This window comes from Falco peregrinus, chromosome 4 (assembly GCF_023634155.1).
Source record: "Falco peregrinus isolate bFalPer1 chromosome 4, bFalPer1.pri, whole genome shotgun sequence".
Taxonomy (NCBI): domain Eukaryota; kingdom Metazoa; phylum Chordata; class Aves; order Falconiformes; family Falconidae; genus Falco; species Falco peregrinus.
The window spans coordinates 8,635,028-8,906,214 of NC_073724.1; the positions used below are offsets into that span (position 1 = coordinate 8,635,028).

Here is a 271,187-nt window from a genome sequence, read left to right on the forward strand (position 1 = left end):
AAATAACAGTTACGGTCCTTATTTGCTGGGTTTTTTCCAGCATGTAAAGCAGCCACTCTGCAAGCCCTGCTGTGGTGCTTTATGCATGCCCGTTCCAGCAAAGGGTAAGAGTCTGGAAAGGTTTTAGTCATCATTCCTGGCAGAGGAGATTGGTCCTGCAAAGGAGGAGCTGTCTCCGGGGACAGCACAGCCCCTATCCGCCAGGTCCTTGCTTGGGAAGGCTTGAGCAGAGACCCTCCCCGGGCAATCCCTGTTCTCCGCGTGCCTGCACGGTTGGAAGTGGCAGCTCTTCATGCAGGCTGAGAATTGCCAGCCCTGATGGAGGGGGGAATGGACAGCAGGGAAATCCCTGAGGCTCATTTTGATTTACAGAGGGATGTGGAGTGGGAAGAAGCGAGTGCACTAATTCAAGATATATTTTTTTTCTAAAAGTGCTTTTTTGTTTGTTTTTCTTTCGCAGCAGCCAGTACTTCACAAAATGACTAAACTTGCTTGTGACTCATGCCTCATTAGTGAGGATCTCCTCATGTTTCAAGACTATAATCATGAGCAAAGGGGGGAAAAAAAACTCTCGGCACCTTCAGACAGCAGTTCTCCTCTTTCTGCTTGACCTGCTGAGGTGGGGAAGGCTTTGTGTTGGTTTTGACAAGCCATTTCCTTCCCTTCCTCTTTTTTACCTCAGTAGTCTCCAAAATACCAGTATTTACCACCTTCCTGTTTCTGCTGAGGAGTCTTCCCAGGGAAGATGTGAGCTGAAAACACTCATCTTGCCTACAGCCTGAAGAGCTCCGGTTTTAACGGAGAAACTCCTTATGGAACCATTTTAAAAGTGTCGGGCAGGTGCTGTAATGAGAAGCCCCGTGGGGCACAGCAGCCCCGCGGCTGATGGGAGCTGGGGGACAGCAGCCCCATCCAGCAGCACCACCCGGGCTCTGGGCAGGGGAGGGCTTGCCCAGCCGTCTTCACTGGAGGAGAAGGCACCTCTCTCTGGTGAGCTGTCGGCTTACCCCTCCCGCTCAGCTCCCGTGTCGGAAAGGGCTTTTTAATCTTTAAATGAAAGCTTAGATCTGGACTGATTGCGATCCCTGGAGTATGTGTTCCCTGGCAAGATGACTAAACCAAATGTTAATTGCTCTTGAAGTCAGCCTTTAATCAACTCATCTTGAGTTCTGGCCACTGTATCTCAGTTAGATAAAAACATCTCTTTAGCCTTGCACCAAGCGCTAGAGAAAAAAACATGAGAGAGGGAGACTTCTGGAAGCATCCTTGCTGTGTCTGTGCTGAGGACATCTCCATGGAGGAACCTCTTACCTAAACAACTTCCTGAATCGCTGGAAAAAATCCTCTTCTCTTCTGTCATACTGATTTTCAAGTCCTTTGAGCACTCTCAAAAAATTAGCATGGAGTGCAATGCTCTTTGCACCAGTAGCTGGGGAGCAGCACTACATTGCTCCTCAGCACACACACCAAACCTCAGTGTTTCCTGACGTGTTCTTGTAGCGTGTCTGGATGAGTCGCAGCAGCTTTCTCCTCTTGCACACACGCCCATTAGTTGGTGTGAAGGTCTGCGTGGGCAGGGTGGTACAGTGCGGCGCTTGCAGCCCGCTCCCGTTTGACCCTGCGCCAGGCGGGGTGCGGTGCGGTGAGGATGCTGCACCTGTGGGCTTGACCACAGAGGTGCCTGTGGGACTCAGCAGGCTGCATCAAGCCTTTGGGTTTTGCTTGGATTGCACCCAGCACCGGAGTCACGACAGTTTGTGCCAGGGCAGGGTGGCTTTGACAATAGCATTTTGCTCAGCGCTCACCTCTCCCTGTTGTTATCTCAGATCCCACCTTGCAGGTGGACACAGCCACTGCCAACCTCACGGTGCAGGAGAAGGAATCCTTCCCACTGGACTGCAGCATCCTGTCCCGCTCCAGCCCGGAGTCCTATTTTGCAGTGACATGGTACAACCTGCGGGCCAAAGAGGCAGGCGGCCACGTGGAGGAGGGCACAGCGGAGGAGGAGGAGGAGGAGAGGGAAGCGGTGCTGAGTGTGGGCCCCGATGCCATCTTCAGCCCCGAGGCCGGTCGCTGGGAGGGCCGTCTGCGCTTCCAGAGACTCTCGGCCGTGCTGTTTCGGCTGACAGTGCTGCAGGCTGGCGGTGCCGACACGGGGAACTACTCATGCCGTGTGGAAGAGTGGCTGGCGGACCCCAACGGCGTGTGGTACCGGCTGGCAGAGGAGGAGTCAGGGATGGTCGCCGTTCACGTGCAGGATGCAGGTGAGAAGAGGCAACGACCCTCTTGCGGACATGACCCCGACATCCCCCGCATCTTTGGTTCAACCAAGATAAAAAGGTCAGGGAGCGAATGGGACTGGGTCTTGCCTGCACCTGGGCAAGTCTGTGGTGCTGGTGCTTTTCCAGTTGGCTTAATGGCTCGTAATCCAGCTCTTGCTTGGGCTTAAGCATCCACACTGCACTTAGCTCTGTGCTGGGGCTGCCTGCCCCACAGCACTTACCGCCTGGCGCGTCTCGAGTCAGTGAGGGCAGACATTGCCCCCCACTGGGGTTTAACCCTTGCCTTTGGAAACACCCTGGAAGCTGGCTTAGCTCTGCACAAGGGTCTCATCCAAGCAGCTCTTGAAGCCATTGGATGGTTTACAGGCTCCAGAGAGAACTGGGGTCATGAGAGTTTTGTGAGCCCTTAAGGGAGGTACCCTGGGGTGCTGCCTCTTGTGTATCACCACTGAAAGGGAATCGATTCTTTGTGAGGCTCTCCGCTTCATAAGATCACATAAAATCGGCATCAGGGAGGACTCTTTCTAGCACTCAGGAAACTCTTGGGGGGGATAAAGCCAAAACATGTCCTGCAATAACTTTCTTCTGATGCTCTGTTTTCCAATATTGGTATTTTTCTCACAGCCCTAGCGCCTGCATTGACACAAAGTAATAAGCATCTGGGTTTTTTACATTTCTAAAGAAGTTTTTAGGCCCTGTGTTGCAGAGAAGCCATGAAATGTGACTGTCCTCTGTCTCTTTCCAGGCTCCACCCTGCAGTCTGTCATCTGCTCCAACGACGCCCTCTTCTACTTTGTGTTCTTCTACCCCTTCCCCATATTCGGCATCTTGATCATCACCATCCTCCTGGTGCGGTTCAAGAGCCGGAACTCCAGCAAGAACTCGGAGGGCAAGAACGGGGTCCCCTTGCTGTGGATCAAAGAGCCCCATCTCAACTACTCTCCCACTTGCCTAGAGCCGCCGGTCCTCAGCATCCACCCAGGAACCATAGACTAAAGAGGCAGAGGCACCCGGGGGGACATGCAGCGAGAGAGAGAGAGAGAGAGAAGCAGAGACACACCGGGAACCCTAAGGAACAGAGTGGGTTTTGTTGTTCTTGTTTCATTTGTTTCAGTGTCTGTGCTCCGACGTGGCGGCTGAGCTCTGTGGAGCACCCAGCCAGCGGGGACGGGAAGGTCCGAGGCTTCCTCCAGCACCTGTGGGAATGCACCCCCTTGCCCCGACAGACGGAGGGGAGGGTCCCTGCGCTCGCTGTACATAGCAGCTGTTCCTCTTGGATTAAGTTTGCTCCCATTAGTTGCTGTCTTTTGGGCCATTACTTTTTTGTTGTTTCTTTTTTGGTCGCTCAAGGAACTGTAAGCTTCCCCTGCCCTCCATACAGTGAGGAGTGCCCAGGGGGCATTTGGTCCTGGGATGATCTCTTTGGAAGTAAATGTATATGTTTTCCAAAACAGACTGGTTTTCCTCCTCAGACTCGGTGCCACAGTGAAGGTCTTCTCCCAAGGTGCGCTGAGCTAGCTCCTCCTTCTTCCAAAACAAAGCCAGGTCCACCTCCAGAGGGGTTAGCTGGGCTGTCAGGAGGTCCATCTTAAAGACTGGCTGTAGCCTCAGCATCTTCTTGCCTCCATCTTACTGTTCTCTCAGGAGGGAGCGGTTCACCTTTTGGGAGCGTTCCCACATCTTGGAGAGACTGAATATTCAGCGCGCTTGCGGTCAGGACAAAAGCAACTTAGTTTGTCTCCAGGAACTGAAGAGGGGAATGGAAGGAGGACACCTGAAAGCTCTGACTTCGTGGGTAGCAAAGAGGGTCCTCGTACAGTCCAGCTTACCAGAGTCGCGCTCCTCCCTGGTGTCCAGGCCACCACCTCTGCTGAGGCAGGTGCCCTCTGTGCCCCAGTCGTCTGGGGATGGGTGGCTGGATCCAGTCTTCAACATGACCAAAGTAATGACTTTAGGAAGGGGGAAAGGAGAAGCTCCACAGGCTGGGGTTCACGGCCCCTGGGTGGTTCAGCCAAGGACCCCAGCTGCAGCCATGGCACGCAGTGGGGATGTGCAATTAATCACCACGTGTCACGAGTGTGCCTGCGGCTTGCACTCCCTGCTGCCGCGCGCTTGAGCAAGGCAAGGAGCCTGCACCACATCGGCACCCTCTGAGAGAAATTTTTCCCTGCGTGTATGCGTGCATCTGCCGCTTTTCATTTCTGGGGCTTTAGGAGGAGAAACCGTTTCTCCATCAGCTCCCCCTCCTGGCAAAGTCACCTGCCCTTGTCCGAGGCAGCCACTGTGGCAGGAAATGCTGTTCTTTCTGTGAAAGATATGGCTCTCATGAACCAAACCAGGGCTCTCGCCACGTGGGGCACCTGAGCTCCCGTACCCCGTAATGCCAAGTACCCCTGCCCTGTCCTGTGGAGGAAACCGCCTCCTCCCCCATACGCCCTAAGCGTGATGTCTGGCGGAAGAAAATGTTTGCCAAAAATGGCCTTTTGTTGTCTTCCTTGATGTCTTCCTGGCACATCCAGCCATTTATTTTTCGCAGCGTGGCTGAGGCCAACCAGGGCAGATGGGCGCAGCCACAAGAACCACCCCTGCCTCACGGGTGAGAGGTGCCATACCCGCAGCCGTTGTCCTCTTCAGGAGGGTCGGACTGCTCCTTGTGAAGAGAAGGGGACCTCAGCAGATGCTCTGTAGCACTAGTCGGTTAGACCCTGATGCCTTGATGTTTCAGAGGTGGTGAAGCCTCAGGTGTGAGATCTGCACTGCGCATCCTCTTTCCTGACTGGGAGAGGACCCGTGTGGCCACAGACCACCCTGTGCTGGGCTGTTCAAAGTCGGACACCTCTGCTCCTGCACCAGAAAGGCATTGGTTTCTTCTTCTGCTGGGAAGCCCAAATTTCACTTGTCCCTCTGCAAAATCTGCCTCCTTGAGATGTTAACTGCTTACTGGCCCCAGCATATGTGTAATATCCCACTCATATATATATATATATATATATATATATATTGAAGTATCGCACACCCGCACACTTGTCTTCCCTTTCTGGATAAGGCGTCTGCAAAGAGAGGAGTGGGATTATAAGTGAATGGAAATGAAGAACCGAGGCGCAAACAGCAGCAGCTGCAGCCAGTGGGTGATGTTTCATAAATGTAGTATCTCCTGTATATACTGCTCCCGGGCAGGAACTGCAACTCATTTCAGCTTTAAAGGAAGAAGACAAAATGAAGTCAGCAGGAGCTGTTCTTCCCTGAGAGCACTGCGCTGCACCTGAGCCATGCTCCTTCTCGCCAGCCTGCCTGCCCTGGAGCAGGGCTCTCCTGGAGGGCTGTCCCGTGGCCCCATCCCCCTGGCTGGAACAGGTCCCTTCCCAGCCCTGCGGTTCCTGCACTGAGCCCAGGTTTTCCTGGGAAGCGGCTCCCATGGCGGTCCCTGAATGTACCTTGCCGGTGACATTTCTCCATTGCTCTGGCAGTGCGTTGCCCAGTCTCAAACTTCTCTGTTTTTGTAAGGCAGACTCTTCCTGTAACAAGTTTTAACACGAAGCTTTTCAAACCACTCTCTCTGCTGTAACTTTCTGTAATGAACCTGAGAAGAAAGAGAGATACCCTATCCATGCATGATGTGGAAAAATGTTTGGGATTTTTAAAAAAAAAAAACAAACAAAAAACCAACAACAAAAACTTTGTACTATGTTGCACTAAAACATGTTTTATACAACACACCTGAGAGCTGTAGTAAACTGTGTTGAAATTGTGAATCCTATTGCTGTTTTTTTGTCGGATCTGGGCTTTCATTATGCCTTTATGTGCACTCCCTGCATAAAGGCGTGCAGAACTCCTCGTTTTAGCAGCCTCTCCCCCTCCCACCACCCCTATTCCCTGATGTATTAACTCACCTCCCACCCCAGTAGCGCATCTCCTCTCTCTTGCAGGCTTGAGCTTGCAGACATCGTGCACCCTCTGGCTTTTCATATTTCTCTCTCTCATCCCTTAATTCATCCCACAACAGAGGTGTGATGCCAGGTCTATTTATTGAATGGGATACACTGCTTTTGAAATTGCTCTGAAAGTAGTACTTTGCTGTGTCATAGTCTGGATTTGAAGAAAACACTTTTTTTTAAAATAGAATTATCCATAGCAAATACTAAGCAAATCATCTTTAGTAACTTTGATGTAAGCAGAATAATATAGTTCACTGCAGAAGTTGCTTAAGTCGATATAAAAATGCAACCTGTTACTTCTCTTTACCCACTTTTACCTTGAATAAGGGTTTGGTCAGTAGCCTAGAACTCCCACAGTAACTGAAATAGGGAAGGAGCGTGATACATTCTTACCTGTACAGCAAAACTGCTGTGAACTTGTGCAAAACGCACTGCTAATGCACCTGTAAGGTTGGGTTTGGGGTTTTTTCCACATTCGTTTAAAACAAAAAATACCCTCTGCTAAAATAATTGCATGAGAAAACGCTGCTGTCCTCGGACACAACTGGCTGTTTGTGCCGCTGCACCCCCCCTGTAGGTTTGTCTTGGGCTACATCTGCTGTAGTCCCTGTGTTAAGGAGCAGAGGTTTTAGCTCTGCAGATGCTCCATGCGAGATGGCAAGCGGTGTCCCTAGCACCCCCCATTGACAGTACCAGGCAGCAAGCTTGGGCTAGCCGTCACCGGTTTGCCAGGAGGCATCTCTGCCAGCCCACGTAGGCTCTGTGCGGCCAGGCGTGCGTCCCTGACCCCCTCCGGCATGCTCGTGTGGGCAGGACCCTGCTCTGGGGTAGCTTGAGTGGGTTTTGCTGCATGCCCTTGCTGCTGGAGCATGGCTGGCGATGCTGCCGCAGGTGGTCCTGCTCCCCTTGAGGACCAAACAATGTGCATCCGAGGAGGAGTGTCTCAGGGCTTGGCTGCTCGAGGGCCTGTTGTGTGCTCCCATCAAACCACCTTGTGACAGCTCCCCCCACCCCCAAGTCACAAACTGCTAGCTCCGAAATGGCCTCCCTGCTGCAGTCAGCACACACAAACAGAAAAAGGAGGCCTGGCTCTGGCTACGCTTGCACACTTTAATCCAGCAGGTTTGCAAACCAAATCTGCAAAACCTTGAGGAAGTGAGGGGTGGCAGGTGGGGTAAGCACGCCCCAGGGGGGGCCTGCCACCCCCTGCCTAGGCAATGTGGTACAAGTCCTTGGCCACCTGCTCCAGACGGTCTCTGTACTCCAGGTGGGCATAGAGGGAGGCGTGGACCCCCTGGAAGCCGTGCATGGCCCCCCACCAGCAGGCTGCAATGGCAGCAGTGGAGTCACTGTCTCCCCCGTGGAAGAATGCCCGGTGAGCCAGCTCTGTCCAGGAGTCCCCTGCACCCAGCAGCGCGTCGTAAGCGATCATGGGGGCATCGTGCCCGCTGCTGCCCCCCCAGCCATCATAGCTGAGGGAAGTGTAGAATGAGTCTCTCTCTTCCACACCATACTTGGGAGGGAAGGTGGGCGGCGAGACCCCATCCGATATGCCTCGCCCTGCCAGGTATTTTTTCCATTGCTCTTCGAAGTAATGCCTGCAAAACAGGAGACGGGATGGAGGGGCTGTAAGAGACATCCCACAGCAGAAGCATATACTGAAGCTCCCCACAGGCGCGCCCGGCAGCAGCTGAAAACTAGCCACATCATGAGCCCAGAGCGATGGCTCGGCAAAATGGTAGGCGTCCCCCATTTGTCAAACTAGGAAGATGATTTACAGTAAGAGGCACAAGGACATGTTTCAGTGAGTTAAGATTTCCCCTCCCTCCAGCCACATGGGAGAATGCAGCCCAGCACCTGCTGCTGTCGCGCTGCACAGGATTCAAAGGCTCAGAGCGAGAACTGAGTCATCCTCCCAGGTTCCGAGTACCTCTGCCCCTGTGTGTCTGTGCCCCTGTGCACGGAGCCACACCGAATCTGCAGCCAGATTTGGTTATAACTTTCAAACTGAGCTCAGCCCTAAGCCTGGTGCTGCTCCCCAGCCCTGCTTCCCAGCTTTCATCAGCTCACAGCTGCTTGAGATGACGAGTCTAGCCAAAAAAATGGCACAGCTACATGACCCAAACCCAATCTGCCTTTTTTTTTTGTTTCTTTCTTTTTTTGTTTTTTTAGTAAGTTAGAGGTATTCTGAATGGATTTGATCCCATGGCAGGCATGTGCTGCTCTAGGAATTTACCGTAATGCGATTACTGAAGCTTAAGTATAAACAGAACTCGCGTCTCATACGTGAGGTTCATTTTCATTTTAACACAACCCGGTGCTGGCAGCGCAGCTCACCATTGCCCCATGTTCTCCTCCACGAAGAAGCCAGTGTCCCGCACATAGGCTTTCGCCCGTGGCAGCACCTCCAGCAGCCCCTTCCCCCAGGCCGGGGGGGGCACGCTGTTCACTGCAAAAGCCGTGAAGAGGGCTGATGCCAGGGACCCGAGGTAGCCAGTGGGATGGTGGTGAGTCATTCGGCCGCTTTCGATGCTGACTTGTACCAGGGTGTCCAGCTCAGCAGGGTGGCAGAAACGTAGCCCAATGCACATGGAGCGCATGGCAGCCCCGCAGCCTCCCTCCCGGGGGCTGAATGGGATCCTCCAGCCATCCGCCCGCCCTGGATCCAGCTTCAGTGCGTTTTCCGTACACGCGGCACCTGGACAGGAGTGGCAGAGCCCGAGAAAGAAAAGAAAGAAACAGAAACATGCATCAGCAGGAGTCAGGGTCACGTAGCTGGGGAACAGAGGGAAGACAGGCAAGGTAGTGGGGAAGGAAGCATTAGTCTGTGTAAGGAATTTGAGCTTCCCTTTAAAAACATCAGTTGTCTGCTCACATAAGTATCCTGCCTTAAATTGCTGGTGCATCCTGCATACTCCCAAGCAGACCTGATAATTCCTGTTTGTGAAAATAATTTTAAAAAGTCTAGGGAGGTAAGAAAGTCCACTGACAATTTATTTGCATTGTTTGTATTTCCATTTCATGTTATTTAATAACTTCTCTATAAAACATACATAATCTATACATTAGGTATATTAAGTACACATATATCTAGATATCTAGATCGATATATATAAATAGAAACAAAGGAGGTTTGGAGGATCCCTGACCCCAGGCAAAGCTAAGTCCCTCTGCTTTTTTAGTTTAGCCTCTTTACAGGGCCTTTTAAAGGCAACCCCACAAGCTCCCCAGGAATCTTTTCCATTGCCTCACTGATAGGAAACGTTTCCCAGAGCACCCCTGCTGCAGTTCAGTTTGTCAGAAAGCGATGAGTGTAGTAACTCCCTCACTGCAACGCGGCTCTGCCTAACTGGCTTCACTGTACTCTTCTTCAGCAAGCTGAAGAACAACTGTACTAGGCGAGACCAAAGGTTTGTCCAGCCCACTAGCTCGTCTCCAAACACACCCACTGTCACAGATAGCTACAGAAAGGCTATAAAAAAATGAGGCAAGTACAATGGTCCCCCAAGAAGGCCAGCCTGGCTTCCAGCAGAGCACAGCCTGCTTAAGTCAGAAGATGGATCCGAAGTGGTATGTTCAATAACCCCCAGTGGACGTAGCCACCATGAACTGGTCTCCTTAACTTGAACCCATGCGTGCCCTCAGACTCCTTTAACATCCCATGCTAACAAGAGCCACGATTTTGTTATGCAAAGCATTTCCTTCTGTTTTAAACTGCCGTTTGACAATTTCCTTAAACTCCCCTCTAGTTCTTCTAGTACAAGAAATAACATCTTGTCAAGCTGCATACTACTTGAGATTGTATATACTTTCTCCCTCTTCCTTAGTTTTCCCTTGCTGAGCTGACACCCTAGCCCAACTTGACCTCTCTTCTGGTGGGAAGCCCCACCGTAACTCCTCCTTCCTCACCTCCATCTCGTTCATAGTTCTATTTACTTTTAAAGAAATTTATTTCTTCCAGTGGTGCTGCTTCAGAAACTCACTTGTTAGTCCAGCACATTAACAGGCAAAGCCATCTGCACAAACCATCCAAATTTCAGAGCCTAGCCAGCTTCCCCAGTCAAGACCGTGAAACAGGGTTTGAGAGCTAAGCCAAACATTTGTGTGCAAGGAAGGAGAAACAGGTTTGAAACATTAAATTACCTTTGATTCTCTTCTTCCTTTTCTCCTAGTCGTCTCGCCAAACCTGAAATACTTCTTTTCCAGTAGAAGGGTAAATCAAGGGCAGATTTCAAGCCACTTCATTTAAGTTTTAATGTGTTGGACAATGGCAGACACGGACTCAAAAGACTAAGGCTTTCTTCTCCTACCCACAGCACGCCCAGTCCTCTCTCAGACACACAGGGTAACAGCAGCAGTTGACGTGCTCACGCCCCTAAAATTTGACTGTTGCTTCTATACTTTGCTGCCTAACTAGGATAGGTAGCTGATAAAACTTGGAGGTGTTCTGTTACTTTGAAAGTTAAACTAAATAGAACAGAATGGCAAGGAAGAAGCCTGGTCAAAAAACTTAATCTAACTCTAAAATTCAATTACCTTTGGTGCAATTCAATCACCACGACCTGGGACCCAGCTAATTGCAGCTAGGTACTGCACTAAGCATTCTGCAGAGAGCTCTTCTGCACTTCCATTTACACACCTGACAGTAGGATTTGGAATATGGCAGTCTATTTTTCCTGCACATGGCATTTACAGCACCCTTGTAACTAAAATACCTCCATATCCAAGCATACCTTTAAGATTGGCTTCTGGACATGCTATAAAATAAATAATGGCTGGCTGTTGTCAGGAATAAGGTCATGTGCTGGTCTAAATGTCTTTAGCATCTGTCTTTTCCAACAGTGTTGTTGCATTGTAGGCTTATTAGATAAGCACAGCCCTCTGTGCGGTGTGAACAGGCAGACCAGCTCCCCATGAATGGTTGTCTGAAACTGAAAAAGCAGCTCGGTCCTGTGGCTGTTGGGCTATTTGCCCCACAAGCCTGTCAACCAAAATCAACTTTGGGAATGGGAACAGCCTATGCCAGTCCCCCCCATAGGAAAAAAACAGGTTGCCGATCAGCACAGCCCATGTCAGGCCACTTTAGCTCCCAGGAATTCCCCGCAGCCTGATCCAGGCATGAACCTGACCTGCCATTTCACCAGCCTCATCCCTGCCTGCTATGCCACCACACCAGCCTCTCACGTCATGCCACCACCACACTCCTCCCAGTAGATGAGATCTGCTGGTTTTGTGGTGCCATATGGCCAGCCAACCCCTGAATCAGTCCAGATGTTCCTTACACATCCTTCTTCCTGGTGATTTACGGAGTGAAAATTGCAGGGCCGTGTTTCTCAGCTGGAAGAAGCGGTAGGCAGAGCATGTGGTGTGGGTAGCGCTGGGCTCTGCCAGGACTGATCGTCACCAACCTCTGAGCTGCCTGGGAGTTTGTTTTCGTATTGTCTCAAAGTGGGAATGTGTTCAGGCTTCTAAACCTGCTTTTCATGTAGTTTATTAATTCATAGCTGGCCGCTATGTATCAAAGTCATTAAGGGGGAGTCAGTATAATTTCCAGCTTTTTAACAGAAAATCGGTGCATTTTTCAAAAATCTAACTATACTAAGCATTGCACTTATGACTTATAACCTGTGACATGACATTTAAAAGAACCTGTCAAACAAAGCCACATTTTTAAAAAGCTGTGCCAAGTACCCTATTCATATGTTACTGGTAAAACAAACCTTCTGCCAGGAAGACAAGGGGAAATGGAGAGAGCAAAAGGACTAGGTAGCTTAAAATCAAAATCTGCTTAACAAAAGCAAAATGAACTCTGTAATCTTGCTGGAACTGTGAGAAAGACATTTCTTCAGGACATGTTTGGGCAGATTGAGACCAGACAACTCTGTCCTTGATAAAAAGTGAGATTGTTCTGGCATTAACTGTAGTCAAAAGAAAATGAGGAAGATGACAAGGCTTAAACTGTAAAGAAAGACTGGTTATTGTGCAATACAATTTGCTTGCAGCTTTAAGCCTGTGCATATTATTCTAAGAGATGACTACTGATAACCTGCAAATGGAAAAAATTGTATAAAACAAACCAGTATACAACAACTAAGACTCTTGTGATTTATGAAGTATTACAAGTATTATCCTCATGCTTTTAAACAGTTAAAAGCTGATTTAGGAAGACTAAGCTGAAATCACGTCAGGTCTTTTTTTAAGAACAGGTTTAAAAAAAAACTGCTGTAGGAGTTTTCAGATCAGGAAATCCTGTTTTGGAAATCCACCAAATCCTTGTTAGGAATCCTTTGTACTAACAATAAGAAACTAAAAGAATGTTGAGGGTACTGGTCTAAAGAAAGAAGAAATACAAGCAAAAAGTAGCATGTGAATAAAGTTTTGTGAAAAAAAGACCTCAACAAGTTTCCAGTAGAACTGGATGCTATTTCTGGAACAGACTTCCATTCCACTTTAGACTCTTCATGAGGAAAGACAGTAACAGTTCTTTGGGATCGATCAATACACATTAAAAAAGGTGAGTTAAAACAACCACACAGTGGTAAATAATTCCACAGGGAGAAGACTTGGACCAAAGAAAAGAGTTTAGCGGCAGAAGGTCTCCTGGAGAGCTGTGGAAGCAGATGTAGTTGTACCATGAAAAAAGTACGTCTGTGCTTGTGGCGTTTAATTCATTGGCTTCGTTATCTGCAAAGAACAATGAATTTGGGGCTGTGGCCCATCACAAATAGCACTAACAGATGTAGGGAATTAACCTGCCATTGAATTAAGACAATGAGTTCTCTCCTGGGGCAGCATACTTGAGGGACCCTTCCATGGCCCTCTGATGATTCATAACGTTGTGGGAATCCCTTTGTTACTGTGGGTTTTGGTTTTTAGGTCTGGACTCCTTTGTGTGGGCGAGCAATGTGACTTTCCCCCACTGGTCTGGGGCAATCTCTTCTCTGTTGGGTGAAAGTTGCAGCAGCAACTTTCCGTTCTCAGCCTGAAGGACTGCAATTCCCCAGGGAGTATTTACTTTGCCCAGAACAGCATCACCTTGGGTTATATTCTGAGTTTAGATCCATTTACTCGGAACTGCCAAAAGAAGTTATCAACATGCAACTTCTGTCATTAGGATTTATCAATATGGCATAGAGACTCCAGGCTGCAGACAGCTTTTCAGGATATGCATTAGGTATTCCCTTTGGCAGTGTTTCAGTGGGCATTGAACTATTAAGTATCAGGATTTAAGCTCCCACAGCAGACTGTCTTTCCTGTGGCTGCAGCAGGAGCACTCCAGAACGCTGTTACAAGAACATGCCCAACTGACTTCCATTTTTTTCCAGGTTACTTTCCCTACTTTCCCCAAAATTTTACAAGGTTAAGTGTCTACTGACCCACTAAAGATGTTGCATTTCTCTGTTTAGCTAGATTACCTGACCTTTCCTTGTCACTCTGATTAGTATCCACAGCAAATTTACTTTTAAAATCCTTCACTTCCAAATGGGAACTGCTTTTTGGCACGTGGTAGCTCAATTACTCACAGGACTGCAGCAGGTGTGCTATTAACCTTAGCTATTAATTACTAACATTTAAATTTTAGGTTCTTTTCCTCTTAATCTCAGGTTTTAGTCACAAAGATAATGGAGGCAAAAGTACCTTCCAGGTGCTGTCTCACTGCCAGCTGTGGTTAGTCCACCTTGGCAGACTCCATCAGCTGGGGAAACTACAAGATGGTCTTTTGCCAAAACAGCAGTGAATCTCTTAGAAGGTTAACCTGCTGACTCCCGCTATCCTAGTGAGCATCGTTACCCCTTCCTAAATATTTTATTAACTAGGCTACTCCAACAACTGAGACTATCTGTGTTTAAGAATACTGATAGTTCTAGTCTTTACACAAGGGTAGGAGGTCACTGTGGAAAGGATAAGCAGAATAAATTCCTGCTCAAGTTTCCAACTTGGTTTATCTTGGAAATGCACAGCTCTATCACACTGTGCTCAGTGGCTCTAAGAAAGCAATGCAGGATTTGGCCTTTCCCATGTTAAATGTCAATCCAGAACATTCTTGATCTATTCTGACCACTCCAAATAGGCATGTCTAGGCAATTTGTTTTCAATGGATAAACATTCCGCGGGATAGCTGAATTTGAGTGTTTCCTGAATACTTTACACTGCCTGCCCTAGTCCAATCAGAGGCCTAGGATCAGTAGCTCCAATTTAAGTTTAATTCAAGGCCAGGCCATAAACACAGAGACAGATGGGTGCTCAGGGAGGCGCTGGGTCAGCAGCCCTGGGTGAACTAGGAACTACAGGAATGTTGCATACAGCTTAGTTACTGCAGTCTGTCAAGGCACCCTTCCTGAATAATGCCACACACTGCCAGTCCCCACTGCCTACTGCCTGCGACCCAAACTCAGCACCACTGTGTCTATGCAGACAAAAGAGAGGCGATGGAAGTACACAGTTCAGAAAAGACAATTGTAGCTCAACCATCCTACCACAGAAAGCAGACACGCAGAGCTATCTCAAAGCAGACTTTGGGTTTAATAAACTTCATTATTCCAAGCAAGGATCTTTTTGCCTTTAAATATATTTTATGTGTAATACTACATAAATAATAAAAACCAAACACAGCAGCATCTCAGGCTGTGCATTATACATCACTGAATTTGCATTTTTCAACCACTGAGTGTAGGAAAAGACACATCCCCAGCACAAAAGCCAGCGTCCTTTCCCTGAGTTCAAGGCCAGCCCTCAAACATGCCTATAAGAATGTTTTGTAAACACGGGCATTTTCATCAGAAAACGTTATCTTTTTCATCTAGTTCAGAGAAGCCCAAACCACTTCAGCTTGCCTTACTCTGTTCTCTTTAGCTCATGCTGAAACAGGTAACGAGTGTGGAAAACTTCTGACTTTACACGAAATACAGTTAATGCTATCAACAGCCAAAAGTAGAGCCAAGGCCAGCCTCAGCTCCAAGCTGCAGGAAAGGGAAACACGTTAGCAAGAGGACAGCCCTGCCTAGACACTACTATGGAGGGATTACCTGGAGCTCTGCCCTTCATGTCATTCATGCACTCCTTGTAGTTCTTGGCAATCAGGGAATAGAGATGTGCTAAACTGGGGTTTTTCCCAGCAGCTACCAGGGCTTCGGCCGTGGCCAAGTGCATCACTGTATCATCACTGACTTTCCAACCTTGGATGCTGAAGTTACCGAGTCCCCCCATCTCTGCCAGCTCCTTGTGGATGGCTGGGCCACTCTGCAGGAACTCCCACCGCCCATTGTAATAGCCCAGCGTGTCACCAACTGCACTCAGCACCATCGACGCCACATAGTTTTCCATTGCCTTAGGACACACTTTTTGCCCCAGGATTGCTTCAATGCAGAAAATACTATGGGGGAAACAAAAAGAGGAGATTGATAATAAAATCTTTCCCAGTTCAGGCCCCTACTGCTAAGCTTCGGCAGATCGACACCTGGCCCAGTACTTCCATCTCCCTCAGAGGATGCATTTCTTCAAAGTACATGCTTCCCCGTGGACCTCTGCCCACCGGCCCCCATCAGTGGGGATGTTGTGCCCCCCCCCCCGGGCAGCCCAGCCCTGGGCCAGGGGAAGCCGGCCACGTCCCCATGTCCTCCCAGGGCAGTGGCAGCAGCCCAGGGCAACAGCAGGTCCCAGCCGGGTCAAAGACCAAAAGCAAGGGCAGGACTGCAGAAACATGGGCGGGTTATGTCACCACACCTGCGTTCACCCCTGTTTTCAGTGCAGCCCACAGCACGGGGCAAGGAGGTTAGCTGTGCTGCCGGCAGCTCCTGCAGCCTGGGTGGGGATGAGGGGCCTGGCAGAGGCAGTAAGCGCAGGGGCCCTGGGCCTGGCTGCGGGGGAGCCCGGGCCTGGCTGCGGGGGGGCCTCGGGCCTGGCTGCGGGGGTGGCCGGGCCTGGCTGCGGGGGGGGCTCGGGCCTGGCTGCGGGGGGGGCTCGGGCCTGGCTGCGGGGGGGCCTCGGGCCTGGCTGCGGGGGGGGGCTCGGGCCTGGCTGCGGGGGGGGCCCGGGCCTGGCTGCGGGGGGGCCTCGGGCCTGGCTGCGGGGGTGGCCGGGCCTGGCTGCGGGGGGGCCCGGGCCGAGCTGGCCGTGCCAGGGGGTAGCTTCAGCGACGACCCCCGGAAAAGCCGACGCTCCTCCTCAGGGTTTGCAGCGCCTCACGGCCCGGCCCCTCCGCTCGGGAGAGGCGCAGGCGAGGAAGGATCAGCCCTGCCCGGCCCCAGCGGGTACTTACGCAGCCAGCCCCGCGAGCAACGCCCGCCTGCTCCCGGCCGGGAGCAGCGGCCACCTCCCCGGGGACATCCGACGTGGCGGAGCGCCCGCAGGACTCGGCTGCCCGCGGCTGCCTGAGGCGGCTCCGCCCGGCCCTTCCCCTCCGCGGCCTGCCGGGGCGGCGCGACCGGGGCTGGCGGGCCCGGCTCCCCCCGGGCCGCTGCCGCCTTGTGCCGGCCGGGGGGCGGCCCCCGAGCCGCGGGGCTGGTAGCTCGGCAGGGAGCCCCGTGTGTCCTTCCATTCTCCGGATTGTCTCTTTCTCGGCGCTTAAAAGCACGACAGCCGACCCGGGAAACAAGCTGCCGCATGGAAATGAAGTCACGCATGGAAGCGAACTAGTTTATTTAATAAAAATAAAAATGAAAGGCGCGCTCAGCATTTCCTCCAAAACTGCTCGCTGGTCGGGCCAGCAGCCCCTGGCCCAGCCCCAGCCCTGTGCCCCGCTCAGCCGCTGCGCTGGGGGCAGACCCCGGGGGCTTTCCAGCTTTGCCTTGCCTTCCCCCTCTTTTCTCACCTTGCGTTCACCGCAGCCTGCGCGGACCCCCCAGCCTTCACTGGGGGTCGTTACCTATGCGCCTGCCTCGCCCTTGGGTGTCCTGGGGGCAGCGTCGTCCCCCCCCAGCCCCCAGCATGGCCCAGCTCAGCTCCCTGGTGACCCCAGCCTCACCCAAACCAGGGCCAGTCCTTGCCACGTCCCGTGCTGCTGCCTTACGGTGCCTCCCGAGGCGCTTGGTGACCCTGTTGCTTTGCTTTATCCTTTCTTTTTCATGGTGGTGGTTAGGTGGCTGAGGGCATCAGCGAGCAGGCGAGGAAGGGACAGCAGCAGGGAGCTGGAGTAAGAAACAGGATTGAGCACGGCCAGGGTTGCATTTTGCGGAGGACGAAAATTTTTACCCACTGGTGGTCACACCAGCTCTCTCCAGAGCCCCAGTTCATACCAGGAGGTACCAAAACCTCCTATATGCAGGGAAGAAAAAAAAAAATCCCCCTCCCCATGCTTATGAGAGATAGTGGTGGTAGTTTCTGAGCTGCAGCCCTGGGGGATTTCAGGGCAATCGCAAATGTAGCGCTGGGTCAGAGCAGAGTCCCTGGGGAATTTGGGGGCAAGCAAGAGTGGGGGGCTGGAGGGGGGCCCTGGGGGATTTCAGGTAGCTGAGGGCACGGGGCTGGCCAGCAGTGCTTGCCCCAGCGGCTGGGCGTTCTGTACACCGTGCCCATGCGGAGAGCTGCTGCTCGTCCACACCCTGCTGCAAATGTGGAGTTTGAGGAGCATCTGGTAGAGAAAATAATAACAGAAAAGGAAGTGGGGACAGAAGCTGCCAGTGTCTCAGCACTGCCAGCGGTGCCTGCTGACCTTTTCTGCTTCTCTGCATCTTGTTGTTTTATATAGAACGGCTCTGAATTTAATCAGGTTGGAGCAGTGTTTAAAAGCAAAGCAGGAGTTTTCTCTCTTAATGTTCGGGCCCACTTTTGGCTGGCTGGTGTGAGGAACAGCTTCTGTGGTGGCCTGAAGGGCAGAGGAGCGGAGGGAAAAGTTGCAGCCTTCCCCCAATGGGCAGGAAGATGGGCGAATGCCTCTGCATCAGCACAAAGTAACTGCGGCACTGAGGTCTTTGGTTCTTGTCATTGTTTCCTGCTTCCTGAGCTCTTTCAACTTCCTAAAAACCAAAACCAGGATGCACAACGCAGTTAAGTGACATCTGAGATATGTCACAGAAAAATTTCAAGGGCTCCTCATTGACAAACAGAAGACAATGACCCGTCAGCAGGAGCCTGCAAATTTGCGGTGGGGAGAGCAGCAGTCTTCAGGCTTGAATGCATGCATTGATCCCGAAGGGATCTATCTCCTCGTGCGAGTCCCATGGGATGCCCATGAGGTGGGTGATGAGAGCACTCTCCATCAGGGAGCACCTCCAGGTCCAAGATGGTGCAGCGCAGCATTGCCCTGACTAACCCCATGGTGTGGAGAGGTGGGCAGAATCACTCCTCTTTGCAAGGATGGCCTTCTGGTGCTGAGCCATGCAACGAGTTAAAAATTTACCATGTTTCACCTTTCTGGGTTTTTTGTTGTATTTTTTCTTTAATGAAAATTTAGGCTGCGGTGGACCAATGGCCAGGATATGCCTTCTGGAAAGTACCACCTTGGAGCAGCTCGCTGACATGCCCCTGCCATGTGTTGGACACTGTGGTTAGTACTCGCTTAGACTCAGAATTTTCCTTCATATTCATCTGGAAAAAAAGGGTAATTCTTTCTGACTAAAAAAAATGTGCCTTTCTAGATGAACCCAGGGTTGAGGGCTCCTGTTTGGAGGGGCTGTGAAGGACAGCATTGCAGCGCTGGAGCTATGTACTGGTTTAGACTATGTGGGACATTTCCTCAGAACTACATGTGGCCTTCAGGCCAAAAGCTGGAAGAAAGTGAACATTAAACTGGCATGGTGCACCCCCTTAAACATGGCACTGCCCCTGTTCTGCATCCTACAGCTGTCCCCAAAATGGGACTGCAAGGGAACATCTGGGATTCTCATTTTTCACCCATCCTATTCATCTTCTCTTTGCCCCCCAGGTTCAAAGGTGACCTTCCACAGGATCTTCTGGGGCCCTCAACCATGTTCATTTTGGACCAATGCCAACCTCTTAACAGTCTCTCATTCTATTAATAGCCCTTTTTTCTCTGTAATGACAGCAGGCATGTGTTTTGAGTGGGGAATATTTCTGGGCTTACCCTAATTCTGAGTCCCCAGGTGCATGTCAGTCTTTGTCACTGGCCAGTCAATAATAATACGCTATAACAGGGGCATTCAAAACAGGGGCTGCAAATGCCACGTGAGGTCTGCATGGGACCTGACCAGCTCACTGCGGCGAGCCTGGGCCACAATCGCTGGTGAGGCAGCGATGCATGACCCCACATGCACCCATGAGGGAAACGCTCGCCGTTGTAGGATGCTCGGGGCTGCTGTGCTCGTTCTGGCTGCATGTTTGCAGCAGGGGATGGGCACCCAGCAGCAGCAGCAGGTTCTGGCTCTGCACTTCCTTCGCCCTGGGCATGGCAGGACCTTGCCTCCTCCAGCTAATCCTGGTGGGGCGGTCACCCTCACTTGTTGCCTGACTTCCCACGGTAGTGACAGGGGGGTCCCTCTCGTCTATCTGTCCTGTCCAGGGACGCAGACCTGAAAAAGGTGGCAAGCGCCTTGGCTGCAAACACAGACTGTGTCTGGGGCAAAGCCAGTTGCAGGGATGCCTTTGCCTAGACATGGGATCATGTGAGGAACAGCAAGAGTGGTTTTGAAGGGCTTGGCTGAAGCAAGTTTTCAATATGGCAGCAGAAGAGGTGCCTTTGGGCAACCAGCTTGGTTTCAGAGAATACTGGGCTTCAGCCTCTTATTCAAGAAACCAGACTTCACTGCAGAAATATCTGCCTCTTTCTTTCCAGACTTGCGTCCTTCAACAAACTGTCCAAGAGCAGGCCTGGCTTGCTGCCCAGGGCAAAAGGAAAATGGTGGAAAATTACTGTGTGGCACCTACCACTCTCCTCAGGATGCTTCCAAAAGCCCTCTTTAACACAGATTTAAAAAGAAAAATTTTAAAACACACACCCCCTCACACATACACACACACAAGTATAACTGTTTCAAATAACCATAATTCTGCAGGGTAGAAGATAAGCAAGGTAAATGATTTACAACAGAGAGAGGCACTGCAATGCCAGCTTGGGACAATCAGCAAGGTCAGTGACACAGGGAACATCTCCTGGGTGAGCTGAGGCCTGTGATCATCACTCTCATGTCCGTATCTGGCAAAAAGAACTGCAAACTGACCTTCACTGGCCCTGCATTAGGTTTATAGCTGGCGTGTTGGTAAGTGGGAGTATGTGAGGACAGGGACCTCCCCAGCAGGCTGCAAGTCCTGCTTTCGAGCCTGGGGGTGCCAGTGAAGCAATCCCAGCCAGCTCCTGTGGGTCTGGAGTTTGGCTCGAGCACTGGATCTGAGGCTCCTTGATGTACATCAAGTGACATTTTCATTTTCAGTTGTGTGCCAGTGCTGGCACTGTGCTCCCCACCTGCAGGGTGATGGCATCTGTGGCCCTGCGTCGCTGTCCTTTCTGCCACTTTCTTTCCACAAGCTGCTGGCAGTTGCGCCTCTGTCACTTCTGAGCACATTGGGGCAGAGGGACCAGGGGTGCCCGTCAGAGGGGTGTCATGCCTGCAAGCAAAGAGGCACATCAAGCCTGCCTTACAACCACTGTCAACTCACAGCCACTGGCAGGCTAAATGTGGAGGTTCTTGGAACTTGCCAATGAAGATAAGCCCTAGCAAGATGTGGCGGGTTAAATGCAGCCAGCTGCCTGGCAATGGGAAGGAAGGAGATTTCATCATGCTATATGTTTTAAAACTGTGATGCTCTTCCTGCATTGCAGAAGCAGCAATGTTTAGAGTGTTAAATGTGCTTTCTGCTTGGAGAACAGGTTTCTCCTTTCTGTGTGAAAAGGTACAGTCTGGGGAACATAATGGCAGTCTACACTGCAGAAAGATGTGTCAGGTGTGAGGAATGTGAAGAACAGCTACAGGAGAGGGGGTTTAGCCTTCTGGAACAGAAAGCACAGCGTCTCTCACCATCTTGGCTGTATCTCTGCTGAGGATCCTGGTGTTGGAACAGCAGCAGATGCGGCCAAGCACATGTGGTTCACACAGGCGACATGTCCTTCCACGCTGCAGCAAAGGCAAATTAACTACCAGTCTCCTCCAAAAACTACCGCACCTCCTTTTCCCTCCAGCTTTCCATCATCCCAGCTGCATGCATCTACCTCCTGCCACAAGGGTCATCCACCTGCAACGTAAAGCCCTTTTGGCCCTCAATCCTCCCAAAACAGAGCTAAGGGAAGGTCGGAAGGTGTGTAGAAATAAGGGTGGGAAAGGAACTAGGCTGGGGAGTAGGGTCTCCTCTTTCTTCTGCATGCAAGTTGCAAGTGTGTTCAAGCAGTCTAAGGAAATCTCAGACACCGTGCAGGCATGAGAGCTAAACTTGAAGGAGGAAGAGCTGGAGGCACTAGCTGAGGTCTGGGGAAGCAGGCTGATGGGAATGGTGCATAGATATTCCCGTTAGCTTATCGGGGAGTGCTTACAGCACCAGGACCTGCCAAGCTGAAGGATGACTTTCCTCAGCTTGAATGACTTAAACTGAGACTAGGCAAAATCCTAGGTATGATTTCCTAGGTTAGGAAAAGCCCTCTGGTGGCTTTGAGTTATTTGATTGGGTGGTTATTTTCCACCACAGGGATTTCTCTGATGCCAGGTTGTGACCTGAGCCTTCTCTCCTGCTTTTCTCTCCTGGCTATTTCTTCACCAGCTCCCTCCAAAACACTGCCGTTCCTGGGAATGACACCCACTTTTAGCCATATACCAAAAGAACAAAGGGGCATGAGAATTAGTGGAAAAAAGCTTAGGGACAGCATAACATGACATTTGAAAGGTTACTTCTGCATTTGATTCTTCATGAATTGGATTTCAGAGAATTGGGAAGTGCTAGTGTGTGACAGAAGAGGAACATATGAACAAGATCACCGAATGTTCTGTTTTATCCATTGGTCTGACAAGGCTTAAAAATATCTACCTGTTTCCTTTCTGTACTTATGCACTTTGCATGATGCACTTAGATGGTGACGTTGCCTTGATGCATGGAGAAGTCCTCCTGGAAGGAGGAGCGGGGATGTGTTGCAAAGGACGTCGACTGCTGGCCTCCCCTCTTCCTATTTCACCCTCACCCCACGCACGTACCCAAATTTGCATGGGAATGAAGCCTTCTGAGGCCACCAAAGACGCCGCTGTGCTGTGGGTAGCCCTCTGGTGTGGTCCTGCAATGGCCCTGCTCTGGCAGAAGGGACGGGCCTAATCTTGACAGCAATTGCTAGGCAAAGGAAGCTGCTAACTGTGAAACCTCTTGCTCTTAAAACTGAGATAGCATTTGAGATCTGGGAGGAGATGGTCTGCCACTGATCTGTCAGGTATGTGGCTGCACAAAGCTGCAAAACAGTGTGAGAGGATTTGGTTTGGGGAAAAAAACCAAACATACTTGATTGCTGATACGTGTCAGACCACGTGTTGTCATAAGTCAGTTGAAAGCTAAGAAAATCACAACTCCAGTTGTGGGAGTAAAGTGGGAGTAAAGATGCTGCCCCTCTTGTATGTCATTGCTGCAGTCCATACCCCGCAATGACAGTGGCTCTGTGCTGTCTCCAAGCAGCCACTTTGCTGGCAGCAGAGGAGAAAAGAACACTTGTGCTTTCATTCTGTATCGAAGACCCCTTCCCTGTGCTCTACCCCAAACCTTCAGCAGCGGGAGCGCAGGGCATCTTCATGTTTGACATGGATGTGACAAGAGCATGAGCTCAGGGGTCAGGCTTCGTGTCAGACCAGGCATTTGCTGGATGTGGGAAATGTGTTGGTCTCCAGTCTGTCAAAGCTGCCATTGTGCTGGAGTGGCTGAGGAGCTGTAAGAGGCAGAGAAGTGTGAGATCTTTTTGCATGCTGTTCAGTCATCTGCTTGCACTGGGACTGGTGCTTGGGATGTGAAATGTTGCTTATCCCATCCTTGGTCTCCAGAGCCTTCTCATTTTTTCCACTGAATATCCCTGACATGCCAGCTGCTTTGATGTAACCTAGCCATGCATGGCTTAAGTTGTCTTGGCTGCAATAACGAAACCTGTGAGGCCATGCTTGGACTAACACAAATGTGTCCGGCCATAAAGGAGGCTGGCATGAGGCGCCCATAGGCACCTTGTCCCGTGGCCAGGAGGAAGGAAACCAGAAGAGCTGATAGCACTCCTTGCTGGAAGGGGGGTGGTTGTACTTGTGGGTGGTGGTAGGGGGAAACGAGGGGCAGTGTCCTCCCCAAGTTCAGGAACTGGCATGTGAAAACACAGTTCGGTGGTAAGAATTTCTACCAGCAGAGAGGAGCATAGCAAAGGTCATTGCTGTCATTAAGAAACCAAGGCTGGAGCGGTATGTGAGCTGGGACCTCCAAGCAGCCAACTAGCCTGAGCTCAGTAAATGGGAAATGAGATAAAGTACAAAATCAGTTTACCAAGGCTATCTCATGCCAGGCTATCGTAGTGGGTTCATTTTGATAAAATAATTGACTCTGTAGACAGACGACTTCAGAAAGGCAGTCCTTACAGCGCTACAGGCAAAGCCATTAAGCTGGAGAAACAGGGGATTAATGTGAGTGTTGTAAGGATTTACCTAAAGAAAGGACGTTAGGAGGTTGTGCCTGAAGGGAAGTGAGCAGGGTGGAAAGGGGTTATTAACGATGCTCCTCAAAGTGGTGATCTTGTTTATCCAGCAGGAAAACAAGTTCTAATCAGATTCAGTCAGATTTGAAGGGCTAGTCATTGCAGAGATTGTGCAGGGTACAGCACAGGAAGAGCTGATGGCAGCGAGGGCTGGAATAGGGGAAACAGGATTAAAGTCAGCAGCATGGAGTGCAAGCCTGTGCACGCAGAGGAACTGGAAGCTGGCTCCCAGCTTATCCCCTGCCATTCAGAAATTACAAAGGAAGGGGTGTTTTTTATTGATTCATGATGAGTTCTCACCATAGTGTAGCCAAGAAAAAGAAGGTGAGCACAGAGGAGATGTCCCCAGCTGGTTTAAAGGCACTTTTGGGCGGCTATGGAGGCGCGGGGCCCCTGCAGTGGGCATGCAGGGTGGCTGGGCAGCCCTGCCAGGCTGACAGAGGACCAGGCCGGGGGGAAAGCCCTCCGTGTGGGGAGAGACAAAACCAGCATGGCCAGCGCACAGAGGTGTGCAGGGGCATGGCTTCAGGGTGGAAGTGACAGCAGGGTGCCGATGCTGGAAAATGCACGGTGCCAGTGTCTCACCAGGGCATGGGGGCAGCGAGTCCAAGCCTGCACCTCTCCGCGAGCCCACTGCAAAGCCACACTCACCCAACGGGGCTGGCAATGCCAGGTGTCCATTCCTCAGTGGGCCACCTTACCCTGGGGTACATCTTTCCCATGGTAGCAGTGACAGGGTTACGTGCTTTGGGAGAGCTCTTCCAGATGTGTTTGCTTCAAACTTATTTCCAAAGGTGATCCTAGGGTTGCTGGTGATGCTTGCAACCTTCTAAAGGCCCTCATCATGGTGCAGCCTTCTTTCAAAAGTTGAAAACTTCTGAAAACCAGGGGTCAGCTGTGGGATACCAGACAGGGAACCCGTGTGTACATGGGCACGGGCAGCACAACTGCCAAACAGGCCAAACACAGCATCTGTGCTATGGGAGTGCTTTGTCTCTTCTCATGGCTTTTCATGAGCATGTTTAGACCTTGGGTCTCCCCTCAGTCTTCACCCTCTCCCAGTGCCCTAAGTGGAAAGATGATCTATTGATGGAGGAGCTGAATTCAACAGACAGCCTCACCTGAGCCTTCCAGCTAGTGGATGGTGCCTCTGAAGGAAGGCACAACCAAGTAAAAGGCACCCATGCCCCAGAAGTCCAAGGGTTTCCATCAAGAAAGTGTGATACCCATGTAAAGGGGGAAGTCCCATGGCTCACACTTACAGAAAATCAGTCTTCTTTAGGTTCAAAGGGAAAAGGAAAAAAACAGTTGGACACCACCACGTTTAGGTTTGAGGTTCAAATGTTTTCAGGTTTGGTTCTTGTTTTAGGCTTTGAGGGCTTTTGTTTTTGTTTGTTTCCTCCTGAACTCCCCCTCCCACCTTCAAATGTCAACCTGGCAGGTTTCTGGAATTGAGTCTTTCTTCCTGAAAGCCCCGAATTTGCACTTCCCATGTTGCCATCTGATTTGTGTGTACCCTAGAGTGAGCTACGTCTGCAGATGCATCAGCAAGGACAGATACATAGCTGTCTCTAAATAATCAAATTTGCCAAAAAATGTGTTTGGCAAGAAAACTACTCTGATGCGAGGAGTGGTCGATCTGCAGGTTGCCAGCACAACCTTGCTGCAGATGGAGGTTGAGTTTCTTGTTCCAGCGCAGAAATGAGCCAGAGCCTGGTAAGGATATACAGGCACAACCTCAGCACAAGGGAAAAAAGCTTCTTATGTTCTTACAGCTAGTCTCAGAAATAGATATTTCTTTTTTTTTTTTTTTTTTTTTTTTTTGGTGGATTTTTTTAGTAGCTCAGTCTAAACCATATCTGGTGTATAACATTTCATCCCAGCAGAACTAATGCCTTTAAAATGAAGCCTAACCATAAGGAAAGCAGAGGACAACAATGCCAAGCAGCGCTGATTACAGGTAGTGCTTTCAGCTCTGTTTTTAATAGAGGGTATAATTCCGCTCTTTGGGTGTGACTCCCGTTGAAATCAGTGTTGCGTTATATATACAGATCTGTGTCAGAATGATATTCACACTTACAGACACTGTGCTCATCCGTATGGGGAAATTGCAGGTAGGAAGCTGGGCTGCAAGATACAGCATGCTCATTAATTCTAATTAACTCCTTATTTACATGCTGTTAGTGGGCACCGGGTATGATTTGCCTTACTCCAATCTGAGAAGAGAGGTCCAAACACAATGGTTTGGGTGAGATTATATATGACAGTCAGAGCTGATTTAATGCCTGACTTTTGCCAACAGGGACCTGTCCCTCCTCTCTGCCTTCAGTCCACCAGATCCCACTGCTGACTCTGGTTCTTGGACTCATCTGATATTCCAGCAAATTGATGCAATTCATAATGATGGCCAAGAAAAACAAGTTTGTTTAATTATTTTTTTTTTTGTTGGGCTAGCATGTTGAACCAGATTCCAAGGGGGCACTGAGGGACAAATGTTCCAGGGTGAGATTTGTCCCTCTCTCTAATCAACCATATGGAAGTAATTCTTGGGATTTTTGTAAGCCTGCATCTTAGGAACCAAGCACCATGTGAATCAACAGTGGATTACTAAAATCAAAACAACATTCTGACACACAAAAGCCACTTACAGATTGTCAGCCTTTAGTCTTATTGACAGATTCCTCAAGCTAGCTGGACAAATGCCCAGCAGACCTCATGTAAGAAGACAGATTTAAAGAGCTACTTCTCAAACATGCTACTTCATACCATGATTCATTCATTTTACACATGCGTTTTCAGATCTGCACGTCATCATATTTGTCATTGGCACTGTGGTTTTATTATTAGGACGGCTTGAATTTCCATGGACCTCAGCAAAACCTCTAGGATCAGAGTCCTCAGACCTCACCTCCACGTGGCCCACTCTGAAGCTGACTCAGAGCCTTACACTTTTCACCCCAGTGAATGCAAGGGCAGGCGCTGCTCCCCAGGTAACATGGAGCAACACTGTCCTGTCTGGAGAAGAACCAGATAGAAAATCATCTTCTCCATGATGCAGTCACTTGTGCCAAATAGTAAAATGCCTGATTAGGCAGGCTTTCCAGGGACCCGCTGTCCTCAGCTGCGCTCCGGCACTGCTGATGCCCAGAGCAGGGAGCGCAGATGCCCTGCCTGCGGGGGGAGGCAGGGTTCCAGCAGTCCTCTGGGGCAGGAGAACAGGGCAGGGAGCGTGCTGTAAACGTGCACCCTGATGTATCATGCAGCAGCCCTCTGAGGTCAGGCAGGTCCCTCTTCAATGCTTGCTTATTGCTGCACTTAAATCTCTTGTGTGTAACAGCACACAAAAAGGAAAATACAGCCCAGCGTGTACTACCAGGGGCTGCATTTCAGCTGTGTCTACCTGACTGCTCGCCTGGTGTGGCAGCCAGTGCTGCTGCACATGGTGCCGTGTTGTCCCCTCTGCCCCAGGGCCACAGTGAAGGTAGTCAGGATGAGGCCATCTCAGCCACATCAGCTCCCGCAGAGCTGCCATGCCCTGCCAGCCTAAGCTGCTTGTGGAAACAGGAACAAGCCCCTTATGAGTGAGCAGAGGCCTACTACGCAACCAGCACAAATAGTAACTCAGAGCCAGCAACTAAGTTTGAGCCACTTGTGCTGAAATAGCTGGTGCGACTGTTAAAATAAAAATAATCAGCCCATGTCGTCTTCACAGCCTGCTGCTGCCAAAGGCTGTGACTCCCTGGCAGGGAGAGCTGGCACTGCCGTTGCAGGCAGCACAGCCTGCTTTATTCAGGAGAGCCAGCGTATCTGCTGCGTTATCTTCACACGCTCAGGTGGAAACTGTGCAAGATCAGGTTCTCTTTTAGGAGCAGATGAACCACTCCTGCTGCAAGGGAAGAGCTTTGTAGGAACCAGCCTTAGGGGAGGGTGTGTGGATGAGGGCAACTGTGAGTGCCAGCTTGCGTGCGGCAGGGCAGAGACCCGCACACTCCTTCCTGCATGGACCCTGTGAGCACACTGGGTTCTTCTGCATGGTGGTTACACTCACAGTGATGCCTCACAACAGCCAAGTACAGCAGTTGAGTGGGTCCCATACAGCAGCTGGCTGTGAGGGTAATTCAAGAAGGTCAATCCAAGATTGTTAAGGCAACTTTGGTTTTGGCAAAAAGCCCTGGTGCTTTCAGCAGTAAAAATTCAAATATCCACGCAGTAGTCGGATGAAAGTAACACTTGCCAAACAATGTGGGCGCATTTTGCATTTACCTTACTTAAATGAATTTCCCACATTTCCCCCCTCTCTGAATTCTGACATAAGAAGACTTTTTTTAACTGCATTGGTCACTCCTGACTTCCCATGGCAGAGCAGACATATATACTGCCTGTGCTTTCTAATGCACCACGCTGCCAAAGCACGTTATCTGTTTGTGCATGGCCGGTCCAGTGCCAGGCAGTGCTGCCTGCCCTGGCCATCGCTGGACTCTGGCCCCAGCACTGCGCTTGCGACACTTGTCCAGCGGACTCTGATAGCAGTGACTGCCTTGGTCTCGTGAAGCACCCTTTGGAGTACTGAGGTAAGGAATCTGTGGACTTGACTAGCTGAGTGCTAAGGGGAAACAGAGTCTCCCTGCTAGCTTGGATGTGATCTGAGTGCAAAGCTGTCATGTCAGCCCTCTGAAAGGCCTGCCACGGCATACAAACCACTCTGGAAGGCCAGAGGACCGCTGATCTCGGGAGTGTACATCACACCAGACAGGCTGCAGAACGATGGTGCACCAAGCCCAGGGCACCGTACAGGGGTAAACACTGGCTCTGACCTCATCTCCCAGCTTTAAAATCACTTTCACAGGTCCAGAGAGGACTTCCTTGGGTCCAGAGTGGGACATGATTTTGGGGCACTTGCACTACCATTTTTTTTGGTAATGTACTTCTCTGGAAACACATCTTGGATACTTCCCATTCAACACGGACATTCTTGTGTTAAAATCATGGGGATGTGCTTTTAGTTCAGATTAACACAGATGGGAACGTCCGTTCACATTAAAAACAATAAAAGGGATGCCAGTTCTGTAGGAGGGAATGTGGTTATGAATCTTCACCAGAGAGTAGGTGTTGTGTTTTGGTTTTCAGTATTTACCCAGTTCTGCCCTTTCTGATATTTCTCTGAGATGTCAACTGAGAAACAGGGGGAGGTTGTTTTGCTTTTTTTTTGTTGTTCTTTTTACCAGTCTCCAGATGTTGAAAATAATGATGTTTGAGTGTGCTGGAAGTATGTTTCTGCAGCGGTGGCTCTGCCATTCGGAAAAAGTTGGTGATGTCAGTGGGTCTGCAGGAGAAATCTAGAAGCAGTATATTTGAACAGCCTTCCCTTTGAGTGCAGAAGATTTCTACCACAAGTGCTGATTATTGAAGTTAATTTCCTCTACATAGCACACATGTTGCAAAATTTCACTTGTCTTTTCTGCTTCTTTCCTAACGGTTTTGTGTGAAAGCAGAGGAAAGATGCGGTGTGTGTGATACTCTCACATCTTCCTCTTTTCCACAGTAATTGTTTTTAGCAGAATTTAAAGGCCCATTCTCATTAAATCCAAGCTTCCCTTTTCAGGCTGCAGTGCTGCTTCTACCCGTTTCAACCTGTTTCTTGAGCACATATAGGTGAACTGCTGAAGGCCTATTAAAGCGCACAAGAAAGATTATTCCTGTGGTGATTTTGCTGTGAATTAGTGGGCTTATATTTCCCACTGCAGTGCTCATAGAAAGGAGTCTTCTCTGAACTGGACTTCAATATGTACGAGTCCTTCAATTTTGTTAGCATCCTAAGGATGCATAATACCTCCTCCCTTGAGGAGTTGCCTTCTAATAATCAGGGCTATGGGCTTAGGGAAGCTTTAAGTGATGGAAAAATTATGACTTCTGCCTTTGATGAAAGCAGAGCAAAGCACCTGACCGCTACATTCTCTCTGTTAATGCAGTCAGGGAGCTCTTCATAGAAGATATCAAGAGCCATGATACCTAGAAAAAGAGAGGGAGCTCTGATTGAGAATAACATCTGTGAGTTCAGCTGCCTATTTAAAATCTAGGCAGCCTTAATGAAGCAATTAGCTGCTCTGGGTTCCTCTGTGGTTAAGAAGGGGTTATGATGCCTCCCTGCTCCAGACTGGCAGCTGATGAGCTCTATCGCTTTCCCTGGGACTGCTCATCTGAGGAGCAGGGTTGAACCCTGAGGAAGAAATGCAGATGAGGATGTAATAGGCTGGAGTTTCATTCTAGTTGTAATATGCTAATGGAAGAAATATTAGAAAAAAAAAAAAAAGGGGCTTGAATTTAAAATGAAAGTGAGATGATAAACTGTACAGCTATAACAGGGTTGCCAGTAACTATAATGATGCAGGATACATGATTAGATTAGGAGTAGAAAGTGCATGGGCCCATCTGACTCGCAGAGAGGCAGTCCCTAGGGCTTAGAAAACAATGTATGAAAGACTATATTAATGATATTTTTTCTTCTTCTCTGAGTACCATGGAAACACTTGCATGTAAACACACGGTCCTAGTATCATCTGCATTTGCAAATGGTGCCCATGGTCCTGTTAGAAAATGCACAGGTAGAGTACGAGCGTACAGGATTTCAATCAGAACCCAAATCACAAAACACGTGCTCTGGAAACCTCGCAATGGAGAGACACAGAGCCCCAGTCTGATTCAGCAGCAACCTCCTCTCTGCCGTTTCATACACAATGATAATTTATTCTCTACAGAAAAGTTGTAACCTGTTCTTGTTCTGGTGTTTGATTTCTCTATAGAATACCGCCCAGTTAATTATGTCAAAATAAATCTCTGATTTATATTACGATCCAATAAGCCTAATTCACTTCTGAATCAGTCCATCTAATCTATCTAATTCAAGGAAGCTATACTGAGAAAAAACTGGAGCAACATAGCGGCAAATCATTTCTGATAAAAAGGAGGCATTTGCTTTAAATCAAAGTAATTTAAATCAGCAAGCCAGAAATCTGCATGGAAATCAATGATTTTAATCTCAGTTTGCATTTGCACTTTATTTTTTTCCTTGAGGAAGATCAGGGTTTCATTGGTGTGTAACTCTCTCGTTGTGATTATTACAGCTAAATATAACCCCTTACATTGTACCGGGGTTTGTTTTATTTTTGCAGGAGGGTGTGCAGTATCTGTACATATCTACATCACTTAGCATGTATTTACTCCCTCGGGCTCTTAGTAAATACGTGGTTTGTTTTTGTACCTAGGATTTGCTTCAGACTGGTTTTGTTTGGCTGCTCAGGTTTGTGAGGGCTCTGCCCTTCCAGGCTTTAGAGCAGGGATGGCCCGTGCCTCTCCCCTGCCTTGTCCGCAGCCTGGGCGAGCTGGGGAGCAGGGGGAGGGGGCTGGTGGTGGGTGTCGTGGGTGAGCCGTGGGTGCCACAGGTGAGCCATGGGTGCTGTGGGCAAGTGGTGGGTGCTGTGGGTGAGCCATGGGTGCTGTGTGGGAGAGTGGTGGGTGCCATGGGTGAGCTGTGGGTGCCATGAATGGGTGTCATGGGCAAGCGGTGGGTGCCATGAGTGAGCAGTGGGTGCCATGGGTAGCCATGGGTGCTGTGGGTGAGTGGTGGGTGCCATGGGTTCTGTGGGTGAGTGGTGGGTGCCATGGGTGAGCCATAGGTGCTATGGGCGAGCAGTGTGTGCCATGGATGAGCAATGGGTGCCGTGGGTGAGCGGTGGGTGCCGTGGGTGAGCAGTGGGTGCCATGGGTGAGTGGTGGGTGCCATGGGTGAGTGGTGGGTGCCTGCTGGAGGAGGGGGCCTGGTGCTGGGAAGGCAGGCGCTCCCCCTGCCTGTCCCACCAGCGCTGGTGGGTGCTTGCTGGAGCCCGTCTGGTCCCAGCAGCCACTCCCCGTGTGGGTGCTCAGCCGTGATGGCCAACACGCGCAGCTCGGGACATCTGTTTTAAATTTTCTTTATGTAGCTGAACTTGATGGATTACATCCAGCTGGGCCTGAAATGATGTTGGAATGCTATTTTAATTTCCTTTTCATTCATGATTTTCATTATTTTAATTTCAAATACAATCTTACAGGATTATTCCCAGTGTCAGGTGTTTCACTTGGTCGCATTTTAAACTCCAACCTGAGACTCCCCAGTGGTGCCAGACACTGAGGTTCACCCCTGCTGGCCGTGGGCAGGGCCCTGTCCTGTTCTGTCAGACCAACACCTGCCTGTCCCCTCAGCCTGACACCCTCTCGTCCCCTCAGCTTGACTGTCCCCTCAGCTTGACTGTCCCCTCAGCTCGACTGTCCCCTCAGCTCGACACCTTTCCGTCCCCTCAGCTCGACACCCACCTGTCCCCTCAGCCCACCATCTTCCCGTCCCCTCAGCCGGACACCCTCCTGTCCCCTCAGCCCAACACCTGCCTGTCCCCTCAGCCTGACATCTTCCCGTCCCCTCAGCCCAACACGCTCACGAAAGGCACGTCCTGGCGGGCACCGAGGGGCGAGGGCAGCATGGTGCCCGTCCCAGGGCAGCGGGGGCGGGGAGCATGCAGCCTTACGGACGCCCCGTGAGGAAGCCGTGGGCGGGCGTGAGGTGACTTATGCCGAGCGCCCGCCAGCTGCCTGGCCTTCCCCCACGGGCAACCAACATCTCGGCGGCCCTGCAGCAGGAGCCGGGTGCCCATGGGCCACCGCTGAGCCCCCAGCCTCCTCCCTGCCTCAGGGCTGCTGGCCCAGGTACCCCAGGGCACCGGGGAGGCAAACGGGGCTGACGGGGATTGTGCTTGCGTTTTTTGGAGGCGGCAGCAGGCAGGAAGGAGAGGGGAGTGGCGGCGGGTGCTGTGGCTCCTCAGGCACCATTTCCCTAACTGTCCCCCTCTCCCCACGGCCCAGGAGCTAAAGGAAGATGGCGTGCCTGCCCGCTGCCTCGCTGGCGTTGAGGAGGTGGCTGGGGCTTGGGCTCTTCGTGCTGCTCTGCCTCAGTTCAGGTAAGCAGGGGCAGCCGGTGTGGGAGTGCGGGAGTGGGCACGCTGGGGCCGGGTGGGCAGCGGCACCCGTGTGCCAGCCGGCAGCGATGGCGGCCCCCAGGGCACTCGTTCTGGTGTCTTCTACTGGGCCTGAGGCTGGGCCGAGGTTTGGGGTGGATGGCTCTGCTAACCGTGGCAGCAAGCACTGAGGGACCCATGGCCAGGCTGCCAGCCCCAGAGGGGCAAGGCGTTCACCCGTCCCAGCGGGGGTGAGGGGAAGGTGGGTGTTTTCGGGGCAGATGACCTCTTCAGGGAGCACATGGCTCCCTGGGCTTCAGCTTCAGTGGTGGGGACGTTTCTATAGGTTTTTGGAGGGCTAAAAGTAAGTGTGTGGTGGGGAAGACAGGGCAGGGCGGTGGGTCGGAGGGGTCTCTGCCACATGGGCAGTGCAGCACACAGTGGATGTTTTCTCCAATGACACAAGTCCCAGTTGGAGGACTGCAAGGGTTGTCCCCCATCCTCTAAGGACCTGCTGCAAAGCTCACTAAAGTCCACAGGTCCTTCCTTACCTCAAGAGGCTTGGGATGAGTCTTCTCAGCTGTGTGAAATGTTAACCTTGAAACCACACAAAACTCGCTTCTGAGCCGGGGTTCATTGTGGATGCAAAATAGGTTGTGCTTATTGGCAATTTCAGTGTTTCATTGCAGCTAATGATACTCTAGAGCAAACCTGGGCTGAACTGAGGCTTTGATTAAAAATCAAGTGATGTAAAATTAGTAGGTTTTCATGCTGATGTTGTGAAACTGGGAGATATTTGATGCTGAGTTTCATTTTGAGTTTCCGTCTCAGAATCTTAAAACAAAACTCAGAGAATTTAACAGAGATTGAATCACAAAGCTCACTTGTAAAGAAAGCAACCACCTCAAATACCGCTTGTGAGATCTCTGCTCTCCTGTTTTCCCCTGCATTCCTTCCCCTACCTCTGTGTTTGAGAAGTATGGATGTATTTTGCCCATGCTGCAACGGGCAAACAATCTATCACGTGCAGAACTCTTTCTCTCTCCATAATTTCAGAGCTGGTGATATGTTATTGTAATTACGAGCATGTGGTAATTCACCAGTCATGTTATTTCCCTGAAAAGGATGCTGATTCCAAGGCTAAAGATGTGCAATACTTGGATATACAGTCTGATACATGCTAATATCCAGTAGTAGACATAGGAGTTTGATAATAGAAAACTAGGTGTTCTGATGGTTGTACCTTTTTCTGTATGGTTTACTAAGGGAATGATAGTTTATCATGCTTTCCATCTCTCCATCTGTGTCTTAGTTCCCTGCTCGTGACTTTCAAATCCCCTGCCCAGTTTCCATCGAATTTGACAGGAGGGCAGAGCTAGCAGAGATGTGGTGTCCTTGTCCGCTATGTGGAAGTCACTGGCTAGCAGTGCCAGTGAGCAGCACCCAAACAGCCAGAACCCGCACTGCCCCTCCTCATGCGTAGCCAACAGGAAGGGCAGAAGGCAGCTGCGAGAAGCCTGTAAGGAGCATGGTGGTTCCAAGGGCTTGGGAATGGGCTGGGAGATGTGGGGAGAGGTGCCTGGGGTAGGGAACACAAAGCACAAATCCATAGGCCAGCAGGATCTGGTCATCCTGTGGCTGAGAAGACTTACTTCTCCAAATCTGATCAATCACAAAATTCTGGGGTTTGATTCTGTGTGAGGTGGAGTGGGGAAAAAAATGCTATTTTAAAAGCATTGTATCAGCTTTAGGGGCATAATTGTTAGATGCTTCCCATGCAATGACTCTGTGGAAGTCCCGGTGCCTCAGGAGCAGGTTGCTTGGCAGACTGGTAAGAACAGCACAGCTGATGCACTTTCTTTCTCTCTCAGCATGTACGCACACACACCCTGCCACCTTTCTCTCCAAAAAGAGGTATTCCTATGTTAGTGACCCTTGAAAATACATGGTACAGTACCCACAAAGGAGTGGTTTTAAAAGCCTTACTGGGACTCGTGGGTGATGCCTTCCCTAGGTCGCCCACAGGGACCACAAGGACCAACTTCTGACCTTGCCGTAACAAAATGGTGAAGCCCTAGGAGTCTGCCATTGCCCTGCCAGTGACTTCCCACGCCTTGTTAAGCGAGTCACCAAGGCCAGCATTTACAGAACTGACACCACTCTGCTCATGAGGGTGCTCATGACCCCGTCAAGGCATTGGCAAGGCCAGCACCCAGAGCCTGCGGCTACATCTTGCAGCCTTGGATTTAGCCCAGATGTCCTGGTCCTTGCACACCTTGGTGCCGTAGTGCTCCAAAAGGTCAGGCAGCATGCTAGGATGAAAGCAGGTGCTCTCTGCCTACCCTGTGTGAGTAAAATACTAATACGGGGAATGTCAGGCTGAATTTTTACATCATAGCAGTAGAAGGCATTAATGGGGGGCTTAATTAAAAAGAATGATTTGAAGGTTGTATTTCATAGGAAATGGTGTATGCCCAAGCTAGGTAGATACATTTCTTTCCCCTTGAATTGAATTTTGCTACTCTGGGGTCCACCTGAGGTGACCCACTGAAATGCCAGTGTAATTTAGAGCTGCTTCTGAGATGTTATCTGCTGCTAGAGACGCTGATGTGTGTGAACACCCTGCTGCCTTAGCACAGCGGAAAAGTGGCAGAACAGCCCTGATTACAGGACAAACTTATTTATTTACAGTCTGAGCGTATTGTCGGTATCCCCATAGGCTTTTTTTTTTCTCCTGCCATTGCACCTTCACACCTACCTACAAATTGTAGGATGTTCTCAGTCCCAGTTTATTATACTAGGAAAATGTTGCTAGAAGTCACTCAGTATGCCCTTTCCCTGCCCTGGTGCAAACACGGCATAGGCACTGATTGCAGGAACCCAGTGAGCCTGGCTTTGTGTCCATGGAGTATTCCTTTTAACCTTCCCTGGAGTCATTTATTCTGACTGGGGACCCACCTAGTTCTTGGTTTCTTCCCAGTGGTGAAATTTTTTGGGAAGTTTTGAGGAAAATCCCTGCAGCTTTTCTGAGTTATTGGAGAGTGGAGGGAGGGGGGAATATCCACTTCCCTCCACCTTGTCAGTGAGCACTGGCTCACAAGTAACTTGCTCTGGGAATCCCCTCTTGCATGCTGCTGCCAATAAAGAGTTCGGAGCGGAGCTTGGTTTCAGAGGGACGAAGTGGGTTGAGAACGAGAAAGATTCCCTGTTTTGTGGCCACTCCCAAATAATGAAGGGTCTAGCAATGAGCTTTAGGTGCATGGCATCTGGTTTCCATGCCAGCTCTGGTATGGGTTGCCCCTAGGGCAGATTTCATGGTGGAGATGGCAGAAATTTTTCTTCACATACCGGATTTGCCCACTTGATCACTGGATGCAAATTGAGTTTCTGTCTTATTGCTCTTGCTGCCTTCAGCTGGTTTTTAATTTCTTTTTTTTGGATGAGTTTCTGTCTCCTCCTGTTCCAGACATGCAGAAAAGAAGTATCTTTGGTTCAAAAATAAGAGTGGTGGAACTAAGGAACGCCTTTGTCTGTCTGTCTATCCAGAGTGAAACTGCTGTAACAGCTTGTTTGGAGAAAAAGAAACCCAACTAAAGGCTCCTGCTTTTGCATATAGACTCTGTTTTACTTCTTCTGTTGTGTTTTTTTAAGTAAAACTTTAGAAAAAAAAAACCCAAAAAACAGAAAATTAAGCATAGACAAGCTACATTCTTACACAGCCAAAATACAGTTATACACCTGCATACAGAGTTTGTGAAGCTACCAGTCGAACATTCTTTTCACCCACATTGTTTCCTTTCTCCGGTTAGATCAGAATGAACCCAGGTAACTCCAGTGAGCTCACATTACTCTGAGGGCAACAGCTTTTTTGCATTTCTTGGATCGCTGAGACATTTGTATCCTTTTTGCAATGTGAGTGTCAGACATTCCTGTATTTAAGCATGCAAAGTTTGGGGCTGAAGCTTTTACACGCTGCGGTAGGTTACCAGCAGAAGCTGGCACCCTGTACGCCCTCACACCTTTCCTGCTCATTGCTGCCTCCATCCTGGCTTACAAGCATGGTTTAATAGATGTAATTAATCTGACACAGATGAAAGCTGCCACTGACAGAGTTATCCCCCTGCCTCACTTGTGATGAGTTAGTTTTCTGCAGAGGTCAGCCCGCTCTTTTCAGTTTGCTTTTACACCTGATGCTGTGTACCCTGGAGGGGGATGCAGACAGACTGCACAGCTGAGGGACCCAAATAGGTCACTGCCACCAAAAGGTGTAATTCTGCTCCTTTTTCTGCTGCTTCGGGCTATGCGATTCTCCTTTCCTTTGCACTAGTTCTGGTACATGTCTGATCCTTGGATGATCTAATTTGCCTTCCAGCTTAGTTTCTTTTTTTTCCCTTGTTTTATACCAATGCGGCATATTGAGCCAGCCTCTGGAGAGCCCTGCAAGGGAAGTACTGGGAGTACATGGGATTGAAAGGGAAAGGGGAGCAAGATCCCCTCTGCTTGTGGGGAGAAGGCATGAGATCTGTGGCAGTTTGTTGTTTGGCTGCACACCGAGGTTGTGCCAGGCTGGAGGAGAATTTCCATGTTCAGAGGAACTCTCCTTCCTTTTAAACATGTGTTTCCTACTATAAACGCTGCGCACATGTGGATGTGGTGTTTTTCATGAGGTGGAAAGCTAAGTGTGCTGAACACAGTGAAGTCTGTGCTTGGCAAAAGGATGTAGGTTTTGTTTCCAAATAGATGAACTTTGTGTTTCATTGTAGCTGTTCTGTCCCCTTGGAGGGACTTCACCATTGGGAGTCTCAGGAGGTCATTTGAGAAAATGTAAATCTTTCCCAATGAGGAAATGCCACAGGCTTTGCTTCTGCTTTTTCACTATTATGCTTTTAAAATATCATTGGTCCCAGGGGACTCCCTGGCTGAAAACAAAAGTGCTGACTGCTGGCTAATGGTGGCATCTCGAGTGATACTGTGCTCAAAAGACATTCACCTTTTGGAGAGCCCAGAATGCTACTGGTCCATATAAAAAGTTGTTAGAAAAGACCACTGAGGCAAGTCTGTGCACTGCTGCTCTCACCATAGCAGGTGTAGTCCTAAATGCCTGGCAGACAAGGATTTTATCCCTGTGCCAGGGAAAGTCCTTCAGTCTGAACAGACCTCGCCGTCAGACGCTGCTTCCCACCAGCCGAGAGAGCCCCTGCCCCACGCCACCCTGCCCTGAGATGTTCCCAGCCAGTGCCTCCAGTGGTCCCTGCCCAAGTCCCTCATTTCACTCCCTCTGCGGCTTTTGTAGCTTCAGACACCTCTAGACTGCTTTGGTCTCATTTCCTTAGTCATCCTTCAGTTAATTACCAGCCGCCATGCTGCACTCATATAGGGCTGTTTAACCTCTCCTCCAGCCAGTCCTCCAGCTGTGGGGCTGTTGGCAAGGTTATCATCTGCACAGCGTTAGTGAGTTAGTGCCTGAGCAGGGACCAGGTTTTTATAATAAGATAATGGCTGGCAGGCCTGTAGCGTTGTGAGCTGCACTGGTGAATATTGCTATGGCTGTGGGCAAGTACTTTAGAAGAAATAAATAAATAATAAATAAATTCTAATTTTGAGTGGGCTTATGCAAGAGGTATCATACTTCATTTTCCTGCTTACTGGGCACTTTCACCTTCTGTTAGTTTCAAGAGAGGGCTGGCTACTTGGGGAGCACATGAGACAGTGAGATTTAGCAAGCACTGAAGAAAAACCGTGGCTTTAAGCAGTGGGAAGGACCTCAACTTCAAAAAGCTGTGCTGCGAGGACAGCAGTATGCATGGCAGTGGTACTGGAGGAATTAGGAAAATTATCTGAAAACATCTTCAGCTGGGAGATAAATATAGAGGAAGTACAAAGTGATCCAGTCAGCGAGAGACAGAGTCTGCAGGGGAAAAAATTATTTTTGTCTTTGTGTGCGACAAATCTCCCCCAAAGGCCTGTCTTACACAACCGCCACATCTAGTTTCTGCCCCCAAACTGGGAAATCCTAGGAGTGCTGAGCCAGTTGCAGGAATTTGATCTTGAAAAGACCTAAGATATGCAAATCCTCTGAGGACATCCAGATTTAGTGACCCCCCTGCCTTTTTTTGTTGTAGCAGGGTCACCCACTCCGCATGCTGGGAACGGAGAAAGGGAGAAGGTTCAGAAGGACTCTTCCCTTTGCTCCTTTCCCCAGTGCAAAGACATCCTTCTGTCCCCATTGCCGATGTCCCTGCTGGTATGAGATACGAGTATGGAGATAAGCAAACCCTCTTTCCTCTCCTCCCCTCAAGCAACACCCACGTGGAAGGCTGTACAGCGAAGGGGAAGATCTCAAGACATTCTATCATCCCCTTCCCAGCCCCAGATACTTGGGCGTCTCATTTCCAGCCCCTTGCTTGCATCTGACCTCCCAGATAGTGCCGAGATTAGAAATTTGCCAACCGACTTGTGAAGAGTTACGATCTTACTCAAGTTAAAAACAAAGTAGACTGGACATACCCAGGGCAGTGGGCTTGTCCCAGCCAGGGCACTGGTGACTCAGAAAGCAGTAGATCTTCTGTCTCAAGAAGTACTGAAACATGAGCTGGAGCAAGGGGGAGTGGTACCGGCTGGCTGGAGCTGCCCCAGGGCTGTAGCAAGCCGCTTTACCAAAGTATTTCAGATTCCCTTTTGTCTTCTCAGTTGCTAATTGCAGATCATGGAACTTTTTCATGATTAATAGAGTTCCCTTCCCTTTGAAGCCAGGTTTTTGACAATTGTGACTCAGTAACAGCACTGCTTTTCATTACCTGTCTGGCTGGGTTGCCTTGCTGGATTTTGTGGCAAAAGACAATCAGCATGGTGTGAAATCTGCATTCTGGTGAGCAGCAATTAAGACTGGAGAAAGCAGAGCATTCGTTCTGCAACGTGCAGAGGAGACTGCAGTCAGAGGGCTTCAGTGGGAGCACTGCAAGTCTAAGAAACTAAGCCCACATCGGACACCACCATGTGTTGACAGTGCCATGTGAGCCACTCTAAAATGAGTGTTACCTACAGTACATTACTGCTTATCAAAGTATGCTTAGGGAGACAAAAGCAATTGATCATTCCCTTTGTCATCAATAGGGCCCTGAGTCAGCATGGTGCTGGAAAAAAAAAAAAACGGGATTAGTGCACCTCCTCCAAAGATGGGTTGTCTTTCTGCCTACAGATGCAGGAAGGTGTCCTTTGGTTTTCACAGCTGCTTCACGACTTCAAGGAATTCTTCACTAAAGGCTTTGTACACGAAACAAAGCAGCATTAAAATGGAATGAAGGCTGCTGAAACCAAAACACCATGGCGGTATTATTATCACTGCCAAATCAAGCAGTGTAGAGCCGGGCAAAGCAAGGTTACTGTTCTGTTTGAGAGTGTGGCAATGTGAAGATGGGAAGTGCATAAAGCCCCATAAGGGGTGCCGTGCTCTTGCTGTACTGCTCCAGCAGGGCGCCCTGAGGTTACAGTGCAGAAGCAAGCAGAGATGAACTTTTAGAAAACCCTTTTCAAACCATTTCCCTACCTCAGGCCTGCCATGACATCATCGTAAACTAGGATTAATCCGGTCACTTAAGTGCTGCAGGCACACGCTTGACTAGCATGAGCGGGTATGGGGAAGCGAGACTGAGTGGAGCTGCTGCCGAATGAAGTGCATCGCTGCTTTTCTTCAGGCTGCCTTCTCTTCTGCTCCTCTCTCTCGCTGCATTTGGGATGAGTAAGGGAACATGGACTTCGCAAGAGATCAATGTGGCATCAGCAAAGCCAGGTTTGCAGTTGCTTTGCTTTGCCAGAGAAGATTAGAGCAGCAGCAGACCCATGGTTCATGACCGCAAGGTTGGGCTTGGGGTTGTGCAAGGGGAAAGGGCTGCTCCTCCTTTCTCTGCATGCTGAGACCTCCCTTTGCGTGCTTCTGCTTGCTGGAGCGGAGTCTGGGTAGAAGGAGCCTAGGAGGTTTGCCAGGCACTCATGACCGGGTTAATATGCAGTCATGGACTCCTTAAAGAAGACAGCCAACAGGGCCTACCAGCACCTGCTTTTCTCTGTTTTCATCCCATCTTCCTCATGGCACAGGGTTCTTACAGTGACACACAGAGCAAAGCAGTGTTTTTATGCATTTATTATGAAATGATATCTCCCCATAGAAGGTATCTGGGCATCTGATGGGGTCTTTCTGTGATCAGTGTATTCACAGGGTCTGTCACAACACTGATTTAAATACAAAGCATTTCTTCACATATTCCAGGGTAGCACAGGATGTTTGCTGAATTTTTACTCCATGGAAAGCTTTAGGAGAATCTGATTCCTCACTGGTAAAATCACCTGGGATAAAGAAAAGACTGAGGGGCAGTGTCTGGTCCTTTGAAGACAGCTTTTCAAAATTCCTCAGTTTTTCAACTGATGATCTGTCTTGCTTGGAAATCCCTGTAAAATACTGTGTTGTCCTCAAATGGTAAATCCTGCAAGCTTGGGGTGAATGTGCTTTTCGCAGAAAATGAGGGTCCTGAGCTGCAGAATTAGCTGGGGACTGTTAGGTATGATTCCCGCACTGACCCCAGGGGATGGCTGCCCAGGAGAAAGCCACAGCCCCACAAGATGGGTTTCCTCAGCTGGCCCAGCCCCTGTTATGAGAAATGCCCTTGACTCACCACAACGTGATGTGCACCTCTTCCCAGAGCCGGCCCGAGTCCCTTTTTCCAACCCATGCACGGGTGGAGGGCAAGAAAGATGTCAGCGCCCCAGCAGAGCGGGAGTCCCAGGTGCATGGTCCTAGGCAAAGTTCAGTGATGCCAGTAATTTAAGAGTAGGGAGACCAGCTGCCGTTGCAAAGAGAACTAGGGAGCCCTATGGGAAAAAAGCAATGCAAGGCTGGTTTGACCCTCCTGGTTTGGGAGGGCCACCAACAATTTGCCTCAGAGGTTTTTGCAGCACTGTTGGTTGAAAAACTGTGCAGTTGCACTGTCTTACCTGCTGCTTACACAGGGGCAAAGGACTCCAGGCTCACCAAGAAGGACCTTTCTTTTCATGTGTGTTGCTTTCTGGGTTGTGTGCAAAGTGAGGTGACACGAGGTAAAACCAAAAAAAGGCAAAGCAGTTCAGAAGGGCAGAGAAAAGGGGAAAAGAGGGAAAAGAGAATGGTTTTGAAATTTCTGTTCACCGGGAATTATCTGCAGGTTTCCAACAGTTCAACGCTGCTTCTCTAAAGCACTGCATGGTCTTTTACTGCCTCTTACAGACAAACATCTCTGCAGGACTTCTGTCCCAGAAGCAATTTGCTCTCCTGTACCGCCTGACTGTATGTGTGGTCAGGATAACTAAGCTTTCTGTAGCTGGGGAATTTCTGAAACATGGACTTGGGCAAGGAGTGAAAGAAATAGGGATACAGGCTCAGCAGCTTTCCTGCTTGCTGACTCTTGGAACAAGGAAAGGACGGTTTTTCTCTGCACTCACCTTTCTGTTCTAATTAGCCCTTCCATATGGGGCATCTGCAGCACAGACATGGTTTGGATAAAACGTGTTTTTCTGCCCTGGGAACAGAAAGTCAGCCCCTTTCATCGGTTCAGCACTGCGAGCTTCCAGTGACAGAGTGATGTGCATGCACAGCAAGGGAGCAGCTGGGCTTCAGGGGGTGGGAAGAGGAGGGATCTTTTTTTCTAGAAAAGTCATTAAAAATTATTTCCATGGTGGATACCTCCCCCACAGCCTGGCTACAGAGAGTATTCAGCACAGAAATGGGACAGAACTGAATTTTCATTTTTGCTTTGCAGTTCACCTTTAAAGTGAAAGGGGACTTTTGTGGGCCTGAATGACTCTTCGTGGACTTTGGTTCCTTCAGGTTTGCAGCATACAGGTTGCAGTTTCAAAAGTGCAGAGCCTTTTAAGGGTAGATGTGACATCAGTAGGAGTTTCCAGCCCCTGCACATGTACTGCCAAGAAGGTTTTTGTTCTCCTTTTGGTTGCAAAGGAGACTCTTAGGGGCAAGGCGTGGACAACCTCATGCAACTCATGATGCGATGTCACCCTGACATTTACTGTACGCCTACTCTTCCCTTATTGCTGCAAAAGAAAATAGAAAATTGTCTTTATGAGGCTCCACAGTCCCAAAGTTTGACTGGCTCCTTTTGTGAGTGTCTCCAGCAATAGTAAGAGCTGAACTGTGAGAATAAGCAGTGATGTGGTCAAGGGGAAAAAAAACATGTACACACACAAATGCATGCAGACGTGTGGGAGGAGGAACTTCAAGAATCACAGCCTAAAGTAGGCTGCTTTAAGGGGAACAGAAGGAAATGTTTTTTCACACAGCATGTAATCAAACTGTGCAACTCATCATCACAGGATGTTGTGGAAGCCAAAAGTGTATGTGCATTCCTGAAGGGGCAAGAGCTCTTCCTGAAGGGTAGGTCTAGCAGTAGTGATTAAACTGCCAATGCCAAGAAATCCCAAAATTCCTGGCTGCCAAAGGTTGGCAGGGCATGGTGGTTCTTATCCCGTGTGGCGTGGAAGAACTATTTTTTCTGCCATTTTGCTACCAGTTGCTGGCTGACACAAGCCAGCAGGCTGAGTGGGCTCCTGGTCTGCCCCAGTTTGGTTGCTCAGAGTCTGCAGTGCATGATAAGGGGAAGTACAAGTGGTGGGGGAAAAAACTGTGTTTGAATCTTTCCCTTTGGAAGGCCAATGAAGTGACTGAGTGGAGGGAAACCAGTTAAATGAGAAGTTACTCATTTAATTACATATTCCATTCTATTTAATTCATATTAAAACATTCCATAGTGTTGCCAGGACCTCCCCAGCATTTTTCAATGTGTTTCCTACAGATCTAACGTAAAGCATTGTGAAATTGCTCGGAGAGGGGCGTGCAAGCGGGACAGGGTAGGCGAGCCATGGGAGAAGGAGGTAAAAGCTTATTTTATATTGTATCCCAGGCTTGCTGTCTGGGCTTAACTTCAGCAAGCTTCTCTCAGTGCTGCCCCAAGACCCAGCTGTGCCAGGGCACTGGCTGAGCATCTGCTTGTCTCCCTCCTGCACCAGCAGCTGGAGCATTGCAAAGCACATCATCAGGGTGTGCTGCTGGGCACAGGTCAGCATGCCACAGGGGTCTCACTGTCAGCTGTGTGACAGTGTCCCAGGGATCTGGGAGTCACTGCTAAGCAAATGAGCCCTGGCTGGCAGCAAGCTTATGTCAGTTTTGGATGTTTCAGCTGAATCCGAATGTCACAGCGCCCCAGGCGCACCCTGAGCGATGCACTCTGTGCCTGTGGACAGCATGGCTGTGGTTAGGCATTAGCTGTGACAATAATGTGTGAGCCAGCATCAGCCAGACTTTTCTGGGGTGGGTGGCAGTTCTTAGACTCAGCTTTTTCAAGCAGTCAGGCAGAGGCTTTGCACATGGGGTCTTACCTCCACGGATGGGTGATGCTGCGCCTGGCCAGGACATCCCTGCTTTCTTTCTCAGACATGTTTACTGAGATCTGTTCTTCAGGGATGGCAGAAGGAATTTAAATTTCGTCTGTCCTGAGGCTGGCTATTTCCTTGTTTTTCTGCTCTCAGTCAATGGAGTGCAGTAGATGGGTATCTCCCACTACCGGAGATGGGTGCTAAGGTAGTGAGGCTGAGGCAAGCAGGGCAAACCTATTGCAGCGCGACTTCCTGGAGTAACAAAGCAGGGTGTGCAGGGATAAGCATCATCCTGAAGGCTGCACAAACCCAGCCAAAAGCCCAACCATCTGCCTTGGCCTTGGTGCAGCACAGGATCGCGCATCAGTGCTGGGGCGCTCTTCCAGCAACAGCAGGAACAACTTGCTAGGCTGCTCCCTCGTGTGTCAGGTCCTGCCCCCTGCAAGCACCTACCCACTGGAAAGGGAAAGCAGGGCTGATCACGGGAGTGGAGTGCATAGAAGTCGTAGTGCGAAGGGTTGGGGTTACTGTTGGCATGGTCAAAGTTGTACCTGATTTCCCCCTGCATGGATTTCAGCTCTTTATTGGAAGCACATGCCTGCATACTAGGTATGGCACTGACACGTGTGGTCGCTGGGCAGGAGTTGAGGAATGCCTATGCTGGTTTGCAAGGCAGGCACACGGAGCTTCACAAATATAAATTTGTTTTAGCTAGACTAGGCAAAAATGTTCATGTGCTAATAATGTATTTGCTGATGACAATGTAGCCGTAACCTTTGTTTTATCATTGTAGGGCTGCTTCTAGCTTCTGGGATCTTGAAAGTTTTGGGTTTTTTTCTTTTACAGAAGAAAACCTTCCAAAGAAAACCCCAAACCCCCAAACTAATAGTCCACTGTGCTTCTGTTTGGCACGCAGGGAACCCATCAGAGGGTGACACAGACTTTCCAAACACTGAGCTTTGCGAAGGGAGAGCAGAGGAGACAGTAGTTTGGCACATGTGGTTTTATCCCTTTACATGAATAGTGGCAATTTTTTCATCTCAGGTGTGTGATTTTTAAGCGAGCAGAAAAATTTCTGTCCAGGCAGGTAGTTCTCCTGTCTTCGCCTTCTGTAATTCATGCAGAAATCACTGCATGCCTGCTAGCGCAGGATCCTAAGCAGGACTGGAGCATCATGTAAAAGGCAATGCCAAGGAAGAGCTCCCCTCAGTGCAGAGCTGAAGTTGTAAACAGCTCGGTGGGTGATGAGGTGCATTAGTGGGTGCAGACAGAGCTGAAAGAGGTGAGCTTTATGCAGAAGACCCTGCCACAAGGCTATATCACTGCCTCACTGACTTTTGTTTGCCCCCCACCTACAGGCTACACACTGGAGAAGAAAGTAGTCAAGAGCAAAGTGGGGGAAAAAGTTGGCCTGCCTTGTTGTCATGAAATTCCCAGCTGGGAAAGCCTACATAATTACCGGGTCTACTGGCAGAAGAATACTACAGAAGTAGTGCTTGCCTACGCAGAGGGAAAGAAGATCTCCAAGCATGACCGGTACGAGAACCGGACAGAGATGGACCCAAGGAACCTCACCCTGTGGATCTCCCACATGGAAATCCTAGACAATGGCCCTTACCAATGTGTAGTTCAGCGCAGAATTTCACAGAACTCAGTTGTTGTGTGTGATGAGGCTGTCTCCCTCATTGTTACAGGTAGGTGGATTGCCTCCTGACACCTGAGGCTTTCTGGTGTCAGCCTCTGGGGGTAAAGGACACTGCTCTAAGCTTTAGTCATAGTGCAGCAGATAAGGCGTTCATCAGGAAACCTAAAAGAATGCTGGAAGGTGTAGTGGAATGAAGCTGGGTTAATTAGCATTGATAATATACAATGTGGGTTGGCTTCAGAGGTGGAGGGTTGGCCGATGTAGATAAGGTGCAGGTGTGGCTGGTTAAGTTAAGATGTTGGGCAGCCAATGGAAAGAGAGCAGCCGAGGAAGAGAAGGTGAGAGAGGAAGAAGCAGAGAGAGAACATGTGCCCTGGATGAGGTGAGACAGGAAGGCAGCAGAGGGACTGGCATGACGAGTATGCTGGTATGAGATGGTAGAAGACCTTGTTGCAGCTGGCTAGTTTGGGGAGTGCTGCGACAGGAAGGTGCTTTACCTGTTTCCATTGTAGCAGCCTCCTTCCTTACCTTTCCAAAACTACCCCAGGTACAGAAAATTTGTCTTTCCCACCATCCTCCCTTTGATACCCCCCTCTTGGGAAAGGACGTTTCCCAGGACAGATCCCCAGGTACCACTGCTGGTGGGTGCCCTAGGCCACCTCTTCCCCTTGCTATCTTTTGGCCAAAGCAGAAACTAAGTCCTTGGTGCACTGGAAGCATTCGGGCCAAAAGAGGAATAGGGTGGCATTGCTCCTCTGTGGCCACGGCAGCAGCCCAGCCCTGCAGCCCACCCCTGGGGAGCCCAGGCTGGCCAGCTCGCCAGCTGCACTGCAGCTCCACAGCCTAAGGCTGAACCCAGCTGCAGATTTGAGGTTTTTTACCTTGAAGAAACAACCTGAGCTCCTTTGCTCAAAATGAACCTGAATCTTTTCTTGGAGGTTACAAAAAGTTCCATTGACATTATTTTCCATTTCCACCACTGTTATTTTGGCAGTTGGTTTCCACCAAAGGCAGAGATACTGGTAACAGATATAAATATTTACATACATTTGAATACCTTTACCAGCAGAGAGTTCCAGGAATCCTTCAGACAAGTCAGTGAATGAGTGTTCCCCATGTTGAATGAGATTCATCAGCAAAAAAAACACAACACAACAGGTTCCTGAGGTCTGGCCATTGTCCGTTTTTTTTTTTGAGGGCATGGTAGGCATATGTGCAAGGAGACAAATTTAGTGATCTTTCTGGAACCTGATATGAAAAAAGGGAAGTGCACTGCCAGCACCCTCTCTAGCCATGAGGGCTCTGGAATTAACTGCATGAAAAATGTGAAACTATGATGCCTTTTCCTCCTTGCAAATACTCCAGTTTCTTTCCTTCTAGAAGTATCTTTTCTGTCTTAACAGACCGGTTGTGATAATTGTGGACTTCTGCTCCCTTTGGTAAAGTGGGATCAGTTATTGTGGGGATCGGGAAAGGGAAAGCTCCCCTCAGCCCTGCTGGAATCAGGCTAACCTGGGAGAGTCAGAAAGGTGTTACTCCCTGGTGACAGACCAGGGAGGCTTGGTGAAGCTGACTGGGATGGTTGAAGGGACTTTCCAGACTGGATGTCAGTGCCATACTGATCAAGAGATAGTGAGCCTGGAATGAAATCTGGGTCTCTCCTTGTCTGCCACTGCTTGGCCATGCAATGTTGAGCAAGTTTCTTTCATTAGTTACTGGTTCCTCAGTAGCCTAAACTATGGGTTTGTGGCCAGCAGAAGCTGTGGAAGACACGCTACGGCTGCAGGCCCTTCTGCCTTGTGCAGATCCCAGCAGTCATGTGGTCAAATGGCAAGTCAGGCAGGGAGCGATTGCAGACAAAACCTTAAATGCTCCAAAAAGGGCCATTTTGCAGTGAGCTGAGCAACTTTCTGCAGCTCTCTGCCTGACCTTGCCATGGCTGGGGCTGGCGCCTGAGGGGTGTGCAGGCTCCAGACCTACAGCTGGCAGGGGCGGGAGGGACAATGTGGTCCCTTTGGCAGCGGTGGTGTTGGTGTGACTTTCGCCCACCAGGAAGCCATGTGCTGAGTCTTTTTCTGACTGGTGCCTCTCTTGCTAAAGATGTAGTCCTGTGGATTTTTCCAGTGTGAAAGTTGCCTGAAATAGCTCCTTTGCCACCCCTTGCCGCCGCCTCCTCCTCACCCTGGACTGTTTGTTGCAACCTGTGGGCATCCTTAGTTGTACCAATGCAACAATTTACAGTAACGTGGTGAACCAGACTGGCAAAGTGGGGCAGAGTAAAAAGGGCACCACCCTTCTTCTCCTTCTTCACTCATGTTAGTCTTCTCATCCATTCCACCATGCAGCCCCACAAACACTTACAGCAATACACCTGACTAGGAGAGAAGGCATGGAACAAGCTGTGTGAGTGGGAAACCTCTGAAAATTGTTTTTGTCAATGAGAAAAAAGTCCAGTGAGAATGTGGTCTGAGAGGACCCGTGCATTGCTAGGCATTTTTGCAATGTATGACTTGGTCTTGCTCTCAGCTGGGCCTTCTGGAGGGGCTCCCATGCAGAAAATATAATTCAGTCTTTTGCTGGTTATCCTGGCTGAAAGTCCAACATGTGACTCAGCTCCTCTCCTAGCAGAGGTGGACCCTGTGTGAGCTTTCGGCTAGGAAGGGACTAATGAGGGAGGGAAAATGAAACGGTCTGCCATTGCCTGTAATATGGATTTTTATTCAATGCTGTATTTTTCCTACCTGTTTTAGGATTCCTTCTGTTGTTCCACAGACTGCTGTATGTAGAGAGAAATGGTGGCATTGGAGAGGTGGGGTCAGGAGGGCTGTGTACAGCACAGGAAGGAGAAGAAGCAAAGGCTTAGGCCATATCCAGTCAAGGCTGTGGGGAGAGTGCTAAGGCACGAGAAAGGCCAAACAGATTATTATAGAGGAAGAATGCCCTGTGGGGGAGTCTTTGCTTTGACCATGGGTGATCAGGACTGCAGGCCTCATTGTAATCTGACAGAATGGTAACTAAATCTTTCTTGCTTCAGCTGACTTCAGTGAGCCAAACATAACAACAGAAGTATCAGCTACTTCTTGTGAATCAACTGAGATGGTGGTAACATGTTCTTCTCACGGAGGTTTCCCCAAACCCAGAATCTCTGGAACCCTCAACAACATGTCTGTGGTGTGGAATGCCATCTGGGTGTCTGAGTCCAGCTTCAGCCCATACAACGTCACTGGCAAACAGTCGCTCAACGTGACCAAGGACACCAACATCACTTGCTCTGTTGAATATGGTGGCCTTGCCAAGACCACCAGTTTGATTCTGAGTAGGTTTTATTAATAGTTTGTGTTACAAAACCATTTTGTTGAATCTGCTGAGTTGCCTCTCTGAGAAAGCAATAGATTTTGTGTATCTGTTCATGCAGGGATGACCCAATGATGGCACCTGTGAGCTGCACACCAAAATATTTCAAAGGCTGTAAGACAGCAGGGTGGGAAAAGAGAGTTACAACAGTACTGACAAGCCAAGATGGCTCTGTCTTCTTGCTGCTCTACCGCAAGTCACAGCTGGGCTGAGGGGGCAGCTGGATCCCATTGTGATCTGGTGATGTCAGCCTCAGTAGCTCCCACAGACTGGGGTTGCCACCACCCAGTGCCCCTCTGCACCAGCATGGTCTTGTAGCCAGTTGCGTGACACAGACCTGGCATTTGAATGGAGGAGCCTGAGAAATTTGTGTGCCTTAACAGCTACATGTTGCGCTGAAAAATAATTTCCTCATTTAACAAGCATGTTTGCTCCCGCTTCAGAAGCTGTCAGCTGGAATCAAGAAAAAATTCTGCTTTCCTGCACATATTTAATAAAGGGTTAATTCATAAGAAAAATTCCATCACTGTGTGTGGCTTGAAAGTGATAATGTAGTAGATAAGTCTGTGCTTTGAAAAGCTTGAGGTACAAGTGAAAACAGGGAAGGCAGCACACTACAGTCCAGATGTTTTACAGTAGAACGGGATTTGCAAGAAAATCCTTAAAGCCAAAAGACCTTTTTTTTTTTTTAATGTCGTTACTAAAAAAGTATTCCGAAATGTCTCTGGGTCTGAAGCTTTCATTGTAGAGATAAGGGCATCTTCAAGGGAAGCTAGAGAAGTGCTATTTTTCCTAGGGAATTGTATCTTATTCATCAAGGTGCCTCATTCATCAATCTTACTAAAATCAAAGGGGCTCATGAGGAGAGGTGCCATTCAGCTTCAGAACAAATGCCAGAAACTAGTGCTTTATGAATATCGGTTATTGCTGGATGTAGTGCACAATGTCCCTAGAGATGGTAATGGGAGAAGGTTATGAGTATCATACTACGTAGAAAAGGAGAGTAACAAAAAAAGTAATAATAGTAATACACTGTTGTCACAGATTCTCAGAGGAGGGGGCAATCAAGAGTGGCAAGGGCAGTCACAAAACCTCCACTTGTTGATTTTTAAGATGTGGAACCGCTCCCATTTTGGTATGATGGAAAGGGTCCTTGAATCAAATCTTTCCTGAACATGGAGTTCCAGACAGAATATAGCCCCTGGCAAACATAGGAGACCAACCCTGCTGTGGGGGGGAAGGTTGCACAGTGGATCAGGCTAGTGCCTTAGAAGTTGAATGATGCTTAGTTGTGCCAGATGCAGACAATGAAGATCTGAAGACCCGTGAACAGGCACCAGCTCTGTCCCTCCTGTTGAATTAGAGCTGTACTGTACAAGAATGACCTGTTCTTATCTATTCTAATGTCCAGGCGGCAGGATGGTCATCTCCAGTGGTGAAAAGCTAAGGCTCCAGATCCACTAAAACTGAACTTTGCCACAACACTTTCCTGCCGTGCAGAAAAAAAGTCTATTCTAATCTAATGCATCATTCTCCATAACTTTTGAATGCAGAGGGGACAAAAATAGGCATAAATTGGGTGAAAACATTAAGAAAAAATGCAGAGTACCTTTGAGAGTGCAAGTTTTCTAGATATGGACTCAGACTTTTCCACCAAGCCTAACCAGTTTCTTTAAAAAAAGTTTTAATGTTTTTAAGTATTGCCTGTCTCGACCCTGTTGTGGACAAAGACCCAACATTTTAGATTCCGTGGATACGTTAAAAATTTCAGAACATAGCAAATTGTGGGGAAATGGACGAAGTTCAGGTACTAGCTTCATCTATTTGTTTATTGAATAGGTGAGTTTTCAGGCTGAGTATCTAAATTAGTATTTTGCCAGAACCACCAAAATTCACATACCTGCTCTTACATGAAAATGCCAATGTGTTGTTGGGTCTTTTATTTATGTTTTATTTCTTCTGTCTCAGAAAAAACAAATTACTGCATTGACCCTACTGTGCCTCCATCTTATAATGTCATTACTGCCTCAAGTATCATCATTATCATCTTCCTTTTGGCTATCACCCTAGCAGCAAGATACCTCCCAAGGCATGGTAAGTGTAGCTCCTTTTTCAAGAAAGTGTCTTTTCCTGCTTATGGAGTTTCCATGTAAGATATACATTTATAGAAAATAAACTGACACACTAGGTATTTTTGTACCTTCTCATTTCCCCTTTTTTTTTTTTTTTTTTTTTTTTTTTTAAATTAAAATGCAGCATCTACTGTCACAAAATCTAAGTCCAGCTCAGGACTTTCCTACGTTTTTGTGTGCAGGCAGCACTAGGGTTCAGGTTTAAGAGTGAAGGGGTGATGGGGAGTTTTGAAAGCAGATCAGAATATTTCCAAAATCAGGGGTATACAGGACTGAAGAGATTCACAGAGGTCCATTTTTATGTATGCCAAGAATCAATGCCAAGAATCTTGGTCATCATTATAGACACAACTGAGCACTGACGGTTTCAAAACGGGGTCTCTCTACTCACCCTACTCAGACAATCCCTCAGAAAAGTCACGGAGCCAAAGTTACAAAAATACATAGTGCTAGGGCCACAGAAAAGACTGAAGCATAGCAATGCCCCACTTTTAGGAGAACCCCAACTGGGAGACATGGATTTGCCATCTTTTTGTGGCCAAAACCACCACAGGTGATGTGCCCTCTCCCAACCTATGAAGTATTCTGTAACTCCAGGCATGTCTCCAGGAGCTTTTCAGTGGCAAAGGGGACCTCAAGCATCTCAGGGTTAGCTGGCAGCTGAGTAGATTCTTTTTTTTTTTCTTTTTTTTTTTTTTCCTTTTTTTTGGTGGCTCAAAAAAAAATCTCATCTGTTAGCTGTCACTCCTAATCATGTCTAAGCTGACCTAGCCAAAAAGCCCCTGAAAATGTGGGTAGACATCTAATGGATCTATAAAGGCAGTTAGGCATCCAGTCAGTACTGAAAGTCAACCGCAGCAGATGCCCTATCCACACCCTGTTAGCAGCTTTGAAAAGCAGTCCTGGAGAAAGATAGCAACACGTTATAAATATCACCCAATCAAGTTCTGGTCGCTGGGGAAGTCGAGTCTGGAGACAAGTATCCCACACTGAGGGTGCTCTAGGTTCAGCCCACTTAAACCAGAAGCCACCAGCCTGAGCATCTTAGCTCATCACAGTTGCAGTGGTACCTCTGGTTGGAAAGAGGTTATTTGCTAAGCAGCAGGGACTCAGTTCACTTAGGGACGCTTGTAAGTTTGTTGTGCTTGTGTCCTCTGCTGCCTCCGTTTCAACTTCAGACAAGTTCACTCCCAAGTCAGAGGTGTGGAGGTAGCATTAATATTTTTCTCTTTCCCTCCTCAGCAACCACATCCCTTCAAAAACCCATGTGACCACTGAGTCAGGCTGAGCTAATTCTCTTTTTGGTGTTTTATCACAAAGAAAGGAAGCTTCTGGAAGGCAGTGACTCTTGGCTACACCTCTGCACCTCCTCATTTTCCACTCGTGCCCCTATGACACCAGTGCTGGTTCTCTCCTGCTGTTCCCTGGGGCTGTGTGAATGGGAAAGCAGCAAGCAGGTTGAAACCAAGAAAAATCACAGCTGATCACAGCCTGTGCTGTTAGCTGCGTGGATAATGAACCTCTGGTTATAGGAGAAAATTAACTGGAATCGGAAGATTTGGCTCTAAACAAATATAGCTGGAAATTAAAAGGTTCCTTAATTAGTATCAGTAGTATTCTGGAGCATTCTGAGATAGCCTTTTATATTGAAAGCAGATTGCTTTTAAAGTAGATGTAAAAAGCATACCAGCGTGGTCGAATGTGATCACCTGCAACAGCACGGGACATGGCTGCATAAACTGGAATTTCCCTTTCAGTCCCGTTTTCCTAATATGCACAGGGAGTAGATTTGCCGAGTCAAGTGGTGCTGTTTTGTACAACCACTTTTCAGACCAGGCATTTGTTGGAAGAAACTGAAGATAAGAGCTTCAATCCAACTTCCCGGTTGTCACATTTCAGTGCTGCTGTGCGTTGCCACCCGTCTGGGAAGGGAAATACCTGTCCTAAGAGTGCTTTCAGCTGGTGTTGCCACCTTTCAAGAGCTACTGTGGGAGCTCAAAACAGGTCTGAGAGTACCTCTGTTGTTCTGGCATATGGAAAGCTGAGCTGGAAGCTGCCTTGATGCTAAGAGTGGTTTCTGAGCTCAAAAAGCCATGCTTCAAAGAGCTGAAGTGTGGGAGGGGAAAATAGAAAGATAGAGCAAAACGGAAATAAGGGTTCTCAGATGTGTAATTGTGGTGGTGACCAAAACATCTAGATGCTTTGTTGAGGTTCACAACTCCCTACTTGGAGGACCTCATAGCCTATCTTTGTAGTAATTTAAGAATGGAAACTCTTGAGATTGTTTTTTGGGGGGAGTTCTTCAATTAATTTAACAGAAAGTACCAAGATTAGACCAAGATTAGAGGTCACTTGAAGGATAGCTTAGGATCCATGTTGTAAAATTTGTGCAAATACAATTTGTTGTAATAGTACAGAGAGAGTCATCTTGAATTATTAAAACAATCATTCGTAGGTGCTGAGATACTAAGGGGATCTATTTAATCTGAACTCCTTTTAAAGCACTGAAAGAGTTTGTTGGCTGGTTCTTAACACTGGCGTTCTTTCACTTGCTTGGGTAAACTGCATCTAGTGACATGTAAATTTTACCATTATTTCCCTTCTGGCCTTATATTAGCATGTAGCAACCTGTCTTTGTGCCCGGCTGAGGTCCTAGCCCTGTGCCAACGAGAACTGTTTTATCCATATGACACTATATAGGTCACATTTATATAAAACAGAGCTTTCTACCAGATCAGACTATGGGCCAGCCGTATTCAGATGTATGGCAGGGATAAGTGCTGCCAGTGAAAAATAGAAGTAACCAGACCTGAAAGATTTCTTCTATTCTTTCTTTCCATTCTCAGTTATACTTTGTTGAAAAAGACATTTGGATTCAGTGCTTTCATATCTTCTGGAACTCCAAATACTAATGAGGGATCTTCTTTTTCAGTCTGTTCTCACTGTTGTAAGCCTCAGGATTCAGTGGAAGAGCGTGTGAAAGAATATACGAAGCCACCCATGAGCTCTAAAGTGACATCTGAAACATCATCTGTATGATCAGATTGCATTTGCAGGTAGTTTTCTTCACCATTCTTCTCTTGGCAAAATAGCTTCTCAAATACCGTTAGATTTAGCTCACAAAACCACGTGTGGCTTTTAACACGAGTGTGTGCAGTCCTTTAAGATAAAGAAAAGCACTAGAGTGCTGTTGCCAACTCAAACACATGGTGTTTCCCAGTCAGGTAACCAGAGGAATGATGCTCCTGTTGCTTGTGGTGTATGGCTTGCTTTGAGTTATCTCAAGTGTCTAGAAACGAATCTAGTGAAAAATGTTGGAGAATTGAATTTCCTGGGCTGCTAAGCTGCTTTCTCCGCAGAGTGGACCCTGCACGGATGACTTGCAAGGTGTTGTGGCGTTTATTTCCTTAATTAACATAAATTTTTAGGGACTAAAAGGGGATGAAAAGAGAGAGAGATGAAGGAGAAGGAACATTTGACAACTTTGACTGCCAGTGCCTCCTCTGAACCTGTGTAAGGAAGCTCGTTAATATCTGAGAGGTGGGTTTGTAGCCCATTCATCCATCTATCAGGATCTGCAGTGACATCCCCTGCTACTGCCCTTGTGCTCATTTTATGGGCCTCCCAACTAAGAACTGGGCAGTCTTTTAGTTGGACTCATTCGTGAGTAGCTCATCACTACTGTGGGTCACACATGTGGCTTCAGCCCCTAGAGGTTATTTCTGGCTGATGCCCTGTGAGGTGTGTGCCTGATCTGATGCATAAACAGGGGACCATCACTGATGATGGAAATGAAGGATTGGCCAAATGGTGATGAGGGAGAGGTGAACAAGAAGAGAAGAACTCCAGCTATCCCAGTAAGATTAGCAATGCCAGTCTACTGAGATATCTCCCTTTCTTTCAGCAGCTGGAGGAATGGAGAAGGAAAAGTTTTCCCTCTAAGACTTGCCCAGGAAACACTCATATTTTAAAAGGAGTTACTTTTGATAATGAGGTGTTGTGAAGGATGGGCTGGGGAAGGCTGGGGCTTACCAGGGTTTTATGACTCCAAAGCATTATATTCGTTTTGGCTTGAAAGCGCCGCTGTGTTCAGGGCTATGTCTTCCAAGAAGACATTTTTCAAGCCAAGAGACTTAGGCAAGATTAGCAGTTAACTCTGTTCTTATTCACATCATTATCCAGGTGACTGCGTTTCCTGCTCTCACCTCAGCATGCTGCATTGCCAGGGTAATGCAGCAGAGCAACAGCTGCAGAGTCCTAGAAGTCATGAATTTGTCACACTGTGCGTTGCAGTAATCTAAAAGCTTAATGTTTTTGAGATGGAAAAGAGGAGAAACGTATCATTCAGGACACTTGTCTCATTTCCAAACCTGACCACCCACTCATGTTTTCCTCGGGGGAAGGCCCTCTCTGGAACAGATACGAGAGCCTTGGTTAGCATGAATTTGGTGGGGGGCAGGTTGTGAGGGGACTGACGGGAGTTCACCTACCGAATAAATCCCTTCTGCCACATTACTCTTTTGTTAAAAAAGCTTGCCAGGCTTCTTCTGTAAGTGGCTGGTGTTTCCCAGCTGCAGTGCCTGGAAGGGCTGCTGTCTGCGGACAGGGATGGAAGAAGCTGTGCTTCCTTAGTGGCCGTCATCTCGGAACTTTGTGATGTGCTGAGCCACGTCCTACTGCTGCTTAAATAGGGTAGTGCGTTCACTCGTCATCCTCACTTCGCAGAGGGGTAGCACCTCCGTATGGCCCAAAGGTTTTCACAGTAAGCCTTGAGCCAGTCTGTCGCTCACTGTAGGGCCTGTCTTGAGCTGTCTGGCTCTGAAACAGCTCTGTCTTCACTGCAATAGGAGCCCTCTCGTGGAGGGCTATCGCAGGTGATCCCTGTTTCTGGCTGACATTTAGGATTAAGGAGAAGAGGGGGAAAAAAAATCATTAAAATCTTTTCTTTGTGTCCCTCAGGTTTCTTACCCTGTGTATTGCGCACTGCAGTCCCCACTGTTTGTTGTACAGCAATGCTTATTGCGTTGACCCTTTGGCTCTCTGAAAGGGGATGACAGCAGGAGAAAACTGCTCAAGAAGACTGACAACATAATCCTGTGTGAATGAATACAAACCCCCACCTACAGCACAGAAGCTGGGGGGCGGTCACATTACGATGGGGTCACTGGAATTCCACCTGGGAGGACCCTCCGTGTTCCTGCAATGGGGCAGGAGAAGAGCATCGTCAGCATTGTCACACCAGCTCAAGAGTTTGGGATCCTCTGGCTTTGATGCTGCCTCTGTGAAAATCAGGGGGCCTGCAGAGCTCTAGCAGGTAGCCCATGCCCCCTACCCCCTTCAGTAATGCAGAGCTGACCCTGGGGAGAGCCCAGGCCCTGACACACAGTCACAAGTCGGGCTCTGCCTCCGTGTTGTGACTGGGAGCAGCTAAAACTTCTTTTATATTCAGCCTCACACGGATATGTACCAATACTGTTGTTTGTGCTGGAAGACTTTGGATTTTAACTTGACCATTACAGATACATGTCCCTTCTCCCCTGAAGAGGCAATAACGCATACACTTCTCGTGAGGCAGCACCTTGAGGTGGGACTGGATGCCTCGTGCTTATTTCCAGTGCTATGAGACTTCTTAGGGAATGATACATACTGAAGGCACACCTAACAGCTAACTAATATTGCTTATCTACAGCAGTGGCAGAAGTTCTCATAACCTTTTTCTCCTGAAAGGACGGTCTTGCCAACCCAGGTCCCAAGATACAGCTCCTCCGTTAAATTACTCAGAGATACAGGAGCACGTCTGACACAGCACAGCCTGCTCGCTGGGGGTGGTGCGTGTGACTGCACACATGTGCACACCTTTGCGCATACACATGTACGAGCTTTTATGTGCATTCCTTGTAAAGCCCCATTTACATTTCTGTAACACTCAGTGGTTCTCTCACATGTATCTGTTGTAATGAAATGCAACTCAGGGCCTTGCTTCCTCAAAATAGGTCTGCATTTGCTTGTACATTTGCCTAGGTAAGGCTCTCCAGGTTCTTGGGAGCTTCTCACAGTGACGTAGAGATTTACTTTGCGTTGAATGTTGCTGCTTTCTGCCAGCATTGTTTCTACCCAGCCAGGACTTGAGGGAAGTCCCCTACAGGATGCTGACATTGGATAGGACTCATCTGATCTGGGTGACATTCTTGCCTACTGTGTAGGAAAAAGTGGTTTCTCATTTTGACGGGAAAAGAGGAAAAAGCCCCAAGCCCCAAGAAGCTTCCTAAGCAACTCTGCATACTAACCTAACTCCACCCTGCCCTGAGTTTGACAGGTTTGTTTCTCCCCTTTTGCTCTGTTCCACTGCCAGCTGTGCCCATTCCCTGACTGCTCTATCCACGTGTGTAGTTAACAGGGCAGACCAAAGCCTGAAAGCACCGTGTCGTCCCCTTTGTGAGATGTTCTGTTGCTTGAGCCATTTATCTTGCTAGGACACAGCAAGGAAATACTCCGTACACTTCACTTTTCTCAAGCAGGTACATATTGAGAGAGAAATTGCTGGAGGAGATAGGAGGGCCAAAAGCAGTTTATAGAGGATTGGACTATGACAGCCTAAGGGATCATGTCTCCAATAAAAAATAAAGACACTGCTCCCTCTCCTGCAGTCATGCTGCCCCATCAGCTTTTTTACTGCTTTCCCATTGTATGAGGTAAAACGGGAACTTCAGAACATCCTTATGCAGGGGGGTTTTGACAGAGAATGGGAGCTAAGGTGGGTGGCAGGGAAAGCGCACTCTTTGCGCTTGCGCATTCTGGTTGCAAGCAGAACATAGATGACGCTGAAAGCAGTGTTTCCAAAAGGTAGCCTGACCTTATTGCAGGACTTGGGTGTACGGGCAATGATGTCTCATACTTTCCATGTTTCCTTTTATTTCAGTCTGTGCTTGTTCTTTCCAGCACAAACTGCTACCTTCTTGCATGCTGGACACCCTCTTTCTGTATTTTCTCAGCTCGTTTTCAACACTGGGCTTCCTTCCCTGCTATAAGCACGACACATTTCCACCTCGTCAACCACACCACAACTCTGCCAGACGCACCAGCTTATTTTCCCTCTGACTGTCTCGTGCTCTGCTTCTGCTCCTGACTGACAATTGCACAGCCTCCTGGAGAAGGCTTTGTCTTTTGCACCGCGCCAAACCTTTCTACATCACCACAGACTCCTGTGACACTTTAAGTAACTTCTTCTAAAGGAAACAAAAAAGTTTCACTGACAAATATGTCTAGCATCAGTTTTTAATATTCTTGATGGGTGGGTTATTTCATTTATTTTTTCCTTAAGCACTTACATTATGAATCGTGGGTTTTATTGCCTTAGGCTGTATTGAGTGAATTGCACACAAATGGTTTCTGTGAGACCTTTTCAGCTTAATATCTGGGTCTTTGTCCTAGGTGAGCTGCTCTGTTTATCACAAGTATTTTGTCTATAACGTTTTTTCCCCGGGGTTCCTCCTTTAATTGTATTGAAAAATAAATGGTAAACTTGGTTTCATTTCCTCAGTAATCCAAGATGTCTGTTCTATGTGCTGGGAAATGGTAGAGCCTTTAATTATTCACATAAGCCCCAGCCACCATTTTGCAGCAGCTAACTCCGTAGCAACAAGGCAGGTGATGGATGCAGCTGGTTGACAAAGCTGTAACAGGTACAGCTGGTATGAAGGCTCAGCTCTGTTCGGTGTGCTCAACAGCAGTGACAAAACGGCACCCAGGTGCCCAGTTTGTAACTTCCACGTATCTTGTGTCTGTCAGTTTGTCAGGGATGAACAAATGTCAGTGTAGCTACGGTGCTCGACGCTCAGTTTGCAACACATCTGCCTTCCCCATCCCCAAAAGGGAGGTTCTCTGCAAAAGCAAAATCCAGTGTAAGATGTTCTCAGTGCATCCCTGCTACCTGTGGTAACCTACTCAAAGTGGAGGACCGGTAACCTCAGTGCTGTGCTGGAGGAAGGGTGGGGGGAAAGGGTGTAGGGGGGTGAAGAATCCTTTACATTTATATTTAAAAAATAAGTTCTGAACCAACTCATCACTCCCGTTTGGACAGTGATTTTGAAAACAAGAAACGTGTAAGTGCAGGGAACTAAATTCAGCAGGAAATAGAGCAAAAAATGGCCACTAATTTTGAGTGTAGATGGAAGTCTCTGCTTCCGCTTGCTAAGTGCAGCATAAGGGCACCTAGCAGGCCCGTCCTTCCTTACATGGAGAGAAAATCCACACAGCTGCTCCACCTTGGCTCTGCTATGGGAGAACATCCCTGCATCAACGGTCAGACATGAGAAAATTAGTATCCTTTCAACAGCACATCAAATACCACTAAATAAGAATAGAGAAAGATTGAGCAGTGACACAGCTAAGCGTCATCAGAAGTGCTGTACAGATAAAAGTGTGGGGTACTGGGTGAGGATGTAAGAGCAAAAAAAGAAGAAAAACAAAAAAAAGATGAAACATTGCTGTGTAACCGCAATGGCAAAAAAGTGACTCAGAATGGCCTCCTATTTTGTTTTTTGAGGGGGCAGAGGACAGTAACACTACTGTCACCAATGCATGCAGAGCTTCAAACAGGAAGGGGAAGGGACATACCCGTACCTCTGCTTATTCAGATCCCTCACACATAAAATAGGAACATCAGAGCTGGCTGATGACGACCCTGAAATGCATGTGTTTATTCAATGGAAAAGTAAACTACACTGAGGTGTTTAAAAAGCAAAATGCTGATTTCAGAAGTCAGAAAACAAAACACCACCTTGGAAGCGAGCTGTGCTAAAAATCTGCTTTGGGTGGGTGGAAGACCCTCTGTGGAATCAGCTGTTCGTATTTCATTCAACAGAAATCAGCTGTAAAAGAGAAAAGCGCTCAACCAGAACAGACTGATTACTCCTTCCCGTGGGAAGGAGACCCGAACCCCCTGCCTGGATGTAACTCCCTTGAATAGGACAAAAAGCTCCAACAAAGAAAGGGGACAAGAATTCTGACCTTCTGCTTTGAAGGAGATGGTGATGGTTCAGACCGTCACTACATTAACCGCAGCCCTACCCACAGGTAACAGCTGTGACTTAACAGTTATCTCTGGTACAAAATAATTAACAGAGTTGGCACTCTCCTGGCGCTTGTCTCTGTTACTGCCTGGACAGAGGAACGTCTGACTCCGCCACCAGACTTTACTGCTAGCTGGTGGGATCTCAGGTAAAGCTCTTCTCACAGGGTATCACTCCAGCATGTTTCTCTGATGCAAATACCGTACTAACATAAAGAGCTTGTGGACACAGTCACCACTGCTAGATGGCTTTATTGAGCATCTTGAACCACATTTCCCGCAAAGGTAATCCCCTAATTCCCAACCTTCAAATGACATTAGACGCCTTTTTATTGTTGTTACAACTGTCCACAGTGCCAGTTCCTCCCCCATCCTCACCAGAAACAATTCATCCTTTCTGTGGCCCCCTCAGCCATACTTCTACTGAGGAACCTAAAACATGTATTTTGCAGGGTATTTCCGTATCATTCCCAGCTCCTCCACCCTTCACCACTGACTGCAAAATATCCCAAGTACTCTAGGAACCAAGTGTGGTTTTCTGCCAAAAGCCTGAAGAAACCACTGTTGGCAAAACAGCCCTGGTCCCGGCCAGGCCAGGTGGGAGGGGGACGACGAGGGGAGGAGAACCACCAGCTCTGGTGCTGCCTGTACTGCGCTGTGACAGCAAGTTCTTCAGGCGCTGTCTCAACAGCAGCTTTCACCAGAGCATAATTAGCTTTTGGAGTCAGGGTACTTTTAGCATCTAAACTATTCACAGTCTCCTTTACCTTGAACACTTCTACATCACTGGTGGTCTGGACGTTTTCAGCAGTGAAATGGGCTCTAGACAAGGCTCTGCGGCTGCCCTCACCCTGCCAAACCTAGATGACACTTCCTAGTCTGCAGAGGTGGCAGTCCCACCTTCTCAGCTGAAACAGGTTTGGCCCTTCCAAGCTCTTGTGCAGTGATATGGATCCACAAACAATGCTTTCAGCAAAATGCTTTTTCACAAGTGCACAGGACATAACTGCATTCACTCATGATCTCCACCACCCCTTGACTGAAGACTTTTAGGAGCAGAATCAAAATACTTTGTAGCTGCTTGCAACAGACATCTGGGGAAGATTCAGTAGCTCCTAGATTCTCTTCCTCCCTCTGTCTCCAGTCCTCCCTGGGTGTCGCCTTCTATTTGACCTAAGACTTCAGTCACATTGAGCCTGGATTGCCTAATGAGAGAAGAGAGAGCGCAAAATAATTTATGCCTGTCTCCTCCTGACAAAGGCATCACTGCAGAATCCCTGCTCCTGAAACTTTTCTTCTAGAACTGGCATTATTTGTGCCCGTTAGTAAGTCATGCAACCAGCGTCACAGCCTTTTCTCCCCAAAGCCTCCAGCTGTCCTTCTTCCTTTTTCACAGGGATGGAAAGAAGGCAGCAATGAAGGAAAAGCCAGAGTCCTGGCCTCTCGGCTTATCTTCTCAGCCACCGCAAAAGTGAAAAACTGATGCAGTTACTGGGCTGGGGCGGGGCATGAATTTTGAACAAAAGACCTTGTTACAAAATAAGCAGCAACATCTAACACGGGCAACACTGCGTCAGCAGTTCTGGGACTGGTACGTGAAACACATCAAAACCCAAGAGCAGAAGAAACAAGGTTTAGAAAACCTAGTGTGTCATGGTTTAAATGTTTGAACCACACAGACCTAGACACACTTCTAGTCAGGACTCGAACAGGCAGAGCTGTTCCTTACCACTCCGCTAACTTCTGTTCATACAGCTCCCTGCGCTCACGGTTTCTCCTCTCCTGCAAGGTCTCACCAGCAAACTTCTGCATCACCATTAAGAGGGCCCCTGCAGGGATCCTAGAGGAGGAAGCAGAAAAGTCACAAGTCACCCAGGGGACACTCAAGAGTAAGAACTTACCTGCATCAGCAAAAGGAGCATGTGGGAGCTAGCCACCAGATCAGTGGAGCATAACCTTCCCCAATACTCACATCACACCACAGACTAAGGTACTCCTACCGCCAGCCACCAAACATGGCCTGTCTTCAGCTGTGACTCACTCTAACCCCTTTGATAGCACATTTTTAATTTACTCACTGACAGGCATCCATAGGGCAAGGAGGTGGAAGGATTTAAGGTGTCCCCGACCCCCCTGTAGATCACCTAACCCATAACTGAGACAGTCACATGCCTGCTTAGCTTCTGTCCAGCTCTTGGTGGTACCTGTGTTTTCACTGAAGCTCCACGTTTTGGCTTTGATGGAGCCTATTTTGTAAAAAAATCACTTTTACACAGATTCCTAACCTAGGGGCTGGCAGTCCCCAGGGAGCCCCCTTCTTCAAAAGGTGCCATCACGACATCCAACACCTCTTGTGCGCTGTCTGGATTCTGAGCTGCTACAGGAGCAGGCTGATGAAGCTGAGAAGGGAGCCCAGAAACCGTGTCTTACGCTCCTGCCTTTACCCACAGATAACACACATCCTTAAAACAGACATCCAACGGTTCTCCGCACAACCACTGCGCTCAGCAGCGACCGCGCCAAGGAATGGGGACAGGAGACACGTCTATAAGGCATCCTCACAATTTCCTATTTAACAGTAGTTAGTGTCTCCTCTAAAGCAAATAGCAGCAAGTAAGATGCTCCCACTGAGAGCACTGAGCTCCTTCCCTGAGGAAGCAGCAAAGTACAAATCTAGAAAAAAAGAATTTAAACCAACAGCTTGTGGCCTGGAAGAAAAGTCATCATCGTGAGGTCCCAAGAGAGATAGAGAAAATTCCTCAAGGCAAGACAGGAAGGGAAGCTTTGGTAGCCCCACCTATGACTCAAGGCTTGGTGTGTGCGGCCACCATCTAACAAACACCCTTAGAGAGTAGCTGTGTCTCCGTCACTCACCGGCAGCAGTCACAACTTACCCAAACACTGTTCCCAACACGAAGCCACCTGCCAGTCCCTGCAGGCCCAAGTGCATTCTGAAAACGGCTCCTGTGAAGGCTAAAAAAACCCCACAAACCCACTGAAACCACGAACAGCCCCCCACCAGCCACCGCTTACAGACGGAGGGGGCTGCTTTGGCGCATCTCTCCTCTCCGCGAGCTGACATCTACCTTTAACAGAGCAGAAACCAAGTGCCGCAGCCAGCGGGAGGGACCCTCACCCTACAGTCACCATGGTTTCTGCACTAAAATGTTACACAAAGCTCCTTCGGCTTCAGGAAAACTCCCCAAGAAATGCTAAATAGAAGTATCTATGAAAGTAAAACCGAGCTCTCCCCCAGGCTGGAGCATGACCCCACTCCCCCGCTTTTTTTCCCTAATTGACAACGGCTAATAATAGTAGCTGCCATGTAAAGCAGAAAAGATCAGCAAAACGTGTATCCCACCGTAAGGGCAATACAGCTTGTAAAACCGAACCAGCTGATCACTTATCCGGAGCCCTGCTGCCAAAAGCGGACATGCAAAACTTAGCATGAAAAGGGTAGTTTATAAACAGCGCACTGAACTGTTACAAAGAGTGGAAATGAGAAATGTGTTCCCTGCTAAATCGGTGGTTATGAGAGCGGGGCATGCACAGGGTGCTGCCTTTTCCCTGCACAAGCATTTTTCACCCCAAAATCTCTGGCAAGTATTTTGAAGACGATAACCACACAACTCCCCAATGGTTTCAGAAGTGCATCGATTATCTCTGTTACAAATAACGGCGCACAACGGAGCAAAGTTACAACGGCAGTTGGTAGAACAGGAAACAAAACCCAGCACAGGAGCTGGGGACCTGCTCAAATCCAAGAGAGATGGAATTCTGCTTATGCTTTCGCACTTATGACCCTTGCTCATGAAGTACAGCAGGTTGCAGCAGTCTTACCTCCTGCCGAAGCAAAATTACCGATGGTGGTTTTACTGCGGTACACGGACAGACCGGTGCTCACCGTGCTGCAAAGGTAAGGCACAGAAGTCAGCAGTTGCACATGGAAAAGGACAGGTAGCAAAACAGCCTGAAATACGGATTTCATTAAGCCAACCCTCAGGCTGCCTCTAGCTGCCCTGTTGCCCATCTGTCCAGAGCACACACGTGCCAGCCACAAGTGCCTGGATTCCTGTGACTTTACTGCAGGCAGCTGCACAGTCAGAGGCCACGGAATACCAGGATTCCTGGCCTGGATCTGGGATATCAATTCTTTTTGGGTTTTTAATCAAAGATTATTTTTTTCCCCATCATCTAGTCAAAGGACAAAAGAAACTGAGCAATGAAAAGGCCCTGTCAGTCAGTCCGTCCCGATAGAGGACCTTTATCCCAGAAGCCAAATCTGTGTGCCGGTACAATCTTGCCTGACAGACAGTCTCCACCACTACAGCGAAGTCACGCTCACGACACCAGCAGAGTCACCTACTCTTGTGGTGTAAGGTTTCTTCCCAGGGTAGGTACACCACACCATCTCCTCCAAAGACATCAGTTAAGCCCCAAAGCACTTGTCCTCAGTTCAGCAGCCACCTCCTCACCAGCACTCCAGCGAGCCTCCTGGAGTGACCTGCACGCCACCCCCAAGCCGACGGCAATCTTCCTTTCCTTCCCAACACTGCAACGTCACCCTAGCCTTTGAACGAGGTAAAGCTAAACAATTTGGGTTTAAACTGAAAACCTCAGAATTCACACAACCATAGGACAAAATCTTCAACTGGGACTTTACAGAAATAATTAACGCTGAGTGGCAAGTATCTGCTTTCAAAGCCTTCAACAAAAGGGCAGTGGGAAAGGGCGATGATCTGCCTGCAGAGGAGACACCTCGTGGAAGACGACGAGGTTACAAGTCAAGCCCAGGAAAATCTAAGGAAATCAGGAGCTCCAGGAGAGAAAGCAGACAGTACTCTAACTGAACCTAAGAACATACACTAAACCAAAAGGAGCCAAAGAAACCAAGAGAGATCAAGGGAGAAATTCAGAAAGGTACAAAAAGCCATAGGGGGACAAATATAAAAGCTAGTCAATACTGCTGGTACCTTACAAGCAGAAGGGGAATTTAAATGGAATGTACCTGCAGATACAGTCAATGCAGGTTTAGGACTACACATAAATTTACCATTTTGAACATCAGGGAAAGAGATATTCCTAGCTCAAAAGGGCTTTACTCAGAAAGAGCATGGTTAGTTTGATACTATATTGTCAGAAATGCACTGAAACATCCGAGAGGAACACTATCTGCATTGGTTGTGTGTGCAGGAAAAGTTTGGAGACCTGAAGAGTTACATACAACTGGTAGGTCTGACGTTCAGTGCCCGCTTAGAGCAAGGTGATCATCTGCAAGCGTTTGAGGACAAGAACAAAGAACTGTGAGTAATGCTAGTGTATGCAAATTAGGAATAATGAAACATAACAAAAAGGAGAAAAATTAGTGTGGGATAGAAAGCAGAAACAGCCAACACACTTCAACACCCTCGAGAGAAAAACACAAGGGGAAAAGGGAAAAAAAAAAAAAAAAAAAAAAGAGATGAAGCCAAAGCAGAAAGAAGCCGTCAGGTACAGGGATGAACAGATATAAGGAACAGCGCTCTTCCAGTTTTCGTTTTTTTGTTGGTTCATTAGAAGATTTGCATTCGGGGGCAATTATAAAAGGTTAAATCCGCTTCATGCTGATGCCTCATCAGTCAGACTCCCTGGTAACGCTCCAAGCCTCAATGAACCATCAGTCATCTCTCAAGGAGCTGCGAGCTCTGCCGGCACGAAGGGCTCCTTGTCACCAGTGCTTAAGCATAAGCCAGCTCTTCTCCCGCCGCCGTCCGGGAACACTTACTTGAATATTGCCACAAAAGCAGCGACTCTCCAGCTCCAGCGCCAGCCATAGCGGAGGAAGCCCCTGAGCCCAGCACGATGCGCAGATTGCTGGGGGAGAGAGGAGAGCGGTTAGTTACGGAGCTGGCACCGCCAGCCCGCTGCATCCAGGGTATCCGTGATGGGTCACGGGACCGGTGTCACTTGGGAATGACACCCTGACCCTCAGGGATCGTTGGCTGCCTCCAGAGGAAAATCAGCTCACGTTTACCCCAGACAGCAACAGGAAAACTGAAAATTAATTCCAGTTTGTAACATCAACCAGTCTTCCAAATCCTGGTGCTGGAACACATCTGGGGGGACGGGGAGAGCTTTCCAAGTACAGGAGAGCAGCAGAGGAGAAAGGGGGGACAAACTAGAAACTAGCTCATTATTATGAGTTCATAAGTATTAATAAATAATAACCATTAATAAAGAATGACCACAATAAGTAAATAATAGCCACCTACTTTAAATGTTAAGAGACCACCCAACCCCGCAGTGTAGCACTGGTGCTGAAAAGTCTCGCCATAAGCAGCTTTTTAAAAGGTGTGGCCAACCGCAGCTCCGTAAAGATTAAGAATATTCCAGTTCATACCATGAAAGAAAATAAATTCTCTTTTCCAGAGCCTGTGGGGTGAGTGCCTGGCCCGGGTGCAGGGGCACAGGAAGGTCCAGCAGGACGAGCGGAGCCAGACTGCCCGACGGGGCCAAACCTGAGCAGCGAGCGGTGTAAGGGCAGGTGGGTTTTTAGAGGGGGTTTCTTCCTAACGGTGCAGGTAAGCAGCGCTTTAACCACCCGGCAACCCCCTAGAAGCTCAGACACGTCAATAAAATGTCACCAGCGCTCTTTGTGGCGGGGCGCGGCGATCAGCTACAAGGCTTTAGAAAAACTGACATTAACGTGAGGCCGCCCCCAGCCCCACGCTGCGGAGCGGGGTCTCTGCCCGATGTATCGGGGTTAAAGCCAGGGGGCTGCAGGCCACGTCACCCCGCCGTCCGACAGCGGGACACGCTGCTGGCAACTCGGTTTGTCCCCAGGGGTCACCCCCGCGCGGTTCCCGTGGCGGCGGCGCCCCGGCCCGCCCCCGCGTCCCCCCCCGCACTGTGCCGGGGCGCGGGGCTCGTACCACCGCATCGGCGCGGTTCTGGAAGAGCTCCCCGTGGCTCCGCTCGATGAAGGCCCGCCGCGCCCGGCGGAAGGCCGGCACCCCGCCGTACGCCCAGCCGATCACTGCCCCCGTGAGGGCCGACTTGAGGATGTTCACCGTCTCCTCCGGGTACCGCTGCAGCTCGCTGCAAGGCAAGGGCAGGGCTCAGGGCTCGGCACGGCGCTGCACGGGGGGCGGGGGGCCCCCGCGAGCACCACCGGGCCCAGCGACCACCGCCCGTCCGCCCGCCCCGGCCCGGCCCGCTGCTCACTCCCGCCGCCAGAGCTCCCTGAGCCGCTCCCAGCCCGTCTGCGGCGGCGGCGCGGGGAGGCCGTAGCTCTGCTGGGCGCCCGCCCCCTCCGCCATGGCGCTGCTCGGCGGCGGCCGCGCTGGGGGGCGCTGCAGCGCCCCCTGCGCCCCGGCGGGGCACGGCACAGCAAGGCACGGCAGCGCCCCCTGCGCCCCGGCGGGGCACGGCACTGCGCCCCCGGGCCCCTCGCTCCTCGCCGCGCTGCCGGTGCGAGGGAAAGGCCCCAGCCGAGGCGGCCCCGCACCGCCCGGCCCCGGCCCCGCGCGTCCCTCCCTCCAGGCCGCGACCGTCCCGGGGAACGCCACCCGAGCGCCACGCTTCGCTTGCTGCGGCAGAGCAGCTGCCGCGTGTTTTATTAAGCAACGACACTGCCAGCAAAGCTTCGTTTTCGTTTGTTTTATTCCAAAAGCACTTCATTAAAAACGGTTTAAAAATACTATACACGGCTGTACCGGTTTCGCAAAGCGCTCGCTCTCCCTCCACCGACTAAACCCACAAACACCAGAAAACCCTGCCCACCCTCGCACGCTCCTTCCCCCAGAGCCGGGCTATTTTCACGCCCCGACCGCCATCCCCAGCAGGCTGGGGTAATGCAACCACCACAGCGGCACGTGCCCCAGCACCCCTCGGCTGACGGGCAGCCACAGCCCCACACGGGGCTCCAGCACTGCAAGGCCTCCCTGCAGGTCGGTACGTGTATGAGGGCACGTGGTGTCACTGCTCCTTGTCATGTTTTCTCCTTCCCTGACCCCAGCTGACTGCAGAGCGGACCATCAGCTGTTGCTGTTGCTCCCTTCCACTACTGTGCTGCTCTTCCTAAGCCTTGAGGCTGCTTTGCCATCAAGGGGGCTCAGCCGGCAGGCAGCAGCCCTCCTGCGATGCCATGCTGCTGCCCACGCTCCTCTGAGCACCCTTCTGGATGCCAGAGAAGATGCTGGTCCCCACCGGGCCCCTCAGCTCAGGGGTCACAGAGCCAGCTCAGAAGCTGCGCTCCCCCGAGGCTGAGCAGCCCGCAGCGGGCACAAGCACAGCAAGCGCAAGCAACCTGCGACTGAACCCCAAATGAGTAACGTGAGGAGGAGCTGCCACTGTGTGACTGAAGACATTCCCTCAACCAGACTGCAGGAGATGAGGAGTGCAACAGCTGGGGGAAAGAAAAGTGAATACTGAAATGAACAGACATGTCACCAGCCTCAAAACCAAAACAAAACCCCAAAACAAACAGAACCCCAAAACAAACTAAAGAAACATCCCTAGAAAGACTACAGAAGGGGATCAGAGCAGAGAATCTGTGAACATCTGGAGAAAAAAAAAAAAAAGAAAAAAAAGAAAAGCTGCCACCTCTGCCAATACTTTCTCTGGTTCCTGAAGGGTCCAAGGATGTCTGGTCAGCCGACCGGTGGCAGCTCGTCACCAGGGGCTCACCCTGCACAGCTGTACGGGCACCCAGCTCACCTCTCGGAGCACGAACCGCTTTTATCTCCGTTGCCAACTGCCCGACTCCTGCTCAGGCTCAGCACTCCGGCATCACCACCATCACAGGCTGCTCCCCAATGAGGTAGGTAGTTGAACTGTGGAAGGATCATTTGTCCTTTCAATGGCACACCAAAGCCTTCCCCTCACCTCTAAAACCTGACATAAATATAAGCTCTAAGCCATCGAGAAAGGTTACTCCAAATCCCAGTACCTGCTTCTGACAGAGAACACCCAATATCACACAGGTGAGAAAACAGTGACTGCCGAAAAAGGGGGCCTGTATTTCCCAGCTGAGCGTAGCTGACAGTCTGTGTACCTTGCCCCCAAGTACAGAGGACTTGGTAAAAAAGTCCAGTAAAATTAATAGAAAGGCTTCACACTGAGTGAGTGGGATTTAGGGTCAGAAACCGGTGGTAACTATGTCATAGATGTCAACAACCCTCTTCCAGGCATGACCGTAACCACCCTGATCAATAACCATAATCCCTCATTCTACTAAACATTCTTACGACGACAGTCTAACCGGGTCCTGCTGCCTGGGAGCAATCTCAAAGTTGGCTGCTGCTGTCCTCTGTAGTTCTAATGTAAAGGATAAGAAGTCTGAGAGAACAAGAAGATACACTGATCTTCAGATTTCCACAGAGATCAGTTTGAGCTGAAGAGAAAAACAGAGAAGTCTCTACAGTTCTGTTTTCAGCCATTCAGAAGTGATCTCGCTGTAGCTCTTCCTCCTTTTCACTTTGTAAGTCAAGGCTTGGGAATATTCAGACAGCAGATGCTCCCAGTAGCAAGAGACATCCTCCATCTGCAAGTGCTCGGTGATGAACTGGCGTCCCCTAGAGACACATAAGGCACAGTCAAAACCAGTCTCCAGTTCCTACCAGAGGCTCTGGTTTTGTTTCATATGTATATCAACTTTCACTCTTCCGTGTTTCAAAAGAGAAACGACACGCACTGCTCTGTACCGTCTATTTTAATTTCACCATTGTCACTCATGCTCACAGCTCCGACGGCTGCAGTGCTTTCGTTATCCTCAAGATGGTATTTGTTACCTGGGATAATAAATATCAGATTTCACGGATCAGACGGAGCCTGAGCAGCATGGACACACGCTGCTTCAGAAACTGGCCGCTGCCAGCCTGGATGCATAACACTTACAATGTAAGGAACAGCTCCCAGGGGCCAAGTGACCTCACACAGAGACGAAAGCTCCCAACTTCTGATAGCTTTCGGTGGGGTTCCTGACCTGGTCACGTCTGAACCAAAGACCTAAGTGTGTGATTTTGTCCTCCAGTTTCCCCCTGCTGCTAGGAGTCCTCCAACCCTCCTGCTGTTATGGCAGAAGATCAGTTTTACTGCACCCTCTTAACACTGGGTTATCTTTGATAGGCAACCCCTTCAAAAGCTGTGTAAGAAAATGCTTTGGAAGAAGACCACCCGATAGCCAGAAAGGAACGCAACTTACCTCTCTGAAATTTCTTGTGCTATGGCATCATTTTCCTTTACAAACTGCAACAGCTCCCTAAAATGAACATTAGAAAAAAAAAAAAAGGTTTAAAACAACTCGTTCAATGGAGAATGCTGTCCCTTAGCTAAACCATTGTGGAGGATGAGATCAAGGATCCACACCTGAGCGAGGGACTGGTCCTCCTCATTTCAGAGCATGGAAGAAACTTGCCCTTCTCATTTGTTCTGTATCAGTTCCGGACAGCATGCTGAAATCTGGGAGCTAACACGTGTTTTGGCCCAGTTGTCAGGTCTTCTCCCCCTTATATGTGCCACAGGGCCCACTTGCAAATTTAAGTGCTTACTGCCTGCTGATCTCAGTGAGAGTGACAGCCCTACGTACTCCACTGAAACTGCACCACGTAACACCAGCAACTGATTCTTTGGGGGCAGTAATAAAGAGAAAAGAACATGACCTCCAAGAGCTTCTGCCGACGCCTAGGAGTGGAGGCACTCCTTCGTGTCACACAAACCAAAGTGCCCTCCCAAACACAGCAGTGTTTCCCTGTGGCATGCAATGCTCCGCTGAGCACGCTCGGGGTCTCACACCTGACGTTGGAGAGGTCTGATGGGACTGGGATGTAGTGGACCCAAGGCTTCAGCTGGGGGTAGAAGAACTCCAGCCACTCTTCTCCGACGTGAAAGACAAGTGAACCACATAAGAAAAGGTGTTTCAACCGGAAACTGGCAGCCACTCCTCGGAAATTAAACAGGTACCTTTAAAAGGGCAAGGAAAGAGTTACACCTGGCATTTTGTAAGGAAACGGCGCTAAGAAACCAGGCTCCAAGCAGCAGTCAGCCCGGCAGCAGCCGGGGGGCATCTCCCTTACACTGAGCTACACACCAGTCACTGAAACAAAGAGAAGACATTTCTTGGAAGTTCCTCACAGGAAAGGTGAGCTGAGGTTAAGGATGTGCTGGGTGACCCTCTGCTGCCTGTGAGAACCGAGGGAGAAAATGCAAGGCACGAGGCTTTACCTCTGATACAGACACCTGTCCGTGACAAACCAAAGGAGGCCTCACGGACAACTGCCAATAAGACACGGGAAGTCACAATGGGGATGCCGATCCTGTGACTCGACCCTACCCTTCAGAGACTGTTACCACAAGGAATTTTTCCCCAATTCTCCCTCTTCTTGCAGTGAGCTTTTCTGTTCATTGTTCTGCTTTGCCACATGTATCTCAGTGGTTTTTTGTTGTTTTTTTTTCCTCTGGGATTCGGCTTTAATCTGAATCTAATTGTTTCATATTAACTTGGGAATGCAACCCTAGGAGGTTAAATAGGCTAGCACACAACAGATGGACTTTGCAGATAACAAAGAATCCAAAATTTTGTTTTCAGTATTTTCTGCCAAGTTAGTGAAGTGGGCTTGACTTGGGGGGAGGGGGGCATTTCTCTTAGCAAACTGTATCTCAGAGGGATGTTTGTTTGTTTACTTGCTTTCTTTTTTAAACCCACATTTCTCCAATTACATGGAAAGCTGTTTTTCCTGTGGGTAAAACCCCTCAGTACACAGAACTAATCTTTGAAGTCAAACGTTTTGGGCTGGGGGAAGGGAGTTCTTCCTTTAATGAAGCTATTTTGGGCGAGATGGGGATTATATATATTTGGAGTGAGATGGGAATTATAGCTAAACTTAGTTCAGCGCTAAGTGACAAGGAGTAAATGTGAAACTATTTTACATTCTTTGTATTATTTAGGAGCTCAAAGCAGGGATGAGGAGCTCGTTGTATTAGGAACTTAACAGATACACGCAGAGGTGTAACAAGAACAGTGGTCTGCAAGGGAGGAGATGCCTCTTGCCCAATTCCAGACACAGCTCCCACCATCCGTGTCCTCAGCCAAGTCGCTGAGCGCTGCTCTCGGACAGCCTGCTACAGCACCTACACCGAAGGGAACAGCAAGAAGCTCATGCTGACCCTACCAGACCCTGAGCTACGACAAAAGCGTACGAGAACGTCTCAGCCTATACTGCGCGAGGGGCTTAGGAGGCAGCAGAGTTGGGAAGTCTACGTGTAACAGAAGGGAAAAATCTGGGCAACAGTCTAGTGAAATATAAAATGAGACAAGTCAGTCACATTTGCACAAAAACACAGAGCCAGCCAAATGACTGAGTTCTTACAGCAGCAGATTCTAGCTGGCAGAATCATAACTAGGTAATTTTAAAGCAAAAGAAAAAGCAAAACATCAGACACAGAAGTGCACACACACTAAGAGTTTGTTTTTACAGAGAAACCCCCAAGAATATCACACCAAAAACCCCTCCCTAAAGTAGTTAAAAAATAAAAACCTTTGTAAATCAAAACCACATTCTCCCAAACAACATACAAAGTATGAATTAATACTCTATCTGCTCAATCATATTTCAGGTTGTCTTTTATACTATATACATCCAGTGGCAACACTTGCCCCAGTATGCATATGAAGACATGATTCCTTAGTTCCTTATGTCTTTGAAGACAGTAATGCTATCACTGTAGCACTGAAAAAATAATTTTGAATACACAGCTTGGTACAGGGATATAAAGAAAAATGGATAGAAAGCCTTTTTGATTAAAAAAAAAAATTCTATCTATATGTTTATTAGTGATCTCAGACCTTTACTTTCCCCAAAGCACTTTATTTCTCCTGACCTGACAGGGGAAAGCAGACACTGAAAGATGCCATCCTAAGCTTCCAGATTTTCAGCTGCCTTATGTCTGTTCATGAGCTTGTTTATCTACATGGAGCTGGTTGCTGGCATTAAAACCTTAAAACAAAATGAGACCTTACACCACACCAAAAAATAACCCACAGACCTTTAGCTGCTTTAGTAATCAAAACTCTTACTTGTATTTGCAGTGATCAACCAGTGGAATTTCCTTTGCAGGAGGCTTTCCTAAGGTGTCCTTAAAAAAAAGAGGATTAAACAAAAAGAATTAGTAAGCTTTACACGGTGATTTCACATTTGTTTTCCTTCTCAATTAGAAACAAAGCTGAAGTCTCAAAACTCTCCATTCCTACTTCTGAGAAAAACCTTCACTGGCGGGCTTTTAGAAGTATTATGAAGAATTCCTAGCCCTTCAAACAAGAAAAAAAGTTCAGTAAATTACACACTGCCTGAAAGCAAATGCCAGCACAAACACATTAAATGATAATGTTTAGTTGGCAGCTACAGAGTGGAAAACAGCTTGGGACAATGGACTATGTGAAGCCAAGTGTAACCGGATTAGCCAAGACTATCTGGAGAGAGCTGCACTGTATGCTAAAGCATGGAACTAAAGAGCTATCAGCAACAGTTATCAGAAAGTTACCAACAAGATCAAGAAATGGAGATGGCAGAAAAAGGTTTAAAGAGACTGACAACGCATAGGCAGCTCAGGGCTAATTTTGCTGTAATGGAAGAGGAGGGGATTGGCATAGATTCGTTTTTTTATGTGTGCTGGTTTCCTTGAACAAAAAGTGTAGATGGAAGAAAAATGTTTGGCCTGCCAGGCTCTAGAGACTCCTTCCTTTCATCCATCAGAGAGGTGCAGCCATCAAGGGAACTACAAACCTCCCCCACAACTCTCCAACAAGATGCTTCTCATTCATCAAAGCCATCTTGCAGTGCTACACTTTCTGGCCTTGACACTCAGGAGACAGACAACACCCACACACCTTTTCAGATTTCCAAGCCTGGTTTTTAGTGTACTCAGCATCAACAAGTTCTGGGTTTTCTCGGGACAGCAGAATGAGGGGATCTCTCTCAGGGCTCGTTCTGCAAAAGAAACGCTATCAGTAATTGCCAATCCACATGACTCAACGCAGCTAACAAACTACAGGACTCAAGAGCCTACCTCTTTATGACGCTGACCTGCCTATGTGCCCCAAAAACATTATTAAGCACCTACCATGCAGTATATTTTTGTCCAAGGGTATATGAACAGAAGAGAATGAGTTACGTGTACCGAAATTATCCGAGGCCATTTTTATTTCACTTAATAAATATTCAATAGCATTATTTAAGCAATTCTCAGGACAACTCAGCAGATATGTTGTTTCCTTCAGGCTGTATCCTGATGGGTGCCAAATACTTTAACTACCTTCTAAGTCAGAGAGACCTAAGAGATGCTAATAAGCATCTTCAGAGCTGATCCCTCTGACGCCAATTTAAAACACTACAGATAAACAAGGTTATGACATCCCTGAGACTCACTCCTCATCTCCTCAGCCCACCTAGTAAGATACCAAATCCTTCCCTACTGGGGGTGGGGGAAGAACAAAGTATTGGGTTTAACACTGTTTTCAAACTGTCACTGGAAAGAGGGCAAAAATAATCTTTCTTATCCCCCGCCACTCAGGTAACTGAAAGCAAGAATACTTCCAGTTCGGTGTCAAGCACTTTCATAGTGAAGAATAAAGTATTCACATTGGCAAAAAGCATGCACATCAGTATCAAATCTTTACATTTGTATCATGCACCTGCAGTTCCCTTCTCAGAACAAAACAAGCTGGTTCCTAGTGTGACAAGTTTACTTATTAATAAACAACACAGCAAATCCATCACAACATCCGTTTCCAATATTAGACTTACTATAATAAAACAGTTGCAAATTGCAATTCTTATGGAGAATCACTAATGGTGAAACGCTGCTGTACAGTATGTCTCACTTTCCTTTGATCTAAAAAATACATTCTGGGTTACACTTGTTTAGGTCTTGGAGATACAGAAATTTCTGCATACAGCCAGCTATCACAGCACGTTGGTAGAATCTCCTGTTACAGGAAAATATGCTCACCTGGATCCTCGGAAATAGCCTTTAGAGATTTTTTTCGTCCATGGCCATTTTTCTGCAGATCTGAAAATATTGTTTATAAAAGGCAATAAATGACTTAATATAACCATGAAACGCACTCTCATCAGTTTTCACAGCATGATCTCTTTTTATTATTCTTCATTTTTGATGGAAATCACTTTCTTCATTATAGCAGAAAAAACTCGCAGCCAGGTTTAATGAAACAGGTTTTCCTGTGAATATTGTGTTTAAGGCAACATGACACAGGCTACTTTTCAGAATACCTTTCAGTCAAAATGATGAATTACATATGATCCCCTCACCAAACCTCTAAGGGTATTAAAATTTACCTAAAATTTGAATCCGCTTTTTGTATTGTTGCTTTATTTTTCTGTACTTCATTGAATATGGATAGACTATTAGAGAGTTTCTAACCACTCTCATTTCCCATTAAAAAAACTGCAATCAACCAACAACAAACAAAAAAACCCCCATCTGGTGTTTTGCATTTAAAACACAGGGGTTCACCGTTTTCCCAAATAACTTCCATTTTAAATCTAAGCAAGTCCTTCAAAATAGGTGCATGTTTTAATTCTGTCAGTGGAGTCACCCACCTCCCTCTGCGGAACCCTTTGTTGCACTTTTCTGTTGCACCTGGTTTGACATGTAGGTCCTGATCCCCAAACTGATCTGCACAGGTCAAGCTTTGCATCTGCTTACAACGCAGTGACCCAAGTGGGGTTCACTGAGAAAGCAAGGGTAAGTAAATGTTTTGGAACTTCATTGTATTATATCACCGTAGGCTTCTGCTATGACTAGTCCCATCGAACTTCAGATTTTGAAGGGGGAAACATTCAACCTTGCATTCTCATGCCAAGTGATTGACACCAAGGTGTTTTTTCTTGTTATGTTTCTATGTTCACTTGCTGCTGCACACTTTGTCACTCTCCATGGGAAACAGCCCCTCATTCTGCTAACAGCAAAAGATCCTGCCAAAAAGACGACATTTCTGACTGGGAGCCTTTTGTCTTACTCTGAGCCCAGTAACAACTCTTGATTTTGGGAACGATTCCAGGTTTCTCTATTGCACAATAATACTCAAGTAAAAGCATATCTAAAGATGGCTTTCCTTTACCCTTCCAGAAGCTTATACAAACATCCTGGATCATCCCTGCAGTGAAAAAACCACAGCTCCTAGCGAAGTAGTTGGAAACAAAGGAAAACATTTCCATGTGTCAAGGGAGATTTCTGCAGGCAAAAGATAACTGCTACTTTTATTGACAAGCCCTATCCCACCAAAAATGATAGTAATCTAGCCCTGACAGCATGAAGAATGTGTATATTTTGTCCTCTGTATTCCTCACTAAAGTGCTGGAAACAGAGAAGCTAATTATAACTTCTAGTTACATCATCCAAGGTTTCCATGGAGAATTCTTATAAAGCAGTCAGGCTGTATGTAGCTAATGAGAGGCAGCAGGACAGATCACAGGCCAACAGACCAATGGCCCAATGCTGCTCAGTGCTGGACAGCTTTTACTGTGAGTCTGTCTTCCATTAAACCTACACACACACACACATAACCATTTCCAAAACATACCTTCTGAGGTCCTCTCTCATGAGGTCCCAGCGCCCTAAACCTGTTGGGTAAATTGGCCAGACAGCTGGTCCTCCTTCCCAAAAAGTCCAGGCAGGATACATAATATCATTGTATTCAGGTGTCTTAAGAAAAAGGAGAGTAATGTTAAGAATCAAGTCATGTCTAATCCAGTTTACTGACAGCCCACCAGTAATGAACAGGCCTGCTGGGAGTCCTGTCAGCTTTCTCTGCTACTGCTCCACAAGCAGCCGTGAGAGCTTTGTGGTCACCATGGTGTTGCTGGGGTTCGGATGAAGACAACCCATTACTGAAATGTTTCAATGGTTTTAAAAAGGCTGTGTCCTGCTGCATGACAACATGGGACTTTCATGTCACAAAATGACAAAAAGAGGTCCACAACATAGCCAATTCATAACCAGAAAGAAGACCTGAGCTCCACTCACCTTTCTAAAGGTTTGTGCCTATGTATAGCTACAAGTGTTTTTTACTGATGGTAAGTTAAGAGGCAGCATTATCTCCTCAGAGATAGAGGCACTTAGAGATGCTTTGACATTAAGGTTTCCAACACTTCAGTTCATTCCAGCCTTCCTAGAGATCATGTAACAACTCACCATAATAAATACCCAGATCATGTAAGAATTTCAGTTCCTCGCTCCCATCCGGATGCTTAAATCCCCATATAATCAGAGGGAAGGCCAGCACTTAAGACTAAACCCTTTCACAAAACCAGACTATAGGCCACTCCTTGCACTAGTAATAAACCTATACAATTATCCACCTATCTGTCACCTGGAGATACTGGAGAGAGTCCAAGGCCACCAAGGTAGTTAGGAGGTTGGCGCACATGACGTATAAACAGGGGCTGAGGAATGGGTTTGTTCACACACAGGAAAGAAGAAGCCTGGGGGAATCTAAATGCTGTCTCCTACTACCTAACGGGAGAGTTCAGAGAAGATGGAGGCACACTCTTTTCATAAGCGCCGGGACAGAACGAGAGGCAACAGGCTTTGATTACAAGGGAAATTCCCATTAGATACTGGGAAACACGTTTTCATTCTGACAGAGGTCAAACACTGTCTGTGGACACCCTGTCCTCACGGACGCTTGGATCTGGGCAGGGCGCAGCCTGGAGCACCCTGATCTAGTTGGTCCTGCTCCAAGTGAGACATTGGACTGGGTGACCTCCTGAGGTCTCTTCCAACTTAAATGAGCATGTGCCTTTATGATCTGCTCCCTCTCAGTCTTGCTAGAAACAGGCATTGATAAAAAAACATGACAGCTCCACCGCAACCCCAGGGTCAGCCTTCTGAGATGCAGAATAGGACAATCCTTCACTCCCCTGTGCTTTCAGCCCTAGAAATCACCCTGGACCAGCATCCTGGAGCCTTCCTAACACTGGCTGGTTACATGGGAGGTGTGACTGGGTCACTGGGTTTCAGTTAAGGATAGGGCTGAGGTTACAGTTCAGATATTGGACAACGGTGACCAGAGAACTCAGTTTCTTACAGGGTCTTGCAAGGCACCGGGGGCAGGACAATGAATATGGCTGCAAAAGTTAAGCTCCTACAACGTGCTCTGCATCATTTTGGATTCTGCGGGCTAGAGTTAAGGCTGTGCGATGGTCAAGAGGCAAGACAGCTTGCTTTGCTACTACATCTGGCAGTGAACACGGCTGTTGAGTGACAGTGCCTGCAGTGCTGTACTGAATAGAGAGAGCTCTAGGATGGCTGGGGACTAGGCAATAGTTATGGATCCTATCATGGTTCAGACTGCATGAGCTGAACACCTGTGTTCAGAGTAAGATGCTACAAGTTAGCAGAAACAGGATAGGGCCTGAACTAGCAAGAGCAAATGGTTTCTTGCTTCTTTTTGCATTTTACTCTCTGCTGGGCTTCAGCCAAGGACATGATTAAGGTTAGGTAGCAACGGTGCAGTATTTGGGCACGTCGGGTGTACACTAAGGCAAAACAAGATTAGGTGAAGCTTGAGGTGTAACGATATTTTGTTGCAAAGGGTAAGAAGCTACAGTCAGGTTTAACAATGGGAGAGGAAGGAAAACATATGTGAAGGCTCTTGAGTCAGGAACAGAGAACGAATGTCTATGTGTGTGTGTGCATGTTTGTGGATGGAAGAGGAAATCCAGGGGAAAAGGGTTCACAGGAGATAGCAGTATCACAAAAAAGAAATTAAGAAACACTTATCTGTGGTACCAAAAAAGAGGACTAATATATTCACATTAAATGAGATTAACTGTGTGACAGCTGACTGATAATCAAAAATCCTTAGCAATGCTGATAAAGTACTGCTACGACTTTAACAGAAGCACTGTAGCAAATGACAGTGATGCTGGCACATATCCCATCCCGCTGTGCACCATTTCACTGTGGCAGAAGTACATTTTTTGACCTGGAAGAGGAGCTAATGAGGGGGAAAAGTGTTCTGTTGAATAAATCTGCAAGTCCGTCCACCACAAAACTGGAAGTAAAAGGAAATAAAAAGCGAAAAAGAGCAAGCAATTCTGACACAGAAAATCTGTGGGGAACAATCCTTAAAAATACGTTCTCAAAAGAAAGGACATGCATGTCTCAGAAACACTCAGCTTCTAAAGGTGTGTGCACCTTACTGAAGGAGAAGACTGGGATAACGGGTTTCATCCACCTGGGGACCTGGGGGTAGTCTCGCACATTGATCACCATTTCCATGTCAGGGAGGCGGCTGATGATCTCCATAAGGAAGTGCTCAACTCCACTGCATCTGTGGAGAAACAACATATGGCAAAGAGCTATAAGGAGAAGGCAGAACCCTGAAGTCTCCTGCAGGCCTTTCTCTCTGTGCAGGAGTGGAAGAGATGGTGAATCAGAGACATATGATGATGCAGGCTGGGAACTGCCTATAGCAGTCTCCAAGCCCCAATGCAGCATAGACACCAACGAAGCAACCCATCCTGTTCAATCTGGCCAGATCTGCAGTTTTCTCTTGGATCCCACAACCAACCAATCCTTTGTACACTGAAATGCAATAATTACACTTTTGCCTTGCTATATTAAAGCCACAACCATAATTTTCTAGGCTCTTGCTCTGATAAGGAATTCAGACCTCTTGACATATCATTGTGCTCAGTGACTTCCAGCTTGGCAGTGTTGGAAGTACCCCTGTGTCCCAGGCTAGGGAGATGAGATCTTCTGCGCAGCTCTTACCTTGCAGGGAACAAGCAGTCCTGCTCACGGTACAGTTTGTTCTTAATGATTTGGTAGTGCGTCCCGAGCTTCCTGCTCACCACATCGGATATTATTTCTTTGGAAATGCCACCTCGAAAAGGAGCCAGGTCCTGCTTCCAGACACTGAAACAAAACAATCATCCGTTATTATGTACAACAGGGAGGATACTGCATTAAATTACTGCAGTATACAGAACAGACTTCTAGCTAGAACAAGCTCCATGTAGCTTCCAGGAGCTCTGCTACACATGGCTGTGCTACATAATGAGGAATTTAACTTAAGTCACTTGGAAGAGCTGTTACTCAGAGACTCAAAGGTCCGAGCTTCACTCTTTTGACTATCTACATACTGCTTGCCCAAACAGAAAGCCCAGCACAGGACTCTGAGGCTAAATCAACATGGACAACTCCAGCTGCTCTCCCAGAAAGAGCCTTACATACCCTGGCAGGTTATGGGTAAAAGCCGTCAGCTCACTTAACCTTTGAGTTGTGAAGCTTGTGCTCTGGCCTTCCATAAATTATGAGCTGCACCAAGACCAAATTCCTCACACAACATCATGCTATTTAGACATTAAAAAAGAAGGTAAGAGTCTAGTTGCAAGGAATAGCATTGCCCAATAACGCTGGGTGCAGTGAAAGCCAGCCCAGGAGGACAGGCCTATGTAGCACATGTTCTGTGACATCTGCACATGACCAGTGAGCTCCAGGAATGCAGTATGAAAACATAAGCCTAATGAATCTAAGAAAATGCAGGAGAAGGATGCAGTTTATATAAATTTAGCCTAAAGGCCTTCAGATCTAGCTGCTTGGAGCATTTAATGAAATTTGACAGACTGGTACCATCCTCCCCACCTTTTGGTAGACACTGCATCAATGGCTTAGTTTAATACAACACTGCTGGAGCGATCCCACTGTGAGGGTGGTCAAACACTGGTACAGGTTTCCTAGAGAGGCTGTAGAGCTTCTGTTCTTTGAGATACTCAAAACCTGATCAGACACAGTCCTGGACAACCTGCCTGAGCAGAGGGATTGGACTTGATGATCTCAGGAGTTCCTGTCCAACCTCCACGATTCTGCTATTTCATAATCAGGTAGGAAACAGTAAAACTACGAAAAGAATTGCCACTGTGCAGATGGGCCGACCACAGGATAAGCAGTCTTGCAGAGATGCAAATGCAATGAGCTTGAGAACAGGAAGAAAGTTGCAGTTTTATGGCACATCCATGTCATTGTAACCTAAGTGACAACTGAAAGGTAGTGACAAACAAGTTAAAACCTTCAGTTCTTGGCCACTGAGTCACAGAAGACTAGACATAAATAGAATCTGATACATAGAGAAAAGTACCAGCTTTCAGCATTCTGCTGCATATTTACATACCTTCAAACCAGCTCTCAAAATGAACGAAGTTAAGTGTCACACTGCGTATGTGCTGTATTATCTTCCTGGATTCATTTGTAATGCCTGTCACTACAGCAGCACTCCTTAATAACCCTTAAATGAAATACTGCTTTAGTAAAAACTAAGTTTCGAGACCCACAGCAACCACAACTTCGTATTACCATCAACTATTATGTTCTGAAGCAGATTTGGAGGTTGTAAACACCTGCGAAGGTGTTCTTATCCAAAGGTGGGCAGGAGATGGTGGAGTGTATGTTTAACTATTTAATGTCTTTAGGCTGTATCTGAATTGGCACTCAGGAAAAAAACCAGAAGGCTAAACTAGAAGAGACTTTTCCTCATCAGTATTTCAAGAGCAATGAAGACCAAAACCTCCAAACAGAGTGTACAAACAGTTGCCCAATATGACTCTCACCTCATACTAAAAGCCAGTATAGCACTCAATCTCACTCCCAAAATGTGTGAGCACATCTGGTACTTTTAAATAGGAGGCTTAAAGCTGAGCATCTGTGTTTCTGCATTTGGAATCCTAAAGGCAGAAGGTGTTGACTCTTCCCTGAATTCCCTCTTCTCCTTTAAATAAACATACTGCTTAAAGGTATCAAAAAGCCCCAGTCCTACAATCCCTGCCCCAATGGCAATGACGACCTATGCACCTGTAATGTTCACCACACTGCAGCCATGCTCTGTCATTACAAACAGAAAAGAAGCTTGATTTGGCTTCATCTACAAGAGAGATCAGCCATCACTTGTACTGCCTACAGTGTTCTTGCATCACATATAAGCCTCTAGCTCTCTGCATTAAATTCACTACAGGCCACTATTTCAAGCCAGGATGCTGGCATTATACATAATGCTCCACAGTTATAAAAAAAATAAAACAGGACTTGCGTCTTCCTGAATGAGCCTCTTGGATCATGCTTTGGTGACGTAAAAGTCAAGTTAAACATCCACCATCCCTCCAGTTCTCACAGGCAGTGAACCAAACTGCCTAGAAAGAGTGCTAAGAAGTACGACACTGTCACACCAAATGAATCTGTGCTCTGTAACAATCTTTCCTTAATCCTGCTATTTAGAATATTTCGCAGATACTTGATTTCCTCCACTTTTAAAAGCCCATGAGAAAGACTTGTTAGCAACAACACTGGACTGAGAGAGAAGGCAGAAGTGGATTGTTAAGACAGAAATGTCACCAGCTATGCGTGTAGTTTATTGCATGATCACATATGAAATGCTGACATTGCATATGTTCAACCATGGAAGACAACAAGGAGTGTGATCGGTTTGCAGGTGGACACGCTTTCTGCTGGAACTATGGAGGTCAACCTGTTTCACATGATGCCAGTAATAACCTCCTTGCAAGCACCATGACCTATGATAGTTGCAGATATGATTGCTAGAGAATATTTGGACTCTAAGGTAATTCCCAACCATCAGTGCCAGCAAAAGCATTCCCTCATGTAGTCAGAGGCCTGTGCAGTCAGAAGGAAACCAGTCTCTCACCTTTGGTGGCAGCTGCAATTCCCTTTTACGCATGGCTTATAAACTTCCACAGCTTTCTTAATTTGGTCAGTTATTGTTTTCCATTTAGCACCTGAAACACACAGCAAGGAAAACCCAAAGGAATTAATCCATCAAACTACCACAACAGCTACCCGAACAGCATTTCTGGTCCAGCTGGCAACAGCAACGCACCAGTAGTGCTGCTCCAGTCCAGCCCAACGACAGCATGCCTAAAGCAACGGGGGGAAAGATGGGCCATCATGGGCTGAGCAAAGGGGTCACAGAGCTGAGGGGGGCTGGGGAAGGGACAGCGGGTCGGGCACCCTGTGGTGGCCCCCGGGCTGAAAGGGAAGCCGGGAGAAGCCCTGGGGACCACCACAGGGCGCCGGGTGAGCTGCTGGCGAGGAAGAGGAGGCGACGAGCGTCCCTCAGCGCCCTCACAGGATGCGTGGGCTCCGGCCCGGGCCACCAACCCTCCCCGCCGGCCTCAAAGCGCCATCCCCCGCAACACCCTCACCCCCAGGCTAACGCCAGGAGCCCCGAGCACCCCTCACCTGATGAACCACCCGCCACGAAGGGCTCCAGCCGCCACACGACAGCCAGCGCCCACAGAGCCAGCGCCGCCCGCCTCATGCCGCCGCCGCCGCCAGCACCGCCCTGCGCATGCGCGACCCGCCGGCGGGCGGGCGGCCGCGCCCCCAACAAAGATGGCGGCGGCCACGCCCCCAACAAAGATGGCGGCGGCCGCCTCCAGCCCCGCACAAAGATGGCGGCACCAGCGGGCTTGATGGGAGCTGTAGTTCCCGCCGCGCCTCAGTGGCGGCGAGACCCTGCCTTACTCCAGGGCCCTGTGTGTGTGAGGGCAGACGGCTCTTGTAACTTAACAGAAATAAAGGCACTGGTGTAGGGGGCCCAGAGTTGGTGGGGGCTGTGCTGCCCCACTGCCCGCAGAAGGGCTGAGCCTGCATCCCTCCGAGTAACCAGCCAGCGTGAGCCTCAGGGATGCCAGGAGTCTTATGCAGATCTTGTGTACCTGGTGGCCCTCAATCCCTTTGTGATTTGTCATTTTTTTAGTGGGGGAAACTTCCCTGGATACCTGAATTCACCAAGCAGTTTGTTCAGCCTGTAAGGGCTCCTCCTCCAGGCACGCCCGCCTGCTGTTGCCATTTGATCGTTTATGATTAAGCTGTGAATCTCATCGCTACAATATAAAGGTTTAGACTGATTTGTATCAACTTCTCTACGGCTTCAGGGACATGGACTGTAAGAAAAAAGAGAAACAGCAGGATTGAGAACAGGTGGTTGAGTGCCATCACTGTAACGTGTAGGGCCTTCTCTTTGCAAAATGGTTTCTAAGAATACAGTCTTCACAGCTTCCCTCTGCCTAGTGTTTGGGTCAGCTCGTATTTGACCAGCCTTCAGCAGTCAGGCTCATTAACCCGGTGCTGGATTTAATAACCAGGCTGATAAGCAGCCAAATTAATGTAGGGCAGAGGGGCTGGAGCTAAGCAGACACTACCCTAACACAAATCCAGACCGGTCGATGGATGTTTCTTCCCTAAGGTGAATGTGGGAAGGCCTGTCCCCTCTTTGTGGGGTCTGTGTATTCAAATGTCAACACTAAACCTTCATCTTTCCCAGCCCAGACCCAGCTTGGTGGTTTTGGATTCCAGGAGGAGGTGCTGTGGCTGCTTGTTAATGGAAAGGAGCCACATTTATGTTGAGTTTCTACCTATAGAGCGAACGCTGAGTGATCAGCCACACAAGCTGCCAACTCAACTTGTCATAAAGGCCTCTTTTGTCTGAAATTGAGTTGGTCCTGTAGGTATCTGTTGGTTTGGGTGGAGAAATAATTGCCAGAAAACAGACCGAAGAGGAAAAGCACGTGCTGAGAAGAAGCATGAAGGTGCGCTAAGGACTGATCAGTTCTGGGGACTGGTAGTCCTGGAGCTGCTAAACTCCAGGCACCAAGCGTCTGCTCAATCTGTACAAGGCCACAAGTGAATGCTGGTATCAACCATAGGCTGTGTGACTGGAGGGCAGGGGCTCCTACGTGTGGACACGGACTGCAGGGTTGTGTGTGCATCCGTTGAAATAAATGACTTTGAGGGACTTTCTGAACACCTGCTTGGAAGCTGCTAGTGTGTCAGCACAACCCTCTACTGAGTGTGCAGCTGGGGTTGTCCCTCCAAACTGTTGCTCCAACTGGGTAACTGAGTGACTGTATGAGTGAACTACAAGGGAATAAATGAATGTTGTGTGTATTATTACCTGCTATTAGTAGTAACAGCTTCCTAGAATGAAAATTTTGAGTACTTCTGGCTGTCTCATCCTAAACTCCTGTTGCACAGCTGAAGATTTTTTAAGCAAATCAGGGGAATTAACAGCTTCTTTCCATCTTCTCCTAGAGTTCCTGTCTTCCTTTTGATTTCTGTGTAGGGTCTGCTTCCTTCCTTTTCCTCTACGGTCTCTCTCACAGCTGCAGTAGTCGTAGATCCAAAACTGGAGACTTGTCTGAAGACTCCCCCAAAAGTGTGAACCTTAAGTAAGAGAAAAGCAAAAATTGCCAATCTGTATTTGCCTCCACTGGCCTCACTCAGTCTTAGCCATCTCTGCATGGCTAATCCACCCATTATTTCTAGCACAGTTTTCTGTCTTCCCTTTCAGGTTCCAGACCAGATTTTCCTGCTTCTTTCCCGGCTGACTGAATAAAGACATCAGCATGCTGTTCCAACACTGTTTCTGGTTGTTTCTCACAGCTCCCTGCTAGTCTCCTACACAGCTGGTAGAGCTGTAGTAGTTCGCTCTGTAGCAAAGGTTATTTCGGGTGCTTTCTCTGAAGCAAAGAGTAGGAGTGGTAGTCAGCATAAATGTTTAATAGGCCCTGAGAGCTAAGACTTTAAGATGAAGCTCCTTTTGAAGCTACATTTACAGCCTCTGCTCTCCCAGGCTTTGTATAATGAAAGCACCCCAGGCCACTGTGGTGTGGTTTTGGCATGTGCTGTAGTTCCCCCCAAGCACCTTGGATGGTTGTAAGCTTCAGAACCCCTTGACTCTCACTTCAAACACAGCCTTTGCCTCACCTTTTCTACCTTCTTAATTTCCTGCAAATCCAGAGCTCTGTGCAGGAGCATCTGGCTCTGATCTTTGATACCCTCCCTCAAACACAGTCCCTCCTTCATTTTTTTTCTCTGCCAAATCAAGCACAAACACCCACAAATTTACTTTCATCATGTTCCATGTGCCTGGAGTGGAAAATCACTTGGCTGTAAGTCTGGTGTCCTTGCTTTACATATTCAACATAGGTTAGAAGAAGGGTGCTTGCGAAAGAGTTTGGCTCTCCAAGCTGGTTATGAGACTGAGCTAAAGAAAACGTGCTTCCTACATCTTGATTTTTTTCTCAGAGCTGTGGTCTGGCTTTTCTAATTGCTACTGTCTGCTTGTGCAGGGGTGCTTATGGTGGGGGCGTTTCTCCTTTAATTCATCCTCTTGTGCCAAATGGAATTCTTGGGTTTTCTGAACTCCTCAAATAATGGTGAATTTTTCATATGGAGAATGGCCACCCTACCTGCACTGGAGTTTTCCAGAAGTACAGACAACTGGAGAAGGTTTATGAGCAGCTGGAAAATGTGGTGCTAGTAGAAGGGGAAATACCCAGACATTATAAATGAAGCTTCCAATAGTTCAGAGGTAGCTGATGTGTGGCTCTTCTTACAGCATTCACACCTGACGGTCAGTGGAGCTAGGCTGCTGCAAAAGGCTTAGGCAGTCTCAAAGCTTGGAGGAGGGAAAAAGGAAGCTACACAGGCTGCTGAGGTTCAAAACCCGTGGTTGGCGTTACCAAGGCTTCTGGGGCTGAGCCCAGTCTTCTCCGTCAGAAGCCACACGGCTTCTAGAGAGTCAAGATTTTTTCCTGTTGATGAGCTCCTCGTGGAGCTTCTTTTCTCTTTGGCTCCAAGCTCTGTCCTGTAACACGCAGCCCTGTGGAGGTGTTGGTCTGTGGCTGTTGGGATTCAGGAAAGCTGGCCATATCTGCAGTATGTGGCTTGGGGTTGTTTGGTATTGAATATGCGATTATTTTATGTAAAGGAGGCTAATTATGAAACTGTTACAGCGACTGGAGCACTGCATGAGAAGTGTAGGACCAGAATATGCGACACCCAGTAAGGGCTGGGGTCATGAACTAAGTAAGGCTCAGACTAGGACTCTGCGGGGCCTGCGGAACTGCTGTGTTGGACTGGGCAAAACAAGTGAAGGAGATCCCAGGGTTCAGTCTTGATGAATCCCCATTCAAGTCTGCCAGTGCAGGAAGTCAGCAAGCCAGCCCTCAGCCCAGCCCGAGGGTTTGTGAAGGCAACGGAAACAATGGAGGATCCAAGAAAAAGTGGGCAAGGCATCTGTAGCTCGAGCCCAAGGTCAAAGTTTAAGTACTTGTGCGTGCTGTGAGAGCAACACCAACCAACCACATCTGGTGCTTGAGAGAAGATGCAAAAACTGCAGTGGTTTCATCCCTTGAGGAATTTGTATGGGCCAGGGGATGCCTGTGCTCATGACACTGATGACAGTATTATAAAGAAATTTTCATGATGGCAACAGAGTGTAGTAGCCCCAGAAGAGAAAACGGACACCTGTTTAGTGTGAACTGTATGTGTAAGTGCACATATGAATATGGGGCCAGGAAGGTATTTAAGCCTAGGACTAGTCCTATTAAGTCCTATTATTTGTACCCCCTGAAAAAGGGAACAGGCAGATCCACCCTTCTTGGAGGAATTAAGAAAATACAGGACTGTTGCACAGAAGGATGCAGTGAAGAATTAAAAGTCATCCACATCCCCGCACAAACAGCAAACTGGGAAAGGCATGGATTTGTAATGGTGGAGCGTGGGGGAATCTGTTAGATTCAGAAAGTAAAAAGTCCTTTGTCTCATCAACAGGATGTATTCAATATTTGTACCCACTTGCCTTTGCATTTGAGTCACAGGGCACCAACACAAGCTAAATTTGCGTACATTCCTACAGAAAAGGCCTTGGCATTAGGCCATGGCTGCAAAGACTTTTAAAAATCTGTTTGAGAGGCCATGTTAACTAAAACTGATCATAAATCATTTCTTGCCATTGCCAGTGGGGATCTGGCAAACACCTTCCTGCAAACAGAACGTCTCTTTCTTTAGCTACAGTTGTATAACTTGCAAATTGAATGCGAACCTGAGAAAGATTTAGTAGTTGCAGGCATACTCTCTAGAGCCTTTGACAAAAATGCTGTGGAACAAAGTCCCAGGCTAGATTATGTATATGTCAATTGGGGAAAACAAAACAGAAAAACCCAGCCCTGTCGGTTCTCAAATGAAATGCAGAATTTTATTGCTAGTGGTTTGCTGAGGATGAGACACTGCAGGATGTAATTAAGGTTCTACTAGAAAATGATTTGCACAGCTTATTCTGTCCCTGTTTCAGTTTAAAACGATTTAGATACCACTTCTCTGAGGCATGAAGAAAACTGATCCTTGAAGTGTTGCAGGAAAATAAAGATACAGAAAGCCATTTAGAGCCTGAAGGCAGTGCGAGACATCTCTGCCTCCCTCGATAGCCAGAAATACAAGTGATGTTAAATGGAGGAGCGCATGCTGGTGGAAAACACTCACCCTCTAGAAGGAGTTAACGAAGTAGGCTTGCATCAGCTTGATGTGGGAGTCCTGAGCAGCCATTTTCATATCGCTGGGCAGTCTTTACTGGAAAGCACTACAGCATTATAAGGGAGAAGGTCGCTTGCATCTGCTAACAGTGGATTTCATATACATAACAATAATGTCTGTCAATGGACTATAGCTCAGCACAAGCCTACGTGTATCGCAGCTAATCCCCAGTGCCTAAACCTACCACGCCGGTGGAAGGCAAGGTTGAAACGCTGCCAGAAAGGGGGCAGTGTCAATCTGTTGCACTTCTGGCACTGTTCAGTTGCAGTGGATTGTCACATCTGTGCTAGCAGAAACTCATACCATGGTACGGGTGGGTTGGATGAGATAAGTAAACAGAAAAAGCGGAACAAAAATGTGGTATGATTTTGTACTCTGGGACTGGCAGTGTTTCACAAGTCATATAGATGCATAGTAACAGCAAGAAACAACAACTACCGATGGGGTGTGCTCTGTGGAGAGTTTGTGATCATGTGAAGTTGTTGTGCATGCTGTGGAGAAATAGATTCACGTTTCCCAAATTCCGGAGGGGAGTTGGAGAGTGTAAATTGCTGCCTTTCACGGCGGTGGTGTCAGGTTAGAGTGGCTGTAGTCCAGAAAGGCGAGCAGTTAGAAGTAGTGGGCTTTTTGCTAACTAACCACGGTACGGGTTTTCCAGAGGGCACAGGTGACAACAGGGGACATCTGGGGCAACAGAATGTTTTATTAGAGGGAGCAGACACTTTGTATGTGCTTGCTGTTGTCCATTAGTTGGGCGCAGCTGCACCTGGCTCCCCAGGGAAGCTCTGGGGACCTGCACCTTTCAGAAGCTCGCAGAGGAGGTGCCATTGTGCAGAGGCTCACACTGAACAGCACCGACCAGCTAGAGCTCAGACAGCAAGTAACGCAAAGCTCTTTGGGGTTCCTGGTTAGAAGTGCTTCCTGAACAACGTGGAATGCGGGAGCTCTTAGGTGCTAGTTTCACTGGCAACAAATGGTGTGTTCATGTAGGAAGTGCTGAGTGTTGAGAGGACTCTAGTTCTTCCTAAAGTCCCAGCACTTGTCACTACCAGTGTCATTGCTTCAGCTACTTTGTTTCCTGTGGACCATCATCACTGGAGAATTCCTAGAGGTTTGTGACTTCACAGATGTTAATTCATTCAAGTTGTTAAATCATTGAAGCATTGAACCGTAATTGTGAGCAGCTTTGTTCCAACCACTTATTTTTGCAGAGCTGCACAAAAATTGTGCCTTTCTGTATCTTAACACTGCTTGAATGTAATAGAATTTCCTTCTGCTAATACACTGAGGCATTAAGTTTCTAATTTAGGGACAGGATAAAATGAGTTGTGCTATGATTTCTAATCATGGGAGAACTCTTCTAATGCGCACACATTCAGTGTTTGCCTTATAAAAATGGTTTCTTAACAATGCCCATCGCAGCTAATTTGTAACAACATAGTGTAAACATTGATTTGTACGGGCTTTTTTAATAGATCCCCAAGCTACTTAATTATCACTTACTGACCCTTGTTTTCTAATGGTGATTAGTTTAGTTTCTTCAAACTTTGTAAGAGCTGGGTCTCAAGTGGCAGTAAGATGGACAACTTCTTATTCCATATTTAATAGGATAGGAAGGTCTCCAAAGCATTACTAGCTCATGTCTTCCCAGGAGCAGGATCTTCCCCTCACAGTGACACCCCTCTTAGCTGGGCATCTAGAAAGTTCTTTCTGGTTCAGCTAAAGATTGTATTAAAATCAAGGAGAAGCAAATTCAAAGCAGAACTTCTCTGGGGTTTAAAAAATCCTTTCTCTTACTAAGCCTCTTGCTTGTGGTAGGCTTCTTTCCAGTCTGGCACACCTTTTGGCCTATGAACCAGCTGGATTCTTCAGTACCTGTGTCTACATAAGTTAAGGAGAGAGAACAACCTGCTGAGACAAATTTGCCATGAGGAAAGTCTTTAGGCTAACAATCCCTATTGCAGTTCCATTGACTGGAACAGTTATCAGAGCTGAACTTCTTTTTTAAAGACTGAGCCTTCCACTGCAACTTTGCATCCCACTACACTATTTAAATGACTAGTACATTGGCTGTAACGTCAGAGCATCACATCTTACTCTGATGTTCTCATAGAGCAGATGGTTAGAGAGCAGTTCAGGGACTTGGGCAGCTTGAATGAGCTATCACCAACAGGAAAGGGGATGCTTGTAGAAAAAGTCGATCAGTCTCTATATACATTTGGAAAAATAAAAGGTGAAACAAATGGAGAGAGACTGGGAAGAGAGAAGAAAATAACAGAAGGGTCGTCAGGGACACCAGAGACTTCAAAAGCTTTCAAGGCCATTGCAGACCATAACGTACATTCCTTATTGTCTTTGTTTTGCTAATCACCAAGTTGTAGCGGGCACTAAGCTAGCAACTCAAACACATGACCTCAGAGTTCCTCCTGTTACTGCCCGTGCTACAAAAATAATAGTTCTACTTCACCTGTCAGGTAAATCCTGCAGTTTATAAAGGGTGAATAATTACCCACCGTTCAAGATCTGAGGAGCAAGAGATGCATGTATCCAGAAGGGATTTGAAGCAGTTGGCACGGAGTTCAATAGACGGCTTGTACTACTCTACAGCAACCTGGGACATCTTCTTGTAACAGGACTGGAAAGAATATCCTTGGGCTAGGAATCCAGGTCCTTAGACCATGTGCTGCAAGCAGCTGTGTTGTGTAGAGTACCCACAAGGCTAAAAGCACTTGGCTTATTCAGTCCTCAAAACAAGATAAATCTTTTCCTGGTAGCATTGTTGGTTACTCAAATGTATTGTGAAGGCTAGAAGAGAAGTAGGAAGCACGGGAGAAAGGGCTAACTAAAGAGATGTAAAAGAGAAAAGGTAGAGACTGATTTTGACTCTATTTAGGTAGAAAATTTGAGAAAGGCTTTTACTGATCTGAGAGGAGAGCGTCTGGAAGAGACTTCCAAAAGCAGTAGTTGTTGGTTTTCTTGTTACCTCCTGTTGTCAGACAACTAGATCTGTCTTAAAAGGGATACTGAGACAGACTGTCAGTGATGATAGGGCGTAGCTCAGAGCCGCCCACCTGTCTGAAACAAACAGTGAAACTTTTCTTCTTGTCAAATACAGCATCACTGAAAACTCAAAAACCAGGACTGAAAGATGCATTGGGATGCCTTCTAGTCCATTCCTCTATCCGACAGCATGGTTAGCTGTCTCTGTCATTCTTGACCAACAATTGCCCGTTTCTTAAAGACATGCTGTGTGATGAAGCCTGCAGACTTGTAGGAAGTTTGGGCTCATTTTGGGCTTGCTTCCATGGTAAGTCCAAATTCTGACTTCCAATGCTAGCATTGTAGCTCCTGTGTAGCTTGTCCTAACCTTGTATACTACATTTTAATAGCTGATTTTTCCTAAGTAACTGTAGAATTGTGCATGTCTTTTTTGAAAAACATCTTTTTTAGTTCCAGACTTTCTCAGATAACCACAGCTGTTTTGAGTATTAAGTCTGTTTTCCAGAGTATTTGCAGCCCTTCCCAGCAAGGTGCCATCTAAAAGTTTAATAAGCTCAGCCTCTGTTCCTTCATTCTTGTCATTAACGAAAATATTGAATAATACAAGTTCTGGGAGAGTTCCCTAAAAAAATCTAGCTTCTGCCTAGTTTGATGGAGAAGTAGCAGTAACTTCACTGGGTATAAAATTTCCCTCTCCCCCAACTGAGATCAAGAACAATTTGCTTTCACAGATTGTGAATTGTTCCAATTTTAAAATCTTTTACAAAGAAAAGTCTCCAAAGGCTGGGACAGCGTAGATTATGCCTAACAGCAGAATTTACTCATAGACTGTTGAAGATCCATGCTCTAGCTGTAAAATCTATAAACATTTAGAGAGAGATGATCTGCTCAAGGAAATTCTTTAAGTATTTATGGCACCCTACCAGACAGCTACCAGGCCAGGACACCTCCTGGCCTTAAAGCTGGAGTGTTACAGAAGCAGTCTCAGCAGATTGTTGAAAAAAACTTGTGGATTTAAGTGTTTTGGAAAAGGTATTACCTCTAGAGAAATTGTGGCAATTCCTTAAAGGTTTTATTTCTTTGAAAAAAGCTCTCATGATTTGCTAGTTTTGACTTTTGAGTGATGCAGTGATCTCATACTGGTGGTACATTGATCCGCATGTAGCTAAATACTTCTCAGAATCCTTAGACATTCATATGACCAAGAGGGGTGCTTGAATTTTTCAAGGTAATGATGCCTTGTACCTTCAAGATTTAAGTCAACCTCTAACTTTTTGGTATCAGGAAAAGCCCTCTGCATAAGGCAGATTATTCCAAATGGTTGTGCTACCATTCAAAGGGACCTCAACAGGCTGGAGAAATGGGCCAGCAGGAGTCTCCTGAAGTTCAACAAAGGGAAATGCCAAGCTCTGTCCCTCGGCAAGAATAACCCCGTGCCACCAGTACAGGCTGGGGGCTGAGAGGCTGGAAAGCAGCTTTGCAGAGAAGGACCTGTGGGTGTCCTGGTGGACACCAAGCTGGACGTGAGCTAGCAGTGTGGCCTTGTGGCAAAGAAGGCCAACAGCTCCTGGGCTGCATTAGGAAAAGCATCACCAACAGGTCAAGGGAGATGATCCTTCCCCTCTGCTCAGCACTGGTGAGGCCACACCTGGAGTGGTGTCCAGTCCTGGGTTCCCCAGTACAAGACAGACACAGGCTATTGGACCAAGTCCAGCAAAGGGCCAGAAAAAGAATTAAGTGCTTGGAGTGTTTCTTATACGGGGAAAAGCTGAGAGGGCTGGGACTGTCCAGCCTGGAGAAGGGAAGGTTCAGGGGAATCTTATCAATGTGTATAAATGCCTGATGGGGGGCAGTAAAGAAGACACTTCTCCATGGCATATAGTGAAAGGAAAAGAGGCAGCAGGCACAAGATGAAACACAAAAAATTCTGTCTGAACATAAGAAAATATTTTTTTTTTTACTGTGTCAGGGGGTTGAACACTGGAACAGGTTGTCCAGAGAGGCTGCAGGGTCTCTGTCCTTGAAGATAAGATATTAAAAGGTCTGACTGGATACAGCCCTAAGCAACCTGCTCTAGCTGATCCTGCTTTGACCAGGGTTGGACCAGGCAATTTTCAGAGGTCCCTTCCCACCTCAAAGATTTTGTGATTCTTGGGGATGTTCTTAACATGTTCCTCTGAAGCATCCCTGTGTGGCACCATCACAAACAAGGCACTGACTCGAGTTCCGGTTTGCACGGAAGTCCAAAGGAGGAATTTGCATTTTGATGTCAGGAATGAGAGAAAAGTGTCTGTTCCCTGTGTCTTTCACACTTAGCATAGAGACCTCTACCTGTGCCAACTGATGCCAAATTAACATTTTACACATAGCTAACTCTGGAAAGGCAAAAGGAGTCAGGGAAGAAAGCCCTGTGTGATCTAAGCGCAGACCTTTCTGTACGTACAGGGATGGATACATCATTAAGAATGCTCTTACTTCATTATATATACTACTTTATTATTATATACTATTATATACTATTATACTATATACTATTATATATATACTACTTTATTATTATAGTTAATGTTTTCCTAGCATTATGTTTTTAATTACAGGCATAGATGGATACGTAAATCATCCCCAGTCTGACCTAATGATGAAGGAATTACACTTTCTTTCCTGTAGTGGGAGAGGACTAGAAGCCCGTGCCCCAAGCCACAGCCTTGACACAAGGTACCATTAGCTTCAAATGACTTGTTTGAAAAAGGGGATGGAGAGCTGTGGAGCTGCTGCCAGGAAGGTCCATGGGAAGAGCTGGGAGCATTGCCTGGCAAGGGACAAGAGACAGCACTTGCTCCAAAGGCAGACTCCAATTTCTCTACGGGGAGACCCCCTGTCTTTGTGCAGTTCCACAGTGTGTAGGCAAATGGGACTGGAACAAAAGACAGAGGTGTATCAAGAAACGCTTTTGCTGATGCACATGATTTCTTCTCCACCTAGAAACAACCCAGCAGACCCTCAAAATCTAGGCAATGAGCAAACAGCGTATTGGTTTCTTCTGTAAGGTATATTAAGAGCGTGTATTTCTCTCAGCTTCTCAGGTAGACCTTTTCCTGTTCTGTCCCTTTCTTATTTCAACATCCTGTTTTGCTAAGTGGTACAGTCTGTGTGCACTGCAGAGACACTTCTGCGAATATGGTCTGTCCAATAGGTCCCTGATATGTAGTTAAATGCTGCTTTCTGAAGGCATCTACAGGATTCTGAGAAATAAATAAATCTTTAGTTTATGAAGAGGTCAAAGAGCATTATACATTGCTCAGATGCAGGATTCCTCTCTTACTTTGGGGTGCAGAACCTGGAGCTCTGCTTGTGCTTCGACTTCAAGTTGTTCTGTGACAGAGCTGCTTGGGTTACCCTATAACAAAAAATAAGAAGGCAAACATTGTAAGAGACATTTTAACATGTACATAAAGTCTGATTGGTATTTCCATGCTGCTTCTCTATATCACCGAGCAGTAGTGGTGCAATCTTTGTACACTAGCATCCAACAATTCTGGACCAAATTTGAGGGCTGGCCTGTTACTGGGATGTAACTGGTGCTGTGTGAGGGAAAGTAGCAAAGTAGGTCATTATATCACTGCATCTGGATGCCACCTAAATTCTCTCAATGACCTGCCGTCAACAACTGGCCTGCTTAGGTGGTTTGAACTGGAATTGCAAAGTGCTGCCAGGAAACTGGTATCAGAAAGTTCTGGCTGCAGCAGCGTTAGCCTCTGAGTGCCACCTTCTGTGGAGCTGAACTGGCTTTCTGTGAGGGCTTTTCCAACAGAATTCAAGATGCTGTGACAACAGCTGTCTGCCACGGTGACATCCAAACAATGTAGCATACTCTCTTCCTGGTACAACTAGCTGCTGAGCTCTCTGAATCCCAGCCCTGACATCCTCATAGGACCTCTGCAGTAAAATAAAATGTTCTTCAGGTCTAGGGTGAGGCTGCTGGAGCTCCTCTTTTCTCAGATCTGAGAATCCAGGAAGGAGGAAGAATTTCTCCTTCCCAGAACAGTGTTTCTCATTAGCCCTGGTTTCAGGCAAACAATTTTTGGATGAACTGATACCCTTCAGTGGGACAATAGTACCTTAAATGCACTCCTTTCGGGGCTGTGTGCTTTGTGCATTAGTCCCTCCTGCCTTGAAAGAAGAGATTTCTGTATTTACAGGTTTATCTAGACAGTGTTGTCATATCCACATGAAGTAGCATAAACCAAAACTTTAAAATGTGCCAGACTCCCTGCCTTTTTTTCCTCTAAGCTATAGGGTGTTTCTGATTTGTTCTTTACTGTGCCCCCCTTGAAGTGTTGTGTTGCTGAAGTGGCAGCCTTGGGCAAGATGTGGTATGTGATTTATCTTACCAGCTCTGAGGTTAAAGCGCCAGCATCGGGGATACTGTGCCTTGCTCTCCCCTCCTGTTCTTCATTCCTTCCCAAGAGACAGGGAGAAAATGTTGCCCCTGTCATTAACCCATATCCATTTGGGACAACCAGGGCTTCTGCCTCAGGCTCCAGAAGTGGAACCGGCCCCTGCTGCTGGAGCGTCTTCAGCTGCAGCCCTGCTGTGGTGCCCCTCCTGCTGCTCAACTGTAAATCCCCAGTAGCTCTTTTAACCACCCCTCACATACTACTTGAAAAATAACTTTTCCTTGTCATTAACACTGATCTATAGCCGCATTAATGTGTGAAATCACTGGGTGTGAAAATAGTGTACTAACCACTACTTAATGTAATATTACCACAGTAATGTCTCTAAAAATATCTTGTCCACTTGATTGCTTTCATTGTGAACTAGAGATAATGTACCACTTACAGCTGATGATTAAAATTCATAAAGCTTTGGTTCTTAATTACAGCAACTTGCAATCAAAGTGAAATGTCAGATCCTGAATGTTGTTTATCTGTATACAAATTCACAAAACCAAGAAAATACAAGGATCGTCTACACAACAAAGCTGAGCTGCTTTGCTTTAAGGTTAAGTAAAATAAATACCCATGTGAGTATTTAGACAGGTTGGAATCAGTGAGCATGAGATCTTTGATGTGGCAGAACTCATCTCGTATGAAACGCACATTTTTGGGTATATTCAAATGCTTAAATTATGGAAGAGATGCGGAGAATATATTGATGAAGATGGAAATGTAAACTTCACAGAAAACTGTTGTGGGTGGATGGAAGTAACTATTTGATGTGCTACAAATAGAAATTTTGCAATTCAGGCTGAAGGTTAAACCAAAAATGGAGATATCTGAAAAAGCAAAGATGGAGTCCCACTGCGTGGGGAATTACCATGGTGGCTGGCAGAAGACGGGAGGGTGCTTGGTTTCAAACGTCAAAATGATGTGACTGTAACAATGCTTTCGGTCAACAGTGGCACTGCACAACAAAATCACATTTGTTTGCGTGCCCTTAGCTCTGCATTTGCAGAACTATGTTGTTTCTTTTCTTTTTTGTTTGGTTTTTTTCCAAGTTAATGCTAAACTCTGAGAGTTTACAGTGCTCTGGGATCTATCTTACCCTAAATTTACTAACACCTACTCTCAGCCCTAAGTCCATGTCAAGATAGCTCCCCCCCTTGCCTTTATTTTTTTTTTTTTTTGTTCCGGTATGTGAGATACAGGCATAACTAAGTGTAGAAACTACAGTTCTATTCCATTTATAGTCCTACTGGCATTCTTTGTTGTATCTGTCCTGTGCCAGTCTGGAAAAATCCGGACCAGAGGGAGCCAATTTCTCATAACATCAGTAAAACAAAATAACATTAGAACAATAGGATCACTTCCTCACTAAATCTGAGTGGCAGCATTTCTTTCTTCTGATTAAATGTCACTTTGAAGGAGATCTGGCCCATTGTTTGGAAACTTCTTTAGAAAAGCTAAGATTTTTTCCACGGGATACTCTCACTGTCTCCACACAAATTATTTTTTTGCATCTTTTTTCCAGTAGATTAAAAAAAAATCTTTGTATAAATAGGAACTCAAACTTCAACAATGGTATTGTTTTTTCTAGGCTTTCCACGCCACCTGTCCCTCTAGGTGTTACTCTTTCTGATGATTTTGTTCATCTTTGCAGTGACACTGATGAGGAAAGTGCTCAATTTTAGAACTGATCCAGCACACCCAAGTGTTACTCAAGTGTTATTCCCTTGGTAGTTTGCCTCATAGACATTTGCTATTTGCCTACTTTTGTTCCAGCTACACTGGCAAACATTTTCGAAACATGAAAACCATATCCTACACTGGCCACATCATGCAGCTGTGATGCACTGTGACCTATCCTGGCATGGAGTCTGTCCTGCTGGCTGTCATGGCTTTTATGACCATTTTGTAGCTGTCTGCTGGTGTTTACACTACTTGTATATCATGAACAGCATGGCTAGTTTGCAGCAGGAAGGATTTCTCTGTCTGTGTGGCTTGGTGTGCTCCTTGGTATGTGATGTCCTAATGTCAGCCTTAGCCATCAGCAATTCCCAACAGCTCAGCACTTCTGGGGTGTCTCTCCAGCTCAGACATCTGCAGGAAAAGCTGCTCTCCACGTGGATCATGCTTCAATCGCAGTGAGCCTATTCCTTGGGCTCTTCTGTATTGGTTTCATGGTTGCCATCCAGAAGACATGCTCAGCCACAAGTAGAGCAGAAGCCTCTGAGCCATCGCAGAGGCAAAGTCAGTCACCTTCCCTCCCCACTTTTGTCCCTTTGCTACTTCAGGCTAACCCCTTTGCCTGGGGCATGGTATGAGCTTGCCAAGTTGTTAGCTTTTTGTAGCAGCTTCAAAAGATCACTCACCAAGTCCTGCTTGGAGCTTTCCCCTGCTTAGTACCTGATGTCTGTTTCAGCATATAAGGTGTATGTGGCACAGTCCAGGCCAAAAGGGAACATTCTCATAATGAAAAAATACTGCCTCGTTCCTCCTCTTGAGATACCAGCTAGAACACTAGTAGGGAATTTGATGAAAAGGTCCTATTCATCTTTATGTTGCAGATACCTTGGCCCCCTCACAGGCTCATGCAATGGACTTGCAATATCTCAGTTCCTGCAAAATCTGTAAGAGTTACCCATCCTTTCTAGTGCTAAATGCATCATGTTTCATGTCAAGTGGTTTGCAGCTGCAAGCAGCATCTGTGTGTATCTCCTAGTCTGCTTCCAGATCTCCCAGTCTGCTTCCAGAGCCTGAACAAGCTCATGTGCAGGTAGCCCGGGTATCCCCCCGCCCCACGGCAGTGTGCGCTGCGGACATACCCCTCTCAGCTTGCTTCTCAGTCCCACTCTTGGGGCTGGTTCACAGTCCCTGGGAGGTTTAGATGTTTCCCTTGGGAATTTGCAGTGATGTGAAAGGAGATGCGCTTAGCTAAGCTGTGCCTATGCTGAGCACAAGAGGTACAAGAGGTACAGATAAATGCCCCCGTTCTCATGGTGCAGTTGCAGCCGGCAGAACATGGCACAGTGGTGCAGAGACAGGTAACCCGGAGCTGCCTGGCTTGGGGGAGGAATCCAGGATTATCTGATCAGCCCGAGCCCACTGAGGAACATGTCCTCAAGAAGCAATGTCTGACAGCTATCCCACTCGCACGAAACACCACATGCCGAGGAATTCCATGTGAGCACAGCGGGCCAGGTTTGTTTGTCACATGTTGCCTCTTCCTGAATGCTGCACAAAGGCCCAAGCATCAAAGGGAAGGCAGCCCCTGGCAGTCGTGCTTCATGCCACTGGAAATCCTGCAGGCTCCCGCTGCCATATGCTGCAGGTTGCTCGGGGAAGGAAGGCTCTCTTGTGCCTCTCACGCTAGCCTTTTAATCCTGTAACGAGTTCGGGGCTGGCAATGACAGCTCTGCATCTAGGGGTAAGACAGTTAATTTAGATTGGGCACTTGTTGCTCCCTTGTCCTTTCTGGCAGAGGATACATCTCCTTTAAACACTGTACTCATTACCTACTCCGTGAGCAAGAAATCAGACTGTGCAAAGGAAGCGAGGAGGCACAACATGTAAAAAACATGTCCTCCCACTCTCCCTTTTCTGCAGGATAGGCAATGTTTGACTTCACACTCGAGGAAGCAGCTGAGAAATCCTTCAGATGGTTAAACATTTTAAATGGTTTGGATGGGTAAATGTCCTAGATTTTAAAAATTTCACGGAAGTACTTGAGTCACAAAGTGGACCATGCAATGTTTGTGGAGATGTTCTTACCCTCCTACTACTGACACCAGAACAAATAATGGAGTAAGGGAGGGGAGGTGGGAATTTTAGGGTAATAAGGAAGAAAATGGGTGATGTTAGGTTTTAAAATGCATTTCTCATCCTTAGAAAGGACGTGCTACACTTGCCTGGTTTTGGTTTCCTTTGTTTCAGAGCATATTTCATTTCTGTGAAAATTTGCCATTTCAGTTTAATAATGTTTATCTTTTGAGTGATGCTTTCCATCTCAGAGAGCTGCGGTCCTGGTGACCCCAGGCTGAGGCTTGGGCTAAGCAAAGGTCCGCGGGGAATCCAAAAGGGAATATTGCCAGTCCTGGTAAATTACTTTTTAGTAAGAGGAAAACGTGTGTTCTGGAATGCATAATACCACTCCTCAGCGATGCTCAGCTTCGGCTTCTTATTCAACAGCACAAATGTGAGCGATTTTAATTTCACTCTGCAGTGAATATGATGATGGTGAAAAGTCCTGGCCTGACCGCTCCAGGCATTGAGCCCTGTGTAAGCCCTCAGCAGAGAGGCAAAGGATCCCGGCTACAGGCTGTTCTTCTCATCCGGTTTCAATGATGGAAGAGGAAACAGAGTTTATACAAAACCTAGCCCAACCCCCCGAAACATCTCGCTTTGTTTATGTTCCGAGCTAAGCTTGTGACTCTGGCTGTTTGGAAGAGCTATCCAGACATTTCTCCATCTGACTGACTTCACATCTATTCCTTGATCTCATCAAGAGATCTGGCTTTTAGCTCCCGCTCGTGACGTCCCACTTTTCTCTCTCGCTCTGCTCTCCAGCGTCTGAAAGATCCCTGTATAACATGATTATGCAACCATGCAAATGGACACGGTTCTTTTCATTTACTGCAAACCCTGCTTCGGGTCTCCTGTTATGAAAATAAAATCATTGGCAAGAGACGCGCTGTAGAAGGTAGCAGGAAGGAAGTTCTATGTGGCTGGCTTTGAATGCTTGAAGGTGGTATTAGAGATGGAAACAGACTATTTGACGTAAACCGGTGTGCCACCATCTCTCCACAGGAACCAGCATCAGTTAATAGGCTCAGACAGTTCTCCTCTGAATCCTTTCCCCCTAGGAAATGGCAGATAACTTGCCTTCCCGGTTGTTTTCCTCAGCTGGAGATCTCCCCCGCGCCCAACCCCGAGCTGCAGGGAAATTAGCGGCTGGGCTCTCCCAGAAGGCTAATTTGCACCCTCCCACTGTAAACAGGCAGTTGCTGCCTTCGCTTTGCACCCAGGCAGGAGGGCCTGGGGGGGCAGTTAGGCACGCTGCTGCTGCTGCTGCTGCTGCTGCTGCTGCTGCTGCTGCTGCTGCGCCGGGTGCTCAGCACAAGGGTTCCCAGCACCTGGCCAAGCGCGACCGAGGAGGAGGGAGGGAGTCCCTTGCACAGAGAGGGAAAAAATAAATAAATGCACAAATCTTGCGCTCCTTGGTTAATGATTCAAGACGACACCTTGGCCATTTTATGTTATCCCTGTAAGTGAAGAAGCCCCTTCTCCACTGTGGTAGGAATAAGACCTTTTCAGTTTGGGTTGCCTTTCCCATCACAGTGCCTGAGTCCCTTGCTGAGGCTTCGTGGCCCTTATCCCATGGACTGTCCTTGCATTACATGCTCTAAGAGCAAAGATACTGGGCAGGCTGAGGTCTGCCACTGGTGTGGGTGGCAAACTTGTGTCTGCCAGGCAACCCCTTCCTCACTCTCTAGCGGTGGTGCTACACTGCTCGCACAGTGAAAGGCACACATTAGCTCTGAGCCTCTCCAGGAAAGCTGCTTTTCCATTTCACTGCCCTTCAGGAGGGTCTTACCTGTCCAAACAGTTCCCCTTACTGAGTAAACCAGGGCTCCCGTGTCCATCCCGTCCCCTCCCTGGGCAACCAGAGCTCCTGCATCCATCCCATCCCCTCCCTGGGCGACCACGGCTCCCATGTCCATCCCGTCCTCTCCCTGGGTGACCAGGGCTCCTGTGTCCACCCCATCCTCTCCCTGGGCGACCAAGGTTCCCATGTCCACCCTGTCTCCTCTCTGGGCGACCAGAGCTCCCGTGTCCATCCCATCCCCTCCCTGGGTGACCAGGGCTCCCACATCATCCCATGCCCAACCTGGGCGACCAGGGCTCCCATGTCCATCCCGTCCCCTCCCTGGGTGATCAGGGCTCCCGTGTCCATCCCGTCCCCTCCCTGGGTGACCAGGGCTCCAAGTGTCCATTCCGTCCCCTCCCTGGGTAACCCGGCGGCGGGGCGGGCCCGCCCGGTGGGGGGGCTCCGGGCCGGAACGGGGCGGGGGGCCCGGCGGTGCTGCCTGGCCGCGCCGTGCGGCCCTGCAGGGGGCGCCCTGTCGTGGCGCGGCGGGGCCGGCAGGGGGCAGGCGCGGTCCCGCCTCCCGCGCCGGGGCCGGGGCCGGGGCCGGGGCCGGGGCCGGGGCCGGGGCCGGGGCCGGGGCCGGGGCCGGGGCCGGGGCCGGGGCCGGGGCCGGGGCCTGGGCCAGCTTGTGGGCGGCCCTCGAAAGCGGAATGCACGCACCTGGCTTTCCCCCTTCCCCCTCTTTTTTTCCTCCCTTTCTCTCCGTTTTTTCCTTTTTTTTTCTCTTTTTTTTTTTCTTCCCGTCTTTCCCCTTTTTGCATTATATTTTTGTTGGGAGGGGGTGTTGGTGTTGTCGCTGCCTCTCCCCTGAAGTTGCTCTCGCCTCCCACTGCCCCCTCTCCCTGCCCCCCCATTTGCACCCGCTGCCGCTGTCAGCTCTGCGTGGCCTGGCGTGTTTCCCCGCTCCTCTCCCGGCGCGCAGCCCTCCCTCCGCGCAGCTCTCGCCATGAAATGGAGCTGAACAATCGCACCGGAGCAGCTTTTTCTGCCGCTGCCATATGTCTGTGTGCCGAGGCACCACTTCTCTTGCGGTATTTCGAATGCATTCGTGCTGGAAATACAAGGACAGTCATAAAACTGTGAATTTCTGCCTGTGCCTTTTCGGATCATAATGAGGTTTGAAATCCAGCGTGAATGAGATTTGATGGATGGTTGTACTGATATTTTGAGCTGGTTTAGTTCGGAGTCATCTGTGATGCCCGGGCCGGAGGCTGACGGATGGACCTTTCAGGAGGAAAGGAGAGCACTGCCCTGAATGTCACCTGCCATTCGGGAACCGAGAGGACATGCCAAGTCACTAAAGTGGCATCATCCTTCCCTGCACACCCCCCCCCCCCCCCCCCCCTTTTTTTTCCCCTCCTTTTCCTTTGGAGATAGATATGGTTCTGCAATCAAAGAACCTCTAGTAATTACCCAATTCCTTAATTATGCAAAGGTGATGCCTGCCTTCATCTGCAGGGTAGCTGAAATGACGGTAGCTGCGATCGGTGTACGTGTACACTGCCCCATTCACCTTAATGCGGTGTTAGCTGAGGCTGCCTCTGTAGCACAAGACTATCCTGCTCTTGTCCCCTGATCTGCCCCTTTGAAATCCCCGCTGGAGTGCCCTGTAGGTCCGACCCCTCCCTCACACAGGGACACACACAGCCCTGTGTCACTCCTCCTGGTAAAAAGGAGCTTTGAGACTGGGAGCCGTACTGCCCTGTAATTAATCTACACTCAGCCTCAAATAGGCAGTGACAACAACTTAAATGTCAACATTCCTAGTTAATCCCTTGCTAACAAAATATGCCTGGAAAGAGATGGCTCTGCATAATCTCCAGTGAACAAGATCTTATTTTAGCAGTACAAGCACTTGGGAGATTTCCCCAGTTTGACCAACGAAACCAAAAGATTGGCTTTGATAATCACAGCTGTAACCGATGCGTTTGATCCCCTCGGTGGAGAAACCTGCTGCATGTGGCAGAGCATACAAAGCCTCCTCTCCCAAGCCCTCCTCCAGAGCAGCAGCAGGCTGGTCCTCCTGGGTGGTGCCTGGACGACAAGGGATGCCATTTCTGTTCTCTCGTGTTCGCTGCTCTCTGTTCAGCAAGATGTCCACAGACTCTTCCCAAGTCACATTTTCCAGCCCAAACAGCTAGCAATATTAAAAAGAAAGTTGTAGGGAAAAATTGATTGTAATACCCTTGTAGGAGCATTGGAGCAGGGACCACAGATGTGGTGTTTGGATTGCTCTGCGCGTTGAGGCCAGCCTCGCACTTACCCTGGGGAGCCCAGGGAAACCCCAACGCTGTTCACATTGTCTCCCTGCGGCTGTTTTAAGCCTTCAGCATACGCAAAAGGCAGAGCGCCCGAGGTGAGGAGATGAAGCTCTTCACTGTTCCAAGCAGCCCGATGTTTTCAGCGCCCTGGGTCCCCGCGGGCAGGATACCTGGCATCCTCAGTCACAAGGCAGCAGTGTCCCCCCACTAGGCTGCAGAGCCAGGGGGTCACTGACAGGGTTTCTTGCCTGGGGTGGATGGTGCCTGAGCTCTGTGCCCAGCACAAAACCATGGTAAGAAAGGTGGTGGGCCATTCTGCTGGGGACCACCCCAATTAAACACGCAGTCCTTACATCCCCTGGTTATTTGTGTCTGTGGTGTGCAAGCACATGTTGGGGAGTTTCACTGTTCTGCCTCTGGTTTCCAATCACTGGGTTCCTGCACCTTACACTTGAGGATAAAAAAAAAATAAATGATAACCACTTCTTCCTCTTGTGTTTTATGGGTTTTTTCCTTTTTTTCTCTTTGTCACTTCCTTTCTGAAGGATGTCTGAGGGGTGCTCTCCCTGACATTATTTTAGTCTCTCATTTCAGCCTGACTCTGTTCATGCTCTTTCTCACACTGCCTCTCTTGTTCTGCTTTGTTCTTCCACTGTCACCTGCCACCATAGCCCCTTCCTTCCCTACTGTGTTATCTTCTAGAGACCTATTGATCTCCTTTTTCTCCATTCCTAACCTCTCCCTTCCATTATTTTCTCCAATATCCTCTCTGTCTCCCTCTTTCCCACTGCCCAGCACTTGCCTGTGCCTTAGCCATCCCTTCCCAGCTCCCCGTCCTGGAAACACCCTCCCACCGAACTCGCAGTTGCTCCGTGCCTGTTGTATGCCACGGCCGCGCAGCGACGTGCCCTTGGCAGCACTTCAGCCCTGCCTGTGTTCACTTGACGCCCTGCATGACCAGGCTGCACACCCACTGCCGTCCCTGGTGCAGGTGAGCTGCCGTGGCTCTGGCTAGGAGCACAGGCAGTGGGAAGGCTGCTCGCCCAACGCTGCACTTGCTTGTCCTCCAGCATCTCCTGCTCCTGCTCCTGCCCTCTTCTCTAAGTGTCCCTCCTGCAGCCTCTCATCCCCCAGAGGACTCCACAGAGGGATGTGTTCGTCCCAGTATTCCGCATTGCTCATCCATACGGGCCCTTGGGGGCTGAAGCTTCTACCCCTCTTCATGCCCCTGCCCGCAGCTGCCTTCCTCCACCTGGCCCTGCTAGGGCTCCCATGCTGCTGCTGCTCTGCACCCCTGTGGGACAGAAATGCCAAGGGCCTTGTTCAGCTTAAGTCAACGTGGAAAGATGTGACTTCTGGGCTAGGATGGGCTCCCTAATTACTTATAATGAGTCTAAGGTGCTTGAATCTAAGTAACTGTTAGAGGTGGCTTTGTGTAGCCCTGAACCACCCTCTTCACAACCATGACAAGCATGCTGTCAGGCTCTGGAGATAACTGGGTATTTTTGAAGTCTCCATTCTTCCGCAGAACTTGTAGTGCTTCCATCTTTCCCTGCTCTCGCCTTATTCCTGACTCTCTTCCCATCTACTCTAACTGTTTTCTATTTTTACTCTTGACAAAGGGTTGTGGGCTTAGAGGCTGCTCTTGTAGCTGTAGATGTAAAATGCCTGCTGTGTGGTGTTTGTAATGAGAGAACCGCTCCTGGAAATTAACTAATTCACAGACCTAACTAATTAACTCTGCAGCCGCATGGAGCTGTGGAGGAGTGTCAGTGTGGTTTCATTGCCAAGGGCGCTGGGCTGGGGGAGAGGGAGAGGAGGGAGGCGGAGAGACCTGTGCCTGGGATCCCAGCTCTTCCCCCAGCCTCTGCCACTGTAAGCAAGTCATTTCCCATCCCTGTCCCCCTTCCCTGTGCCCTCGCTCTCTTCTCCAGTGGAGCTGCTCAGAGCAGGAGCTGTTTCTCATTATGCCTATTCAGTGCCTTGTACAGGGAGGCCTTGACATTGGCGGGGGCACTAATCGCTGCTGTTGCAGAAACAATAAATACTGGAGAGACAAAGAATTATGGAGCTAGATAGCTCCAGATGTCACTTTGTCCCTTTCTGGATTTTCTCCCTTTGCTCTCTCTGCCTCCAGGAGAATGGCCGCACAGCTTTGACAAGGGCAGGTTGATTCCTCGCATCCCATCTCTTCTCCTTCCCTCAGGCCCAAACCCAGTCCTCCCTGGAGCCAGTGAAGAGAGATTCCTGTGGAAATATATTGAGAGTGGACCAGGCTCTTCCACCTTAAGCAGCACAGTTTTGACATCCACCCACCAGCGTTCAGAGCGCACTGGGAGCCAGACGAGGTCACCCATACTATTTCAAGGTTCGATGTTTGATAGGAGAGGATTCCCTCCATGCATCCGCCCGCAGAGGTTTGGTATGTCTGTGCTACCTGCCCTGGCTCACTCTCCCCTCCATGCATGCCACTGGAGCACCCCAGGGAGCTCTGCTGGGCACCTGGGCACCTGTGGATGGGGTGAGCCCGCTGCCCAGGGCCCTGCTGAGAGGCTGCCAGGAGCTTCCCTGACCCACGGGAGGGCCACCCCCTCCTTCTGCCTGCCACCTGCCCCCGAGCGGGCAGCACAGTGACTCAGTGACTCTGGCTTTTCCTTGCTGGGACAGTGGTTAGGATTGGGGCTTGCTGAGTAATGCACAGCTCGGATGGGTTTCTGAGGCTCGGGGCAGCCAGAATGCATGAACTAGAAAAAACCCATTCCACCGAGTCCCAGCGGTTCGAGGTGGTGACAGCTGGTGTTGTTTGGGATCAGGGATCATGCCTGATGTTGCGGCTGCGTGCACTCCCAGCTGACACACAGGGCTGAGCACTGCTGGGACTGCATCCAGCGTGCGAGGAGGCAGAGGCACTCAGGCTGGGGACCTAGAATGAGGAGAGGAAGCTGAATAATTGCTGGATGAGGGAGGAGATAAATTCAGCTCCTTGAGTTAAGCGTGCCTTCCTGCAGGACTGCTGGGCTGTGCTTGCCGAATGTGAGCTCTGGCCACCAGGGACAACAGAGCGGGAGCTCTTCTGGCAGTTGATGGAAACCCGAGGAGAAGGCTCAGAGCCAGGCAGTGCTCACTGAGGGGACACACGACAATGACTGCCAGGCTGGGAGTATGTAAGTGCGCGTGCTGAGGCATAGCTGGCACTGGGGCAGGTGACAAAGAGTACCTGAGATCGCTTTGGGATGAGCCTTCTGGATCCCCCCCATCAGAAACAAATCTCCTGATGTCACTCATTCCTCCTTTTTCTCCCCCTGCATATTGCCAACATCTTGGCGCTGTGATGTAAAAGCTGGTGCAAGGATATCTGTGCCAGTGAGGACCCAAGTTGCTATGCCCATGCGGTGCCATGGAGCCCTGTAGACTTCTGACCTTGATCTCATGGAGCCACAGTATCTTTTTGAAGCTGTGCACAAAGTAATAAGGGCAAGGCCTGTTGCAGAAGCACACTGCTGAACTGAGGAAGCAGGACTAGTGCTGGACCCAAGCCGATTCATGTCCCACCAGCTCTGCTGTGCCTGTATGCTCTGGTAGAGAGCTAACTCTCTGTACTGCATAGGTGTCAGTGTCACCGAGGTGACAAATGCTGCTGGACCATGCAGATTAGCTCTTCAGGGCATTGGCTGACCCAGATGTGTGAGGTGTAGCTTTCATAAGGATTGCCTCGTCATCAGGTGTCATCCCCATCACTGTAGAGATGTATCCAGCGGTGATACCCCAGTACCTTCAGACCTGCCGCTGGTTTGGCAACCCTGTTATTGCTGTGGTTGGTGACTGTGAACCTGTAGAGAACCCAAAGGCAGATGGAAGTAACTGGAGTGTTGAAAGGCTTCTCTTTGTGATTTCATCCTGCAGGACTTTATGTGTTTGTTGGAGCAGATGGTCAGAGGTCAACTACGAGGGCAGAGCTGGAGCTGAGGTGATGTAAGGATTAACTTAGCAAAACCACTATCTGCGGTTCAAGACCACTTGCACTTTCAAGTTCCACCAGGCTACCATGGCTGGAGGTGATGTCAGTCTCCTGTACCTGGCTCACATGTGACTTAGAGGCTGCACTCCTTTTCACACCAGATCTGCCAGAGGTCTGGAGAACCAGCTGCTGCACTGGTCCTCACTACACCCACACAGGTAGGCTCTTTCTTTTGACCTGACAGTGCTCAGCACATTGTATTTTGCCAGTCTGGGCTTGACCCCCGGCACCTCTGCAGTCACCTAGATGGTCTGGATAGCAGCTCACGTTGAACCTGGAGCAGGTAGCTCAGGCTAACGACAGCAGAGAGACATTACTGCAGCAGAGGGTTTTTCCAGCAACTGTGGTTGTTAATTTGCCTGATAATAACAACAGATATTTGGCCAGGAAAAAATCATCAATATAACACCAGTTAGCAGTTTGAAGTTTTAATTCCCTTACTGTTCCCACTCATGGCATCCAGCCTCTGTGCCCTCTTACTCTGGGTCCTAGCTGTATGCCCCAGCTTTGCTAGGTTTCTTTGGACCATCAGCCACACAGGTGGATGCCACTCATGTGCCTTATCCCAGTCCCTGATCTGTTGTCCTGGCCTGATGCATGTCCCTGAGCTCACCCTGCAGCACTGTACCATCTCAGGGGCTCCTGGGGGAAAGGCTGGGCTGGGGATCATAGGGGCTGGCGAGAGGGGACATGAGAGACCCTCCCATAGCACAAATCCCTCACTCACAGGTGACTTTAGAGCACACTGCCTCAGCTCTGAGAGCAACTGGCTTAGCGCTTGAGCACGATTGTTGGAAAACTGGTCTCTGGTTACCACCTGTCATCTAGGTTCATCCACCTGAACCCAAGCACAGCCTCTGCCCGCCCTGTAACCACTGCCATGCGGGATGAGCAGCCGGCACGCTGCAAGTGCCCGGGCACCACCCCTGAAAGGCACACAGCCCTGCCCGAACCCCCAGTGCAGCCCTGCCCTGCGGAGCCCAGCGTGGGCGCAGTGTCGGTGCTGGCTGCCCGCTGCAGGTGCTGGGTACAGGCAGGGGGAAGGTGGCCGGCTGTCCCCGCTGAGCTGAGGGCTGGGAGTGGGAGGACTGTCAGCTCCAGCCCCATCGGCGGGGAGAGCAGGGGGTTGTGCAGCTGCAGCGTTGGGCAAGAGATGCTAATGGGAAACAGAAACAATTCAAACTGCATGGTGGTGGGGGAAACACTAACAACGTTACGAGCCTGGAGCTTATAACAGTCCTGCTAGTGAAATAACTGCTGGTGAAATAACTTCTTTTTTCCTTTTCTTTTTTTTTTTTTTTTTTCATTAGGACACAGAAGTTTTCCAGCTTGTTATACTGGGGCCAACAATATCCTTCAGTGTCTACAGGGTCTTGGGCGAGCCAGCATTTTTCCCGCTAAGCGCTACCAGAGAAAGAAGAGCAGCATGTTGTATCCCCTTCCCATGTGCTAGTCACTAGGAGCATCGCCTGCCTCCTTAGCCTGCGGGCAGGCAGAGGGTGCAGGGGGGTCCCGGGCAGGGCAGCAGGTCCCACGGGCACGCTGTCCCTCTTTCCCAGCAGAAGTCTGCAGGGCAAGCGCGCTGCAAATGGCACCCTTTGGAGGGAGAGGCTGGGAGGGCTGGAGCGAGTATTTTTTTTTCCTCTGGGAGGTGGCAGAGCACATTCTGGATAATCATTTCATGCTGCGTGGGAGTGGTGCGTAACTTGGTTTCTCTTTGGTTGTGTTAATTGTGTGGTAAGGTGCCTAGAGCCTTCTATTGGCATCTTTATTTATTTAAATACAAATGAAGAAGGCATTAAATCAATTGTTCCTTTCTCTTCACTCTCTCTTGTCTTATCGCTGTTTCTATCACGTACTCTTAGCTGTACCGGGCTTTTGCTTTTTTAGCTGAATCAGGTACACCAAGTGCAAGTCCCAGGCTAAATTTCCTGCAGACTCAGGGAGTCTGCGCTGAGGAAGCACACCTTGCATCGCTGCCTTTCCCCTGCTGCTATTTCACTTACGTTTCAGGGCCCTCCCCTAACCTTATTTGCTGGCCAAGGCATTGGTCTCTGCCCCCTTGCACGCCTAACCCTCCTGCAACGCAAAAATAAAGAATAAAGCTGCACAGCATGGCATTCACTGAGACTAGAATACAGTTCTCTTACCCCTTCAGCTTTCATCCAGGTGGGCTAAATCTATGTGACCCAGTTGGCCCCTCTACTGTTTTAACCTCTAGGTCCTACAGCTAGCAGCAGAACCCAGGATCCCCGGGTTTGATCATTCTCCTGCTGTTTAGCAAATAGTTTGTAACCAAATGGCAAACTATGAGTCGAGGCCCTCTCTCCTCGCCAAACTCCATAAAAGATAATTACTCCTGGAGTTCAAGTGGTGGCATGTTTTGCGAGAGATCTGGAAGCCTAGTATGCAGTTTTCAGATAGACGTTGTAATTGTGCCTATGATTACCCTCCCTCCTTTTTTGTTCCCAATGATATATTAAATTTGCACATTGAAAACTTGCTGGAAAACTGCGATGCCTGTCAACAATCTGCTCATCGTGGTGTGCCAAAGATCAAAATACCTGTGTGCTGGTTTGGGGACAGTTACGCATACGGACCAGTAAAACCAAAAGCACGTGGTCCTGAGGGCTGAGGAGTCTGTGTCTATCCTTATGTGGCAGTAGCAGGACAAAGGCAGACTGGGTCCTTCCCAGAGGTGTGACTGTACGTCTGCACCATGCAGAGATCAGAGCAAGGGACGCTCTTCATTAGGGACTGGGTTCCCTCTGCTTGGACTCGACACGTTTTCTTTTAAACTTTGACTCTTCTTTGTCTCCGGCGGTATCTACTGCAGACAGATGCTGGCCTCTTTGCTTGCCCTAAATTCTGTTGTACTTACCTCATTACTCTCCTAATGATGAGCTGACAAATGCTTTCGCTTGATTTACTGGCGGTGTTACAGGTGTGTGGAACACTTGTCAGTACCTTGCTACTACATGCCTAATTTTTCAAACGGCTGGGTGTACTAGCTTCCTTTGCAAAATGTCCCTGCACATTTACCTGGTGTTATTCCCCTGCTTTGGGCTTTATCACATACCTGCACCCAAAGCTTCCAGAGCTATGCACTAGGACTTCCTCCCACCCTCCAAAAATAAAAAAAAAAATCAAGCCCTACGTGCAGGTGTTGATGTAATTGGCCTTCTGATAAGGAGAGGTGAGCAGAGAGATGATATGAGGCTGCAGCCCTACAGCTGGTTGTGGCTACTCAGGACCAAGGCTGGTCCGGCACTCACCCTGGGATGGGCAGCAGGGCAGGAGCGTCCCTGCTCCTCCTGCCCTTGTGAGAAACTCCCGTCCGCCGCAGCCCACTGCCCAGGTTTGCACCCCACCTTTCACTGCTGATCTGCTTGTCTTTTAAACCAGAAAAGGATGTTTTTACAGATCAACCTCCAGAAAACAGGCATTGCCACCACCTGTACGAGTGCATCATTGAGATCAAACAGAGGCTTTGGAGCCAGGGAGCGGGTCAGGTGAGAGGTCTCCAGGCATCGTACAGCGATGGAGCGGGAACTGCTCGGGAAGGGAGGAACATCAACATTTTGCACACACATTTCTTCACCAGTTGGGCAGAGCTCTTCTGCTCTTCTTCTGGTTGTGTTGCTAGGAGAGGAGTGCTCTGCCCTCTTTATGGCTATGAATAGCTCGCTCTTGTTTATTCAGCTCAGCTCCGCCTGCTGGTTACAACCACAGCCGGCACCACCTCATTGCGTGACCCCACCATAAACCAAGGCAACTGCAAGAGGAACAGTCCCCCCTCCGGCTGAGAAGACTTCAGGATACCTCTCCAGTGCACCACTCCAGAGCTCTCCATCTCCTCTCACCACACTCCATGGCGCATCCTCTGCCTCCAGCAGGAAGGTCTAAAACCAGCCAAACGATGCCCTGTCACCCCCAGAAAGCAACACTGAGAGGCAGGACCTGCAAATCAGGGCATGAGCTCAGAAACCTGGCATGAAAATACATGCATGATCACTTCGTTGGTCCTTGTCTCCTATTCCAGTGTCGGAGCCCCGCATGAGCTAAGGAAGTTACTTTTCCTTTTTTAGCAAAGGCTGAAATTCTTGCATAAGCCCATGAATCCAAGATCAGGGACTTCAACAAAAGTAACAGATGGCTTGAAAATTGGCAATAATGGGATTCCTGAGATTTTCTTAAGGATGTTTTATCTGAGGTCTGACCGGGAATGAAGCATCTATGGCAGTGGAATTAGATGGGCTGTACTGACAATGGGAAAAACTAATGGGGCTGAGTGGAAGATTCTCCGAAGTGCTGCAAAATGTGACCAAGCACAGCATTTCAGAGCATCTACTGCAAGGGACAGGGGGACAGGCAGCAATCACAGCCAGCTTATGCATTATGAGACAGGATACATGTGTACGAGCAACCACAGAGAGCCACGCGAATCCTGAGTAGCAGAGTAGACACGAAACTCCCAGCTTTCAGAACAGCCTGGGCACTCAACTGAGAAGAATAAGTACTAGGCAAGGCAGAGCAGCATAGATCAGAAGAGATATGGATGGTTGCTGCACAGGTACAGATGAACCACCCCCTCTTCTTCAGCATCGTGAGCTTCCACGTGTGCATATTTCCCTGGACATCTTGTCTTTCTCCACCTGGGAATTTTGCTGGGAAGAAATCTCACTACCTGCACACATTTATCCAGAATTTCCACATGCCCATGAGGCCTTTCAGATAGCTGGGCTGCTGAACATCCAGAAATTCAGGATAGGTCGAATGTACACTGGAGAGGTGAACTGTATAGCATGCATGCATGCACTGTGTCTAACGAATCCAAAAATTGTCAGACCTGCTGTGCATATGCTGTGCAGGTGATCTGCATATGTACAGTATGCCCAGCGCACTCTAAAGGTGTCTGGTCTACCCTGCATGCACAGAATATCTATATGGTGCAGGTATATGCATTCCTGCTTGGGAAACAGGACAAACATAAGGGTTTTTTTTACACGTTCTTCATGTATTTATAGAGGAGGGAACAGGTGAATGCTTCAGTGCAGTAGAGAAGGAAACTTAGGTATATTCATATGTACGGAGGCTAGACTACCCTGTTACATGCTCCTTGTTCTACAGCAGCCACCTAAACAATGTAACTGTGGTTGGGGTCCTATGATACAAGACATTGTACATGCACATATTGAAAAGGTGTTATTTCCCTGCTCCTCCCCAAAATCCCTCACCATATAATCTAAATAAATAGAAGTGCAAGAAAAAGGCATTGTAATTCCTACTTGACAGATGATGAGCCAAACAAAAGGAAGCTCTTAGTCTCCCAAAGCAGGAGACAGGTGAATTTTAGATGTCTGAAAGCAAATTATGATCCTGCAACCCCTTGCTGAGCTCATGCCTGGTGCTGGGGATGCCCAGAGCCCTCAGGTCCAGCATCTTTGACAGCAAGGCCCCATGGCTTCCGCAGCTCTGCTCCCCACTGATCTGAGAAAGCCTCCCACTTGACAAGGTTAAGCACAACAGCAGCAGCAGGAGAAGCTGGACATGAAACACCTCCTTGCCTGAAGGAGCATACCTCCAGGATGGGCTCTGTGCAAGCCCCCAGAGAGGATGACGCTTCTTTTTAAGGCGCAGTGTCCAAAGGGGTTAAAGCACCCAAGGAGGATATGGAAGACCCAGCCTGCACTGCCTCCTCTGCCCCAGGGCTTTCCTGTCTGCATCTCCCATGGATGCGCTCCAGCTCCCGAAGGCTGTTTTGGAGAGAGAGGGCATGCTCACCTCTTCTGCCAAAGGCGTTAATGATTTTCTTAAAAGAGTTGTGGCTTCCCTGGGCACACACACACCCCGGAGAGGAAGCCTCTGCTGGAATCACCAGCCTGGCTATTTGGAGTTTTGGCAGAGAGGAGGGGGAAGCCCACGCTCCAGTCCACTCTCGAGTGACCACTTCTGACTTTTACCTCATGTGTCTTCAACATAAAATTCATAAACAGTCACTGGGCAAAGGGACCCATGTTTTCCTTCGTACATGGAGTGCCATGAGATCAATGAGATTAAACATGTGCTTACATGCCGTCCTGAACTGGGGCCATGAGGAGAGCAATGGGAAAGTAAACAGAAGAGAAACGTTATGGAAATGAAGGAAGAGGGAAAATCTACCCTGCCAAGAGCAGCAGCTCTCATCAGTTGCAAGGAGATACAGCCTCACCCAGGGCTGATTAGGCATTAGGAAGTCCAGGGACTGGAAAAGAAGACCAAGTCATCTCCATCAAGGTTCAAAAACAACCTGAAAGAGTGATACTTGGAGCAGTAGAGAAAGGCTAGTTATCGGGCACAGCTGTGCCCAGAGAAGGTAAGTTTAGCCCAGGGTTGTTTTTCTCCATTAGCAGAATGTGGGTACTTGAAACAATCAGGCTTCAACCTGTGACAATACAGAGAGGCTTTTCCTCTCTCTTAGAAGTCTCAGAAACCTTGAGCTGGATGATAGATAGGCTCAGGAGAGGGGTCAGAGCCTTACTGCAGAACCCTGTGCACCAGTAGGCACAGCTGCTGCCCTGTGTCCCGTTGCAGCAACTGCAGATGAAGCCGGACACGACGACCACCCTGCACATAATCTGGCTTTGCTTCCAACAGGTCGAGTGTGGCAGCCATCCTCTTCTGAGGGCCTGCAAGTGCCAGCTCCCAGCACTCACCCAGGTGAGAGTCCTGCTGAGGGGAGCACTCGGGCAGCCTGCTCAAGGGGGAGTGACTGACACCTTTGCCCAAGGCTTTGGTGAGAGCGTGCTCTGCCAACTCCCAAGTGCCTGACCGCAGACGGTTTGATTTAATTTTCCTGCCTGTCAAATTCTAGACTGTAGGTTCTTCCACCTTTTCCATGTTCTCCACGTTGCCTTCAGTCGTTTCACCCAGATCTCTTGGCGCTAGCCCTGGTCTTCCAGCTGGGAAATTTGTAAGAGCATCTCTGATTTTCCAGCCTTCTCTCCTGGCTTTGCTCCTCCACTTCTCCTTTCTCCCCAGTCATTCTTGGTCACAGTCTTCCTTCCCCGCTTGACCTCTATTTCTCTTTCCTGGGAAGCACCTCATTTGCATCTGTCCTAGTATCCAAGCTACAAATTAGACCTGGTTAAAATTTCTCACAGTGAAGCCCTGACTCGTGTAAAACTTTTGAGTTTTGGGGGGGTTGTAGGAGCTCTGGTTTTGGGAAGTGGCTTTTCTCTTCAGCGCTCGAGTTCAAAAACGTGCGTTCTCCCTTCTGCTGCAGGATCAGGAGATGACCTTGGGTAGGTGACTTCATCAGCCCGAGTCTGTTTTACCTCTTGTTAAATTTAGATAAAAATACTTGCTTGGGTTAGTAAAGTGTCTTTGAGACCATTGGACAAAAAAAGAGCCATCCAAGTGGTGATTATTATGATTATTATAATTATTTTTATTAAATGAAACCAGCCGATGCTTGTGCAACACTCTTCTGGGCTCCGCAGACCTTTTCTGCTGAGACTCACAGAAAAAAACTGTTGTTGTCCCTGGACAGGGCTGTGTTTTCTGAGATTGAGTTTTGTGGTTTCGTTATGAAACGTATGACAGTCGGTCACGTGGTTTGCTTTCTGGGCCGCCTGAACCGTGCTGAACCCGTACGTAAGGCAGCACAGGGTTTAACGATTCACGCCGGCTGTGTTTTGGTTTAGCTTTTGTTGGACGGAGGGTGTACAAACCCCAGTGTCCGGGGAACCCTCTCAGCTGAAGCCACCCACAAAACTTTCTCCGAATTTCTGCAAGCCCGGACCCAACGCGGCCCCGCTGGTGGGCAAGACCCTTCCCAGATGTCTCAGGTTGGCTATGCCTGGAGATAGCCCAACTTTCCCACTGGAGAACCCCCTCGCCCCCACCGTTAACGGTGCCAGGGGCTTGTGAAAATTTTGAGGCGCCCACGAGGGCTTTGTTTTTTCACGATTCCTCCTCAAGCCCTTCTCCCCAGCCTCTGGCCGCCGTGAGGGGGGCTGGGGGCTGCAGGCCGGAGCTGGCCCCAGGCCCGGGCGCTGGGTCTCCCCCGTTGGGCCGGCGCCGTCATTTGGGCGACCCTGGGGGCGACGGGGCACAATTCCGCGCCGGCTCCTCTGTCCGTCAGGCCGCCCGGGGAGCCGGGGCACGGTGGCCACAGCTAGCGGCCAGGGCGGGTGGCGGGGGACATGTACCATTTACTTCGCAGGGTTACAGCTCGCCTCTCCTCCGGAGCGCGGCACGCCGGCCGAGGGGAGGCCGGGACCCCCGCAGCCCCCCGGCGGGCCCGGCCCGGCTGGGCGGCGGAAGGCGGCCTGCCATGCCGCTTTCCCGGGGAGGCGGCGGGCGGCCTTCCCCCTGCCCCCGCGGGGCCGTGCGGGGAGAGGCGGCGGCGAGGCCCGGCCCGCCCGCCTGTCACCGGAGTTGGGAGTTCGCATGGAGGAGGCCGGAGGAGGAGGAGGAGGAGGGAAGGAGGAGGAGGAGGAGGAGGAGGGAGGGGGGACGTCTTGTTTGTGGCTTGTCAGCAGCCGCTGGAGACAAGCCTCCATGTGTGAAAGCCGCTTGGCATGAATGCCTGGGCCGTACCAAACGCCGCGGCGCCCGCGGGGGGAGGCCGCCCCGCCGCCCCGCCGCCCCGCGCAGACAATAGGCCCCGCAAGGGTTCCCCCTAAGTTGCCTTGATGCTGCCCTAGCGCCCGGCCAGCGCAGGCCGCGCCGCCGGCAGGGTCCCGCTCCCCGCCGCCGCCCCCCCGACATGCCGCTCCGCGCCTTCGCCGCCTGAGGCAGGTAAGCGCCGGCCCCGCCGCCCGCCCCGGCTCGGCTCGGCTCGGCTCGGCTCGGCTCGGCTCGGTCGGCCCCCGCCGCCCCCGGGCAGCCCTGCGCGCCGCGCTGCCGGCGGGGAACCGATGGCTGGCGCCGCCGCCCCCGGGGCCGCCTCCCCGCTGCCGGCTCCCCCGGCTCGGCGCGGCGCGGCTGCCAGCCCGGCGGCGGGGGGCGGCGTGTGCGCGCCGGCGTGTGATGCGGGCGGGCGGCTGCTGTGCCGCAGTCAGCCCCGGCGCTGCCCGGCTCCCCCGGCCCGGGGAGGGGATGGGGAGGGGGGGTGGGGGGCGGAAAGTTTCGCCGCGGCCGGTCGGCGGCCGTCCCCGCCGCGCCGTGCCTCAGTTTCCCCCCGGCCGCCGATCCCGGGAGCAGCGCGGGGGGAGGCAGAGCCGGCAGCGAGCGCGGCAGGGACGGAAAGCGCCTTCCACCTGTTGGCTCCTGTCCCGGCGGCTGGGGGGGGCGGCGGGGCGGGGGGGGCTTTTGTCACTGCCCCAGCCCCCCGGAGCCGGGCACGCCCGGGCAGTCTGCCCCGGGGATGGGACATGGGTGTTTTATTCCCTCCTGGATGCTGGGAGGTTTAACCCATCGGTGTTTCCCGTCGCCGTTTGTCAGCAAGTCAATGCCTGGCTCGGCGTGAGAGCGGCGGTGCGAAGCCGGCTTGCTTTGCCCGCTGCCTGCCTGGAGGTTTTGTGGCTGTTAACCTACAGTTGGTGGGTCGATAATGTGCAAGAGCAAAAAAAAACCCCAAAACACAACACACCCCCAAAACCCCAACAAACCAACAAACATAAAAGGCAGAGGGGAGAGAAACCCCTCATCCTCACGCCCGGCCTCGTCACATCATCGGTGCTGGGTCTGGTTAAAATTTGGAGGGTTATTTTTTTCTGCCTTTTGGCATGAGACGCAGAAAGCCTCCCAGTGCGCTGGGTACATCCGCGCAAGGTCTTTTAAGTTTGTCGTGTGCTATCATTCAGGTTGTGTCGATTCTAGTTGTTTTGTTAAAAAATAACCTACAAGAATCTGAGCTGCACAAATGTTCGTCATCCTAATGTCCTGGTACAACCTATACGAGGCAGGAGCCGAAGGAGGGGGAGAGAGTGAAGCTATCTGCTTTCCCAGTCAAAGGCTGGGGGGAGAGCATCATGTGTTGAAGAATATGAGCGGGAATGGGAGGTGGGGGAGGGAGTCTAAATTGTCCTGAGACCCTATTCAATCCAGCAAGGAAGATGGAGGATCTTGCTGCTGCAAAAAAAATGTACGGCAGAAATCTCAGCCAGCTTCTCTCTGACTTGTTACCTCCCTTCAAGAAATAAATAAATAAGCAGAAAAAGAATCAAAGCAAACCCCCATGATTTGCTGGAACATTTTCCATGATACCTTTATCCCCCACGCTTTACAGTCAGATAGAGTCCAGTGATGGAGGTATGTGAGAAGCAGGGAGAAAGACTCTGAGGTTTATCGTCACAGGAGGGGGAGAAGTATCAGATCGTGTTTGAAAGGAGACTTGTCAGGCAGTGAGGTAGGGAGGAAAAATGCCTGTTCCAGGCAGCTGGACCTGGGAGGAGGAGGAGGCGGCGGCTCCAGCACCTACGGTTCTGATGCTGGGTGGAAAACCTTCAGAGGGAGGATGTAGACAGGTGGGGGAGCGGGGAGGAAGGATGTCCAAGGAAGACCTTGGACTGTCTCCTTGGAGGGCTTTAAGAAGAGGGGGAATTTTGAATTGAATCAGGACACGAGCAGGGATGGAGCGTAGCTAAGCTGAATGCGGTGTAGCAGGACTTTTCACCATGGATGAAAACAGAGGTCGAGTTTTCTGGCTCGGCGGAGTTTGGGGTGGTTGGTAGGGGGAGGAGGTCTTTTGTAGCGAGCTCAAGGGGTGACAGTGGCTCAGACAAGGATTGCAGCTGAGGGGACGGAGAGAGCGCGTGCCTTGCCTTTTCCAGAGGTGGTTTCTCTGGTAGGGGGACCTTCTGTTCAAATGCCTTTGTAGATTTCTGTTCGTTATGCTGGTATCTGGCAACAGGAAGGGCAAAATATCCATCCCTTGTGAAAATACGTGTGAGGATGAAATAAGGCTTCATGGTGAATGCTCCCATGTACCCAGCCCCTCTGCACGCTCGGAAACAGCAAGTCTGTGCAAACACACCTGCTTGTGTAGCACATTCTTCCTCCTGAGGGGCAACGTGCACAGCGTGGTTCCTGCACAGACACGGCCCAATTCTTGTGTTTTCCTCAGTTTACATAATAGCTTATTCTATCAGCCTGGTAATGGTAGTATTTGACAGCCAACTTCACGACAGCACGAATTAAGATGTGAATGACGGCTAAGGCTTCAAACTAGTATGTGCCATGTTCTGGCTTTTCCATTCACAGCAGCGTTCCCATGACAGAACAGGCACATACCACAGACGTCGTGCACACAATCGACACCATAAAAATGTTATGCACATACACATGCAGGGGACCGGTCTTGGGTCAGACATACTCGAAGTTGCTCTCTTTGGGAAGAGGCTGCTCATTGCAGACAGAGCTTGCATGCTGCTCTTGCATGCACGGGTCACACGTGTGCATGCTCCACCTTTCCTGTCTGGGATCACCTGTTTGAATTCCAGCTGGGCTGGCAGCGTGGGGAAGTTTTGCACCCCCCTGGATGGGGATTTGATGCCCTTTCTGTTCCGGCTTGGTGCTGGATGGGCTTGAGGCACAAAAGCTTAACAACAGAGAACACTAATGAGCCCCTGCTTGGCATGCTGAGAAGAAAGGCCGAGGGCTGAGTGGGCATGAAAACAGTGGCATGGAGCCCCCTGGCCAGAGCCTGAGCCTCAGCATGAAGGCTGGGGAGGGAGTGGAGTCTTGGGAGTCGGGAACGAGATGGCAGCGCTGCAGCAAAGGCACGAGAGGAGACCATGTTGGGGGGAGGAGAGCAGGCTGCTGTTTCCACATCATCTGAAAACTTAACCTGCTGTCAGGACAGAAGGAAGGCTTGTGCATATTTTATGTCACTTTTCTCCTTCTAGGACAAGCTGCTGATCTGATCAGCTATGCGCTTTAAAATCCTCGACGCGCCGATCAGCAAGTATGACTCGAGGCCAGTAACCAGCCTTGGCCTCCTGCCTCCGCTCCTTTGTGGACAGTCGTTTGCATCCCATGCCGCCCTTCCCCGGAGAGCGTGTGCACAATTAAACCCTGCACGCTGCTCCTCAACTACAGCATGGGATGTGACTAGCTGCATGGAGACGGGGACAGAAAATGGCAACGTGTCAGGGCTGAGGGGGGGGGTGGGGGGGCAGGGCATGGGGGCGGGGAGGGGAGTTGGCCATTTCTTACGCTGTTTGCTGATGTCTAGAAGGAGACTAAACGGGTAAATCGGTTTTCCTTTGAACTGGTTGTGTGTTGCTCCCATCAGCTGCTCTCGCCTCTGAGATCTTCGGCAGCAGCTCAGGAGTTGGTGGGGCTGGCAGTAAACAAAGCGTATTTCGCTCCTTCAACCTGGGTTTTGTGGCGGTGGGGCCGTCAGACAAGCGGATTTCTCCTCAGCAGTTACTCGGTGCTGCTCCTGCGTGGCAGAGGCACTCGAGCCACCGACATTGCTCTTACCCACGGAGGTGCGAGCACCGCCGATGCTCCCTGCTCTACACCTAAAGGTGCAGGCATCTCGGGCATCATAGTTTTGGTAACAGTCTGACACATGTGAACACATTATGCCCCTGTCCTGTAAGCAAACTCACTGCCCTAAACACCATTTTGGGGCACATGGAGGAGCAAATATTTTTGCTCTGCGATGCGGAGTTATGTACCTGAGTTAACGTCACCCCTGCTTGATCCTTCGCTTGTCCCGTTTGAGCCCTGGCGGTCTCAGACACAGAGGTCTCTCAGAGCTCGCGTTCCTGACACTGATTTTGTGGGCAGCCTTAGGCAAATCGCTTTAAAGCTGGGATCGATCTTCCTGCTGAAATCTGCGAAATGGGGGTGATGCCTTGCCCACCTCCCAGGGAAGGAGCAGCGTGCTGAATGGCTCGCGTACCACTGTGAAGCGCCGCGTGCCCCTGAGCAGACGCGACGGCGGGCTCGCACACCATCACATGAAGAAAGCATGCGGTTTTGCACCAAGCGTGACTCATGCTACGATAAATTTTGCTAGAAGTATGCGCACACTCGGCGCTCTGTTGGACAGTGAATTCTGTTTTGTCCTTCCAGCAGAAAACAGCGCAACTTGCCAGTGACATGGACTGTACATGTATTCCCATAACAACAATATTATAAACATATGGTAAACCTGGTATAACAACTGCTGTCCCTGTCTCCACGCAAAACAAGGAGCTGATTAACAAAAACTTGAGGCTGTCTGAGGCTGTATCTCCCCAGACTGTGATCTCATCAGCTTTCCCAAGCTAACAGCAACCTGGTCACTGCTCGGATTGTAAACTTGGGGTGGGGGGGGTGGGGAGAGCAGTTTGCAGGAATGGCTAGTTGTGATTCAGCCCGCTTCCCTCTGACTCAGTGCTGAACCATCCCTCAGCAGGGTGTTTGGGGATAGTACGCTTAGGATGTCACACATCAGTTTAGTTCTTGGAAGAGGTTCTGCGCTACCTGGGCTTGCTTACAACTGAGTTTTGTCTCAGCATCTTTTGTAAAAACAAAGCCCTAAAAACTACTTCTATTAAAGACGCCGTGGTAATTTTTGCCAAAAGGAGGAGGGAAGGGGGGGGGGGGGGGGTGTCTTAGCCCCGGGCACTTTGCCAGACTCTAGCTCAGGAAATTGCAGTCTATCTAGGTAAAACTCCCCTATAGTTTAAATGAAAAAAAGTATTCATCTCTTACTGTCTTAAAGGGTTAGCGCTGTGTTTCTCTGGAGCCTTAAACAGACAGTACGTTCTAGCTGAAGAGGTGGTTACAGTTGCTTGCTGGGAGAAGAATTTTTTATGCAAAAACTGGGGCCTTTTTTGCATTTTTGAGAAGCTTCTAATTGAAAATGCTGTATACATTTTAGGTTATTGCAAGGCTCGAATGAATATGTGGATTGACATACAAATACAAGTGCAAGGAAATAAGCTGGTGTGCTGTTTGCGCGGGGGGCAGGCAGCTAGCAAATACATTTTTTTTCTGTAGCAGAAAAATAAGGACCAGTTTTTTAGTCTTGTGCGTGTGCATCTGGGGGCTGGATTTTGTATGTTTAGCAGCAATTGCTTTTGTAAGCTGCTGCTAAGGCACGTAACTGGCTGTGTGCAATTGCAGTAATGGAATGTGAAAATGCAACTACACACAGACCTGTAATCTTGCATGCAAAATACTGCTGGTCTAGTTCTCCAGGTACAAAAAATGGTCTGAGATTGTACTTACCTTTCCATTTAACTGCGTTCACCTGCATTTTTCAGGTGGCAGCTGTGTGTATGGAGTGCTGAATGATTATCCTTGCTATTTTTGCTCCAAGAAGAGGGAGGAAATTAAAGTATTACTAGTGATTGGGGTAGTGCTTGTGTCGTGGTAAGCGCAGGGGGAAGTTGGGCGGGGGCTTGCAATGATAATTTCATAAGTCTTTGAAATCCTGGGGAGATGCATGGACGAAGAAGGAGAGCTGCTCTTCCCACTGCAGACAAGGACTATTGAACCATCGGGTTGATCGGTGGTGTCAGGATCTGGCCTTGCCTTCTGCCAAATTCTTTCAGGGTACTTTCAGCCCCCCCCCCCCCCCCAAACAGAACATGCATTTGGGCACCGAGGGATGCAGGGCTCAATATTGATGTGACTGAGGCTGTGTCTGAATATTCTGGCCCAGGGCAGGGTGGACCCCCAAAACGTGGAACAGGTTTCCTCCTCCTCCTCGCTCAGTGGATGCATCTCATCCCTGCCCTGGCGAGGTGGGGGGTGGCCAGGGTGGGGGGAACAGGGAAGGGGAATAGCTCACTTTCTCCACCACTTCACTCTCCTGGCTTCTCTGGTGACAGCGATAACAAAGGGCTTCTCGGCATTAGGTGATATGGATCTCTCTCAGCCCACTAAACCTGAGTCCTGCAGGCTTCTCACTAGCCCTCGGGCTTGGTTGTCACTGTCAGCTCACTGCCTGGGGTGGCCTGGGACATTCCCCCTGGAGACTAAAGGCTGTACCTTCTCCACGAGGTCTGGAAGCAGGGATTGCTTCCTACTGAAAACCACGATTGTATTTTGGGGTTACTTCTTGCCATCCTGGGTCCTTGACTGCAGTCACTTCCATTTTGCATGCTGCTCTTTGTAATTGAATCCATCGATGTATATTTAATCCACTTGGCACCACAGTTCGTAACTAGGCACTGCTTCCCAGCCTTCTGTCACTTGTTTTCACAATTACCATCTTTAAGTTAGGGCGGATGCCTGCCGCTCAGCTTTTCGCCCAATTGCTGTACTGTCTTGGAGGACCTGTGCTTGACAGTCAGGTCTACAGTGGGCACAGCTCCTGTCCTTTGATCTGGACATCATCCAGGAGTGTAGGGCTCGGGCAAGGGAGGCTAAGCCTGTTGGGTTTAATTCTCCTCTCTGCCACTGATTTGCTGTGTGTGATCACAGGCAAGTCCTTTAACCTCAGGTGGCCTCAGCTGACTTATCTACTCCAGAAAGGTGTTGTAATGCTTAATTATTGCCAGCTTTTCAGAAACCCTGGAGGGGGAAAAAAAATGCATTTTATTCAGAAATATCTCTGACCTTCCTGGCCTTTCTAAGCCGTCTTGGTAGTGCTAGGAGATACTCTTTTCCCTGCCTTAATAATGCTTCTTCAATTTTTCATCTGTACGTTCACCCACTCTCTCAGCTGCATGTAAAAATGCCAAGCTGTCTGAAGTCATGGAAATATTTTTATAAACTTGACAGCCACGACAAACATTCCTCCTCAGCAATAAACAAACAAGGTACACAACCTGCCATTAACATCAGTTTATAGCAGAGAGACCTTCGTCACTCATTGATGAGGGAATCCTAGACAATTCCTGCCCTAGCAAGCCATAAAGTAGTGTTGTCTGAGGTTAGGAAAATACCGGAACCTTTGGGTTCCTGTGTGCAATGAGTAACTGGAAAGCTCTGTTTGCCCGTGTGTGTACGGCAGTGCAAGCAGGCACCGGATTATATGGTTTATTCAGGGCTCTGACAAACTGTATTTGGCTGGGGTGTACGTGGCGTTGGGGGCTTGGTGTTGGTTTGTACACACAAAAAAGCCTGTTTACCATAGTGGCAGTTGAAATGCAAAGGTGGTACAAATTAAACTGGATAAATATTAGATACCTAAAAAAGGAAAAAGCTGCAAATGAAGATGTTAGTGAGTGTTGCAGGAACAGAGCCCCGTCGCACAGCCTCCCCTGCACCCCTCTTTGGTTTTCCTTGCAGCTGGCTGTAAGCTGGTAGGGTTAGCAAGTACCTGAACCCACACTGCAACTTCTTCTCCCTGCAGGTAATTCTCCATGTAAGCACTCAGACGGTGCTTGTTTTGGTGTGTTCTGTGTTAATGTACTCTGAATACGTCTAAGTCCGGATCTTCAGAGGCTTTGGTGCTGGCGAGAAAGAGCAGGTGCTTCTGTTTTTCCTGTTTCTTTGGGTTATCTCTTGTTCTTCTAGCAGGCCCTCTTCCTACCATCTTTGGGTAGTGGGCTCTTTGGTGGGCTCAGGAAAAAGAAGTCAGGACTGTTCTTCACGTGTATCTTTGACAGAAGGCTCATAAGCAGAGAGCTAAGCTCCTTTCTACCATCTCACTCATTGACTGCCTCTCTCAGTCTCTGCTCCTTAGTTCCTCCCTTCTTAAAATGAAGATGACAAGTCTTCGCTCTGCTTCCACAAAATCATTGAAAGCCAAGGAGAAAAATATGCAGGGTTTTCATCTGCCTTCTTTGGGAGACCATAAATCCCTATTCCTCCCCCCCCCCTCCTCTCCCTCTCCCTCTCCCTCTCCCTCTCCCTCTCCCTCTCCCTCTCCCTCTCCCTCTCCCTCTCCCTCTCCCCCTCCCTCTCCCTCTCCCCCTCCCTCTCCCTCTCCCCCTCCCTCTCCCTCTCCCCCTCCCTCTCCCTCTCCCCCCTCCCTCTCCCCCTCCCTCTCCCCCTCCCTCTCCCCCTCCCTCTCCCCCTCCCTCTCTCCCTCCCTCTCCCCCCTCCCTCTCCCCCTCCCTCTCCCCCTCCCTCTCCCCCTCCCTCTCCCCCTCCCTCTCCCCCTCCCTCTCCCTCTCCCCCTCCCTCTCCCCCTCCCTCTCCCCCTCCCTCTCCCCCTCCCTCTCCTCTCCCCCTCCCCTCCTCCTCCCCCTCCCCCTTCCCCTCCCTTTCCCTCTCCCCCCTCCTCTCCACCTCCCTCTCCCTCTCCCTCTCCCTCTCCTCATTTTAAGAGTTCTTATTATATTCTGTCCCTCTAGGTCTCCTCTACTTCCACCGCTCTTGCAATCTGTCTCTCTCTGCTGTTTCCATATCCCCTTCTATTTGCAGCTCCCTTCCTTCTGTTCATGTCATTTTCTTCTCTCACCCTGTATCTTCTACCCTCCCCCACTACTGATGCACCGCGCACTCTTCCTATCGCCTCTCTCTAGTTTATCCCCCAAATTCCTCCCTTACACGTCTGTCTGCCACGGACCCCTGTCCGTTGTCCCCAGCTGTGTGTCCCTGCAGCCTGGCCGCACGGGATCTGCCGGTGGGGCTGGCTGGCCGGGGCCTGGGCGAGAAGGACAAGGCGTACCGGCCGGACAGCCTCCCGCCGCGGCCATGGCCCTGCCGTTGGCCAGGCACGGTGGAGCTCGCCCTGTGACGGCACACGGTGAGACTCCCTGCGCTTGTGTGCCGCCGGCTTGGGATGGGGCTGCCTCGGGTCTTGTTCTGAGCTGCAGCACGGTGTCACTTCGATGACCGAGTACTTTATTTCTGCCTGGAAGCCTGATGAAGTCTGTAGTCACAAATTTTGTCTCCTGACGTCACTTTTTACCTCCTTGGACGTGGCCTCGCGACTTGTTCTGGTCCTGACCTATTGTCCTACTCCCTACCCTCTGCCCTGAAAACGTGGACGGTGTGCTGCCTGGCTGCTGGGAGATGCCTGTGCTTGTCAAGAGGAGGGTGGTTGTCCCACCACATCGCTCCCAGCTGAGTTCAGGGCCCTCTGCTCTACCAGGGAAAGCTGTGACGGGGGAGGGAGAGGGCTCACACCAAAGGTCTCAGCATCTTGTTGGAGAGTTGCACTGAAGCCCACAAGCCACTGGCACAGCTGTGCTCTGTTCCTGGGAGACCTGCGCTTAGCAGGGGAAGAGTAGCTCTTTTGACAGGACAGGAACAGCAGGGTCACTGAGTTAGGGAGAATCCCTCTCCCATCTGCCGGAGGGAGCCACCTGATCCCATGCAGAGGCTGTCCCACTATCTGATTCCAGATAGAGTTTCCTCCAAGTCAGCTGGAGTGGATGCAGACTATTTAACCATCTCCCTGCAGGGATGGGGTTTTGGCTGCAAGGATCCTGGCCAGCAGCGACAGTTGAAAGGTGGTGGGTTTTTGGATATCCCTTCATGGACTGTGTTTTGCCTCCCACGAGGACATGTGGCATGGAGAAGTCGCTTCCCCAGGGCAGGGAGAGGTGGCTGCAGCTAGGCTGATGGGAGAGCTGGCCGAATCAGGGCTCATCAGCTGTTCCTGATGGCAAGGCATGAAGAAGTCACACAGATGGTCACATATTGAAGTTCATCAGGAGTCCTACAGGACAGGGCATCATGGTGACTTTCTGGCCTCCAGTGGAGTTTAGCTCCATTTCTGGGTAGCACCACATTTGCCCCTGCCAGGCATGACTCAATCTCAGGCTCATAAAAGTCACGAGCCGAGCCTCAGCAATCCTACCCAGACAGTTCCCAGTTTCTCCCTTCTGTGTCTACGACAGACCGACCCTTCCTTAGCATGCTGAGATGGTATCCCTCGTGCTCCATGCAAGGTGCCATACACCTTTTCCCTTTTTTCCCACAGCTGTTTCTCTCCCTCTCTGTACCTGCTTCACCTGTTTTACCTGCTCTCTCCCTCCTGCTCTGCCTCTGGGCTAGGTCTCTTTCCAGACTCTTTCCAAAATCGTGTTCCTCTGCCTTAGTCTGCCTTCTCATCTAGCTTTCTTGTCTCTCTGGTCACGCCATAAGCTGTCAGCAGCTAGGGGAGAAGGACCATTGCAAGAGCAGGGCAGAGACTGGAGGGTGGCTGGGAGAGCAGAGGGGGAAGGCAGAGCACTCCTGGATCAGGGTCCATCATCTGCTGGGGTCTTTGGCCTCTCCCAGGTACGTGCTGTTAGCAACACAGCAGAAGTCCCCTTCCCCCAGAAGAGTGATTTTCCCATTGCTTCTACTTCACTGTTGGCAAGCTCCTGAAAGGTTAATGAAGTCATTCACTGCAAAAGGAAAAAGCACGTCTTCCCGTGTTTTGCATAAATTAATCTTGAAGATTATGGAGCAGCCCGTGCACAGGGCACAGGACATTCAGCTTTGTCCTTGAGTCTTGTCACCCCAAAGGCAGCGCTGGGGCTGTCATGTAGGTGATACGTCCACTCCAGTCCTCGAGATGAGCTTAGGTTAAAACTTAGGTAAAAAGCTGTGGCCTCCCCACCCATCTTTATTCATGTTTCATTGTGTCTAATGGGGAGGAGGTCCCCAGGAATGCCTACAAGCCTCCCCTTCCTCCCATTGCGGTGGATCCTTGTTTCCCACAGATCCTCTTTAGAAAATGCCCTGTATCAGGTTTCATTCCCACTGGATTTTTTCTGTCTGAGAAGTATGAAAAAAAAAGCATTCAATTGGTTTTGAATCACATGAGTGGGAGCAGGGACCAGACCCAGAAGATAAGTGTTCTGACCTTTACCGCACTCTAGATAACTGAAAATAATAACAAATAAATGCATCTTGTTTCTAAACCTCAGACTTAGGGATGCATCTTTGCCTTGCGCAACAGGAGCCTGAGCCAGGGCTCTTGGGAGGGCTGAGGATACGGACCTGGCAGCTGCCAGCAGTAAGCAGCAGCCCCTTTGCTTTCCTTTTGGAAATGCAGCTGGTACAAACCCAGATGTTCAGGCTGGGAGGGAACAGGGGCAGGCTCCCCACTCTCCTGCCATCTTGCTGCTGGGATCCTGGCTGTTTTCCGGTAGCTGGCTTGCTGGGAGAATGAGAGTCTGATTATTTCTGGCCCGTTTCCTTGCGCTTTGTGCCTCTTCTTTTCACATACAGGGTTGACCTTATAGGGCCATACAGGGCTACCCACCAACTGGACCTCTGCGTGTAGGCAGACCCTGGATAAGAGTATGGGATTTGCTCTGGAAAAAAAAAAAAGAAGTGTTAAACCCCCCAAACTGGTGTTTGAAAATAACTGAGAGAACCTGTCTGCAAGGAGGACATACTGAACTGTGACTGCCAGCGAGCTTCCCAAGCCTGGATCTTAGGTCACTGACTCAAAACTCTGTCATCCCCTCCAGATGCCCCTGGGGAGGTCCATCTGAGACGGCCTCTCTTTGCAGGCTGCTGGTGACAGTAAATATTTGTACACTGCATACTGAAGTGCTGATACGGGACTGGAGTCCCGTCGTGCAGTGTGCTGTCCAGACACCGGAAAGCGACAGTCCCTGTCCTGAAGGACTTATTGTAGTCCCAAATTAGAGCATTCATGGTGCTTTCTGTAGTGGTTGTGACTTCACATTCCTCCACCAGGACGTTGCTTCCCTTCCCCCCTCTGTTACGTAGGGAGCTTGTTTGCTTGGTTTCTGCCATCCCAACCACCGACAACTGAAGAGACGCCTGTTTGCAGAGCTTGGGGAGGATGTTAGGAGGTTTCTGGCACTCTGTCAGTGTAAAGCGTCTTATTTATTAGAGTCTAATGCCCGTTTGGGATGCACTTCTGATCTAAAGCTCCTGAATTCCTCCCTTTTAACGCTGAAGATGCCATTCAGAGAGGCCCCCTGGGCCCAATGTGTGCTTCTGCTGAACACTGCCCTGATCATATATCTACCACTGTCTTGCTCAGACTTTAGGTTCAGTGATTTTGTTTCCATTAGATCTCCTCCAACTCACCTCTTCCTGCAGGGGTTCCAGCAGATAGCCAAATATGATTCCGTGGGCCGTGGGCTACTGTATTGCAGCGTATGGAAGTGTGTGCATTTTCAACACACAACCTGGTATGCGCATGGATGCTCGCGTTCGTGTTGTATGGGTGTTCGCGTTTGTCTTGTATGGGTGCTCGCGTTCGTCTTGTATGGGTGCTCGCGTTCGTGTTTTACGGGTGCTCGCATTCGTGTCTGCTAGTGTACTTGGGCTGGAGGAGGTAGCAGCAAAGGCATTGGCATCTGGAAAGAAAGGAATGACAGGCTTGCCAGGGGAGGGAGGAGAGAGTTTGGTAGCTGAGATGAGGATCGGGTAACAGCTGGAGGGAGAGATCAGATTTAGGATCCCTGTTGTTCACTTAAGAAAATAGGAGTAGTAGTACGTTGTTTATTGGAGATTGTGTTATTCCTGTGCATTATTTATTAATCTTCTGCTAATGGTACTGCATAAAGAAGTGGCACTTCGACAGAAATTTCACAGACAGCTGGAGGATCAGTTCCAGGAGGTATTGTAACCAGGTCAGGTTGGTGTAGGGAATCCTGCTGGGCTTGGTTTTGACAGGCTTTGGAAAAGAGAAGATTGTTCAGGAGGCATTTGGAGGGGAGAAGGGGGGTGGTGGTGTCTGTGACTCACCAGGGAACAATGATCGCTGCGAGGATAAAGGGGCAGGCTGGAAGAAGACCTGGAGACAATGGTGAATTCCTGGGTTAAACGGCTTCAGGATTCCAGGCTGAAGTACGAGGAAGTGTGAGAAAATTAAGTATTTAGGAGAAAGGTTTAGGAGTAATAGAGGCAGCTGGGGAGGGAAGGCCAAAAGTAAAGAGAAAGCAGGTTTTACTGCACGCTGCGCCTTGAAGCGGATCCTGGAAGGCCTGAATTTGAGGCAGGAGCAGGAAGAAGGGACGTACAGAAAGAAGATGGCCTGTGCAGTGAACGTGACTGAAACCATTCTTGACTTCTGTACCGCCTGACCGCACAGCCGTGCCAGCTGCAGCCTCAGCAGATGTGGCAGGCTAAGCAGAGGTGCTGAGGTACTCTGCCTACCCAGAGACAGGAGGTTTGTAAAGTTTGTAAAGCGCAGACAGATGGGTGCCAGGATGGGTGCTCCCAGCCAGCTCTTGGATACTAGTCCCTCCTCGCATCTGAAAGATGTCCAGTCACTTTGAGAGGTGGGGCTGGTGTTTTGGTAGGTGGCATTCTTTCACTCGGCCATGAAACTGAAATCAGCAAATACCGCAGGACAATATCACGCTACTGGTGCAAACCATCTTTGGGTGAGAAGCAACTGTTGAAATACTGGCCAGCTCATAGCTCCCAAAATATGCAGCCAAAAACGCAGTCCTCAAAGGTTTTGTTTTTAAGCTCTGTTTTACCCACCAGTTCAACCATGTCAGTATTTTGTGGGGAGCACCCTACTTACTGCCGGCGGCTGTTTCCATAAGCCAAGGGCAGTCCTAAATGGTAGTTGCCCGGGTGTCTCTTCTACCTGAGTGTCTCGGTGCTGAGCTGGTGCAGAAATTTTGGGGTTGGAGGGGAGGAGGAGAAGCTGTAGCATAAATGCAGCTTAGCGGGCTGTCCTTTATTTTTCTGGCTGCAGCGTAAAGCCAGCTCTGTTAGACAGACTGTGAACACGGGGAGTCTTGTAGCACAGACGGGCTTTGCAAGGAACTCTGTGACTCTGTGACTCTATGAGCTAGAGTCAGCCTCTTCCCTCAGTCATCACCCACAGCACAGCTGAGCCACCGTCACGGAAGCGTTGGGATGCAATTTCTAATTGTACACAGCTTTGATGCAAATCATGCGACAAGTACGTATGTCTATTGGTGTGTTTAAGAAATGTTTTTAAAGTTATTTGAAGTCTTAACACTGCACAGCACCCTCCAGCAAACCTCCTTATTCTGTGCAGCAATCGTGACAGTATAGGTAGTGCTAAGTGCGCTGAGAAGTTGTCACCGTAACTGTGCGAGTGGCCTCCAGGTTTTGAATGAACCCGGCTGTGATGGGGCGCAGCTCTGTTAATCCGCTGTGTCTATTAGAGCAGAAGGTGACTTGGGCTAGCCAACCAACTGCAATGCCTTCAGAGAGCGTTTCTGTACCTTGGGAGAATCTGAGATCATCTGAGATGTGGGACTTGGGTTTTCACAGGGCTTATCCATCAGGGAGGGACAGTCCATTTCAAAAGCAAAGTGCTGATGAGTCCAGGAATGATAAAATCGCCCTTGGATTTTTTTTTTTTTTTGGTGTGTGTGAACTCCTAGAAGTCATCTATGTTGGTATAAATGAGATCATTTGGCCTAATTAGTTCCAAGCTTAATTAGCAGTAATTATCCCAACATGGGAGTAATACTCGAGTAGGAAGTACTGAGTCCTCGATTAGATAGATCTCTAATTGGTGTTACAATATTGTAATTAAAGCATGCTTGTACGCCTCTGCCTCTGCAAGTGATTTGTTTTATGTCTGATTAAACAGGGAGTCCGGCAGCCTCAAGGAGGCCAGGACATCACCACTGATTGAAACAGTGTATTATTCTTTGTTATAGGAAAGAAATGATGAATCACACATACTAGGAAACACTATGGGCCAAATTAATCCTTTGAGTAATTGCTACTGGAGTTAGGGAAATTACAACAGGGGTGAATTTGGCCTCAAGTGCATAAGCTCTATCTGTATATCACACAGTTAAACAAATACTCATTTGAATGTGCAGTCTGGCAATTACACCATCAGATGAATGCAAGTAACTTAATCTGCATTTGTGATCACTGGATTGCACGGGTGAGTTTCTTTGGCTGCTGGGTGATCGTTATGAGATTGCACATTCTGCTCAGATTTTGCAGGAGGTGGTGCCATGTGTCCCGGGATGTGCTGCACCCCAAAGCAGTGGGCAGGGCTGGATGACCGCTGCTGGCTGCAGCATCCTCTCCTTGTCGGGGTAAGACCCCCAAAGTACCACTAGGGTCACCAGGAGCACCTTGCAAATGGAAGAGGTGGACAGATAAAGTGTCCTCTTTTCTTCCCACATGGTTACCTTTAGTCTGGCCGGTCAGACCCCCCCTAGCAGAAGACACTTCAGAAGAGCAGGTAAACAGATGTTTTTTGAGGAAGTTTGAGAAAAAGAGAGCGAAACGGGAACTTTCTGAAATTAGTCAGCTTCAAAACATGAAAGCTTCCTATGTCTTTTTAAGAAACCACCTCCTTAGGATTTGGCAAGTGCGCTGCTTTATTACTTATCTGTTCGCTACGTGAGTGGGCGACTACTTCCTGATTTGGTTCTTCAATATAGAGAGATCATCAGCATAGGTCTGTAGAGGACAGTAACTCCTCGCCTACGGAAAGTAACAAATAGGAATAAGGATGCATGTATCTTCTGGCTGTCACAGAGGACTTCAAAGCACATTGGAGTCATATCCGAAGTAAAACGTCATCTTATTTCCATAGTACAGCTGCAGAAACTGAGGCACAAATCCGTTACTTCCCTTGCTATAGTTCATGGCGCTGGTGTATATGGCAACACCAGGAACGCAGCGCAGATCTCATCACCTTCTGCTTCACCCACAAAAGCACTTTTCTTTTGCAAAGGGGAGAGTCCAGAAGGAGGGAGATGACTTGAGCAAGGAAATAAAATATACAACATTCTGTTAAAGTGATATTAGGGATAAGAATTTAAACATCCCATATACGGGAATTCAAAGCAAGAGTTTCCATAGCAGCATTGCTTGGCCATATTGTATATACACTATTTTGCATTGCTCTCATGATGTCAAAGGCATATTCTAATAGCTGTGCATGCAATATGTCTGAATCAGAGTTGCTATGAAACTTAAGGCTGAATTACACCACGGAGGCATATTCTTGTGCGGTGCTGGGAGGAAATAATAGAACTAGGTTTTGTCAAGATTTTTCTCCAGTGATACATTTTTGTTAGAAAATTGCTGATTTGCCAAAACTATTGCTATTTTCGAGAAAAGTTGATTCCAGTTTTGTGTCCCATCTTTAAAAAAAAAAAAAAGGAGAAAAGTTTTGAAGTTGTCAAAATGAAGTGCTTCAAGAAGGTAAAATAAAATCTTGCATTTAATTAATTTGGTCATAATTTCTAGGTATAAGTTTTGAAAACTATTTTTTACCCCAATCAGATATAGAGCAATGATTTGAAATCTCTGGAAATCTTGAAGGAACAAAAAACATTCCCTTTCACCCTACATAGTCCCAAAGTGTCCTGGGAGTGGGAGGTGGACTGCATCACTGGACACCATGTGTGGCTGCCGGGTGTGGAGCAGTGGGAGCAGTGGGAGCAGTGGGAGAGGTTCCCTCCCCCAGGTACCTCTCTGCCTACCTGGTATATTATAAGGTAGAAAAAAATGGCTGTGCAGTACTGCTCAAATCTTCCACAAGACCCAACTCTCCCTAAAACCCCCCAGTATCACCTGGGGATCAAAGGGTTAAGCCTTTGGACAAGGGTTTTGGGTGGGAGCCGCAGTCTCCTCACATCTTTAAACCTCCCTTCAGCAGATGATGGGATCTCCGTGAGGGGGGAGCTGCTGCCTCTCCCTCGTTGATGCCCCACACTAGGGGTGGTGGGACCTGTCCTCACCTCTCTATGCACCGCCAAGGGGCCTCCTGTGTGGTGGCACAGCTTTTCACTGCGCTCACCCCCTGCTTTCAGCACCTGGTCCATGCTCCTCATGAGGCTCTCTGGGGGAGAAGAGGGATGTTGCACCTCAGGCTGGGAAGGAGTGCTCGAGCTCATGGAAAAGCCCTGTGAGTTGGTTTGGCATCACTTTTCCTGCTGGCAGCAACGTTTCCTCACTACCAGCATTCCCAAATGTTGGTGTAGCCGGTATGCCAATGTCTCCTTTCTCCCTGCTCCTTCATGTTGCAATTGCCAATTTCAGTGTCGGTGCCTGAAGAGCTGTAGTTTAAACTTGCTTTGCTGTGCATTGAAGCCATTCTTGTTTAGGGAAGAAACTGCAAAAGGGGTGTGGGAGGGAGGAAAAGACGACGAGCGCTTTTTTTCCCCTATGTGGCAGCGATGGATGCTGGGTATTAAGAGAGAGACAAGCTGACAAACATCTGAATGAGTGGAAGAGAATCCTAACCCAAAGGGAGGAGTTGTGGTTTAGGTTAAAGCCACAAAGGAAGTGAAGGAGGTTACCACTTTCCTGTCTGTGGGCAGGAGGTTCTCCTTGTGCTCATTCGAAGGCTTAGCTCTAGCTCGTTCTTCCCTAGGAACACACTCATCTGTGTACTTCTTGAAAAGCATTCGATCTGGCATCTGATCTTGGGAGTGACAAACATCCCCTTTATCCACAGAAATCAGCAGGAGCTGCGAGCTAAAGAACTGGGAATCCCAGTCTAATTTATGGAGCCGGATATACTAAGGCATCTTGTTAAGCCATGTGTCTTGTTTGGTGCTAGTGCCTGCAGTATATTTCTCCGTGCGTCTTCTTCTTGCAGATTCCAGCCGGATTTTTTTGTTGTAAATACCTGTACCTCCAGGGCCTGCTGGCTCTCCACAGGTCTCACTTCTCTCCTGTTCCCAAGTGACTGGCAAACTGTGTAGCTACCCTGCCTGGATCTAGCGGTCTCACGAGCTGATACAGGGCAGATTCTGAATGCCGTTGGGTCCCCACCAGCATGGCCTGGGATCAGTATTTTTCCTTGATTTTCACCACGTGCTTTTCTTGTCACGGCTCAGAGGCTCTAGCTGTTTGCGGTCGCAAAGTTTGTTGTCTCGGCTCTATAGCTTCACTCTTCATTTGCGAGGAGAGGGCGACTGGTTAACACTGGTGGGGTGCAGAAGGCATACGAGGAGGGAGATGAAAGAATACAGGCTTGCTCTTACAAGAGAGTGAGTCTTATCCAGGGTCTGAGGAGCGCTGGCGTGCCAGCCGGCTATCTTAACCCGAGCTATCAACTGGCGACTGCACAGTTAGAACCGCTGTCAGTGACAGTGACTTTAGTATGTGCCGCCAGTGCCTTCTGATCACTGTGTGCTACTGTACATGAAAAGAGCATCTGAAGGGTGCTCCCTGAAGAGCTGTTATGTGGTCTCTAACCTTCCATTAGCAGCTCACCTTAGCCCCTAACCCTGGCCTCGAGATGCAGCAGTCATTTCATTTACCAGGTGTGAAAATCATATTTTGCTGTGTGAGGATGATTGCTCTATCAGGTGTATTACAGTATCTGCTTTTTTTTTTTTTTTAAAAAAAAAGGCTTTGTTAGAACTACAAGATATCATTAAAGATTTATATGTGGCAAATGTGTCCTTTTTTGCAGAGAGTTTCCTTTTAGAGACCTTCAGGGTATTGATTGCAAGTAGACTTTCCTCCTCTGTTTTAAAACATTTCCTTTGCCTATGGATTTTCAACATTACTCACTGGATCTGTGTGCAGTACGTTCCCCAGACTATATTATCAAGCCAAAGTCCCTTACTGCTGGCCTTCAGGGACCACTTCTGAAGCTGGAAAGACCATTCATTCGCTGTGTTCACTCAGTCCTGAGCAACTCTCCAGCATTACATCCTTCTTACTCCAGGATGTACGCTGTCATCTAACTGAGCCGTGGGTCTGCTTTCAGCATGTGCCAGTGGGTCCCAAACCTAGTCTGGCAACAGCCTTGAGCTATCCCTTGCTTGGAGTGAGTGGTGTTTGTCTGGATGGTTTAGATGTAAAGGGAAAACAAGCTGTACAATGGGGAAGTGAAGAAACCGGAGTGGTGAGCAGCTGAAATTGTAAGGTGGTTTGGTTTTGGTATCAGCATTTTGTTGCTTGGACTCATCCTTGTGGCCATTAGAGTGGGGTGCGGGTTTCTTTCTGGAGAGAGCAGAGGATTCAGAGGGGAGGCTGGGGGTGCCGGCGCAGCACAGAGCCCAGAGGAGCGAGGTACCACTGCCCTTCCGAGGGGAAGTGCCCATGGAGAGCAGGCTGAGGTCCACCAGCCATTGCTCTGCCTCAGGATGAGGCCCTGGGTTCCATGTTCTGCTGGTGGGTGAAAGTGCTCTGTGCGAGCCAGCTGAAGTGTGGGTTCAGCCATCTTCTGGTGGATCGTATGTGTAAGCCATTGAAGACCTTAAAGCATCTGGCTTACGGTATTTGGCTTTGTTTACTGTAGTGTTATAGCCTTAGGGCCACAGAAAGTGCAGCTTTATTGAAATCATTGGAGTTGTGCTTGCTTATGGCAGCAGGGAGCTAGGGACATGTTTTTTTGGAACATGTTGCCAGGAACATAAACCCTTTTCTTTGGGAGATGCTTTGTAAGGATGGCTGGAGTAAGTGCCTGGGAAACATTGTCCTAATGGAAACAAGACGCAGAAATAATCAGGTCTCAGAACAGCTCTTACTTCTACCCCACATCTGTGAATTTCAGAGTCCGCCATCCTAAGGCTCAGTCCTTCTCTCCTTCCTCATTACCATCAAGTCTTAGTTTTGAACACGATATACCCCACCAAGAGCTGGGACACCATGGGGGACACTGCAGTCTCTGCACATGGGAGGAACAGGGACCTGGATGAGGAAGCCAGCCGACTTACGTGAGAGTCAGGCAGGCTGAAGTTGTGTGGACAAAGCAGCAGCAGTCTTTGTTGTCTAATTCTTAAGTGGAAGGTACCTGTGCTTCAGCATTTAAATGTTTAAAAGAGATCAGTGCTACAGTCTTTGATGCTGGATACTCATACAAAAGCAATTACCAAAACGCAAGTGGTTCTTAAAGACACTGTAGCCAGAGCACTACCTGCATTCCTTGCATGCTGGCTGGACTGCTGGCATTCATTTTGTCATGGTTTGATAGAAACGACAGGCAAATGGTATAGGTTGTGTGTAGGAACAGCCCATCTTGTAAGCAAGCCAAGGCACAAGGGAGTGTATCCCATCAGAGTTACATTACCAAGGCAGGTCCCCTATGCAGCACCTTCTCACATGTTAAAAGGATGCTCTAAAATAGAAGAATAAAGATAGAAAAGAAACATGCTGTCCTAGGTGTCTCTGCGGACCTGCAAGGCAGGTATTGTAAGCAGATGTATTCATGCTAGGGAATGAACAGATATGCTTTAAAATAAGCTGGCAGATTTTGTGCTCAGATGGACTAGGAACATTCACACAGTCTGTTATTGCAGTTAAGCTGTGAGAGGCCAACACCTTCAGCAGAGAGGGACTAGCAAAATGTTTGGGCAGAAGTATGTCCAGTCATGACATCTGTTGCTAAAGTGGTCCATAGTCTGCACTATAACAGTGCACAAGAAAAATGCAAAAGAATGAGAGTGAAGCATTTATGCAGCTAAGCCAACACCCTCAAGTGCCCTCTAATAGTGAAGACTCCTTTTTTTGTCAGTATTGTCCTCTATCATCTAGGAACTTGCAGATCTGAAGGCTGCCGATGATTACTGCAGAAAAAAATCAGCACCACACTGACGATAAGCCAATGTCTAAACTAAAAAGCAAGGGGGAAATCTGCTTGTTTTCTTTGGAGGGATCTCACTGTTTTATGTAATCTTTGCACAGCACCTGTAAATCAGCGACTGGTACTTTTGAAATGTATTCCCTTCATCAAAAGCTATTTGGAACAACAGGTAGCACCTATCCATTCAGTCTAAGCTCCCTTGACGTTTTTAAATGACAGATAATGAAAACTGTCTTCATTAGAACTCAAGCAATTTCATCAGACTGTCATCAGCAAACAATAGTAAATTAAAGGCTGAACAACCCTCAACTCTACTCTCCTAGGTACCTGTGTGAAAATACCTGATGCCTTTTCTGCAGCTTCTAGGAAATATAAGAGGTGATTTCTCAGGTGGGAAGGGTTCTGGTCTGTGAGGCACTAGGTGGAGGTCAACAGGAACATGTTAAAGTCTGTCTGAAAACCAGTGGTCAGATGGCATAAAATGGAACAGAAACGTGAGAATGATCGTGGGTGAGAGACGCGGCTTATCTAACAGAGTGCTGAGTTCTGCGTTGCCTTCGGTTTATGAATGGATTTAAAGCATGGTGCCAAACAGAGCATATTGCAGTTGTCTAATCCTTAGGTGATAGAGGCAGGCATGATAGTAGACAGAGCTGCATCCAAGAGGACTCATCAGAACAGCCCAGTCAGCCTGGCATTATTGCTACCTGATCTGCAGGAATTGGTTCAGGCCCCTGAATCTGAACCGCCGAAGGGAAACCTAGTTGAATGAGCAGCTGTTGAGGTATGGTGCTGCCTTATCGTACCCTGCTTGTCTCTCCCCAGCCGACATCGATTCAGTCTTCCCTGGGCTGAGCATCAGTCACCCAGGTCCTTCCCCCCTTGCACACTCCCCACCCCACCCCCCAAATTCATAGACTTAACCAAGCTACTCCCCCACTTCCCCCCACATTTAGATTAAAGGGAGACAGAGAGCAGAAGGGGCATTTCACAATAAAACATCATTTATATGACACGGCCACGGCGCGGAAGAGGCTAGCACTGGGGAGTGAATTATAGGGGTCCAGAGAAGAAAGAGGCTGTGGCAGAGAGAGGGTTGTTATTGGAGGGCACGGGGAGCAAAATGACTGAGATAGAAGGTGCAGATAAATAGAAATAGCTGCAGCGGTGTGATTGGGAAGGAAAATCAGTCACTACTTCAGTCACCAGTGGTGTTCAGTTTAGGGAGCTGAGTGGTAAATTACAGGCAGGTTAGGACTCCAAGAACATCTGTGACCCTGTGAAATGCTGGAGAGAGAAAAGTTGCAGTAACAGTGAGTAAGATTCAGATCTCATCTATCTGAGCATGAGTATCTCAAGGTGAAATAACAGAAGGAGAGGAGGCGGGAATATTGATTTCTGCCTCACAAAACAGACAACAACGCCTACTTTTTCATAGCAAGAATTTAACCATTCGCTTTAACGGGCCAGTCTGCAGTACAGTGGGGGCTTGGTTTCTTCTTTGTGCGCAATCTAGAGGGGAAATCATGCTGAAGTTATTTTTATTTTATTGTAGCCTTGCAGGAGAGACACGAGCAAAATTTTACCCGTGAATACCTGTGCTCTGACTGTAGGGGCAGCTGTAGTCCGTGAGTGTAACCTGCGTGCGCTGCCGCCCTGTTGTACAGCAGGCACGGCGGGATGCTGGAGGAGCAGCACAAGGCACAAAAAGCCTCTTATGCCGAGAGAGCTGTTGTATGTGTTGGCGACAGATGATGACTACTGTCTGTCTGAGGGCAGACTTAGCCTCCTCCTATTTATTCTGTGAGAAGGATGCTCCTAGTGAGAGGTGCTTTCTTCAGCTGGTCATGGCTTTCTCAGAGATATTCCTTTGGGAATGAAATTTCGTTTGGTTGGTTTTACACCATGAAAGTGCACACGTGTCCTGGTGCTCTGGGGCAGGCATTTCAGAGAACATAACTGCGTGGCTGTGCAAGGGAGCTTGCTATCTTGGACTAGGCTCAGCAGGTGGCTGAATGGAAGCAGGAGATGAATTTGGCGATCTTCTGAGCTGCTGCCATGTCTTTTCTCATTGAAGTCAAAGATGTTCATACACATACAAAGGGAGTGTAAAGTCATGGCTGAGAATCTTAAAAGGCTCAAGGGTCAGGCAATTCCACAGCCTAATTCTCTTGGCGGCACCACAGCACTCAGTGTGTGTTAGCGGTTCCCTGTAAAACATGAGGACAGTGTAACGGGAGCAGTGTTCCTGGGCAGACATTGATTTTGGAGTCTCCTGTATGCCAAAATTTCCCACCTTTGTTTAGTATGAATTCACATTTTTCATGTAGTGCATGAGCATACGTTTCCCCAGATTCTGTTTACCTGATTTCCCTTCTGATTCAGTATCTCTTCTCTCCTCCTTAGTCTCCTTTTTTTTTTAATCATGGGAGATAAAGCTGAGCATTTATCTCTATGGCCGTGTGGTATTTGCCTCATACCTGCTTATTGACTTGAGAGATGACTTTCTAAATAGGGCAGGAGCTTCCTGCGACTGGAATGTTGTAATACTTGGGATTTATTCATCATGTCAGAGTTTTGATGTAGGATAGTATCTTGAAGGGGGATAGATCACCTAGAAGGGTCTCTGGAGATCCGGAAGACTATTTTAACCACAGGCCCAGTTCCATGCTCCAGCCTGAACTTGGTTAAGGCTCAGATTGTTTGGGTGTTCACGTGTGAGTAGGAAAAGGAAAACACAAGATCAACAGTTTCTCCCTTTTCGGTGTAGATTGAGAAGTGAGGGCAAAGCCTTTCTTGCCCAGCTGACTTTGCCATCATCTGTACGCTGTTGCTGTAGGGTGATGTGCAGCCAGTGCTGGTCAGATCCATCAGCCAGCTTCCTTCCTAACAGAGCTCTGCGCACTGCAGCCAGCGAGGCAGTAGCAATCGGTACTGGTGAGCTACGAGTGGTCTTAAGCCAGTAGTGGGCACAGAGGTAGGGGGGTGTGTGTGTGTATGGATACTGACATTGAAATGAATATATTTGCGTTTCCTTCCGCGGTGAGTCTCTGTGAAGCCCACACGAGTCAGGCTGCAGAGGGACTTCTTCACCCGAACCAAGTTAAGAATGTTCTCTCGTGTCTGCAGGACTGAGGTTCAGCAAAACTGGGGAGACTCAGGGTGATGCCTGATACCAAAAGACACAAGACACTGAACTAGAAAGCCACAACAATCTCTCCCCTCCCCCAGGCCTGATTTCCTAATCTTTTAGGAATGATTTACAATAAATAAAAGACGTTCTGAAAGAAGCTGGGGTTTTTTTTTCCCCCAAGCTAAGTAGGTGTTAAACTCCTCTTCCCTGTGGTCCATTCCCATCTCTTTCACACTGTCCCATCTTTAGACTTCATCCTGCAGCAAGATTCATGAAGGCAGCTCCCCTGTGCCCATGCAGAGAGATCACGGCAGTAAGCGAACCGTAATCACCTGGATTCCTTACAGAAATGGGTTGTTTCCTTTCAAAAAGGCTCATTAGAGCACGCAGCCATGTAAAACTCAAAGCTTGTAAGAAAAAGATTTCATAGAGCCTGATCTCTCTCTCTCTGGTCCTGCAGCTCCTCTGATCATTTACACCAGAGCAAAAAGAGGGCAAAACCCCCTCAAACTCAAAGCAAACAAACAAAGCAAAACATCCTCCTAATGATGTGTGTTCTTCACTTCCAACAGCGACAGTGCTTTACACCCACTTTGCACAGGTGTACATGAATGCACAAGTCGGAGGCAGTATAGAGAGCAAAGCTCTTAAGGAGTTAGTGGAGCTTCCCTGCTGGAAGGTTATAATCACACTGAAAGAGGGAAATCTTGCCTCAGCAGACAGGAAATACGTGATGCAATTTTCAGCACAGAGTTGCTAGAGATAAAACAGCCCATAAACTGGAAAAAAAAAATAATTGTAGGGAACGCTTTGCATGGCCCAAATGCGCCATGTCAAAGCTAATAGCAAGGGATCCTTTGACCGCAGAAGATGCGGTATACTGGCTACAGATGCGCATGGTGACTACATCCTTTACCTGCAAGGAGGAGCGCACATCCCTGATCCTGGGTAGAGTGGCCATCAGTAGATTCTTCTTAATGGTGACAGATTTTCTTAAGGGAAGGGTTTTAAGCATTAATGATTGGAAGGGTTCAATCTGCTGTTGCATTTGAGGTGAAACTTTTTTCATGTGGAACGGCTGTGTGGTTGGGGAAGAGGCTCCGCGTCAGAGAATGGATGGTCAGGAGCAAGGTGTAACTTCAGAAGAGACTAATGCCTCCAGCCTTCACACGCTAAGGCTCCATGTCGCCATTTTGCCTGCCCTCAATCTCATCTTCAAAAGTCCTTGTTCCTCAGATGTTTCCACCTCCTCCAGTTGTGCCAGTTCAGCTGCTTGTGGGGATGAAATCTGCATCAGAGCTGGTCCAGCTTTAAGGATGTGTTCTTGTTAGCAGGGTTTTTAAGAAAAAGAAGTTGGATAATTTAAAGAGCTTACCTATGAGCGTGGCTACGTAAATAGTTTAACTGGCACAAGTGAGTGGCAATAATTATGAGAGAGCATGGCAGGATCCTCTTAAACTGGGTCTGCTGCAGATGAAGTAGTGAAACAGAGCCACAGCCCTACACACTCTTAACATTATTTGCATGAGTAGCTCCATTGTGTTTCAGTGGGACTCTACTTACACATGTAAAACTAAGTGTTTGTAGGGCCCAGCCCTTGAAGAGAATAAAAGCCACGATGGGGTGTGCCATGCTCTGAACCATATATAGAAAGTGTAATGCAAATGTATTTTCTCGGCAGGCCTATCTTGTCTGATCTGTCTGCTCTGCAGAACTGGAGCTCCTGTAGTAGCAACTTTCCTTAGTCTTCGTTTGCTCTAATGGTAGAGGAACCTCGCTTTTGAATAAAGACTGATCTTCTGTCCCTGCTGCAGCCAGGGACTTGTGAGGAGAGTGTACGCAGTGTGGTGAGAGCTGTAATGTTTCCAAGATGCTCTTGGATTTGCCGGAGTGCTCTAAAGAGCTGGGACAGCTGACTTCTCAGGGGCAGCTTTTATGAGCTTGGCCAAGCGAGGGCAAGGCCCCGGTACGGGGCGATGCTGTCAATGCTGGCAGTGGCAGTCCCATGGGCTGGTGCTCCTGCTACCTGAAATCCTGCCTCACAACCTATCATCGCAGTTAAGATCATTTGGGAGCCTGTTGTCAGTTCCCATGGTAAAACCCTTCAAGGACAGCAGGAGGGATTTCTCAGCTGAGAATCCCTGCCTTGGGAATTCACTGCTGGTGGCAGTTTGCTGTGGCAGATTCCCAAAGGTGGCGGATGAAGTAGCAACTTCACTTGAGAGTGAAGCAAAACACCTTGATGGCTGCTATCTGGAGCCCCAAAGAGAGGAAGGAAGAGACATAAAGCCGTTGGAGGGGAGAGGCTTGGTGTGGTTATTTGAGACCGCTGCCTGCAGAGTTGCACAGTCATTTATAACTGTTTGAAATGTGGGGGGATGGGGTCGGGGGGGGAGGGAGGGGAGTTGGAGGAACCACGGCATCTGCGAACTAGTAGCATTTTCCTTGGTCTAACTCCTCAAGGGACAATACAGCAAAGTAGCGGGTCAGAGGAGGAGGAGAACAAAAAAGGCAGTCTGCTAACACTTCGTATTTTATCGCTGATGTTGCATGTGTCAGGATTGAAGCACGGGGTAGGATTTCCAAAAGGTACCTTCAGGAAAAGGAAGTTGGGTGCCTGGCTTCCTTTAGGCTCCTTAGAAAAACTCCAGCCTCTACTGCCCAGGGGAAACAAACTTTCTTTTAAGCAAACCACGATGGGTCCCCAATGTCGGTGAGAGCAAGGCTGGGTCTTCTGTCTAAAGCACCATGAGGCGTATCTTTCCCTTCTGCTGTGTTTTGCTGCCTGGCTGGTCTACTCTGTGCTGCTGTTGCAACCTTTCCTGGGCTCAGTCCACCGAGCCCTCTCTGGTGTGGGGTGCGTAAAGGAGAGGAGGAATTGTAGGTGTTAGGTTATAAAAGACCTGTATCAATGTGAAAATAGAGAAGGCTTATATGCCAGGTCAGGCAGCGGGCTGAACCGATGGCAATAAAGGTGGTGGTGGTTCAAGTGGAGCTGATCAGTGAGGTTTCAACCAACACTTCAGCTTTAGAAAGTGCTGCTGTGGTCAGTGGAAAGGTACAGGTAGGGCTAGCATCGGTGAGTTGGGAAGGCTGGCCAGAGACCAACGGTTTCCACCTTTGGGTTGTGGATCCGGGGCACTTGTAGCCCCAGGAACTTGTCTGGAAAAGGTAACGGAGAGAAGCAAGCAAGAGGCATCAGTGGGCTGAAAGTCTGTCCAGTGGGAAACCTTTGAGGGCTGTGGTCTGCAAAGCGGCAGGGATTGAGAACCAGCGGTAAGGAAGTATCCCCCTCAAGGAAGAGTATGTCTAGGGTAAGAGGTGTGAATTAGGTACTGTTGCAGTGCTCAGGAAGCTGTAAAGAGTTCTTTAACAATGTTACCAAGTGGGCATGAACGAGGGGAGGGGAAGGATGACAAGAGGAAAAGCCCCTTAGGGACTGAGGGCTGAGCAAAGGGAGGAGGTGGTTTCATCTGCCAGAGCGATGCCCGGGGTGAATGCTCAGTGCTGAAAGGGTCATCCTCCGAAGAGTTGGGTTATTTAAAAGTGGGAGCTGGACAGAGTAAAGAGTGGGTCGTTTGAGGATAAAGGGAGAGGGAGAATTCGCTCCACATTTCTATTCACTTATGTTGTATTGGCAAAACAGGTTATTCAGGCATCGCAGATATGCAAAAACGATCAGCCTGCTTTCTCTCATTAGACTGCAGCGGTTCTGTGCAACCGTGTGCCACCGGTGGCTTGGGAAGCTCTTCCTTAGAACCCACAAGATCGCCCATTTTAAGAACATTTTGTGGAGGTGAAGGAGAAGGATTAGTGGATGTCGAAAGTGCTCTTTTCACGGAGCGAGTCGCCGGCTAAAAAGGGCGGGGGATTGCTACAAATCTTCAAAACTCTTAACTGCCAGCCGTTTTCAAACTACATTGACGTTTAATCCCCCAAACGTAGAGCATTTTCTCAGGATAGGGCCCTTGAGCATATTTAAGAGTTGATAGGTTGTGTCTGTTTGTCATTACTGTCTGGTTCCTCCCTGTTTAGCTGCAAGCTGCTGCTTAACCCAGTGCTTTCTCCCACCAGAAAAGGCCCTCAGATCTCAGAGCGGCTCCACCAACCCGGCAGCTGGTGGGCAGGCAAGTTGCTCAGCCACAGGTAGGAGAAACGTGCTTCTCCTCCAGAAGTTCCCCCGCGCCCCCCCCGCCTCGCCCATGGCCAGCCGGCCCCTTCCTGCTCCAGAAATACGTGGAAGGGAAATTCCACGCCAGGTGTCCGCGGGCCGAGCCACCCTGCCGCTCCGCCGCGGTCCTGCCCGCCCCTCTGGGCTGCGCCCCTGCCGGGATGGCCGCTGCGTCCCTGGCCGGCCGCCATGCCCAGCGCCCGCCTCGGCTGCCCAGGGCCTGTAAGCCCCGCTGCGGGCAGCCGGGGCCCGCCGCCAAGCCGGGGCGGCACCCGGTGAAGGTGCCGTGGCGCAGGCCGGCCCTGGCAGCCGGGGAGGCTCCGGGCCCGGGCACCCGCCTCCCCTCGGCGCCCCCGGCCCCGCCGTGCGCCCGCCGCGGGGGCCGTGCGAGGCCTCCAGGCTCAGCGGCGGGCGGGCGCCCGCACCCCCACCTCCCTCCCCGCGGGGCCCGCGCCGTTTCCGTTAGGGGTGCCGTTAGGGGGCGGGCCCCGCGCGCGCCGCCTCAGGGGAGCGCGAGGTGCTAGCGCGCCGCCGGGCGGGGCGGGGCGAGGGAAGGGGGGGGGGGGGGGGGCAGGGGAGACGGCTCCCGGGGCCCGCACCGGCCCCTCCCCGCCTCACCGGGCACCTCCCCTGCGGCTGCGGGCACCGGGGCACGCGGAGCCCCCGCCCCCCGCCGCCGCCGCCCCTCCCGGGGAGCGGGGCGCTGCCGGCGCTCGGCCCCGCGGAGGGGAGCGGGGCGGCGGGAGGGGCGGGTCCTTTAAGAAGCGCCCTGGGCGCGCGGTCTCTTTAAAAGGGGAGGAGGGGCGGGGCGGCCCCGGGGCGGGGGACAGGCTATGTTAATGGTAGGGGCGGGGCGGCGGGGAGGGGTGGGTGGCGCTTCCCGCGGGCCCGGGGGGCGCTCGCCGCGGCGGGCCTGTCCCTTTAAGAGCCCGGCTGCTACCACTGTGTAGGCGAAGGCGGGAGGAGAGCGTGTGCGAGGGGGAAGGGACACTGTCCCCGCCCTCTCGCTGGGGAGGGGCGGGGCGGGGGGGCCGGGCGAGACCACTGCCCGGAACGGGGAGTAAGAGGCGGTCCCGCCGGCGGAGTGAGTAGGGGACAGTACCATTCCCGGGGCGGGGCGCACGCGACGGGCGGTACCATTCCTCTCTCCGGGTTGCGGGACGCGGCGGGAGGGGGGGGAGGCGGGGGGGGGGGGGGAACGGTGTGGGGAAAATGGGGGGGGAGGGGGGAGCGGGCGGGGGGAGAGGGCGAGAGGGGCTGCGATGGGCGGTACCATGTGTGCGGGAAGGAGGGGGGGAGGCGCTGGCGGACAATGGAGCCTGTGTGTGTTTGCGGGAGGGGGAAGGACCCGCCGTCGCCGGGGGGAGACGCTGCGCCGCCCCCTCCCGCCCGGGGCTGAGAGGAGCCTCGGCCCCCGCCCCTCCCCCACGGCCCGGCGGTGAGTGAGGGGGAGGCGGCGCGGCGGGCACCGGGCGACCACCGGCACCGGCCGCCGCCGCCCGCCCAAAGTTTGAGAGTTGGGGGGGGCTCGGGGGGGGCCGCGGGGAGGGGGCGCCGCCGGCGGTTGAGGGGAGCGCTGCCCCCGGGACGGCGGCGCCCCGGCGGCTCGGCTGGGCTCCGCAGCGTGCCCCGGGGGCTCGGCGCGGCGTGAGGGGTGCGAGGGGCGCCCCGGGGGTGCTGCGTGGCGGGGGTGGGGGATGCTCCGAGGTGCGGGGGGTGCCCCGGCGCTGCGCTCTGTGCAGCGCCATGCGGGGCGCCCCGGAGGGAGGGGTAGGGGGTGCTCCGGGGTGCAGGGGTGCCCGGGGGCTGTGCTTTGTGGGGGGATGTGTGGGGTGCAGGGGGTGCCCGGGGGCTGTGCTCTGTGGGGGGATGTGTGGGGTGCTGGGGTGCCCGGGGGCCGTGCTCTGTGGGGGGATGTGTGGGGTGCAGGGGGTGCCCGGGGGCCGTGCTCTGTGGGGGGATGTGTGGGGTGCAGGGGGTGCCCGGGGGCTGTGCTCTGTGGGGGGATGTGTGGGGTGCTGGGGTGCCCGGGGGCTGTGCTCTGTGGGGGGATGTGTGGGGTGCTGGGGTGCCCGGGGGCTGTGCTTTGTGGGGGGATGTATGGGGTGCAGGGGGTGCTGTAAGGGCTGTGCTCTGTGGGGGGATGTGTGGGGTGCAGGGGCTGCCCGGGGGCTGTGCTCTGGGAGGATGTGTGGGGTGCAGGGGGTGCCTGGAGGCTGTGCTCTATGGAGGGATGTGTCGGGGATGCAGGGGGTGCCCAGGATCTGTGCCCTGTGGCGGGCTATGTGGGGTGTAGGGGGTGCCCTGTGGCGGGCTGTGTGGGTGCAGGGTGCCAGGGAAGCCCTGGCGGCTATGCTGAAGGAGGGGCACGTGGAGCGCTTTGCGTTGCATTGTGGTGCAGGCGATGCCCTGGGGTCTCTATGGGTTGCTCTGGCTTGCAGGGGATGCCACAGAGACTGCGCTCTGTGGGCGGGTATCTGGGGCGTCCTGGGTTGCATTGTGGTGCCTGGGATGCGCGAATTGCTGCGCTGCATGGAGGGGTGTGTGGGATACCCTGCGGTGCAGGAGGATGCCCTAGGGCTTCTGCTGTGCGGCGGGATGTGTGGGGTGCCGTAGGCTGTGCTGGGGGCACTGGGTGCCCACACGGCTGTGCTGTGTGGGGTGCGGTGGGCTGCAGCACTAGGGTGCTGTGTGAGTAGGTGAGTGGAGCGTGCTGTGCTGAGGCGCACTGATGTGCTTGGAGTGCCCTAGGGGCTGTGCTGTATGGAAAGGATGGCGCTGGGTGGTTTACAGAGGTAGTTCTCTGAGTTTTTAATCCCAGTGAGGGGTTGGGATGTAGCATAGGAGGGGCTGCAACACCAGGTTTAGAATTGTTGGAATTGCCTCTGCTGGCTGTCCTAGGAGAAAAAAGCTGATGCAAGTGGGGTGAGAGCTGTGTGTGCGGACTCCGCGTTGGGGCTGGGGCACAGAAGCCTGCAGTAGGGATGTAGGGAGTAGGGTGTGAGGCGAAGCATGCAGTGAGGGGGTGGGAGACGGTACGTGGGACATTAGATCATCTGGGATGTGCTGTGAGGAAGGGATGGGGAGCTTTGTTGCAGGAAGAGCTGAAGTACAGGTGTCTGTAGGAAGGGAGGTGGAGAGGTGGATGAGGAAGTATGGAGTATGCTGGGGAGAAATAAATTGATAAATGAGGAGATGGATTGTAGTGATGGGAGGATGTGAGGAGCTGGGACTTAAGTGCTTGGGAGAAAGGGATATGGGAGTGGGATTGTGGTATGGGGCAGCAGTGTACATGTTGGGAAGGGAATTGCAGGGGTGCAGAGCTGGGAAGCAGTGGAGATAGTTCAGGGGAGTGGGAATCCAGGGAAGCTAAGCGTGTAGCGTCAAACTGGTATGTAGGATAGTTGTGCAAGAGGAGTTTGTGGGATACTGAGAGTGTGGGAGGGGATCTTGTGTGTAGGGATTGTGGGGAAGAGTAGTATCTGACAAGGCAGGGGAAATGTGTTTTATTTGGAAGTGTTTCTGCTAGGTAGAGAAGAGGCACGGTGTGTGTGCACGCATGAGAGGGAGTCTGTGCCCTGGCTTACTGCAAAGGGGTGTATGGGAGGCTGTCAGTGGGGATGAGAGAAGCTAAATCTGTGGAGATACTCAAGTTCATGAGGTTAAGGCTTGGATGTGTGTGGGAGAAAAAAACCCCAACACTGGAGACCTCAAACGCTTAGGGAAATGATGGGACAGGTAGGTGCATGCAAGCAGCAAGGCTTTACCTCTAGGATGAGAAAGATCACCTTGTATTTCTGTGTTGTCCAACTTTTCTGTCCTGGAGGCCGCTTGTGTCGGCGATGGGATGATGGGACCAAAAAGGCCTCTGACGACTGAATGTTTGGGATGCGGAAGGTGGGTGTTAGTTTGGGAGGGCAGACAAAGCATGAGGACACAGATGGGAAGAACCCGATGTGACAGTCAATTGTGGGTTGTTATTTCACTATACAATATTAAGGTGGGATGATTACATGGTTAGTGGCTTAATAGTAAACAAAATGAGAAATGAGGAAACTGCCATGCAGCGAAGGAAGAAAGTATGAAATAGTAAGTGGCAGTAGGGAGCTGATTGTGGAACAGTTCAAAGCCCACCAATGTGAAAGGGGAGACACTTTTTTTCCTTCAGAGCCAAACCTAACTTGGACTCTGGAACTGGTCTGGAAATAACCGTGAACCTCGCTTTCTGGGAGGGGAGCACCAAATCTTGTAGTCCTTACCTTGTAAAGTAACGTCTCCTTAGTTTGAGCATTAGCCTCACTGACTTTGGGGCAGAGAAGAAGAGATGCCAAGTCAAGTTTGTCTCATTAAGCCTCCCTGCTGGTGACTAGTTGCTTTACTGTCAAAATACAGTTGGAGGAAGCGGGGGAAACAGTTCTTCCAGTTTTGAGGGGTTCCAGTAACATTTTTCTTTTCCTTGAAAGTATCTTGTCCTCGATTTCTCTGTGAAAAGCCCACACAGACATCATAGGATGCTCTGAAGCATCCTTAAGTGTATCAAGCTTTAAAAGGCAGGAGAGGGGGGAAAAAAAAAAAAAAAGGCAGTGTAGATTTTGGTTTTTTTCTTCTGCTTTGTTGGAAGGTAATACCTGGTCAGTGATTGTTCAAAATATTACAAAAACAAGTGTTGGGAAGCTAGGCAAGGCATTACGTGAAATCAGATAAAAAAATATCACAGGGTATGGAATGAAAGAATTAACATATTTAAACAGCTTTATTCCTGTATTTTTGTTTACCTTACTCCTGCTTTATATTAGGGCTGTCGTGTCCGGTTGCTGTCTACAGTGGGCAGTTACAGGTGTTGAACTGGTGAAGTTACACAGAGGCTAACTACGCGGTTGTTGTGTGTTCATCCTGTGCTCACAGAGTGCACATGCCCATATCCCATGGCAGACCGATCTGCTTTCTCCTGGGAATGACAGGGGTTGCTTTGGTGAGATTTTATAGCCATTTTGGACAATTTGGCATGATGGCTCTGTTGGGTGGTGGTTGGTGTTTTGTTTTGTTTTTTTAACAGTGATCTCCAAAGAGATTATTTTTAATGAATGTGCCCTTTTTTCTTACTCGGAGCATAAAAATGGCTCAAGGGCTCATATTCTTTCCCTGTCTCCCTTGCTGGCCCCTCCTCAAACAACAAAAGAAAGGCATCTTTCTCTTTTTAACTTGGACTTAGCAACCATGTCAGTTTTGGGATTTTGGAATTTTTTTCAGCGGGGTGGATGTGGTGTTTTTGGGTTTTTTTTGTTGTTGATCTGGTTTTTGGTGGTTTTTGGTGTTTGGTTTTGGTTGTGTTTTTTTTTTTTTTTTGTGTGTGTGTGTGTGGAGAGGGGTCTGGGGATCTTGGGTCTCACTGCACTGTTGTGAACTCTTAACACCTTAATTGAAGGGGTGGAGATGCTGAATCACTAACAAAGACCTCCTTTATCCAAAATGTTAATCAATCATTGACGTTAAATAAGTGTGAACAAAACCAAACAAAAAAACCTCCACCCTAAACAAGTTTTTGTCTAAGTCCCCCTCCCATTCAGCTGCTCATATTTGGTCAGGTTAACTTTAGAAATTCTTCTGGGGGTGTCTTTTTTTCCTGTGTATGTACTTGGTTTTGGCAACGTTTGGTAAAAGTTCTGTTGCTGACTTCCCAGTATAGTTTTCCCAGTACAGATTATTTAGCTCATAAATGCAATAAAGATGTTTTGGGAGAAACTGCAGTTTACTCTGTTGTGAGGGAAGTAGCTAGACTATGACAGCACTGTTGGAACCATCTTTTTGTGGTCTAGGGGGGTGTGTATAGGTGCCTTTTTTAGTTTTTGTTTTGTTTTGGGGAGATGTGTTGACCAATAAACAAATTAACTGATCACAAAAGAGGAAAGCAAAACAACAACAACAACAGTTTTCTAAGCTAGGCAGGATCTGAACTTTAAAGTGACAGAAAATAAATAGGTTTCTGTTCATACAACCTGAAACTTTGTAGATCTCTTCTGTATATTATGAATACAAAGGGTGTGGACTCTTTCTTCCTTGTGCTTCTCTTTTCCCCCCCCACCCCCCACCCTACTCCCCATCTTGCATTTCATCTTTACAGTTCATGTACTTGGATTGTTTTCACTCAGGGTTAGTCCTCCACAGCCAGAGAAACTACATTTGTCACTAAATATCCAAATATAGAAACTAAGGCAACTGTAAGCCACAAGGCTAAAATATTAATATACAACAACTTTTCTGAACAGTTTATATGTTTGAGGTGGATAAGAATGGAGTGCCTTTGATCCATGTTTCCAAGCTATTCAAAGGCTTGCAACTCTCTAATATGTTGACTTTCCATACCTATTTCTACATGTTTCTTTCTAGATTATTTTTTTCCTTTTGAGTTCCTGACATGCTATGTCAATTCTGTTGCCTTATGAGCTGTGCCTATGGCTCAGGAATTTTGTTGGTCTCTTACAAATTCAATGGACACCCCCCCACCCCACCCCCCCCCCCCAACCACAACAACCTTATCCTGTGGAGCAATTTACACGCAAGTGAGTATTCAAACTAATTCCCATCTTAAATGTAAGTTGTGTTACCTAGCAGGGTTTGATCTCTTCTGCTTTCTAGAAGTTTACCCTAATTTTGTCAGTGATGCAGGCAGCCTTCATAAAATCCTTCTATCTAGTTTGCGTTGGCCTTGGACTTCACAGAAATCTCTGTGCCTTGGTAAGGTCTGTGGTCTGTTTACATAGATACCAAGTCCTTTAACCCAGCAAGATTTGCTATGGGCTTGGATTTCCTGCTTACAAGCTCTGTTGGAGTCCTTCTAGTCTTCCTGCTGGCAAAATGAAGGTGTTAACTCAGGTTTTCAGAGCAGTTTGTGAATGGAAGGACATTGCTGAATTTTTATCTGAGCACTGCTCTGCTTATAGTATTTAAAATAGTTTTCCCCTGTACCTTTACTTGTCTGTTAGGTTGTTTTTGGGTTTTTTTTTTTCTGTTTTAAAAGTTTAATCATTTTGGAGCTGGACCCCACTTTGTGGTGGGAGTGATACAAATGCAGAAGAACAGGAACCTTGTTCATAATTAGGAATTCCAGTTAATCTTGAAGAACTTGAGCAAAAAAAGTCCATCTGTTGGGAAATTTCTGAAGAGTTGCCTTTAAGACCGCAGGGTCTTGCAAACGCTAGTTAGCTCAAAAACAATAGCAAAACCTGAGGTGATGTTTTGATGTGTGCTGAATTCAAATGAACTGTTCCAACACTGACTTAAATTTCTATTTTTGAAGAAGCAGGCTTTTACTTTGTGACTGTATCCTTACCTATAGGCCTAGCCACCCTTTGTTAGTATGCCTGTGAGCATTTATTTTGGTGCTAGAATTGGCTTCTGAAGAGTCCTTGGCGCTCGCTGGTCTGTTTTTGACTCTGCACCACCCCTCTGTGTGTGCTGGAGCAGCCATAGACTGAAACGCATCAAGGAACTGCCCTGGATTGTAAGTAGCCTGGCAAAAAAGTAATTATACTTAGCGTGCATCGGTTTGCCAAACTGGTTCATGGTTTGGCCATGCAAATGGTTGTATGGGCACATCAGACAGCGTGGTGCAGGAGTGGAAGTAAATATTGGTAGTGGCAGTTTTTTAAGCTGGTGTTGCTGCCAAGAGGAATGCTCATCTATACCCCTAAGAGTCTGCTAAACTTGCTAAATGTTACTTACACCTATTTGTTACACCTTCCTTTGCCTGAGAACAGTTCCTTCAGCTTACCTTGTTCTCTTTGCCAAAAATGTTTCTCATCTCTGAATGCAATGTATAAAAAGAGAAGTCCTCTTTAAGAAGCTTTAAACCGGGTAAAAAGAAGAGTTTGATGGTTTAGCTATGGAAAAGTTTCTGCTGCTTCAAGACTGACTGATGATACAGAACATGTAGTGTAAATTGATGATAGACTATTTAGTGTGGTTGCAATTAAGCAGTGAAGCTCATGCTGTGAGAATCATCAGGAGCAAGAATTCAACAAGAGTTAAAAAGGATCAGATGTCTGTAGGAATAAGAATAATATTCAATTATCATAATCAGTGACAGTAGAAACTTTGGAAGAGGTACTAAGCCTGTAGTCTAAACCTTGATTTTTGTTCTGCTTTAACAAATACCCTTCTATACTGGGAAAGAGAGGGAGGGAATAGCTTGTTGTGCCTGGGTTTGCAGCGGGGTTCTCACACACTTCTCTGGAAACTTGATTGAGACCAGTGTGTGAGATGTGTCATTGAACTGCATAGGCTTCTGGTTGGATCCTGGTGATCCATCCTGAAATCTGGTCTGAGCTACGAAACTGTGGCTATTGCAAAGTGAACTACTGCTACCTGACCTTTTACATTTGTTTTACTTCTACTTCTGTGGGTTGTTCTTGCCTCCTCTTCAGCAGTCAGATCTCAGCACTCTGTTTTCAATTTACTTTGACAACACTGATTGAATTTATTTTAAAGACTCTTAGGAAATTGCAGTTTACCATATCTGAAGAATGAATGTTATCTCTTTAGAGTAGATAGACATGCTCAGAGATCCATTTTTTTCCCAGACTTAAAAGCAGAGGTGAACTTTCTGATTGTTTGGCCTCTGCAAAGGAAGGAGCTTGTAGAATAGGGAAGGGAGAGGAAAAGTGGAACTGTAATGTGGTTGGCTTGTTTGTTTGTTTTTAAAGCCTAGGCAGAATCAATGAAATCCTTTTGAAGGAAGGAAAATGGAAGGTATGCTTTACCAGTGACATAATTCCCTTCCACAAAGCAGGGTTGAGAGGTGGTGGAGCAACATCCTCTGAGAGTTCACTGGAAATTGGGTGCTGTAGTCTGGAAAACAATACTGATTTTAAGTGCTCCTTAGTGGTACAATCTATGGCAAAAAGAGTGTATGATATACGCAATAATTTAACTGCATATGGAATTGAGGGAGAGCTTGCTGCTTTCTGTATTGAGTTCAGAGCAGTTGTGCTTCAGGCACAGGTAGCCATACAGCTGCCTGCTCAACTCTTAACATTTGCAATTACTTTGAGTGGTTGTCCTGTTTCCGTGGCTGATTGGCCTCTTAAGAAAGCAGTGCCACTGTATTCTTGCTATTTAGCTTTCTGTTGGGGCTGTCTGCATGGCAGTAGAACAAGGGGATTGTAAGTTGCTGACCCATCTTGTCACTGGATGGTGTCCATGTGCCTGTTGTTGTCCTCTATGCCTTCTGAACAAAGGGTGCAGATACCTGTTTTACCTTATCAGTAGTGTGGCTAGGGCCCATGGGCTCTTAAAACCAGATTAGGTTGGATTTGGTGGTGAACTTGAGAACAGAACCTGGCTCTTAACGTGCCTGTGATTTATCTGCTTGACCATGTTACTTACGCTCTACAAATTGCTTTAAATCTGTGAGTCGGCTCGTGTATGTTGCATGAAGCTATCTTTGCTGCCCTTGCAGTGTGTATAGAATTATGCAAAACCTGAAGGAAAACTCTGGTTTAGTGGTTCACTGATAAAAACACTGGGTAAGATCAAGCACTAGACCCTTTTGCAGGTTGCTCGGAGCTATGGTCTCTGCATTTTGCTAGACTGACTTCTTCAGGTGTCTTGATATTGCTGTTCCACTGCCTGTGAAATAGCAGTGTTTTATCGGTGTACCAATCTGGTGTTGTTTGAGGACTGATTAGGAAAGTATTTGCAGTGTAATATAAAACAAAGTTGTAGCCTGTTGAGGTGAATAGTCACAGCTTCTACAGTGAGAGCTGTTACGGTGGAAAGTTTAGGCAGTCTTATGTATGGAGAGACACTTCTTGGAACTTTTGCTAGCAGAGTTGAAATTTTCCACCACATTGTATATGTATGCATGAGGAGGGAGTAAAGAACTTCAGGCCCAAATGGATTGACAGCTTGTTAGCAAAAAAATGCTTTCTTCTTTTTCTCTCAAAAAAATTAAAAATTAACCTTCTTGTAGTTGGGGATAGAAAGTTGAAACTGTCAGGCAAATAGCCACCATCCAGCAGAAATGCTTCTGAATGCTCTTGTGAAAGCTAGCTTTGATTTGACAGTTAGGAGTCTTTGAAAATAGCGCTCTGTTTATACAGTACAGTAAGTACTTTGAAGTACGTTAGGCTTTGCTGTACACGCGTGGCTAACTAGAAGAATATTAAGCGTATACATCTTAAAAGTAGGAAGGATGTACACAAACAAGAATATAGTTTATTGACATATTTTGTTGAGTGAGGGAGGATCCCGCAGCAACTGGATTTGCATGCTCTTCATATTTTTTGTAAGATCATGTCAAAGCAGTAGATTTGATAATAGACCTGATTATACAATTGCTTAATTTCTTGTCAAAATAACATTTTTACATGCAGTGTTTTGAGATCTTTTAGGTGACCTCATGTTATTTATCAAATGTCAGTTTTTCATCACAGCAGCTTTGATATAGTCATGTAGCATCGTGGAGCACTGTGTACATGTAGTCTTTGCTTGCTGGAGTTCTTTGAAGTGCCTTACTCCTTAGAAGAGTCGTTGCTCTGTTTAAGATCCTACATTTAATGACTAGGAAACCAGTATACAGAAGCACTCCACTGTGTTGCTAAAGGTTGTGCTGCATCTAATGTGCCTAATGCAGGTCTAAAAGCAAAGAAATGAGAGGTTCATGTGCCAGGAACATGTACCCCTTGACATACATCTTACCCAGCAGTAAACTGCATGATATAGTAATTCTTCAGCTCTGCACCTGTGGGAATGCCTTGTTTTGCAGTGCTGAGCTCCCCAGGTGTGAGTATCTGGTGCTATAAGACAGCAGGAGGCTTGTGTAGGAGAGAAGAGCAGAGGGATGGCTGGTGGCATCAGTCCTGAGTGAAAACGGGTCTCACAGGCAGCGCTGGAAGGTAGCGATGCTGGGAGTCTTGAAAAACTGCTCGCTTGGGATAAGAGAGAGACCAGATACCTGTTAAGGCGAAGGTTAACATGAAGGAAGGTGTGTGGGTTGGTTGCCCCCAGCAATTCTGTCAGGCATCATGTGTGATGTCCCCTTGCAGCATAGTGGAGAACTGCCGCTTGCTGTAGCGCTGGCTTTTCCTCAGAGGAGGTCTGTCCTGTACTGACCCATCCCAGACCCACTTAGCTTATGAGAACTGACAAGATTGCAGCCTGAGGAGTTATGCCTGAGGATTGTTTCTTATCTTTTGTTCTGGTAGCCTAGTGAAGGGATGCTGAAATGAAAAGAAAAAGCACCTGTTTTTTTTACTTGCTGAACTGATAGGTGGCTTATTTCTCCCAAGCCTTCTGCTGGTGTTACTACGTGTTGACTCCTTCTGTCCTCCCATCCATTATTTCTACGTCCTTCCCCCTCTGCAGATTAGTTCCTGAAGAATGGGCTGCTGGCAAGCTTGATACAGGTGTATTTTACATACAGTTGTTCACATTGATGTCCCTGTCTAAATTTCAGAAAAAATAAACACAGAGAAATAAGAGAAAAAGAGATCACCTCTGGCTGTGAACACGTTACCTACTTCCTGAAAAGTAGATGGAGTTTTGTCAGAAGGAAAAGCCATGAAAGCAGCCCGCAGAAAGCTCTAGTGTTACCTGCTGGACTCCTGCATGTAATGCTGGCTGGTGCTGGTGGTGGTAGCTGCTGACATCATGTAGTAAGCTGCAGAAGCCTGCCATATATTAGGGAAATACTGTTAAAACATTTCTTGAAAAATCCCTTATTGCTAGAGCTTTTGATCTTTATCAGTGTTAACAATAGTAGGAACTCTAGAGCAGACAAGCTGCTGCTAAGGTAAGTGACGCTCCCATGTGAAGTGCTTCAAACTCCAGTTGTAATGTACATAGACTGCTCCCAGCATTGCTAACATAGGTGGAGCTAAACCGATGTTGGCAGCTGTGCTGGAGTACACCGAGGCTGAGCTGAGGTCCTCGCGACGTCGTGGTGTGCTATGGGTTATGCGACAGCGTGCCTAACGCCCTGGCAGCAGCCTAGCCGACCTGCACCTGCAAATGCCACTAATGCTGGTGAAGCTGAAATGGTGTGAACAGCAAGGGGAAGCGTTAATAGCATTCCTGTACAGAAGTGAATAGTTGTAGTTTAGGCTTTGGGGTTTTTTTAGGGTTTTTCTTTTAGCTTTTTGCCCCAGACTGGTTTCTGGAACTGTGTCAGAATGTACCAAGAGGTTGTTCTAGTTCCAGGTGGACCAAGTATTTCAAGTGTTTTTTTTTTTTTTTTTACGTGGTAGTATCTGGGAAATTGAAAGGGACTTCATGTCTGGCTATGTGCACCTTGAATCTGCTCACCAATGTCCGTAATTGCCTGTCTTCCCTGTTACTTTAGGGAAGGAGTTGTAGAAAGAGTTGTACAAAATCAGAAACTGTCTAGGATGGCCGTTCATCTCCACTGTGTTAACACACACTGAAGTATTGTCAGATGCACTGAAAACAAAGTTGAATTGACACATAGTTGTCCTTTTGATAAAAAGTGTTAGTGTTACTCACAACTCATAGAAGTGATGGTTATGAGAGTAGTAGACAATGCGTCTGTTGCAGAAGATTATTTCAGAATGATTTTTGTAAATACCTAGAAAGAATAATTACTTAAACAGCCTTTTCATCATGGCTTCTGTTGATTGTTGATGTGCTTGTCAGAAGGAAGAGAATAGTTGGTAGAGATACCATTGTCTGAGAGCAGTGGATGGTTACATGGAAATGTCATAAAACATTTCATTTTCTGAGCCTTTGGGTTTATATTTATTGTGCTTTGTCAGTGATTGCCTTGACTGCACTTTTTAAGGATGGAGAACAAAAGGTTGGACTTTCTGTGGCCATTGTTGTGAATGGATTTCAGGAAGCGTCCATGTGTGTGGTGATAGGAGTTGGGGGGGTGAGGTGTGGGAGGAAGGGTATCTGCACTGTCTTACTCAAGATATGTGGATGGGCAGGCAGAGGTAGGCTCAGCGGAGCTATGTTTGTATGAACATATGTACTGCATTTCCACAGGCAGGGGTGGTTAATTAAGTATATTCTTAGAGTTTCTGGGAGGCTTATCCTGTTGTCCTAAATTCTTACGTTAATCCAGGCTACTCAAAGGAACTTTTCTTCCTTGTAACAGTGAAGTCTTGCATGCTCTTTCCATGTCAATGTGCTTGTAGGTCATCAAGGTGTTAATTTTAAGCGAGGCTCTCTTTGCTCAGCCCCTTCCTCTGTGTTTTAAGGCATGGACGTGCAGTTGCGGACAATTTAGAGGTGTGTATGCGCCACCGGTACAGGAGAAGATATTTTCTCTGTGGAGGTTGTAAGGCTGCCCGGTGAAGACTGCGTAGTCTTTGCATTCATGTAGGAAAATTAGTTCAGATGACAGATTCTTGATTCTTCTTTTGATTGAGAGTTGCTTGTGATGCAAGACTATGAGCAAAGAGGTAACACTGTGCAGGCTTGGGATTAGCAGTGATTTCTCTGATGTGCATAAGGAGGAATTCTTGGCTTTGAAAAACTGTGAGAACTTTGTGTAGGCCATCGTTTTTCATTGGCAAGACATAAACACAGAAAAGTCCATACTGCTTCAGGGTAAGTTAGGACCATCTAGAAACTGGTGACTGGCTGTGAGTTGCTATCTAATCAGCTTAGTATTAATAAGTTAGTTCATGATGTTGAGAAAATAATTTCTAAGTAGACGGTATTTGTGGCTCACTAGGGAACGACAGAACGTGGTGTTTTCCCCAGTCAGCAGCTGTTTTGGGTAGAATATGGTCCATGTGCCAATGAGGTGCCCCTGGTGCAAGTGGCCACTGCCTTTCTGGCAGAAGGGAGGGCATGAGCCTGTCAGCTGAAAGTCTACTGTGTGATAGTGTTATGGTGTCATTGAAGGATGAGGTCTGCAAACCCTGCAATGGAAAGAGCCAGGGCAGTAGGTCGTCAGGCCCATCTGCTGATGCCTTGCTTGGACAAGCAGAGTTGTATTGTGTCCGGATGACATGCGTATTGATACTGTGTCTTTAGCCCCAGTAGTTCTTTAGGGGTTTCATAAAAAGGACAGAGGGACTTGGTGGGCGAAGAATACAAGTAGATTTGAACAACCAGTCTAAGCCTATCCACGCCTGTGCTGTCGGTCGCTGCTGCCTCCTTTGTGCCAATGCCAGTGAGCATGTGGCCACCTGGCTGGCTGGAATGGAAAGCTTGTCTCTGAAAATTAATCATATCTTTATCTAGAGTTAGTTTTCAGCTGGGTCACAAGTGCTAGTGATGGCTGGAAGGGATTGAGTTGGATAGATTTAGGCTGGCTGAAGTTGCTTTCCTGGGTCCAGCATGCACTCGGTGTACGTACGTCAGGAGGCATTTTTGACAAATCGATTTGAATACTGATGGGTCCAATACTAGTCGTGTTATAAGCGCATGCTTTATGCATTCATGGGAAAGGATGAGGAGGACAGCTTTTGCTAAGAGGTAGAGGCAGATTTCAAGGTGTAGTTAAAAGCCCTTAGTAGGGGCCTTATCTGGAAATTGGGACTGGTTCAAGGGATTGAAGTGTCCCTGTGTCCACAAGTGTCACGGGGAGGCATGTGGGGTGTAGAATACTCTTGTCAATTTATCTGTTTGCTTTTACTTTTATATGATCTTAAGGGAGTCTGACGGTTCAATAAAAGCCTTGAATGACACCTCCTGCATCTTCCTTGTTTCCCAGTTGCACTCTTTATCAATGAGGTGTGTAAGCAAGTACTTTGTTAAACAGCAACTTATTAAAAAGTAAGGTGCGGTTCAACTGCAAGTGTGCAAAATAAACAAATGCTTAACAAAACTGGTAAGTGCAGCATGTGGTGAAAACCAGTGGTAGCTCTTGGGGTGTCCTGGGTGTAGTGGAATCACCTTTTGCCAGTGCAGCTGTTCTCCCTCTTATGTGGTTGAATGAGGGTCGGAGCAATAGGATGTGCCCTTCCCAGTAAAATTGCACTGAAGGAGCATGTCGGCTGATTCATCGCCTTACCCCACCTCTCAGGTCACACCGGGAATCCGCTGGTGGATGCACATGCAGAGGTTTGCTTCCTGGTGGCTGTCAGGATGAACGGCTGTTGGTGCTGCTGTTCTTGGTCCCTCCTGAAGCTCCTGCTCTTCCCAGAGCAGTCTCTTACTCCACTCTCTTCTTTCTTGCCTATTCCACTATCCCAGCTGCAATTCAGGGTGCGGGCTCAGCTTGCGTTCAGAGTTACCGTTTGTTTTCTGTAGCAGCAGGTCTCTAGCCTTTTTTCTTTTTCCGTGCTGATTTTGGGCTCTCACCACCCTCAGTCCAGCACAGACTAACAGTCTCAGAAAGGCCGCGGGGAAAAAAGAAGCTTGCTCTTTCTTGTATGCAGAGAAAGAGGTTTCTTGCCTTTAATGCTTCGTGTCACAGTAAGGCCACAAGTTTGATACTTTTATCTACTTGGTATGCCTTTATTTCATCTCTCCACATTCTCCTTCTCAAAGAGGGAGAAAAGACTGAAGTGAATTGGTGATAACTGCAGCTGTTCCTGCTGAAGCAGCCGTAATGCTGTACACCTCCAAGTACCTGACCACTTGCCACTATCAAGCTTCTGCAGTTTAAGGGCATAAAGTAGGAATAAGCTAGTTTGGATGTTTTTTTCCCTTCTGTTTGCAGCACGGTAATGTGATGGCTAGTTCGTAGAAGTACAGGGAGGGTTCATGAATACTTTACCAAAGGGTAAACCAAGATGTGCATTTGTGTCTTGTTAGTTACTCTGCAGTAGCTGCTTGTTTACACATTCTCACCCTTTTGCTCTTAAATTCACTGTGAAGCGAGCTGTCTTGGCACCGACTATGCAGGTGAGCAGCAGAGATGGTAAACTAGGCGATGAAATTACATTGCAATAACTGTCTGGGTAGCCTTAAGGATGGATCGTGTCAGATCATATGTATCCCTCTTGCGGTCCTGAGCTGCGGTCTGTGAGGCTGCCCTGCTTCAGTACTTTGCCAAGTTGGACTTGAATGTTTCAAGCAATAGAGCTCTGACGGTTTGCTGTGACAGATTCTCTCCATCCTGATGTGTGCTGGTGTTCACATGTGTTTCCTTTCTAGGGAAAAGGTGATTTCTGTCACTGCTTTGGTAGAGGTGTGTCAGTATTGGCACTGGCATGGCATAGTCTGTATTGTTTTGTTGGGTGGGGTGGGGGAAAGAAGAGAGGAGATATAACTGGGTAATTGGATTCAGGGATGATTATGCTGCTGTGGTAGGTTTTACTGGATGAAGCAGCTTGTTGCGATAGGTGTTTGTTTCAGCTTCTGTCTGCAGGTGTGACTTGGCTAGATAAGGATGGTCTATCACGATGATTTCATTGTTTGATTTGGCTGAACTGGGTGGAGAATGTAGCTGCATTGTTTGGGACTAGCTTTGTAGTTCGGTTTTGTTGAAGTGGATTACATGGCAGCACATTGCTACATTATTAAGGTGAAGCTGCAGTAGATAATAGTTGGAGAATGTTGGAGGGAAGAGAATATGCGCAGGATTTCACAATGCGTAACTAATTGAGCCTCGCAACAGCTCCTGTGTTCCTGTTGGGAGATCTGGTCAGCAGAATGCGTTGGGATTACACAGAAAACCTCTGGTAGTGATTTCAGTTTGCAGTCGTACTTTAACTGCAAGACTGTCCATGCTGTGTAAACCGCTGAGCGTGCTCCCAGAGACCGTGCTGGCCCCCACAGTGTGAAAGTTGTCTGGATTCATACTGCTCTTGCAGCATTTCCAGTTTTCACGGTGGGTGAGGGAGAATCTGGCAGGTAGCTGCTCTGTCTGTCTTTACTGACCTCAAACTTAGCATTAAGCCGTTCCACAGAATCTGTGTTTCTTTGTATGACTGAACTTCCAGGTACTTAAACTTGCTTTAACATGTGAGCGAACGCTAATTGATGCAGAGTTGTCTCCACTACTGAAAGTGTGGCTGATCGGTTCTTGGGCATGGAACTCTTTTGGCTTTATAGGAAATAACCGTAGTGCAAGGTGGGGCTAACCTATCTATCTTGAGCAAGCTTGCAGTATGTCTTGCTTGGGAAGGTTTGCAGTTGGATCCCCTTCTCCCTGTAGTGTAGCACAATGACGTGAAGCAGGAGCTGCCAGAACAGTAGCAGATAGTGCTTCTTCCTTCTAAAACCTGCCTGGTTTTCCCCTGGATGTGATTGCCTGGCTTTACCTGATGCTTGATGTTTTTATTTATGCGTTGTCTGGCTGTGGAGGAGATTGTATATATGAAGCACAGGGGTTTGGCAGAAGTTGCTGGGCACATAGTGAGGGAAAGGTGAGCCTTTGAAGAGAGATGGGTGCAGAGAAGGGGAGGTTACATGTCCGAGCTTTGTGCCAGCTTCTCTAAGCACAGATGAGCTCATGGGAATCCAGCTAGCTCAAATGTGGGAGTGCTAAAGCAAGCCTGACCTATTTCCCCTCTATGCGGAGCACACATCTTCAGACTTTTCCATTCTGACGGTGGCTTTTTCACTGCTGACAAATCTTGCCAGTCTGAGCAGAGGCTTCCCCTTGTCAATGGTTCAGAGCAAGTTTCGATTCCTCTGCTTCTGTGGCTGGCTGCATGGGAGGGACACACAGCTTGGCTGTGCATTCTTGTTGGTGAAACTATTCCTCTCTTCTTTTTCCAGGTGATCGTTTCTTGTCAGACAAGTGGTTTGCAACTCATGGCCTCCACAATGAGTACTGCCGTGTCGTGACACCAGGGGTCTTGGTAAGCTACTTGTTGGAAAGGCGAGGACCTATCATATCTCCACAGCTGTGGGTCCATCTCTTTTGTCTCTGCAATTGAGGTTTGAAGACATTTTAAGCCATCCCAATTGTAAGCTGCAACCAAGTGGGGTGAGGCTACTTTTCACCTGTTCTCACTTCCTCCTCTGAGCTGGCAGTGGCGCTGATGTGGTTACATGATCAACCAGATCAGGGGACTAATCCAGCTGAATAGAGATTTCTGCTGTTTCCATTGGGTTTGTTCCCATTCAGATCTTTCCCTGATGTGGTCAGGAGAGAGGTGGTGAGAATGAGTAGCCAGTTGAACCATCCTTTTTCCCTGCAGCTGTTGCTTGGCATACCTTAAAGCAATCCTGAAAATGCAGCCTTGGATGTAGCTTGCCAAAATGTCTTGAAAAGTGGCTGGCTTGACCATTCGCTGTCAGTGACCCGACCTCTAATTTTAGAGCAATGATAAAGGCTTTGCTATGGCAGGCAGACTCCAGCTGCAAAATACATTTCTCTAGAGCTTTTCCATTATTGAACCCTAGATTCCCAGACATACATATGTTAGAAGTGCATTTAGAAAAACCATGAGACATTCCATTTCACATTATAAAAGATGGTACATTCCCAGTGTGCAGAAATGAGAAGCCGAGGAGGTTGAGCTGCTGTTGTTCCACCAATGAATATATTGATGTATCCTTTATAGCTCTCTCTGGTAAGAAGAAATTTAAAGTGAGATTGGAAAATACAGTTCCCTTGCAGAGCGCATCAATTCTAATAGATGGAAGATACGTGTATATAGGATAATAAAAAAGTAGGGTTAAAAAATTGGAGGAGGTTGATTTTTATTTTTTTTTTCCCCCGTGAAGTACTTGAAAGTTTGGTGATGTCAGAAATACTGTGCAGCCAGTGTGATCCTGGTTCTGTTCTTCATGTTTTCTCATTGCACTGTGCAAGACTGGGAGTCTGAGAGAATTCTCATCTTACAATAACAGGTAACATGATAATGCATAAATATCAAAAGTGGAAAAGCAGAGGGTGAAACAAGTAGAATACTTAAGTTCATCACACAGACATCTACATCCTGCTTTTAGCATTGAGCTTTGCTTACTTTGTTCCTTTTTTCTTTTTTTTACCTGAAATTTACCCTATTTTCAGTCATACCTTCACCATAAGTGAGGAACTCAATGTATCACTGAGTTGCACTGACTTAAAGATGCATAAATCTCTTCTGAAAAGTGGAATTGGTTGCTGTTGATAATGTTACGATTTTGTTGTCAAAACAGAGCCAAATTTGCATGCGAAGATGGTACAATGTAGAGGCTCGTGAAGATGGTCTCTCTTGTCTTTAATGTATCTGTATAGCACCAGCTCCAATTACAGCATGTTAGTGGTAACAATAGTAACAGAGTAACTCCAACATTGCTGGCATAACTGGAGGGCTAACCAGCTGATAGCCCCAGAGGCAAGTGGATCCTGTGGAGTGTGTGGCTCAGACTGGAGTTCATCTGATTACCTAATAGAAGGCATTAAAAATGAGACCTTTACTGTAGAAACATTCCCCACAGTCATAGGTTTGTGCAGCACGGTGGAGGTGAGAATAGGGAGCAGGATGATTTCTGTGGCTTACAAAGGAGGCATGTGGTAGAGAAGAGAATTTTTGGAGAGGATGCAGAGCTTCATGGAACAACTGCAGTGTGGAGCACTATCATGTACAGCAGTGCAAAGTCACTAAAAACTGTCATGGCACAACCTCACAACAAGATATATTTGGGGAACTGGAAACCCATGGTGCTCAATACTACAAGTTACTGGTAACTCCTTGGCTAGTTGGTCATGTGGTGCCTGTGTTTCTTAATCCTCTGGTGTCAGCAATTAAGCAAACCAATTTTTGTTTTCTAAACACAATTTGAACAGTAGTTTTTTCATAAAATTCAAGACGCTCCCAGTCTGGTGAGATTTATTTTGTTTCATTTGATATACACGGGAAGAAACTGCTTCTTTGGGTGCTGAGAAGGAAAACCAGGAATATTTACATTTGAATAATATTTAACTAGCAATGCTTAATACATTAACAATAAATCTTGGTTAGATTCTAAATTAAGTGGATTTGCATCTGAGTAGGTGAGATGAACAGGAGAGATTTTGTTGAAACATAAACAAGACAGAAATTTGTTCCAGAATAATTTAGCCCAAAGGACGTAAACAGTAATGTTCAATAGTTTCCTCCTCCAGAAACAGTTTTATGTGCCTTATTGCCTGTGTCATGCATATTGTTTCTTAGAAAGAAGCTGAAAAAAGTGCTTTTGTTGTGTGATTGGTTTTGGTTGGTTGTTTTTTTTTTTTTTAAAGCCTCAAGAGTCTGCATAGTGTTGCTGAGCAAATTTAGAGAGGTAGTTCTCTAGTGATCTTTTGGCCTTTCTAATAGATACACTGAGTGACTAACCTGGTGTTTTCAGAGCAATCACAGCATAGCTGGTTGCTTACAGGTGGTCAGGAAGGCATTTTATTTTATTTTCCTCCCTTTGTGCAACCCTTAGCACGCATCATTGAACATATGTCTAGTTATATTGGACCAAGGAGGCAAAAGATTTGAACAGAGTTTATGTTCTTAAGAAATATCAGATTATGGCCATCCACAGGAGAGTCCTGGATAGCTAAGTCATGTTGGGGGTTTGTAATTTTGGCTTCCTACTGACTTGCTGTGAGATGTCTTCAAGCTGGGCACAAATACAGAATGAAAGTGTCCAGATACGAGGTGCTTCCCTGTTTTGTTTACTTCAGAGTGATTTCCTTTGGATGAAGGGAAGATGGCCTCACTGCCTGTAAACCGAACGGCCAGCAAGGGCTGCCTCCAGTTTGAAACACAGAGCTGTACTGATCTGAAAGCTCTTCTCCTGTGTCTTCTCAGTAATGGGGGGAGAATTGCCGCTTACTGCTTCACACCAGATACATCTGCTTGGGAAGTTCCTCACTGGTTTTCTGTTCTCTTGTGGGGTGGTTTTAACAGTGTGCCCTGGAGATGCGAGACTTCCCCTGGGCAGCAGGAGGCACGCGTCTAGAGAATGCTGGAGCTGCAGGAGGGAAGTGCCCAGTGCAAAACCAGAGAGGAACAAAGAGAAAAAAGGCAAGCAGACAGCCAGCATTGAGAGAAGCGGGTGGCAGAAAGTGCTTCGACGCTGCCTCTGGCGGCACGCTCCCCAGAGGAACTTGACGAGAGCCCATCTGCGCGCGTGTGAGACTGTGAGCTCAGGATTTCTGTCAATGCATTCCAGTAACCCCAAAGTGAGGAACTCCCCGTCAGGCAACACACAGAGGTAAGGAGAAGAGCCTGCAGTCAGCTGCTCTGGGTTGGTGCACGATGCTGTCCCCGCTCTGCTGCAGGATTAGCCAAGGACCGGTGCATGTGAATTGCTGGTCCTCCTTTGTGCGCCCATCGGAACCACCGAGTACCTGAGTGCTGGCTGCACGGTGCTGGGGAGCCTCCATGCTTGCTAGGCTCAGGACGAGCTGAAAGCTGTAAACCTGTGATGTGCAGATTCTCCGTTCCTTGTGCCGTCCTCCCTCCCATCAGGTGTCTGAACAGGCTGTAGGAGAGTAAACATGCTGTTTCTGTCTGTTGGTTGGTTGGGGTTCTTTTTTTTTGTTTTTTCTTCCCCCTCTTCTAATTATCTGTTTCCCCAAGGGGTGGTTGGGCAGCAGAAGGTCTCCCTGTCTGTGCTTTCACACAAAATGCTTCCTCCATATTATTGGCCTGAACAGCCTGGAGAGTTGATCAGATCCTCTGCATCATTTACCTGCCGGTGCAGCAGGTCAGTATCTCTCCTCCACTAATTTGGAAGGGGAAAAATATGGAAGTGAAGCAGTGTCCAGGGACTTGCAATGGTTTGATTGACAGCATTCTCGAGTTTGATTGTTTACTTCTAGAGGTCATCTGGAGCTTAAGAGTAATTGAGAGGGAACGCCTCTGAGTCAGTTGTCTGTCCAAAGGAGGAAACTGCCTGGGTGAGTCCCACAGTGAGGATGCTAGCAAGCGCTGCCTGTTGGAAGTGGTAGTGATGAAGATGGGAAAACACAGTGCAGAAGATCCGATAGCAATGGAGTGACTGGAGCGTGAGGAGGAAGGGGGGGTGGCTAGTATGTCTGTAAAACCCAGAGCAGCAAAATATTTTTAGGATGCAATTTGCTGAATCAAGAGGGAAAGAAAGACTCTGAATCTCCTTTGGCAAATTAGAGAAGTTTCATCTGCCCCATTTTGCAGGAGTGTGCAGTGAGATGGTATCCTTCTCTTCCCTTATTCAGAGGCAGGTTGTAGCTGGTTTAATTGTTTTCACGGTCAGAGGTTTGTGTTTGCCTGGCAGCTCGCCCCAATGTATGATGAATGCTGCAGTAATGCTGGGTTTTCCTTGTGCTCCCTGTAGAACTGGATAGGGAGGTGCAAGGGAGGGGGTGTGGGTGGTGGGGTCTGCTCTGATCAGAGCTGTGGCATATCGTTGGGGTCCAGGAGAGTGGCGAGGTGAACTTTGTTGTGCCTTGTTTGTTTACTCTGAGCTGGTCTTGGTGTGAGGCGCTTCTCTGTGCACATAGAAACCGTTGTCTTTATTGACAGAAGCCCCAGAGGTAGGTCCTCATGTGACAGCAGTTCCTGGGATCTGGCAGGTCTGTAGCTTGCTTTGGTGCCTTCTTGAGCAATGAGATCCCATCTTGGATAATAACCCTTTCAGGGCATGTTCAAAAAAGCACCTGCATGACTCTAAGCTTGCAGGCATTTTTTATTTGTCAGCAATTGTCTTAGCTTGCAAAGGTGGCAGTGGTTGCTTCTGCTTCTCTGATTGGTTCCTACAGGGTTGAACGAATCAGTGGTGTGATTTGTCACTTTTTTTCTTCTCCTTTTTTTTCTTTTTTTTTGCTCTGTCCCCAGTAGCCCCAAATCAAAGCAGGAGGTGATGGTCCGTCCCCCTACAGTGATGTCCCCGTCTGGCAACCCCCAGCTGGATTCCAAATTTTCCAACCAGGGCAAACAAGGGGGCTCCACCAGCCAATCCCAGCCCTCTCCCTGTGACCCCAAAAGTGGAGGTCACCCCCCTAAAGTGCTCCCTGGCCCAGGTGGGAGCATGGGGCTGAAGAATGGGGCTGGAAATGGTGCCAAGGGGAAGGGGAAGAGAGAGAGGAGCATTTCGGCAGACTCCTTTGAACAGAGGGAAGCTGGGACTCCTCATGATGACCCTGAAATCAAAGGTACGTTTGCTAGGATTTGTGTGCAAGTGCAGACGTTTAGTCCTAGTCCTCTGTGAGATGGAGAATCGCTATGCAAGTGTTAGAGAAACATTTATTTGTCTGGGGTTCTGTAAGTTCGAACCAACGAAGTCTCTGAAGGTCTTGAGAGAGGCAGAGGAGAGGTTGTCATAGCTGGCATTGGTAAATGACCTGTTCATGCTCAGTTAAAGTGCAGACCTGACCCTGGTGGGAAAGTTCCCTTGTAGCTCTGAAACTCCTCCAGAGGATCTGAAAGTACAACTGCAACCTGTTGGTTTCCTTCTGGCCTTTGGCCTTTCAGGAACTGCTCTGTTGTAACTGGGATTTTGAACAAAATGCAAGCCTGTTTTGTCAACACAGATACATAACCCCTAGCACCCTGACTGGTAACACAAGGCAGAAATGGGATTTCTGTGTTCTGTTCCTGGCTCCAGCATTGCCTGTGTGAGGCAGTGCAAAGATGTGCGCTAGATGTGCAGTTGTCCATCTTTCCTTTTGTTATCTGTTTGCTAGGTTACCTGGCTAAGGTGGCTGAAGGGAAAAAAAGTAAAGTTTCACACAGTGTTCTCCTTGGGTGCAGACATATTTATGTCTGTTTGTTTTGGTGTGTAATTTTCCTGCTACTCTGTGTGGCCATCAGAGAGTTCAAAGGGATCAGCTCTGGGAACTGCCACTTGCCTTGGAAAGGGACAAAATGAGCTTTCTCCCAGTGGTGCCTGAAGGGCAGCACGGCATTAGAGGGAAGGTGTGTGGTGTAATAGAATACTTTTAGTGGTGCTTGAGAGACAAGTGGGACATTTCAGAGGAGGAAGAGCTCTGATCAGTTTCCAGAAATGGTTTCCAAGGAGCTCCCAAGGTAGTGATTCCCCTCTTTTCTTCTTTCTCCCCTTCCAGACTGCAATTCTGCTGATCATGTGAAGTCCCAGGAGTCTCAACACACACCACACTCCATGACTCCTTCGAATGCTTCAGCCCCAAGGTCTTCCACACCTTCTCATGGCCTGACTGCCTCTTTGGAGCCAGCAAGTGGGCAGAAGACTCCATCCAAAGTGGTTTACGTCTTTTCTACTGAGATGGCCAACAAGTAAGTAGGTAGATGCTTGAATGTCTTCAGGGAGCGGGGCTTATATTTGTGCTCCCTTTTTAAGAGATTCTCAAGTACACTTTCTCCATCAAGTGTGTTCTTGTAGCAAAAAGTCATTACTTGTTTTGGGGATGCTGAAGAGGCTGGAGTGGAGAATGTCACTCTCTTGCCCTCTGAGAAGTTATTGTTTCTCTGAAGTGTGGGGGTTGGTTTGTTATTTTTTTTGGTTGGTTGTGGGGGTTTTTTGGTTGTTTTCATTTTTGCTTGTTTGTTCATTTGGCAAATGCTGGTAGATATTGTTTTACAATCCATGCAGTGAGTAGCAGCCAGGATGGCTTAAACTGAGACATGAACCCTGAATGCTGATGAGTTTGTAGGTGCAAGCGTTTTTCTTTTGCTACTCATCTAGAGTGAAGTATGTGTGGTTAAGTCTTTCTCCCTTCTTTCAGCTGAAGGAGAGAAGGGAGGAGGGTGGTTAATAAAAATGGATTCTTAGCGTCAACTGGATATGTGCACCTGTCTGTCTGTCTTTGCAGGGCTGCAGAAGCTGTGCTGAAGGGACAGGTGGAAACCATTGTGTCCTTTCATATCCAGAACATCTCAAACAGCAAGGCGGAACGAAATACTGTACCCTTGGTAGGGAATACCTGCATGTGGGTGGGAAGGGAAATGGTAAATGTGCTTGTGTGTGTGTGATTCAGAGAGATGGATGAGTATTTATATCCTGAAATAAGTTTTAGGGTGGAAAAGAGAGGGAGAGTTGTTGTTCTAGCCTTCTGCAAATAAATGTCTTGGATGATCCAAAGAAGAGCTTGAGTCTTGCGATATTTCGTAGTATATTTCAGACCCATTGCTTATGCAGAGCTAGCACACAGGCAAGGAGTACCTGCTGTAATGCTTGAGGAAAACGGGTTTCTGCGTGGCCAAGATGCTGCTCTGTAATCGCTGCATGAAGGCTACCCTTCCTTGCAAAGTGTGGGCTGGTGGGGTTGAGACAGGGCGTTTCATTTGCACCGCTGCTTATGCGATAGGGCTGTAAGAAGAGTGAGTGACAGTGTGTGGCTTTCTCTTGCAGAACCCCCAGATCACTGCACTTCGGACTGAACCCAAGCCCCTGCCGCAGCCCCAGCCCCCCACTGCCCAGGACCAGAACCCTCCCCAGAACGCCAAAATGCAGCCGACTCCACCTGTGTCAGCGCCAGTATCCAAATCCACTGGCCCCCCTTGTCCCATAGATCAGGACAGCCCCAGCGTGGAAAGCAAAGTGATGTCTGTGGGCAGCCCTGCCAACTCTACCCCGTTGCAGACAGAAGGATTTGGACAAAGTTCAACCCCCAATAACCGAGCAGTTAGCCCAGTTTCCCAAGGTAGCAATAGCTCCGCTGCAGACCCCAAAGGTCCTCCCCAGCCGGTGTCTGGTGGGGATCCGTCCAGTTTGGGCGAGAATCCAGACGGACTGTCGCAGGAGCAGCTGGAGCATCGAGAGCGCTCGTTGCAGACCCTGAGAGACATACAGCGCATGCTCTTCCCTGACGAGAAGGAGTTTGCGGGAGGGCAAAGTGGGGGGCCACCCCCAAATGCTGGGGTGCTGGATGGTCCCCAAAAGAAACCTGAAGGGCCGATACAGGCCATGATGGCTCAATCCCAAAGTTTAGGCAAAGGGTCAGGGTCTCGGACAGACGGAGGGGCTCCGTTTGGCCCTCAAGGACACAGGGACATGCCTTTTTCCCCAGATGAAATGGGGCCACCACCAATGAACTCCCAGTCAGGACCCATAGGCCCAGACCACTTGGACCACATGACTCCTGAGCAGGTGGCCTGGCTCAAGCTGCAGCAGGAGTTTTACGAGGAGAAAAGAAGAAAGCAAGAGCAGGTGGTTGTGCAGCAGTGTTCCCTGCAGGACATGATGGTCCACCAGCACGGGCCTCGTGGGGTGGTCCGAGGCCCTCCCCCTCCCTACCAGATGACCCCTGGGGAGGGCTGGGGACCTGGGGGTCCAGAGCCCTTCCCTGAAGGCATGAACATGTCGCACTCTCTGCCCCCCAGGGGCATGGCTCCTCATCCGAATGTGCCCGGGAGCCAGATGCGCCTGCCTGGTTTTGCAGGAATGATGAACCCTGACATGGAGGGCCCCAGTGTCCCGAATCCCGCCTCCCGGCCTGGGCTTTCGGGAGTTAGTTGGCCAGACGACGTGCCAAAAATCCCAGATGGCCGAAACTTCCCTCCTGGCCAGGGTGTCTTCAGCGGCCCTGGCCGAGGGGAGCGGTTCCCCAACCCGCAGGGCCTGCCTGAAGAGCTCTATCAGCAGCAGCTGGCGGAGAAGCAGATGGGCCTCCCTCCTGGCCTGAACATGGAAGGCATCAGGCCTGGCATGGAGATAAACAGAATGATGCCCTCCCAGAGACACATGGAGCCTGGGAACAACCCCATCTTCCCTCGCATGCCGGTGGAAGGGCCGATGAGCCCCTCCAGGGGGGACTTCCCGAAAGGAATACCCCCACAAATGGCCTCTAGCAGGGAGCTGGAGTTCGGGATGGGTCCCAGCAGCATGAAGGGGGACATGGGCATGAATGTCAGCATGGGGTCCAACCCACCCCTGGTCCCTCAGAAGCTGAGGGAGGCAGGAGTCGGGCCAGAAGAGATGATGAAACTGCGCCCCGGTGTCTCGGAGATGCTCTCCTCGCAGCAGAAAATGGTGCCACTGCCGTTTGGGGAGCACCCGCAGCAGGAGTATGGCATGGGTCCCAGGCCTTTCCTTCCCATGTCTCAGGGCCCAGGAGTCGGTCTCCGAAATCTCAGAGAACAGATCGGGCCTGACCAAAGGACTAACAACCGGCTCAGCCACATGCCGCCACTACCTCTCAATCCCACCAGTAACCCTAATAGCCTCAACACTGCTCCCCCTGCGCAGCGGAGCCTCGGCCGCAAGCCCTTGGATATCTCCGCAGCCGGTCAGGTGCATTCGCCAGGAATCAACCCCCTGAAGTCTCCCACGATGCGCCAGGTCCAGTCTCCCATGATGGGGTCTCCCTCGGGGAACCTCAAGTCTCCTCAGACACCCTCCCAGCTGGCAGGAATGCTTGCGGGCCCCACTGCCGCAGCTGCCGCTGCTTCCATTAAGTCCCCCCCTGTCTTGGGGTCTGCTGCTGCTTCTCCTGTCCACCTCAAGTCTCCGTCTCTCCCTGCACCTTCTCCCGGATGGACCTCATCTCCAAAGCCTCCTTTGCAGAGCCCCGGGATTCCCCCAAACCACAAGGCATCTCTCACCATGTCTTCCCCAGCCATGCTGGGGAACGTGGAGTCGGGTGAGTGCCACCTCTGCTTGCCACGTTTGGCTCCCGGGTTGGCGGTGGGTTGCCCCGAGGGGTGCAGCAAGGGGAGGGAGGAGGTTTCTTGCAGGGTGGCAGGAGCTGGATGGCTCTTCGCCTGTTGGAGGCTGTGCCGAGGGTCTGGTGGGAGGTTGTGCGAGCGGAGCGCGTGGGCTGTTCCTCCTGCTGCCTTTGTGGGTTTGTACCATGCCTCCCATGTGTCGAGGTGAGGGCTGGTCACTCGGAGGACACACAAGTGAAATGGTGGGGTCACGAGGTGTGAAAAGACGTGGAGTGTTGGTGGGAGAAGTCCTTTCTCGAGGGGTTTTTGGCTGTGTGGCCGTAGATTCTGCTGATCGTAGCTTTGTGGAGAAGATGCTGCAGATAAAGGCTCCTAGGGAGACACGCTGAGCGTAGCTGGCCGGTCGCGTGTCTGGGTGCGGTTCAGGTGCGGCCGGTGCTGTCAGGGTTTACCGGCCCTGACCCAGCGCCGTTTCGGAGGGAGCCAGCCCCGCAGCCGCACGCCGGAGCCCTGCCCCGCCGGGGACCTCGGGGGCGGGTGCTTGCGCTGCGCTCCCCGCTGCTGAGCGGCCCTGGGCGGGGGGCGGCCCGGCCCGGCCCCGGCCCTGCCGCTGCCCGGCCCTCCCGGCGGGGCCCCGGGCACACCCGCCCCTCGGGCCGGGCTCCCAGCGCCGCAGCGGGGCAGCCCCGCGCCCGCAGAGCCGCCGCTTGCCCGCGTGGCCCCCTAGTGCCGCTGCGGGTAACGGCGCGGCCGCGCCGGGGACGGGACCCGGGGACGGGACGCGACGGGGCGGGTGGCCCCTGGCACCGGCTGTGGGGACCGGGGCCGGGACGGGTGGCCCCTCTCACGGGCTGTGGGGATTGCCGGCTGGGTCTCCGCACCGAGGGAAGCGAGCCTTGGTGGTTGGCATCTATCGTGGCTGCTGATGCTGAGCCTGCCATCAGCCTGAGTGCCTACAAGTCAGAACCAAGTGCTTTACTCCATCCCTAACCGTTGTGCTTAATGAATGCTTTTACATGCAGCTCTTCCGAAGCATAAATGTTTTGGCATTGCAGGATTTTTGTATTCTCTGTTCTCCTTTTTTTGGCAGGGAGAGGGGGGCAGCGGGGGAACGTGTGGTGAATTTTCAGTGACAGCACAACTTCGGTTTAGCATCTTCCTTCACATGTGGTCTGGGTGGCATGAAATTCATTGATGAAGAACAAAGGAGATTCGAAATAAATTTAACTGCACTTCCAGTTTTGGGAGAGCAAGGATGATATTCAGCTAATAGGTGCAGAGAATGCTTCTTTAAATGGAAAGAACAGTAAATATATGTATAGAAAACCTGAAATAAAACGTAAACAGGGAGTTTTACTTGTAGCTGCTGATGCAGCTTGTCAGAAATCTGCTCACATGTCTCTGCATAATATCTGCTACAGCTTTTGTTGTGCTGCCTATGTCTTGTGTGCTTGTTTGCCTTCTAAAGAAAAGGAGGAGTTACAGTTGACATTTGGTGGGTGTAGAAACAATTAACTAACTAGATTTTGATTTCTATGGCTAGACCTGGTACCTAAGTCTGTCATCAGTGTATGGAAGTTGAACAGTAGGATTTTCAGATAATTGATAATTCTTCATGTGGATTTGTAGAGGCTCAAGATAGTTCCAGTAGAAGTGCAGAATCCAGGATAACTAATGTTAACCATCTTGATCAATAGGCTTGTTTTTCTGGTTACCTTTCACAGGCATTGACTGCATTAGTCAGATGGTCTCTTGCAATAAAAGGGATTTCTAGTCATTGAGATTTATAGTTGAAAAGTTGGTGGTTTTTTGTTTGTTTTTTTTTTTTTTTAAGAAAAAAACCTGAAGTCTCTTTCTTTCTCTCCTCCCTCCCCCCCCCCCCTTTTTTTTTTTTTTTTTTTTTTTTTTTTTTGCCCCTAAGGTGGTCCACCTCCTTCCACAGTTAGCCAGTCTGCTCCTGTGACTCTCCCTGGAAATCTTCCCTCTAGCAGTCCTTACACAATGCCCCCGGAGCCGACCCTCTCCCAGAATCCCCTTTCCATTATGATGTCCAGGATGTCCAAATTTGCCATGCCCAGCTCTACACCGCTCTATCACGATGCCATCAAAACTGTGGCCAGCTCGGATGATGACTCCCCTCCAGCACGCTCCCCAAACTTACCACCTATGAACAGCGTACCAGGTAAGAAACTCAAAGAAACATCAGCCCAAGCTATCAGGCAGTACAGTGAGGGTGATTTTTACGGAAGCTTCATCAAATGAAGATTGTGAGAGGGGAAAAACCTTGAAGAATATATAGCCATGGGTTGTTTTTGAGGAAAACAGTTGCAATTCTCTGAAACGGGGAGACAGGAATTCTCATTGCAACCATTTTTATTTATTTATTTTTTTTTAATTTGTCCAGAAAGTGTCTGCTCTGCAGCAAGTGTATAACCTGGAAAACCCTTATGCATAGGAGAGATTTTCACTCAGGCAGACTGTAATTACTTGTGTGAGTGAAGGCTGCTCATGGGAATAAGGGTCAGACCTACAACATGTTATCGAGAGGAAACCATTCTTCCCTGTCTTAAGGCAGTGTCACAGTGGTTTTGTTTTGGTTTGGTTTTTTCTGACACTGAATCATCTGGGTTTTTTTCTGGGCTTCGTGGATTGCCTTTGTCGATCCACGTTAGAGAGCGTTAGAGAGCTTTTTCAAAATGTACATCTTTTCATATAGGGAATGTGTAATGGGCAGGTGACCTCAGCCAGGACTGAAGGAAAAAACTGTCCTGGTCCCTACATGAGAAAGTTGAAGAAAAAGTAAAAGGAAACATCATTCTTTTGGGCTGTCTTGTGGGTGAGCGTGTTCGTATGAGAAATCCAGTCCCTGCTGATAGCTTAATGTTAATTAATTAAATTAATGTTAACTTTAATTAAATTAAACACATACCCATGTGTTTAATGCAAAAATAGGCGGTAGCCCCTCCACCCAATTGAATTAACATACTTGAAAGAGGGGATGGGTGGATGTTTCATGAAACTGGCAATTGGTAATGAATTCTTGATGAGTTTACCTGTAGCTTTGCTGTCTCACACAGTAATGATCAGAGTGGCTGAATATACCTGGGGAAGCTGGCTAATTGAATAAGTTCATGATGATAGCTCATTAACCTCATTGATTGCCGCCTCTTAGTCTTATGAGGGTTACCTGATTTATCTCTACTTGAGTTTTGAAAGGAGATTCAGTCACTTCCCAGTGGACAAGTGTCCATACACCGATAATGGGTCACAGACATGTTAATGCCTGTGTCACCTAGAGTGCCAGGGAAGCAGTAAAGGTGTGGGCTGGATTGAGATTGTACTTGCAGAGCAGGCTTTGATCACTTGTTGATAGGGCAGCGACAAGCTTAGGGAGGCAGCTGTGCAGATGGTTTCAGTTTTCTGGTTAAAGTAACGTTTTCCAGAGCCACTACTAATGTATTTTTATTAGCACAATTTTTTTTGTGCGCACGTGCGGGCTTGGTAACCTTGCAGAAAGGTCTCTCGATAGCTTTATTGTTTATTGTTCGCTGTTGTCTAAATGTGATTCCTTATTTCTTCCCTAGGAATGGGCATTAATTCTCAGAATCCTCGAATTTCAGGTCCAAACCCAGTGGGTCCAATGCCAACCCTTAGCCCAATGGGAATGACCCAGCCTCTTTCCCATAACAACCAGATGCCCTCTCCAAATGCTATGGGACCCAATATACCTCCTCATGGGGTTCCCGTGGGACCCGGCCTGATGTCACACAACCCAATGATGGGGCACGGTTCCCAGGAGTCTCCAATGGTACCTCAAGGACGCCTGGGCTTCCCACAGGGGTTCCCTCCTGTACAGTCCCCTCCGCAGCAGGTGCCATTTCCACACAACGGGCCCAGCGGTGGACAAGGCAACTTCCCAGCAGGAATGGGCTTCCACGGAGAAGGACCTCTGGGGCGTCCTACCAACCTGCCCCAAAGTTCGACAGATCCAGCACTTTGCAAGACTGGAGGCCCTGGCGGTCCAGACTCCTTCACTGTTCTTGGAAACAATATGCCTTCGGTTTTCACTGATCCAGAGCTGCAGGAGGTGATCCGTCCTGGAGCCACGGGAATACCCGAGTTTGACCTGTCCAGGATTATCCCGTCGGAGAAGCCTAGCCAGACACTACAGTATTTCCCTCGTGGGGAGGTGCCCGGCCGCAAGCAGCCGCAGGGTCCTGGGCCTGGGTTCTCCCACATGCAGGGGATGATAGGAGAGCAGACCCCGAGGATGGGACTAACATTGCCTGGCATGGGGGGCCCCGGGCCAGTGGGAACTCCAGATATCCCTCTTGGGACGGCTCCATCCATGCCAGGTCATAACCCGATGAGGCCGCCTGCCTTCCTGCAGCAAGGCATGATGGGGCCGCACCACCGCATGATGTCACCAGCACAGACGGCGATGCCTGGCCAGCCCGCGCTAATGAGTAACCCTGTGGCCGCGGTGGGCATGATCCCAGGCAAGGACCGAGCCCCCGCAGGGCTGTACAGCCACCCGGGCCCTGTAGGGTCGCCTGGTATGATGATGTCAATGCAGGGCATGATGGGACCCCAACAAAACATCATGATTCCCCCCCAAATGAGGCCCCGAGGTATGGCTGCTGACGTTGGCATGGGAGGATTTAGCCAAGGCCCTGGAAACCCAGGGAACATGATGTTTTAAGCTGCTACCATAAGACTGGATGTTCTGATCCTTGTCAAGATGAGATTCCAAGTCCTGAGGGCTTTTTTGGGAGCTTCAGGAGTACAGTTTGGCCATGCAATAGGTGAAAAGAGACCAGAGGACGCTTTGGGAAATCTCGAATGTATGGAATTACCTGAAAAAAAAAAATTATTCATTTTAACAGGTTGTTTTTTTTTAAGATTTATTTTTTAAAAATTATTTTTGTGGACTTGGGTATCCCGTGACGGCACCTGCTTTGAGAATCTGTAGCTGTATTTTGAGAATTGCCATTTGTCACAAGTTGCACCATTCTCTGTATGTTTACGTCCTTCGGACTGGCTTCTCCCAGGACTCTTGGTTATTTTTGGGGTTTTTTGTGTACTGTACTATATTGTAAAAGGGATTTTAGCAGAGACTTTAGTCTTTGGGGTGAGAGGAGAATGGGATTCTAGGCTGTTTACTTTAGGTGGAGAATCCATCTTCAGAACTTCGGACTATTTTCCTTCAACTCCAATGTATAGAAAAACCAAACTACGACCTCAGAGCAGAGTATTAATGAAAAGCACAAAAAGGAACTTAAGTTCAGTGAGGAGAATCTTTTAAAAGAAATAAATAATAAGTTAAGGACATATTTTTCAAATTATGGCGTGCTGTCCAGCACCTTCTGTCTCTCCCTCCCACTCTTTATTAAATAGGCTTCTCTCTCTCTCTCTCTCCGTCCCCCTTCTGTCTCCTCCTATGGCAGCTGCAATACGTTGTGTTATTTTGGGGAGTAAATCTAGGAGAGCCTCTCCTCATGTGGGGACTCTTCCCACTTTTAGGAAGGGGCTGGACTTGGACACTGTTACATCCTACAGTAGTCTCTCTCACTGTTTCCTATTCTCCTTTTCTTAGAAACCCCAAGTGATTTTATTAATGTGGGAGTGGAACAGACACTAAAAGTTATCCAGGATTTTTTTTGTGGTTATTTTTTTTTCCTCCCCAGCGTAAAACGTTCTGTGTAACCTCCATTAAATTTGGTACAAAACCACTCGCCAGGGCTGTGGTGTCAGAAAAATAAAATATATTGTTTCTTACAAAAATGAACTGTCTTTTTTTTATCCACTCCAGTTGTTTCTGTGTACATCAGACAGCTGGCCAGATGACTGCTTGCTCTTCCTTACGGTCACAGCCAGCCTAGAGGCCAGGTGCGGCAAGCTTTGGCAGCTCCTAGAAGTCTGGTCTGTAGGCAGCTGCATGCTCCTTGCAAGGCACTTCTGTTCACTTAATCCTGAACTGAGCTTGTTTTTTCTCAGAGTAAGGTCTTATTTCAGAACACCCCAGGGACAATTGTTACAGTCTTTCTTCCTCAGTTTGTCGAGGGTCAAGGAACAGATGAAACATCGTCTCTGTCACTTCCTCCTGGTGAGTGCAGCACTACAAGGTATGTGGTTTTGAGCTTTCCCTGAGCAGCAGCGTCTGTCTGCTGAGCACCGTGGTCCAGTGCTGTGCGGCGGGGCACTGGGATTGAGTGTCCCCCTGGGGGCTTTGGATCCGGTAGGGTCTTGGACTGCCGGTGCTCAGAGGCTGAGATAGTGGGGGATGGATGAGCTTAAATACCAAAGGTGAGAGGGAAATCATCAGTACGCAGATTTTTATCAAGAAAACCCTGCTGGGTAAATTGTTGCTTTGCCACAGTTCTCATCGATCAACTCCTAATCCCCTGTCTTTTCGAGCTTGCCTTTTGAGAGAATTTCAGTGAGAAGGTTTTATGGTTTTGTCTATGAGGAGCGAAAGACTTGATGCTGAAACATGGACTGGGAGTTGAGCCCTGCTCCTGGAGAAGATCGGGGTGTGGATCTCTAGGGCAGGGCTCTCTGGCTGGCTGCTCTTCGGTCCCCCAGTGCTGTATATGGAGTGTGTCATTTCTGTCCCTCCTTCCACCTACTGTTACTTGAAATTCTTTCAATGAGTAGTTTCCTCAAAGGGCTGGCTATTTGGCGTGAAACTTCACGTGGAGAATGAGTCTCTTTAATATGCTTGTGCGTGAGAGTTTTTTGGAGTTAACTGATGCTTAACAGGTGGAAAAAGAATTGCTGTCGGTGGCCAGTTTACCAAAGTTTCGTTGCTAGTGTTTCAAAATGAGTGAAGCCACGCGTCGTTGCAGGCACGCAAGCCTCAGAGCCTTCTGTTGCCTGCTTCCAAATTCACCTTTGTGCTGTCATGCAAATTTACAATGATTTTGGGTGAGAATTACTCTTTTGACAAAGTGTAGGATGTATGTTGTGGTGCTTCCCTCTGACAAGCAGCGTGCCTGAAGCACGGGCTTGTCAAGATTTTAAGAAGAGCTGACAATGACACAGTAAGTGTTATTTCTGTAGAGCGGAGTTACCTCTTCTTTAAACGGTTGCACAGCTCCCTTTTGCATGGGGACTGTCACGGTGCAACCATTTTAAGTGTTGCCACTTCTGCCACAACTCCTGACTGTTTTTACCATGTCAAAGCAAACTTCTTGATTGACGTGGAAATAACCTGGAGGGTTTGGGTTTTTTTTAACAGCCTTTTGCAGTGCCTCCTATGTCTGTTGAGGCATTTTGAATAGCAAAGGATTTAAGGTGACTGTGAGTCATTCTAGAAAAAAAATCAGCCTAGGGGATTCACTGTCTCAAAGCCACTTGATAGTGAAAGGGTACATTTAAAAAATGCTGGATAATTAAAGTACCTTCTGTGTCTGTCTAACTTAGGATGCTGGCATTCGGTATCTTAACAAGAGTTTTCCTACAGAAAATGCAGATGATGTGAGTTCTCCTGAGTCCACGTAGGTGCACTCGACCTCAGTGGCATTGCCTGGTTTGCACTAGCTGATGGACAAAAGATGCTTAATACCTTAGTCGGCTCCAGTCAGAAAAATGACTTGGTAGATGTAAACTGAACTTCTTTGTTTCCCTCTGATTCTACTTCTCCCCTTTTTGCTTTGCAAATGAAAAACCTTTCTAGTTGCCAGCTTTGCAAATTCACCTTGGGTTCTGTAAGTCAGGGTCTGTTCTCTCCTGCTTATTTATAATCAATAGTAACTGTGACTCAGCTCTGGTAGTCATGGTACAGTTGAAGACGGAAAGTGAGGTTGCCATTTTTAGTTTTCTTCCCCTCCCCCTCTTTTTTTTTTTTTTTTTTTTAAACTTTCAAATCATCCTCCTCCACCTTTGTTTGAAAGAATGAAATAGGCTTTATTCATACATGCTTGGCTGCTCTTCCTCTCTAGTAACATGGGAGGAAACAGTCTGCTGTTCAAATTATCTCATCCCAGATGGCTGCGCAGCCGGAGTGCGGAGAGACTTAAAAGGTAAACCCAGCAGATGGTGAACTTCTGAAATGCAAAGTAATGTGCCTGCTAAATCAAAAGTTTAAAATATTTGAAATCTGTTTGTTTTAAAGTAGTAGGCTGTTGCAAACAGGTCATCTGTGAAGTACACTGGCAGTTTTAAGCGCTGTCCAAATAAACGTGAGCTTTGTACCTGTATCATGGGCTAGCTAATCTACCAAAGACCTGACAAGCAAGTAGCCAGCCTTGCGAGTTTAGTCATGACCTCCTAGTGGCATCTAGTGGGTAACATTTCAGAAGACAGACCAGTATGCGGAGATCTGATCCGCGTTGGTCTTGGGTGGGATTTAAATGCTGGTGGTGCTTCTGGCACAATATGTGTACCCTGGAGTAGGATGTGGGTGCCCACCTCTTCCTGAGGATAAGTATGAATCCTAAACACGCAGTTCTTAGGCTGCTGGAACACAGCGTTTGTTGTGCCAGAGTGTTGGGGCCATTACAAACATGGCATATATGGGGCTTAATTTTGCAGTGCTTGGTATGGTGCCAGTCTGCTGTGCTGGTTTTCATTCTGGTGGCAGAAAATGCTGTGTTTCGTTGGTGGTGCTCTTCTGCACTCACGATGGTGACTGTTTTCCTCCTGCAGCCTTGGCAGGCTGTTGGCTGAAACCTGTTCCGTATTTTGATACTTCTCAAGGAGAAATGATCCATGTTGTTTGATATAGGCCTGTATTTAGTAGAGCACTTCACTGTAACAATTGGTGGTAGTTCTTAAGCTAAAAAAGGTGAGCTGTCTTGCATATGTGCTGTGTCATCTTTCCGGTGAGGTGAAAGATTTTTCAGTTTTTAGCCAGTCCACATAGTTTCCGATAATTTCTCTTAATGCTGTTGGTTGTGGTAGGCATGTACCACCTAGCTTTATCATGCTCTTTCTGCTTACGGTTAAAGCACGTTTTAAGGTCTGAAGAGCACTCCTGATAAAGACCCAGACTACTAGTTTTATTATGTTGGATTTATTGACAAATATGCCAAGATCCCTAAACTCTTGATCTTTTGACTTTAACTGGCAAACCTTTTGTGCCGAGAGATGTAGGTCCTTGTGACTCATGCACTCAGGTTTGAAGCTTACGGTTGTGTTTGAGACAGAGAATGAGGCAGGAGAGAAAAGTGATACTGGTTTTTTTCTGGGATGTTGGAAACTTTTTAAAAAAGGATGTTTACACAAGGAGAAAACAAAACCTTAAATTTAAGTTGACATCTTTCCTGCCAATTACCTACTATACTAACATTGCCTTAAATGAAACATATTGTGTGAGGATAGGTTTGCAATGCAAAATAAGAAGGACGTCTTTTAGGCTTAAGTTGACCAACTTGCATTAACTGCATTGGACTAATATAGCAAGGCAGACAGACTAACTTGGGTTAGCAGCCCCAGCTCAAGTTTGAAGGAACCTGAGGTTGTACATACTAGCTGCTCGTGTCAGCAGTTCTCATAGTAACAGCCCAGGGTAAGAAAGTTTTGGACTTCTTTTTCTGTCCCCTGGGATTTGTGTCTTTCCCAGTCCTAGGAAGGAGGCAGCCTATTTATGTAAATGCACTGGTTCCATGGGAAATTGTTGATTTCTGGAAGTTTTTACTGCACGTTCTCAGAAATGTCTCAGCTCTTCCATGCTGTGTTTGCAGTTCAGCACTTCCCACTTACCTGTGTCCTTTGGTCTTAAAACTTCCAGTGTCCCACCAGGCCTCTTCTGAAATGGCTGTTTGTTAGCTGTGGTCAGAAATAACTCCTCCTCGATACTGTGGGCCACGACTGCCATGGAGTTTAGTAGGATGAGACCAATGCACAGCCCAACCACTTCTACGCTGAGGGACAGGGTGAGGCTGGAGCAGGGCACACAGGGCACTGCAGAAACCCTGTAGAGGGCAATGATGAAGTAACCTGTTCCCAGCAGACGCCTCTTCCTTGCCACTGCCAAGAAGCTGGCCTGCTTCCCTGAAATGTTACTGAAATGTGTGTTACCCTGCTTAGAGTGATACGATCACTTCAAGTGTGAATGCAGTGCCCTTTAAGAATCTTACCTGCACTAGAACAGCTTGCTGAATTCTGCTGGTCTTGCCCATGTTGCGGTTTTTAACCTGGTGGTTGGTCAGTTTTGCTGGGAGATGCTCCTAGCTCTTGCTTAGGAGAAGGTGTGTGAATTCCCCCTTTGTCTAGTGGTGTGGCCAAAGCTTCTCATGCGGTTCCCCGATACCCCTTTCCCAAGGAGTCCACGTCTCACAAATAACTTGCAGTCGTATGCCTGATGTTTCCATCGCCATTCTCCAAATACTTCAGACTGTGCATAACGGAGAGCTTGATCAGAGCAGAACACACTGTTCTTAAGCAAGGGTAGGGCCATTGATTTTTATATAATGGCATTACGGGTTTAGGCTGTATAAAAACTTGGTGAAAAGTAACAATGTTTTGTTTGCTTTCCTGACAGCTTCTAATAGCAGTTCAGTGAGACCTCCAGCTATGTATTTAGGATTCAAATTATTCTGTTCACTGTGCATGGTGTCAACATGTAATTGTGGTGGGGGCAGGCTAATGAGAGAGTAGAGGTAAATCCAGCCCACGCTTCTCAGGGAGAAGGTACTGTAGTGCCTCCAGTCACATATCTGTCAATGACTTACATTAACATCACTGCAGTCTGTTTTTGCTAAGTGGAGGGGAAAAAAAAAAAAGGGGGGGAGGGTAATGCAGAAGCAAAACTGCAGGGCCATTTTAGTATGTGGTCCCCCTATTTTAGCCTTTACTTATCCCAAAGAAATAGGTCAGGATCCAAGTTTTATTTACTGATTGAAAGTACTTCTGTTGGCTATGCTGGTGTATTCCTGTTTCATGAAGTGCAAAATGGATGCAACGCTGCTCAAAGCTGAAGTCAATAGCAGCTCCCCGGACTTCCTTGTTAAAGCACATTAAGCAGAGTTCACCAAGAGTGCATGTTCTTGTACTTGGCCCACTGTGGTTGTTTTGCATGTTCGCAGCAGAATTTCCATAATTACAGGAGTGCAGGAAAGAGGTCTGGAGGCTTTCTGTCCCTTTGGAGAGGTTTTGTGTGCACAAAAATGCCCTCAAGAAGATGGGGTAGCTAAACGCTATGCAATTTGGGAGGTTCATCTGTCTGCAGAGCAACCCTCCAACATGACAAGAGAAAAGGAAAGGCACAGTGGCTTCTGCAGTTCAGCATACACAAAAGCAATCGTTATGTCAAAGTTCTCAAGTCTGGCAGCACAGAGCAAGCTGGGCTTCATCCCACAGTCCCAACATATGAGGAACAGGTATGTTTTCTATCATATTCCCGAAGCAGCAGGGCCGTTTAAAAAGTCTGTTCTCTCCCTTGCTGTTTTCAGCCTTTGTGCTTTTGCTTGGCTACCTCAGAAGTGAACTCAAGCCATTCTGTTATGTGGCTTCTTTCAACTGGCTGCTAACAGTGGAAAGTGACACTGTGCCACCCTGTGTCTGGTAGGAAAAAGTCCCCTCATCTAAAATACCTTTAGAGTGGAGAAGGCTGGCAGGGATATAAAGAAAAATAGTCAAAGATTGTGACAGTAACTTAATTTTAATTTAAGACAACTTAATCATGAGCCAGTTTGCCGATTCCCCTCCATTTGGGAGCATAGGTTATCGTACTCCTCTGGACTGACTGAGTACTGTGAAAGAACTTCTAGAAATTCTTCAAGTGGGCAGAGACCTGCTCTACATCCTTTCACCACTTGCTCCTGCAAAGGCAAAGAGACAAAATCACAGATCCTGTGTGTTGGCAAAGCCCTTTTTTGCTGATACTGATGCATTCTGCAACAGGGAAATAGGCTAGTCGAGGCAGACGCGGAGAGGCAGAGGTTCAAAGTCTTTGCCTAAACAGATATCTTGGCTACCACGGATGCGCGGTAGGTGTCTTACTCTGTTATATGGCTTGATGGCATGCTCAGAACTTGTTTCACACCTTTACACAGATGCATGGCAAAACCAAAAGCCCAAGGTTTGTACAAGAGGCTTCCCCTGGGATCTTACCTCTCCATGGTAAGATACGCGAACAAACCATTCTTTGGACTGTTGGTGCTGATAGAGTTCCAGGGTCACATCGGCAGCATAAGGTGGCCACTTGTGATCAAAGGTGCCCAGTGCCACCAGGAGAGGAATAAGGGTAACGTCGTGAGAAGCATAGAGAATGAGCTTTCTGTTAAAAAGGGGGAAAAACAAACAAAACCCAAACCTAACATGTTAGCTGTGTACCTCCATGGATAGCCAGCAGCACTCGGGCTTTTTCTAGCAGATGAGCACTCGTTCTCTTTAACACACACACACTCAATATCCTGCTGAACCAGCCTTTTGCACTGACAGCAAGTCAGAATTTATAACTGTTGGAAGAAGAGATCTGCCCTGTACCTGGCCCTTTCAGCTGCAGATGAGGGATCTATTGCTTCTGTAATGTTTTTCTGTAAGGTATAGAAAAGGAGACCAACACTCATCTGAAGAACTTCTCTGTTTAAAAAAAAAAAAAAAAAAAGGCAGAAATAAATTACTAGGTCTTAAACTTTCAAATTAAATAATTTCAAATGAACACCTGGGAACCGGCTTTTCTCCTACAAATTGATAACATGTATAGCGTGTACTTAGGAACTATTAAATGCAACTCCTGTGGTTACTTTTTTATTTCAGCAGTTACATAGTCACCACAGAGGTTCTAATGTGATTGCAGATTGGGAGGGGAGAGGTGTTAACAAGCAGTCTCATGAGGTCTGGCCCACATAAAGGGAAATCTAGAAACTCCTTGATGTTCTCTATGCTGTTTTGTTTCCCTAGTTGTGATTTTTTTTAGATGCATGGTTTTCAGCTAGGGAAGATGACTGCAGCTGCCTGTAAAACAGCAGCTGAAGTTGCTGGGGTCTTTGGCAGGAAGGGGAGGGGTGGGATTCGAGAAGGTGGTGGCTATATTTTAAAATTAGCTTTTACCCCTGTATTGAATAAAGAGATCTTTACACATCTTCTCGTGTGAAGAGACTCGCTCTACCTAATGAACACATCAGTGCAAATGAAGGATGAGCGCCACTGTGACTGTCCTGGGTGTTGTGGGAGTGGGGGAAATCAGAAAATCAGTCTTTCGGTACCCAAGATCTCTAACACAAGTTAAAAAACAAGACTAAGGCCCCTAACAGAAAAGGCAGTCCTATACCACCGCCCAAGAAGAGCTGGCGAATATAGCAGCTGCAAATGAATCCGAAAGCAAAAGGGCTGCTAGGCTAGCAACTCAGCCGCCTTCACAAACAACTGTGGAGGAGGTAATTAACTGCATGTAGCAGCAGGTACTTTTGCAAGTAGTTGCATGTGTGCAAGGCCTGGCATCACCTTTTCCACTAGCACTAACACTTCTCAGCCCAGCTGTGCAGGTGCCATCCCTGAGATAAACTTCCCAGGTTGGAATTCAGACTGTAGTTGTGCACCTGCAAGGGCCGCCTCAGTGCTCAGGCTGGCAGCATCTCCTCTGCTCTTCTCCTTTTGCCTTTGATGCAAGTTCCCTTAAACAACTGTGGCAACTGAGGTGTTCTCTGCTTACCTCAGTGGCTTACTACTGTTCCTCAGAGGCTACTTGCTCTGTGACTGTCAGCCAAACGGGATGCAAGCCTACATCTTGGCCTCCTCAGTATGGCCTCCTCTTTCCTAGCTCATGTTTCTGGCTGAAGGCACTGGGCTTACTGAGATGGCTGAGGCACAAACCTCGTGAGGGGTAGCCTCTGGTGGGGGAATGCAGCAGATCAGAAATGACTTCTGTCTGCTGCAGTAAGCTGGTGTAGCTCGTCTGCCCTGGCTGAGCCTAAGACAACCCTTAAGGCTGGAGGCCTACAGGCAATCACCTCGAACCATCTTCCAGAAGGAAAAGCACCGAGTCAACAGATCGACGTTCAACTGTCTGCTGAAAGTTCTTCAGCACAGGGCAGCTTGGCAAATTGTGCACCTGAAAGGAGAAGATGTAGTGTAACAAGAGGGGGTTGACCCTTTCTGAACCCAGCCAGAAGACACATGGATGCCTGCCCACAGAAAACAGCTGTTCATGTCACAGCATTTGTACTACAGTATTGTAGCACCATGTACGGTACTACGGTGTGCACGTGAGGGGTTCTAGGGTGGTTTTAAACACACAGAACTTTCTCTGTGTACCAAAAGGATGGATGTTTGTTCTCGAGGATACATTTCTACGTGATGGGAGTGTAACCCCTTGAGCTATTCAACCAACAGCCAGACCAACTCTCATTACCTCAAGCAAAAAAGAGGTACTAAGGGGGGTACAAATAAGCCCAGCTCCCTTCCAGTGGCAGAAGCAGTCTGGCTTACAGGTAGTACGGTGGAACCAGGATTATGATGACGCTGCTAAGTGCTGACTGCCAAAAAGGGAAAGCACTTTGTAAACGGTGTAAGCAAGGCCAAACTGCTCTTAGCTCTACTTCATTACATTTAAAAGAGGCACTGGATTTCAAGGTAAGTACTGGAGATGAGTCTTCACCCATGCTGGAGCAAGGCTTACTCCACATCTTTCTTTTTAAAATGCTGTTTCTACAAACTTTATGGACTACATAGAAAGGTATTGGGGTACCCACTGGTATCGGTGTTGGCACTCCATGGTTTCCTCCATATGCATGGTAAAGGGATGTTTCTTTCTGTGACAGTGCAACAGAACTGCTCAGCTCACCTGCTCAGCAAGAATGTTATCAAGGAGGAGAAAAAAATCCACAGACTTATCACCATCGATACCCATCTTCTCCTTAATTGTTTTCAAGTCATCAGAGATACCTGGCTGTTGCAGAACATTCTTCAACTTATGCCTGTCAGGGAATTAAGAAAACAAACCAAAAATTTTTAATACATCAGACTTCCTATGTTTTAGGGTTTTTTTGTGACCCTAGCCTCACATCAGTGAGGGGTAAAAGAAGCACCGCAGAATGAGGGATTCCTGATGTTGGAAGTCTAAGATGGAGAGCAGACAGACACCATATCTAGATGTCAAGGATCGGAGGTGGCTATCTGCTCTCACAGAGGTGGGGGAAAAAAATTAAGATGAGATGGTAACACCTCAGAAGTGGTTCCCATAAGGAAGGGCTGTGTATCAGTTAACAGATCTAGTCATACTGGAACAGAAGAAGTCTGCGTCTTCAGGGAGTACACCTTTAACTGCCTCATGAAAAAAGAAGGGGTAGCAGCTTTGAACTGATCGCTGTATGGTGTGGGAAAAGGGAAACACCTAGGTACTCACTTAGAGCTTTAAATTCACCTCTCACTTTGTTAGAAGCTCTTCACACTGGTTTAAACTTATTTTTAAAAGGTTAGCTGGAACATCCATGCTGGTCATGTACTTAAAGCAAATTATGTTGCATAGGTTTGGTCTTCTCTGACCCTGATCTGTTGGGGAGGAGGTGGGAAAAGTTTCTAAGTTTGCTCTTTATTTTTTTAGGGACAGCTCTAGTTTCTGTTTGAAATCAAATGTGCTAGAAGTTCTGGCATAGGTAGCCTATAAGCTGAGGCTGTACTTATTACTGCAGCTTAAAAAAATCTACCTTGATGTGGTCACACAATGTACTCAGTTGGTGGGCTGAGGGGGGAGTGGAAGAGATTGCAGTTTACTCCCTTTTTGGACAGCCGATGTTACTAGAGGGGGCTGAATGTGCTGCTTTTATGGGCTGTCACCTCACCACTTTCAAGAAACAATCCTTTGCCTGCAGAATCAAGCATTATATAATGAGCTTTTGCAAGTGAATTCTGACAACTCTTGAATTTTGGACAAAAATATGGCACTGTATAATCCAACTAAGCCATAATACATTTTTTTTCTTGTTCAGATTCCACCCCATGCCCAACCTGACACAGGCATTCAGAGTACTTGACTCTGCAAACATTAACTGTTCTTTCTGTGTAGGATGTTCCTTATTTTACTTCATTAGTCTTTGTTAAATCTGTTAAGGCTGAGTATATTTCAGTTTCTTCAAGGTATAAATGTGACAGGAATGTTGTAATAACCCCCGAACCAGAAGTTGAATATAAAAGGAGGCCCAATATGTTCACAGTTGAAAGGCTTGTTAAGGGATGTAGATGACATTAATTCTGCCCTGCAGCAATGCCGCAGAATAGCTGTACATTAGCTAGTAATGAGTGTTTGCTAGACACAGACTAAATTAAATTGGTCTTTCAAGAAAAAAAAAGTCTCTATTTTTTTTTTTTCTTATGGTGCCACTGCTTGGTATATGACTCTGCTCACTGAGTGTTTTATATAACTAGCTAACCATTCCAAAGAACAGTAAGTGGCAGGGGAAGAAACTGGGAAATGGGAAGAAAATGTGCTGTTTTAAATTGCTACTGCTGAAATGAAACAGCAGTGAAATCATAGGGGGAGATATGGTGGGCAATTACCTGCTCAGGCATTTCAGGCGCTGGCAGTTGTGGTAATTGGGGTAGAGGATTTCAGAGCTTGCTTCCTCAGTGACAATGACAACAGATCCTGTGGAAGGAGAAGGAAGCTTCTGCAATCACTAGTGCATCTGCATGTCTTTAGACTGCTTTAATCACTCCCACAGTCTTTGTCCTCAAGTCCATTGTTGCCAACTAGCAATTCCCCCTGAGCTATCACCTGCCAGACAAGCCACTGCGCTTGTTTCTGTGCACACGGCATTTAGTTCCACAGGGATGTCTGCTGTGCACCTTGTAAAGCTTTCTAGTTGCGTGCTCAATTTGTCTAGTGTTTGTATGTGCCAAAAATTAGTTTCTGTGTCATGAAGTGCAAGGAGCTCTGGCAAGTCACTCCTACTGCTTGTTCCTGGAACTGAATACGGAGGGAGCAGAGGTGATGCCTTGAAAACCCAGAGTGTATTTCTAGGGCATACAAGTAGTTGTCAGTTGCAGGATACAACTGAAAGTTACTCCAGATACTGAACTTGTAATGGATCTTGGCCAAGATACTTGGGTTTCTCTGAGAAACTTTTTTCAGATGTGCATCTCATGAACAACGGACCTGGAACTCTTTGCCCTCTTGATTCTGAAGCTAACCTCCTCAGTAGGTCTGAAATGTCAGCATTCATGGCAACAGATCCAAGCTGAGCACCAGCAGAAAGCTACACAAAGAGAGAGGGAGCAAGTGACAACTTTGTAAGAACCCACAGAACCAGAAGAGTAGGGGGAAGAAGCAACAGCTGGGACCCAGAGAGAGTTGGGATGAGCAAGGTGTGTGTGCATCTAGGGAAGACTGAGAAAGGAAAGGCACGAGTCAGAAGTCTCCCCAACCTTCTTTCTGCTGTTGGTACAGCCCAGCTAGCAGGCACCGTGTGGACTCCAGATTCCGGAAAATATTAGTGGAGCGGATGCTGAAACAGAGAAAGCAGTCCGTGAGGTAGCACTTTTTCTTTCACGTGGACACAGCTGCAGCTGGGGAGGACTTGCTGGAACTGAAGGTTCTGGTTTCACTGCGGCTTTGGAAACCCGTGGTAGGATTCATCTTCCCTCACTTATAGCCGTCTTAAAGGGCAGTTCAGATATAGATGTCTATTTAACTTCCCTTCAGAGGCAAGTGGAGGTAACAAATTGGCACTTCTCTAGCATAATTTTTATCTCATCCTGAACCAGATGCTGCCAGCATTACTGATGTGAGCAGCAGGAGTGTGCTTCATCTCACTGAAATTTAGTCACTTAAGCTACAGTGGGTTAAACTGTGCTCCAGAAATGCCTGTTTCCCTTCACTCACCACAAAGATGCATGGTACCACCGTCAATAGCTAAAACTAGGTGAGATGAACCTGTCCCTGGCAACACTCTCGGGATGGCTGGGGCACTGAATGCTTTGGGTGTCGAGTGAGTTCCAGTACCGGGCTCCGCAGGCTGAGCAAAGGTGAAGGGGCAGGAGCCACACAGTCTGTCTTAGGGCAGAGAAGGGTGTGCTGGTCAGAAAGTTGCCCTAGCACAGGGCTGCTTGTTGGGAGAGGGAGGAAGGATGGGAAGATCCAGGAGGGAACCAAGAAACTCACAAGACCTCAGCGGGCTTAAACGTTGGTGAGAGAAAGTTGGCTTCTTCCACGTATCTTCTCCTTAGCCTTTCCCCCAGGGCAAACATCTGCTGCATCCCTACTGTTGTCAGCTGTCCGGCGATTGCACCACCCTAAGTACAAAGAAAAGGAAGGGTCTCCAGAGGAATATGAAAATAAAGCCTACAGAGGGAATATGAAACCACCGCAAAATGCAGCCTCACCTTGAACGTGGTCTTTTTGTATTGCTCCTCGTAGGGCGAGGGAGGGCGAGGGCCTCCATTTAGGTCAGTCACCACGTAATCAAACTCGGTGTGAGCGGGCACGTCTAAAAGAGCGGAATGCCATTCCACCTGTTTCAAAACAGCGCTTCAATGGAAAATGAGGACTTTCAAGAGCATTTTAACCAACGCCAGGCTGTTCCTCTGTGCTGCCTTGCCAGCGATGCAGGACCAAAGTGATCTCTGCGTGCAGAAGCGACGTTTGCTGGGTTTGCTCCTCTACGGCGCATCCCCCGCCGATGGTGCGCGGGATGCGAAGCGCTTGCTTTGCTTCCCTGCCTTTACGGGACAGAAGCTGCGGGAAATCGCTATCGCTGCTGTTCGTTACGCACTGAAAAGGCTTCGTGCGCGAACCACCCGAACTCCCACCGGCCGGCTCCAGCGGCCGCCCCCCCGGGGGCCGGGCCAACGGCGAGGAGCCCGAGGGGAGCGGGAGCGCCGGGCACCGGCCCCAACCGGCGGCGGGGGCAGCGCTACCCGGTGTCACCGCCGCTGCGGGCCCGGGCCCCGCCGCCCCTGCCCCGGGGGGTCCCGGCCGCCGGCCCCGCACCCTGCCCCCGCCCGCCCCGCCCGCGGGGGTCCGCTGGAGCTCCCCCACGTTCCCCCCAGATTCCCTCTCGGTAGCGCCTTGGGAAGGGGCAACAACCCCCCCGCCCCGGCCCAGGCCCGCTCCTCACCGGCGCTGCCCCCGGGAGCGGCCGCAGCGGGGTGCGCGCCCCGTGCCGGAACACCACCTGCACCAGCCGCAGCTCCAGGCCCCGCCGCTCCCCGCCGCCGTCCCGCTCCGCCGCCGCCCGCCGCCGCCGCGCCCACACGGCCAGCCCCGCCAGCCCCGCCAGCCGGGCGCCCCAGCCCATGGCGGCCCGGCACTGCGCGGGGGCCGGCGGGAAGCGGAGTTCCCCCACCGGCCGCGGGGGGCGGGCGGGCCCGGGGGCGGACTGCGGCTCCCGGCGGGCGGCGCGCCGCGGGGCCGGGCTTGCCGGGGAAGCCGCCGTCAGCGGGCGCGGCGGGTGGGGGCGGCCCCGGGGCGGAGGCAGCGCCGCAACACCTGCGCGGGGGGGCCGGGCCGGGCCGGGCCGGGCCGGGGGGGCCTGGGGGCAGTGGGGCCGCAGAGGGGCTTCCGCACGGGGGGCGGCGGTGCCGCCTCGCCTCGCCGCCTGTGTTAGCGCCTCCCGGGGCGGGCGCTCCCTGCGGGCCGGCTCACGGTGCGCAGAGGGCCCGGCTTCCCGGCAGGGAGGCGTCGTTCAGGGCCGGGTTGGGGTGAGCGATTCCCGCTCTCCCCTCCGCCGGCACAGCGCGCTCCGGTGGAGGCCGCCGGGCCCGCGTTGAGCTGGGTGCGGGGAAGGGGCCTGCGAGGCGGAGGGTCCCCGCTGCCGCCGGTCAGCAGCCGCTGGCGGGGGGAGGCTCAGCCCTGCCGGGCCCGGGGCCTGTGCGCAGCCCGGTGCCCTCGGCGGAAGGGTTCCTGCCCGCAGTCCCCGCCGCCTCTCCCGGTTAACGGCATGGCGGAGGTGAGGGGGGGAAGGGCTCTGCTCCTCGCCCATCGCTTAGTTCGCTCCCTGCCTGCACTCGGCCGCCCCGTTAACCTTGCCGGCAAAGCCTTGCCATCAGCGCTAAATGCGGCAACGGCGGTTTGTTCTTGTTTAGATAACGTCTTTTCCTGCTGTGAGTCCGCTAAACGCGGCCTTTTCCAGTTCGGATGCGCAGGTGCGGGCACCCTGGGGAGGGGGCAGCGGCACGGACCCACTCTTGGCCTCTCCTCCCACCCTGGGGAGGGGGCAGCCGCACGGACCCGCTCTTGGCCTCTCCTCCCACCCTGGGGAGGGGGCAGCCGCACGGACCCGCTCTTGGCCTCTCCTCCCACCCTGGGGAGGGGGCAGCCGCACGGACCCGCTCTTGGCCTCTCCTCCCACCCTGGGGAGGGGGCAGCCGCACGGACCCGCTCTTGGCCTCTCCTCCCACCGCGGCGCAGGGCCGGTGGCAGCCGCAGCAGCCAGGCGGGGGAAGGCACGGAGGGCATGGTCCCCGTGTGGGTCACCCGGTGTTACCTGGAGGCCCTCAGGGTTGTTTGTAACATGGGAGCCGCCTCCTCGGTCCCCCCGGCAGCACTCCTCGAAGCTGTCCCAGAGGGAACGTGAACCCCATGCGTGGAGGTGCATGTTCCGCTCCTTGTCTCTTCAGGCCCTTGCTTCTCTTTTCCTGGCGGTGATCTGGAGGACTAGTGACTCTGTACAAATTAACTTCAATTCTATTTAGCATCTTTTTAGTGTAGTGGCCAGTAACTGCCCTATTTGTGAAAGCTAGAGAGCTGTGCCTTCCTAAAGCCTTTCTTGGGCGTTATGAAGCAATCAACAGGTTCCTCGTCTCCTTGGTTCCTGCGAACCTTCTGGTTCAAGACCTGGTGGTAACAGTACTCTGGCATAAGTAATATTTTTATCAGGGGATAAACAGTTTGCTTGTTCTTTAGACCATGTGTGTTTGACTTGGATTCATCGGGGATTCCTCTGTCCCCCCTTGTCTGCCATCCTGCCTCTTTAGGTATGTTATAGGCTCCAGTACTCCTTTTCCTGCAGGTTTGGACCTCTTACTTTACCCAGGACCTCGTTAATCCCCCCCCCCCCCCCCCCCTTCCTACTTGTGCTGATGGATCTTGGTGCCCTCCTTTTCCTGGTTACCCTTATCCTCTGCCTTCCCCCATTTCTCTTTAATCTTTCAGGGTGTGAACATTTTTTAAAGTCTTCAAGGAGATCAGGGGAAGCTTTACAGGAATTTGGCACGTTGGTGGAAGCTGCCAAGCAGGTATTTTACTGTTTTTAAAGATCAGTTTATTAACTTCTCTGTAGACATTTGCAGGCCTGACCACACTGCACTTGCTATCTCCCTCTTTCTGACTTTCCCATTTGGAAGCAGGCACTGTCTGTTGGGAGCTGGGGCACTCCCCAAGACGGTGGAACTGGTGGATTGTGGCCTTTGAAAGGCAGCACACCAGAAAAATGCTGTGGAGACTGGGCCAAAGAGGATGTCTACAGTAAATGAGGTCTCCGGGAAAGCTACTGAGTGCAGAATGCTGCAGTGAGGAGTTGGTGTCGCTGGGGGCTCGCAAAGTGCCTGCGGTTTGTTGCAAGGGTAAAGGAGTCCCTTCAGCGCCTCGTTGCTGCCCTAGGATGGAGCATCCCATCCTCTGCAGATGGTCTTGCCTTTGTTTCTAAGAATTTGATTTTCTGCGTGGTCTGTTGCCTGCCTGGACTCTGAGCTTTCGGGCATCTGTATGCTTCCTGCCACTTTTCCTTTGGTCTGTTGCCAGCGGCACGCCGTGGGTGACACAGGGGGTGAATGTCAGAAAGCCATACCTAACGCTTAACGCTAGGGCTGGCATCATGGTCCTTGGCCTGGCGTCGGCAGCACTCTACACCAGCAGAGACCCTTCTCTTGGCCCTGTTGAATTCAAAAGCTCAGCACCTCCAGTGAGTGCTGGCAGCCTGTAGGCTGCCTGTGCTGCCTGGGGCCAGCTGGGACAGTGAGGATGAGAGGACACAGTGTCCCTATTCCCAGCGTACCCTCCTATCCCATCTATTTCTCCCTGGCTCCCAGCTGTCCTGCTTTCCATTTTTTCCACTGCAGGCAATTAAAGAAATCCTGAAAAGAAACACAAGGTTATTTCCCATGAGGTCACCCCTGAAAGAAAGAGGAGTCCTGTGTGGATACATGTGTCGCGGGTGCCAAGCTGACATTTAGGCTCGGAAACAAGCTCCATGCAGGCTGAACGCACGTGCCTGTAAATGTCCACTTTGCAGAGCCAGGATCTCCTGCTCCCAGGGGGACCCACTGGAAACCCATCTATAACCTGTATCACCAGGGTGGCTCAGTGCTTGCCAGATTTAAGCGCAAGTTACCTCAAACCATTCTGGAGTCAAAATACCACGTTACAGATAGAAATCTGCGACAAAAACAACTGAATAATTTGCCTTGTGTTGGGAGGAAAACGTGGCCATAAAAAGCAAGTCCTTTGAGTGGGGGAGGACAAGGATGAAGGAGCAATAGGAGGGAGAGGATGGTGACGTGCACAAAGGCCAGAGGGAGGAACTGCTGCAGGTGGCAAGAGGTTGGCACGGCCACCAGGGCTTGCAGATGGGGGGATTTGGTGATCTCCTCGTGTTTCTCAAAGCAGTGCTGTTCTGAAAGGGTTACCTCAGTTTTCTGAGCTTAGAGCGTGTGAAACACAGATGCATGACGAGCAGAGAGAGAAGGAAAAAATATTTCAGAAGCCAAGAAAATAACAAATGGAGGAATCAAGCCTAAATCTTGTGTTGTGGGAGGGTGAGCAGGGCAAGGATGCTGGGGAATAGGAAGAAGTAGTTAAGGGGAGGGAGGGAAGGAGGAAGAGAGTGAGAGGTGATGTGATAGAAATGAGCAGAGGTGGAACAAGGAAAGATGCTCACAGTGAATTTATTTGAATGTCCATTGAAATGTTACCCTGGAATAAAACCCCAGTTCCTGTGAAGTTGCGAAGACTGGGACTGCAGGCTCCCTCCTGGGGGGACTTGGCTGCTGCCAAGCAGCGTTACTGTTGAGATATATTTTAGAATATACCATGCCACAGCAGGTGTGTGCAATTAGAGGAGAGCTCTCCAAAATAGCAGGCGGCTGTCAATTTTTTAGCAAATGGTGTTGCCCTTTTTTTTCTTTGTCCAACTGTATTAGAAATTTATTCTAATATGCATCATCTTTACAAAAGCATTTTCAAAGGACCTGTTATTTTTACCCTTCTGTTACTTTTTGTGACCAGACAAGGAGCAGAAGGCTAATCCCGTGGCCACTGTGGGTGGGTTTTGTTCCACTGAAGGAAGTTAATGAACTCTAACAAACGAGAAAGTTTCAGGAAACCTTCCACTCTGAAAGCAGAGTGCAGATTTCCTCCTGGCTGGAATTTAACCAAATTAAAATGATTACTACCTTCGCAAAATATTACTATTGCAGTCATTTCCCTTTTTATAGTGCTTCACGAATGTATGACACCTCAGAATACTCCTGTATGTTAAGTTTGCATTTTCATCCTGATTTTCTTGAAGAGGAAACTGAGTCACGGTGAGTTTCATAGTTTGACCAAGCCATGCAGTCATTTTGTGGCTGAAGCATTGGTAAGGTGTGTGACCAGCTATCATGATTAGATTTTTGTTCCACGACATGTATAGAAAGGAAATACTGTTTAAAAAATACCTGCCAAAGAAACTATTTAGCCTGATGAGCTCCAGTATTTTATGTTTATTGGATTAGGTGAACACCTCCCTGAACAAAGGGCTGTAGCTGTGGTGTGAATCGGAGATTTACCATAAAATGTCTGCCTAGTAGAGACACAAATAGCATTTGGACACCCCTTAAGTAGGTGAGCTTTTCCCCTCTGAATGGTAGGGGTCAGAAAATAGACTTACATTGCCTTGGCTTCTTTGGTTCCTTCCCGAGGGCTTTTTGCTCAGCAAGGGGACTGGGCTGGGCTGGACACATTCTCCCACAGCTCTACACCGCACAGGCTGCAGCTGCTCTGGGAAGCTGGCAGTGATGCTGGCTGCCGGAGGAGCGTGGTGGCATAACCAGGCTGGTGTGACTGCCCAAAGAGCCACAAGCAGCTCACGGCAAGCACGGTATCTCCGTGCCCTGCTCTTGTGGGGCATGTGCCTCTTTGGGGAAGCTCCATGGAGTGCACGGAATACGTCTTAATGGCCAGGTACTTTGCTTGCCAGAGCGGCTTTTTGGTGGAGTGTCTGCTGCTCTGCTCTAGCACAAAATGTTTTCCTACCCTTCCAACTACCCCTTCCACCCCAAAATGTTTCCATGGCTGGCGCTCTGAGTCCAATTCAGGTGCTTTCGCTCTGGTCCCTTGAAGTGACGACGGCTAGCACAGCCTCAGGTGTTGTAAGTGGCAGGTCTCCACTCTTGCAACGTGGGCAAGAATACGCGCAGCATTCATGTTCAGAGTCACAGGACGCTTTACCCTGCAGCCAGAACAGCTTTCACCATTCTGACTGTAGAGCTAACGGTGATGTCTCTGTGTCCTGCAAGGATGGGTGACCATGGTGGCTATTATAAACTAGTCAGTCTGGGCACGCAAACTGTATTGTGTTTGCAAAGTGCAGAAATTTATTTATAAATTGTTCGAGTGTGCTGTGTTCTTTCCTGTGGAGCTGTATCGCTCTTGTGTACTCCAGTCTGTCTGTTGTTGTGAACCTTGTAGCCAGCTGCTTTGTGAGCAAGGCGCCTGGGGAAATGGAAAGAATGTTTCCACTCCTAATTTCTGTGATCCTTTGGGGTGGAATCAGCAAGAATACACTCCTAAATGCCACTGGAGACCAAGCCCCTCCCTCAAGGCACCATTCCTGGTACGGCATACAGATCTATGCATCTCGTCTCCTTTTCTGCATGCTTTCACATCAGCAGTTTACCTTCCAGCAGTGAAATGGTCTGTCGATACTTGCAGGTCATATTTTTATTTCTGAATTGCTGCAGGTTATGTGGGACAGTCCTGGAAGTCAAGTCATGGCATTTAGAGTTGGTGTCATGAGGACATTTTCAAAGATTTTCTTCGGTGGATTTTAGAAACAGGGTATCGAGGAGTCAGTTGTTTCATGTCCCTTTTGCCTAGGGCGGCATGATTTTCCCTATCTTTTCCTTTTAAATTCCAAGTGTGGGCATTTGGTCATTGTCGGTGTGGTAGCAAGAGAGCTGGAAGCCGGCTGTGCGCTGTGGGCAACACACCGATTGTGTGAAGGTTCATCCCCTGCCCTGTAATCTAGCACAGAAGATGCACTCCCTGCCTTCTGTTTTTCTTTTGTCCAAACTTTGTCATCCTAAACTGGATGATGCCTACAGCCATCTGCTGCATTTGGTAGTCTGCGGCATCATGCCGACTCAATTATGCGCCTCTCTGGGATAACAGCAGGCCAGTTTTCTCTTCAACTTTGAAAGAGTGCTTTTCCTGCGCAAAGGAAGGCTGGAGTAAGAAGGAACCTCCAGAAACAAGCTGGATAAGCTGTTGTCGGGTGCACTCTTCATGTCTGCATGGTGGAGCTGTTTGGGTGCAGTGGGAGAGCTGCCAGTGTTTGAGATGCTGCGTCCTGCTCTGATGCGGTGGCAGACATGCTTCCCTGTGGCAGCATTTAACCATTTGGTGCTTTTAATCTTTACCACCTCCTTTGCTTTTTGTGAATATGCATTACACCAAGTGGTTTGAAATTAAAGGAGATGGTAGAAGTGTAAATGATAGTCGCTTTTTTCTAAGCGCCCAGGGTAAGAGAGCTACGGGGAGATCACGCTGAGCCTTACAGTGGCTTCCTAGCAAAGTTGTTCTGTTATGCTTTTTCATACCTACGCAGAAGTGCCCAAGCAGTAGAATTTATGTGTGTGATACACCCTGCGACCTCAGTCTTCTTCCTGTGGTGGGCTGGGGAGGCATAACTGGAATCTGGGGTAAGATGTAATCCTCTTATTTTGCTGCAGGCTCAGGATAAATTTTAAGGCTCCAGGGCTGCTTCCAGTTTTCTTCTTTGTCTTCCCTGCGGGTGGTGGACCTGATGGGTTTCAACATGCCGTCATCCAGGCTTGCCGTTTCAGTCCTTCTGAGCTGTCCGTAGTGCCCTGAGCCATTTTCCCCTGCAGTATATACTCATCTTTGTTATATGAGGATAGGGGTCAGATCAAGTGGTGGGGAGCTAGAGGAGAGGACATAAACGTCTCGGGGACCAGTGCTATTTACATTCAAGATGTTTCTGGCCCCACCAGCTGTTCCATGTGTGTTATTTTCAGAAGGGCAATAATCCATGGGAGGTCAGGAGGGTGGAATTGTGTGAATACGTCGGGTGAAGGAGATCAAGACGCTTGGAAGTCCTCAGGCCTTGTCATGACAGAGAGTCAGGATCCCAGATGATTGTGGCTTGCAGACTGGGAGAACTCAAGGAAAGCTCTGAATGTGCTGCTTGAATGGCTAGGAAAGGCTGCTTAGCCGGGTGTTTGTTAGCTGTTTTCAAGAGTCGTCTATGTTTACACTGCTGGCAGGACCACCTGTTCTTTTTCGAACAATAATATGTATATATATGTGTGTGTGTATATATTGCTGCATTTCTGCATTTATTTTTAGCCCTTTCTAAAAACTCCTGACAGGTTTGAAAGATGCTGTGGATCGAGAGTGGTGCCTGGCGGCATTGCTCACATTGACGGTTGTCAGAATTTCCATGATAAATCCCTGCTTTGAAAGGCTTATAACTCGTCCTTCTATTCTCGGTCCTGCAGCTTTCATATCCTGGGAAAAAAAGCCACTTTTTTAAAAACTGCATCTTCCCCAAAGGTTTGTGAAATTCAGTTCTGTTGGCCTAAACCGGAACTTTCTCAAAGCAGACGTTGAGTCTTGTCACTTTCTTTTTCAGTGCCTAATTGCAAATGTGTGGCAGGTCTCTTTAATACGTTTCATATGGTCAAATGGAAAAACTGTTTTGCATATCAGACTGACACAGACACTGGATGGTGTAAATCAGTAGGGAGCCAACACCACTTTGCTCCCCTCCACCAGCTATGAGGAAGCACAAAACCAGCTGAATTATGGCAGAGGCTGGGCAGTCTCCAGATCGGGTCTGATACCGGTTGCAGAACTGTAGGGCGAATGCCCTTTGTGCCAACTACTAGCAGACAGTTGAGGCGTACCGTGGGTCTTTTACATTCATAAACAAAGGACATGCATATTGCTATTACGTGCAATCAGCAAGAGAAATCCATTACAAATCAGCAGCTGATGATTTGAATGAAGAAATACATAGTTATCCTGTTTTAACTTTGTGGTTCACATGTCCATAGTGTCTTCCATCCATGCAGTGCAAAGCAGGTCATAGTTGCTAATCTGTGCCATTCCCCAGTGAAGTCGTACAGGCATCGTTGTGATTTCTGGTGTACACCCAGGAGAGACGGTGTTGTGAGGAGATGTAATGATGTGCCCCGGTGATGCCGGGAATCCATGGCAAAACAGAGCACAGCACCTGGGAACCCGAGTCGTGCAACAGTGCTGGAAGGACCGAGCTGCATCTCTTCTGAGAGTTTTCACTGTTTTTGAAAGCCGTTGAAGTGTTAGCTGCAAATAGTACATTTGTATGCAGCAGGTAGGGGCTAATTCAAAACATGAAGGTAATGAACTTGAAACTGGGTCCTGACACACGATGAGCGTTGTGGAGGGAGAGCTGGGAACCTGAGCTGAATGGAAGTCCGTGTAATTTCACATGCAGTGTTCAGTAGGCCATTCAAACTCAGATTATCTTTTGGCGGATGGGGATAATGCTTATTCCCTGCCTCACCAGGAAGGCTGTGAGATAGCAAAGCACATGCAGAAGGCTTTGTATATGCAAGAGCTCAGCTGTTTTTTGAACTGTATTAGTAGCTGCTTGACTGACGTATGTGACCTTTCCTTCAGGTCTTGCCTGACAGTTCTGGACCCTCATGGCTACAACAACACTGCTATTACAAAAAGGAGATAGTCCTGTGTTGCTTTTGTGCATGTTGCATTGGGTGCACACACAGTGCCATATCTGTGTTTTACTGTCACTCCAGACATGGAGTTTAAACTTTTTTTTTATCCTGATTTGTCCTCTTCTGCAACTGATTTTCCTGTGGACACAAAGGTGGGTTTTTTTTCTGGTTCCCCTGCCCATCTCTTGTCTATCTGAGGGCATGCATTCCTGTAGGAGCTTGGCACCTCCCTAGCAGGAGGCAAGGGCCACTATGTTCATTTTCCAGATGGGAATTTCAGGCAGAGAAAGGCTTGGGTGACTTGCCTGCTGTCAGACACAAAACTTGCTGGAGTAGGAACCCAAGGGCGCTCCAAATTTCAGACTGGTGCCTGAGCTGCTTGTCCAGACTCAGTGTTATCTTTTGTTGCCATTCTGATCCCAGCTGGCTGTCAGCTGTACCAGCCAGGGCTCCGTGGGTATTTATGCTGCTGCCAGTTCTCATGTCTCAATTGGGAGTCATTTAACGCGGGTGACTGAGATTCCTTGAGAGGAAGAATGTGAAGTATCCCAAGCAATGGTATGGTTAACATCGGTTTTGTCGTAAGACTATTTTTTAGTATTTATTTTAAGGATTGGTGACACACATGAGTTTTCCTACGGCTTCAATATCTGTGGTTTCAGCCATGAAAAAGGGTCAGAGGCAAAACCGTGTTGGCATAGGAGTTTAATATCCTCCCCTTGTAAGATAATAGAATAAATCGGAAGAGAAACATATGATTTAAAATCTTTAGTGATAGTGAGATGGTAAGAAAGGGACAGCACAACATTTTTCGTAATGCATTTGGCATTTCTGAAGAACGATTCCTGGTAAAACGTGATTGCAAGTCAACAGAGTCAGCAAATGAATCAGGGAAGGGAATGTGGCACGTCGCCCTTAGTAAAAAACCGTTACATGTTCTCTTACTCTCAATTACCCTAATTTGAAGTGGGGAGCTAATGAATATTGCTAAATGGATTGAAACAAACAGCAGCACTGTGGACAAAAAATAATCATTATGAACTGCAGTGTATTGACCACAGTGAATTTTTCACAGATTTGTAGGTTTTAATGCTGGGTTGTCTGGTCTGACTGTCTGCTTAGTGTAGGGGAAAGGACCTGAACCCATAATTTCTGATGGGGTCAGTAACTTCTATTAGCAGTGATACCTTTTTAAACCCCACTGCAACAATTAGAAATTACCTCATCCCTAGACTGTGCTTTTCAATTGTTAATTAAAATAATAGTTCTCAGTATAAGAGGGCTTCTGTTAGAAGAGCATCAGTTGTCAGAGATGTTGTCACTGTTGCTAGTACTTATGTATTAGGATTAAAATGCTTCTTACCTTGTCTTGGTAGGTGACATAGAGCAAGCTGTAGACTCCCATTGCAGGCCAGCACGTGGTGCAGAGGTGCTGGGGGTAACGTCGGAGCTGGCATTGTGTGCAAGCACGGAGCAGCCAGGCCCGGCCGTGTTTGGGTTTCTGGGTCTGGGATGGTATGGCTGTGTGATGTTGTGATGCGATGCATGTATGTCTGTGCCCTGCAGCCTTGCTGCTTGCTTCGAAAGATGCGCAGGGTGGTGGCAGCTGTGATGTAGGTCGTGGGGAGGAGTGCTTTGGAAAGCTGTAGCCTATTTGCACCATAGGAAGCAGGCTGTTCACCTTAGCCCTGAGTACACCTTAGGAGAGGGAAAGGGCTAAAGTGTCTCAGTGTTTTCCCTTTGATGGTCTCTTCAAGCTCTCGGGTACCTCACTGTGCTGGGAGTGGTGATGTGCTTGTGTGGTCAGAGTTATCCGTCAGGAATCAGTGAGGATTATTCTGAGTTCTCTTTCATTTAATGAATGTCTTTGTTGTTGATTTAGGGCTGGGCACTTTAACGAACTTTTCAGAAAGTCCTCAAATTTGGCATTTCTCTGGAAATGCCAACGATGAAATGAATCTGAAGAAACTAGTAATATGGAGAGGAAAGTGTAACTGTATCCTAAGAAAATACAAGACCACAGAGGGGAAAAAATAATCCAAAGCCTAATTACAGATGAAAAAACGGTGAGAAAAGAGTTCTCATGAACTGTGAGAGGAAAATGAATGGCAAAAAAATCCATTTTTCAGTGAAATACCAGCTACCACATATGTTTTTGGGTTGACAGTGCATGTTATACAGCGAAGGTGATGGTAATTTCTGCTATGCATGTGTACCTAAGTGCTCTCTTGAATCTGGGCTGAAATGGAAGAAAAGCAAGGTGGGAACTGAACATGGCTTCATTGGACTACGTGATTTAGCGATGGCTAATTTTAGACACTTGTTTCTGAAATGTCTTGCCCGTAGCCTGGCACCCATCAAACTGGTTCTGTCAGGAACACTTTTCAACCTCAAACTTTGTTCCCAGGCTGAAGAGCTGGCCCAACATTTACTTAAAAAACAAACCCAAAGAAATAGCAGCAGTTTTCTGACCTCAGGCTTGCCTCTCCCTGCTGATCTGATTCCCTTTTAAGGGTAGGAGCTGGTGGCTAACATGATTTCTGGTGAAACCCTGCGTGTAGCTGGATATGAGAATGCTGGGTTTTGCTGGGGCTGCTGTCAGAAATGTCATGCCCTACCAGCCTGTATCCAGTTTCTAGAAAAATCTCTCGATGGTGCCTTTTGCTTTCGTTATGTTATCATATAGCTGACCGTTGCCGACATGCCTTTTTAGGGTTAGGTTCATGTCCAACACGAACAAGAAAATTTAACTCTTGTGTGGGTCCCTAACAGTTCATTCTGATGCCTGGCTTGGCCCCATCTGTCTTAGCCCTTCCCATCAAAATTAACCGTACTATAAAGAGGGGCTCCTGCACGTGAATAATGGCTCACAAACCCCAGCCTGAGCACCTTGCTGCTGTGGTCCAGCCCCAGGAGATGGAGATGTCCTCTCAAAAAATAACAGTGGTCTGCAGGGGGCTTGCTCTTTCTCTTACAAATGTTGCAGTGGGGCGGTTGACTCACAGGAGCTTGTCATGGGCCAGCCAAATGGAGTTTGTAATAAAGAAATGAAAAAAAAAAAAAAAAAGTGGCTAATCTGTTGATAAAATGTAGCCACCTCGAGTGATAAAAATGGCTTAATGTAGCAGCCCTACAGGCCTTGGGCCAGAAATAATTTTAAAGGAATACGTAAATATTGCAGCTTTTCTGAGTTTTGCTTCCTGGCTTGCTCTGGGGGAATGCTTTTTGAGAGAAAATGTGGTGTGATTGCTTTTATTCATCCAGAGACCAGTGATTTTGCCCTAATAGGTAGGCTACAAAGCCCAGCGTCACAAACTGCATTTGAGGACGAGGAGCATGTTTTATGCCGGCGCCGTAGTGCCTTCATAGTGCTTTTGCTACGTTTGTGCCTGGGAAGCGAGGGGCTTGTAAGGGGGCGATGAAACCCTCTGTGTGGGAGCGTGCAATGGTGGAAAGTGTTCACGTGGAGAAACTGCTGAAGGACTTGAACCTTCCCGTAGAAGCTTCACGAGCAGCTGAGGAAGCAGGGTTTTCTGTGCCCCTTAACCACATCCATCCTTCTGCGGGGTTCCTGCGTGGGCATCGAGGATTCCCAGCCATGTCTCAGACTCCTAGGGACTAGTGGAAGGGACCTAAACCCACATTTGAAGTAACCACTGTTTCCACCATCATGCTTCTCTCTGATGTTTGCTATCACTGATCTAATGCACAACTGTCTTTAAAACATCTTTTGGTGTCTATTTATTGCACGTACTCTCCAGTGGAGGTGCATTGCTGGGTTTGTGATTGACAGTGTTAGTTAACACAATATTGTTTGTGCTTCCCGATGGCTGGAGGAACACACAGCTGCCTCTGGGGTGGATATTGGCCTGTATGAATTTAAAATGTAGGTTTCCATGACTGACGTTTGCTTTCTGAGAACTCTGTTGCCCGTCAAATTCAATTGCTCAAATGTCTGTGGGAAGCCAGTGGTGGTATGTGAATGTGGTCTCAGCAAAATCATTTAAAAAAATGTAAACCAATGTTCACTGTAGGAAAAATGAAGCATTTCTACATTATTTGGCTAGAATGAGTGTTAGAAGTTCATTTGATCCTCTTTCTTTTTTTGTCATCACATTTTCATGACTTTTTTTTTTTTTGTTTATATGGTATTACAATTCCTGTGGTCCCCAGAAAGATCTTTAATCGTCTAGACCATATAAGCAATGAACATTTAATGCAAAAGCAAAGCTATTGATTTTGCACTTCAAAGTCACAGCTTTTCCCCCTAAAAAGTGTACCTTAAGAAGCTGCTACACTCCATCCTCATTCTCAGTCCATCCACACCTCTGCTGCAGCTGGTAACCTAATCACTAAAACGCTGCGCTTTATTCGCGAATGTGTGCAAAAACTGGCATCAGCCCTGCACAGGCACCCCTCCTGTAACCCTGCTGGGAGGAGGTGCCAGAATCCCTTGGGATAGTTAGAGCCTGCTGAGCACAGGCTGTTTATGAGCCTGAGCATCCTTTTGGCCAGACTGCGTTGCCGCTGAAAGCCTCCCAAGGGAGCAGTGACAGAGGGGGCTCCCCCGGGGGACAGCAGTTCCCCTCGTGCCTGTGTTAGTCCCAGGCTTCCCAGGAGGCAGCAGAGCTGGCAGGAATGCTGCTCTTCCGTGGCTCCTGCTGATGCTGGTGGCCTGGAGTGCTTGCCGTTGCTGCGGGTCGGGCTCTCTGCTATGCTCCGCTGACTTTTTGAATTGTGAATTTCTCCATTCTTTGTACTTTGGCCATCTGCAGCCCAGTCAAGCATGTTCTCATTCCTCTCGACACGCAGCGCTTATTATTCTTTGGCTTTTGAGTCTTCCTAATTCTTTGGCCTCGGTGACACTTCGTGGAAAAGCGTTTGAGGAGAGATTGTGTAGTCTGGCATCTTTTTACCTGTTCCCTTGTAACAGTCTGAAATATTACCAGCTTTGAGTTTGCTTGAGCATTGCCACGCTCACATACTCTGAAAGAGGAAACAACTTGCTTGACCCATGTGCTCTAGATCAGCCATTACTTTTAAGTGTGTCTCTCAATTTCTCCCTCATTTGTCTCTTAGCCTGCTCAGCTGTCCCACTGTGCTGTCTGGGGAGAGGGACTTACAGGCACGACCTTGTCTCGTTTCATTACTTTGTTAGTTTTGGCATTCTATGTATTTTTAAATATAGCTTTTCCTTTTATAGGATTAAGTATTTCTGTTTTAAGAGCTTGTTGAAACACACATTTCTCTGTTCTCCTATCTTGGGCTCGGCAGCTGATCAGCACAAGGCTGCAGACCAGAACTGACTTCTGGCTCCTTCACACACCAGTTAGAGGCGATGCTGAAATGGTTTGAGGTATGCTGACCAAGATGACTGGGCACACTACATCTGTTAAATGTCAGTTCCAGCTGTCGCTGGAGAATTCACAGTTTTGAGAGGGTGAGCAGACCCTGCAGGTAAGACCTGGAGAAAGGAGGGATGAGAGCAGAATGAAAAGCTCCCACGTTTTCTCCCCCCTGCCCCAGAGCATTATCTTTGCAGTACTGCCATTTAAAGACTGAGTGCCTATCCAAGGGCTGAATTTAATATATAATGTTGATTTAGGTCACAACTATAAGATTGTCCATCCATCCGTCTGTCTGGCACAAAGCAATACATAAAAATTCTGTCTGAAATGACAGGCCAGCCTCTCTGCTCTCTGGCTGAAGTAAATGTGCTCCTATCATGGTGCGATAGCCTGGCCGGCCTTGACAGTGGATTCCAGGAATTGTAAGCTTATGGTCTGTCAGCGAGTGCAAACATCCATCCGTCAAATATTCCCCATTTGTTATACAGAACCAGGGAGGCATTAAGAAACGAGTGGCAGAGGGAAATTATCTGCTTTGATATGTGTATCCTCTGGGCTGGGGGACAGAGAGCTGGGTTGTACTCCGGTGGTCTCAGAGATCACCAAAACACCACCTGTGAACACACTTGGACTACAGAGGACTGAAATGGCATAGGGGAGCTCCTTACCCTTGTTTTTCATCTATACCTTGCTCTGCAGCAGAGTATAGATGCAGCGTGCAGCTGTGCAACTGTAGCTCAGAGTTTTTAAAGTTTGGTCCTATTGCTTGTTCTTAACTAAGAACAGTTTATTAAACAAGGCCTGGGGTAGTGCTTGAGTGGCCCTATGAAACAGTAATGTCACTCAGTAACCAAGTTTTCTGAGGGGAGTGATCCTGACTTACTCATTGCGCAACTGTCCCAGCAAGGTGCCACCCTAAGGGGCAGGCGTGATCATGGCTGTGCACATACCAGTTAAAAACCTCAGGCCTGCAGGGCTAATCCTGCCTCCTTGCTGCTTTGTGTACCTGTGGGTGCTCAGGGGGCATCCTCCTTTCTGGGCTGAAAGCCCCCAGACCAAGGGTCCTTTAATCTGAAAGGGTCCCTGCAGTTTCTAACACAGTTGAAAGTCCTAGTCCCAGTGTCTTCATCAAATTCTGGTTTCATTCTTTATGCTTCCCCACCCCCCCACCCCCCCCCCCCCAGGCTCCTTGCTGGGATCCAGTACTTTACTGGTCTCTACCTTCCCAGCCTGCAGAGTCCCATGAGATGGGAGATTGTGTGGAGAAAGGAAAGAAGGGCACTTCCTTTGGGTGGACAGAAGGATCCAAGGTCAGAAGGAGGGAGCCTGTGAAAGTTGGAAAGTGGGAGCAGAGATGAAGTTCAGAGGCGAGGCATCGGCTGGGGAAAGAAAGGGTTTTTCTTTGGGCTGGGCAACTACATCTTAAAGTGAGCTGAGTACCCACAGGAACCCTTTGCAGAGACGGTCAGCTGTGGATTCTCAATGTCTTTCAAGACCTTGCCTCTTAAAGAGCCTTTCAGGACCCTGCTACTCCATGGACAGGCAATCAGATGCTCAGGGGCAGCTTTTGCTGTCCTTTCCCCGCTGAGCTGGCCTCATGCAGGTGGCCCGTCTGGGTGCAGAGGTGTGTTAGGGGATGCAAGGAGGGAGCTTTTCCATTGCAAGAGGGGGGAGGCTCTGCTTTTTGGCCAGTTCTTCCCAGTCTTCCTTGGTAATGCAGAGGCAGGCAGGGGAGCTGGAGGGGGTTTCTGTTAGCCAGTCAATCAATCATTTCCTGATGTTTATTATTTATCCCCCTGGCCGAGCCCTCCCCTCGTCCCTGCCACTCTGGGCAACGGGAATTTTTGTGATCTCTGAGCAGCAGAGGCTGGCGGGCAGCCTGGTCGATGCTAGCAGCTCATTCTCAGCCACGTGAGAGGAGAAACATCAACAAGGAGAGATGGAGTTAGAACTTTATTAGGAGAAACCTAGACACAATTGACTAAAATCTCTTGTTAAGGAGAGCACGCAGGTCTTTTCAGGATTAAAAAATACACATGTATAAAACAACTTGCAAACAAAAAAATGTCCCCCCCCCCGTGTGTGTGAATATGCATGTATATGTACAGGGAACTGTACCAAAGCTAACCGTGTGTCAGGAGCGAGGATTCGCAATCCCTTTCGGTGGCCCTAAGAGAGGATGGCTCGGTCCCCTCGTAAGCTGGTCCCCAGCCATTCCCTCCCACAGCCCAGTGCTGGGAAGCTGTGGTCTGTGTCTGAAAGGGCAGCACAGGGTAAATGGCAGGGAGCAGCTTAGCTGTTTAGCAAAGCTTTTTAAAAAAGGGATGTTGGCTCTGCACCGAGAAAATGTATCAAGGGCGGGAGCTGCCTACGGACCTCACCCACCGGGCTCGCTGTGCGGTGCTGGGCACTGGTGGCTGCTCTGAAAAGGCTACAGCAGTAAAAAGAATTGGTCCATGGGTGATTTCTTACGCCGTACGCGCTAGGGATGGAAAGCAGAGATGAAGATGACCTGATGGCAGAACAAAGACTTGCTGTGAGGACAAATACTTGGGCTTGTGCTGGCTGGCAGGCTTGAGAGGGCAGCCAAGAGCTGAGTGATGTGCAGGACCTGGAGAGGACTCCTGCTCCCTGCAAAAGCTGCTGAAGTGTTTTGTTATGTTAGTGAGGAGAAGACACAGGCCGTACCTCTTCTGCAGATAAACAAAGGATGTTCTTCTCTCAAGCTGGCAGCTGGCAGCACCCTTGCAGCAGCGTTCAGGCTACTTGAAAGATGAGTTTTAAAGGGGGGAAGCCCATTTGGTTTCAACATGGTAATTCCTCTTTTTTTACTGGTAAGATATCTGTTCTCACAGGAGAGTCTATTTCTGTTAATGGATGTCTTGCTTAGAATGGATGACACAAGTATCTTGGGAAAATTCCCTGATTTCCATCAACTGGTCATCTAAGCAATATCCCTGCGGCCAGTCTGCTGTGCTGACTTAGGAATGAGGAAGGGATTCCAACTTTAGACATGAAGCAGCTGTGCGTGAGGGACCACAGACATCCTCATTCATGGGGAAGTTATATACACAGTGTCAAAAAATTCAAGTAGGATTTATTGTATAGGTAAACGTATAAAATATCTGGGCTCAGGTAGAGAAAAGGGTGGGAGTGGGGGTGGTTAGAAAGAGGGAAAACAAAGCAGATGAGAGTGTCTTCCAGAAAGCCTGATGGTGTGTTTCTGTCCCTGCAGGTGGGAGAAGCTTCAGCTCAGTATAATTGCCAAGCTGATCTAGCAAATGTTGACTGGATGCCAAAGAAGATGCAAAGGGCTTGAGGTCCAGTCAGTCTGGTGGATACAGTGTCGAAGTGGGTATCACTGGGCAGCCTCAGGAGTCTGGCGACCTGTGCTCTACCAGGCTAAGGACGGTGAGTCTCCAATCCCTGTGGGTCTCGTGATGAAAATATGGCCAAGAGGTTCACATCTTGAGATCGGCGCCTCTCTTTAGTGCCTGTCTCCCAGTGTCTGCCCCTGCCTTAAGCTGTGAGAGATGCTGTCTACAATATAACAATGATGTTCACTGAAAGGGAGCACAGGGGTGTTAAAACAGAGAGAGATTAGTGGTAAGAGTCTGGAGTCCACTTTGCAGAAGTTTTTCTAAGTGCTGAGACTGCTCCTTCTTCTCATCCCTCCTGGAGACAGGTCACACAGACAAATCATCTGACCTTGCCTTGCTGCTGGCACGGCTGGTCTTGCTGAACCGGCGTTTCTCATTGAAGTAGTTCTCGGGGAAGGCGGGCGCCACACATTCGTTGGCCACCTCTGGACTCTCCACGTAGCTGGACTTAATGAAGGGCCCTTCACCAGCAGCATCCTCCTGGCCATGGACCTTCTCGGTGGCAAAGTTGGCGGTGTTCTGCTGGGAGGCCATCTTGTTGCTGAAGGGACTGATGAACTTCCCATTGGGACTTGACAAGCACTGGTTAAAATCTGGTGGAGGAGTGTACATCTGGGCCCTTTCTACTTGCGGGGCAGACTCCAGTCTCCCGGGGGCTGTGCTGGGGCTGGGTTTGTAAGACCGGGAGCACCTCTCTTTGGCTTTCTTCCAGCCCAAGTGGTAGAGCTCAGCCAGGCTGAGGAAAAGGGAGAGCACCGCCACAGCCAGCATGAAGACGATGAACACGTTCTTCTCGGTGGGACGGGAAACGTAGCAGTTGACAGGGTGGGGGCAAGGTGCCCGCTGGCAGATATACAGGGTCTCCAGGAAGATCCCGTACAAGACATACTGTCCCACAATGAAGGCCACTTCCATGGCCGTGCGAATCAAGATGCTGTAGACGTAGGTGTTCAGCAGGCTGCCCCTGAGTATAATTTTGCCTCCTGATTCATCCCAGCAAGACAGCTCAGCCTTCTCTGCCGCAGCGCACTTCTGCTGGTAGTAGGTGTCACCGTTGCTTTTCATCTCTCGAGCCTCTATTTCTGCCTCCTTCATCTTCCTCTTCTCCTCCATGCGCACCGTGTGCATCGCGTGGCCCATGTACACCAGAGATGGGGTGGAGACAAAGATGATCTGGAGGACCCAAAACCGGACATGGGAGATGGGGAAAGCCTTGTCGTAGCAGACGTTCTCGCAGCCGGGCTGCTGGGTGTCACACATGAAGTCAGACTGCTCGTCTCCCCAGGAGGACTCAGCTGCTGTGCCCAGCACCAGCATCCGGAAGATAAAGAGCACGGTCAGCCAGACTTTCCCCACCACTGTGGAGTGTTTGTGGACCTCCTCGAGGAACTCTCCCAGGAAACTCCAGTCCCCCATTTCAGCTCACCAGGAGTGGTGAGAGGTCTTGACGGGAGAATTAGACACAGCTTCTGTGGGAGAAAATAGAAGAGAGTGGTTCTAAGGAGGGTTAGGAAATGGGCAACTAGGAAAGGATGGAGTGAAATGATTTGTTTTGTGTCAAAGGATTTTTTTTTTTTTCACCTGAAATAAATGAGGTCTGGTTTGATGAAAATTTTGTTTCACATCAACTGAATACTGTGTTGCTTTTTTTTTTTGTTTTATTCGGCTCCTGAAATGAAAAGTCACCTTTTTGGCATGACCCAACTACAATCCATTAAATGGGCTGCTAAAGCTGTGAGGATGGGCCAGATTTATTCTTGGTTCAGAAAGCTCTTTCACTGCTGTTTGTACATTACATCCTCTGTGCACTGTGCAGTTAAAGCGGCATTCGTCTGTCTGCAAACTGCACTCTGAGGAATCCTTAGTGGGCTGATCCCCTGGGAGGTAAGACTGGAGTCTACAGCTTGGTCTGAGTAGTGCCTTGGCACTTTCATGTTGCCTTTGTGCAATACCTGCACCGACAGCTGGAATGTGAAGTGCTCGCAGCTCTGGGCTCGATGCCACCACTGAAAGAAATGCAGAGGAAACCTTTCTGTTGCCCACCTGCCCCTTGGCCATAGGTTTTGCTCTGGTTTTGCAGTGTCGCCAGTTGCAAGCGCTTCATTTACAAGCTGCAAATGTTCTGGGGAGTGTGAAGACTTTGATGAGCTGTGCCAGCCCTGCAAACCTAATCTGCTGCCACCCTGTCACGCCTCTCTGAGAGGGGACTGCTGCAAGCTCTGTATGGTGGATCTTGCTCTTGCTTAAGAGCAGACAAAATTCATAGTTGAAATGAGACAAAGAAAAGTCTCCTCTGGAATGCCGCCCAAGGACCAGCAGCTCCTGGGAAGCGCTGTTTGGTAGGTGGTTTGATGAGAGGAAAGGTTTGGTGGGCTGCTAGTAAGGTTGCAAAGTGAAGATGTAGAAGGGCCTGCTTCAATTTTGTTTCTGACTCTGACAGACTTTTTCTGGCCAAGTCACTTAACCTCGTGGATAAACAGAGAACGATGGGTTTAATCCATCTTTTGTGGGTCTCTACGGGAGTGCTTGAGCAATCATTTGATCCAGTTATACTCACCATACTCACCTTCCCAGCGGAGCCCTCCCCTGTGCATGAGTTAAGGGCCAGGTGCTATGAAGTGTGCAGTGTTACCTCAGAGAGAATATTCTCCCACAGTCACTCTCTTTGAAAATATGCTTTTGATAAATACATGAAAAACCTAATAATTATCATAATGAAATATGAAAAGCACTAGACAAAGTGAATCCCAAAGCCATAGGGACCAAATTGTTAACTCTTCTTTATTGTCCCTTGGCCTGTCTTTAAGAGCCAATTAGTTTTACTGTGCAAAGAATGTCTGTGGAGAGTAGACACTGTTAAAAGCTGAAAATTTACTGCAGCAATATTGTGCAGTTTTCCTGTGAGCAAGAGCTGGAGAACAGAGAGAGAACACTTGCTGGGGTAACGGCATCCCTTCCTCTGGTTACGTGAGTGATATAATCCAGCGTAGCAGCGCACACGATGACTTATGCCATCGCTTGTCTGTATGCGGCGTCCATCTGCAAGGATGGATGGGGCAAAGATCAGAAGTTGAATCCCTAAACTCCCGGTGCTGCTGAGGACTGCCTTGTGGCAAGGTGAGGACTGTGCAGGTCAGGAGGCAGGGAGGTGGCCACTTGCTGCCCCACCGCCTGCCAGAAGCCGGGTGAGGAGGGAGAAAGGGCGCGCTGGGAAGGAAAGGATGGGCTTTGGCTCTTGTCTGCTGTGGCAGGCATGCTGCACTCGGGCTGACGTGGGTCCTGGCGGCTGCCTGGTGAATGCAGCAGCTTTCATCTGCTGCCAGCCCAGAACTGGAGGAGCAGTAATGCAGAAAATCAGCAAGTCTTTCTGACTCCTCTTGTCTGCGCTGATAAAAACTGCCAAATGTGTGGGTCTGTCTTACTTTCTGAAACGGCTTTAGCGCAGTTACCGCATTCTGGAGAATTTAGCGTGTGGCTTCACTCTGTGAGTACTAGGGCATTAAATACAGGCAGATAAATCAGGGATGAGAAATATTTACATACTGTTGCACTGAAGTCAGGGGTTTTAATTTTTTTTTTTTTTTTTCCCCAGAGTGCAGACAAGGCAACCAGCTACCTACAGTTCAATGTGCAGGCAGTTTGAAATTTTACCATGGCTTGTTTTCCCTAGGGAAGGCTGCTAAACCTAGACACTTGTAAATTGTAAAAATCAATGTGTACAGAACACAAAGTAAAGCAAATGTAAGCACAAGAGGAATTCAGAAATAAAAATGTTAATGGATGCGAGAATAACAGTAATTCACCTGGCTCACGCATGAAGAAAATTTTCCAAGAGGATGTAAATCAGAAGGATCCAAGGCTGGCAGCCGTGAGGATTAGGCTGGATAATAGGGCCATTTCCTCTGCCTTTCCCTGCCGGCTGCTCCCCTGCACAAGGCTGCTTAAAGGAGGGGCTGCCCAAAGATGCCTGCCGAGCATCCTGCTGCAGCCTCACAGAGAGGTGAGACACTGCTGCCAGGGGGTAGGTGGCCACAGGAGAATGGGCTTTGAAAACCAAGAGAAGGCGTTTCCCTCCTAGAGCAGTATTTTTGGCTTAGATGTTTTTTAGTTATTAGTGAGCTATTCTGGCAATGCCACACCGAGGGCCTTCTAGAGCAGCAGAAGAGAGCAATCTAGCACTCTGCTGCCAGTAAGCAGAGAGGGATTGTTGTCACCTCCTGACAGCTTTTCCTGGCTACGCAGGACTGCCTCTGAGCTAGCCTTTCTTAACTATTCTTGGGAATTTTCCATATAGTTCCCTTTCCTCATTCCCAGACTACTGTTGTCCTTGCCTACTTTGACCTCTCAGAATGCCAGCGTCTGTGGCCTTTTGTGTTCCTCGTTTGGGCTCGGTCAGACAAATCTTGTCTTGCTCTGACGTGACTCAGCAAAAAACACCTCTGGGTACCTTTGTGGGGTCTCAGCACCTGATAGAAGACTATCGTGAGAGCAGAGTCATGCATATCCATGCAGAGCCGTGGGCCGCGCCGCTGCCCGGCTGTCCTTTTGGCTGGCAGCTTTCTGCTGGATCAACAGGGGAGCTGTGCGCCGTCATGGGATCTTGGCACCCGCAAACGTGCGTATGACAAAGAGCAGTGTCGCCTGGCACAAACCCAGTGACGTGCCCGTCCTGGTTTAATCATCACCTGGAACGCTACTAAAGCTGGGCAAAACCAAAAAAAAAGTCCGCTTAGCTCCGGGCTGCCTTGTGACTGTCAAATTCCATGACAAAAATACCCCAGCGGGGATAGCACCTGCTAGTATGCCAGGCTGGCTTGCCAGCCGTGGGCTGCTCTCCTCCATTCCTGTTTTCCACTGCCTTTTTCTGCGGGAGGGGAAGCATCCATTGCTCTCAGAGCAGTTTTGCCCATCCTCTTGGTGATGCCGCATGCTCTGAAGGACAGGCAAGCATTTCACATCGCTGCTGCTTGTTCCAGCCAGCATGCTCGTTCTGGTGGGACTAGCCAGAGCTCTGCCAAACAGCTAGGAAATTCACACCAGAGAGCCAGGAGGGCTGTTCGTGTGCAATCATCTTCTTTATATGAGTTTATTTCCCCATGGGTTGTTAGGAAGAAAGTTTCCCCCTCTTTTGAAGACAGGCGAGGCTATCAGCAGTGATATAAATAGCTGAGCTTGACACTTCACGCTAACTTTTCCCACAAGGAAGGTGACAGGAGGTCGCCAGCTCTGCAGGATGTTTCTAAAATAAAGTGGAGAGCCTGATTATAATGCTGTTTCTGATCTCCCTCGCTGGGCTCACCTCTTCCCCTTGGCAGGTCCCGGGGGTGCGCGGAGAGGCTCTACGAGGAAGGCTCCTTTGTGTGGGGCAAGCACAGCTTGCAGAGAGGGGGAAAGTAACGAAGTCAAAGCCGTTGTATTTTTGCCCAGTCTGTGTCTGTGACTTGCTCAATTGGATACAAAGGTATCTGCTAGTGAACCAGATGTCCCAACGAACTGGAAGGCTGGGGCCCAAGATGTCGTGAAGAGGCTCACACAGCAGCCGTGGGGCTGTGTGTGGAGGCCATGCAACAAGTCCATCCCCTCTGGGCTACCAAGTGGGGTGGTAGCCATCTCCTTTAGCTACTGGGCACACGAGAAGTGACAGCCCTGTGCAGTGGAGCATCCAGGTCACCTATGGCATGGTCACTGCCTGGGAATTGCTTGTGGCCTTCCTTCCTCCAGCTGTGTCACCTCATACCAGGTCCAGGCTAGTGTGTGGGTTAATTAAAATAAATTAAAATTAAACACCTAGCTGCCATGGGTGGTATGCAGACACCGATCTTTTCCCCTGTGTTGACAAATGTCAGGCTGCAGCCTGACTGGTCCCTGCACTGCAGAACTGGCCCCTCACACCTGTCGATGCTTAGGAAGGACACTTTCAGTTCTGTGCTGGAGATTAATTAGTTAACGTTGCTTTGCTATACAGCTGCACCTTCACTTAAGGATCTCCAGCCCCTCCGTTAGCAGTAATCCAGCCTCGAAGCATCCCACCCAGTGCAGATGCTGTCATCTTTGTCCTGCAGATGGTGATCGATGGGGTACAAAAAGGGCAAGTTTGAGGTCACTGTGTTAGTGGCAGTCTGGGGACAGAGCTCAGGGGTTGTGACTTGCAAACCTGTGTCTTTTTTTCTGTGCAGCACTGCCTCTTAGACTTGGTGATAGCGACACAACACTGCTTCTACAGCACAAGGAACATCTGCTTCTACAGACCACAGCCCTTCTCTCCTGTGCCCCAGGACAATACTGTCTTGGTGACCTGAAAGAAACCTCTCTTGTACTACTCTTCTATAGCAGGTACACACAGAAGAACCAGAGGTTCTATTATTATTATTATTATTATTATTATTATTATTATTATTATTATTATTATTATTATTATTATTATTTTGTGCTTTTCTAAGAGATAAACTTGTCATTACATGGCAGGGTGCGCAGCCATGGTGAGTGCCCAAAAGGAAGAAGCAGCCTTTTTGATGTACTTACACGGTGTTCCTTTGTGGCCAGGACCTGGTCAGGATGCATTTTGGGGACACATGACTTAAAATATTAGAAGATGAATAAGGTTAGAAATGCACTGCCCAGCGTGGGTACAATGCTGTGAGTGCTGGAGGCTTTTCATAGCGTTGTGACATAGATTGATGCCAAAGCCCACCTCAGCAGGTATCTTTTTGTTCACTGTTTACTGATATTGGCTTCTTCATATGTGTATACAACAAGCAAGCAGTGACCTATTAGGCATTTTTGTGCAAGCACCATCCCTCTGGCTTTGTATATGCATGCATGTGCTTATGATAAATTTCTTCCTGAAATAGGCCCGTTGTTTACCCAAATTTGTAACTCTTGATTTGTGTATGGATCTGGACTAAATAGGTTTGTACATCTTTATGCTTCAAAAAACCCCCAACAAATCTGATATGTTTGCCTAGGTTCCTTTCTAGTTCCTTGGGTTCAAAGTCCTGTGCTGGACCAGTATCAGGAGCAGTGACTTTGACTCCAGTGCTCCAATCTCATGGGAGAGGCAGAGCTCTGTGTTAACAGTTCCTGTCCTAGAAGACAGACATCTGATGTTTCTCATCCCTCTGCTTCTCCTGAGTTCATTGCAATTTCTGGAAGGGTCGTACTGGTATCCAGACCACTGGCCCTGCTTGCAGTTGCAGACAGCTTGTTATTCCTTGATGAGGTGTGCTTTCCCCCTCCTCTCCAAATGTGGAAAATCTCCGAGTTCACAAAAAAGAGAGTGGGTGAGAAGATAAGGGAGTTGAATGACCCGTCACCTCCTGAACACACACACAGTCCTGACATGCATGAAGACAAAGACTGAGGGAAATCACTCAACACCTCCAAGTGTGTACATCAGGGATGTGTTACACACACAGATGGCATTATTATGTGAAATATTTTAATCTGAAGTGGTGGTGGAAGCGGCAGTCTCCCAGTTAACTGCATTTTTATTATTTGTCTGTCCAGGACATCTACTGCTATTTTCCTCCTCTCCCCTTGGCTAGGCTCAAAATATGCTTTCATGTGTCCAAATATTAGGGCAAAGCTCTGCCTGATGTGGATACTGGAGACCAAGGAGAGAAGACCTTGAACTCAGATGAGTCAAGCTGAGGAATGAATTAGTCCCACTGTGTTTGACAAGGATGCATCAAATAATTACATGACAGTGGTACCCGGGCTTGCACTTAGCATGCAGGGAGCCCCTCTAATTCTCTTGGGACTCTCTCTCTTTGCCTTAGAGAAATGTGGGTCCCCAGAGAGCCCAACAGATTTGATGAAACTGGACTTGGGATAAGCTAAGTGAAGCCTTACATGTGCTTTTTGCTAGAAAAAACCACCAATTCTCTCCCTGATGTAAATGCTGCAAAGAGGCTAATGGATATTACTCTTCTTACTCCTTACCTAACAGGTTGAAGAGCATCCAGGTCAGGATTCGGTACAGAGCGTGGTGCTCTTTCCAGTTTCTTTATCTTTGCAGGGAGACGCTAACTGATATGAATTTGCAGACAATGCAGAATTGGCCAGCGCTGTATACAGGGGAGGGGACGAACAGGGCAGGGAGAGCTCTGGGAAAGAGAAACACGCTGAGAAATTTGGGGGCTGCTGTAGTAAAGCTGTTCCTGAGCTCTGCTGAGAGAAGCTGATTTTAAGTGCTGCTGAGTCAGCAGGGGAGGCTGGTATAAGAAGGGTGCCGGGGATGGCAGGCGTCACACTGGGTCCAATATAGCAGCAAAAACCTGCCCATGTGATTTTAGGCTGCTTCATAGACTGCACGAGGTGCAACTTGTTATAGTGTTGAAATGAAACAGACTGGAGAGGTAATGGGAGAAGGAGAGGGCTCTCATTCAGACTTTTCCCATCCCTTCTTCCCTACTCTCCGCACAGTGTCTCCCTGCCTATCACTTCCCAGTTGCTCTCCTACAGTCAAGCTCCCCCCTGCAGAGCCTTGCCTCAGGTTTTTGGCAGTTTTGACCATTTAACTCTTTACAGCACCCAGATTGCTAACGCTTTCAGCTTTACAAAGGGGAATTTTTCACTGACTATCTACTTCCCTCTTAGTACTACCTTGTCAAATCTCATTTCTGCCTTCTTTCCAAAAATCCGTAAGATTCTTTTCACACTCCAGCCTCACTGCTGTATCCTTGCCTGAAGTATTTAATTTCTCATTCATAGTGAAGTCTGTCTATAGCTTGTGAGTGGGTTATTTTATATACTGAGTGTATGTACGTATATACATGCACCATCACCACCACCCCTTTATAAACATCTAATACTGAATTTGCAAAACCCAGCGGCAGGGAGTTAGGAAATGCTAGAGTTACTGTTTTCAGTAATCTTAATTCAATCTCTTTGTGCCTGTGCCTCATAGCTATGAGCCTTTAACCACATCCTCACATTGTCACCTCATTCTTTGCACAGGATGCCTGCCTTGTTCTGTGCCAGCCTGGCTGGGGCTTTCTTGAACAGCAGCTATTCAATGTTTTCTTTTCTCCTCATTGTTCAGTGGGTGGCCTGTGCCTCATTTACTGTACGTTATTCAAGTTCAGTTCTAAGGACAGAATTATTAGTTTCCTCATGGGTTTTCCTATGGCTTTCATCGCAACAGTATCTGATTGCTTCGCAATTATTAATTTACTTATTTTCATTACCACCCGGAGGTGGGGAGATGGTATTAGATCGGCTTTACAGCTGAGGAACTAAGGCAGTGAGAAATTAAGATAAAAAATGTTCATTAATTTTTGAAACTGTTTGGCAATGTTGCTAATCTGGTGGTTTTTTTTCAGTGTACTTAGCACTATATAATGTATGTTCAAAGCAGAGCTCTGTGTGGTTAATGCTGGAGTGGGAGAGTTTATCACTTCCACCAGCTGGACCACATCTACAAGTCAGATATCCATAAGACGACACCACTGAGGGGGCATTTGTGAAGAAACACGGCTTAAGTGGCTTGCCCCATCATAACAGAGGAAATTGGAGTAAGAAGCAAGAATTAACCTCAGTCCTCTTGGAGAGCTTTATCTAATTTTAAACTGGAAACAGTTTTCCTCCCATCCCACTATTCCTTCCCTTCACCAGACATCTGAATCAGCCGAAGACCCTGGAGCTCTGCAGCAGTCACCCTCACCGCATTGCTTCCCTTCCAAAGTGACACAGACTGGCATCTGTCACCTTCTCTGCTTCTAGGGGAGAGGAGTTTCGTGTGGAAATTCTCAGCCATTCTCAAGGCATGTCCATAATGACAAAGATAATGAGGAAGGATGGAAATGTAAGTGTAACCCCCTCGGTTCTTACATTAAAAACCACTGACCCCTCTTTATAGACACACTAGAGAGACTTAGAAGCATGCGTCTCTGTGCTCATTGCTTACTGTGTGGCACAAATATTTCTTTGTTGCAGGAAAGAGCTGGCATTCTCGAGTTCATAGAGATCTCTCTGTTGCTTATCAATAGCTGTAAAATTGACACACACCCCCCACCCCCCCCCCTAAATTCTTAGCCCCCAAACTGAAGTTTCTCTGGTGCCTCCTGGGAGCTATTTCTAATTTTAAGCCTCTGTCCTTGTGCCTCATACAACAACACCCGAGGTGTGGAGCAGTCTCTGAAATGTGCTCCCTAATGACATGGTACAGTGCTGAATTACTCATTCCTTCTTGTCTGTTTTCAATGCTGCAAGATAAGTCACAAAACAAGGGCAAAAGTGCAGAATGTGTGAAATCTGCCTGAAGGTCAAAAAGAAAAGAGAGGGTAGAGTATGAAGTTCTGTATTTTCTGGCAAGGTTTGAATTTTTCATATGAAAGCTCGTAATACTAAAATGTTGCGATAATATATACTGTTGAGTGGAAAAAAACCAACAACCCCAAATAGTTATAGTAGCAGGAATACTTAACATAGTTCCCAAGCGACTGGAGCCTGATGAGTATTTTAAACCCTGAAGCCTCAGGAATTCTCCTAAACTACTGTTCTACTCCTAAGCAAAGGGGGAAAAGAGTTAGAAATCTGTGCTCTTCTCAGAGCAGAATTTGAAAAGACCAGCAAATGCAGATTTTTTTTGCTTCTGGTGCAAATACTGAATACTGTGAGGCTTCTGAATAACAGTTCAACCTGCTCCTAGCTGCACATGCATATACACACATATATTACATGCATTAAGTTCTTTAGTCTTAAAGAGAGGGTCAGATAGGCAGCAGTAGGGAAAAACTCTCACACACACTGCTTCACCGAGATAGTTTGACAGGTTTATTAGCATGAAGAAAGAATTCAACGATAAAGGCTCATTCAGCCTATGACTTTTTTAGCTAAGGTTTGTCCTTAAATAAATGCTAATTACACGATCCTCCAATTGTTTTTATGGTACTTCAGGGACAGAGGCACTGCCTCAGTTTACCTGAGCTGTTAAAATCAGAGTGCCACAAAGCTCATTAGACATGACAAATGGCAAGTAAAATGACCCTTCAGGAAATCAAAGGAGTCAGCACAGATCAGAGGTGGCAATTAGCAGGCAACCTTTACACTCATTGTGATTGCTTCTTTCCAGGTGGATGTATAGGGGTACCGCATTTTCAAGCCAAACTATTCTTTGAAATGCAGTGACAACGCTACCAGTATTCAATTATGGAAAATATAATTGAATGATTATTCCAAGTTCAAAAAGGGGAAAAAACTTAGGAAGGCAAATAAAAGTAAGCAGCAGCTGTTAGTGGGAGAGGGCATTTGTCCCTTCAGGTCTGTGTGCCTCTTTGCTGAGGCTGCCCTGGGCAGTGTCGGGATGGAGGAGAAAGGCATTCCCCCCGTGGCGCGTGCAGGACGGGTGACTGGGAGATACGAGCAAGGCACTTCTCTACATTTGAGTTGCATTCCCAGGCTCCGTGTCACAGACCGCTCGGGACCCAATATTCTCAAGGAAAAGAAACGGCGATATTTTGAAACCATCCTGTGCGCTTTGGAATATAGGCGGTTCAACGCAGACACTTGATCAAGTGTTTATACCCTGAGAGCCTCTCATAGGTAAGAGTTCCCTTCACCACCCTCCCCTGAGCAGCCTGACAGCATGCTGAGACGGGATCTGACAGAAACTTGCAATTTGCACATTATAACGTCTAAGGCTACTTGGGGCTCTTATGCTGCTTTCCCGTACACTGAAGTCTGTTGCTATCCCTTTGATCGCAGGGAGGCTTCCTCCCCATTTTGGTAGCTGTCTGGCAAAAAGAGTTTAATTTTGAAAATGTCCCAAACCCATCTTGTTGCTAGTGGGATTGTTTTGGAGAGAAATTGAAAGGAAAAAGTAAATTTCTTGGGTTATTTTTGGCCGTCCTTCTTTTCCTGCCTCACCACGTCCTTCTCTCCCCTCATGCTGTTTTCTCCTTGAGTGTAACAGCTTCATCTGCCATCGATGCTTCTGCAGTTCTGTTATTTCCCCCGCGTGGTTACTTACCGGCTTTCCAGTGTCTTGTCTTCTGCCTCCTTTCCTTGCTTTAGCACTTTTCCTTTCTGAGGTTGAGTTGGACTCCTTGTTCTTCTCAGTTGCTTGGGTTTATTCCTTTAATATGGTTCTCTCTCTCTCTTCCTCTCTCTTTCTCCACCCCCCTTTCTGTGTCACTTTCTGTCTTCCCCACTGGCTCTCTGCCTTTCCCCCTCTTCTTTCTTCACCTACTTTTCTCGTCTCTCCCACCCCCTCTAGCTTAATCTTGCTCTTTTCAAATCTAGTTTCCTCTTGTTTATCCTTTAAAGACCATGGACCTCATTCCTCCCTCTCCATTCTCAGGCTCTCCCTGTGCCACCCTCCCCATGCCGACAGGATGCACTTGCTGCCGGCTTCGCGCTGTCCCTTCCAGTCGCCGCTGCCGCTGTCCCTCACACCTCCTCCCCCAGATAACACGCCATGGTCTAAGCCTGCCTTAAACGAAAAGAGACAGCGGTGTCCCACAGCTACACCAGCCCAGCCCTGGGAAGCTTCTCCCACGCGAGACATCAACGAAGGACATTTTTCTGACTTATTTCGGCTTAACGTGGCAAAGCAGAGTCCGTGTGTAGAGGTCCTCCACCTCTGCAAATAGCATAACGCTTGCTCTGCTGGCTTGGCCCAGGGGCCCAGGGCAGCTGTGGCCTTCTCCTGTAGGGCACCAGATGCTTCCCTGGAGGGTCTGACGGGCACCCTTCCTGATAAAAAGAGAATAACCTGCCCTTCAGGAGAGGTGTTTTTTGACACATACGCATGCCCCGCCACCTCCCTGCGCACACACGGGCCGCTGTGTGAGCATTTGGGCCTTTCTAAAGAAACGCTTTTGGCACAGCCAGTGTCTGAAGGTTGGTGTTCCGTGTGTGGGTCAAGTCGAGCCTCTGATTCCTGCCCATCAGACCCCGGAGGGGAGGGTGAGCCAGAGACGTCTCCTGGCTTTGATAAAGGCTGGTCTCAGACAACCAGTGTCAGGAGGGTGAGGTTTGCACAGAAGACTCCGCTGCCCTGTGAACAGGCTTGCTGTGCACAAGCTCCGGCGGGTGTCCCTCCAGCAATCCATCCTGGGCTAGATATCTCCCACCCAGAGCATAACTGCCCAGCGGTCCCTATGCGAGCAGATAGCGTAGCTCGTGAAGCAAAGGCAGTCCACAGAAAGACTACATAGTGCTGGCAACTCTTCTAAGCTAATCACCGTTCTCCTGCTAATTTAGATTCAGAGTTAACCTCTGAATCCCTTTTAGTCACAAGACAAAGCCAGCCTACGTGGGGACAGTGCTGTGCAGAGGCCGCCTCCGGAGGCATGTCCTGCGTGGACACCCTCCCTCTGAAGCTGAGGGCAGCTCCTTCTCAGGAGGGCTGCATGGTTAGCGTGGGACATGAACACCGTGAATTCCCATGGCAGCTCAGTAAACTGGTACGGGGAGACCTGTAGTCATCTGCTGCTTCATTCTGAACTTTACTGAAAGGCCTTCTGTGGCTTTCAAGAAAATGGGAATGTTTCTGGTGCTGTCCCTCCCTCTGCTGCCTGGCAGTTGCATACCTGTGATGGAATTTCATGGGAAGGAGAATACCACTGCGTTCTTTCACCTTTCTCGAGTAATTTCCATAAAGCATTATTATGTGAAGTCCTGTTGATTTTATGCTAGTGAAATTGTCAAGGACTTCACCAAAGAAGTGTCCAAAAAAAGGTGTTAACAATACAGATCTAGCTCACAGATGGCTTTGGGATAGGCTAGCTAAGGCTTGTCAAGCGTTCCTCATGAGCTGTGGAGAGGCAGGTCCTGTGAGCGAGCCGTCTGAGATGTAATCCCCTCCCTGCATGGCTGACACGTTGCTGTACGCTCAGGATGGTCAGGTCTGATTCTCCCTGCTCCCTCCTCTGTGTTTCCTACCCCGGTATCGTTCCTGAGTGGCACTTTTATTCTCCTACAGAGTTCATCTCTGGATCCAGCAGATCCAGCCTGGTTCTGTTGAATGAACGAGGCAGGGGAGAAGGTTTCTCTCCAATACGGGCATCATGCACGTGAGGTAACTGTTATGGGATCCTTTCTTTTGTTGTTTTTGGGAACTATTTGAATTCTGATGCACAGGAAGGAAATGGGTGAAGGCAGACAGGGAGGCAAAAGACAGAAAGGTGAGTAGAGATGCTGTACGGATACCTCAGCCAGCCCCTCTGCGTGTTGTCCCTTCTGTACTGCACTCTCTTCAAGGAAACCCAGGGGTCATGGCAGCTTCTTCAGCTTCACAGTTAGAGAAGTAGCTGCTTTGCCCACTGATAAGCTGGGAAGAAGGATTTTTCCTCCCCTCCCCAGGAGACTGCTATGCAAAACTTGTATGACTTGAGTGAGGAGAGCAAGTGGAAGAGAATGCTCCCCCAGACAGTGGGAATGAGGAGAACAGCTGACAGCTTGCCATGTGCAGCTTGCAGATCTCAGCACTTTACCATGCTGTGGAACAGATTTTGAAGGAAAGGAGAAATAAAGCCAGGAGGTTAGGGGAAAATAACACGACATGTACCATCTTTTGATCAGAGGTAAATAGCTTTCCTGGGGTAAGATTCCTGACCCCCTAGGTCAAAGAAACATAGCAGACCTGATCTACCTAGACTTCAGTAAGGCATATGATACGGTGTCCCAGAAGAAGCAAATTAGTAGAGAAGATTCAGCTGAAAAAAACAGGGAGTATTGGAGAAATCCTTAGGCAGCTAAGAGACTGACAAAACCGAGACACCAGTTCCCTAATAGGCTGAAGGGAAGTTATCTGTCAGGCTGCTCAAAGGTTGCTCTTGGGACTGATATTTTTTAATATTTGTGTTAATTACCCTTGGCACTGAAAGTAGAAATGTTAGTGAAATCTGCTGATGGAACAAAGCTGGGAGGTATCACCAGGGCAGAGGTGGATTCCAGCACTCGGAGAGTTGAAGGCTCTTTGTGACTGGAGCGATCCAGGTGAGGTTGAGCAGGGGAGTGCAAAGTCACACACTAGGAACTTGTTGCTCAGGGAGTAGCAGGAATCTCCTTTAGCAATTGGGAGTTCCTCGTTGGCAGGACTGAGACAGGGAATGTCCTGGGTGAAGGTCACCAAAGGAGGAGGAACCAGTGATGCTATGTGGGGGTGAAAGGCTAGTGAGCTTTCAGGACAGAGCAGTATTTCCAGTTGCAGCCAGTGAAATGAATGTCATCCAAGAGGATGTGAGACTCCACCAGAATAATGTGTGCAGTGCTGCTCACCCGCATTCAAGAAAGATATCCAGCCTGGAACAGGTGCAGAGAGAGGCAACAGGGGGATCCGAGGGACGGAAGGTGTCTCTCGGCTAAGGGTATGTTTACCTATCAGTCATAGAAGTGACTGCAGAGAGAGATTTGAGCCGATTTGAAAATCGATGCCATGCCCGTTTGAGCTTTTCTGCATTCATTATTTTGCACTGAACTTCATGCTAGTGCAGCTACCCAAGGTAATTAAAACACGGTGTGATGTGCCTGCAGGGTGAATACTATAAGCGAGCTTAGTTACTTAGTCTGGCAGAACAAAGGTTAAGAGATGAGAGGTTTGCTGCCTATAAATACTTTTAGAAATTGGGGTTTGGGAGAGCTACATAAGCTAAAGGACAATGTGGCACAAGAATAAATAGATATAAATTGGCCATGAATGAATTTAGGTTGGGAATCAGAAGGTTTCTAAGCAACAGAGCAGGGGAGGAGGTGCTGGAACAGCGTTCTAGTAGCACAAGTGAGGGCGGAAACCTAATGAGATTTAGGACAGAGCTTAGTAAGTTTAGAAAAGGCCATTTGGTTTGTATTTGCCTGTTATTCAAAGGGATTGAACTTGATAAGCCAAGAGGTCCCTTATTCATTCTGTTTCCTGTACTTGCCTTATTGCCTTATCGGAGCTGCTCCCTTTCACACAGAAGCCAGGTAAATCCTGAATAGAGTATGTGTGATGAGTTTTTTGGCATTGATCCCATAGATATTTAATGGAAGATTCATTCTGTGTCAGGGCTTTAAACAAACAAAAAGAGCAAGCCAACACAATGCGTGGAGAAGGTCTGCAAATATATTTGAGAGCTCACATATGAAAGACCTTCTTCACATAAAACATGTTCTCGGAGCATCTGGCTTTGCTGGAAGGCTGTTTGGAATGTGGGTAGATGCTCTCCTGAGATCTGAGAACTTCAGAGGCTGAAGGGAAAATGTCTTGTCCTTTCCTGCCATTACTGAGGACTTTGTGCTTGGGGAGGATATCAGATTTATTGCATTGGGAAATTTCAGAAAAAAACATCACCCAGCAGCGGTTGAGATAGAAACTTTTCATATGTATTTCATCTCTGATGCCTGGCCACAGCACTGCACATATTCTGATTCTTCATCTTGTCCCATGCTGGACAGGCACCTCTAGTACCTTCTCTAAAGCATTGATGGATGCTACCTGCCTGGTGAAACATTTTATCTAAAAAACCGCGGACATGATTGAAAGAGAAGGAGGGAGAAGGAAGTTCTCTGTTATACATTAGACCACTGGAGACAGCTTGAAGGCATCCTCCAGCAGGAGGCAAGTTCCCAAGGACGGGCTGGACCCAGGGGAACAGGAGCAGCATGTGACGATGGGCCCCTGAATGAGGGGGAGCAGTTGTATAGTAACAGTTCCTTATTTAGTAAAAAATCCCAAATTATTCGATTACAGAAGGATGCTTTCCCCTTTCCAGCCCAGAGTACCAAACCAGCACAGAGTGAGGAAAGAGGAAACAAGAAACAGCGAGGCATGAAACGTCACTATATGTTAGTCTCATTCACCAGTAAAGTTTTCAGCAAGAAAAACTGGAAGGTTTTTTCATCTCACTGAGGAGAAATGATCATCTGTCCCAAAGTGACTGCTCAGTTGTGAGCTTTATGTTACTGGAAATAAAGCACAGCACTCTCACAGCTACTGCTTCCAGTTCTCAACTCTGTGGCATCTCTGAGCAGAGAAGTGCTTTGCAAATGGTAATGTAATTACAGCTCCTATAAACACGCTCCTTGCTTTACAGGTGGAGGAACCAAACCATGGAGAGCATAAAGGGTTTGTCCAAAGGACCAGCAAGTCATTTTCAAGCACGGGGTCCTCATCTACCTAGCCACTAGACATTCATCTTGTCCTAACTTCCAGCTAGATGAATTGCTGCTTTACAAAGATAGACGTGTGTATACATATATATGTTTCCCAAAGTGAGAAGAACAGAAAGAACAGACCTTTACCTCTTTTTGCTGAGCCTGCACAGGTAGAGGGAAGAGCAGGTGAAGTTGACTGAAGGGTGAGCTTCAGCACAGCTCCTTGGTCTTGCTGGAGCCCACCTCTCTGTCAGGGTTCAGCTCCCAGAAGAGATCCGTCTCTGAGGGAGGACACTCTGGACAGGGTAAGCAAACCCCAGTCAGCTCCCAGGAGCTCAGCCTCCTGCTGTGGTCTGACACTGTCTCACTGGCTGGAGATTCCCTCAAGCCTGTAGGACTGATGCTGGGGGAGACTAGCTCCCGAGCTGTTCCTGACATGCACTGGCAGCTGTCTGCCTGCTATTCTTTTAAAGAGTCTTCATGGATCAGGATAAAAATGTGATCTTACGCAGGCGGCATTGTAAGCACAACTTGGCTCAAGTTCAGCTCTTCCTCTGGCTCCCAGCTACTCTATTTTTATTGAAGGAATTCGAGGCTATCAGAAAGGAAGTCAAATTGTTTTAGGAAAACAATAGAAAAGCAACTTGAAGTTTATTAGCTTCCTGCCCAGGGCCTGGGACCAACTTGTCAAACTTATTAGAGCGATGGCAGAGCTATTTATTTAAAAGGGCTAGCGACAAGGCTCACAGTTTCATTCCTGTTTAGGCCTTGGTGAAAACAAAGGAAAACCATAAAATAATATCTGAAGGCAGCAGATGGCTAACTGGTAAATGGTGCGAGTAAGGGTGGCCTGTGAGCCACACGTGGTGTTCACCATCACAGTGACTTTCGTGGGATGTTTTTATCAAATTAATGCCTGGGTTTGTGTTCGTAGGCTAGCCCCATCACCCCAAATTCCTTACTGTGGCTCACATTTTGACATGGAAGCCTCACACCTAAGATTACAAATTTGGCAGGAAAAGTCTTTGTTTAGAGCTACCGAAAGGTGCAAAGCAATACAGCAGGTCTGCAGAAGAGCCAGGAATAGAGCCCAGGTGTCCTTGATTCTGTTGGACTGCTGCAGCCCCCCGTCTGTAAAATATATTTATATCCTTCAGAAGCAGCTGCAGTCTGCTTCCCCATTCCGCTACCCCAAAGTAGTAGTGCCATTAAGTCACTGAAAACACGCTGGCACGTGGCTGGTGAGAAGAATGGACGGCCAACTTTTAAACTCACAAGCAGAAAGTGTCCATGCTGCCCGAGCCTTTCTAAGGAGTTGTATCGTTTGCAAGGAAACAAGAAGAGAATAAAGCAAGTAACCGAGAAGCATTTACGAACTCTGCTTAATGCAAAGCCATATCCCTTTCTCAGAGGGCTCGCTGCTAGCTGACTGTTTAACCCGCTTCCAGGGAGCAGATAGGAAGAACTCACCTCTCCTTGCAATGGTGCAGTAGTAGTCTCTAGAAAGTCAGGCACTGAGAGGCACCGAGTCCGCAGAGGTATGCACACAAGCTCTGATCAATGCTTTTCAGATGAAAAGAAGAGCCGACCTCAAAAATTCTCTTCCTTCTTCTCCTCATTAGCTTAACCAAAAGCGGGAATGCAAAGCTATGGTTTTCCCTGAGGCCTAGGGTAATAATGCATCTTGTATTGGCAAGTGGTAGAAGATCTCCGTTTATATGTTCCTTTTAATTTATCCAGGTTAGATGCTTATAAAAGGGTCAAAGTGAGTGCATGATCTCAGAAAGGGCCTAAGAAACTTGAGAGACTTGGTAGTTTTAATGTAAATGCCACAATCTCACATTTATTTAAGGTATTCTTACAGCTTTTAGAAGGCTTCTCTAATTTCTATCCCTCTGAGATATTTGCTTGGTAAACAAATCAGCCAAAGAAGCACACAGAGCAGTGCAGCATCCTAGTTCATCACAGTCCGTAGGCGTTTACTTAATTTTAAGTACATTCTTGAGTTGCATTGATTTCAACGAGATTTAATAGCCTGGAAGTTAAGCAGACTACATTGCCAGCCAGGCCAGTTTTGCTGGGGGAATTCCGAGGCAGATACCAGCTAGTCAATATGCTTCTCAGTTGCCTCTGCTGTAAGGGACGTCATGTGCAAATCACATGATGGTGTTCTGGCAACAGAAAAATATTTTATTTGCCCTTATTTGGAATCTGTGTCATCTGGATTGGTATCCCTTAATTCCCACTTTGTTCTAGTAATTTCAACCCCGACTGTGTGCTGTGAGAGGGTTTTTGTTGGTTGCTCAGGACTGTTGGAGTCGCGGGAGTCCCTGAGGCGGGGATCCTGCAAAGACTTGGTCACGTGAGGAACTTGATGTAGTTATGGCTTGGGGCCACTGGTGTGGGTGAAGGTCTCTCGATGTACAAACGTCATAGACTAGAAAATGTAGATTGTTGAAGCTCCAGTTTTTTCAATCAGGAGCCAATATGATTGCTCAGAAACCTCTGGGATAACAGAGCACACCAGCCAGCTGGATGCAGGGATGCTGGTGGACCTCTCACCCAAGAAGGCTGCAACATGCTGCCATGTGGTGCCAGTGCCAGCACTGATTTCCTGGGATGTTCTCTCCTGTGGTGGGATTAGATAGCTGTGCTGCTGCAAGACCTCCCAGCCCTAAGGCTTGAGGCTTTAGGAAAAGGCTGCTTGAGCAATATTGCCCATGTAGAATGAATCACAGGCACACGTCTCATCATACAGCAAGCTAGCTTTGCTGTGGGGTAGAAGGACCTCAGCCTGCTCTATGCATTTTCCTCGGGGGAAGAATAATCAGAACTTGAATCTGCTCTCAAGGCCAAGTTCTCTAGAGCTTTCCCTGGAAGTCAGCTTCAAAGGAAGAAAAAGAAAAAGGATTTGAGGAAAAGGAGACATGTGCCTGGATGGTTGTGGGTGAAGCTGAAGAGTAAGCAGCCTGAGTTATGGGAGGATTCTCAGATGGTGGATGTTGCTCTCAGCCAGCTTGTTCTCTTTTGTGATGGTCTGAAAGCATTTCAAGACGTGACCTCCTGGGTAAAATTAAGAACTGAATTAATTGCACAAATTTATGAGTAATGGTTCTTCCCACCAATTTTGTGATGTGTGTTGGCTGGATTCTGAAGCCTTCTGTGAACAACATGAATTACAGCAAATGGAGGGAGGACATGGCTGGCCCAAGCAGATTAGAGGGGTACATTTTATATTAGAGGACCAAATATCCACGTGCTAAGCGTGCATGGATGCGCGCACACACACACACGCAGATAGAATAAAATTATGTTTCTTTCGTTGGCAACAGCTCAGAAGCTAGACTAACTCCCAGGAAGGTTGTGGTGCTCAGTGTGCAGGGAAGGTGCCTTGCAAAGGGCTTCCCTTCCCCAGGAGTGCCGTGAGGCTGACTCGAGCACTACGAGGGGAGCAGGCAGCCCTGCTCCTTCATGCTGCACCTTGTGTGTGGCTGCGTAACAGCAAATAGGCTCACGGGGATGCATTAGGCACCTGTACATGTCAGCTGGTGTCCTGAGTGTTTATTAGAGGAAAGCTTGGAAAAGGTTTGTATCCAGTTTTGCTTTCTGGAAGGGTGAAGGATTTGGTCAATTCAAATCTCCTTAATTGTATTTCTGGACACCTGGGTTTCCTGGTAAAAAGCCATCTGCTTGACTTTTCCTAGCAGTGCCCGGTGCCCAGAAGAGGTGACAGCCTGCAGAGGAAACAGGTGTGTGCGTTAGTCACCTACAGCCACAAAGGCGAGGAAGCGAGTGCCGCGGCTTCCCCGCAGCAGCCAGCCAAGGCCATGCAGCCAGCCACCCCGGCTCCCCAGCTGGCCACAAGCAATGCTCATGTTTAAAGCTACAAATAGTGGGGAGGAGGCTAGGAAATTCTCTGAGCGCTGAATTCCTGCCAGTGGCCGAACATAGGGCTTTCCCCACTTGCCTTCCCATTTAGTTTCATTTAAATTCTCTCCCCTTGCTGCTCATACATAGTGCGATGCACTCTGCTCTGATCCTAACTGCTGATTGCTCTGTATAAATCCAGGCACTGCATTCTCACGGGGTCCTTTGCACACTGTAGCTTCTTGCTTTTAATGCTAGCGGAGGTGAAGATGAAGTGTGATCGTGGGACACCTAGCAGAAAACTATATGCAAAATTGCTGTCCTGTACCGAGACGTTGCATTTGTGGATTGCTGTTTCTTCACCTCTCTGATTTGGTGATTGACAGATGATATCAAAGTGGGCTTGCACGGCGCCATGACCCCTGTATGAGCTCATGCAGAAGCCTGTGATCCAATCTGACCAGTCAGTGATGTCAGACAGGATTGTGTTTGTTTGCTGATGTTTATTGTTTTCCTTGAAATGCTGGAAAAGGAAGAGATATTTAAACTTGATTGAAACAAGTTGAAGTAGCTGTACATTCATCGGTTTTGAGCTGAATCTTGCAGTTCTGTGCTCAAATGCAGAGTTTGGTTTCTCAGTGAGGAAACTGAAACGTATTTTCCTTAAGAACTACCCCCCCCACCCCCAACTGAGATATGACAAAAATAGCTATTAAAATAACAAGCGTTTTTTTTCCTGGTTGGGGATGATATGGTTTGCCTTTCTGTGTGTGTGAGAAACAGACATGCTTAAGCAATGCATATTAGTAGGATTAATGGTTTTTGCATGTGATACCCACAAGGTATGATGTGGAGGCTTCCTGGAGTCATCCTAATCCTGTTGAAGGAGAAAAGTAAATTAGTTCTTTCAGACCAAGAGGAACCCAAGACTGATATTTTGACAATGCGTTCACTATCTAGGAGCGTGGCTACCAAACTGGGGACACCACAGGATGTACTCACTGAAAGAGCACATCAGGATATGAACGACAGTGGTTAAAAGTCATGCAAGATTGCTCACAAGAAGCAGAGAATAGGGAAATGGGCAGCCTTGATGTTGTCTGCCGTTCCCACACTCTCTTCCCACTTTCCTCTCAGGCCAGCTTTGTGAAGAGCCACATTTCTCTCTCTGGGAAAGTAACAATTTAACGCAGCAGGGAAGAAAGAGGCTTTGCAATGTGCTGCATGAAACGGTGCAGTATCACTCAACTAACATCTGGTGAAACGCTCTTAAATAGCCTCATCTTCCTGCATCAGCATTTCTAACATCAATAATTTTATTGGTAATAATCAGTGAGGTCTGAGATTTGTTGGAGAAGGATGGATGGCTGCATTTGGGAAGAAAATCTAAAGGGCTTTGAAGTATGCTGATAGAAAAGTGCTGAGGCAACATCACAGTTACTGAGCTGAGAAATCTGTGCTGATTTGCAGTTCCCAAATCGTTTGGAAAACATGAGAAATGCTGCCTTGAGAGTAGCTGCTGGTGCTTTAATGCCATCGGATTCCTAAGAGCTGGAGAACTCTCAAGTGCCACAGTCTAGGGTAAATCTCAATAAACATTTCTCCTGGAGCTCCTGCGGCTGCCCATACTGATCATGTGAGGTGCTTTGTCTTGCACACCCTACAGCCCCATCCCCAAAACCTTTGAGAGAAGTTCTCCCATTCCTATCTGATAGGTCTAGGCAAATCCAAGCCAGTCTTCCAGTCAAATTCTTTCCAGTCCAGGTCACACAACTTCCCTTCCACATGAGCAATCCTTTCCATTTTTCCTCCTCTGCTCAGAACTGTGTGATCATCCTTGCATTAAGAAAGATACCTGGAGAAATGGCTTCATATAGTTAAAAAGAATTATTTTCCACTCTGAAAAGTGGACCCACATGGAAACTCCAGCATAGGAATGACACGAGATTATCTTTCAGCTACTGAAGTGATCTGAAATAGTAGCCTGCAGCTGTGTGAGCAAATAGAGCAGCATTACAGGAATCCACGCAGAGGTCAGTGGTGATCTGTGGAGTGGCATCTGGCCCGCTTTGTGCAGGCAAGCTACTTGGTGCTGCGCTGGGTGGGAGCTCACATTTTGTTTCCAACTGCAACAAAGCTGTGAGATGCTTCATCTATGAAAAAAGAAGAAGATGGAGCTGAAGAAACTTAATGTGATGCCAACATTAATATTGTCTGGCCTTGGTAATGGCCAGAGATCTCCAGAGGTGGAAATTTCTGGGCCTTCTGCTTTCTTTAGTCTTCTGCTGTTAACCCTGTGTCCAAGTTGCTGAACTCAGCTGGTGGCGGTCAGAAATGCGCTGCAGCATTTCCCATTGTTGGGACAGGTGGTGACGCAGTAAGTGTGGTTAATATGGAGAAATTCATTCTCGACTGGGTTGTGAGCTGCAGTAAAGGAGAATGGGGAAACAGCAGAGGAAACCCACCACCTGTTGAACCTTAAGCCATCTTATAGCCCTCAGAGCTCTGGGACTGTTTGAGGCTTCTTGCATCACATACAGCAGCCTCCGAATTGCCCAGCTGGGTGACAGGCTGCCCTCTGAGCTATACCACCCGCAGCTTTGCCACAATCCAGGCTAGACTCCTGGTCTGCCTAGTAGTGGCGGTAAAGATGAGCTGCTGGGGAAACTTGGTGTCAAAAAGGAAGGCTAGTCTCAGCTGGTGAAGTTGAAGAACAAGAAGTTCAAACCTCCTGATGTCCCTTCCCACCTGAATTATGCTATGATTATAAGTTGCTGGGAGTAGATGGTCTGTAGCAGGTCAAGGTCAGTGCAGCTGCTTCTGTACAGGTAAATCATACCAGCGTACAGGATTTCTTCAGCATATCAAGAAAAGTAGTAAAAGGAGAAATTATTCATCTTATTTTTAAAAAATTCCTCAGATTAAGCTATTTAGGAGGACGAGTGGCCTTGGTTTGAGGAGGAAGCTTTGTTACAGATCATGAACAGGTAAAAGGAAGGAAATTGCTGAAGTAGTTTACCAGTCTAACACAGAAAAGCATTAATAAAGGGATATGTCCCAATGCTGTTTAAAATATATAGTAGTGACCTCAATAGGGACAAGAACATGACCAAATTCACAATTAGCACAAATGTATCTATCTACCTATGTATGTATCTGGTCAGTAATCTTATACATTGGCACATATGCCCCACAGCATCTGTAACATTCCTAATTTGAGGGGTCAGATCGCTCACTGAAGAAGAGTCTTCTAGGTTTAAAAATACATGTTATTTCCTTTTCTAGGTACAGATCTGTCAGGGTAGTGTTTTTGTTTTGGTTGCTTGAGTTTTCCTGGTTAGAAAAGCCTATCAACACTTATTTTCATGGCCAGCTGTTCTCAACAAGACAGACCCCTAAAAGATGGGGTACCTGCATTCCGGATTGATTTGCTTTCTTCTGGGAGATTGTGCCGTGATTAGAACTCCCTTGGCAGAGGATACTTTGTCCCCAGGCTTCACATGGACTATCCTTGCCCTCTGAGTTCCCCTTCCAGTTAGGGACCAACTGTTGAAATGCTTCACAGATCGACATCTTCCTTGTCATGTGCCAGGGGATTTCTGAGGCAGTGCTGAAAAGCCATCTCTCCTGCTCTGTGAGACACCATGCCCTGAGTTGCGTGGGGGCTGTAGCCTGGGTTCATGTGATGAAGAAATCTAAAATGGCCAGGAGACAAAGCAACGTGGTAGCAGGTGGAATTCACGGGAGGAGTATGAGCCGCTGCGCTGGCAGAGGAAGCATATTGAACTTTGCATACTCCAGGGTCCTGAGTAAACTAAACTCCTCACAGAAAAAATGGTAGGAAGACAAGAGAGGCACGATCACCCAAACACAGGGCTTATTGCTGCAGGCAGAGGTTCTGCGGTTTGATCAATACGGGGCAAAAAGACAACGTCTTCACATTGATGAGAGACTGCTCTGCTGGTCTTGAGAGCAAAGACATGGCACAGCAGATGCTCATTTGGTTTTCCTCTCCCTCCCTCAGACCCCAAACAGAGTGCTTTTGTGCATGCTGCCTTGTGGGGGCTGTTGTTTGCCAAGCCAGCACCCAAACCATCCTGGGAGAGCATCACTGGCCTGGAGAGAAATCACCAGGGAGCACGCTGACCGCCCAACAGTGCGGGTGACAGCGGGATCATAATGGAACCTGTGCCTTGGTCCTGTGAGTTTGGGAGTTGAAGATGGACCATCGCTGTCTGACAGCAGGCTAGGTTTGGAAGAGGAACAAGGTCAGAAAGTGAGCATTGAAAACGTGATCATGCCGCTGAGCTCAAGGAGAGAGGAGCTGTCCCTTGAACTGCAGCCTGCTGCGTTCATTGGATTGCTTTTTGGAGTAATGGGTAAGATGATGGATTCCTCAGCTCCTGACTGCCCAAGTACGAGGATAAGGACATAATCGACATCTTTGCTGAGCTCATGCAGTAGCTACTTTGTTTATTTCTGGCCTGACATGCAGGTTTGTGCTGGGGTAGGGTTTGTTTTCACAGAGCCAGGTGGCTCCAGCCTATTGTGCCTGCAGTGCCTTTATGGGCAGAGCGAGCCAGGCTCTGAGTCTCAGCTTCCCCGTCTGGTGTGTGGCTTGTCCTGTGCAAGCGTATGTATTTGCTCAGTGAGTGTAAATAACCAGTCCTGAGGAAACGTGTCCATCATCTTTGCAAACAGTATTTGTGTGCTAACATGGTTTTTGTGGAAGGGGTGGTATGACCCACTAAAGATGTCTAAGTGTAACTTGGTTGTCCGTTTGTCACAGGCTGGAGGAGGAGAATCTCGGCTGATTCCTGACTGATTTTAAACTTTGAGAAGGTGAAAAATGCATGAAAAGAATGAAACTGAAGCCTGAAAGCCTGCAGAAAAAGCTGGTGCAGTCACACTACTACCAAACTGTGTATTCTTACACAGACACCTGAAGCAGTATTGTAGAGTGTTTCTAGATGCTGGAATAAATACCTAGTGTATACCGAGAGCGTGCCTCGTGTCTGGAGATCCACTCTGCAGTGCACTGTGCTCTTTCATTTGGGGTGTCTTTGAAGTGTTTGTCCAGTCAGTGCCTGAATGTGTTTCATTTTTTTATTGTATCTTAAGGGTAGGTGAAAACAAAGATCCTCACATGTATATATAAGGTGGTTGGATGGGAAATTCTGTTGCAGATGAAGAACAAACCTACGGAGAATATAAAATCAGAAGCCAGCTGTACCTCCCTGAGGGGAGGCAGAAATACTTTGATTGAAAACCTGTTTGGTGGTCACTGCTTGTCCACTACTCAGCCAAATCAGGTGTGTTCAAATACTGAAGTGTGTTGCTTTTTAATGCATCAAGAATTACCAGGAAACCAAAGGTTTTGCTTTATTCCTGCCTGGAGCTACCCGGAAACCGCATAACTGTCTGTCAGTTCATTTGGTAGGGACTTGGGTTGGCTTGTCATGGGCTGCAGGCACCTGGATAGTGCAAGTGGCAGTGACACGTGCCACCCTGCAGTCGTTTGGTTCTGTTGAACGAGGAGGAGATGCTCTTGCCTACTGCCATTACTGTGGTAGCTATTGCAGGCTGGAGCCCAGCCTGGCCAGCAAAACCTGCTGGGGCAGAGGGATAAGGACACAGGTGGTGAGCCTGTCTCTGTGCTGTGTGCCACACCGTTTACAGAGCCCAGTCTGGCTTGTTTAAACCCAGGGTGGGTATGTGTGCAGGAGCAGCATCCCAGCAGCTGCTGGGGCCCAAGGGAAAAACTAAGATTTTTTTTAGCAGGCAGAGATGTTTTCTTTCTGTGCTTACCAGAGCCTGGACACAACTGAGAAGCAATGCTAGGCTGGGGATGTGCCCCATCGCATTGGTGTGCTTCAGAGTTGTCAGCAGGGCCTGAGAGGTCTCGGAATACGGCGCGCTGTGTGCATTTCCTTGACTATCAGACACACCATCTCTGGTTCCCAGAGACCCCTCTACTCAGCCCAGTGATAAAAGCACTTTTTAACACCAAAGCTGCTGTGTTCCCACGCCTGTTGCTGTCATGAGGGAGGCCAGTCTTAAACAATAGCAGAGGAATAAAGAATAGCCTCGCTAATCGATATCCTGCCTAGACGCTGAGTCAGGTGGCAGCTTGGGCCTCTTTAAAATTCCTGCATTGTTCCTGATTTTTCATTTGACTGGGGTAAATTTTTATCTTTAAAGAAAGAAAACACAGGGGACCAACTGTCTCTGCCTGCTCCAGTGTTCCCTTCCCACCCACCCCCACTCAGTTTTGGTGTCTTTGTCCTGTGGCAGTCTCCAGCAGTGAGGGATATAGATACGATTTGCTAGTTTGGACTCGGAGCGGAGTGTGGTGTGCTGCAGTTAGGACAAGGCAGCAGCGGTCTGAGCAGGGCTCCCTGAGTCACACACATCTGCAAAGGGTCTGGAGAAGGCAGTCTTTCACACCTGCATTTCCACATGGGCTCTCATATTTATGTGCTTGGTCTTAAAATGGTCAGAAGACAAGGCAAAGATGCAGGCACAGGTGCCCAGGAAATTTCTCCATAGATTAATTTTTGGAGCCCTGGCAGGATGCTACGACAGTCTGTGTGCAAACAGACATTTGGAAAATTGACGAAAGCAATATTTGCTGAAACAAACTGCAAGATCCTGTAGCTCAGGCTCCTGAATCCACCTCAGCTGCGCTAAGAAATGTTTTCCACAACGACGAAGGGGCCGGGTGGTTTTCTGTAATCTCTGAATCTCACAGAGCTTGCAGGATCCTGTGTGTGGGTTTCGTTCAGCTCCTGTCATCCCTGAGCATCACCCTGGCCAGGGCTGCTCTCTCCAGCCTGGACCAGGGTGGTCTGTGGTTCTGCCCTTTTCCTTAGCCATGAGCCCTGTGTCAAAGGCTGCAGAGGAGAAAGGTCAGAGATGACCCCCAGGATTTTACTGAAGGCTGGGGGATCCCTAGGAGATCTTTGTGGCTCTTTAGCACTGCTTGCCTCCTGCTGAAAGGCCTCAGCACAGGGGGGAAAGCGTGGTCCTCACTGTGTGGCTGGGCAGGAACTCTGGGAGCTGGAAAGGGAACTGGTAAGGGTTACATTTGCATGTGTAGATATGAGATAAGAGCTGACCTACCCTTCACCCCAAACTGAACTCCCTGCAGCTCAGACAAGGTAAGGCTTGTGAAAATGCTGGGGGGAAGCCTGCCAGACTGCCTGGGGCTGAGAGCAGACACTGAACGACCATGACCATCTGTGAGGAGCTTGCTACATCCCTGACTAAACTGCTTGAGGACTGGTGGCACATAGGAACCGGGAGCTGAGGGTGCCCATCAGGAGCCAGGGCACTGGGGGAACACGGAGCCCCCCGTGTTGCCCACGCTTGTAGGTTACAGCAGCCGTGGCTGCTCAGAGCCACTGAGGAGGTGCTGGCACAAAGGGCCCCCTGATACCCCTCTGTCCCTCCCCACATATACCAGTATGGCTGCCCACCTCTGTGGGACGCTCCTGCTCACTGTTCTCTGGCACCTTTTAGTTCAGGGATTGCATTTTGTCCCTTGTTGGGGGCAGGGGTGTGTTTAAAAAATAATGTAAAAGAGAAGAATCCAAAGCAGGACAAACCCCTGAGGCTCCCAGCGTGGTACTTGGCAGAGGCACCATCCTGTCTTTGGACAAAGCCTTCGTCCTGAGGAGTGGAGGGAGAAATAGGAATTACAGACAATGGAGAAATCATTTCAGATTAAGCTGAAACGGCATCTAACTGTTGCTTTCAGATATCCCCACAGCAACATGCGTTACATGTACTGTCACAGCCTCTTCCCCCTCTGCAAATATAAACAGAGTGATACCCACAGCTAAGTGGGCTTAGGTGGAGCTCCTGCACTGGGAACCTTTCTTCTGGGAAAGAAACATCTCCTTTGAATGATATGCCTGGGTCTTTAAGTCTCCTGGGAGCCTCGGATCCGTTTTGCACAGCAGGGGAAGCGGTGCCTGCCAATGCAAGCATGGCACGGCGTGGGAGGGCTGGCCTGACCCCACCACGCTCGCAGCACTGAACCCTGCGCGCCTGCTCTGCTGTGCTGCCTGCAAGGTGCACGGGTGGGATGTGGTTCGGTATTGAATCTCAAGGAATTGGGAGAGAATCTTCTCGCCCCGGTGTCTTTATGAAGACTAGGAAACAGAAAGCGTGGGTATCTTAGAAGGTGTTTTCCAGCAAGCACACACCAAGATGAAGCCGCTCTCACTTCTCTGAATGTAAATCCAGGGTGCCACAGGACTGGCAAGATGCAGCTTGCCTGGTTAAATGCTCAGTGCATGTCACCCTCACACAGGCAGGGCCTCTCTGGAGGTGGACCGAGAATTTCTTTCAGACCTGGGCTTCTGTGGGGAGGCTGCTGGTGAGGAGTTCATTGGCACCAGCTGGGAAAGGGGGCAGCTGTGATGACTACACCTGTCCCATGGGAATATAATGGAGTCCTTTAGCTCATTGCAGTGGTTGGGGAGGTTTGCTCTGTGTCAGGGCCTGTTAGTGGTGCACTGGTGAGTTGGTTGCTCTCCAGAGCAGTGTTGCTTGAGACATTGAGCCTCAGCTGTGGTAGCGTGGGCAGCGGAGGCATCCTTGGTACATGTGTGAATCCTTGTTATGTAGGTTGTGGAGGAGACTCGGGAGTTTCAGGTTGTTTTGGAACACTCTGATCACTGTGGCTGCTTGGGCTATTTCTGCTGTTGCTATGTGGAGTTAATGGTCACCATGGCAAGGATGGAGCCAGGATGTTTGGGCTCTAACAGCATGTGTTGCCCTGTGATGTGGTTAAGCCTACGGCTTCCTGGCTGCTTGTGTGGTTCCAGCTCAGGAACTGCTGTGGTTGCACAAAAGAAATAAACTTCTTATGTGCTTCTTCAACTGCCCCTCAAACCTTGGTGCAAAAAGGCTTAGGTCCTAATCGAGCTGTTAGTCATAGCAGGTTTCCCAAGCCTTGGGGCTTGCCTGTGCCGGGGGCTAATCTCTGCGGGGTGTAAGCCAGGCATGCTGCTGGGGGCTCTGCTCTGCTCCAGGCAGCACATGTGAAGGCTTGCCTGGGAAAGCAGGCGCTTCAGGGGGCAGATCTTTCCTTTCTGGGAGGGAACGGTGGGGAGGAACTGAAGCAACCAGGCTACCTCTCGATCAGTGTGTTTGAGCAATGAAAAATCTCTTTGAATGCTCGCTAGGGAACCCACCAGGGTTTCATAAGAAAATATTTGTGCTCCGCAGGCTGATGCGGTGACAGCTTCCAGCAGAGATGAGCTGGCTGGCTAGACAGGAGGCTGCGCACCAAAAAGAGAGGGCAAAAGGTGCTGCCTGCCAAAGCAGCAGCTGGGAGAAGGCGACTGGACTGCACAGCGTCAGCGCACACATGGTCGGTGGGGAAGCGCGAGCCCAGCTTCAATCCTTGTCAATGGCACCTCGTTGACTTTTAACGCTTCCTTATCGTGTCTGCCCTCACCTCGTAGCAGCGCTGATAAAATGCCATCGCTGGTGTAATCTCCTGAGCAGCTCTGCGGAAAACCTTGCAGAGCATGGGAGGCTGGATCGCCTGCAGCCAGCAGCCAGCGTGGGACTGCGGTCCGGAGCAAGGTAACAAAGAAATGGCCCTAACCTGAGACAAGGCGAGGGCACGATAATCTCCTAGGCTTATGGAGCACCAGGTGTGCCGGTACGACTCGCGTGGCAGCACATGAATTTTGTGTTAGAATAGGGGTTTGCAGAAGTTGGGACAGCTGTTACTTTTCAGTACCTAGCGGAGTTGGAAATGTAAGCCATCTGACGTGATTGTAGCGTGTTAGTACCCAGGGCTATAAACAACGGAGTGTGATAATGGGAAGGAATGCCCGGGGGGGGGGGGTGTTGTTGTCTTTCTTTTTTTCCCAGAAATAACTTATTTCTCTCTCTTGGGGTATTAAGCACCTAAGTAGTTCTTCTACAAATCTTAATCATCGCTAAAAGAGGATATTATTTTTCAACATGTAACTGCTACCTGTAGGCCTACGGCAATTTTTAAAGCTCTTTTTAATTTATTATTTTTTTTACAGGTGAGCAACTTAAAGTGGTACACTTGGGAGAGCCCTTTTTATGGTTTTGAATTAAGGACCCCTTACTATAAAACGATAAGCAACAACTGAGCAGGTATGTCACTTTTGGAACCTGTAACTGGTGCCAAACTGCTGTACAGTATCTTGCCACTACAGGAGATCAATGAAAACTCGCAAGGAACTGTCTGGAAAGAAGAATTTTCCTTCTGAGTGAGAAATTTGGATGCTTAAGATTGCTTTTTCCCCCCCTTTCTTTTAATTTTTTTCTTTTTTCAAATGGATCCTAGACTTAGTGTCCTTCTTCCTGAATTGGAGAGAAAAGTCATGACGCTAAAATTCCTTGCTGGAGGAAAAGCTTCTGAAGATTTTATCAAAGACCTTACGATCAAGATCCTCCACTTTTTTTGTGGCTGGAGGTTTGATTTCAGCTTCATGGGTCCAACTATTTTAAATGATAAAAGGTGAAACAATGGACTTCTTTAGAGGAAGTAATTGTCATTAACAACAGAAACTTCCAGTGAAATCAATGAAAAGTTTCAATTTGACTTGCTGTTTTCCTCTTCCACCTTATTCAGAAAATAGGCTTATGAAGCTCTCAGCATAATTTTTAGTTCTTTGGCTACAGCTGTACTCTGTGCAATGTTATCCATTGGATGTTACTATCCTGTATCCCTTATATAGCACTTGTAACCATCCCTGTAATCGCTTCCACATGCTGCGAACTTGCAGAATGGAGCAAACTCCTTCTGCATTCCTGTATTCACATGGTCTTTGCCAAGTTCTTCATCTCCAATACTTGCTTGGATACCTTGAAGTTTATTTTCAATATCATAATCCAAAGGTTGTTATCACAGGAATATCTAGTGGTGCCCCAATCACCTTTAGAAGTGTTTTATTTTTTTCCCACCAGCTTTGATCTTCCCTGCGCTTTTGAACTGTTCTTCCCCTCTGCTCTTTTTCTCTTGTTTCTGTCCAACATCTTGTACTAGCACCTCTTTGTTCCAGCATCTTCCCATTTCTCCAGTCTTCCATCATCCCCTACCAACATCTGGAACTCTATGTGTGGGAAGTCTGGGCCTTTTCCCAGGACCACCTCTCTTCATCACCCCCAGCACTTCCACTGTTCTCCCTGACAGTGGCATCCATATTACTGCACATTTTGCTGTGTCCAAGCTCTGTCTTGCATATGGACCTGTCAAATCTCACCAGTCTTTCCTGTAAAACCTGACTTTTTGCCTGCACTGTGTGAAAAGCTCGGCTGTCCTCAGTTACACAGTACTGCTTGCAGTCCCCAGCCTCCTGCCTCCCAGGTGCTGCTGCTTTACTCTTGTCATCCTTCAGCTTCATATTCCTTCTGTGGCTTCTCCACCAGGTTTCAGCCTCTCCACCTGGACTCTGTCCCCATTTCATGGCTGTCTGCTATCTCCTCACACTTGCCGTTTTCCTGAGTGGTGTTTAACCACTCACTGACTCTTTCTGCAGAGCTTGCTCACCTTTATACCTCTTTGAAGCCTTCAGAAGTTCTTTTCCTGTGTTTCAACTTTTTTTTTTTTTTTTCTTGCTAGGAAATCTTTATGCTAGGCAGGATCAGGAGCACACCACCTTGAAGACACTAAACACCTAATTCCCCTTGAAATGAACACTGATTATCTGCCCACCTAGGAGTTAGGCAGCTGAATATTATTAAGGTATTTGTGTACCAGTATGCCACCTGGCACCCGCTGTTAGCTCTTGAGACCAGTATCTGTGTTCCCTACACTGCTGATGCCACCTCACCTTAGAAGTCTGTGGTATCTGTCAGTAATGTCCCCCCAGTCTGCATTTGGTAATAGCCTGAGGAACTTCGTATCTAGTCCTTGCTTCAGTCCACCGGGGTCTGTAAGGAAGCTGTCCCTCTGTCTGTCTCTCTGGCAGGACCTGATCTCATACAGGTTTTCAGGGAGGGCATGCCAGATCCAGTGGGCACGACGCAGGGTGGGTGGAGAAGGTAAGTGTTGTGGCCAGTGTCAAAGACCAGAAGGTAAATAACCAGATTTAACATCTTTTCTTGGAGGATGGGAAGTAGCACCTAGCCTCCTCATGCTGAAATCCGCTGTTTGCAGGGGTGGAGGCAGCTATGACATTGAAGTTTGCTCAGTGGATCAGCAGAGCGTATGAAATGAAGTGTACGTATTGTTAGGCTAAGCTGTCAGGGTGGCAAAAAGTGGAATGGTGCTTCCTCACGTCTGACATATTCACACTTTATCTAGCTGTCTCGCTATCATTTTTTGAAATTTTAAGGAACTTCCTTGTCAGATTAAAGTGAATTTCATCCTAAAATGTGCTCCAGCCTGAAGGGCAGAGCCATTTGCCCAAGGCACTTGAGGTCAAATGGAGAGTGTTGAACATTACTTCTTTCTCCCCCCTCCCCAACACTCTAGTAAAATGTCCTGACTAGTGGCCTGCTGGGCCATGTCACCACTAGTCTGGCTTTTTTTTTTTTTATTTTTTTATTTTTTTTTCCCCCTGGAGCACTTTTTGACACCTGCCCCCTGCATTATGTACTTAGATCAGGAAAGACAGCAAGGTAGTGTGTCCCGGTTTGAGATGGGTACCCTGCTACAGATAGGTGTGAGATATCCATGCCCTCCTGAAGCCATGCCTTCGGTCAGTGTTTTCCCATGGACATCCTATGTGACGTCCCTTAAGGGTGCTGGTATCTGCTGGTGCCTTTCTGAGGCACCCAGCACCAGCCAGCCCCACTCTTTGTCCAGAGTGGGGCAGTGAGGGGATATGAGCTGCTAGCTGAGGTGCTCCTGCACCCAGCGCTGAGCAGCTCACGTCTGCTGTGGACCCAGTGTGACAGTTCACCGTGCCAGCAAAAAAGAAAGGAGGAGAAGAAAAAGGGAATAGAGAAAATAAAAAGCGGGACATGGAGATAATGAAAGTGGGGGAGTATTTCTGATATTATAACTCTACCAGATTTAGATTTCTTTAGCTCCTGCTGTGCTTTGCTAAAAATGAGGCTAGTTAGCAGCAGCAGATGTGAAAGTAACACCTGACAGGGGAATGAGAGAAGCTATGAGAAATCCATGAGTTTAGTAGATTCTCTTGCAACTTTTTTGCGGAGGGCTTAGAAGTAGCAATTTTCAAACTGTGGCCTCCTGGTTGTTCATGTCGAGTGATTGGGATGCTGTGGACGGTGAGAGAAGGGTGCAGTAAGCAAGATGCATGATTTATCTTCAATTGGGAAGAAGAGAACACTTGGGGAATGGGTTAGCAGAACTGCTGAGGGATGATGGTGTAGCTGAGAGGAAAGATGTAGCTTAGGAGTAGATGCTAACGTTGCAGCGATGGGGATGGGGATTCATGTAGCTAAGAATAAATGGGTGTATGGAAAGGATACTGGTGGTTATTTGGTAACCAGAAGCTTACATGATCAAAGAGTTTAGTAAGCCCTTCCGACCTTGCCTTGCCCTTCCAAAAATATATCATGGCTGCGTGGAAGGTCACCTCCCATCCGGTCTTAGGCATTAATCACCCCCTTCAATATAGGTGGCCGATCAGGTTGCATAGGCTGGGTAAACACTGAGATATATGATAGTACATTTGCTGAGCTACAAGATCTAAAGGTAAGGTCGATATTTGGAATGGCAAGACATTTGTGAGGGGAGGCAGGATTCCTGGTCTCTTCAGCTGCTTGCCCTCAAAATGGAAGGAGAAAGTGTTTCAAATTCCAGAAGTCTTTGCAGGCTCCAGGCTATAAACAGGTTTTTCCCGTACGACGTTATAAGGATCTAACAGTAATCAGGAGATATCTGCTTTCCCATACACAGGCCTAATACTACTGGGATATGGTTTTGTGAGGGGCGTGAAGCCCGTCAGTCAGGGGGGCAGGAGTGCCCAGTGCTACTGGTGTGGATCGTCCAAGAAGATGGTATTGAAGACAGGGTCATGGGGTAAAGAAGAAATGAAAGCCCAGTCAAGCTGAAGCTGAGGGAGGCAGAAAGGGGAAGGACTCAAAACCAAAAAGGAAGATGGAAAGAGGAAGAAAATTACTAGACAAAGGTGGGAGAAGTATTGGCAGTGTTTTGTACAATTGAAAAATATACCAACCATTGAATACACTCCATAAATACTGTATTTTTTCAGCTAGTTAGGCTAAGGGCCTCTGTGGGGGCAAGTACACAAATGATGGGTCCCCACGTTCTGCTGCACTCTCCCAACTCAATGAGATCAGAATTTAACCCCTAGATAACTATCCTGAATTCATCTGGGGGGCAGGGGGCTGTGGCTCTAGCGTGGTCAGATCCTCTGTATCAGATCTCTGAGTAACTCCGTATTCCCAAATGTAATGTGAAGGAAGATATGACCAAAGGATGTGTTTGCTAATTTACTTTGTGGATCACAAGGCAAGTGCTGTATGCAGTAGTCGTGGATGTTCTGTTTATCCCCACCTTTCTTGCAAGCTTGAACTGCAATGGTACTGCAGCTTGGGTCTCTGAAGCCACTCCTGGCATGCAGGCTCTTAAAAATAAAGTTAAAAATCTTCATGGGTCTGTCACCACAGGCCCCAGCTGTACCCTGGGGTGCAGAGCATGCAGTGTGTTGATGCTTGGAAGTGCTTGTAAGACACTGCTCAGTATTTCCTGGTCCTAGTTGAGAGACTAAAGCAAAGGTTACTAGATGTTTGATACCCAGTAGCACGTTGCAAGAGCTGGTGTTTCCTGACAGCAATGTCTTCTGTTTCACCCTGTAACCACACCTCTGCTCCCAGTCAGAAACCCCAGACCTGAGCAGGCAGGAGCATGCTAGCTTCCTCCTTGGGCTGACACAGGCGAGCAAACCGTTTGGATGATGCAGGAAACCTTCTAGGAAGGTTTCTAGTGAAATTGTCTTGGAGGTAGGTTTTTCTCACGTTAGTCAGCTATGACAGTGGGGCAAAGTGCCTCTCCAGGAAGCATGCATCACTTGGACCCTTTGTTTACACTGAGCAAAGCCATTGGATTTCATACCTTCTCGTACAGTGATCCTACAATAAAACATGAAAGGTCAGACGTTCCTGGAGATGCAGACTACTGGGACTCTGTTGCAGATGGGAAATCTGCACAGTAAGACGCCAGACCCACGAGCCCTTCTCCTGCCTGGAATGGAATAACGCATCTTTTTTTTAATCACGAATCTCATGAGCCAAGGGTGTTGTCTCACATCATTCATTAGCCAGCCAGTGTTGGTGTAATTAGGGGTTAAGCAGCTAATCTTCAAAACTCCCTTGGAAGTCAAGGAATCTGTATATTTGCTTATTTGCAATTTGTGTAATTTGTGTACTGCTCCTGAGGCAACCAGCCATGGGAATGCAGTCCCATATTTGTGTATTTAAAAAACTGAAAAGAAGATGTGAGAAGAGGCTTGTATTTACAACAGTATAAAGAAAAGCTCTGACTGTCTAATCTCCTGTTTCTCCTTCCCTGTTGCATGCTATGCATCTTCCCGGTGCCCAGTCCTGCAAAAACAAAGTCTGCATTTCAGTATGCATTGAGCCTAGCTCCTCTGACACGGTGAGGTTAAGCATGTGTGTAAGCTTGCTTTCATCCCAGCCGGAGAGGAAGACTGCTGCTGCTTTATTAGGCCCCCGCTTGTAATAGGTCCTACGGAAACATGTATCAAACAGTAACTTTACCTTAAAGCACTTACAATGAAATTACACGAGGTAGATTCAGCCAGGAATAAATAGTGCTGGTATAGCGCTTTTAGAGATTTTTGTTGCTGTTTCTTGCAATGCAGACATTAGAACCTTACAGGAAATGTGTTGGTCCTCCAAATGGATGGAGACGTGTAATTGTAAGGGGGAATAAGCATCGCAAAGTTGGTCATTTGTGGCTGTATGCTATTGAGCTCTCCTATCAATGATCTGAAAGACAGCAAAATAGTCATTGATCAGTAGGAATGACTCAAAAATCAGTAAGCTAGCAAAAAAAACCCATTACTGTAATAGTCGGGATTGCTCAGAAAGATGGGGCCAAGCATAACATTAGCTGCTGTAAGTCACATGTCGAAGAATAAGGAATACAGGCTATGCTTATCGGCTGGCAAGTTTGTCTTGGGAAGCAGTGACAGAGAAGAAGTGGGGGTGGTGCAGCTCACTGGCTGACGACAAAATTCCAGGATGATGCTGTATCTGGGGGAACTCACGCAGCTTTCGGTAAGTGACTTCAAGATGAATAGCTCTAGAAGTTGAGTGCATGTGTCATTTCGCACTAGCACAGTCACTTCCCATGTACTCTGTTTGGTGCTTTTGTTGGTGGTTCCTGGACGGGAGAGGTTTCAGGGACAATGTCCAAGGGTGCTGGGAGTTGGAAGTGTGCCTTCCAGTGAAAGAGGTCAAAGAGTTGAAGGGGAAAGGGAAAGCTGAAGGCTAACTTTTTTCAGTGTCTCTCTCTATATGTTTACATGAGGAACAAACTTTTTATGGCCTAGCAGAGTGAAGGTTAGTAAGATCCAAAGACTGGAATTTGAAACTGGGGGGGGGGAAAATGTCATATGAGAAAAAGCACAGTTTTTTAACACTGTCTGTAATTAATCACTAGAAAAACTCCCCGAGGGTTGTTGGGGGCTCCTCCACAGGTGGCTTTTAAATTGTGCCTGGATTCTTGTCAGAAAGTGGACCCTTGCAGAGATGGGAAGGATTTCTTCCAAGTCTTCGCCCTCCAGTTTTTGAAGGTGTGGGTCTAGATGATCACAGCCGCTCTTTCTGGCGTTGCAGTTGGAAGCTGGCTCGCTGTTAGCAGCTGTGGGGCTGAGAGCTGGGGCCTCAGGGCAAGAGCAGGAGGCATCCCCTCTCAACCCGAGGCATCACGCCTTTTCACCCTGCCCTGTGCACGCAGCCAAACTGCATCACTCTCCTTCTTTAAGTTTTGAATGCTATTGCTCCAGCAAGCAGCATTGCTCCCCCTTCATTTCTGTGTCTCATACAACCGTGTACCCTGTTCCCACTCCGTGACATCGACAGCCACCTCCGCCACTCAAAGACCACTGAGGATGGTGGAGGTGAGCACCAACATTTCAAACAGGAGTTGCCACTACCTGCACCCTGCCACCAGCCCCTCATCCCAGAGCCCTGTTCCACTGCCTGCGGTGGCACCCGTGGGCCTGGCTCTCTGCTTGTGCAGGGTGGGAGAAGTCAGAGTGCCCAGCAGGAGCAACCGGCCACCATCTTCAGTGGGAGAAGAGGGCATGGGCTGGATGCGGGCCTCTCACTTGAACTCAGGACTGTTTGGTTCACCTTTTTATTGGATTATGCTGCAGTGATATCCCAGAGTAAATGAGGCTTCATTAGTGCCCACTGAGGTACTTGGTGATAAGAGGTATTGATTGTTACTTATCAGTGTTGCTTTAATTCTGCTCTGGCCAAGCCAAGCCATTCCTTTGCATACTATCATCTATGGCTTTGTCATATATTTCAAACCTTAAGCCTTGAACACTATAAAACAAAACCATAGAATCATTTAGGTTGGAAAAGACCTCTGAGATCATCAAGTCCAGCCATTAACGCAGGACCGCCCTGGACTAAACCATGCCCCTAGGCACCACATCTGCATGTTTTTTAAACACCTCCAGGGGTGGCGATTCCACTACCTCCCTGGGCAGCCTCTTCCAATGCTTGACCACCCTTTCCATGAAGAAATTTTTCCTAATACCCAATCTAAACCTCCCCTGGTGTAAGTTGAGGCTGTTTCCTCTTGTCATGTCACTTGTTACCTGGGAGAAGAGACCGACCCCCCCCTGCCTACAGCCCCTGTCAGGCAGCTGCAGAGAGCGATAAGGTCCCCCCTGAGCCTGCTCCTCTCCAGGCTGAGCACCCCCAGCTCCCTCAGCCGCTCCTCATCAGCCTTGTGCTCCAGACCCCTCTCCAGCTCCGTTGCCCATCTCTGGACACGCTCCAGCGCCTCAACGTGCCTCCTGCAGTGAGGGGCCCAAAGCTGAACACAGGATCCCAGGTGCGGCCCCACCAGTGCCCAGCACAGGGGGACGGTCCCTGCCCTGGTCCTGCTGGCCACACTGTTTCTGATACCAGCCAGGATGCTGTCGGCCGCCTGGGCCACCTGGGCACATGCTGGCTCCTGCCCAGCCGGCCGCCAGCCAGCACCCCCAGGCCCTTTCCCACCAGGCAGCTTCCCAGCCGCTCTGCCCCAGCCTGCAGCGCTGGTGGGGTGGTTGTGACCCAAGTGCGGGACCCGGCACTGAGCCTTGTTCAACCTCATCCAATCGGCCTTGGCCCATCGGTCCAGCCTGTCCAGATCCCCCTGCAGAGCCTCCTGCCATCAAGGAGATCAGCACTCCCCCCCAGCTTGGTGTCATCTGCAGACTGACTGAGGGTGCACTTGATCCCCTCCTTGTCCAGATCATTGATATACAGAACTGGCCCCAGCACCGAGCCCTGGGGACACCACTTGTGACCGGCCGCCAGCTGGATGTAACTCCATTCTCCACCACTCTTTGGGCTCGGCTGTCCAGCCAGCTTTTAACCCAGCGTGGAGCACAGCCGTTCAAGCTAAGGGCAGCCAGGTTCTCCAGGAGAATGCTGTGAGCAACAGTGTCAGAGGCTTTACTAAGACCCAGGTAGACAACACCCACAGCCTTTCCCTCAGCCACTAGGCAGGTCACTATTTTCCTTGTATTAGTATCCTATATTTCTTCTGTGTATATTGGCTATACTTCTGTGGGTTTCCTACATATAGTATTCTTAGATATTTCTAAGCCAAACAAGATGAGTACTTTCCTTCCTCTGCAGTAGACGTTTAAATTTTTTTGTGGAAAACCTGTATTGCCAGGATGCCAGAGTTTTGCTTCATTTCTTACCTTATTCCCCACAGACTTAAACTTTATTGGAAGCCAAGAGTGTGCATGTGGAAGAGTTGATGGTGCAATATACCATTAGAAACTGCCAAGAACAGTGCTGGAAAGATGAGCACTGATGCAGATGGAGGCTGGGGCGATATTAATAGGCACCAGCAGAGGCTCTAAGCCTTTGTGCACAGCTGGTATGAGCAGGTACTTGCTGTAATCAACTTCCTAGGAAACACAATGGCCACTTGAGAGCCAGCCCTACCCCAACACAGCAGAAGAAAGCCAGGCAGGGCAGTGTGATCCCTGTGGTGCTGGAGGGCTAGCTGGGTGGAGTGTGGTGAGGGGCGGTAAGCGGGCGAGGAGCTGTGGATGTGACTGCTGAGGCCACACGGGTGGGAAGCTTTTCCTCTTGTGACTTCACCTGGATTGCATGCCAACCTCAGCACACAATGTTATCACTGCAAGCCAGCACACGGTCGGGACGGCTGTGCTTGCACAGTCAGGCCCCAGGAGATTTTCTCCAGTCCTTAGAGCTTTTGGCTTTGATGGCTCTTGCCAGAAACATGCCATGACCCCACTGCCTGGGTTGGTATCCAATGGTACCAGGGCTGCCTCTGCTCACGGATGACTTGTGCCACTGCGGTGGATATCTAATTGTGGGGAGTAAAAGTGAAGGGTTTTGTCAGGAACTGAGGCAGGGACTTCTGTTCTACCCCACCCCTCTCTGGTAACTGCTCTTGGCTGTTTCCTTATCTAGGGTTTATTGCTGTGCGAAACAGCTGAGTTAATGACTCAAAAAGAACTCCCAGTCCCTGCTGCAAGAAGACTTTGCTGCCTGGGTAGAAATCCTTCCCGAGAAGCCCGTTCCCCTTACTGTATCAAACACACAGCTGCTGAAACCCCGAGTGCTCTCGGATAAACACAGTCCTCCGGGGCTCAGACCCAGTCGCTGGCAGTGGTTTCCACAGGTCGGGGATGTGTGGTCTACGTACAACCAAACCCAAGTAAACTTTTGTCACTGTTCAATGTCTTCCCTAAAACGGAGAGCTGGGCCTGGATCATCAGAAGCACTTGGCATCTTCACAGATTTCCTTCCATGGCAGTTTTATCTTCTCTCTGAGGGACGCAAGCTAGATTAAATGCTGCCTCTAGAAGTCCCAGCCTGAGCCTGCCCTCTTCCCTGCACTAACAGAAAGCCTACATTATTTATTTTGTTTTGTTGTTCCATGAAGAAGACTTTCATTGCCCCTTGCTTGCCTTTTTGCCCAAGCAAGCCCAGGCATCCTTTCTTGAAAAGAAGAAATCAATACCCTTTCCTTAATTCCTTGGCAGCCTTTGCCTTTCCCAGGACAGATGTTTTCTAGGACATTTCCATGTTTGCCATGCTTTGGCAGATTAGGCAATACATTCACGGAGTATAACATCACTGGACTAGTTTGCAGGAAATGAAGTGGTTCCAGCCTTTGACCTTTTAGTCACCAGCGATTAAAGTCTTTGGCATCAGGGAGACCTGTTAATGCAAGTGTCAATTTCCAGCTAAATTAAAATCTACTTGTAGGAGTCACATGGCTTTCGACAGGCATGACAGTGTATGCAGCAAATAGCATTCCAGAGAATTTGCTGGAGTGTCTGTATTTTCGGGTCTAGTCTGGGTACGTGGTTGGTGGCCGGTTGTTCATAAGTCTTTGTAGGTTCATTGACAGCTCGCCAGGATTGGCATTTGTAGTCCAGTAAATGGAGCTGAAACAGTACAGTAACAAGCAGGAGATGCTGTTTACAGTTACAGATGATGTTTACATGTTTGTTACAGCAAACGTGCTGGCACCCTCATGCGAGACAGATATGGGTCTGCTATAGACAGCTCAAGTGCTGATCGTGGTACCCTTTGATACAAATGCACTTAGGTGCTTTGTGGAGCATCGTCTGTATTAAGTTTGAAAGAGGCAGGATCTACGTTCAAGTCATCTGTGAGCTGTCCTTTGGCACGTGTGGATGGTGCTCTGCCAGTGTCTTTGTTGCTTTGTGTTCTGCTGAGTGTTTTTTGCTATTCTCGTTCTGCTTTGTGGTAATTCTAGTTTTCTTGCTTGACGTTTGCTTCTCACATGGTCTTGCCTGTGTCCTTCAAACTGCTTCCCTTATATGGGCAGCAAAGATAGGTGCTATCTTCCCAGGAATGAGATGAGACATTGCTCATAGATGGGACCATCTTATCAAATGTATGAGCCAGAATCCTCAGGATGATGCTGTACATCGCCACTCATGACACCACTTTCAGATCATAAATTATTTTTGGGAGCTGGACTAGAGATGAGCAGATTTCAGCCTTTAAGATTACACACTAGCAGCCCACGTGTAGATCTAAGATCTCATATGATCAGTACGAGGGGAGAAGACAGTCCTGGCGGGTACCTTTGCCATTCTAGCTGGCAAGCTAGTCATTAAAGTAAGCTGACTTTTGAACCAGAAAACAAAAGCTCTTCCTAATTTGCTGAATTAGGGATAATGGAGAACACATAATGGGGAGATTTTGACAGCAGAGGACTTTCATGAAAACTGGAGAATAAACCAGGCAGGACTGCGGTGATACATGTACACACTTTGCCTCTACGTGTACACCCAAGGGTCACGTTAGCCCTATTGAGCACCGTGTGGCCCTGTGAGCTCATATGCAGCTCCTGAGCTACCCTGAGCTCAGAGTCCTCTGCGGAGTCACTGCTTCCCGGGACAAAGTTCCCAACAGCAGAGCTACAGCCAATCTCCTCGTGGGCGTGCAAGGCTGCCCTTCCATGTGCTAAAGCAAACCCTTTCTGTGTTTGCCCAACTCACTGTGCCATCAGGGCTGCTCTAGATCAGCAGTCCCCTCTCGTGATTCATCCCTCTCCTGGACTTGGTGACATTTGCAAAATATTTGATGTTTTCTTCCAGGTTATTCACTAAAAATATTGCGATGCCAAGCAGCTTCCAGGATCATGCACAAACATGCTATAAACAAAACAGTCCCTTCTAGTTCTCAGTTGTGTTTTAGAACCAGCCTGATAGGTCATTTATAATCTCTTTAATGACTGCTATCTTATATGTATGTCAAGCAAGTTCTTTAATCAAATTGCTGTGTGATAGAAGGGAAACTGCCTTCCAGGATCTTCAGTATATTGTACCAGCTTTGTTACATTTAGCATGCAACTTCCTCAGAGAAAAGTATTAACACACTTTGATGAGGTGAGTTTTCTATAAACTCGTGTTGATTGCCTTTGGTTGTATTTCCCTCCTTTTAGTCCGTGTTCCCTGTTAGCCACTTTATTATTTAGTTCAGGTCTGAGATCCTATCACAGGTCTGTAGTTACCTGTGAGTAATTACAGTTATGAGATAATTATAAAATAATTATGCCCTTCCACATAGTCTTTACAAAATGCCAGACTATGGGTTTTCTTCTCCTTCAGGACTTATCCATTGCACCAAGAAGTACAGAAAATCAACATGAATAGTGCAGAGACATGCTATGCAGCTTATTAAAAAAAAAACAACAAAAAACAAAACACGAAAAAAAAAAGAAGTTTCAGTGCAAGGTATCCAGTCCTGCTGATTTAAAATGCCTGATTGTAGTAGGTGGTATTTAATTCCTCTGAGGAGAAAGAATGGAAATGTCATCAACAATGTCTTCATCATCTACTTTCTTTTTTCCCAGCAGTAGGATATAAATATTTATTGATTTCATTTTTCTTGTCTGCATTATTATTGAATAATCTAACATTTCCATCTGATAACAGATCAATACCATGATTAGGACTCATTTTGTTCTTAATTTACTTTTTAAAAAAATAGCTTTGTCAGTCTTTTTTCTTCCCTTTCACTTCCATCATAATTTTTTAATAATTCCTGTCTTCTAATTTACGTTCAGCTTCTGCCCTCTTACTGTTTGTTATATGTGTTTTACTTACTTAAAGCCACCCCCATTTCCATTTTAAATCTGGTTGTGTTTTTTCAATTACACTATTCTTTCTTTACTGGAGAGTTGTGCATTTTTGATGTCTAGTAAATTTTTTTTAAGCAGTTCTCAATGATTATTTATATTTTATTATTTAAATCCTTTCTTTTTGTTGATTTAGCCCAGAATGCTAATTGGAGCTGGGAAACAGGATTTTTAAAGCATCATGTCTTTCAAACCATTGCATCACCACTTTGGATCTTCTCCTTTCATATAACTGCAGTTAACTGGGGATCAGTCAGTGTGCTACCAGCCTCTCATTTCTGCCATCACTTTACCCATCAGGATGAAGTGAAATGCAGGTTTTGTTCTTTTTTTTTTTTTTTAGATTTGCAAAATGAGGAAGCTGTTTAGAACATTTTAAAAGCCTCAAGGCCATTTTTGAGTTAGCAACATCAGCGTGTGTTAAACTAAGCAATAACTTATGTTTATTTTTTTCTTTGGTTAGCGCTCAGATAACCAGTGCTCCTATATTCCAGGGTTGTCTGGTTATCTGTTGCAGCCCCAAATCATCAATCTAGTTACTAGACCACCGAGTCACAAACACTGAATATTGTTAAGCAGGAAATTACGATTCACAATCACAAACAAGCGAGCAGGTAATACTTTTTCTTTTTACCCCACTTCTGCCCGCTCAGCCTTTCTCAGGGCTCTAGCCATTGATTTTAACATTCAGTCGTACCAACCATCCCAGCATCTTTTTCAGTGTCTTAGAGCTGTAGTTCCCTGGGCAGGCAGAGCCTTGGTGAATATAAAATGGAAGGGGATGCCACAACTGCGTGCAGCTAAGAAGGATGTATTAGAATGGACTTGACTTCTATATTGTGCTTCTGTAAAGGACGGCAGACGTTGGAAAGGAAGAGCCAGGGCTGCAGCTGAATACTCCCAGCACTGGTCAGCGGAGCTGGTCTGCAGCAGAGGGGTCAGACACCCACCAAAGCTGCTGCACCCTGGGCCAAAGCAGGGTGGCCGACAGCAATGTTAGGGTTCGTGCCCTCCCTTCAGAGCTTCAGGGACTGGGGAGACACAGGCCATTGAAATACATGCCTGTGTTTTGCTGAGGAACTACGTGCAGGAATAGCTGCGTTCATTATTACAGTCTTTATCAATCAACGGGGCCTGGTAGCGCAGGGCCTGGGGAAGGGTGATGGACTGCTGCTGTGCCAAGGTGGGACTGGCCACAGAAAAGCTGCCGAAAGTTTTTCCAGGTCTGACACAGGACAGGCCCCCCCGCAAGAGTCTTAATGCTTCTCTTACAAGGATCCTGATAATGCTTTAAACCATATTGCTCTTACGAATAACATATTCACTGAGCAGTCACAGGACTTCAAGAGGTTGAAGTCTGCTGAAAGTGATGAAGAAAAAACCCGCCCAATAGGTGTCTCCAAATGGGAAGCCCTTCAGCCCTATCATCTATATGCTCTGGCAGGTCTGTACCTAGATAATCCCTGCCCCCCTCCACTCGGCTGTTTATTACTTTGAGGCTAGGTTGTCCCAGAGAGTGCTGAAGACCTTTTGGATGGATGATTTATCTATGGACAGGTTATCTTCTTGATCAGGAAAAGAGAACCACTTGCTCAACAGCTTCCAAGTTCAATAACCTCCTTTTCTTCTTAATAAATTGCTGAGGCATGAGAGGCTTCCGTTCCTTGCTGGCATCTTTTACACTGTGCCCAAAGAAACAATCGTATCAGGCTCAGGAAGGCAAATGACTGAAAGGGCAGGGAAACAGGAACTGTCCCCACGGATGTCCTCCCCAGAGAGGCTGGGAACATGCTCTGCTGTGGGAAATGGGAAGCTGAGGTCAGCCAAAGTACAGGGCAGGTATGCACATCTCTCAGGACTGGAGGAACAGATAACAGCCTGCTTTGCCATCCCCACCGCTCCCCTGTCCTGCTTGTGGACTCTCCCGGGCCACCTCCACACCTCGTACGCACAGCGCACCTCTGCCACATCATTCTGCGGTGTGGAAATCACGGCAGGGAGATAAAGGTGGAGAGTGGGTGGTGACAAGGTTCCTGAGAGCCCTGAGCCCACCACTCAGCACGGCAGGCCTCGGTGGCATTAGAAGAGCCCAGAAGAAGGGGGAAAGGAGTAGGGCATGAGCCCCCATCAGAGGCTGGAAGGCAACAAACCTCATGGACAGTGAGGCAACACGAGACATTTCCAGACATACCCACTTACTCCGATCTTTCAGAAGCTTTGTCCTTTCCAGCTCCTTGTGCCTGAGGATGTTAAGAGATTGTACAAGAAGTCTTGATAAAACAAACATTGAGACATCCCCTCAAGAGGCTGGGGGATATTATTAGCCCCTTTTTTACTGGCAGGCCTGGAGCAATTAATTATTACCAGAAGTATTATCAGGTGCTTGTCACTGCTTTCCCTGGATCCACTTTACATAGTCCAGATTTGCTGTAAGCAACATGTTCCCTAGCTGGTCCGATACCTTCCAACTCCTGATAGCAGTTAATCCGTTTCTCTGAGGAGGATCTCAGTAGTGGTGGAAGGGCCATAGTCTAGACTATATGCAGAGAGAAACTGGAGTCTATGGACCACCTCAGTACGCAGCGTGCCTTTATTCTCAGATCTTCTCAGTGATGTCCTCCAGCTGATATGCTCCATCTCCATGTCCGACCAGGTGGTAGGTTCTAGGCAGGGGCCAGAGAAAGTGGCAGGTAAGAGGAGGGTATATGGGGACCGAGGAAAGGCATTTTGTGTATGATGGCTCCATGATGGATGTGCTACACCTTGCCTGCAAGCTCTGGGCCCTTCCCTGGTGCACCTCTTCAGAAATAGCATCTGCACTGGCATGAGAACTTACAATTTCTAACCAAGACACTGTTGCAAAGGTCTGTATTTCTAGAAATAGTTTGGTCAAGTTTTAAGTGAAATCATGCCAATCCATGAAATCACATGTCTAAAAGACTGTTCTTGTCTTCTTAGCCCTGGCTGCGCTGCTGCTCCTGTACCATAGCACCTACCTTTGACACGTAAGAGTTCACCTCCTTTGCCTTACACATTCTTTGTAAGCTCGATGCAGTTTTTATTATTAACCATGCTGTTATTAAAGGGAGAATCATGCAGGTCAGCTGGTACACATGAGAAATATTTGCTGGACAAGGGATGCAGATTCAAGTGAAAATACAGATTATACTAGCAAAAAGAGTGCATTGTCAACAAATTTTACACTGATTCTATAGGTAAAATCATTGACATACAAGTGATCTTCACATCAGATTAACTCCATCTATTTAACCGTTGTAAAAGTACTATGAAAATCATAGTCACAATAGGTATTACTGGATCACAGCGACTTTCCTGTGTTTGCTTTGCCTTATTTTTGTGTCTGCGGGAAAAAAAAACCGTAAGAAATGAGGGGTGAGGGAAGAGAAAAGCAGGGTTCAGATACAGCGTACGGACACACTGTGCCGCCTTCTTCATCCATAGCATCCCTCGGTCTCCTCCGGCGCTGTACAGCGCATGAATGAGAACACACCGCCCGCTAGTGGATGCGGCTGCGGGAGCCCGCGCGGCTGAGGCTGCTCCCCGGCTCTGCGGTGCTGGTCCTGCTCCCGCAATTGCACTGGGATGAGGTGGGTGGCTCCTGTTCCTCCTGCCCTCCGATAAAATTAGGGTCTCTGGAAAGGTCAGCACTGAACTGAACGCAGAAAGAGGTTCTTGCTGGAGGTGCCATGGTTCGCTCACACTCTGTTTTTCAAGTTTAGTGTCAATGCACAGATGAAACGCTCTAAATAAGCCATGGCATTTAATCTTACAGTTACTACAGTGAGCAAATAAATGGGTTGAGATGTGGTTACAGTGAGCAAACACCTCTAAATGCGTGTTCAGAGCCATCACTGAAGTCAAAGAACAAAGCAGTGACCCTCCTGAAGCTTCCCCGAGGACAGCCCTCCTTGCAGGGCAGTGTGGAGATACTTCTGGTAGCCTGGACTGAGCTAGCACCAGCATGGGGAGCAGCAGAGCACCACTGTGCTTCACGTTGCCCCGATAATTAGCCCTACTCCAGAGGAGATAATTAACTCAAGTGGAGTGCTTTGCTGATGCAGCCAACCTGCTCACAGACCTAAGCTGGTATCTCCCCAGTTTAGCATTGCACCAGGTGGTGTAGACAACCCAGGATGTCCAGGCTGAGTTTTCAAGTTTGGTGACAAGATACTTTTTTTTTTTTTTTTTTTTTTTTTTAACTGAATATATTTCCCAGGTTCTTCTAGGTCTTTGGCCCTACATAAAACCGTAGAACCAAAGACCTCAGCAAGCCTCCCTTTCCCCCCAGTTGTTTTCCTGCTTATGAGGTAAGATCATCCTTAACAGATGTTTGTTTACCTCTTCATAAAAACCTCCTGTGATTCTACAGCCTCCCCAAGCAGTGTGTTGCAGTGCTTTGCTATTCTTACCATTGCAAAGTGTTTTTCTAACGTTTAGCTATATCATTTTTATTGCAAATTAAGCTGATTATTTCTTCTTCTACTTCTGGTGAATGTAGAGGACAACTGCTTAGTCTCTCCACCCATTATAACAAATGTTTATGTGCTGGAAGACTGTTATCATGCCTCCCCTCCTGTTGTTCTTTTCCTAGAGAAAACAAACTCAGTTATTTTATCCATTCCTTATAAGTCATGTTTTTTCGCATTTCTTATCATTTGTTGTTCTTTTTTGGAGTCTCTCCAATTTGTCTACATCTCCTGTAAAATGTAGTGCCTGGAACCGGACACACTGTTCCTGCTGAGAGCTCAGCAGTCTCGAGTAAATGCACAAAATAATTGCTTCCTTTTGCCTTATACACAAAACTCCCCTTATTAGGTTTGTCTTTTTCTGTGGGAAGCTCACTTAACAGACTCATCTTCGGTGCAATCCCAGCTCTTTCTTTGCTGCACTGCTGCTGAAATGGTTACAATCTAGTCTGCGATTGGTATCGATGCGGTTGCCTTTCCTGAACCGTATCTTGGTGCAGTCACCTCTGCAGAGGGCAGCCCAGCTCTCCAGTGCCTCACGTTCCTCTTGAATTCTGAACACCCCAGCCCCCCTGCCTTCAGGAGGACCTGCCGTCCCCCCAGCCCAGCTGCCAGCGTTTTGGTTTTGTCCTCTAGTCTGTTGTCCAAAACATGCGAGGAAATACTGGGCAGCCCTGGAGGCAGAACTTCAGGGACACCATCTTCCCAGCCGGGAAAGTGAAGCCCTGATAATTACCCCTGATTATGATACTTCAGCCTGTGTACCCTCTGCATGGTGCCTTTGCTTGCCGCTTTGGGAGCCTGCATATAGATATTTTCTAAATGTTCACTAAAGTCAAGGTATTTTATATCTACTGTTTCCTCCTCATCTACCAGGCCTGTTAGTCAAAGAAGGAAATTAGCCTGGTTTGACAGGGTTTGTTCTTCAAAATTCCCTGCTGGTTGTTTCTTATCACCTTATTGTCCTTTAGCTACTTATAAATCGATTGTTTCATAATTGGTTCCAGTATCTCTCTGGGTATCACTGCTAGGCTGGCTGGCCTGCAATTCCCCAGGTCCTCTTATAATAGTAATTTTCAGAGAAGAACTACATTTAAGTTAAACAGATATTGAAAGGCATTCCACTTTTGCCCTGCTTATCTTTATTCATTGTCTAGTTTCGTTCCACCCCTTAAATTAAAAACACCTTTCCCATGAGTATTTATCCCCAACTTGAGGCTCAGCACAATCCGAGCCTGCCTGCACCTCGTCTCACGTGTTCTTGCCCAAACCTTCCCGTTACTTACATACTTACCCAATTTCCCTCCTTCTTGCTGCTTTGTATCTTCCTCCCTCTCTTTTTTATATATGGTTTGTTTGCAATTCCCTAGCAAAATCTATTCCTCAGCAATTTATATCCCCCAGTGCCTGGAGGGCTCTGAGAGAGTCCTGGAAAAATCTCAGTGTTCTGCCCTTAAAATGTGGACAGTGACATTTACCAGCCTTGCAGGGACCTGGCAAGTTCTGTCCAAAGATTTGCCCAGGGCTAGCTACATTTACGTGATGTCTGAGACCAGTAGGTGGCAGAGAGAAAATGAAATCTGGGAGACTGTGGTCCTGGCGATCAGGCAGATAGATGGCTTTGGCTCTGGGATGGACAAAGACACATGTTGCTGGAGAGCAGGGGCCTGCTGAGCTGGGTAGTGCCTAGCAAGCAAGAGTGCTGGGTAAAGCTCTCGGCTTCTTGTAGGGAGCCCAAATACATCTGGTGTTCAGCTTCAGCCATGAGCGAAAGGTCTGTGTGCTCAGCAGAAGAACAGGAAGCATGTGCCACTTTCTAGCTAAGCAGATCAGGAGAAGATAACTTTGTTTGAGGGAGAGGTATCGTTATCCAGGGTTGTGCGCTATATAATTGCACAATCTGCTATCATGCATGAACAGAGCTGTTCAATAGCATGGCCCTGCCTTGTCCTGACATCATGTCTGTGTTGGAAATCCGTTTGGAATGAAAAATCCCTCATTCCCCAAGTGACCTCGTAGTTCTCTGAGCAAAAGGCTGAGTTGCAGTGGAGACTTCACAGTCTCAGTGGTGCCAGAGATGAGAGCTCCGTCACCAGCCTCAAAGCAGCTAAAGGACGAGAAGTCAGCAATGAAGTAACCTTCTTTCCAAACAAAATAACATTTTAAAAGTGCAGGAGATGTCCATGGTTCTTTGAAAGCAAGAGAAGTCCCAAAGGCAAAAAAAGTCACTGTAACAGTGTTACTCTCATTAGCTGCTACTCTCTCTAGCACCAGTTTTTGGTGGTGGAACTACTTGGCGCTTCTACAGGTTGCCTAATGAAAGCGTAAATCCTGGGCCGGGTGCACAGTTTCTAAGTGCTGGCCGTTATCAGTCTGGCACTGTCAGTGTGGCTGTTCTTTTGCAGACTCAGCAAATCTAGCATGCTGCGTGTGAGGTCCAGTCTTCTAGACCTTTGGTGTTACGGTCTCCTTTCTTTCACAGCCATGGCTTCCATATCACAAAGGCAGCCCTGACTTCCAGCATTACCCTCATGCTTGAGGGAATCAGGTCCCCTTCCTGCTCTTCTCCTGCTCTGCCCTCTCCTCTTCATCCTCATCTAAACCAACCACTTACTTTCCTGTGTAGCCCCAGCACAAGAGGAATCCCTCACTGGCCATCTTCACCTTCATTTAGGCCATTTTCTGTGCCTATTTTCTTCAGGGGAAGGGGCCCCTAGTGAGCTGGTGCCCCAGAGCTCAGTGGTGCCTTTTGAAAAGGTTTTCCCTAAACTAGAAATGTCCAGCAAACTCAGTGTGCCCTGTGTTAAAGGCTCTGCACCCTAGTGACAGCAAAGAAAGGCACGCTGATCATTCCGATGAAGGTAACATACACCGAACGATCAGGGACTTGAACACAGTTTCTGTATCAGCTGCATCTTGCAAGCTGTTCTGCAACTTGCCAGACAGGGTTTGATATTTAGATAGTGTTTGCAAATGGCAGATAGAAGGTTAATGGGAAATGTCTCTGACAGTAGCTGGATGTAATTTAGAGATGGACTACAGCCATGTAGTTACATACCAGATTTGGGTTTTGGCTCGTTATATTAGAGAGATAAGGCCCAGAAAGGGATACGCACATTCAGCCAGAGCCGAGTTTTCAAAAAAGACAGTTTCAGTCTGAAAAGGGATGGACAGTTTAACATCTGAACCATCTGGCCTCTGTGATGCACCAGCTTGCAGGCATTCTTTAAAGGTGTTAGCTGCTGGTGGCATCATTTAGTCCTCTCTCTCTTACTGCTCCTCAGAGAGAGAATGAGGGTGGCAGTGATGACCAGTTACTCCTGTATTAATCATAGTTTATCTGAGTAGCATATAGTGAAGCAAAGCAACAAAAGTATTCCTTACTCTTCCTCACTGTCCTTATTCCTCTTGTTGATCAAACTGTGCCTTTTCTTATTCACTTCAAGTTCTTTGGACTTGTGTCTTCTCCTCTGTGTGTCTTCTCTCCAGGAAGACTACTCCCATGCTTTACATAGCAGAGGCTGAAAAGTGTCATGTATAGAGCTCTACTATGTCTCTAATAAGAGCGTGATTTATTAAGGTGTTCAGAAGATGACCTTCATTCCAACTGCATGCATAGAGGTTGATTTTTCTTTGGTGTCTCCAAACTGGTCCCTCTTGCAAAATATGATTCTTTTCCATCTCTCACTTATTCTTTAGCTCTTTTGAAATCCAGTCTGAAATAACATCATCTCTGCCTCCAGTTGTGCTTTGGACTTTGGGGCTATGCAACTTAGCTTAAAAGCTGTTTGGGAAGACAACTGCTGAAATAAGGCGCTGAGTTTACATAGGCACAAATGGTCAGAAACACTGAAGAGAGGCCTGAAACCACTGGTTTGGAGATACAAAATTTTGTGGCCCTCATATTATAATATCTCATTCAGATAGCAGCTTTTCTAGAGACAAAGTGTCTCCCAATGCCATTCTGGGGAATTAAATTCAGTGTTGAGTCTGCATAAAGAGAGAGGAGAGCTACTTGCTGCTTCATCACTTTATGAGCCTGGTATCTGTACCGTTGCTTAGCAGATCTTGCTTTCAGTAATCCTCTTTTTCTTCAGAGCTGAACACCAGGAGCACATTCTGGGCAATTCGTACAGAAAGGCTACAAAAATAACACCTCAGAATAAAGTTATATCCCTTGGCTTATAATCAAAACTCAGAGGGCTGTTAGCTGTACTTGTAGATGCGGTTACTGAGCCTGTGATTTTTCTCTTCTGCAGGCTCTCCAGCATTTTTGCAGCTGGCTGGGGGTAGGCGAGTGCGCCTGGGGTAACATTCCTGTTTGCTGGGCTGCTGGAATTCAGCTGTGCTCCTTAACAAAACAATTTGGTTTAGCCATTTTTGATGCATGTCCGTGCACAAGACGCATTTGGAGGAAAAACTAAGCAGAACTAAACACACTGAAAGGCAAGGTTGTAAAAATGGTATTTCTCAGCTTTGATTAATATCAACTGATGATCTAGTTTTCCCATACAGCTTCTTTTTCTGGGTAAAAGAAGGTAAACGGCAGTCCAAAGTATCTGACGATGCCACATACAGACCGGGTACCTCAGTGCCTGCCTGTGCTGGAAGTCAGCGATGTGACTTGGCTGTCAGAGCTGGGTGCAGAGTAACAAATCAGTTCAATTAGTTCTGCCACTATCAGGGATGTTGGCACTCCCTTCTCACCTGTCACACCTCAACACCTAGAGACCAGCGAGTGGGGGCACACACAGAGCTGTGCTGAGCCACAGCAGAAGTGCAGAGATGCTTCGGTCCCTGCTTAACTGTGCAAACTCCCATTTATGCCTGTATTAGGTTTTCACTGCCTGTCGCCTGTTCCTCTCCCCCCTCTGCTTTTTCATGTTCAGTGGATTCTCCTCTCTGTGTCTCTGCCTCTCTTTCTCTATTTTTTTCTCCCTATTGTTCCCCACGTCACTAACTGTCACTCACTTCATAAAGCCGTCTGGCTCGGAGCTTAAATATTGCAGGGCAACTAAAACCCACCATCAGAGCCAATTCAGTCATATCTGCTCAGTCGTGCGACAAGATTGGGACTTTTAGGGTAGGGAAGAAGAGAGACAAAAGTTCACTCTTCCCTGCAGAGTGCCAAGAGAGGAGGGGGACACATTTCTTCGGTGGAGCCTTTCACAGCGGCAAGTTGCTTGCTCAACGTCCTTAACCTATACAGTCTTTTTCGCTGGTAGTGTGCTCAGGTTGCAACATCTGGGGGGGTTTGCCACGAGCCCATGTGAGTTAAGAACACGAGTCTGTTGACTCTGAGTGGGCTTAGGCAGTCTCCAGCTCTTTCCTCCCGACAGGCAATTTAGGGGAAAGGGTGGCCGCCTAAATTCATTGCTTGCACCTTTTTTTGAGACTTGAGGGGCTGATTGCTTACAGGTGGAATCCTAGGCATTTGAACTGGTTGTACCACTCATCTTCAGTCTGCCCAAAATCGTTCCCTGCAGTTGAACTGACTGAGCAACCTTGAACCACTTCTCTTGCAGAAAATAGAGAGGATGGTCATGGCAGAGTTTTGAGAAACGTGACTAGTTCGGAAGTGATCTCAGGAGGAGTTTAGCCAAACATAGCGAGCTGCAAGCGAGACATTTGTTGGAGCTAGGAGACATTTTTCCTTCTCTTGTACAGTGAGTTTTCCGTATGATAAGGTTTATCACATCTAGAACGGCGCTCTTGCGTGCTGCAGTGGAAATGTGCAAACGGTAACTGTGGATATCAGCGTGACTCACAAAGAAAGAAAGGGATTGAGTTAACTGCGGTGCCTGGGGGACGATGGAGTTTATATTGTGTGTAGTCATGTTTTTTACAGAGTTGCACATGATTGGTAACTGTCGGGTGTACTTTGCTCTGTGAATTTGCAGAAAGAGAATGTTTAAATCAGTTTAGATAATGTATGTAAACAGCGTAATCTTCTGCTAGACTTGTTAATGTAAGTGCTGACATTAACACACTCTTTTACACAACTTTAATGACTGAGAAAGTAGCAATTTTCTTCGGTGATTTAATTACATGTTTGCCACTTACGCATGCAAGGTGTTTGTGCAAGCTGAAGGACTGCGTTCTGTTCTTCGTTTTCTAACATGAGTGTCTGGGGTTAAAATTTTACAAGGTTGAAAGGCAGGGAAAATGAGTTTTAGAAAAATGACATCAGAAGGAATTTTTTTGGTTGAAAATTCCTGAAATTCTCCAGAGCCATAGAACTCTCAATATTTTGTGTGTTTGTCTATGTGTGAATATGCACACACAGTAGTTGAAACAGACTGGTATGCGTTGGTGTGTTGCAACATATGGCATTACAAACATATCCCAGTGGTATCCGAAGGAGGAGGGAAATTAGATACTCAGATTTCCACGCTGTTGACTGTACCTTCTTTTTCCCACCACTTGTGTATGTGTGCCTGCATTTAAGAAACTATAGATGGAGGTAGTATCTAAGAGATGAACTTCCAGGTCCCTGTGAAGAGCTATTTTATGAATAATGTTTCACTGTTTCACCTTTCGTGGTCCACAAGTCAGTCTTTCTGGATCACTGTCATATTCCTCAGAGGCTTCAGACTGCTGTAATATGTTAAATAAGCCCATCCCAAACAAGTTTCCCCTTTATTTCCCTCATTTGTATATCTTCCCTTGCCTAAAATTACATAGTGGGAAGTTTAGGATACGTGGGATGAAGTCCTGGCCTCACCATAATAACTTGTCATGCAAAAATAATGACAGATCTAATGTTTGATGTGCATTACTTGAAAATGGACTACTTTCGTAGCTTTCCAATAGGGTATCTGCAGCTGGCATCCAGCTCTGTGTGAGCCGGAGGTAGCAGCACTGACATTTTAGAGAGAGAAAATAGTATTTCAGGTCCCGGTTATAGACCTTTGTGTTTTTCTCCAGGTTGGTTCCAATGTCAGTGTGGCAACTGACTTCAGAAGAGGATAAAAGAATAGCCCCAACACCACCTAATAATTATATTGTATATAATGCATGCTATATAGCAAAACTAGTATATATGGTAGTTATGAAGCTTATACGTTATTGCTAACATCGTAATGGTGTTGTAATTGCTATTCTTGCCCAACAGAATGATTTCTAATGCAGAATTAATATATGCAACCTAGAGAGAATTCAGGTTGGTGTAGGTGTAGGATGGGCACCAATTCAAGATCTGTTTGACCCGTGTGTGGTTTTGGTGCAGCAGAGTTTGGGTGCTTGAAAGCTTCCCTCTGTTTTCTAACCGCTGCAGCCGCATGCTGATAAATCTGTTCCACTGTACTGCTGGTGAGTGTTTGTACGTGTACAAAATCTAAGCAGGCTCAAGCAACTGAGCCTACAAGGCACTACAGAAGACTCTCACCTGGAAAAGGAGATAAATATACTCCCCCGGCTGAAAAGTAATTGCCCATTTAGAGCCAGGGAAGAAAGAATTTAGCAAGCAGTTTGCTCTGGCTTCCCAGCTCTCCTCCTGCTAATAAATCATTGTGATCAGGCAAATAAGCGAGCAACCTTCTTTCTGTTCTCAAACTGTATTAGGGAAATACTGGTTGAAAGCAACAAAAGGCATCAGTGGGAAAACCTGAAGTCTTTTAAATTTAGCGTAATTTGTGGTCATTCTGTTTCTGTTTTCTTTCCTTAGACAGTAAGAAATGGGTGACTGGAGTTTCTTGGGGAACATTTTAGAGCAGGTGAACGAGCAATCCACTGTCATCGGGAGAGTCTGGCTCACAGTGCTCTTCATTTTCCGCATCCTGATCCTGGGAACAGCTGCTGAGCTAGTGTGGGGAGACGAACAGTCAGACTTTGTGTGCAACACCCAGCAACCTGGTTGCGAGAATGTCTGCTACGATGAGGCCTTCCCCATCTCCCACATCCGCCTCTGGGTCCTGCAGATCATCTTTGTGTCCACGCCTTCGCTAATGTACTTTGGGCATGCGGTGCACCATGTCCGCATGGAGGAGAAGAGGAGAGAGAGGGAGGAAGCCGAGAGGCGTCAGCAAGCTGAGGTGGATGAAGAGAAGCTGCCCCTGGCTCCAAATCAAAACAAAGGCAACAACCCTGACGGGACCAAGAAGTTTCGCCTGGAGGGTACCCTCCTGAGAACGTACATCTTCCACATCATTTTCAAAACCCTCTTTGAGGTGGGATTCATAGTCGGTCAGTACTTCCTCTATGGCTTCCGAATTCTCCCCCTGTACCGCTGCGGGCGGTGGCCCTGTCCCAATCTTGTGGACTGTTTTGTCTCCAGGCCCACAGAGAAGACCATCTTTATCATGTTCATGCTGGTGGTGGCTTCCGTGTCCCTCTTCCTCAACCTGGTGGAGATCAGTCACTTGATCATGAAAAGGATCCGGAGGGCCCTGAGAAGACCAGCAGAGGAACAGCTGGGGGAGGTCCCAGAGAAGCCCCTCCATGCCATCGCAGTCACCTCCATCCCGAAGGCCAAAGGCTACAAGCTGCTGGAAGAAGAGAAGCCGGTGTCGCACTATTTCCCTCTCACAGAAGTAGGGGTTGAGCCCAGTCCCCTTCCATCAGCCTTCAACGAGTTTGAGGAGAAGATTGGGATGGGACCATTGGAAGATCTCTCCAGAGCATTCGATGAGAGGTTACCATCGTATGCACAAGCGAAGGAACCAGAAGAGGAGAAGGTAAGAGCAGGGGAGAAGGAGGAACGAGAAGAGCAGCCAAGACCTCAGGAAGAGCCAGGGGTGAAGAAAGAAGAGGAGGCGGTGAGCGATGAAATTGAAGGGCCTTCAGCACCTGCTGAACTTGCCACTGATATGAGACCCCTCAGCAGGCTAAGTAAAGCCAGCAGCCGGGCCAGGTCGGATGATTTGACTGTATGAAGGTGCAGGATACAGGGAGCACATGGAAAGGAAAAGGTTGAAGAGAAAAGGAGAGATAGAGAAAGAATCAAAAGATATTTTTAGGCAAAGTGCTAAAATGGCCATTTGAATAGTATTTCCTCTTGACATTCTCAGCTGGAAAGGTCCTATCACGGTAACTGTGCCTTATTTGCCCTGTATGTTCCATTTGAAAAGGAACATTTTTCCCTGTTTCCACATGCCAGATCACTTCTTACAGTAATATCTACACTGTACACATAACTGATGTCTTTTAAAACCTAACATGGCAGTGAAACCCAAATGTCACCACTGTGAACGTATTTACTGGAAGCTTTGTGTTCCACATTTCTCTAGGAACGCGGGGAGGATCTGTCTCTTCAGCCAGCGAGGGGGAAGACTGATTAACAACTGTATCTAGTATTTCTTTTCCTGTTTCCACCTATGGCATGCTGAGCAGATCTCCCCTTAACTGTTGGCACGGAATTGCAGTTATTTAATTCACAAAATTAATTCTGTGCTTCGCATCAACGTGCTGAAATAGCAAGCACTATTCCCCCTCCCTATTCAGAAAATAAAAGCCCAAACATCCCCAGTTTCTCTGCGAATGCAAATCTGAGTTAGGTAAAACATATTTTCCCTTTGCCAAAAATATTTCTGCTCTTCAAGTGACATTGACAGTAGGCAAGGTTAACAGTAGCTCTCTACTCGGATTTAGCAGATGACCACAGATGGGTTATTTGTTCCCAAGAGGGTCATCCAGCCCTGAGCCTATTTCCGAGCACCAGAAAGAATAATTCAAGTGATATTTTTTACTTGTAGTCTTGTGACTTAAAGATCTGAAACTCAATTTAGCAAAGCAAGCGTGGGGAGACTTCTGTGAAAGGAGGAAACAGCCACAGCCCCCAGAGCATGAAACCAAGTATAAGCCTTCATGGCATGATCCTGACATGTGCTCAGTTCCTGGAGCACCCAGACTTACAGGCACTCAGCAAATCTCAGGTAGAGAGTCCTGAAGGCACCCATGAACTTAAACCAGGGCTCTGGGGAACTATGTGACTATTTAAACCTCTAAATACAAAACGGGTTGTTCAAGTTTGAAAAGTCTGATATAATAGTCTTTTGACAACCTTTGTTTTAAATTTGACAGACGGGAGCCAGCCAGTGGTCTACTTCTCTATTAAATGCCAAAGCCTCGAGTAAAACAAGGCCTTGCAAAAGATTATTTAGACCTTTCGTGCCAACAGATCTGTACAGAACTCTCGGAGCCTCAGCAAAAATCTTTTTTACAAAAGGCAGAATGTTTAAATGTCTGTGCATTTCCAATTTTAGGACTACAGCAGCACCTTTCGGCTGGGACAGTGCAGCAATGCGTTCAAAAGCTTCAGGTTAACAGCTATGTTCCCCCAAAACTGAGCCTCATGCCAGGAAAGTGCAGGTATGCACTCTCATCTGCTCTGCTCTGCAAACCTCAGCCCCTGCCAGCTCAGCGAATTCTTTCTGCTGGGCTGCAGCCCATCCCATTGTTCCCTGAGCAGGCTCTAATCCAGGTCAGGGAAAAAAAGGTCTTTGGCATAATGCATAAAACTCATCCCGCCACCAGCTAGAAAAGACCCCTTGTGGTCTCCCATTGTAGCAGGGCTGACTCAAAGCCCACGGAGGTCAAATGGGTGTCTGAGAGCTCTGGGTAGGCTTGGGCTGACACCTCCAGCCCTGCTGCCCCACGTCCCAGTCCAGGCAGCCACCAGTACAGTCAGTTCTGTCACTCGCGGGTCTGACCACAGTGCAGTGCCCCTGCCTTGTTACGCAGCTGCCCTGTAGAGTGCAGAGGTGGCTGGACTTCACTGCCGAGTGATGTAAGCTGTACATATGTAGAAAGTTTGTAGGGTGCATTGGAATTCTTCAGCGCCATAGCGATGCCACATTTTTTTTTTTTTTTAACACTATTAATCCTTTTGCTCCTCTTGGGCCTGTGTATTTTCCTAAGGTTTGCAGCCTGAGGTCAAAATCTTTGCTCCTGGACAAAGGCTGTTAGATCGTCCTTCCTTGTGAAGGAAGACTGGAAGGTACCTCCTCAGTTTTGGGAAGGAATGTGGCAAAACAACACATGTGAAGGAACACGCAGAGAATTGGAGGCTACTGCTTATCTGCTCTTTTAATACAGAAACAGGAGAAGAGTTAACACAAATGGAAGGCAACTGAGGACAGAGAATATTTTTCAGCAGGAAAAGAGTCCACTGTGCCCAATTCAAGATACTAGAATTTGAGAAAGGGCAAAGATTTAGATGAACAGCAAAATCACCACACTTAGATTAGATGGGATCTGTTATTTTTTGTTTTCTTCACAGAAAGTTATAAAGCGTAAACTAGAAAGATATAATGGAGTTTTAATGGTTCTAAGCATCAGCCAGCCCAGTTGAAGGGGGCTGGAAACACAGGTCCCCATAGGTAAAAACCAAAAACCTGTAACCCTTCAGTATAAGGTATCTTCTACCTTCTTCAGAGCATCTGACCCTTCCAGGTACCAGTGTATTGGACTAGATGTATCACCCTCACCCTTGTTGACTTCTAATTACTTGAAAAATCCTTTTATATGCAAAGTATTTTAATAACCATTCCTGTTCCTGACCTCTGACATGCATACCTTCATTAGATCACTGGACTTCTTAAAGATGAGTGCTTATTCATCGGAGGTATATGGTTTACAGTACAGCCATCAGGCAGTCCAGTCTTTAATCATCAGATGTTGAGTATGTCGTTCTTTTTCACTGGAGTGCCTCAGTAAAATGCGCTGTATGCAGTGGACTCAATGGACTCAACGGACACTGTAGTTTTTTCGCAGCTGCTGCAGGAAAGCTCGTTTCTTCCTCCAGGTCACGACAGCACAATGAAACAAGCCAGCACTTTCCTCCTGCATCCACTCAACTGCTTGTGGTTTATTATTTTTTTTCGAGCCAGTTCTCAAGTACCCTGCCAGGCTGCTGGTGAATCTGTAGACACCAAGTACGAGCCATGGCATCTAAGACAGTGCTTCTCAGCAAACTGGGCAGGGAACTAACAGTCCGGTCTTCTGGCATTCAGCCTCAACTCTGCAATGAAATCACTGTGGGACTGTCAGCAAGTCATTCTTCCTTCTTGTACAATTGGGAATCATTTTCTACCTCACGAAGGTGATGTGAGGCTCGATATATTGTGTTAGTAATAAAATGGGAGGTCCTTGGTGGAAGGCCATACAGATGAGCAAAGGATTATTGCTATTTCTGGATGTGATAGCATATAAATGTGGTTTATTCCCTCTCAATGAGACAAATAGAATCATTTATTCAAGAAATTCCTAGTGAAGTTGCATAACAGCCTCAGAGCTGTGGATTCAGTGTATGATTCTACTTGAAAAATGATTACGCAAAACATATATATATATATATTTATATATATGTGAAGAACAGGGAAAATTATCTTTTGGGAAGGGGGAAGTCACTGGACAATTAGAGCCATGCCTGGATCATTTAAAGGGCTGTGTTCGCCCTTGGCTCCCTGTGCAACTACATTGCTAACTGGTAGCATGGCTCTCTGCAAGGAGCATAAGGTACAAGTGTCAAAATCACCAAAGGAGGTGAAAGTAGAAGAGAAAGGTAGTGTCTTAGCTTACAATAGCATGTGGGAGTTGGTGTTCTCTAGTGTCTAGAGCAGTGGACCTAGGATAATAATCTTAGATTTATTTCCAGCTCTGCTTCTGACTTGCTGTGATAATCACTTTACTTCTCAGTGCCTGTTTTCTCCACCTGTAAAATGGGTGTAAGAATTTCCACCTACCTCACAGGGATGTTGTGAGGCTTCATTAATTCTGTTTGTAAAGTAGGAATGATCTGATGAAAAGCACTGCTGAAATGCATGGGTATCCTTGTTATTTCCTGGCAGAACTGCTAACTTGGTTCATATATGATTCCTCGACCAGAAGGGCAGTAGTTTGAAAATGTGAACACTTCACTGCACTGACAACATCAACACAGATGTGGATTTGCCATGAGTAAAAGAGACTTTATTGATCCCTCACCCCTCTCTCCCACCTTCGCCTTGGCCTTGCCATATGAAGCAGCGGTGACAGTGTGGTTCCATGGACTTCTCCTCCATCCCCAGCACCCAGCCTGGGGCAGCATTTATGCTTAAATAGGACAGTTTCTGGAGCGAGGGGTGCAGGCTGGTAAAGCTCTAATGGTTTTAAGGTCCTTGCAAGGCATGTGGGAGAGGGTTGTATCATGCATGATGTCGCTGGGCTTCTGTTTTAAACCACTCAGTGCAAACTCTGAGTGAATTTTCCAGAGTCTCCATGGAAGAATTTACAATTGCTTACGGCAAACAGAAAAAAAGCCATCCTTCATTAATGCAAACCCACAAATTATATTATACTGATTCTTTCCTCTAAGTGAGATAGATACCAACAATCTATTAGTGCTGAAACACGGGGTACAGATTCCTCCTCCTGTAGGAGGGATCTGGGGGGATCTCTGCTCTCTAGGCCTGTGTGGGCATGAAATCTACTTACTGAGGGAGGAAAGTCCAGTCTCCCCTGCCACTCAGTAACTCACTGACTGTGCAGTTCTACATTTAAAGAGCGGTTGTGTCACACAATGCTGAAAAAAAAAAAGTGGCAGTTTGCTATTTTGTATAGAAAATGGCTTTTCAGGCTGACAAGTGAAAGTAATCCTAGCCTAGGCATAGTTTTGTTTAGTAAAGACAGGAACATCCATGAGAACTAGACTAAAGCCTTCCTATAAGCCTGAGGCAGTTGTGATAAAATGGTATACGGTGCCAGATTTCCTGAGGGCCAGGGCTGGATAAGTGTACCAAAATCAGGGGACTTTTCTAAGTATTGGAATAATTTGATTTCCCCCCCCCCCCCCCCCCCCCCCCCCCAACATAATGACACTACTATTTCTTAGGCTCTGTGTGTGCTACACCTTTTCACATGGCTCAGGAAAGGCTTTTTGCCAACACCAAATGTGCTTATACAGTTGAGTAGTAACCATGGCAAATGAATGTGTCTTGACTTGCCAAGACATAGCCTGGCACACAATCCTTTCCTTGCAACTAGCTTGGCATGCACCTATTTCAGCAGAACAGGCAAGGCTTGTGTCTCTGTCAACAGTTTGAGTATTTCTCTCAGCAGGTCATTGTATAAAAAGACATTAAACATTTGTTCAGCCTAGAGAGGAGGGGTCTAAGGGTATGGGGAGCCCTTACTGCTGTCTTCAGGTACATAATGGGGAGTTATAGGGAAGATGGAGACAGACTCTTGACAGAGGTGCACAGTACAAGGTCAGAGGCAACGATCACAAGGAGCAGCAAGGAAAACTTTGGCTAAAAACATCCT

General features: G+C 48.3%; 9 protein-coding genes and 2 long non-coding RNA genes across 31 annotated transcripts in view; 6 read left to right on the forward strand and 5 right to left on the reverse strand.

Annotated features, from left to right (window-relative positions):
• The window catches only part of IGSF3 (immunoglobulin superfamily member 3), a 100,183-nt gene extending 93,671 nt beyond the window's left edge, over nucleotides 1-6,512 (forward strand). The window contains 2 exon segments of the mRNA XM_055802419.1: nucleotides 1,827-2,264; nucleotides 3,028-6,512. Coding sequence (XP_055658394.1) covers nucleotides 1,827-2,264; nucleotides 3,028-3,278 — 689 coding nt within the window. The 3' untranslated portion in view covers nucleotides 3,279-6,512.
• Nucleotides 6,513-7,307: 795 nt separating this feature from the next.
• On the reverse strand, nucleotides 7,308-16,986 carry ADPRH (ADP-ribosylarginine hydrolase). 2 transcript variants are annotated; one of them, XM_055802420.1, is made up of 4 exons: nucleotides 16,476-16,986; nucleotides 15,244-15,590; nucleotides 8,555-8,915; nucleotides 7,308-7,815 (listed from the first exon to the last, which is right to left on the reverse strand). In XM_055802420.1, the coding sequence occupies exons 1-4, from the start codon at nucleotides 16,541-16,543 to the stop codon at nucleotides 7,428-7,430; spliced, it is 1,164 nt and encodes a 387-aa protein (XP_055658395.1). In that variant the 5' UTR covers nucleotides 16,544-16,986; the 3' UTR covers nucleotides 7,308-7,427. The 2 variants fall into 2 exon arrangements, with proteins under 2 accessions (XP_055658395.1, XP_005236103.2); XM_005236046.4 differs by lacking the exon at nucleotides 16,476-16,986 and adding an exon at nucleotides 15,941-16,071.
• Nucleotides 16,987-28,261: 11,275 nt separating this feature from the next.
• CD80 (CD80 molecule) lies at nucleotides 28,262-58,875 on the forward strand. 4 transcript variants are annotated; one of them, XM_013298065.3, is made up of 7 exons: nucleotides 28,262-28,372; nucleotides 32,694-32,788; nucleotides 45,559-45,894; nucleotides 48,880-49,161; nucleotides 51,168-51,293; nucleotides 54,264-54,387; nucleotides 56,291-58,875. In XM_013298065.3, exons 2-6 carry the CDS (start codon nucleotides 32,707-32,709, stop codon nucleotides 54,368-54,370), a joined length of 933 nt encoding a protein of 310 aa, XP_013153519.1. In that variant the 5' UTR covers nucleotides 28,262-28,372; nucleotides 32,694-32,706; the 3' UTR covers nucleotides 54,371-54,387; nucleotides 56,291-58,875. The 4 variants fall into 4 exon arrangements, with proteins under 4 accessions (XP_013153519.1, XP_055657306.1, XP_027640417.1 ...); XM_027784616.2 differs by lacking the exon at nucleotides 28,262-28,372 and adding an exon at nucleotides 32,393-32,537; XM_027784614.2 differs by lacking the exon at nucleotides 28,262-28,372 and having other exon boundaries at nucleotides 32,394-32,788.
• A 1,761-nt stretch (nucleotides 58,876-60,636) lies between these two features.
• Nucleotides 60,637-67,752, reverse strand: TIMMDC1 (translocase of inner mitochondrial membrane domain containing 1). Its single transcript, XM_055801332.1, has 7 exons — nucleotides 67,605-67,752; nucleotides 67,313-67,478; nucleotides 66,166-66,254; nucleotides 64,242-64,309; nucleotides 63,296-63,374; nucleotides 62,131-62,241; nucleotides 60,637-61,606 (listed from the first exon to the last, which is right to left on the reverse strand). Exons 1-7 carry the CDS (start codon nucleotides 67,697-67,699, stop codon nucleotides 61,507-61,509), a joined length of 708 nt encoding a protein of 235 aa, XP_055657307.1. The 5' UTR covers nucleotides 67,700-67,752; the 3' UTR covers nucleotides 60,637-61,506.
• A 272-nt stretch (nucleotides 67,753-68,024) lies between these two features.
• Nucleotides 68,025-83,770, reverse strand: POGLUT1 (protein O-glucosyltransferase 1). Its single transcript, XM_055801330.1, has 11 exons — nucleotides 83,655-83,770; nucleotides 83,101-83,191; nucleotides 80,178-80,321; nucleotides 79,599-79,734; nucleotides 76,981-77,102; nucleotides 75,387-75,446; nucleotides 74,266-74,365; nucleotides 73,456-73,514; nucleotides 71,175-71,342; nucleotides 70,585-70,641; nucleotides 68,025-69,955 (listed from the first exon to the last, which is right to left on the reverse strand). The coding sequence occupies exons 1-11, from the start codon at nucleotides 83,731-83,733 to the stop codon at nucleotides 69,799-69,801; spliced, it is 1,173 nt and encodes a 390-aa protein (XP_055657305.1). The 5' UTR covers nucleotides 83,734-83,770; the 3' UTR covers nucleotides 68,025-69,798.
• Nucleotides 83,771-116,700: 32,930 nt separating this feature from the next.
• BCL9 (BCL9 transcription coactivator) lies at nucleotides 116,701-177,898 on the forward strand. Of its 15 annotated transcripts, none has more exons than XM_055802260.1 (10): nucleotides 145,648-145,665; nucleotides 162,360-162,442; nucleotides 163,314-163,439; nucleotides 165,455-165,761; nucleotides 167,366-167,682; nucleotides 168,595-168,784; nucleotides 169,321-169,420; nucleotides 169,860-172,089; nucleotides 174,036-174,296; nucleotides 175,699-177,898. In XM_055802260.1, exons 4-10 carry the CDS (start codon nucleotides 165,709-165,711, stop codon nucleotides 176,814-176,816), a joined length of 4,269 nt encoding a protein of 1,422 aa, XP_055658235.1. In that variant the 5' UTR covers nucleotides 145,648-145,665; nucleotides 162,360-162,442; nucleotides 163,314-163,439; nucleotides 165,455-165,708; the 3' UTR covers nucleotides 176,817-177,898. The 15 variants fall into 15 exon arrangements, with proteins under 15 accessions (XP_055658229.1, XP_055658233.1, XP_055658235.1 ...); XM_055802259.1 differs by lacking the exon at nucleotides 145,648-145,665 and adding an exon at nucleotides 145,996-146,157; XM_055802253.1 differs by lacking the exon at nucleotides 145,648-145,665 and adding an exon at nucleotides 146,983-148,457.
• Nucleotides 177,899-183,700: 5,802 nt separating this feature from the next.
• On the reverse strand, nucleotides 183,701-191,391 carry ACP6 (acid phosphatase 6, lysophosphatidic). Its single transcript, XM_055802919.1, has 10 exons — nucleotides 191,116-191,391; nucleotides 190,382-190,510; nucleotides 190,161-190,291; nucleotides 189,425-189,504; nucleotides 188,558-188,645; nucleotides 186,846-186,978; nucleotides 186,013-186,113; nucleotides 184,547-184,642; nucleotides 184,172-184,337; nucleotides 183,701-183,879 (listed from the first exon to the last, which is right to left on the reverse strand). The coding sequence occupies exons 1-10, from the start codon at nucleotides 191,293-191,295 to the stop codon at nucleotides 183,739-183,741; spliced, it is 1,245 nt and encodes a 414-aa protein (XP_055658894.1). The 5' UTR covers nucleotides 191,296-191,391; the 3' UTR covers nucleotides 183,701-183,738.
• Nucleotides 191,392-192,372: 981 nt separating this feature from the next.
• Nucleotides 192,373-208,654, forward strand: LOC129784344 (uncharacterized). Its single transcript, XR_008746990.1, has 3 exons — nucleotides 192,373-193,234; nucleotides 193,346-205,292; nucleotides 208,520-208,654. It is a non-coding gene; the product is annotated as an uncharacterized LOC129784344 (long non-coding RNA).
• GJA5 (gap junction protein alpha 5) lies at nucleotides 207,225-226,191 on the reverse strand. 3 transcript variants are annotated; one of them, XM_005236049.4, is made up of 2 exons: nucleotides 225,891-226,191; nucleotides 207,225-210,133 (listed from the first exon to the last, which is right to left on the reverse strand). In XM_005236049.4, exon 2 carries the CDS (start codon nucleotides 210,078-210,080, stop codon nucleotides 208,971-208,973), a length of 1,110 nt encoding a protein of 369 aa, XP_005236106.3. In that variant the 5' UTR covers nucleotides 210,081-210,133; nucleotides 225,891-226,191; the 3' UTR covers nucleotides 207,225-208,970. The 3 variants fall into 3 exon arrangements, with proteins under 3 accessions (XP_005236106.3, XP_027640464.2, XP_013153526.2); XM_027784663.2 differs by having other exon boundaries at nucleotides 225,885-226,191; XM_013298072.3 differs by lacking the exon at nucleotides 225,891-226,191 and adding an exon at nucleotides 220,636-221,244.
• Nucleotides 226,192-238,525: 12,334 nt separating this feature from the next.
• Nucleotides 238,526-240,479, forward strand: LOC129784340 (uncharacterized). Its single transcript, XR_008746960.1, has 2 exons — nucleotides 238,526-239,210; nucleotides 239,666-240,479. It is a non-coding gene; the product is annotated as an uncharacterized LOC129784340 (long non-coding RNA).
• A 24,139-nt stretch (nucleotides 240,480-264,618) lies between these two features.
• On the forward strand, nucleotides 264,619-267,720 carry GJA8 (gap junction protein alpha 8). Its single transcript, XM_005236050.3, has one exon. It carries the CDS (start codon nucleotides 264,623-264,625, stop codon nucleotides 265,817-265,819), a length of 1,197 nt encoding a protein of 398 aa, XP_005236107.2. The 5' UTR covers nucleotides 264,619-264,622; the 3' UTR covers nucleotides 265,820-267,720.
• The last annotated feature ends 3,467 nt before the right edge of the window (nucleotides 267,721-271,187 follow it).

Bases quoted from the DNA above. Each gene is read 5' to 3' on its own strand.
- ACP6 (XM_055802919.1), bottom strand. From the start codon at position 191,295: ATGGGCTGGGGCGCCCGGCTGGCGGGGCTGGCGGGGCTGGCCGTGTGG. The intron at 190,292-190,381 runs GTGAGGCTGCAT...CTTTGTACTTAG, and splicing joins ACAAAAAGACCACGTTCAAG to GGTGGTGCAATCGCCGGACA. The intron at 188,646-189,424 runs GTTGGGGAGACT...CTCCTTCCACAG, and splicing joins GTACCAACAGCAGAAAGAAG to GATCTGTTGTCATTGTCACT.
- ADPRH (XM_055802420.1), bottom strand. From the start codon at position 16,543: ATGTCCCCGGGGAGGTGGCCGCTGCTCCCGGCCGGGAGCAGGCGGGCG. The intron at 15,591-16,475 runs GTAAGTACCCGC...TTTCCCCCATAG, and splicing joins TTGCTCGCGGGGCTGGCTGC to TATTTTCTGCATTGAAGCAA. The intron at 8,916-15,243 runs GTAATCCCTCCA...ACTCCTGTCCAG, and splicing joins CATGAAGGGCAGAGCTCCAG to GTGCCGCGTGTACGGAAAAC.
- TIMMDC1 (XM_055801332.1), bottom strand. From the start codon at position 67,699: ATGGCGGAGGGGGCGGGCGCCCAGCAGAGCTACGGCCTCCCCGCGCCG. The intron at 67,479-67,604 runs GTGAGCAGCGGG...CTTGCCTTGCAG, and splicing joins AGGGAGCTCTGGCGGCGGGA to CGAGCTGCAGCGGTACCCGG. The intron at 64,310-66,165 runs GTAAGTGTTCCC...TTACCTTTGCAG, and splicing joins GCTTTTGTGGCAATATTCAA to CACGGTGAGCACCGGTCTGT.
- POGLUT1 (XM_055801330.1), bottom strand. From the start codon at position 83,733: ATGAGGCGGGCGGCGCTGGCTCTGTGGGCGCTGGCTGTCGTGTGGCGG. The intron at 83,192-83,654 runs GTGAGGGGTGCT...TGTGTGTTTCAG, and splicing joins CGTGGCGGGTGGTTCATCAG to GTGCTAAATGGAAAACAATA. The intron at 80,322-83,100 runs GTGAGAGACTGG...GTTTTGTTTCAG, and splicing joins AATTGCAGCTGCCACCAAAG to TGTCTGGAAGCAGGACCTGG.
- GJA5 (XM_005236049.4), bottom strand. From the start codon at position 210,080: ATGGGGGACTGGAGTTTCCTGGGAGAGTTCCTCGAGGAGGTCCACAAA.
- CD80 (XM_013298065.3), top strand. From the start codon at position 32,707: ATGGCGTGCCTGCCCGCTGCCTCGCTGGCGTTGAGGAGGTGGCTGGGG. The intron at 32,789-45,558 runs GTAAGCAGGGGC...CCCCACCTACAG, and splicing joins GCTGCTCTGCCTCAGTTCAG to GCTACACACTGGAGAAGAAA. The intron at 49,162-51,167 runs GTAGGTTTTATT...CTTCTGTCTCAG, and splicing joins GACCACCAGTTTGATTCTGA to AAAAAACAAATTACTGCATT.
- BCL9 (XM_055802254.1), top strand. From the start codon at position 165,709: ATGCATTCCAGTAACCCCAAAGTGAGGAACTCCCCGTCAGGCAACACA. The intron at 167,683-168,594 runs GTACGTTTGCTA...CTCCCCTTCCAG, and splicing joins TGATGACCCTGAAATCAAAG to ACTGCAATTCTGCTGATCAT. The intron at 172,090-174,035 runs GTGAGTGCCACC...TTTGCCCCTAAG, and splicing joins GCTGGGGAACGTGGAGTCGG to GTGGTCCACCTCCTTCCACA.
- GJA8 (XM_005236050.3), top strand. From the start codon at position 264,623: ATGGGTGACTGGAGTTTCTTGGGGAACATTTTAGAGCAGGTGAACGAG.